We start from the raw sequence: 288358 nt of genomic DNA, 5'->3' as shown, positions 1-288358 counted from the left end.
CAGTCGCTCACCACTGGAGAACCCAAAAGGAAAAAGGCTGCAGAGTCTCTCTGCTCCCTGAAGCCAATAACAGGGCAGGAAAGGCAGTCATTAAGCAACCAACTGCAGACTAATTATTTAATTACCATTTTGACGAATGCTGTTGATGGAGAAAACACAGGAGGTTGAGATCATGGTGCAAGGTGAGAGATGAGAAATCGAAAAAGGCTTCCCCAAGGAAGTGACATTTAAACTGAGTGGAGTTTGGCCCGGAGAAAAGGTCTTTGTACTGTGTGTACCAAGACCCTGGGACTGAGTGAAACATGGAAGGACTAAAAGAAAGTTGGGTGCAGGGACTTCGGAAATAAAGAAGAGAGCAGACCATGAAGAACTGGAGGCAGGGGCTGAAGGACCCATCAGACCTTTTACACTGATGAGACTTAAGCAAATGATATTGATCAAAAGCCAGAAGATGCCACTATAAGCAACTGGGAAGAGACAGTCATGAACAGAGGGGAAGTGAGTTACTTCCAGAATCCTCAGAGAAAGGGGCACTCTTGACAGGAACTGAAGCTCTGATGTGGCTTGTGTTTAACTTACTCTTTCACCCAGTATCACACATGAGCACCATAAAGCCACAGATCTCATTGAATGACAGAAACTTCACTTTCCATTTTCCCTAGAACTGATGTGGCTCATATGCAGGCTGGAAGTTTTCAGAGACCTGGGGCCCGGGCCTCCCCCTTGCTCTGGCCTTTTACTCGCCTCCTTCCAACCTCCAGAGCGTGCCTTGCAAGCAGAAGCCCAGTCAGCTCCTCCAGCCTGGGCTGTGCAGAGGGTTAATTCGCCTGTTAATTTTCCACATGAGGTAATATGCACAATGAAGCACAAATAAGAAGCAGGACATCGACACTGTCTCCAGCTGAGAAATCAATTCATACTTTAAATTACTCTGGGTGACCCGAGTCACCACTGGGTCCCAACTGACATCTATCCTGATTTGTAGCAAGTTGTCCTCCTGGAGCATGCAGCCCTCAGGAATGCCCCGGGAGGTTTTGCTGCTGCACCTCAGTGACGAGGAGCCCTAGGATTGGAGGCAGCACGTCCCTAGGGCAGGCAGGCAGCAGGCTCTGCACAGCACGGGTGATGACGCTGGTCAGCCGTGTTCCTGCACAGGGTGAGCAACAGTGACAGCCAGCCTGCATCTGTAGGCCCATGTCTGGGACTCAGAGGCCACTCTCTCCTCCCCCCACCACTTGGTAGCTCAGTTGATTAATTATCTGGCTCATTCATCCATTTCCACATACACAGAAGTCTCAAATACTCTGCTTGGTTCAGAGGAAAGAAGTTGAAAAAGAACCTCTGTATCTTAACCCTGGAGTTTTAAAAGAATATGAAGCACTCTAGGCTTAGATCCCAGTTCTTCCCTTTGATTGATAGATGAACTTAGTCCAGCTATATAACCTTTTTGTGCACTTGGTTCCTCGCCTGAGAAATGGCTATAACTTCTATTTCCCAAAATGGTCAAAAGGGTTACATGCAGATAAATATAATTAGGTTTCCATGTGCTGATTTGTAAGTGCATCACACAAAACAGAGTGAATTGTCACCAGACATAAAAATTATAACTGGGATGGTTTCACATAAAATATAAGCCATGTATGATTCTGTATATGTGAAATATCCAGAATAGAAAAATCCTTAGAGACTTAAGTTGTTCTAGGGGCTGGGAGCAGGGGAAAATCGGAAGTGACAGGGTTTCTTTTGGTGGTGGTGAAAATGTTTTAGAATTAGTGTTGATGGTTACACAACTTTCCAAATGTTGTAAAGGCCACTGGAAATTGTACTTTTTATTGATTTATTTATTTGTTTGTTTATTTTTGTTACCAGAGATTGAACCAAGGGACCCTTAGAGCCACATCCCCAGACCTTTTAATAATTTTTAAAAATTTTGACACAGGCTCTCACTACAGGTCTTGCTAAGTTGCTTAGGGCCTCACTAAGTTGCTGAGGCTATCCTCAAACTTGTGATCCTCCTGCCTCAGCCTCCCCAAGTCTCTAGGATTGCAGGCATTTGCCTGTACAATCTGACTAGATTGTACACTTTAAAGGTATGAAGTTTATGATATGTGAATTGTATCTCAGTAGAGCTATTGTTTTACTTGTATTATATAGATACACAGATGACATGGCCTATATAAGATTCACTTTGGACGTCTTGGGAGGACAGACATGCAACATGAATCAAGGTGAGGGAAATGGGGAAAACCAACAGGGAATGCTAACATGAGCTGAGAGCAAGAGTTTCAAGAATAAGGAGGCTTGCAGGTGTTAATATGCAATCATGAAGCTGTCACATAGTGTTCGTAGCTCCATGTGGCTATGTGCTGGGAGCCATTAGCCAAGTAAGTATGACAATTTCCTTGCCAGCGTACCCCATGTTGCAGTGACATTGAATGTACTTAACCTTGCTCAAGGACCAAGGCAGATTAGGGTGTTCCCGGTTTTAAGATAATCTTGTTTAGGGCGTTCCCAGTTTAGGTTCCAGGTTTAAGGTTTAAGATTATTCCTGCTGGGAATAGGGCGTATCCTGCTGCCTGAGTTCCCCTTGAGTTCTCACGGGATTCAGACAGTATATTTTGGAGATAGAAGCCCAGTGGAGGTGGATTTGGGCAGAGAAGGTGGATTTGGGCAGAGAAGGTGGATTTGGGCAGAGAACGTGGATTTCCCCAGAATGTGATTGTAGACGGCTGGTGTTGAGTTCGGGAATAAAGAGTTGCTGTTTGAATCTACAAGCTGTGTGGTGGCTCGTGATTGTGTGCCCAGCCAGACTGCGGCATTTGTGCCCAGCCAGACTGTGGCATTTGGTGGCCCGTACGGGGAACTTCTGAATCTTAGAGGTAAGTGAAATTTCTCACCCTTGAGGAAGAGAGAAAGAATGGGTGAACATTTCAAAAAACAACGTGTTATTGTTTTGATTTATTTTGTTTTTATTTCGAGCTGCCTATCCCTAGAACTTTCTCAGGCAAACCGGGGAAAATGGTTGACTCAAGGTTTGAAGTTGTTCGCCTCCGAGCAAGATAAATTGTTAGAGGAAGAAGGCACCCCAGTAAGACCAAGAACAATTAGGGCATATGTTGATACAATACAAAAATGTAGCCCATGGCTTTTTAAAGACAAGTTATTAAGTATATCAATGGGACCATCATGGTATCCTGTAGAAGGATTTTTCTTCAACAAGAAAGAGATGGCTAGTTCTGTTTACTACACTTGTCTAAGATCTTGGTTTTTACAGACATCTGATTAATTTACAAAGCTAAAGTGTTAAAATATCAGCCACTAAATATGAAATCAAGTACTCTTTACTTATTAAGTTCCATAAGGTAATATATTTAAACATTATGTGTGTTTTCATAAATTGGTGAATGGAAAAAGTTTAATATTGCTTTGTGTCTGTGTCTTTGCTAAAACAAGGTTACTAAGTGTTAAGATTCTATCATGTGTAATTTATATACAAAGAGTAGAAAAAATTTCAGTTGGGTTTCAATTATAGTATTATAGTATCATAAAAAACATGAAAGTCTTTCATCTTATTAAAGTGGAGTAATTTGTCTAAATCAGAAATTTTATAAGGGTTGTTTCAAAATGTGAATTTATAAAAAGGGTTAATGGCTAAAAAAGAGATAGAAAAAAAAATCAAGATGTGGAAATATATTTTAATATAAAAGGTTAAAGGAAAAAGAAATGTTTCTAGATGAGATAATCTGTGTGTGGTAAAGTAAAAAGGTGTAAAATGCCATTTAAAAAAGATTTTGAGGAAACTAGACTTACTTTAAAAGCTTGAGAAAGGAAGAAAGAAGAAAAAGGTATTTGTACATGGCAGATTGAGACAAAGCTTCTCAATGGAGTTTAAAAAAAAAAAAAGAAGCCTTTGGTTGAAGGGCAGCCATGTAAACTAACATTGAAGCGATTTAAACAAAATCTAAGCCTCGTTTAAAAGAGTGAAGTTGTAGGTGGTGAAAAAGTACATTTAAAAGTACAGTATAGATGATAATTAAAAGGCTTTAAAAGGTTAAATTGAAGGTGGTTAAAATGCCTTCATGATGGAGGAAAGAAGCTTAATCTTAAAGGCATTACTTTAAAAAAATGGGAAGATAATAGGATAAAAGATATTTAGATAAAGAAGATTAAAAATTTAAAGTGAAAAACTTTAAAGACAGAAGTATAGAAAGTTAAAAAGAAAAAAGATAAAGAAGATGTAGAAAGATAAAAAAAATGTAGGAAGACAAGAATTTTAAACCCACAAAATAGGAAAAAAAAAACTAGGAGGAAAATAAGCAACTAAGGGTAAAAATACAAACCTTAGGAAAAAAAACTAGAAGATAGAAACAAGATAGAAAATGGTTGAAAATGTCAAGTAAGGTATTACACAGATAGAAAATGCAAAAAGCTAAGACAACTATTAGATACAGACATATACTTATTAAAGCAAAAAGAGGGAATTGGAAGGGGGTATACTTAACTTAAAATAACACTTTTTACTCTAAACTTTTTAAATTTGGATTCATCAGGACTTAGTGCTGCAGAAAGACACATGTATCCAAAAAATGTACATAAGCCTAAGGTACTTTGGAAAGATATTCTAACAGGACAATGGAAAGGTCCTGACCCAGTGATTGTCTGGAGTCGGGGGTCTGTTTGTGTTTTTCCACAGGGAGAACAGCAGCCCATTTGGATTCCAGAGAGATTAACTAAAACAGTTTCTACAGATCGAAAAGAAGATGATTTGACTCAAATCCATAACAGCTGATATCCAGAGCTCCAGCTTGGCCATTCTTACATCTGCGACAGTGATTAACCAGGATGCTTTTTTCAATAGCTATTTTATTATTGCATTTTTCCACATCATAAGGTTCTATTTTTATTTTTTGAGCTCATACAAACCTAGGTTAATGTTTTTCTGATCAGTTTTATTTTTTGACTGTGGAGTTTTTAAACATTGCAATGGAGATTTCACCCAGGTAAAGCTACAAGGCCTTTACTATTTTCTTATGTGTTGTACGTTTGTGTACACTCTTGTGTTTTGTGTTGTATGTCTGTATGTGCGTATGTCCATATTTCTTGTATGAGGAGCGCTCATGAAAAAATGGATCCGAATTATTATTATTTTTTTTATTCACGTGATTTAAATGGTTTAATTTAAATTATGTAAACAGCTGTTAAGGATTGTTTTTAAAGGTGGTTAACAGATCTGTTTGTTTACTAGTTTAAATTAGGTAAAAGGCTGTTAAGGATTGTTTTTAAAGTAGGTTAACAGATCTGTTTGTTTACTTTCACCTTTCCTTTTCATTATATTTAATAATTATTTTCAGGATAATGTCTCTTTAGCATCATTGCCAGAATTCCTATCTCCATCCCAGTGCCGGTGAAGAACTCAACAAGTAATGCTCAATCAAAGAGTCAACTTACTTTGGGGAGGAAACGGATTTTGGGAGGAAATGGACATATTGATAGATTCCTCTGCTTTGAACTGCTTGCAGAACTTGCCTGGACTATGTAACTATCGTTTGGTGCAGCGAATTGTGGTAATGCTAGCATATCTTTGCTGATGGTGTCACCAGTGATGCAATTTTTCCCAAGGAGCCGTCAATTGGCTTGGTGTCGTGGCATTTCTGTATCCTCCTCCCTTCTGCTAGTGATGGTCTAAAATTTGGGGGCCAATGGCTTATGCTGGACCGGTAGTCAGTGACGGGTATGATCCAATTGCAGTGGTATCAACCTAAGACAGGAGGCTGACGCCTAAAGGTCAGTTTTCCGATGACGGGTAAGAACCATATGTTGAATTGGACAACCTACCAGGCACGGTCCATAAGCCACATTAACCTCACTCCCCCACTGGCACCAAGGCCAAATTTGGGGGCCAACAGAGGTGAGGCAAAGAACCTCACCCCCCCCACTGGTGCATAGACCTATCCACAAGTATGGCTGTATGCTGGACCGGTAGTCAGTGACGGGTATGATTCAATTGCAGTGGTATCAACCTAAGACAGGAGGCTGACGCCTAAAGGTCAGTTTTTCCCATGACGGGTAAGAACCATATGTTGAATTGGACAACCTACCAGGCACGGTCCTTAAGCCACATTGCTTGTTGTTTAATTAATCAGAAGGGGGGAGATGCTGGGAGCCATTAGCCAAGTAAGTATGACAATTTCCTTGCCAGCGTACCCCATGTTGCAGTGACATTGAATGTACTTAACCTTGCTCAAGGACCAAGGCAGATTAGGGTGTTCCCGGTTTTAAGATAATCTTGTTTAGGGCGTTCCCAGTTTAGGTTCCAGGTTTAAGGTTTAAGATTATTCCTGCTGGGAATAGGGCGTATCCTGCTGCCTGAGTTCCCCTTGAGTTCTCACGGGATTCAGACAGTATATTTTGGAGATAGAAGCCCAGTGGAGGTGGATTTGGGCAGAGAAGGTGGATTTGGGCAGAGAAGGTGGATTTGGGCAGAGAACGTGGATTTCCCCAGAATGTGATTGTAGACGGCTGGTGTTGAGTTCGGGAATAAAGAGTTGCTGTTTGAATCTACAAGCTGTGTGGTGGCTCGTGATTGTGTGCCCAGCCAGACTGCGGCATTTGTGCCCAGCCAGACTGTGGCAGCTATGGGCTCTCTGATTGGACAGTTCTAGAAGGAAGACTGAAAGAAGAAGGAAGCAAGGAAGGAAAGATGCACCCACTAACCACAACCTCCTGTAGCTGGCCACTCTCCTGTCACAACACACGACTAAACCAGTCAGGGTCACTCCAAGTGAATTTGGGGACTAAATAAAGACACAGACACAGAAAGTACAAAGCTCCCACAAGAGGGCAAGGCAAGAAAGAAAAAGAGCAAGGAGCACATGCTGAACTCTTTTACTGGGGAGAAGCCATTCAAATGAGGCAAGGGGTCAGGCTTCAGGGGGTTGAGTCTAGCTTTGTGATGTCTTGCTGTCAGCAAGTTGACTGACATCTGGGAAGGCCACGCCCATCTCACATGACGTGTGGGAATCATAGGCAGAGCAAGCCAAAAGCCCCTTTCATCCGTCACCCGCCCAAACAGAGGGGCAACGTGTGTTCAGTCCACCCTGTGTGCTCAATGCTCATAGTTTACACACACACAGCTGGCTTGCCACGTCTCCACACTCTTGTGGCTCAAAGTTAAGGGACACTCGGTTCCCATGTGACAGCTCCGGACACTCTCCTGCAAGACCAATCCCACCTCATTAACACTCAGCGAGGATGATGAACACCTTCTCTAAAGCGTTGCTCATAAGTTGAAAGGAAGATGCCTGATGGGTGAATGGCCCAGAGAGCACACAGAGAAGGGCATAAACAAGGGTAAAATCATCCCACAGGGTAAAAGATGCATTTTGACACGTCACACCATGAGGCCGGGGGTTCACCTTGCAGAGCACTCCTGTGCTAGAACCATAAGAGTGTGTACATTCCATTGCACAGCTGGGTCAACTTGAATGTGGGCATCAAGAGAAATGGGCCTCCATTCAGGAGAAGCTGAGATCCCAGCAAGAGGTTTGTGACTGTGACAGAGCAGCCTGTTCATTTGCTCCACCCCTCCCAGGCTGCCTCCACCCCTCCAAGGCTGCCTCCACCCCTCCCAGGACGCCTCCACCCCTCCCAGGCTGCCTCCGCCCCCAGACCTACCCAAGGTCCCATCTACACCCCAGAACCACATAGCCCTGGCCTCTTTCTCTTCCCCTGTCTCCTCTTCCATTTTTTTTTTCTCTTTCCTTTTCTTTGCATCACCAGGTTCCTTTTCTCTACAGGTCTTTATTCGGAAGCTTCTTTCCTCTCTATCTTCATAAATAATCCAGAAAACTCGCTTTCAGTGGCTCCTCTTTCCTGAGAATGATTAAAATGGGTCTCTCTAAGCTAGTCTCCTCCCTAAATCATTCATCAGATAAGAAACAGAGGAGGGACACCTCCTTCCTCCTGTGGCATTCTTCCTTTAGCCAGAGCAAGCTGGTATGTCTGGTGGATTGACAGCACTTCACTGGAGCACAACTGATGCTCTGTCCCAGTGACCCACTCAGCCGGGCTCCCTTCAACTTCTTAAGAAGTGGGTGACAACCTGAGGAATCATAAAGACAGAATACAGCCAAATGCTAAGTAAGTTTGCAGGGCACAATCCACACCAACCAGAGTGAGCTTGGCAGCTGCATACAGTGAAGACCCTGGACTTTCAGGTATTCTTTACACTGGATATCTGCCTTTGCAACTCTTTACTGTGTGGCTTGGGCAAATTACTTAACAACCTCTTCTTCCCATCTTCACAAAGCCTGTTGCCTTGTGTGTATAGTTAAATTTTTTTCTAAAGAATGGAGATAAGGTTTTCAAGATGGTGGAACAGAGGAGGTCACTTCCCTGGTTGCTCTGCAGCATGAAACCAAGAAAGCAGACAGGAAGCTTCTCTGCAAAAAGGTGGGTAAACAAAAAAAGGGGAAGGGGTACTTTACTGGAATTTAAAACTGGACATTCAAATGAGATTAGGGACTCAGGAGATTGTATATAATAAAATAAGGAAGAAATCCTCAGTGGCACAGCTGCTGCTGCTGCGGCCGGGCCAAAAACATAAGCCAGAGTGGTACCTCTGTATGCAAAGTGCAGAGATAAGGGGATTAAAATAAACCACATTTGGGGGAGCCCCAAGGCATGTCTGGGTATGGAGCATTTAGAGATCAAGGACATTGCCCAACAAACCTGAAAGGTGTACTGCACAATATCCTGATGTGGGAAAGAAGCTGCCCTCCCTCAGGCAATGTGTGGAGGACAAAGGAAGGAACCATTTTGCAGCCACAGCACAGAGGGCTGATTCCTAGCAAACCCAAGGTTGGCCCTAATTATAGGCCCAGTAAATGCACGCTACATGACACAGAATGTGCTTAAGTGACCAGAAGAAAATCAAACATGAAGAGAGGTTTACAAGGGACTACTGGTGTTGGAAACCCTCCTAGCTCTATCCCTCCCACTTCAATCCAGCTGCTTGCAGGAATGGCTCAGATAGATAAGTCTGACAGGGAACACAGAAGGGCAGGGGTGGGAGAGATGGTTTTCAGGCTGAACCCAATACCAGGAAATGTAGGGTTGCAGGTGATGTAAGGGACTAAGAATTGGCTCCCCCACCACACAAAATAGAACCCAGGAGAGATCCATGGGATACAGTCTTACAGTGTGGACCAGCAATTACTGGGCCCTGGGGGTGCACTGATATAAAATCTCCAGACCAATTAGCATTCATACAAGAGCCTGGAGCCCACCTAAGCCTAAACACTGCCTCCAGGAACTCTGTCTATGTATGGCCTTACCACTCTCACTCCAGCAATTCAGAGCATGGAGCATAATGCTCCAGACGACCCTGACTAAAACTACTGAGAAGAGAAGATGAGAATATTTTCAACTCCAACAGAAAAAAAATTTTAACTTTTCATTCAAGATTTTTTTCTTCTTTTCTTTTTTTTAATTTATTCCTTTCTTTGTTTAATTGTGATCTCAATGATATGTGGACATTTAATACATATTCATATTTGAGTTTTTTCTCATTTATAGCATTTTTGAAGCCAGTTATTTTTCATGGATCAGTTTTTTTTAGGACTAGGATGTTTAATTAGTATATTTTAGTTTTATGTGGTTTGATTTTTAGTTTTAGTTTTTTAAATTTTCACTTTATATGTATTTTTTCTCTTACCAGTTTCCCTTGAATCTCTTTTCTTTCACTAACAGCCAATCTCAATTTTTCTTTCACTCTTCCTTTAATGTTTTATTTCTAACATCTCTCCTCCTCTATCATAATCATTACATCCTATATCACTTCTCTTATCTCCTTGTCCACCATTTGAAATTGTAAACCCTTTTGCAAACTTGCTGTTTTTATTGTAGGCAATAATTGATCATATCATTTCTGTTTATTGTGATAATTAATTTTATAGATGTCATAGTAGGAACTATTTGGTTTAATATTGTTTGCATTGGTTGTGGCTATTACTTGTCTCCCCCTAAACAGTGAGGAACTGGAAACTATCAGTGACACTATAAGTTCACAACATAGAAACTCTACTGCCTCAGATCCATACTTTTAGATGGGTAGACACACAAACAACATGAAAAATCAAGGGAACAAATCATCTCAAACAAACTAAGATATTCCAATAACAGAACCCATCAGCACCACAGTGGAAGAAATGTCAGAGAAGGAGTTAAAATGTATATAGTAAAACTAATATTAAAGGTAAAGGACAGTATAAGGAGTGAAATCAGAGAGAAAATACAAAAAGTGAAAGATCACTTCAATAAAGAGACAAAGATTCTGGGGAAAAAACATGCAGAAATTCTCAAAATGAATGAATCAATAAATCAAATTAAAAATTCAATTGAAGGCATCACCAACAGACTAGATCACTTGGAAGACAGAGTTTTAGGCAAAGAAGACAAAATATATAGTCTTGAAAACAAAGTTGACCATGAAGAAAAGATATTAAGAGACCATGAACAGAACATGCAAGAAATATGGTATAACCTGAAAAGACCAAATTTAAGATTTTTTGGGGATAGGCGAAGGCTTGAAGAGACAAACAAAAGAATGCATAATCTTTTCAATGAAACAATATCAGAAAATTTCCCAAACCTAAAGATTGAAATGGAAAGTCAAATACAGGAGGCTTACAAGATCCCAAATATACAAAATTACAACAGACCCACACCAAGACACATTATTATGAAAAATGCCTAACATTCAGAATAAGGATAGAATCTTAAAGGCTGCCAAAGAAAAATGACAGGTAACATTCAGAGGGAAACCAATCCAGATCACAGCTGATCTCTCAGTCCAAACACTCAAAGCTAGGAGGTCTTGGAATATTGTATTACAAGCTCTGAATGAAAATGGATGCCAGCCTAGAATACTATGCCCAGCAAAATTAAGCTTTAGAATTGATGATGAAATAAAAATCTTCCATGGTAAACAAAAGTTAAAAGAATTCACAACTAGAAAGCCTGCACTACAAAACATGCTCAATAAGATATTTAATGAAGAAGAAATGAAAAATAAAAGTGAAAACCAGTAAAAGGAGGAATGACACTAAGATAATAGTGAATTAATGGAGAGATTAATTCAACTTAAAAACCATAAGTAGAGCTGGAGTTGTGGCTCAGTGGTAGCGCGCTCGCCTAGCAAGCACAAGGCCCTGGGTTCAATCCTCAGCACCATATAAAAACAAACAAATAAAGGTATGTGTCCAACTACAACTAAAAAAATTAATATTTTTTAAAAACCATAAATAAATCAGAATGACAGGGAATAAAGATCATATCTCAATAATGGCATTGAATGTAAATGACCTAAAATCATTAATCAAAATACATAGATTGACAGATTGGATTTAAAAACAAGGCCCAACAATATGCTGTCTCCAAGAGACTCACCTCATAGGCAAAGACATCCACAGACTGAAGGTGAAAGGATGGGGAAAAAAAAACACATATCATTCACATAGATCTCAAAAACAAGCAGAGGCTTCTATCCTCATATCAGAAAAAGTGGACTTCAAGCCAAAGATAATCAGAAGGGACAAAGAAGGACTTTTTATACTGATTAAGGGAATTATACATTGACAAGACATAACAAATATAAATATTTATGCCCCAAACAATGGAACATCTATGTACATCAAAAAAAATCCCTTCTCCCACAGCTGCCACAGTAGCCACCGCTATTGCTAACATGACCCACTGCCTACTGCCAACAAACACCACCTCTACTGCTGCTACCATAGCTTAGAGGACTGCTTTGGGGGAGACACCAGGTTTGGTTGCATATGGCTGCACCCATTTTAAGACAGCAACCAGGGCCTGCGGCCCAGGTGCCAGCAGGTTTACCACCACAAAAGCCTCTATCTAGGGACTCCATCGGGACTTGCAGGTCCAGTGTGGGAGTGCCTGTGGGTTTGGAGGAGCCTAGGGTCTTCCTGCTGACAGTGATGGTGGCCCTTGTCTTGCTGCTGCATCTCGGGGTTGCCCCTTTGCATGAGTGAATACCTGGTGGTCTCTCTGCAACCAGAAGCAGCATTGAGATCTTGGGACTGCAGTGTGTCCAAACCTGAGGTATCTGAAACCCAGATCTGTGGGATAGAGACTGGGTTTGCAAGAGACAGGGCTGAGAATCCGTTGAATAATGACAGAGACAGTTCGACTTTCCAGCAAGATTTATTTTATTTTATTTTTTGATTCACTAATCTCTCTACCATATTTGTAACAGGATGTTTTTATACACCAGTATGTGGAGTGATGTTTTCAATGCATCATTCAATGATATATGAACAGTGTTTTGCATTTTTGTTGTATTCTTTTGTCTTTAATTTTTTTCTCTTTGTTTGTATTCTTCCTTGCTCTTGTCTATTTTCTTGGATTTTCTTTACATCTTTTCTCCAACCAACAGCCAATCTCCTCTTCCACTATTGTTGGGTCCTTTTTCCACTATTCCTCTGAATTTTTACTTCTCTTTCTCCCTAGCAAATATTGCATACTACACTATCTCTGTTCTCTCATCCAGCATTTGAAATTGTAAATAATTTTTACAAATATTCTGTTTGTACTATAGATAATTATTGAATTCATCATTTTTGGTTTAATGCAAGAAATTAGTAGATGCCTTAGTGGGAGTTATTAGGTTTAAGGCTATATATTCCGTACACTGGGTGCTATTGATATTAGTCTCACCAGTAAAGGCAAAGCTCTAGAAACCTTCAGGGACACTATAGATCTACAGGGTAGAATTTATCCTACCTTAGATCCATACTTTTAGATGGGAAAACACACTAACAACATGAAAAAATGAAGGAATGAAGCACCCCAAACAAACCAAGATGCCTCAACAACAGAAGCCACTAATAATTCAGTAGAAGAAATGTTCAAGAAGGAATTAAGATTGTATATAGCTAAGTTGATATGTGAAGTAAAAAACAGTATAAGGAGTGAAATCAAAGAAAAAATACAGGAAGCGAAAGACTACTTCAATAAAGAGTTAGAGATTGTGGGGGGAAAAACAAGCAGAAATCCCTGAAATGAAGGAATCAGTAACCAAATTATAAAATCAATAGAAAGCATCACCAACAGACTAGACCACTTGAAAGATAGAACCTCAGACAATGAAGACAAAATATCTTGAAAGTAGAGCTGAACATGTGGAGAAAATGGTAAGAAACCATGAACAGAACATTCAAGAATTATGGGATAACATGAAAAGACCAAATTTAAGAGTTATCAGAAGATGAAGGAGCAGAGATACAAACCAAAGGAATGCACAATCTTTTCAGTGATATAATAGCAGAAAATTTCCCAAACCTAAAGAATGGAATAGAAAATCAAATACAAGAGGCTTACAGGACCCCAAATGTACAAAATTATAGCAGAACCACACCAAGACACATTATAATGAGAATGACTAACACGGAATAAAGATAAAATCTTAAAGACTGTGAGAGGAAAAAAATCAAATTACATCTAGGGGGAAAGCAATTTGGATCTCAACTGATTTCTCAACCCAGATCCTCAAAGCTAGGAGGTCCTGGAATAATATATTTCAAGCTCTGAAAGAAAACAGATGCCAACCAAGAATTTTATACCCAGCAAAAATCAAGTTTCAGATTTGAAGATGAAATTAAAACATTCCATGATAAACAAAAATTAAAAGAATTCACAACTAGAAATCCTACACTACAGAACATTCTCAAAAAAATATTCCATGAGGATGAAGTGGGGGAAAAAAGTGAAAACCAGCAAAGGGAGGCTATACACTAAAGGAATATTCAACAAAATGAGAAACTAAGACAAATCAAAAACAAGAAATAAATCAGAATGATAGGGAATACAAATCATATCTCAATAATAACCTTGAATGTTAACAGCCTAAACTCATCAGTCAAAACACATAGACTGGCAGATTGGATTAAAAAGCAAGACCCCACATAAAATTAGCCATCACAGAGGGATCCAAGATGGCAGAATAGAGGAGGTACTGTTTCTGGCTGTTCTGTGGCATGAAACCAAGAAAGCAGTCAGGCGGCTTCTCCACAAGGTCTCATCTAGAAGGAATACAACATCTCAGAGTGCGTGAGAGGACCCCTGTACAGTGAATTTTTGCAGAAACCCAAAGCACTGTGACCACCTGCACAGATATGCCTCTGCATTCCAGTAAGACTCTGGACTCTAGGCCCAAAGCCCGTAGTTCTAGCGCACACACGGCTCTCAAGCCACGTAGCAGAATCACCTAATCAGCACCTCTGCAGAACTCCAGACTGCACTCTGCTCCCACAGAGGTCACTCGGATGCTATCTAGCCACAGCCCAAGGCCATCCCAGCTCCCTCCAACTCACCAGACACACCTGTACTGGAAGCAAATGGACTCCATTTTGGAAAACCTTTCTCGCCATTTTTTGGTGCACGTGGCTATCAGCACTGATCTCCATCTGAACAGGTACCTGGTTTCCAACTCCCCTCTATCCCCCAGCTGTGATAATGCTGTACAGTGACTACCCAGCACAAAAAACGCTCTCAGTTGAACAGGAGCGCAGTGCGACCAGGGCACAGCCCACCTAGTGCAAGCCTGAGGGCGAGAGGTCCCACAGTTGGGACCTGATAACCAAGAGGGGGGAGGGGTATAAAGCCTGGAGCAAAACAGAGACCAGGACTGGGGAACCTCCAAGCAGGAAAGGGAGATGATACCGGGGGACTCAAGTCTTCTCACCCTGGTTACCTACACCACCCTGAGGACAGAGACTCCAGCTTAAAATAGACAACTTCACCTATGAGAAGAGAAGAGAAGCAGGAAAGAAACAGAATTCTAAGAGTATTTTTTTCTTCTTCTTCTTCTCCTTCTTTCTCCTCTACCTTCTATCCTCTGGCCTTCACAACCCCAACGTATGTGAAACCATGAACTTTGCATGAAATAGAACTTTGAGAACTAAGTCACCTGAATAATATAATATAGAGGAATTGCATAGCCCCCATTTTCTTCTTTTTCTTCTCTATTTTTTCTCTTTCTTTATTTATTTTCCTTTTTTCTTCTTCTCTTTCTTCTTCTTTCACCCTCCAAATTTTACTATTTTTACATTCTATAATTTTCTAAATACATATGTATTTGTTTTTATGTACTCTACAGTCCTCCCATGTACTTGTCTACCCTAAATTACCTCCTGTCTTTTCCCCTGCTACTAACCCTCTTCATTAGAGTTCTCCTTCAAATTTCCAAAGTTATATTAATCCCATACCCTCACATCTTTCCCCCTTAGCATGTCGTCCTAAGGCTGACCCCCAGTTCACTGACTGCTGCCAGAAACTATAAACCTTTTATGAAACTACTGATTATATTTTAAATATAATTGAATCCAACATTTCTGGACATTGAGACTAAACTATAAATGTCTTAATAACAAAAATTTGTTCATAGGTGATGTACTGTTGATATTGGGAATATGTTAAAATTGTCCTTCCCCACAAAGGAGGGATCTTGGAACCATACAAGAGTACTACAAATCTATAGGGTAAAAACAATAACAAACCAGTCCCACAGAGATGGAAAGAAAGAAACACGTGCAACATGAAAAGACAAGGGAAGAAAGTACCACAAACAAATCAAGACAACACATCATTAGAAAAAGTGACAGCTACAGAAGAAAAAAGACAGAGAAAGATTTCAGGATATACATGGTTAAAATGTTCTATGATCTCAAAGAAGACATAAGAGAACAAACACATGCAGTGAAAGATCACTTCGACAATGAGCTACATAAACAAATCCAAGAAGCAAAAGATCACCTCAACAGGGAGATAGAGGTTCTAAAAAAAAAAAACCCAAATAGAAATCCTTGAAATGAAAGAAATAATAACCCAAATTAAAAACTCAAATCAGAACATCACCAACAGAGTAGACCACTTAGAAGATAGGACATCAGACAATAAATATAAAATATATCATCCTGAAAAGAACATAGACAACACAGCAAAAATGATAAGAAACCATAAGCAGAACATTCAAAAAATATGGGATAGCATAAAAAGACCAAATTTAAGAGTTACTGGGATAGAGGAAGGCATAGAGGTCCAAACCAAAGGAATGAGCAATCTATTCAATGAAATAATATCAGAAAACTTTCCAGACATGAAGAATGAAATGGAAATCCAAATCCAAGAAGCCTACAGGATGCTGAATGTGCAAAATCACAATAGGTCCACACCAAGACACACTATAATGAAAATGCCTAACATTCAGAATAAGGAGAGAATTTTAAAAGCCACAAGAGAAAGAAATCAGATTACATATAGGGGAAAGCCAACTAAGTTAATGGCAGATTTTTCAACACAGACCCTGAAAGCTAGAAGATCCTGGAACAATATATATCAAGCTCTGAAAGATAATTGGTTCCAACCAAGAATCTTTTATCCAGCAAAATTAAGCTTCAGATTTGAAGATGAAATAAAAACCTTCCACGATAAACAAAAGTTAAAAGAATTTATAGCTAGAAAACTGGCACTAAACATCCTTGGAAAAATATTTCATGAAGAGGAAAGGAAAAACAACAATGAAAATCAGCAGAGGGAGGTACTACACTAAAGGAAAAAAATAATCAAAGAGGAAAACCAAACCAAGTTAAATAACAAAAATGTACAAATATGGCTGGAAATACAAACCATGTCTCAATAGTAACCCTAAATATTAATGGCTTAAACTCACCAATCAAAAGACATAGGCTAGCAGATTGGATTAAAAAAAAAAAAGATCCAACAATATGCTACCTACAGGAGACTCATCTGGTAGGAAAAGACATACACAGACTGAAGGTTGGGATAAATCATACCACTCACATGGACTGCGGAAGCAAGCAGGGGTTTCCATATTCATATAAAATAAAGTAGACTTCAAGCCCAAGTTAATCAAAAGGAATAAATATGGACATTACATACTACTCAAGGGAACCATATACCAACAAGAAAACAATTATAAATATATATGCCCCAAACAATGGTGCAGATATGTTCATCAAACAAATTCTCCTCAAGTTCAAGAGTCAAACTGACCACAACATAATAATATGGGTGACTTTAACACACCTCTCTTACCACTGGATAGACCTTCCAAACAAAAGTTGAATAAAGAAACTATAGAGATCAATAACACAATTAATAACTTAGACTTAACTGACATGTATAGACTATTTCAACCTGCATCAAGCAGATACACTATCTTCTCAGCAGCACATGGATCCTTCTCTAAAATATACCATATACTATACCACAAAGCAACTCTTAACAAATACAAAAAACTAGAGATACTACCATGCATTTTATCAGATCATAATGGAAGGAAATTGGAAATCAATGACAAAATAAAAAATAAAAATTTCTGCATCGCATGGAGACTGAACAATATGCTACTGAATGAACAGTAAATTACAGAAGACATCAAGGAAGAGGTTAAAAAATTCTTGGAGGTAAATGAGAATACAGACACAACATATTGAAATCTCTGGGACATATGAAAGCAGTACAAAAAGGAAAATTCATTGCATAGAATTCATTTCTTAAAAGAAGAAAACGTCAACAAATAAATGAACTCACTACATCTCAAAGCCCTAGAAAAAGAAGAACAAACCAGCAGCAAAAGCAACAGAAGGAAAGAAATAATTAAAATTAGAGCTGAAATCAATGAAATCAAAACAAAAGAAACAACTGAAAAAATTGACAAAACTAAAAGTTGGTTCTCTGAAAAAATAAATAAAATTGACTGACCCTTAGCCACACTAATGAAGAGAAGGAGAGAGAGAACTCAAATTACCAGCATACGTGATGAAAAAGGCAATATTACAACAGACACTACAGAAATACAGAGGATAATTAGAAATTATTTTGAAACCTTACTCCAATAAAATAGAAGACATTAAAGGCATTAACAAATTTCTTAAGTCATATGATCTGCCCAGATTGAGTTAGGAAGACATACACAACTTAAACAGACCAATATCAAGTGTGGAAATGGAAGAAGCCATCAAAAGACTACCAACCAAGAAAAGCCTAGTACTGGATGGATACACAGCTGAGTTCTACAAGACCTTTAAAGAAAAACTAATACCAATACTCTTCAATTTGTTTCAGGAAATAGAAAAAGAGGGAGAACTTCCAAACTCATTCATTCTATGAGCCCAATATCATCCTGATTCCAAAACCAGACAAAGACACATCAAAGAAGGAAAACTTCAGACCAATATCTCTAATGAACATAGATGCAAAAATTCTCAATAAAATTCTGGCAAATCAAATACAAAAGCATATCAAAAAGATTGTGCACCATGATCAAGTGGGATTCATCCCAGGGATGCAAGGTTGATTCAACATAGGGAAATCAATAAATGTAATTCATCACATCAAAAGACTTAAAGATAAGAATCATATGATCATCTCAATAGATGCAGAAAAAGCATCTGACATAGCACCCCTTCATATTCAAAACAATAGAAAAACTAGGGATAACAGGAACATATCTCAATATCATAAAGGTTTAGCCTCAGGCCAACATTATTCTAAACAGAGAAAATTTGAAAGCATTCCCTCTAAAAACTGGAACAAGTCAGGGGTGCCCTCTTTCACTACTTCTATTAAACATAGTTCTTGAAACTCTGGACAGAGCAATTAGACAGACGAAAGAATTAAAGGGATGTGTATAGGAAAAGAAGAACTTAAATGAGCTCTATTTGCTGATGATTATATACCTAGAAGATCCAAAAAGTTCCACTAGAAAACTACTAGAACAAGTAAATGAATTCAGCAAAGTAGCAGGATAGAAAAATCAACCCCCACAAATCAAAGTAGCAGGATAGAAAAATCAACCCCCACAAAATCACTGTATATCAGTGAAAAATCCTCAGGGAAATGAGGAAAACTACCCCATTCACAATATCCTCAAAAAAAAAAAAAAAGATACTTGGGAATCAACTTAACAAAAGAGGTAAAAGATCTATGCTATGAAAACTACAGAGCCCTAAAGAGAGAATTCAAAGAAGACCTTAGAAGATGGATGGATCTATCTTGCTCTTGGATAGGCAGAATTAATATTATCAAAATGACCATACTACCAAAAGCACTATACAGATTTAATGCAATTCTGATCAAAATCCCAATGACATTCCTCATAGAAATAGAAAAAGCAATCATGAAATTCATCTGGAAAAATAAGAGACCCAGAATAGCTAAAGCAATCCTTAGCAGGAAGAGTGAAGCAGGTGGCATCACAACACCAGACATTAAACTATATTACAGAACAATAGTAACAAAAACATCATGGTACTGGCACCAAAACAGACTGGTAGACCAATAGTACACAATGGAGGACACAGAGACTAACCCCCAAAACTACAGTTATCTTATATTAGACAAAGGTGCCAAAAACATGCACTAGAGGAAAGATAGCATCTTCAACAAATGTTGAGGGGAAAACTGGAAATCCATATGCAAAAAAATGAAATTAAACCCCTATCTCTCACCATGCACAAAAACTTAACTCAAAATGGATCAAGGACCTAGGAATTAAACCAGAGACTCTATGTCTAATAGAAGAAAAAGTAGGCCCTAATCTTCATCATGCAGGATTAGGCCCCAACTACCTTAATAAGACTCCTATAGCACAAGAATTAAAACCAAGAATAAATGGGATGGAATCAAACTAAAAAGTTTCTTCTCAGCAAAAGAAACAATCTGTGAGGTGAACAGAGAGCCTACATCCTGGGAGCAAATTTTTACCTCTCACTTGCCAGAGAGAGCACTAATCTCTAGGGTATATAAAGAACTCAAAAAGCTAAACACCAAAAAAGCAACCCAATCAACAAATGGACCAAGGACCTGAACAGACACTTCTCAGAAGAGGATATACAATCAATCAACAAATATATGAAAAAATGCTCATCATCTCTAGAAATCAGAGAAATGCATATCAAAACTACTCTAAGATATCATCGCACTCCAGTCAGACTGGCAGCTATTATGAAGACAAATAACAATAAGTGTTGGCAAGGATGTGGGAAAAAAGGTACACTCATACATTGCTAGTGGGACTGCAAACTGATGCAGCCAAAACAGAAAGTAGTGTGGAGATTCCTTGGAAATCTGGGAATGGAACCACCATTTGACCCAGATATTCCTCTCCTCAGATTATACCCAAAAGACTTAAAAACAGCATACAACAGGGACACAGCCACATCAATGTTTATAGCCAACCTAGATTTCCTTCAATGGATGAATGGATAAAAAAATGTGGCATATATACACAGTGGGATTTTACTCAGCATTAAAAAATAACAAAATCATGGCATTCACAGGCAAATGGATGGCATTGAAAAAGATAATGTTAAGTGAAGTAAGCCAATCCCAAAAAACAAATGCCAAATGTTTTCTCTGATATAAGGAGGCTGACTCATAGTGGGCTAGGGAGGGAGAGCATGGGAGGATTAGGTGAATTCTAGATAGGGAAGAGAGATGGGAGGGAAAAGGAGGGGGCAGGGGATTAGCAAGGATGGTGGAATGTGATGAACATCATTATACAAAGTACATGTATGAAGACTTGAATTGGGTGTCAACTTCCTTTTTTACAAACAGAGATATGAAAAATTGTGGTATATATGTGTATTAAGAATTGTAATGCAAAAAAAACAAAGTACATGAATTGGCATGAACATACTTTATATACAGAGATATGAAAAATTGTGCTCTATATGTGTAATAAGAATTGTAATGCATTTCACTGCTGTTGTGTACTTAAAAAAATAAAATCAATAAAAGATTAAAAAAAAAAAAAAAAGCAAGACCCAACAATATGCTGTCTTCAAGAGACTTGCCTCATGGGCAAAGACATCCACAGTCTGAAGGTGAAAGGATGGGGAAAAAACATCACTCATGTGGATTGTTAAATGAGCAGGGGTTTCCATTCTCATCTCAGATAAAGTAGACTTAAAACCAAAGTTAACAGAAGAGACAAAGAAGAACATCTCATACTTATTAAGGGAAGTATATATAAGCAGGACATAACAATTATAAATATTTATGCCCCAAACAAGGAGCATTTATTTTAAAAAAAGTAATCAAACAAATCCTTCTCAATTTCAAGAGTCACATAGACCACAATACAATAATACTGGGTGACTTTAACATACCTCTCTCACTCATGGACAGATCTTCCAAACAAAAACTGAATAAGGAAACTATAGAACTAAATAATGCAACCAATAATTTAGACTTAACAGATATATATGGAATATTTCATCCATCAATGAGCAAATATATTTTCCTCTCAGCAGCATATGGCTCCTTCTCTAAAATAGATCATATCTCATGCCACAGAGAAACTCTTAGTAAATCCAAAAAAAAAAAAAAAAAACAGAGATAATACTCTGCATTCTTTCAGACCACAATGGAATAATCAATGATAAAATAAAAATAGAAGCTATGCTAACAAGTGGAGACTAAATAATACACAATTGAATGATGAATAAATAGTAGAAGAAATCAAGGATGAAATAAAAAAATTCTTACAGGTAAATGAGAACACTGATACAACATATCAAAATCTCTGGGACACTATGGAGGCAGTACCAAGAGTAAAGTTTATTGCATTGAGTGCATTTATTTAAAAAAATTAAAAATCAACAAATAAATGACCTAACACTACATCTCAAAGTCCTAGAAAAAGAAGAACAAATCAACACCAAAAGCAGTAGAAGACATGAAATAATTAAAATCAGACCTGAAATCAATGAAATTGAAACAAAAGAAACAATTTAAAAAATTGACAAAACAAAAAGTTGATTCTTTGAAAAAATAAATAAAATAGATAAACCCCTGGCCATGATAACAAAGAGAAAAAGAGAGAAAACTCAAATTACTAAAATACACAATGAAGAAGGAAATATCACAATGGACAAGTCTGAAATACAGAAGATAATTAGAAACTATTTTGAAAATGTATACTCTAATAAAATAGAAAATATCGAAGACATTGACAAATTTCTAGAGACATATGAACTACCCAAACTAAACGAGGAGGTCATACATGATTTAAACAGATCAATTTCAAGAAATGAAATAGAAAATGTCATCAAATGTGGATGTGTAACCGATGTGATTCTGCAATCTGTATTTGGGATGAAAATGGGAGTTCATAACCCACTTGAATCTAATGTATGAAACATGATATGTCAAGAGCTTTGTAATGTTTTGAACAACCAATAAAAAAAATGTCATCAAAAGCCTACCAACCAAGAAAAGCCCAGGACCAGATAAATTCTCAGCCGAGTTTTACAAGACTTTCAGAGAAGAATTAACACCATATAATTTAATTTATAAATTATAATTTATAAATTATTCCATGAAATAGAAAAGGAGGGAGCCCTTCCAAACTCATTCTATGAGGCTAATATCACCCTGATACCAAAACCAGACAAAGACAGATGAAGGAAAAAAACTTCATACCAATATACCTGATGGACATAGATGTAAAAATTCTCTATAAAATTCTGGTAAATCACATATAAAACCATATTAAAAAGATAGTGCACCATGATCAAGTGGGATTCATCCCAAGGATGCAGGGTTGGTTCAACATATGGAAATCAATAAATGTATTAATAGACTTTAAAACAAGAATCATAAGATCATCTCAATAGATGAAGAAAAAGCATTTGACAAAATACAGCACCCATTCATGTTCAAAACTCTAGAAAAACTAGGGATAGTAGGAACATACCTTAACATTGTAAAAGCTATCTATGCTAAGCCCCAGGTCAACATCATTCTAAATGGAGAAAAATTGAAAGCATTCCCACTAGAAACTGTAACAAGACAAGAATGTCCTCTTTTACCACTTTGACTCAACGTCATCCCTGAAACTCTATCCAGAGAAATTAGACAAAAGAAAGAAATTAAAAGGGATACAATAGGTAAAGAAGAACTCAAACTATCACTATTTGTTGATGATTCTATATCTAGAAGATCCAAAAAATTCCACCAGAAAACTCCTAGAACTAATAAACGAATTCAGCAAAGTAGCAGAATATAAAATCAATACCTAAAATCAAATGCATTCCTATACATCAGTGATGAATCCACTAAAAGAGAAATTAGGAAAACTACTCCATTTACAATATCCTCAAAAAAATAATAAAATAAAACACCTGGGAATCAATATAACAAAAGAGGTGAAAGACCTCTACAATGAAAATTACAGAACACTAAACAAAGAAATTGAAGAAAACCTCAGAAGATGAAAAGATCTCCCATGTTCCTGGAAAGGCAGAATTAATATTGTCAAATGGTCATACTACCAAAAGCATTATACAGGTTTAATGCAATTCCTATTAAAATCTCAATGACATTCTTCATAGAAATAGAAAAAAGCAGTCATGAAGTTTATTTGGAAAAATAAGAGACCCAGAATAGTTAAAGCAATCCTTAGCAAGAAAAGTAAAGCAGGAAACATCACAATACTGGACCTTAAACTATACTACAGAGATATAGTAACAAAAATGGCATGGTATCAGAATCAAAAAAGACTTGTAGACCCAATGGTATAGAATAGAGGACACAGAAACGAACCCACATAAATATGGTTATCTCACAGTAGACAAAGTTGCCAAAAACATACATTGGAGAAAGACAGCCTCTTCAACAAATAGTGCTGGCAAAACTGGAAATCCATATGTAGCAAAATGAAATTAAACCTCTATCTCTCACCCTGCACAAATCAACTCAAAGTGGATCAAGGACGTAGGAATTAAACCAGAGACCCTGTGCCTAATAGAAGAAAAAGTAGGCCCAAATCTTCATCATGTTGGCTTAGGACCTGACTTCCTTAATAAGATTCCTAAAGTGCAAGAAAAGTAAAACCAAGGATCAATAAATGGGATGGATTCAAAATGAAACTTCTCAGCAAAGGAAACAATAATGTAAAGAGAGAAACTACAGAATGGGAAAAAGTCTTTACCACACACACCTCAGAGAGAGCACTAATCTCCAAGATATATAGAGAACTCAAAAAACTTAACACCAAAAAAGCAAATAACCCAATCAATAAATGGGCTAAAGAATTTAACAGACACTTCACAGAAGAAGAAATACAACTGATAAACAAATATATGAAAAAGTGTTCAACATCTCTAGCGATTAGAGAAATGTGAATCAAAACTACTCTAAGATTTCATCTCACTCCTGTCAGAATGGCAATCATCAAGAATACAGGCAACAATAAATGTTGGTGAGGATGTGGGGGGAAAGGCACACTCATACATTGCTGGTAGGACTGCAAGTTGGTGCAACCACTATGGAAAGCAGTATGGAGATTCCTCAGAAAACTGGGAATGGAACCACCATTTGACCCAGCTATCCCACTCCTTAGTCTATACCCAAAGGACTTAAAATTCCACATACTACTGTGATGCAGCCATATCAATGTTTATAGCAGTTCAATTCACAATAGCTAGATTATGGAACCAACCTAGGTGTCACTCAATAAGTGAATAGATAAAGAAAATGTAGTAGAATGAAATTTTGGCATTTGCCAGTAAATGGTTGGAGTTGGAGAATATCATGCTAAGTGAAATAAGCCAATCCCACAGAACCAAAGGTTGAATGTTTCCTCTAATACATGGATGCTAATTCACAACAAGGTTGGGGCACTAGGGAAAAATAGCATTACCTTAGATTAGGTGGAGGGAAGTGATGGAAGGGAAAGGGAGGGGATGTGGGGATAGGAAAGATAGTAGAATGAAATAGACATTATTACTTTATGTATATATGTGACTACATGACCAATATGATTCTACAACATGTACACTCAGAAGAGTGAGAAATTATATCCTATATATATGATATATCAAAGTGCATAAATACATTCTACTGTCATGTATAACTAATTAAAACAAATAAATTTTTTTTAAAAAAAAACTCTTCTCAATTACAAGAATCAAAAAGACCACAACACAATAAAACTGTATGACTTAAACATTCTCTCACCACTGGATAGATCCTTCAAACAAAAACTAAACAAAGAAGCTATAGAACTAAAAACTGTAATTAATAATTTAGACTTAACAAACATATATAGACTATTTCATACATCAAGGACTGAATACACTTTCTTCTCAGCAGCACATGGATCCTTCTCTAAAATAGACTATATCTTAGGCCACAAAGGAACTCTTAGCAAATACCAAAAAAGCAGAAATAATACCTTGCATTCTATCAGAGCATAATTGAATGAAATTAGAAATCAATGATAAAATTAAAAAATGGAAGCTACACTAACACCTAGAGGCTAAATAATATACTGTTGAATCATGAATGGATAGCAGAAGACATTGGGGATGAAATTAAAAAAATACTTAGAGGTAAATGTGAATAGTGATACAACATAACAAAATGTCTGGGACACTTTGAAGGCATTGATAAGAGAAAAGTTCATTGCATTGAGCCCATTTATTAAAAGAATAGAAAGTCACCACATAAACAACCTAACATTACATCTCAAAGACCTAGGAAAAGAAGAATAAGTCAACACCAAAAACAGTAGGAGACAGGAATTAATTAAAATCAGAGATGAAATCCATGAAATTGAAACAAAAGAAACAATCTAAAAATCTACAAAAGAAAAAGTTGGTTCTTTGAAAAAAAAAATCGATAAAATTGATATGCCCTTAGCCAACCTAACAAAGAGAGAGAGAAAACTCAAATTCCTAAAATTCACAATGAAAAAGGAAGTATCAAAACAGACACTAAAGAAATACAATAATCAGAACCTATTCTGAAAATTTATACTCTAATAAAATATAAAATCCTGAACACATCAACAAATTTCCAGAGACATCTGACTTGCCCAAACTGAATCAGGAGGACCTAGAAATTTTAAACAGATTAATTTCAAGCAACAAAATTGAAGAGGCCATCAAAAGCCTACCAAGAAAGAAAAGCCCAGAACTGGACAGAGTCTCAGCTGAGTTCTACCAGTCCTTCAAAGAATAACTAACACCAATCCTCCTCAAATTATTCCATGAAATAGAAAAGGAGGGAACCCTTCCAAACTCATTCTATGAAATTAGTATCACCCTGATACCAAAACCAGACAAAGATGTATCATGGAAAAAAAAACTTCAGACCAATTTCCCTCATGAAAATAGATGCAAAATTTTTTAAATAAAATACTGGCAAATCACATACAAAAACATATTAAGAAGATAGTTTACCATGGTCAAGTAGAGTTCATCCCAGGGATTAGTTCAACATAAAGAAATCAATAAATGTAATTCCTCATATCAATAGACTTAGAGACAAGAATCACATGATTATCTCAATAGATGCAGAAAAGCATTTGACAAAATACAGCACCCCTTCATGTTTAAAACACTAGGAAAACTAGGGATAGTAGGAAAATACCTCAACATTGTAAAAGCTATCTATGCTAAACTCAAGGCCAACATCATTCTAGATGGAGAAAAATTGAAAGCATTCCTGCTAAAAACTGGGATGCCCTCTTTCACCACTTCTTTTCAACATAGTTCTGGAAACTCTAGCCAGAGCAATTAGACAGAAGAAAGAAATTTTAAGGATACAGATTAGAAAAGAAGAACTCAAACTATCCTTATTTGCTGATGACATGGTTCTATATTTAGAAGGCCCAAAAACTCTACCAGAAAACTTCTTGAACTCATAAATGAACTCAGCAAAGTAGCAAAATATAAAATTAATACCCACAAATCATGATGAATTGACTAAAAAAGAAATTAGGAAAACTATCCCATTCACAATAACCTCAAAGAAAATAAAATATTTGCAAATCAATCTAACAAAAGAGGTGAAAGTCCTCCACAATGAAAACTACAGAACACTAAAGAAAGAAATTGAAGAAGACCTTAGAAAATGGAAAGATCCCTTATGTTCTTGGATAGGCAGAATTAATATTGTCAAAATGGCCATACTACCAAAAACACTATATAGATTCAATGCAATTCCTATTAGAGTTCTGATAATGTTCTTCATAGAAATAGAAAAAGCAGTTATGAAATTCATTTGGAAAAATAAGAGGCCCAGAGTAGACAAAGCAACCCTCAGCAAGAAAAGTGAAGCAAGAGGTGTCACAATACCAGACCTTAAATTATACTACAGAGCTATAGTATCAAAAATGACATGGTACTGACACCAAAACAGACATAAAGATCAATGGTACAGAATAAAAGATACAGAGACAAACCCACATAAATTCAGTCATCTCATGCTAGACAAAGGTGCCATAAACATACATGGAGTGAAAGTAGCCTCTTTAACAAACAGTGCTGGGAAAACTGGAAATCCATATGTAATAAAATGAAATTATACCCCTACCTCTTACCCTGCACAAAACTCAACTCAAAGTGAATCAGAGACCTAGGCATTAAATCAAGAGATTCTTCACCTACTAGAAGAAAAAGTAGGCCCAAATCTTCATCATATTGGCTGAGGAATCAAATTCCTCAACAAGCTCCCTAAAGTGCAAGAAGTAAAATTAATAATCAGTAAGTTGGATGGTATTAAACCAAAAAGTTTCTTCACAGCAAAAGAAACAATCAAGAATGTGAAAAGATAGCTTACAGAGTGGATAAAATCTTTGCCCCCATACCTCAGAGAGAGCATTAATCTCCAGGTTATACAAAGAACTCAAAAAATACAAAAAACAAACAAACAATCCAGTCAATAAATGGTCAAAGAACTGAACAGATGCTTCACAAAAGAAGAAATACAGGGGGGAGGGAAGATGGCGGCAAGGGGAGTGCATTGCCCCCATATGCCGCGTCACTGTGTGGGAGAATGACGAGTCAGGACGGCTAAAGGCTATCTTGTTAGGAATTTCCAGCAATAGTGGGGTGCTCCGGAACCTGGAGGAAGGATTTCCATGGCACGAGGATCGGCTACGGGAGCTCAAACTCGAGAGATTTGTCGCACGGAGGGTCACACTGCTTATTCAGCAAATCGCCCCACGGCTAGAGTCTGCGGCGCGCGCTGGGAAACGAGGAGATAGCGATGCAGGGATACAGCGCTGCAGTTTCTGCCAGCCATGCAAGCTGGGCCTGATCCGCTGGTCTGTCGCAGGTCTGCCTACCTTGCAGGCACGGGCGGCTCTGCCCTGCCCCTCCTACCATGCCCGCGGACCGCTGGGCCTGATCTGCAGGTCGGTCGCAGGTCTGCCCACCCTGCGGGCGGGGGTGGCAGCTCCGCTCCGCCCCCTCTCCAATTGGGGTCATGCGACCACCACGCCGGCAAGCCGCTGGGCCTGCTCCGGGCGGGGGCGGTGGCCTGGCTCCTCAATGGGTTATAGAAGACATCAAGGAGGAAATTAAAAAATTCTTAGAAATTAATGAAAACACAGACACAACATATCGGAATCTATGGGACACATTGAAAGCAGTTCTAAGAGGAAAATTCATTGCTTGGAGTTCATTCCTTAAAAAAAGAAAAAACCAACAAATAAATGATCTCATACTTCATCTCAAAATCCTTGAAAAAGAAGAGCAAAACAACAGCAAAAGAAGTAGAAGGCAAGAAATAATTAAAATCAGAGCTGAAATTAATGAAATCGAAACAAAAGAAACAATTGAAAAAATTGACAAAACTAAAAGTTGGTTCTTTGAAAAAATAAACAAAATCGACAGACCCTTAGCTATGCTAGGGAAGAGAAGAAGAGAGAGAACTCAAATTACTAGCATATGGGATGAAAAAGGCAATATCACAACAGACACTTCAGAAATACAGAAGATAATCAAAAATTATTTTGAATCCTTATACTCCAATAAATTAGAAGATAGTGAAGGCATAGATAAATTTCTTAAATCATATGATCTGCCCAGATTGAGTCAAGAGGATATAGACAACCTAAACAGACCAATATCAATTGAGGAAATAGAAGAAACCATCAAAAGACTACCAACTAAGAAAAGCCCAGGACCGGATGGGTATACAGCGGAGTTTTACAAAACCTTTAAAGAGGAACTAATACCAATACTTTTCAAGCTACTTCAGGAAATAGAAAAAGAGGGAGAACTTCCAAATTCATTCTACGAGGCCAACATCACCCTGATACCAAAACCAGACAAAGACACTTCAAAGAAAGAAAACTACAGACCAATATCTCTAATGAACCTAGATGCAAAAATCCTCAATAAAATTCTGGCCACTCGGATACAAAAACTTATCAAAAAAATTGTGCACCATGATCAAGTAGGATTCATCCCTGGGATGCAAGGATGGTTCAATATACGGAAATCAATAAATGTTATTCAACACATCAATAGACTTAAAAATAAGAACCATATGATCATCTCGATAGATGCGGAAAAAGCATTCGACAAAGTACAGCATCCCTTTATGTTCAAAACTCTAAAAAAACTAGGGATAACAGGAACATACCTCAATATTGTAAAAGCAATCTATGCTAAGCCTCAGGCTAGCATCATTCTGAATGGAGAAAAATTGAAGGCATTCCCTCTAAAATCTGGAACAAGACAGGGATGCCCTCTCTCACCACTTCTGTTCAACATAGTTCTCGAAACACTGGCCAGAGCAATTAGACAGACAAAAGAAATTAAAGGCATAAAAATAGGAAAAGAAGAACTGAAATTATCACTATGGCCATTTATAAACAATGGAGTATTACTCTGCATTAAAAAATGACAAAATCATAGAATTTGAAGGGAAATGGATGGCATTAGAGCAGATTATGCTAAGTGAAGCTAGCCAATCCCTAAAAAACAAATGCCAAATGTCTTCTTTGATATAAGGAGAGTAACTAAGAACAGAGTATGGACGAAGAGCATGAGAAGAAGATTAACATTAAACAGGGATGAGAGGTGGGAGGGAAAGGGAGAGAGAAGGGAAATTGCATGGAAATGGAAGGAGACCCTCAGGGTTATACAAAAGTACATACAAGAGGAAGTGAGGGGAAAGGGAAAAATAATACAAGGGGGACAAATGAATGACAGTAGAGGGGGTAGAGAGAGAAGAGGGGAGGGGAGGGGAGGGGGGATAGTAGAGGATAGGAAAGGCAGCAGAACACAACAGACACTAGTATGGCAATATGTAAATCAATGGATGTGTAACTGATGTGATTCTGCAATCTGTATATGGGGTAAAAATGGGAGTTCATAACCCACTTGAATCAAAGTGTGAAATATGATATATCAAGAACTATGTAATGTTTTGAACAACCAACAATAAAAAATTAAAAAAGAAGAAGAAGAAGAAATACAAATGGTCCAGAAATATATGAAAAAAAGTTCAATATCACTAGCAATTAGGGAAATGCAAATTAATACTGAGATTTCATCTCCCTCCAGTCAGAATACAGTTATCAAGAATACAAGTAACAATAAAGGTTGGCAAGGGTGTCCAGGGAAAGGGACATTCATACATTGCTGGTAGGAGTACAAATTTGTGTAACCACTCTGGAAAGCAGTATGTAGATTCCTTAGAAAACTAGGAATGGAACCACCATTTGATCCAGTTATACCACTCCTTGGCCTATACCCAAAGGACTTAAAATCAGCATATGAGATGGCCACATCAATATTCATAGCAGCTCAATTCACAATAACTAAGCTATGGAACCAACCTAAGCGGCCTTCAACAAATGAATGGATAAAGAAAAATTGGTACATATACACAATGGAATGCTACTGAGACATAAGGAAGAATGAAATTATGATATTTGCCAGTGAATGGATGGAACTAGAGAGTATCATTTTAAGTGAAATTGGCCCAGGGGGAAGGGAAGAATGGAGGTTTACCAGATTAGGACAGGGGGAATGGGGGGAAAAGAAGGGGGATGAGAATGGGAAAGACAGGAGAATGAATCAGACATAATTTTCCCATGCTTACATACAAATACATGACCATTGTAACTCCATGACATGTACAACCACAAAATGGGAAATTACACTCTATTTATGTATGATACGTCAAAAAAACATTCTACTGTAATGTATAACTAAAAAGAACAAATAAAAAAAAGAATGAGAGATAAGAAACTGCCTCAACCAATTGCTCTAAGGATTAAAAGACATGGGCACTTAAAAGGACCAGTGCTTCAGTTTCTCATGGCCATTCTCTTTACCTCCATTTTTTTCTTTGATTATGAAGTAGTAGGCTAACTCTGCTGTCTCTGGTTATATATTGTAGGACAGGTGTCTTGTGCACCAACCCATATGTGCCCTGTAGGTCAAAGAATCCCTATTTGTTCAGGATAATGATTGAGCTGAGCCAAAATAATGCAATCCTTTCTCTGAGCTTGCATCATCTGTCTTCAAGGTCAAAAGAAGGACAGAGAGCTCAACCCCAATCTTGAGTGTGAGACAAGGTGACTGACCTCTGTAATTCCTCTTTCTGTTAATGAAGGTTTGGTTTGTTTTGAAGTAATTAATTAATGTGCAGTCACACATAAGAATCCTTCTTGGGGGCAGCTGTCAGGAAGGGGACAGGAAGGAGAAAGTTGTGGACATATCAATTGTGTGGTTCAGCCTATGCAGTCACTCGGTTCTCTCTGTGCTCAGAACATAAAACAGCAGCCAGAACGTAGCCGACTCTTAAAATTTTTTTGAATAAGTAAATTATTGCCATTGCAAGTAAATGAAATGCAATAGAGATGAGAAGATGTGAAAGAATATAGAATTACCAGGAAACTGCACTCAATTTAGTTACAGAAATGTAAAGTGTAAGAGAGATAGTGGTGAAAGAAGGGATGAGCATGTGGGTCCTCTTTATGAAAGGCCTAGAACACCCTGAAGACTTTAAACTTTCTACTGTAGGCAATAAGGAGGGTGTATGCTGATTTTTGAAGAGGGTAAGAAAGTGGTCTGATTAACAATCTAGAAATAACACTCAGGGAAAAAATATGAGTCTAATATATAAAATGATCGGAGATTGACTTTAATCAGAGGTAATGACAACAGGAATGGAAAGAAAAATATAAAGACAAGAGAAACATGGCAGGCTGAGCCAGTTGATTGTATACGTAGCATGAGAGAGACGCCTCCTCATGAAGTTATCTCAGGATAACTTTCAAGCCAATGGTGGTGGAAACCAAGCACACAGTACTGGCAGGTTTTAGAAGAAATATGTTTGGGCCCTGGGAAAAGGTAAGACTGTCAATGCCCCCACAAGGAGAACTGGGCTCACAGCCCCCACATCTGCCTTATCGAACAGCAAGGGGCATGTGATAGGCCATCAGGTATCTTAATTGTCATATGGTCTCCAAGTAATTACTCATCGCTCTGATTCATTTTACTAAGCACCAAAATGAATGCAAAAAATTAGGTTTTATAGAAAAATGATTAGAACAGGTGCTCACAAAATAAGGCACATAAATGGATAAGCACATTAAAGCACATTCAACATCATTCATCATCAGGGAAACAAATATTAAAACTATAATGGCATATACTTTATGTATATAAAATGGGATAGATACAGCTTAAAAATAGACAATAAGGTAGAGGATATGGAAAAATTGGAATCCTCAAACACCAATGATGAGAATGCAATGACTAATTAAAACAAATATGTGTTAGAATAATTATAATTTAAAAGATTAACAAAGTCCTCCCAAAATAAAACCATGTGTTGACAAGGGTGTGGACCTATTGGAACTCACACATGTGCTAGTGGCAATGCAAAAGAGAACAACCACTTGGAACACAGTTTGATGATTTCTTATAAAGTGAAGCATAGGAGGCAACAACCCATTCCTATGTATTTACACAAAAGAAATGAAAATATGTGCCATTGCAAGATTTGTGGCTTATTCATCCCATAGGTACATCAGTTATTTACTCAAAAATTAGAGAGAATAAGCAACTGATGTACACAAAAAAAAACCACAAATAACTCTCAAAAACCTCAATATATTATGCTGGGCAATGGTAGCTAGAGAATAATGAAATAATTCCTCAAAGTGTTGAAATAAAATAACTACCAGCCTCAATTCTATAAACAGCAAAATTATCTTCAAAAACTATAAGCAAAATTAAAACATATTTAAGCCAACAAAATCTGATGGATTAGTCAGAAATCATGATGAAAAGTTTGAAAACTTTAAACTAAATGCCAATGAATCTGACATTTAAAAAAGTACACAGAGTTTGGGAAGAAAGAAAGAAAAGTGTTCCTGTTTTCAAAGGACATGATGGTTTGCATAGAAAAATCTCAAGAACCCTGCAGAGAAAATACTAGAATGAATGAGCTCGGCAAAGTTACAGAATACAAGATCAACATATAAAAGTCAATTATATTTCTATACATTAGCAATAAAAATGTGGACAATAGAATTGAAAACAAAATGTCATTTGTAATCACTAAGAGTTAAATAAAATAATTAGGCACAAAAATGTACAGGACTTGTGTACTAAAAACTGGAAAAGGTCTAAAAAGACCTTTACAAAGCAGAAAAACATACTGCACCCATGGGTTAGTATAGATACCAATTCTCCCCAAAATGAACCATAGGATAAATGCAGGATAAAAATCCTACCAAGATTTTTAAAGTATGTAAACAACATCATTCTAAAATTTATATGGAAAGGCAAAGGATATAGCTAAAAGTATTTGGAAAAAGACAAAGGGAAAACAATCACTCTGCCCAGTTTTAGTATTTATTATACAGCAATTGTAATCAGGACTGTGGTTACTAACAAAGGACCAAGACACATAAATCAAAGGAACAGAACATAAAATCCAGAAATAGACTCACAGAAATATATCCAATTGATTTTGACAAAGGTACAACAGCAACTCGATGGAAGAAGGACAATGTGTTAGTCAGCTTTCCACCATGATAATGAAAATAGCTGAAATAATCAACTGATAAAAGAGAAAAGGGATATTCTGATTGGAAGTTTTGGGAACTTCCAGTCCATATTCATTCAGATGGCCCTATCTATCACTTTGGGCCTGTGGCAAGGCAGCACAGCATGGCAGGAATACAAGGCAGAGCAAAATCATTCACCCTGTGGCCAGAAAGCAAAACAGAGAGAAAGGAAGAGCACTGGGTCCCACACTCCCCTTTGAGGGTATGCCCCCCATGACATAAAGACCTCCCACTAGACCCAACCTCTTAACGTTTCCACCACCTCCCAAGGGTACAAAGCTGAGGACCAAGTCTTTACCATGGGACCTTTGGTGCACACTCCAGATCCAAACCATAACAGACGGTATTTTCAACAAATCATGCTGGGGTAACTGGATCTCTATAGACAGAAAAGGAGAACCTCCACCTAAGTCTCACACCTTTTATAAAAATTAACTTAAAATAGATCTTTAAACATAAAACTGCAAAACGTTTAGGGAAGAAAACAACTACAGGAGAAAAATCTTTAGGACATTATGTTTTTACCAAGAGATTTAGAGTTTAGGCACTTGATTGAATAACTAGGAAATGTAATTGGAAGAATTCTCCAAAAGGGTCATCACCTCCCTTTTATGCTCCAGTTTTCATAAGAGACTGTCCTTTGTGGTCATTGCAACTAGAGGTACACCAGAAAGGAAATTTTGAATTACTACAGTTAGCCTAGGCACACCAACACATCCAAAACCATCACAGACAAATATGTGGAAAAATTTATGTTGACCACTACCCCGCACCACACACCCCCAAAAATCAGCTCTGATTGTATAATTAAATTAAAGGGTTAAGTAATAAATCTTCTAGGAAAAAATCACAAAGAAATATTCTCAAGACCTTGAAGTTGCCAAAGATTTCTTAAATAGGACATGAAACTTACTTCTCACAAAGAAAAAGACTGATAAATTAGACTACATTAAAATTAAGAAATTCTATTTATGAAAAGCAAAACACAGAGGTGTGAAAGCAAGCCTTAAGCCAGGGAAATATTATTGCAATATGTATATATAACCCACCAAGAACTATGTCAAGCAGATATACAGAATGTCTTTTTTAAAGTAAGAAAAAAGGCAGATAGTCCAATAGAAAAGGATTTCCAAATCACTAATAAACACATGAAATATGTTCTTCAAGGAAATGTCAATTAAAACTGCAATAAATACAAAAACCCACCCTAAAGAATGAATAAAAAGGAAAAGATAAAACAATATCAAATGTTGGCAAGGAGATAGAAAAACAGGAACTTTCAGATCCTGCTGCAAGGAGTGTATATTTGTACAACCACTGTAGAAAACTGTTTGACAGTACTGCTAAAGTTAAGCAAGCACTTGACTTTAGCAGTACTGTCAAACAGTTTTCTACAGTGGTTTTCTACCCATGTCTTAGCAACTTCATCAAAAGACAGAAATTGTATAAATGCCCATTATATAAATGCCCATCAGTATTAGAATGGAAAATAAATCATAGTATATTATATAAAAGAATATAGCAACAAAATGAACTATTGCCATATGAAGCATCATGCTTGAGTCTCACAACACAAATGAAAAAAAGCACAGAAAAACTCAGGTCATTCTATTTATAACTTACAGCATCTAAAAAATGTCGTTTAAAAATCTAAGATGTGAGGCTTGTGCGCAGCAGGCACAGGGGCAGGACGTGCTGCTCGCAGGCCTCCAGGTTTTTGCAGCTGAACTTGAAGGAGCCATTGGCGCCTGTGCCCTTGACCTGCAGCAGAGTGTAGTTCTGCACCAGCGCAGGCACCCAGTACTTGAGAAACTCCATTTATAAATAAAGAACCAGCTCAAGAACACACACAGAGCCCGGATCGGCTGAATTCAAGCTCCCATTCGCCTGCTTCTCGCAGACAAACTGCTGTGACTCAGCACTAAACGATCCCACTGAAACAACTGGTCGGCCCTTCTGAACCTGCGGAGGTTAATGCCAACCGAGCCTTCATAGGCAGTGGCCGCAGGATTGAGACGGGGCTTGGGAGAGGCAGTCAGGACCCACCCGTTGCATTGGTCACCCGGCAAAGGGAACGAACTGTCGCCATTTGCCTGGGATACCACCATGGCAGAGAACTGACGTCACCAGAATGCGGTGGAGGAGATAACTTCATTGAAACCAGCGGCAACAGGTGTGTAACCCCCTAGCCTTCCCTCTCCACACAGCGGGGAAACCTCAAGGGCCCCTCCCAGCTCTCCCGTAAGGGCCCCTCCCAGCTCTCCCGTGAGCATGATAGCCAGACCGAGGGAATCAGGAGTGGCGCAGGACCCGCGGAGCGGGACCCGCAACAGGGAACTCCCAGCTACCGCTCCCACCTGTGCTCACAACTGATGACAACTGAGGTCTCTTGCACCAGCTACCGGGGGCGTAGCTACCAGAGGGCAAGCAAAATTCGCTTAGGGTTCTCAGCCCCAAGCTCCACAAACTTAGGGTCTGAGGGAATGGCAAATGGGGAGAGTGTGCCCAGTCGTTCATGAAAATAGGGCTCCCGAGAGCAGCAGACCTGGTATGTAGCCAGTATTGTGGTGAGCGGCACTGGTGAGCGGGGCCTGGCTTGAGGAAAAGTGGGGAAGTGACTAGACACAAGAGAAGGCCCTAGGCACTCAGGATTGGAGACCCGCCCAGTCTGGGAGGAGGAGCTGCTGCACAGTGATTGGTTCCCGCGTATTGAGAGGAGAAGCTTGGCCCAGTGGGCACAGCTCCACCTACTGGAAGAGATGTTAATCAAACTCTAAGACTGCACTTATTATTATTATTATTTTATTATTATTATTATTATTATTATTTGGATTTTTTATTTTCATTTTTTGTTTTTTAATTTTTATTATTTTTTAATTTTAATTTTAATTTTTTTATTATTTTTTTAATTTTTTTTCTTTTTTTATTTTCTATTTTTTTTCTTTTGTCTTTTCATTTCTTTTCAATTTCCTTATTCCCCCTTCCTGGAATTCTACCTGCTTACTCTCATTCTCTTTAGTGACTTCTTCCCTTCCCTTCTAATACCTTACCTCCCAAGCATCAAATAAATTTATAGGAGTAAACAGTAACTCAGCAGTCAAACAGAACAAGAAGTAACATGAGCAGCATGAAAAAGCAAGGAAGAAAAGGAGTACAAACAATGCAGGACAGCCTAAATATTCAGGAGGACCTAGAGGCATCAGAAAAATGGTCAAATAAAGAACTCAAGGATTACCTTAGACAGATGGAATGGAACCTTAAAGAGGATATGAGACAGCAAATTCAAACAGTGAAAGAACACATTGAAAATGAATTACATAAACAGATAAAAGAAGAAATTAAGCATCTTTATCAAGAGATAAAGATTATTAAAAAAAATCAAACAATAATTCTAGAAATGAAGGAAACTATAAACCAAATTAAAAACTCAAATGAGAGTATCACTAACAGAGTGGAGCAAGTAGAAGCCAGAACGTCAGATAATGAAGATAAAATATATCATCTTGAAAAGAGTCTAGTGAACTCAGAAAGGTTGGTAAAAAATCATGAGAAAAACATCCAAGAGATATGGGATAACATAAAAAAAACAAACTTAAGAGTCATTGGGATAGAGGAAGGTATAGAGGTTCAAACCAAGGGAATGAGCAAACTGCTGAATGAAATAATTATAGAAAACTTTCCAGAAATAAAAAAGGAAAAGGATATACAAATTGTAGATGCATGCAGGACACCGAGCATACAAAATCACAGTAGACCAACGCCAAGACACATTGTTATGAAGATATCCAATATACAGAACAAAGAGAAAATATTAAAAGCTACAAGAGAAAGGAGGCAGATTACATTCAGGGGTAAACCAATAAGGTTAACAACGGATTTTTCATCACAGACGCTGAAAGCGAGAAGATCCTGGAACAACGTATTTCAAACACTGAAAGACAATGGATGCCAACCAAGAATTTTGTATCCAGCAAAATTAAGCTTCAGGTATGACAACGAAATAAAAATCTTTCATGATAAACAAAAGTTAAAAGAATTTGCAGCCAGAAAACCAGCATTGCAAAGCATCTTGAGCAAAACACTACACAAGAAAGAAATGAAAAACAATAACCAAAACCAACAGTGGGAAGTGCCTCAGTAAAGACGGAGGGCAGGGGGAAAGCTAATCATGGAGAAACAAACTAAATTAAAAAAAAAAAAGAAGATAAATAATCAAACATGGCTGGATGTACAAACCATATATCAATAGTAACTCTAAACGTTAATGGCTTAAACTCTGCAATAAAGCGACATAGGCTGGTAACATGGATTAAAAAAATAAATCCAACAATATGCTGCCTCCAGGAGACACATCTGATTGGAAAAGACATACACAGGCTGAAGGTGAAAGGTTGGGAAAAAATATACCACGCACATGGTCCTCGTAAGCAAGCAGGGGTGGCCATCCTCATATCAAATAAAATCGACTTCAAGACTAAGTTAATCAAAAGGGATAAGGAAGGACATTATATACTGTTAAAAGGAACCATTCACCAATAAGGCATAACAATTATCAATATTTATGCACCAAATAATGGTGCTGCGACGTTCATAAAACAAACTCTCCTCAAATTCAAGAATCAAATAGACCACAACACAATAATTATGGGTGACTTCAACACACCTCTCTCACCATTGGACAGATCCTCCAAACAAAAGTTGAATAAAGAAACTATAGAACTCAATATCACAATCAATAACCCAGACTTAACTGACATATATAGAATATATCAACCATCATCAAGTGGATATACTTTTTTCTCAGCATCACATGGATCCTTCTCAAAAATAGACCATATATTATGCCATAGGGCAAACTTCAGTAAATATAAAGGGGTGGAGATAATACCATGCATTTTATCTGATCATAATGGAATGAAACTGGAAATCAATGATAAAAGAAGGAAGGAAAAATCCTACATCACATGGAAAATGAACAATATGTTACTGAATGATCAATGGGTTACAGAAGACATAAAGGAGGAAATCAAAAAATTCTTAGAGATAAATGAAAATACAGACACAAGATATCAGAATCTATGGGACACAATGAAAGCAGTTTTAAGAGGGAAATTCATTGCCTGGAGGTCATTCCTCAAAAAAAGAAAAAACCAACAAATAAATGAGTTCACACTTCATCTCAAAGCCCTAGAAAAGGAAGAGCAAAACAACAGCAAATGTAGCAGAAGGCAAGAAATAATTAAAATCAGAGTGGAAATCAACGAAATGGAAACAAAAGAAACTATTGAAAAAATTGACAAAACTAAAAGTTGGTTCTTCAAAAAAATAAATAAGATCGACAGACCCTTAGCCATGCTAATGAAGAGAAGAAGAGAGAGAACTCAAATTACTAACATACGGGATGAAAAAGGCAACATCACAACAGATACTACAGAAATACAGAAGATAATTAGGAATTATTTTGAAAACCTATATTCCAATAAAATAGAAGATAGTGAAGACATCGATAAATTTCTTAAGTCATATGATTTGCCCAGACTGAGTCAGGAGGATACACACAATTTGAACAGACCAATATCAATGGATGAAATAGAAGAAACAATCAAAAGACTACCAACCAAGAAAAGCCCAGGACCAGATGGGTATACAGCGGAGTTTTACAAAACCTTTAAAGAAGAATTAATACCAATACTTTTCAAGTTATTTCAGGAAATAGAAAAAGAGGGAGCTCTTCCAAATTCATTTTATGAGGCCAACATCACCCTGATTCCGAAACCAGACAAAGACACTTCAAAGAAAGAAAACTACAGACCAATATCTCTAATGAACCTAGATGCAAAAATCCTCAATAAAATTCTGGCAAATCAGATACAAAAACACATCAAAAAAATTGTGCACCATGATCAAGTAGGATTCATCCCTGGGATGCAAGGATGGTTCAATATACGGAAATCAATAAATGTTATTCAACACATCAATAGACTTAAAGATAAGAACCATATGATCATCTCGATAGACGCAGAAAAAGCATTCGACAAAGTACAGCATCCCTTTATGTTCAAAACATAAGAAAAACTAGGGATAACAGGAACTTACCTCAACATTGTAAAAGCTATCTATGCTAAGCCTCAGGCTAGCATCATTCTGAATGGAGAAAAATTGAAAGCATTCCCTCTAAAATCTGGAACAAGACAGGGATGCCCTCTATCACCACTTCTATTCAATATAGTTCTCGAAACACTGGCCAGAGCAATTAGACAGACGAAAGAAATTAAAGGCATAAAAATAGGAAAAGAAGAACTTAAATTATCATTATTTGCGGATGATATGATAATATATCTAACAGACCCAAAAGGGTCTACAAAGAAACTGCTAGAGTTAATAAATGAATTCAGCAAAGTGGCAGGATATAAAATCAACAGGCATAAATCAAAGGCATTTCTGTATATCAGCGACAAATCCTCTGAAATGGAAATGAGGACAACCATTCCATTCACAATATCTTCAAAAAAAATAAAATACTTGGGAATCAACCTAACAAAAGAGGTGAAAGACTTATACAATGAAAACTACAGAACCCTAAAGAGAGAAATAGAAGAAGATCTTAGAAGATGGAAAAATATACCCTGTTCATGGATAGGCAGAACTAACATCATCAAAATGGCAATATTACCAAAAGTTTTCTATAGGTTTAATACAATGCCAATCAAAATCCCAACGGCATTTCGCGTAGAAATAGATAAAGCAATCATGAAATTCATATGGAAAAATAAAAGACCCAGAATAGCAAAAGCAACTCTAAGCAGGAAGTGTGAATCAGGCGGTATAGTGATACCAGATTTCAAACTATACTACAGAGCAATAGTAACAAAAACAGCATAGTACTGGTACCAAAACAGGCGGGTGGACCAATGGTACAGAATAGAGGACACAGAGATTAATCCACAAAGTTACAACTATCTTATATTTGATAAAGGGGCTAAAAACATGCAGTGGAGGAAGGATAGCATCTTCAACAAATGGTGCTGGGAAAACTGGAAATCCATATGCAACAAAATGAAACTGAATCCCTTTCTCTCACCATGCACGAAAGTTAACTCAAAATGGGTCAAGGAGCTTGATATCAAATCAGAGACTCTGCGTCTGATAGAAGAAAAAGTTGGCTCCGATCTACATATTGTGGGGTCGGGCTCCAAATTCCTTAATAGGACACCCATAGCACAAGAGTTAACAACAAGAATCTACAAATGGGACTTACTTAAACTAAAAAGTTTTTTCTCAGCAAGAGAAACAATAAGAGAGGTAAATAGGGAGCCTACATCATGGGAACAAATTTTTACTCCTCACACTTCAGATAGAGCCCTAATATCCAGAGTATACAAAGAACTCAAAAAATTAAAAAATAAGATAACAAATAACCCAGTCAACAAATGGGCCAAGGACCTGAGCAGACACTTCTCAGAGGAGGACATACAATCAATCAACAAGTACATGAAAAAATGCTCACCATCTCTAGCAGTCAGAGAAATGCAAATCAAAACCACCCTAAGATACCATCTCACTCCAGTTAGATTGGCAGCCATTATGAAGTCAAACAACAACAAGTGCTGGCGAGGATGTGAGGAAAAGGGTACACTTGTACATTGCTGGTGGGACTGCAAATTGGTGAGGCCAATTTGGAAAGCAGTATGGAGATTCCTGGGAAAGCTGGAAATGGAACCACCATTTGACCCAGCTATTGCCCTTCTCAGACTATTCCCTGAAGATCTTAAAAGAGCGTACTACAGGGATACTGCCACATCAATGTTCATAGCAGCACAATTCACAATAGCTAGACTGTGGAACCAACCCAGATGCCCTTCAATAGATGAATGGATTTAAAAAATGTGGCATTTATACACAATGGAGTATTATGCAGCACTAAAAAATGACAAAATCATGGAATTTGCAGGGAAATGGATGGCATTAGAGCAGATTATGCTTAGTGAAGCTAGCCAATCCCTAGAAAACAAATGCCAAATGTCTTCTTTGATATAATGAGAGCAACTAAGAACAAAGCAGGGAGGAAGAGAAGGAGGAAAAGATTAACATTAAACAGAGTCATGAGGTGGGAGGGAAAGGGAGAGAAAAGGGAAATTGCATGGAAATGGAAGGAGACCCTCATTGTTATACAAAATTACATATAAGAGGTTGTGAGGGGAATGGGAAAAAAAACAAGGAGAGAAATGAATTACAGTAGATGGGGTAGAGAGAGAAGATGGGAGGGGAGGGGAGGGGGGATAGTAGAGGATAGGAAAGGTAGCAGAATACAACAGTTACTAATATGGCATTATGTAAAAATGTGGATGTGTAACCGATGTGATTCTGCAACCTGTATTTGGGATAAAAATGGGAGTTCATAACCCACTTGAATCTAATGTATGAAATATGATATGTCAAGAGCTTTGTAATGTTTTGAACAACCAATAAAAAAAATAAAAAATAAAAAAATAAAATAAAAATCTAAGATGTTAAATTCAAGATTATATTGACCCTTGAGAAGGAGTGTGAGGATAAGGACTGAGAGGAGGCATTGGGGTCTTCAGGAGTGTTGCTGATGTTCTTTCCTGAGCCGGTGAAAATACACAGAGGATTTATGAGGTTTTTTGGGGTTTTTTTCATGTGGATATTCCCTTTTGACGAAAATCTATGAAAAGCTGCACTTGAAATGGTGATGTTCACCAAATACTATACACAAAAGGGGCTTAAACTTACAGGTACAGATTTCCTTAGAAAAAATACCAAGTACCACCCACCCACCGGGCCAGATGTCTGTAACTGAGGAACTTATCAGGAGTGAGTGCCAGCAACCAAGAGCAGGTGGAGCCAGGAAAGAAAGCCAAGACACAGATCAGGAAGAGATGAAGCCAGAATATGCCTGAAATATGAGATCTGATGTGGAAATGAATTTTAAAATAAAGGAGGTGGTACCCAGGTTCTTAAGAATAGGGGTGTCCATGGCAGGCATAGCAGCAATGAGCTGATCTAAAATCACAGCTTCCTTTAACCATTCATCCCAGTCATTCTTTAGCCCTGCTCTGCAGTACTTCTTGGTTCTCAATGCACATGGGTTACCTTGCAACCTTAGACTACAGAACTTGAACATCTACCTAGTATTTCCCAAAGGATTTCAGTAGCAGAAGGAGGTAGAAAGGAGTTATCGCTATGATATATACTAAGTATTCAAAACCACCCTTTCTCACTCTCTCTCCTAGGTCTTGGAAAAACCAAGAATGTTTATAATACAATAATGAAATAAAAATAAAGTCATTCATCAAGAACCCTGTATTTATTTTCTTTATGTCTGAAGGTTGTTAAATCCTAATTATCCTGAACTATTTTCATACTGCTGAGCAGCCTCCACTTATGAAGTCAGTAATTAATATTCAATTTGCCTAGAGCTTTCAGATTTGCATGTTAATTATTGATTTCTTAATCACCAGGATGGGTATTTGAGAGCTTTAGAGAACACTGACATTTCGGTAAATGTTACAGAGTGATCATCTCTGAAGATTGGGGTTTTCAAGAAAATATTTTGCAATCTTTTATTTTCAGGTTTCCTCTCCACCTGCTGTTGATTCTTTTCCTGAGGCTTTGCACTGCTGTTATTGATTAAATTGTGAGTTCAGATCTGGAAAGAGGCAATGTCATCCCTTCTGATCTCATTCTGGACATCTTTCTTCCAGGGTCATTCCTCCAGCTGGAGAAGAGAAATAGAGTAAGGAAATTGGCCGTACGAGCAGAGTAGAGGCAGAGAAAGCTGGGATCAGAGTATCACTCAGCCATAAAGAAGAATGAAATTCCTGTAAATGGATGGAATTGGAGACTAGCATGCTAAGTGAAATAAGCCAGTTCCAAAAATCCAAAGGCTGCATGTTCTGTCTGCCATGTGGACATAGGGTACAGGTGATTCCACAATGAGGGGTGGGAGGGTGAGGGAAGAATAGAAGTTCATTGGATTAGCCAAAGGGGAATGAAGGGAAGGGAGGAAGATGGGTTTGGGAAAGATAGTAAAATAAATCGGACATTGCTGAGGGCCATTGCTAAGTAAGAATGACGCATGGCATGACCCAGGTCATTTGCAGTGACATTGCATGTAAGGTGACCTTGCTCAAGGACCAGGGCGGATCCGGGTTTAGGGCGGATCGGGGTTTAGGGCGTTCCCGGTTTAGGATCCTGCTACCTCAGGTGCGCCTGCTCCTTGAGTTCCCGTTGAGTTCTCGCAGGATTGAGAGAGTATTTGGGATTTTGCCCAGAACGTGGATTTCCCCCAGAACGTGTGTAGAGTGCCTGTGTGAGTTCAGGAATAAAGAATTGCTGTTTGAATCTACAAGGCTGTGAGTGGCTCGTGATTTTGTGCCCAGCCAGACTGCAGCAGGACGTATCTTTCCTATGTTCATGTGTGAGTACATGACCAGTGTAACTCCATATCATGTACAATCACAAGAATGTGATACTAATTAGAATAAGTTATATTCTAGTTATGTATAATATGTCAAAATACATTCTACTGTCATGTATATCTTTTTAAAAAGCCAAAAATGTAAAAAAAATGTAAAAAAAAAGCCAAAAATATACAAATCCTTGAATTAAAAAAAATTTTAAAAAAAGAAAGAAAGAAACCTGTGATTAGTTTGGCTGCCATCAGGGAAGTGACCTGGCTGTAAGGGGTTGGTCCGGTTGAGAGATCTGGATCATCCAAAGCACAGAAATCAAAGGGCCTCTATTTAGAGAATTGAGAAAATTGATGGGATAAAGCTCAGATAGCTGGTAACACTTGAAGCCCAACTAGGCAACAGCATCGAAATTGTAGTCAATCAAATCTTTCACAAGGCTCCCACCAATCATAGGAAGACACAAGGGTGGGATCTATCCATTCCCCAGGAGAAATGAACCGACAAGCACTGAGCATGGGACTGTAAATTTGGCTGTCTGGGATGCTCAGATCACAGCCTGATTGTGTTTGGAAGACCGAGAGTCTTCTGCTCATGGTCCTTTCCGAGCTAAAGTCAGAGAAGAGATGCACAAAAATATGCAGCCCCTTGCCCCACTCACACACACCTCACCAAGGACACTTCCTCATGGGGCAAATCACACAGTATCTCATCAATGTGGGTTCTGAAAAAAATGCCAAGATGACAAGTCCACTCAAGCCATGCTTACATCAATCAGGAGGACACCATGTGAGAACCAAGAGCCCTCATGGTCAGAGGCTGGGAGAAGGGGAGGGTGAGGAAAAGACACTGCCCTGATATGAGAGTTGGAGAACAGGTAAAGGTACAGGAAGTCTGGATATGGAGTCGGGCAGCCTAAGAATCAGTTATGAAGATGCGACTGCTAAGTCCTTTGACTTGCATTTGACACAATGCTGCCCAGATTACGAACAAGGTCTCAAAATGAAAGGCTCCCCCTAGACAAGAGAGTTGGGGTAGGAAATCTATGGCTTAGGTGCTCTCCAGACACTTGTCACCCTCAAATAGAAGTTCTACAACAACATTTTACTAATGAACTCCATCCACAGTGGAACCTATCCAACCAGGTACTTCCTGCTATCAGGACTAGCTAAGAAATGGAGAGGTCTGAGCTCACACAGGGTAATAGCTGGAAGGAGTTGGAAGCGACAGAGTGAAAGGAAGGAGACTTGACAGAAGACTATGAAATCTCATGCTCTTGATTTATGTGGACCACTACATTTATTCCACTTAGTGAATTGATCCACAGAGGATACTTCCCAGCAAGATATGGAACCGATAGAATAGTCTCTAAATATCAATGGCCTATATATCTCTAAGTACCCAAAAGTACCTTAATGAGGCTTTCAGTATATTGGTTAACCATTCTTCTGAAGGTAAATTAGTTTGGGAAGCTGAATTACAGCTCATGTCTTTTAAATCACCCAGGTGGTAAGCACGAACCCATTATTTAAGCAACTTTATACAACATGTTCAGACCAGAGTCATCACACCTGCATTTATTCAAGGTATTTAAAAATTCAAGAGTAAGCTATATATTTGGCTATCTCCTTTAAATTCTGTCCAAATCTATTCCTAAAACATTCCTGCTCTGTACTAAGCTCTAAACCTGGTATCCAAGTTAGCTGACATAATACGAATGTGGTTTACTCAATACCTGATCCTGACCCTCTTCTCATTTGCCTGCTGTGGCTGATGGTATTAATAGCTCCAGTTCTCCACCCTCCTTGGATCCATTCCCTCTCATTGTGACTTTGCTGTTCTTTCTATAAAAACACCACCAAAAAAAATACACCTATGCCAAATCCCACTTTGCCCTAACAGGTTCAGTCATGTGACTTACTTGGCAAGGTAAATGTGAGTGGGAAGGTGGGATCAAAGTTTTGAAAATTGACTTTTCTGATCTTGGCTAAGGGGCATCTTCTGGATCTCTGACACTCTCAGCTAACTCCCACCTCCATCCCAGGAGCATAAGAAAATTCAAGTGCTCTCCCATGCTGCTGAGAGCAGTGAGAACTCAGTAGGTCTGTCTGAGGTCATCTACCTTACCCTAATACCCACCTATACAGCAATTTTATTTTCCTGCCCCTACACCATTACAGCATGGAATTGCCAGCAAAGCTGCCACCACCCAGGAGTCCTTGACGCACAGATCCTCAATACTTTCTAGAGATACAGCCCCTACATCACCAAATTGGAGCTAACACTAGGGACCCCTTTCTCAATGACCCTCACCTGCTTGTACTGTCTTCCTTTACTCCCAACTCTTTTGTCTCTTTAAATACAAAGATTTTTCTTTTTCTTTTTCCTCTATTAGTATTAGTAGAAGTAAAAGGAACTGGTTAGCCAAGTATTCTTGCAAACCAATTTCTTAGGTCAAGATAATTCCGTTCATTTTTATTCCCATTTCTACTATGGCTTCCATTCCCTGGGGTCCAAGGTCTAGTCTGATGGTGGGAAAGGCAATACAACGGAGAAGGGAATGGAGGCAGCAACAACAATGACATAGATATCAAATGCATAAGGCCAAATCACAGACGGGTACGGGGAATAGACAAGTCACCTGAACTATCAAGGCAAAAACAGGTAGAAAGATGCATACCATGGTAGAAGTGCAGGACCCAGGGTGAGACAATTCAGGACTGAGCTTCACTGTGCATGTTCCAGAGCATGACCATGGTGCTGTCTCAGCTGTGCCAAGTTTATACCTTAACTGTGACCACACAGCCTCTGTCTCCAAGCAGCCATGTCCATGAGCCACCGCCTGGCAATCCTGAGGAGTCTGGAGAGCACCCCCTCTTCTCTTCTAATTGGAGTATGAATCAGTGCTTAGTTTGGGGGAGCTTTTGACACATTTAGGGATGCTTTGGTCATAAAATTATAGGAACAAACATTGCTATCCCATCACCCTCACCTGTTACCTCTTTCAGTGATTTACCCTCTAACACAGCCAGCCTGGTCTTTTGATGGTTCAAATGATTACCACCAAGCACTTCAGAAGATTATGTACTTATGGGTCCTTTGCTAACATGATAAATGATGGAAGCAGAGTCACATCCAATTTCACAAGGTCTAACATGTTAAAGAATAAAATATGATTCTCTTCTAAATCTCTCTCCTATAAGTTGTTGAGGTTCTTTCTTCTTTTTCTCCACTGCATAAATTTGTCTCTGTGTCCTTGTTCACTATTCCTAGCTTAGTCCTAATGACTCACCATCCCCACTCCTAGGCTGAATCTGATGGTCCTTCTTGTGCCACGTGATGCATCATGGATTGTTCTGTCGCTGCCCTTCCCATTGTTTTAAAACTCCTTGTTTAGAAGCCTCACTAAACTAGAAAGTGCTATAAGGAGGGTCTAAGTCCTGTTTCATTTTATCTGTACCTCTAGCACAGGGCCTGGCATAGATTATACTTCAGTAAATACAGACTGACAGCCAAAGCACACTCTTGAAAACAATTGAAATGTCTCTGATCCTATTCCAAACATCTAGACCATGACTTTGGGGCACCTCCCTAGCACAGGTGTTAGAATCCTAGTGTTCTCACTATTGGCCTTTACCTCTTGAACAAAAATTCCCATATGCCTGGGTGGGTTTGTCTCTGTTCAGCGTGAAGTCTCAGAATCCTAAAAGAACTCTCTGGAGAAGAGGAACAGGGAAGTATTGGGTAAATGCAGCCTGAATGCCAATCAGAGATGGGCTTTGGAAGAATAAACATCCTCCATCTAAAACAAACCATTTGCAAGCACTCTGAGCCACCCCAGCTGTGCTGCAGGTGCAAGGTGCTGTCTGGGTCCAGGATGATCATTACTTCTGCTGTCTGGACCGCTCGAGACAGAATCCATGACCCCAGTGCCTCTTTTCCATCTTTGACATCTATTATTCTATGAATTTTTGATGTTTCAATCTGTATACTTTCAGGGCAATGGTGGGATTACAAAAGAGTACTTTCCATTCTCTCCCGGGCACGTGATAAATGGCTGGTTTCTGAGCCTGTCTGCAGTGGGGAGAAGCAGAGGAGGCATTATGCTAGTTGTGAGCAATTCTTACACACACTACTTTTGAAAGGCAGGCTAAATCCTTTCAAGACAGAAAGCAGTGGGTTTGCCTCTTTCCCATTTTGGCAATTATCCTTAGGCTGCTCTGTTTCATACAGTTATGGAGTGGTTATTTGGGATTAAAGGAGCAATTGAATCTGTATCAAAAATAAGTTTGAGATTCCTCGCCTCCCTGACAAACGTGTTATTAGTGCCTGCGCAAAGGGGCATTTACCTGTCTGTCAGAAATATACTGTTTTCGTTTTGCATGGAATCGTCTTTTACTTCTGAAGACGCATCTGTGGAATAGAATGAACGCTTCTGACAGACATCTCCCGAGGGGAGGCGCCAGCCTTCGCCCTGCCAGTGGCAGAGCCTGGCCTTCCATCAGCGCCATTTTGTTGATGAAATGCAGTCATGGGCCTGTGTGCTTTAAGAATAGAACCCCCTGGACTCCCTTCATTACCAAGGTTTCTGCTGCTGCCCTTGTTCGCATGTTATTTAAGAGATTCCAATTCTCCTGAATATTCTCCATAGTTTTTTCCAGAAAAAAAAGAAAAGAAAAAGGATTTTGCATTTAAAGGGGAGAGTACTTTGGATCTGTGACTGTCCCTGCCCAATTAAGTACCCAGGACTTGGGCTCCCTCCAGTTACTTAAATGAATGTGCTCTGAGCCAGCAGTCCATCATCCTCCAAGGTGAGCTGTCCCGTTTTCAGGCTATAATTTCTTACACTTCGTGGAAACCTTGAAAGCAGTGTTGCAAAGAGGTATCTCTGCATGAGTGACCAGAGCTGGCCAGATGAGCAGGACATTTACACATTCACTACTTTTTAACAGCCTTAGGAGGTAAGTGTTTCCCCCTCTTGACAGATGAGAAAATGAAGGCTTAGTGAGGGTTAGGGTCTTGCCAAAGTCAAAGAGCTTTATGGATGACCTCACCCTGCTCTTCTGAGTAGCCATGCCTGTTGAGTATGTGGGAGACTCCCTGCTAAAGTTAAGTGTCCGCCTCGGGGAGCATCAGGGAATCCCTTACCCCTCCCCCTCCTCTCTGAAGGGCGCCAAGCTGAAGAGCGCCAAATTCAAAGGTCTTCTCAACCAATTCCCGACGGACACCATGTCCTCTCCTGTTCCTGAGTCACCCTGCCAATCAACACCTGCCACGTCGCCTATGCAACCCTTATTAAGCCAAAGCTTGCAAGCTCACACTCTCTGCCCTCTCCCTCTCTTCCTCTCTGCCCTCTTCCTCTTCTTTCTCTCCCCCTCTCTCTCTTCCTCTCTGCCCTCCTCCCCTCCTCTCTCTGCTCTCTGCCTCTCCTTTCCTTCCCCTTCAGGAAGCCCCCTAATAAAATCTCTTGGTTGAATCTCCGTCTCGGGTGAGTCACTCGCCTTTCATTGGTGCTGTGACTTGGATGGGACTCGGCTGCTGTTAAGCAGGACCCACATCCCACTGGAGATCACCACCTGAGTGGAGACCAACCTGCACCCACCTTCTGGATCACCTCCTTTGCATCCACCATCAGTCTATGAATTGGTGAGTCCCCCTCTCTGGACTCCTAAACCCGCAGAGGCACAGTAACAGGGAACTGACCGTTGATCATCCGGCAGCCCCTGTGGTGTCTCGTGGGGAGGAATACAAACCTTCATGGTCGCAGTGGTCCTCTTGGAGTCTTCCATTCCAACAGGCCTCGGCTTGAGGACTGGCAAATCCCCTCACCTCCTCCAGCCTGGGTCTCCTCCTCCCCCCTCTTGGTCCGAAACCCTGGTGCCAGGTGACCCATAGCCCCCAGGGCCCTCCAGGAGGGCACCTCACCAGAGGATTTCGGTGATGACCGTATCCTCGGCCTGAGGTCTCAGTCTGATATTTGGCTCGAGTGGGATGCCTCTCCAGTCAACATATCATACCCTTCTTCATAGCCCCAAGAGGGGTACCTCTCCCTGCCAGCTGACTCCCCTCTCAAATGCCTCCTTGACAATTTGGACACCCTCAGCCTAACCCCAGAGATCAAACCCAAGAAACTGATAAAATTCTCTACTCAGAATTGGCCCAGTTATCCCTTAGATAACCAAACCATTGGCCCCCTTATAGGTCCTTAGACCCCGCCATTTTGCGGGATCTCTATAACTATTGTGAGAGATCAAAAAAATGGGCAGAGATTTTATATATTCAGGCTTTCTTCCTCCTTCACTTGAATCCATCTCTCTGTACCTCTTGCAACCCAAAGCATATCCTCTTGGCTTATAAACCCTCCTCTCTTTCTGCTTCCTCATCCACGGATTTCAATACAGCCAACTGGCCACCACTATATTGTCACCCAAACCCCTCCCCCCACTCTCCTCTTCCTGGTCTGCACCAGTCCCCGCCCCTCCGGCTCTTCCTTCTTCAGGTCCTGCCCCCACTTCATTCTTCAGTCCTCCTGTCACCTGTTTCAGCGCACAGTCTGGCCACACCCTACTTCAATCATGGCTCCTTTGCTGGGGCAGAAGGGATCCTTAGGGTCCACGTGCCCTTCTCCATAGTGGACCTTTCACAGATTTAAAAACCCTTGGGTTCCTACACCACCAACTCTGCCTCACACATAAAGGAGTTTCAGTACTTACTCCAAGCCTATAGTCTCACTTTTCATGACATTTACATGATCCTGGCCAATAACCTTCTCCCAAAGGAACGCAGGCAGGTCTGGGAACAAGCCCATAATTATGCTGATGAGGTTCATCAAACCACCCCGGCCCACCCTCTAGGTGCCCAGGCAGTTCCTGATCAGGACCCTAATTGGGACTACAATACCACCACAGGATTAGCCCTGAGGGACCAAATTTCCACCTGCCTAGTTGCCGGACTCAGACGGGTCACTCAGAAGGCGGTAAACTTTGAAAACCTCCAAGAAATCATTCAGGACAAAAACAAGAATCCTCCCACCTTCCTAGATAGACTGACTAAGGCTCTCCAGCAATACACTAATTTAGTCCCTGAGACCTCCGATGGGAGGTAGCTCCTAATGACCTACTTCTTCTCCTAGAGCTACCCTGACATTTGGGTGAAATTTAAAAACCTGTAATGGGGACCCTTGACCCCTCAGACTCAAGTCCTGGCCACAGCCTTTAAGGTGTACCACAACCGGGATGAGAAGGCCAGAAAGCAAAAGACCCAGATTCTGGAACAAGCTCTATGGGGACCTACCCCCACAGGCCCCTTCGTTTTCAGCCAAACGCCCATCACCCAAGATGGCCCCTGGGCCCTGTTTTAAGTGTAGGACAGAGGGACGCTGGGCATGAGAGTGCCCGAATCCCAGGCCACCTACACATCCATGCCCTAAATGCCAGTTAAGGGGTCACTGAGCCTTGGACTGCCTTGGCCCCCAAAGGGGAGCCGGATCCACCCCAAGCCCAGACCTAGATGTTTTGAGGCTGGCAACGGATGACTGAAAGGGGCCTTGGGACTCCCTCCCCGATGACCACCATCACCTTTCAGGAGCCCAGGGTCACTATTATGGTGGATGGACATCTGATTAACTTCCTTTTAGACACAGGGGCCACTTATTCAGTCTTGAGGGAGTTTGGGGGACTTACCATTCCACCCTGTTCCCCCATTGTCGGGGTAGGGGGACAAAACAATCCTTCCCCTTAAAACCCCTACGCTCTCTTGTAGGTTTTACCACCATCCTTTCTCCCACCAGTTTTGGTATTGCCCCAGAGCCCCATTCCCCTATTGGGAAGGGACATCTTAGCCAAATTCCATGCCTCCATCACATTTCATCCCAGATTTTCATTTATCCTTGCCCTTGCAGAAGCAACCCACACATCCATGGGTTCCCCTCCTTCTCTCCCTCCAGAGGTAAACCGTCGGAGTTTGGGACACTTCCACCCCCTCTCTGGCTCACTGTGTTCCTGTCAGAATTCATCTTAAGGACCCTCAGCATTTCCCTTGTCAACCTCAATATCCTCTTCCCACTAGCAGTCTTCAGGGCCTACAGCCCATTATTAAGGACCTATGGTGCAAGGGCTTAAAATAAGACCTACCCACTCCCCTTACAACACTCGAATTTTGGCTGTAAAGAACATTACCAAATACCCCTCTCAAGCCAGGCTCCTTTCCTGCCCACCAGGCTCAAGGACAATTCCCAGGAGCCGATTTCATACACATGCCCAGGGTCAAGAGGTATCTCTATCTCCTCATCCTTGTAGCTACTTTCTCAGGACGGGTGGAAGCTTTTCTAACTACCAACAAAAGGGCATCCATGGTCGCCTCTGTTTTGCTCTCAGATATCATCCCAAGATTCGTGTGGTGAGCCATTCTAATTAGACCGTGGCCGCCATTAGAAGATGGCGTCGGCTTCCACTGTGGCCTGTGATAAACAACTCCTTTTATGGAGAATTGGCACGCAATCCCTTCCCACCCTATGAGAGACATCCACGTGGCAGCTTGGGATTGGTATGCGGGAGGTTTTATTAGGCTGTGCTTGGGCGCTCGGCGGGGGGTCACTAGAAGATGATACTTGAATCAAGGCCTGAATAAACTGCTGAAAGAAGAATCCTGTGTCGTGTTTTCCCTTGCCGGTGAGGGGTCGCGACAGATTCGGGGTCCCTACCTCCTTGCAATCATATAATGGTCCCAAGTTTACCTCTCAAATCACACATCGCATTGCTGAGGCTCTCCACATTCCCTGGAACCTATACATCCCCTATCATCCCACCTCTTCAGGCAAGGCAGAACACGTTAACTGCACCCTAAAGGAGAGCCTCACCAAGCTCTCCCTCGAACTACATCTCGACTGGGAGAAACTTCTCCCAGTCACCCTGCTTCACTTTTGGGCACTCCCCAAAAGGCCAACTCGAGCATCCCCTTTTGAGGTGATGTATGGACACCCATCCTTACCACTGAAGGTAACTCCTTCACCCTGCATCCTTCCAGAACATCTCAGTCATCCCCTTCTTAGTTTCATCCGAACACATATTTGGAAACACCAGGAAACTCTATTACCTGATCCCTCCAGGTCACACGTCTCTTTCCCCTTAACCCCAGGCAACTGGGCATATTTCTCTCCTCCTTCTGGTGACATGCCTACCCTGACACCTAAATGGAAGGGCCCCTTAAAGGTTATCGTGTGCACTCCCACCGCTGCCCACCTACAGGAGTCCCCAGGCAAACTGACTTTATGGATTCACATTTCCAGGCTGAAACCAGCCCTGCCTCCAATCGAGGGAGCCCGGACCGACCATCCACCATCCTCCTCCCCCAAATATGTCTGCTCCACCACTCCTGAGAATCCTTTAAAGCTCCACATCTCACGCCTGCGGGTTCCTTCCCCCGAGGGAGGACCTTCCTCAACCCAAGAAGCCCTCACAACAACATGCCTCACTGTAGTTCCACCCTTCTCTTGGCCACCCTGCTGGCATCCACTTCCCTCACACCTACTTCGTCTGCTTCGTCAGACATCCCAGATTGTCCCAATAATTGGGATTTTCTTGTTTTGTGCCTTTTTACCATGTATCATAAATTCCTGCAGAATCAAATAGGCAAAATATCTAATCAGACCTTTAACCAGCTTCTTCTCAGGGATTTCCAGCTACTTGCTACCTCAAAGGACACCTGTCCCTTACGTGAAGGCCTCACCAACAGCTGATGGAACTTCGCCATCATGGATATGGAGCTACAAAACAGAAACACAACTGGGAAACTTTGCTGGCCTGTCACCCAGGGTTTCTAGGCCCATTTGCTTCCGTGTGCCTCCTCCTGACTGCTGGTCTTTTCTCAGCCAGTCCCTCTCACTGGACCTCCGGCCAGAAGCTAATGTGGTGTCTCCTCTTTCCTCTTCTTCTCCTTGCCTTTGGGTATTTTTGGTGTTTTTAGGCTCATCATGTGGCACACCTGGATCGTGGAGTTCGTGGAGGCCCTCCGGCAGGACAGCTGGCTGATTCCCCGCATTTGCAGGGACAAGGATTGGATCAAGACTATCCATGACCTATGGCTTCGAGGAACTCTCATCGATTTCAGCCCCCAAGAAATTCACATCTTCAGCGCCCTGGCCTTTACAGCTATGGCTCTCCTGTCCCCGCGCCCTGACCATCCCTCTCCAGCAGGAAGTAGCCAGACGATCTCATCGCCCTACTTCCAACACAAAAACAAAAAAGGAGGAATGTTGGGTGTGTTGGAGACTCCCCGCTGAAGTTAAGTTTCCCTCTCACGAGAACATCATGGAATCCCTTACCCCTGCCCCTCCTCTCCAAAGGGCGCCAAGCCGAAGAGCACCAAATTCAAAGGTCTTCTCACCCAATCCCCACTGGACATCGTGTCCACTCACTGTTCCTGAGTCACCCTGCCAATCAGCACCTGCCACATCGCCTACGCAACCCTTCTTAAGCCAAAGCTTGCAAGCTCACACTCTCTGCCCTCTTCCCCTCTTCCTCTCTTCCTCTCTGCCCCTCTTCTCTCTACCTCTCTGCTCTCTGCCCTCTCCCTCTTCTTTCTCTTTCTTTCTGCATTCCTCCTCTTCTCTTTCTGCTCTCTGCCTCTCCTTTCCTTCCCCTTCGGGCAGCCCCCCAATAAAATCTCTTAGTTGAATCCATTTCGGGTGAGTCACTCGCCTTTCAATGTCCAGATTCTTTCACTACCATATTAAAAAAAAAATTACCAGTTAAACCAACAGCTCTAGAGCTGGGGCCTTGGCCTGAGTGTGTGCTGGGCCTGCCCACAGTTTCCTAGTGGACTCCAGCACACAGGCATGATGGGGAGCAGCTGCTCTCCCCCATGCAGCCACCCTCCAGGTTCCAGTCCTACACTCAAGGACAGAAATAGAAGTAAGGACTCTGCATGTAAGAAGAGCCTGGGGCCGTGTGTGTATGCATGTGAGGAGGAGGTATGGAGCCTTATGTGCATGTGTGGGAGGAGGACTGGTCTAATCTGCAGATGGAACTCTGAGAAGTAGAGCTAGTTGGGGTTCCTTTTCCTCAAGTATCTTAGGCTCACTAGGAGAAAGGGCAAAGGAATTTTGGAGAAAGTTGGTCAGGCCATAGTCATTAAAAATATGTTTGCATGTTATACAATTACTTTATTTCAGGGCTTCTCAACCTCTATGCCATTGACATTTGGGGCCAGATAATTCTCTATTATGGAGGCTGTGTGACCGTAGGGTATTTAGCAGCATCCCCAGCATCCCAGCCTCAATCCACTAAATGCCAGTAGCAACCCAAACACATACCCTCAGCGTGACAGCCAAAAATATCTCCAGACATTCTTAAATGTTTCCAAGGGGCAAAATAATCCATCTCCAATTGAAAATCCCTGATTTATTTCATTGCATTTGATGTACATTTATCCTTCCCCCTTAACTGTGAGCTTCTCAAAAACAGGCCCCGAATACTCACCTGTGTAATCCCCACACTTGGCAACACACCACAGAGACCTTTCAATTCACAATGGCCACTTAAAATGACCTGGCAATCCAGCAGCAGTCCTCTGAGGATTTGCATTCACAGTCCTGGTCCCTTGGCCATAGTTTATTGGACAAGAGTTGGATACGAAATTCAAATCCAATCAATCCGCTTCCCCTGTTGGAATAAGGACTACTAGATTCTGCAGCATCAAGGGCTGCTCTTTTCAATGAATGAGCTGGGAGCTGAGAGCAGCCTCTTGCACATAACACATGAACTGAAAGCAGAGAAAGCCAACTTTCCAAGAAATGAGAATGGAACAGATGTTCCAGCAGAGACTAGGGATCCAATGAGCTATCTCCGGGTTCATGACAATTTTTCAGACACTGCCTAGTGATCTTCCCCTGCTTGAGGCTGGCTACATTCCTGTACTATGACACACCTTTACATCTTTATGGCAAACTCCCTTCTTATATGTAAAAATAGATTGAACTGGATTTTTATTTTGTAATCAAAGGAAGTTTACCAATGCATTGGACCTGGCACAAGGGAGATATTCAATATTGCTTAATTAATTGATTGACACTGGAAGCCAAAATCAAGGGGCTATGAAAGCAGTAGAACTCAGCAAAAGCAGCAGCAGCAGCAGCAGCACTGGCCAGGAAGGGTCTACTTGGATGGCAGAACAGCTTCTCCCTCTAGACAATGCCTCTATAGGCAGAGGTAGAGCCAGGCACTGGTAAAGAGGAATGAGTGGCAGAACAGGAGGTGCAGTAATAAAACCCTGGGCGTGTTCACAAGAGTCCACTCCTCAGGGGTTCTCATTTAAATCCCTGAGTCTTTCCAGCCTGGGTGTAGCCTGGGGTACAGACTCCAAATGGCTTGCAGACAATCTGATTAGTCACTCAGTCACAGCTGCTACTCCAAAACATCTCCAGGAAACTCCCAATTTGCAGTCATCTACAGCACAATGCAATTTTTCAGTAAGTGGGGGGCTGAGAGAGAAATGCCAGAGTTATGGCACTGCAGATGAAGCCAGGTGGGAACTGGCAGGGACAAGTGCATCCACTTCCTGGCAACACTATCCCACTTCCCCAAGAGCCGCCCAGGGTATGCTGGGATGCCTGCAAGATGTGGGTCTGCAAAAGACAGGTTCCAGGAAAGCTCTCTGAACACACTAGGATGGCAATGAGTTCTAAAATGCAAAGAGCACATAATGAGGGGACCAGGCTGAGGTCCCTGTGTGGGGCCATACTGAACAAGCACCACTGCATGTCATCCAGCAGGAGGGCAGAGAAGGTCTTCAGAAAGAGGAGCAGGGGAGTCTAGGTGAGCCCACTGATTTCAGTTGTAACCAGGAAAGCTCTATATTGTTCAGCAACAGTGGCTGCTGATATGGCACCAAATAAGTGAAGTCAAAACTACAATGGCCAAAAGTGGCATCAACATGTCAAATTCAGAGAAAATGCTCACAGAGCCAATGATCTTATGTGAATGGCTCACAGCATCGGGTAAACAACCTGAGTTCAGAGCTTCAGGCAGGGGACTCCTCTTCCTGGGGAGTTTCAAGACATTTGCATAGCATATTTTTGTGCCTAACTATTGCTAATCTCTTGTACCACTGGGGGGCTGTCTGGGGAAAATTAGATGCAAACATGAATCCAAAGAGAACATGAAATCCTCTCTGCCAGCCTGGTGGGTGTGGGCTGGTTCTGACACCAGGGGGTTGTCAGGGTCGGGTCACAGAGCAGAAAACAGGTAGATGAGAGCTTTGACAATTAGTACTGGAGACCACTTAAACACATGTATTGAGGCAGATTCTGCCATGGCCATATATTGAGGAGATGAATTTTGATTGTAAAAGCAACCTTTGGTGGCTTGAAAGAGTAATCCCTATGGAAGTGTTAGGTAAGGGACAAAATGCTTCCTTGGTAATGCCTTTCATCCAGACCCATGACAGTGGGCAGCCATAAGAGTAAATCATCACCCTCAGCTTCACTGAGCTCTAAGCAAGGGGATTCCTGGCAAGTCAGTTAATTCCTTTTCTGCTCAGTCTTTCTAGAACACTACCACTAGAGTGCCCCCTCCTTCCCAGGGACCCCAGTTCTTCTAAATGCTCTCCTAGTTTCATTGCATTGACTTGCTTCTCAGATAATCCTCCCAGAGGGCAGGGACAATGGGCACAAGCTCCATACAGGTTTTCTTCAAGAATGAACCAGTGAGGGATTCAGATCCTGACAACAAGGGACATGTGTTGGGGGTTTCTTTTCCCTGCCTCAGCTACCAGGAAAGGGAACAATCTACCTGACCCCAGAGGAAGCCCAAAGACCTAGGGTGCAACTTTGAAATAAGGCTTTGTAGGGTAGCAACCGACCTATGGAATGTGATATCTCTAGTTCCAACATTGAAACATGGGGAGCCAACTATTAAGCCAAGCATAACAGAGAAAGTCCCCAACTTTCAAAAGAATGATGTCCCCAAAGCTTCTTTCTTGATTCAATAATAAATTCTACAGTATTAATTAAGTTTCTGGCAGACATTATGTAAGATGCTAGAAAACCAAGGTAGGAAAATATAGAAAGTCCTTGATGTCATGAAACTTTCATTCTAAAGGAGGACCTTCATGCTTGGGTACTTCAGATTATATTTCCTCACTGGAATGTGACTGAAAGTGGCACACAGATGCCCAAACATCACAATTGCCTCCATGCCTTTGACTAATAAAACTGAGCTCTGTACTCTTCTGTAAAGAGGGCCATAGCACACCCATGATCTAAGCATCAAGAATCCTCGGTAGTGAAGCCGAGAGCATTGGCACATGCCTGTAATCCCAACAGCTCCGGAGGCTGAGGCAGGAGGATCCCGAGTTCAAAGCCAGCCTCAGCAAAAGTGAGGTGCTAAGCAACTCAGCACGACCCTATCTCTAAATAAAATACAAAATAGGGCTGGGGATGTGGCTCAGTGTTCGAGTGCTCCTGAGTTCAATCCCTGGTACTCCCCAAAAAAATTTCTTTTTGGCTGGGAATATATCTCAGTTGGTAGAGTGCTTGCCTCACATGCGCAAGTCCCTGGGTTCAATCCCCAATACCAAAAAAAAAAAAAAAGTTCTTGGTAGTGAAGACAAAAGATCCTCCACACCCTACCCAGGATCTGATTTCTCTATACCCCAGAACCCCTCACTAGGGAGAATAGTTGAGTATCACCCTGGTCCACAACGAAGCTGCTCCTTCCATAAGACCAATCACAGTAAAGTCATATGTCACAATGGCTCACAGCAATGGCTTTCGTAGTCAGACACTAAGTTTATTCTACCACTTACTAACTGTGTGAACTTAACTCTCCTTGTGACTCAGCTTCTCCTTATATAAAGTGAGGGTAATAATCCCAGCCTCCCTGAGTTCCCAAGTGCGTTTAAAGAAGTCTTATATTTAAAGCATTTGCATCAAGCCTGGCCTATGAAACCTGCAGCAAATTTTGGTTCTTGCCCTCCCACTCTGGTCCTTGCCTTGACTCTCTTCTCCCTGCTACTGACCCAATTGCCATATGTTCCACTAGAGTACCCCAAAACTGACTCCCTCCACCTGCCAGTGTAGAGCTTATCTTGTCCGAACTCCCATTTCCCCAGTTTCTGTCCTCAAATAACAATAAGGACCTGAAGTTATCCTTTTACTCACAGGCCTGAGACCCAGCTGTTTACCTATAAGCCCCACATACAAGGAGAAATCATCTGGGGAAGGATTCATGTGGTGTGGAACTGTGAGAAGGGAATATGTGAGATAAGGAGAAATTTAAGAGCTCCCTAAACCCCTCCTACTCACCCCCCAGAGTCCCCTATCCTGCAAACAACAGGCCAGCCCTTTATCAAAGAAGCAACAACTCAAAATTCTTCCACTCACAGGACAAAGTCATAAATTTTCCCTGAATTTCTCCTCTCCCATCCTCCTCCTAAGACAGCACTAGAGGGTGGATGAGTTGCCTGTTTGTGTAGTAGTGCCTCCCAGTTTTATTGCAAATTAAACATGCATACATTATAAACAAACAATTGATGTCTCTGGAGCAAATATACAGCTTTCAGGCCCCTCGTAAATTCTTCAAGAGGAGCTCTTTGCAGTTTATAGCCTCAATACAATTTTGAGTGAGTTACAGCCCTGGGTGGGGAGTCAGGGAGCGGGGAGGTTCACTCTTGGGCTTCATAGCAAGACTCTCCACTCTCTCATTCTGCTGCAAACTCATTCAGCATTGGATTTTGGTGAGGTTCTGGTCTCACCCTGGCTCACTCTCTCCTTCCCTCAACTCTCTGATTTCTTATAATATTCTCTATTTCTAACCAGCTCAGAGCTCACCCCTGCTCAAATCACAGAATTCTGGGCCAAGGAAGATTGTACCCATCCTTTCTTTCCTTGGTTGAAGTTTTCTGTGGAGAGAGACCTAGGCCCAGAGACGTTGAGTGTAAGCACAGGAAACCCAAAGTGTTTTTCCTACTCTCACACATTCCACACGGCACAGGAAACTTCTGTGACCAGATGGATGGATTTCCTCCCCCCACCACCCCCCCACACACAAACATATCCTCCTGAAGGCACTGGGTTCCTCTAATCCAATTTACTTCTAACGCCTCTACCTGGAGATGGTGTCAGATTTCACAGTCCCACAGAACGTCCATATTTCAGATGCCAATTGCCACTCTCAAGTCTTGACTTGCACTTCTGACCAGTTGGTTATAAATCAGGAGTTCTTACAGCCTTCTCCACCAATTCCATTAATTTGCTAAGACAGCCCACAGAACTCAAGAAAACATATTTATTGGTTTGCTGTGTAAAAAAGGATAGGGAAACAGAAAACAACCAAGTGAACATCCAAATGGGGGGATGCACCTGGTAAGGTATGGGATGTGGGAAGGAGCTTGGAGGTTCCAGGCCCTCTGTGGGCATGCTGTCTTCCAGGAACATCCACATTAGCAATCTGAAATCTCTCCAAACCACCATAAGACCCTCCAAGTCCAGAGGGTCTTATGGTGGTTTCATCGTGTAGGCATGGTTGATTATTAACTCAGTCTCCAGCCCCTCTCTCCACAATTCCCTGAGGATGGGATATGGGAAACTGAGAGTTCCAAGCTTCTAACTATGGCATGGTCTTTCTGGTGACCATCAACCACCCAGGATCCCATCAAGACTTATTAAAATAAAGGACACTCCTATCACCCAAGAAATTCCCACAGAATCAGGAGCTCTGCATCAGAAACTAAAGTTAAAGACCAAATATTAGACAAAAGATGTACTTACTGTCCCTGTCACTCGGGAAATTTCAAGGGTTTTAGGAGCTCCAGGCCAGGAACCAGAAACAGAGACCAAAATATATTTATTATGTATTTATTATATCACACGAGAAACTTACCAGTATGTGGCAGAGCCAAAACGAGAAGCCAGATCTGACTCCCAGCTCAGGGCTCTTCCTTGCATGCTGTAGGCCCCAGGAACCTGACTTAAAAGGTTTTTAAGTGTTTGAAATACTTAAAACTATGGATGATGGTGTGCAGTGAAGGGTAGGAAATCAGAGAACAAAGCTAAAGTGGGATTATAGGAGATGAAGGCAAAATTCATCAAAAGCCCTAATGGCAAAATGGGAATAGGACCTGTGTGTAACCAGACTGTCACTCCTGAGGGAGGACAGAGACGCAGGCATGTCCTCCTCCCAGGATGGGGTAATAAGCAGGGAGATGGACTAGAAGCCCGGGGATTTCCAGGACACAGGATCTGGGAACAAGTTTTCATGGGGTAGGTTAATTGCCTCTTCAAAAGATGGATCTCACACTGACTTCTTTGTTCTGCAAGTCAACAGGGTCACACTTCAAGGCCGCCTAGGCTCCACTGGGTGATTTCCATCCCATAAAACACTAGGAGAATGTTCCATCCCACATAGCAAATGTCATCTCAGGGTCTCCTTGCAGACTCCATGTGGTCCTGGCATGGGCATTCTCCAGTAGAGACAGGAGCTTGATCTTTCCCTGCCACGTTGAGATGTGGAAACTGAAGCTCACAGAGGTCAGCTGACCAAAATTGGCCCAGATTAGTGTTTCAGTCAGTTTTGGTTGTTTTTTGTTTTTTGTTTTTTGTTTTTGTTTTTGTTTTTGTGTTTCATTCCTGGGACCAAAAGACCTGACAAGAAAAGTTAGAGGAGGAAAAGTTTATTTTGGTTCATGGTTTCTGAGTTTTGGTCCAAGGTTGGCCGACTCCATAGCTCTGGGCCAGAGATGAGGCAGAACATTATGGCAGAAGGGCCAAGTGGAGGCAAGCAGCTCAGGATATGAGAACAGGAAGCAGAGAGAGAGCTCTGCTCGCCAGGGACAAAATATAAACCCCAAAGGCACATGCTGTGACCTATTTCCTGCAGCCACACTCTAACTGCCTACTGTAATCACCCAGTTAATCCTTATCAGTGGATTAACCCACTGATAAGGTGACAACTCTCATAACCTAATCACTTCACCTCTGAACATCCCTGCATTGTCTCCCACATGAACTTTGGGGGACACTTCATATCTAAACCATAATAGCTAGTAACCAGGAGAACTTCCCATTACGGTGCTGTTGCCACCCCACCAGACTTTTTTCTAAACTACTTCTGCAGCACCCCTGCCTTCCTAAACTACAATGCTTAGATGATGGTGCTTCTTTAATTAATTAAACTTTATGTTTTGAGACTGATGTCTGTGTCATGAGACTCTTTGAGACCGTTGTCCAAACTCAAAGAGCGTAAACCTAGGGTTTATAATCAGGTGAGACTTGACTAAATCCTTTTCAGAAAAAAAATAATAATAAAAGACAATAGAAAAATTCTTTCTGCTAGATATGCACATGAAGAAGAAAGAAGCTAGAACCCTAGCTCTCACTAGTTAAAAAATCAACTCAAAATGGATTAAAGACTTAAATGTGAGACTCCAAACTATGAAACTACTTGAAGAAAAAAAAGTGAAACACTTCACGACATTGACCTTGGCAAGGATATTTTGGCTAAGATCTCAAAAGCACAGGCAATAAAAGCAAAAACAGGCAAATGGAATTGCATCAAACTAAAAAGCTTCTGCACAGCAAAGGAAGCAATCAACAACATGAACAGACGGCCTGCAGAATGGGAAAAAATATTAGAACTCTGTGCTTGTCAAAGGGTTAATATCTAGAACATATAAGAAACTCAACAGCAAAAAAAAAAAAAAAACTGATGAAAAAGTAGAAAAAAAGACCTAATTAAGCATTTACCCAAAGAAAAGCATACAAAAGGCCAAAAGGTGTTTGAAAAGGAGCTCAACATCACTAATCAACAGAGAAATGCAAATTAGTACCACAGTGACATATCTTGCTGGTAAGAACAGCTTTTTATTAAAAAAAAAAAAACAAGTGTTGGCAAGAATGTAGAAAAAGGGAGCCCTTGTACATTGAGAATGAAAATTAATACAACTATTATGGAAAACCACATGGTGAATGCTCTTCAAAAAAACTAAAAATAGAACTAGCCTATCTACCTACCCCTGGGGAGATATATATATATTTCCCCAAAGGAAACATAAAAGAGGTATCAGACTCCCATGTTCTTTGCTACATTGTTCACAATATCCAAGATACAGAATCAACCTATAAGTTCAGCCACAGATGAATGGATAAAGAAATATATGGTATATGTACCCAATGACACACTATTCAACCTTTGAAAAAGAAGGAAGTTCTATCACTGGCAGCAACATGGATGAACTTGAAAGACACAATGCTATGTGAGATAAAGCCAGGCAGAGAAAGAAATACTGCATGATCTCACTTACATGTGGAATCTAAAAATGTTGAACTTATAGAAGCAGAAAGTAGAATGGTGGTTACCAGGTTGGGAAACTGGGAAGATGTTGGTCAGAGGGTACAAGCTTCAGTTAGACAGGAAGAATAAATTCTGGAGATCTATTATACAATATAGTGACCATAGTTAATAATAATATGTTGTTTACCTGAAAATTGCCAATAGATTATAAATGTCCTCATCACAAAAACATGGTAAGGATGTGAAGTGCTGGATATGTTAATTAGCTTGTTTTAGCCATTGCATTTTTTATATATATATATATATATATATATATATATATATATATATATATATAAAACAATGTACAGCATAAATATATACAATTATTCATTTGTCAATTTAAAAAATTTTAACTTTGTGCCAGGCACAGTGGTTCATGCCTGTAATCTCAGTGGCTCAGGAGCTGAGGCAGGAGGATAACAAGTTCAAAGCCAGCCTCAGCAACTTAGCAAGGCACTAAGCAACTCAGCAAGAACCTGTCACTAAATAAAATATATATTTTTTAAAAAAATGGGCTGGAGATTAGCTAAAGAGATGGTTACATGTCCCTGGGTTCAATTCCCAGTACAAATATATATATATAAACTTGGTGTAGATGGAATCATACAGTTAAAAAAGAAAATGCATATAGGATCAAGAATAGCCTTGGTTCTCCCTCCAGATGAACTGGACCCCAAGTCCTGTACTAAATGAAGAAGACAGTGCTAGAAGAAGCTATGAGCTTTTTAGTTCCTAAAGAACTACTGACTGTCTACACTGAAGAAAAGTTCTGTACAAAAGATATTGGCCAGTTAGCCAAGACACCATTCTGTTTCATTGTGAGATTTTCTGACTGTAAACCTTACTGAGATAGATCTGGACTTTTGGGGAGGGTGGGTTGGGGGAGACTCACTGTGTGTAAATTTTCATGAGAAGAAAGACTTCCAAGCTGTTTTCTAGACTCATGCACATTCTTTTGATAGGAACCTAAATTCTTACATTATAAGAAATGTTCTTACTGCCAAAAGCATTCATTAATAAATGATGAGAGATTGGACACAGTAACAATAGAATTCCAAATAGCAATTGAGTTTCTCTGAAAAACATGACTGTTTTATGTCTAAGAAGTTCTGTTAGTTCCTTAACATTAAGGATATGTGATTTGGGAAATATCAGTAATTTTTACAATGTGACAGATTTCCTTAAACTAAATGAATGGATTCCCTTTATCCAGGTCCTTAATATCCAATCCAAGCTGATGCCAACTCTTAACATCTCTAGCCTAGAATTGTATTGTTCATCTACAGACAGTCTTGAATTATCAGGTCCATAGAAGGTACTCCATGGGGAAGCCCTTCCTTGCAGTTTACAGACCTCAAGTGTGAAACTGATGTGCACAATAAAGAAGAAATCACAGGATTTCTACTGATCTGGCACCTTAGCAATGCGTATGGAGAATCTATGGGACTGAAAGTTATAGGTTGCAAGATATGTTGATGACATATGTTGGCTTAACTTATCTATGAGTCCACCAAGCCCAGTTTTTTCTGCCGTTTCTTTTTAAGCTTATTGGTGAGAGGATCAGTACAAATCGGCATGCCTTCCTTCAGAAGGAAGGGAGAACCCAAACACTTTGTGTGCATGTCCATCAGTGGCATCTCCAACCTACTGTGTTAGTCAGTTTTTTGTCCCTGTGGCCAAAATACCTGACGAGAACAACTTAGAAGAGGAAAGGTTTATTTGGGCTCCCATTTCCAGAGGTTTAATCCATGGTCAGCTGAGTCCATTGCTCTGGGCCCACGGTAAGAAAGAACATCATGGTGGAAGACCAGCATGGTGGAGAAGTGCTGCTTCATTTGTGGCAGCCAGAAATCAGAGAATGGGGAAGGGTCTACAGAAAAATGCACCCTCTCTAGGGCATGTTCCCAGTGACCCCTCCTCTAGCCCCACCCCACCTGCCTATACTTACCACCCAGAGCCCACTCAAACTGGGAGGAATGAGTAGATTACAGCTTTGACAACCCAATAACCTCACCTCTGATTATTCCTGCATTAACACAGGAGATTCAGAGGGACAACTCATATTCAAACCATGATGCTTATCATGAGGCTGATGAGTCCCTCTTGGGAAACTGAGGGAGCTCCGTACCAGAGAACAAGGTCTGGACATAACTGCTCCCTGTTTTATTTCCACAGAGTAGCCTCTCCTGAATCATACCCCACTATACACACACACATACACACACACATACACACACAGAGACACACACACTTTCATCCATTTCCAATGTTGGTGAAATACATGTTTACAAAGAGTGGAATCCGTTTTATGGAGTGCAAATTCTAATAAATACAGGGATATATTTACCCCCAATTTATCCTCTGCCTTTTGGCAATAAAATTTGACTGCATCTGAAGAAGGGATTCATGGGTCTATAAAGAAACGCAGCTTATAGTAGGAAAAGCTTATAGCTTTTCAGAATAGAAAAAATTTTAAGCCGGAGGTGGTTAAAAAAAAAAAAAAAAGTCTTTCTTATATACCTTACAAGAAACAAACTATTGTATCCATGCCTACAGTCTTTGAGATTTGTAGCAGGAAATCCTCCTAGTATTTGATGATTCCATTTCCACCAGGACTGGCACATTTCAGAAGCACAACAAATGCATTTTTTCAGATTTCTTTCTAGCATTATCATTATTATTGCCATTATTGTCAAGTTAGGTACTGATTTTGCCTAAAGCAACAAACCATGCAAAACTCACAGTCTTCCAGGTTCTTCCTGAGTTATCAGCTCATCTAGAATGTATTGAACATTAGCATTATTGCATTTTTTACTTCTGTCAGACTATGATTCTCCCAGGATCTAAAGTATTCCTTCCATCTTTGTGAATATAAAAGTGTTCCAAGGCTCCATAGATTCTTCCCAGACAAACAGAAATATTATTACCTGGAGAATTGCAACCCCAGTGCTGCTTTCGCATGAACTAACAAGAAGATTTCTTCCTATATTGCCTTCAGTATCCCCTCCGCCATGAGCAATTCTGTCATGTTGATGGGGGCTCAGATGTGATGAGGGGTGGGCTCCCAGTGATATGAGCCACCCAATGGAGTGAGAAACATTGTTGTGACCATGCAGTGGGCTTCTAAAGGTAGGAACTGAGGTTTGCTTGACTTTCTATTCCCCAGCGCATAACAGAGGCTCCTTGAATGCTTGCTGAATTGCATCTAGCCTAACTGAAGAGGCAGGTTCCAGCAAAGGCCACTAGGTGGCCCCAAGACTCTGGTCTGGCAGGTATTTGTTCTGTGCTCTTTGGTCCCATATGGTGGGTGGGGAGAGAAGGCAGAGGTGCAGAGTACTAAAAGCAGAAAAATAGGGATGTTGAGAGAGATGAACAGAATCAGGTGACAGCATTTATGGTGCCCATCCATTCCCAGCAGAACTCCAGCCAGTAACTTGGGATAATGGAGTTAGGGAAGAGATGTGGACACTTCACCACCTTCTCCAAAAGAGAAGGAAGAAACTGAAATGCGTCAAGTCCCAACCACAGAGACAAAGTCAGGACCCAATCATGGAGAGGAATTTTAATACAAGGTATGATGACCAGGCAACTACAGATGAGAATGAGGCAAATACCCAGTCTAGCAAATCCAATAAAGAGACCGGAAGTACCAGGACTGGAGGGACACTCAAATATGCAGAGCTCATATGTTCCATTCTGAACATCAAGTCTGGGGGTGACTTAATTCTGCTCAACTCCCCCAGGTGATGGGCGTCACACTGTTGTTAAGAACTGCATCCTAGCTGGAAAGAGCTGAGATCCCAGATCTGTAGGCAAAAGGCTCTGAGCGAGCCTGAGCCAGGCGGGGAAGGGCCTCCAGAACTTACCTAACCCTACAGGGGTTCCTACAGAGGGTTCTGAAATATGGTCATTCAGGCACCAATTGAACCAAAGCAGTACAATCAGACAGAATAATGATTAAAAGATTATCTTCGCCTTGATTTATTTTGTTATTACTTGAAGGAAAAAAGTAGGTGGTAAGTCTTTTTTCTAGATGGCAAATCCAAGTTCCCCTTGTGTCTGGCACAAGGTCTGAGAGGGACGGTGAATGACTAGATGTGCCTCACTTTGGAAAAGCTTGCTGGGATCGCCTAGGCCCCCTTGATGTAACCAGGCAACCAGACGATTATATCAAGACTGCAAACACAGGAGAGCTGCCCACTGTGTAAACTGGTGATCTGGGGAAAGGTGTGTTTTGGAAGCTGGTGCGGGGAGAAAAAAAAGGAAAAAGTGACCATGGCATAGAGTATAAGAGAAAGAAATGGCAGAAGCCATCACAGGAAGGGAAAAAGAGGTTTCCTCAAGAAGTGTGGTGTCCTGAGATTAATAAAGTATGTTCCTCTTCGAGGCAACTGAAGCCTAAAAAAAGGACACAAAGGAACCTCTACCTTTCCCTCCAGTCACCATTGCCTAAGCTGGGATCTCAGCTCTTTTTTATTTGTTTGATTTGCTGTTTGTTTGTGGAACTGGGGATCAAACACCAGACTTGTACATACAAGGCAAGCTCCCTACCACTGAGCTACATCCCCAGGCCCAACTCTTGAGTTTTTAAAAAGTTGTAGTCTGTACCCATTGTGTCAGAGTGCAATCAGAAAAGGAGATCCCACCACGTTTCCCAAAAGGAGATGTTTTCAAGTAGGGCATCAGCCACTTGCACAACTGCTGGAAAGACTTGAGAAGCAAAGATCAGGATAACAGCTTTTCTTCTGGAGATTGAGAAGCAACTAGAGCGCGAAAGCAGCTGACAGCAATCTCTGCTGCCCACAGCTCAAAACAAGGGATGCCCAGGAGACTTCCCAAGGTGCTGGAAACCTCAGAAGTTCCAGGAAAATTATAAGTTCAGCTCCCTGCAACATCAGAGCAGGTGGTTCACAGGAACTCACCTGAAACTCTTCAAACCTCACCTAGCCCTGGCTTCCCAAGTGTCCACAACTGCTGTCAAAGAGTAAGGACTTCTGCCCTGCCACTCTTCAGCTTTCACAGCAGTCTATAAAATCTAAACTGAAGCCATCCTGGAAAGAAATTCTGGTGAAAGTACTTGCAGACCTGTAGTGATGATGGAATGATGTGGAAGGAGGTGGAGAAGATGCTGAGTCAACTGCCAGCAATCTGACACGCCCCTTGAGAATGAAGGTTTTGTGAGTTTTTGTTTTGTTTTGTTTTGTTTGTGTGTGTGTGTGTGTGTCCTTGGTGTGTGCTTTGCAGATTTGAAGTGTGTTGTTAATTGTGCATTGAGTATGTCTCTTTTCATAGGCTAACACTGGGTGCGTACACAATGGTAAGAGATTGCTAGTTCATCTGTTCACTTTCTCTGAATATTTGCTGAGCTCTTCTGTGCACCAGGTGCTGTTCCAGTGCTTGGGGATATACTTGTGAACAAGACAGAGAAGTTTCCAGCCCTGGAAGTCTTATCCTCTAAACAAAGAAGAGCATAAGGCAACAATATAGTGATCAAAGTGAACAGAGAGGTTACTTTTCTAATAGCTTTATTGAAACATTTTACATATCATAAAATGAAAGTATACAATTCAATGACTTTTAGTTAATTTACTGGTCGATGATACCATCAGCATAAATCAGTTTTAGAATATTTTCATTCTCCCAATGATATTCTGCCTGCCCATTTGGAGTTAATCCCAGTTCCCACCCCTATCCCAAGCCACCACTTAGTCTTTCTGTCTCTGTAAATTTACCTTTTCTGGACATCTCATAGAAATGTAGTCATTCCAGAGATTTCAGCTGGAAATAAACATTATGAGTTAAATGAACTAGAAAGATATGACAGTTAATAAGGCAGAAGAACTCACTCACCTTTCTCAGAATCAGGAGAGAAAACTTCCTGAGAAAGCCTGGCATTTCAGCTGAGATACACCTCTTTGGATAGATGCATGTGTTGGCAAGAGCACAAGGTAGAGACCGTGTTGCTCCCTCTAAAATACATTAAAATGCACCAATACACTGAAATTGGGGCTTGGACATGATGTGAAAGTCACTTCCTTCTTACCAATAACCCTGTATGGCAACAGTCACACCCAAGGAGGTCACTCTCTGGAGACCTGGGGGCTTTGGGAAGACATAGTCTTGTGGAAAGTATGAAGAAAGAGGCCAAGAGAGTCAAAAGAAAGGGTTGAAGAATCCTTTTGCTCTCTAAATAATACAGTATAGGGATTCTGATGGTGGAAATGTACAGGGAAGCAAGCGTTCCCCTGGTGAACAAACTCCCAGGGGGTAACAGGCACCCTCTTTCCCACCCTTAGAATGCCTGCAATTTCTTCTTAGGATCTAGTAATATAGCTATATATGTACAATGTCTATCTGGTATGTAAATTCCCTGAGAAGCCTCTGTGTTAGAGCCTCATCAAGGCTTGACCTTGATTGCAAGCACATAGTTCCTGGTAATAAAAGAACTTGTTTGCTAGATAACTACAATGTTTCATCAAGCTCCCGTGCTCCTGGATCTGCTGCTTAACAGTAACTTCAAACAATGGATTTTCTTGAGAACTGCACAAAGCTCCTAACATTACACATTGTAACTGTAGAATTTAACTGCAGAATAAGCAACCTTATTGATACTCTAAACAATAATGTAGTTATGGTACTAATGACCTAATGTAACTACTGGTGTAAATAAATGTGGCCACTTGGACAATGAGCACTCTACCACCTTCCCTGCCTCTGCACCTTGTCTCTGTGTCTCCCATTATTATTATTCCTTACAATATATTTTGCAGACTCCACCAACAAACAAAATCCAGTATTCTGGCACAATGCTCAGACACAGGAATAAATGGAGCCATATGAGAATATCTGTTTCAATCCATTCCCTACCCCAAGAGCACAGGGCACAACTTGCAGTCCTCAGAGCAGTGTTGGGAATGCAAAGCTTAAGACTTTGAGATCAGTTTTTCAGATCCCAGTCCTTGGGCTGGGGTTGTATCTCAGTGGTAGAGTGCTTGCCTAGCAGCTACGCAGTCCTAGGTTCAAGCCCCAGTACCAGAAAAAGAAGAAAAAAAATCCCAGTCCTTCACCTCTTTGCTCTGTGATCTGAATTGCTGTTTCCTCGTCTGCAAAATGTGAATAAAAAATCTTATCTGCTAGAACTGTTTCAAGGATCAACTGTGACAACACAGAAGCAATCATCCAATGCTAACACATTATAAGCCCCCAATAAATGATACAATTTGCTTCTTTGAAGGAAGGAGCTATAGGCTCAGGAGCCAGAGAGGTGAAAGGGAACTCAAAGTTATACACTACTTAGAAGATCACTTTAGGCTGATCTGACTCTTCCAACTGCCACATTTGTATTAAAAGGAGAATATTAGTGCTGCTACTTGGCAGAATTAAGCAAAATGACTTGCGACTCAGAAGCAGCGGGACAGGTAAAAATGAACCAATTATGCAAATTCAGGATCTTAGAGTGCAAGGTGACCATGAGATGAGAGACCCCACTACATCCAGGAAATGCACTAAAGACTGAGGAAATATATGGATATCTACTGAGATAGGATGGAGACTGAACCCATCTTAAGAGCTAAGAAACCCAACAGACATCAGGGTGAAGGCAGCTATTATTGTTATCCTCCCCTCATCCTAATTTGGCAGATGAAAAAAACTAACATTAAGAGCTACACAGACAGGACCTTAGAAAGCTGAAACCATGGGAAATGGGAAGGAACAAAAACTGGGTGGTCCCTTGTCCTGCAGACTCAAGGGCATATTCACCACTATCTCCACAAATGCCTTCTTGGACTTCTAAAAACACAGAAATAAAAACCCTGAAGGATTATTGGTAGCTAGTAAAACCCATTAACTAGATGAAGATGACACCAGCCAGGTCTGCTCTTATGTGCACAGAATCTCATCTCAGAATTCTCAGATATAAACTAGTCTATAAAAGTTTCAAAGGAAATATCCCCCAACCCCTGGGGATTCCAAAAGGTGATAATAATTGGTACTGACTAGAGAAAACCAGTAATTGGCTATCGTTCTCCGGCATCTTCCAAAGGCAGCATTAGGCGTGATGTTTTCATGTCTTCAAAATCTGGAGCCAGCCCAGTGGCCCACGCCTGTAATTCCAGCAGCTCAGGAGGCTAAGGCAGGAGGATTGCAAGTTCAAAGCCAGCCTCAGCAAGAAGTGGGTGCTAAGAAATTCAGTGAGACCCTGTCTCCAAATAAAATAGAAAATAGGGCTGGAGATGTGGCTCAGTGTCTCCGTGGTCAAGTGCTCCTGAGTTCAATTCCTGGTACTCCCTCCCCCCACCCCAAAAAAAAACGTGGAGCACAGTCATCTGAACAAGACTGAAAGGCAAAATGGCAAAATTATTCAGCTGAGCAAGTCCTAAAGGAAGACAGCCTGGCCCACTCTGGGAAGGGAGGCCATTGGATGACAAAGAAGAGCATGTTATCAACTTTTGAGAGCGAAGCTACTGGCACCAGGTTTAAATCCTGGTTCTGCCACTTAAGCAAATGACTTCAATCTTTTTTTACAGAGCAGTTTGCTTATAAGAATTGTTATAAGAATTAAGAGAAATAATTCACACAAAGCATTTTGTTGAGTACCTGTCACATTATAAGTGCAATAATTAATGATTGGTTATTCTTATTAGTGTTCATATTTTTAAACGTAATAATTTGCCATGCACTGTGAGAAAGCATACCTGGGATGCAAGCATATCTGGGGTGATAGGAGAATGAAGAACTGAGTTTTAAGTCTGTCTCTGCCCTTCATTAGTGGTTCAAAGTTAGTGAAGTTCCCTAACCTCCTTGAGATTCAGTTTCCTTACAGAAAATGTTTGTTAGTAACAGTATGTATCCTGAGTACTGGTATGAGGAACAGATACAATCATAGTTTTGGAAAAGTACTTTGAAAATATAAAAGCAATAAGAGCAGGGTTTGGAGAAGCAATTCAGGAAAAGGTGATAAAAATGGGAAGTGATGCCGAGGGTAAAGAGGCAGAAAACACAGGGTGATGTTGCTGAGTTGCAATGCCAGTTCTTTGCCCTAGCTTTTATCTTCCTCTGTGGGTTTGGGTTTGGGTTTGGGCAAGGGAAGAGAGGGAGCATCTAGAAAGGCTCTAAAGTGTGTGACTTGGAGGACAGAGTGGGTGGTGGCCCCATGGGCTGAGATGGAGTTCTGGCAGGAAGAACAGATGGGGCATGTGCTTTCAGCTCTGTCTGGCATATCTGAATTTAACAGGCATATGGACATGCCTTCCAGGCTTTGCAAGTTCTCAGACAAAGCCATGTTCCAGCTCTGTTAGAGCCCTAGAACTGTGCTGGCTGGTGTGTACATTCTTTATCTCAGTAAGTGCCCACTTAGCTGGTTAGATATGCAGAAGCATCCAGACTGGATGTAAGTTTACAGCAGCCATGTTCACCAGTGTCGTTGCTGAAGTCATGGAGTAGAAAAGGCACTTCCTGAGCCAGGTATGGTGGTGCACACCTGTAACCCCATCTACTCTGGAGGCTAAGGCAAGAAGATTCTGAGCTCAAGGCCAACCTGGAGAAATTAGCTAGACCCTGTAGAAAGAAAGAAGGAAGGAAAGAAAGAGAAGGGCGAGGGAGAAAGAGAGAGAGAAAGAAAGGAGGAGGGGAGAGGAGGGGTGGAAGGCACTTCTTTGTACCCCATTACTCCAGAAGGGGGAGGAGTTTGTGGTAAGAGCTTGATGAATGACAGCTCCTGGGTTGACTCTTTCAGCACTGCTCTCTTCTCTGCCTACTTCATCTTTTCTGTAGAGTTATGGTTTTCTTCCTTTCATCTCCCCGTGCTTCTCCTCTGCAGCTCCTGGTGAATGCTTGATGACTACTAGCTTAGTGATAGGCTAAGCCCTCCTCTTAGAAAGCAAGCTCTAGCTTTTATCTTCCTCTGTGGGTTTGGGTTTGCTAGAATCAAAGTAACATTAGCACGATTTGTTTGGATTAGCATGAAGACTTCTAATCCGCTCCTTTGCAATATTCCATATTTTAATAACTTTAATAATTACTGCTTCCTTTTTCTAATTAAGAGCTTAGAGACGGAGACCTTGGAGAGGGACCAAAACAGTGGCTTTTTGGTATTGTGGTGAATGGGAAGATATGTTTGCATAGCAGAATGGATATTTTCAAAGCAGCCTACAAAGCACTTGGATTTCGATTCTATGAGCATTTATTGTGCCTGTGCTGTGAACAAGGTGAGATTACAGATGCAGCAGGAGAGTCCTCCACCCTATTTGAGGTCCAAAAGGTTGCAATCTGATGGTAGCAAAAATTCTACAATAGTATCCTCTGGGGTTGTGGTTAGCAATCTTTAGAATTTAGGGCAAAGTTCAGACTTCAGGGAGAGGTACTAGGGGCTGGGCAGAAGTTCCCATTGGGGAGTTGCCCTCAAACCCCAAAAGCTGGGTCAAGTCCTTGACCCCAGAAGCAGTATACCTTATTAAGGTGTGTCCTCACCACTGGAAGCATAACCTGAAGGGCCCAGCCAAACCCCAGACCTCAGTGTACCCTTTCTCCACTAACACTACACAGGTGAGGGCCACAAGGAAGGTAAGGGCTACCCTCTGGGCATGAAGTGGGCCTGGGACCTCCCAAGGGCTGATGTACTGTCCAGGCTGGCAAAGCTCCCAGGCTGGAACTGGGATTCAAAGGTAGATCTTTGGAAGCTGCTTCAGCCCAGCCCAAGTGGAGCCCTTACAGAATAGTCAGCCCTCCACATCCAGGCATTTCACATACACCCATCCAGCCAAACAGAGATCAAAAATATTTGGGAAAAAAAAAGTACATCTGTATAGCCTTTTTCTTGCTGTTATTTCCTAAATAATATAGTGTAACAACTATTTACATAACATTTACAATATGTTAGGTATTATAAGTAACCCAGAGATCATTTAAAATACAGAGAGGGTGTGATGGATATGCAAATACTTCACCACTTTATAGAAAGGGACTTGGGCATAGGGAAATGTCCTGCAATCAGTTCATCACAGATGCCAATGGGTGACTGTGTGCCTTCCTGTTTGAAACTCAGTTCAGGAATGAACTGGTCTGGGATCAGTTCTGAGCTCCTTCATCCCCAGGACCTAGAATTCTCATCCTTTCCCCCTGGGGTCTGCTTTCATGAGTTTGAGAAGATTTTATTTTGAATTCTCACACAAAGGACTATGTTATCCCCTCCTCCTCAATCATGCTACATGTATTCTTTTTAACAAAATCTATCTTTAGCAACATCAGGAGGCTTAGCCTCTCTAAGGGAGACCGCCATGTCAACCCTTCTAAGGTATGCCAGCCTCAGGAAGTCAGAGATGGCTTTCTACATCTTCCCATTGAAAAAGAGAGAAAAACTCAGAAATTCAACCTCAAGTGGGCCACCCTTCCAGAAGGGACTCCAGATTCCAGTGATAAACTTGATGTCCCCTCTGCCTCTGAGGAATCAGACGTGGCCAATAACGGTCTCACAAGGCAGGGTCAGCTAAGTGCTAAACACAGGCTCAGAAGAGCCCTCATTGCCTCTGTTGTGGTGAGTTGGGGAGCATTTCACAGTAGAGGTGTTCAATATGGGACTTGGAAGATAAGAAGTGATTTTATAGATGGATATGAGGGTAAATGGCATTCCCAGAGAGAAGCAGAACAAGCCAGCCAGGCTTGAAAATGCAAGCTCTATTTAGGGAATAAAGAGGGATCTTGTATTGATAAAGAGCACCATTCCTACAGGGATGAAGAGGAAGTGAGACTGAAATGCACAATGACCCCCAACCACCAGGCCTTCAGCACTGTGGTAAGGAGCTGGGTCTTTATTCCGCAGGAGGGGGGTTGGCAGGGGAGGATACCACTGCTGCAGCTCTGAAGAGAGGAGTGGTCCAGTCCTTCCTCGGGTGCTTTAGGCTTCAGGAGGATGGCTGTTCATCCATGTGAAGGGTGGAGAAGCTAACAACAGATCACCAGCTCGAAGCCCTTGTTACCAGCCAGGAAATGAGCAAAAAAGCCAGAGAAAGGGCAGTGGGAAGCAAAGGGAGAGATAGCACAGAGATCAGTAGGTGTCTGTAATTGACTAGCTGAGGTCATTGCTGGGTCTCTGTTTGATGCCTCTCACCAGCCAGCATATAAGTCCCTTGAAAGCAGGAACCATGTTGCATTCATCTTTGTGCCTTTGGTACTTTATGGAAAGTACAAAATTGGCTTTTGTTGGAGTAGAAATCTTAACATGATAACCTTGGGTGGGCTTCAAGGGGGTCTGCAAGTGCCCCCAAAATTATACACAGAGCTGTGTGTGTGTGTGTGTGTGAGAGAGAGAGAGAGAGAGAGAGAGAGAGCACATATGTGTGTGTGCATAGTGTGTACCTTTCTAGCAGAGGAGATCTTTAGGTTTTAACAGGTCATCAAATGCTCTGTGAACCCCCACACAAAAAAATAGTTAAGAACAACTGTTCTAGAAATTTGTTGTCTTCATAAATGTTTCCGACTCTTGGTTTTAGTTTTTATTCCTTCTGTAAGCACCAACTTCCTATTAAAAATAAAAAGGCAGGGTCAACAACATTAAAGGTACACTTTGAACGTTATTGCATTTTATCTGTAGTAAAAACTCAACATATAAATTCAGCTATGATATTAAATTATGCTGAAATACTGGAAGACATTTTCTCTGCCCATCCCTGACCTCATTCTCCAGTAGCACATCCCATTTCAGAACCTACTCGCTAATAGCCAATGCCTTCAAGAGACTGTGAATCAATTTTAATTTGGACTTTAGCTTCTGCAGCAAGTGCCTTTAAAGAAGCACCTTCCTGAGAATGCCAACTTGCACCTTTCAATTACAGCCAGATAATTAGGATGGAGGCTTGCCTGCCGCCCATTCCATTTCCATGAGGATGTGGGGGGGAGGATAGATCTGGCATGCCTAAGCAACTGACACTGTCACCAAACATTGAAAGGGTCATGTTTTCCAAAGCCAAACTGAAGAGGGAGGTCATACCCTTCTGTGGGCCAGAATCATCTGGGAGATGTAGCTTGAATGCCATATTACTAGATTTTCTACAATGCTCCAATGACTTAGAGTCTTTAAAAAGTGGGACTGTCCTGGAAAATCTGGAACATATGTTCTTTGGGGGAAAAAAAATAGCATCTGACCTCAGAAAAATGTGCAGTCTCACTGGGGAAATAAGGTACGCAGGTGGGGGAAAGTACCTACTTGGCAAAGAAACAAGGCAATGTGTACTCAGTGCAAGAGAAATTATTTGGAGAAAGGGAGGGCAGCAGAGGTATTCAGAGGAAAGAGCTGCCGCTGTGCAGTAAAGTGCTCACAGAAGCAGATGCACGAATGGGTGCAAGGTAAGGAGTTCATAGGCTACACACCTTACGCTTTCACATTTAACACACATCCTTCCAATTCTCACATCGAGGGAGTACCAACTATGTGCAAAACATAAGACCAGGTGATTTTGCATCTGCTATCTATTAATCCTTACAACTATATATATGAGGTACAGATTATTATTATTATTCTCGTTTCAGGAATGAGGACTATAGTTCAGAAAAGAGTAAATAATTTTCCCAGGACACACAGCTAGTAAGTAACTGAGCCAGAACTCAAACCCAGATCTGTCTGACTTCAAAGACTACCTTCTCTCCACAATGCATAGTGTCCCTGAAAAGGACAAAATGAATCTTGAAAACTTTAGGTTAAGTGAAAGAAGCAAGGCACAAAAGATTGCATATTGTGATTCCATTTCTATGAAACATCCAAAATAGGTAAATCCATGAGACAGAAAGCAAATTAGTGGCTTCCAGGGGCTGGGGGAGAAGCCATGGGGAGGATCGTTGAATGAATTTCCACTGAGAGTGATGAAAATGTTTTGGACCTAGATAGAGATGATGATTTAACAATTAGTGAAGGTACTAAGTGTCATGAATTGTATACTTTAAATGGTGAATTGTTAACTTCATGTTATATGGATTTTTACCTCAATTTTCTTTTCTTTTTTTTATCAGAAACTTAACCACTTAGCCACATCCTCAACCATTTTTATTTTTTATTTTGAAACAAGGTCTCGCTAAGTTCTTAGGGCTGTTGTCAGGGGTTCAGAAGGTCTCTGATTGCATCATGGTGTTGAGGGGTAAGCACCACCCTTACTGTGGGTCCCCTAAATTCAGAAGACACTATATGCCTCTTGAGCTTTCTCAAGTGACACCACAGGGCCCTGAAATGTGGTCATTTCATGATTGCTCACAGGCAGTTGCAAATCTCTGTGAATGTTAACTGGCAAGGACACCCAGCTCAGCCTCCCTTTTCAACTGAGCTTTGTTTTTGGCTGTAAGGGAGCAGCAAATCTCATGAAGGGTCTCAAGGGTCACTGGAGATATTTGGTTTGGCTTTACTGCTTCTTATGTTGGGTAAGATAGACACTAAGGCAAACCATGAAAATGGAGACTTCCCAAGGCCAGGGCACACTCCCAGGCAGAACTGAGCCTGACCACAAACCCATCTCAGAGCCTCACTCTCCTTCTAAGATCTTTGGACAATGTTTGCCTTCCCTTCAGGCTATTCTCAGACGGATGTGCATTGTTGACAGTGGCTTCTGTTTGTTTAGAATTTCAGATAACAGATCATTTCAAGGAGGGGGCACATCTCAGGGGCTGTGCTGTCCCTTTCCTTTCCACAGCCTCTGGGACATGGCTGTGTGATGGGCTTAGAGCTGTTTCTTCTGTAACATGGGTTCTTTCCTGGAAGGAGTCCATTTAATACATCTGAGATGCAAGAACCTAATTCTTTAGCTTCCCACTCATGCCCATTACCGGGGTCATGGCAGTGCCCAGAAAGTGTGCCCAGTTCAGATTCTTGCATGGCATCAACTATGGTGCTAAGCATCACATTCTGTATAGGGCCAAATAAGAGTTCTATGGGGTTTCCAGTGCATGGTACCCATGAAATTTCACCCAGTGACTAGTGCACTACCCAGCCAAGTGCTCTGCACAGTGGCTGTCCTGAGCCCACTGAGTTATAACATGCAGAGGCCAATGAGATATCAACCATTTCAAAAGCAACACCCAATTGAGAGTTCTCTGCCACACAGCATAATGCCTCCCCATAAATTGCTGGAAATGGCACACCCAGGAAGAGGTACTACTCAGTGCTAATCACAATGCCTAGTACCCAACAAGTGCCCATTTGATGACCTTTATCACCCTAAAGAGGAACACCACCATAGGAGTTTCTTTCCTGCCCACACCCCACTTGGAAAACTAAGACAACCCCCCATCCCTGATGAAACCCAACCCCACTGCCAGCCTCCCCACAGGCTCCAAGATTCCTAAAGCAACACAATACCATTTTATCAAAGCAAGCAACTTGCTCCAAACCTGAAGACAGCCAAGAAAACATAAAACCCAAGCACCAAGGTAATAAAGTTTTGTGTTGAGATTCTTTACATTTTTTTTTCAAAAAGGGTATAATGAATGCTCATTGTAAAACAAAACAATACAAGAGAATAGAACAGAATTCTATTAAGTCTAAAGTGAAATTTCCTATTCCCTTTCCTTTTCCTCTCACATCCTAGCAGTCTCTCTTTCTGGAATTAGCTACTGTTTATTTGGTTTATGTCCTGTTCAGGTATGTTCCAAGCATTACACAAACATTAATATAATGTTAATGCACACAATTCTTCTTTTTCACCTACAAGATAGGACTAATACATTCTTTTGAAACATGATTCGTTTTCATTTAGTATGATGTGGTTACCTTTCCATGTTCATATGTATGTTTTTGCTTCAATTGTCATTGATTAATTTATGTTATTCCATAATACAGAGATATTATTACTCTTTTAACTAAGCCTCTGTTGATGGCATTTAGCTCATTTCCATTTTTTTCACTGCCACAAACAACATTGCAATTAACATCCTTCACATTTTTATAATATTGCAAAATTACTCTCCTAAACAGATTGTAACAATTTACACTTCTTCATGACAAACAGTAGAAATCTTTCCATCGCTTCTGGAAAGCCATCAATCCACTTCACTTAAAGAGATCCAGAAGGCAGAAGGTTGCCAAGGCAAGGCGCATGTCATCTGTCTGTTCAGAATGGGACTCTTCTCGATGGCTTGGCTATGGTTCTCACATCTTGCAACATGTGAGCTGCCGTCCAGTCCTTGGCATCCTCTCAACCCAGGAGCCCCAACCGTGTGAAATCGCCCTCAGTGCTCAGGAGAAAGGCTTCACTCACATGCGATCAGGCAAGTGTCACTTGGAGACCAGGGTCTGCAGTGCTTCCATTCCCGTTGCCTCCATCCTGCCTTTAGAGATCCCATAAGTGGGAAGCTCCCTAAGTGAACACGGAGCCATCGGCCATCCCTAGTTCCCATAACACAGACTTTCTCTGTCTGACAGGCTTCTGTCTTGGCCCCTGATTTCCCCTTTGGTTCCCCATTTGGACTAGAGCCCAACTGGCCAGGCTCCTTGCTCACTCCAGCCCTTCCTCCCACCCTACTTCCCCTAGCCCAGCACCAGGCCTACCACTGATGGCAATGGCTGGATCCTTGAGATTGCCACTGCTCTCTCATTTCTTTCTCTACCTTCTGTGTTGGACTGTCTTGGGAATCACGTCATTCTCTGTGACTGGAATTTGGACAATTGACTACTCCTTGTTTTATCACGGTTGCCTCGGCGCCCCTTTGCCAGACTATGCTCCCTTCCTCCTGCAGTGGTACGAGTCAGGATGCTTCAGAGCCAAACTCCCCTCACATTTCGTTCATTCATTCATTTAGCAAATTTTTATTATATGCTATGATAGGCCGTGCACCGTTCCTACCAAACTGCCATCTTCCTAAGATAAGTTACATACACATGAAACTTTATATTTCTATTGTCATATGGGTGGCAAGTTATTGAAATTCTGTGAATTTATTGTTATAGACTGAATGTAGTTTAGTTCTTTTTCTGAACTGAAAAATAAGTGCAGAGATTCATTCATTCATTTAGCAAATTTTTATTATATGCTATGATAGGCCGTGCACCGTTCCTACCAAACTGCCATCTTCCTAAGATAAGTTACATACACATGAAACTTTATATTTCTATTGTCATATGGGTGGCAAGTTATTGAAATTCTGTGAATTTATTGTTATAGACTGAATGTAGTTTAGTTCTTTTTCTGAACTGAAAAATAAGTGCAGATGCACTGCTGGGCAGTTGCCATGATAGTACTCTATTCCATCCCACTGACATTTCATAACAACAGCCAGTGATTACTAAGTACTCCCCAAGTTTGGTCTTGGAAGCATAAAAGCGTTAATAATCCCTGTCACAACAACCCTGAGAGATAAGGACCATTGTTATCCTCATTTTATAGGTGAGGAGTGGAGGTTAGGTGAGTCATCTGTGTTCAACTAGACTGTAATGAACAGAGACAAGATCCAAACCCAAGCACCTGACACTCATGCCTGCAACTTTTACCACATTCTGCCACACCATAGCACCTTTTTACCTCGGTTCCTTGCACAGAAGCCCCCCAAAATCTAATTGTTAGCAACTTGAAAGATGAAATCCAGAACCTGAAATGGGAGCATCAGCTCTAGGCTCTGGCCAGTGGGAAGCTCGGTAGCTCAGTGATCTAAAGGCTGTGGGTACCATTATGTCCAATGTGTTGTAGAGATGCTCCAAGGCCAGTGCTGAGAACATGGGGCCCTTAGTACCATCCTGATTCCAAGAGGACTATGGATGAGAAGTGCCCATTCAAACTTACCCTTTATTTAACCCCAGTTCTCTTAAAGCATCTCTGCTTTAATAAAAGTGTTTGCAATTTGGCTCCTTCTAAAGGCTATGAGGGAAGGATCTGTTCCAGGCCTCTCTTGCTGGTAAAGATAGATGGACATGTTCTCCCTGTGTCTTCACATTCTTCTGTGTCCAGATTTCCCCTTTTCGATAAGGACACTAGTCATTGGATGAATGCCCACCCTCATCACTTCATTTAGTTTAATGACCTCTATAAAGACTCCATGTCCAAATAAGGTCATATTCTGTTGTATGGGTTGGGCTTTCAACATAGAAATTCTCAAATGACACAATTCAGCCCACAACAATGAGTAATGAACAGAGTTGCTATTTATTAGGCAACTACCATGTGCCAAATGCATTGTAAATTCTGGTACTTTTAACATACGCAGCAGGTATCTGGAGAAAAAAAAAATGGAGAGGCAGAGAATTTAAGAAACTTCCCAAGGTTATTAGATAGCTAGTAACTGGCAGAGCCAGGATTTGGATCAGGGCTGTCTGACTCTATTCTTTGAATGTTATTTGCCAGCATCCTTTTAGTTAATTCCAACTAGCCAGTGACTGAGGAGCTGCCCTGCTTGAGGGGAGGCTTTGTTCTGTCCACATGCCATCCACGGGGCATCCAGAAAGTCACAGCCTGTCAGAGCAGGAAGGGACCTCTATCACCATCCTGTCCACCCCTACTTTACAGCAAAGGAAATAAGAGGCCATACAGCACTGGCTTACTTACATGGGGTGGGGAGTAGCTCTGAATGTTCTCTCACCCTACACTGCTTGGAAGAAATTCTGAACTTTGTTGATTGAGCTAAAATTTTTTGGTAAATTCTTTTTTCCCCACATGTTTATTGGTGCATTATAGTTGTACATAATGATGGGATTTGTTGTTGCATATTCATACAGGCACATGATGTGACAATATAATTTGGCCAATACCCTCCCCTCTTCCCTCTCCAGTACTTCTCCTCCCTCTCCCTTCTTCCCTCTCCTCTCCTGATCCCTTTCCTCTACTGACCTCCCTTTGATTTTCATGAGATGACTACACACCTTTCTTTTCCTTTTTCCTCTCTAGTTTCCACATATGAGAGAAAACATATGACGCTTGACCTTCTGAGTTTGACTTATTTTGCTTATTTTGTTCTCTAGTTCTACCCATTTTCCTGCAAATGACATAATTTCATTTTTCTTTATGGCTGAATAAAACTCCATCGTGTATATATACCACATGCTCTTTATCCATTCCTCCTATTGGGTAAATTCTTTAAAAGACTTAAGCTACCTATATGAAATCATGAGGTTAATCCTTTTTAATCTAACATCACCTGACAGCATGACACTCGGCACAGCTGGTACACAGGTTTCCTGCAGCCTTAGTTACTGGATGGCTGGAATAGGAGTCAGCCTCTCATGTTTATCACAAGGAGCACTGAATTTCTTTTTTTTTTAATTTTTATTGTTGGTTGTTCAAAACATTACATAGTTCTTGACATATCATATTTCAAACTTTGATTCAAGTGGGTTATGAACTCCCATTTTTACCCCGTATACAGATTGCAGAATCACATTGGTTACACATCCACTAATTTACATATTGCCATACTAGTGTCTGTTGTATTCTGCTGCCTTTCCTATCCTCTACTATCCCCCCTCCCCTCCCCTCCCCTCCCCTCTTCTCTCTCTACCCCCTCTACTGTAATTCATTTCTCCCCCTTGTATTTTTTTCCCTTTCCCCTCACTTCCTCTTGTATGTAATTTTGTATAACCCTGAGGGTCTCCTTCCATTTCCATGCAATTTCCCTTCTCTCTCCCTTTCCCTCCCACCTCTCATCCCTGTTTAATGTTAATCTTCTCATGCTCTTCCTCCCTACTCTGTTCTTAGTTACTCTCCTTATATCAAAGAAGACATTTGGCATTTGTTTTTTAGGGATTGGCTAGCTTCACTTAGCATAATCTGCTCTAATGCCATCCATTTCCCTGCAAATTCCATGATTTTGTCATTTTTTAATGCAGAGTAATACTCCATTGTGTATAAATGCCACATTTTTTTATACATTCGTCTATTGAAGGGCAACTGAATTTCCTAGATAACTAATATTCTTTGCTAACATTTTGAACAGTACAAACTAAGGGAAAAGAAATCTGTTCTTGTCTCAGGAATTGTTCTATTAAAAAGGAGAAACACATTTCCATATTCACTCTCCAGGTAGCAAACATAGTGTTCCTCCATAATAGCATCCATCTTCTCCAAATCACCAGCTCTGGGGCACAGTCACCTTGTAAGCATTTGGGGCATGTCCCCTATCATGCTGCTTTCTCTGTCCCAGAATACAGACCAGGTTTCTCAAGAACGTTATGAGGTAAAATGTTATCAGAATTGTGGTCACCTGACCACAAGACTTGGAGTCACAACTGTGATTCCACGAAAGGACCCAATAACCTAGTTCCAGTTTCGGCCATGCCTCTTAGAAGCTGTACAACCTCAGATACATCCCTTTAGCCAGCTGAAACCCAATTTCCTCATCTTTAAAATGGGGCAAATGTAAGGCTGTGTTTGTGGCTCAGTGGTAGAGCACTTGCCTAGAATGTGTGACACACTGGATTCGATTCTCAGCACCACCTATAAGTAAATAAATGAAATAAAAGGCCTATCAGCAACTAAAAAAGTATTTTTAAAAAAATGGGGGAAATGTTGCCCGTATGCCAGGGATAAGAATTAAACAAGATGACATTTGAGAAAGTTCACAGCACAATGGCTGCCATATAGTAGGGTTAATGTTTATTTTTTTTATTGGTTGTTCAAAACATTACAAAGCTCTTGACATATCATATTTCATACATTTGATTCAGGTGGGTTTTGAACTCCCAATTTTATCCCAAATACAGATTGCAGAATCACGTCGGTTACACATCTACATTTTTACATAATGCCCTATTAGTAACTGTTGTATTTAATGTTTATTTTTAATTAAAAATGTATGCCAAATAATCTTCTTCCCCCTAAAACTGATATGTATCAATCTGTTCTTTTCCTTATTTGTAGGAAAATAAGGAAAGAAGTTGTGAATAGTGAGTTCTCACATGGCCAATCTCTGTTCTCATGCTGCCACCTGCTGGACAGCCAACATCCCACACTGATTTCAAGGGGACACACGGAAACATAAGGGAAACTATCGGGGTACATCTAGGCAAATCCCTCCCTAGCGCACTCTCTTCTGTGTCCACTTTTCAGATTTGGACGAAAGGCACCCCTGACTTATTTGGTCCTGGGTTGACCCCAGAAGCCCCTACAGTCTAACTTCCTTGGCAGGAGGAATTTCAGATAGAGGATGACATTTCCCGAATAGGTCACATTTTCTACCTTTAAGAACATGAGGACAGCCATGGGCTGAGCTGCACCAGAAGTTAAAAACTAGTATGTGGCCTGCAGACCTGTTTTGTTGAAAACTACATAATGTTGGCCCACACCATGTTTAGTAACATTCAAATCCCCTACCAATGCTTACATATCAGATTTCACCATAAAAATGTAGGGTTTTGACATGTTGGAAAATCTGAAGATCTGGCAACACAGGACCTGCATTCCTCTATGGCAGCAACTAGCTGAGGAGCGAATGTCTCCTTTAGCCTGAGTATGCTGTCCCCAGTTTGACACACTCCTACCATTCCCTTTTGGATCCTTCAATTCGGTTTACTCTGCCCTGATCCCAGATCTACAAAAAATTTTCTCTCCCTGTTTCTAGTCACAAAGTCTTTCATAGAGTAGGATGGCCAAACAGAGTGGGGTGTGTGAATTAAAGAATTTCTTATACCTTCAAGTAATAATAATATTAGTAGCAATTCCCAAGCACTTGGATTATACCAAGGACAAAGAAAAGCATTTTGACCCTAACTTTTTTACCTCAAACATGTTTTCATTCCCTTGTGCATTCAGATCTTACATTTTTGTTCCATTCATTTGACTTCTTCTCTGAGCCACAAAAGATAAAATGACTAACGCATCTAATTTGTGATATGCATTACCTGCTGAAATAGTCTATACAAAGTAAAATGAGTGGGGAAAAATCTTTAATGTAATTTGTTATTTACCCCTCCCAAAATGACCTCCCCCCAAAATCACCTTTTAGGCAATATTGAAATATTTATATATTATGCCTTATTTTTATTGAGATTTGCCTTTTTCTTGCATTATAAGAGTGCTTAGCATATCTTCATTATAAATCTTGTATCTGTCACTTGCATTACAATTTTTTTCTAAATCATTGGTCCATCTATTGACTTTGTTTATCTCTTTGCTATGCTAAAGTTTGACTTTTTGTAGTTAGATGTAATTAACTTCTGATTAAAAGGATCTTCTCTCGTCATCAGACATTTTTAGAATATATAGGAATATAGCATCCCAAATTATCTGGCAAGACATTATTAATTTTTGTATTCAGTTTTTTTTGTTTAGTTTTGTTTTCTTGGTACCAGGGATTGAACCCAGAGGTGCTTAACAATGAGCCACATCCCCAGCCCATTTTAAAAAAATATTTTATTACTTTTTTTTTTTTTAGTTGTAGATAGACACAATATCTTTATTTTATTTTTATGTGGTGCTGAGGATCAAACCCAGGGACTTGCACATGCTAAGAGAGCACTCTACCACTGAGCCACAACCCCAGCCCCCCATTTTTTTTAATATTTATTTTTTAGTTGTAGATGGACACAACACAATGCCTTTATTTTTATGTGGTGCTGAGGATGGAACCTGGGTCCCGCCCGTGCTAGGCAAGGGCTCTACCACTGAGCCACAATTCCAATCCCCCCAACCCATTTTTTAAAATATTTTATTTAGAGACAGGGTCTCACTGAGCTGAGTTGCTTAGGGCCTTGCTGAGTTGCTGAGGCTGGCATCGTGATCCTCCTGCCTCCACCTCCCAATCTACTGGGATTATAAGCATGCGCCACCGCATCCAGATGTATTCAGTGTTTACATCTCTATTTAATTTATTTGGAATATACATCCCATCGGTGTCTAAGTTTTTCTTCCAAATGGATAGTTAGCTTGCCATGACCATTTATTATAGAATGCATTCTTTTGCCAAACAATTAAGCTACCAACTTCCTAGTACATAAGATATTTATCTATTACAGGATCTGTTTTGAGCCTTTATTTACCTAGTTACCTATTCTTATGCCAAAATAATATTTAATTCATATGTGCTCAGATATCTTGTAAACTCTCGTTATTATTTTTATCATAATCTTCTAGACCATCTTTGGGCATTTATTCCTCTATACAAACTTTAAGGTCATTTTATCAAACCATCCTACCCCAAAAGCCATTTCCTAATTAGAATTGTATTGAAGCTATATATTAATTCTGGAATAATTGACAATTTTTTAATATTGTCCTCCCACCTGAAAATATTTCTGTTTGTTTACATCTTGTTTTATATCCTTCTATAAGACATACAACTTCTAGTGTATTATTTGCTTCACATAAGTTCTATGCCTTTCTTGTTCATTTCCTTTTTATTCTATCTTTGTTGTTATTAATTGAATAGTTGCTAATATTTCCACTGGTAGAAATTTATTTTATAATTGATTTTTAAATTACTAATTTTTATATATTAGTCCTGCATCTAGATACCTGGCCAAATTTTCTTATTTACTCTTGGAGGTTTTTGCTATAGCTTTCTGGATTTTCTATATGCATGACAATATGGTTAGAAGAGATTGTTTTCTTCTCTCTTCCAACATTTTTATTAGTTAATAATTTATTTACAAGATCCTTCAAGACTATTTTAAGCAATAATGTTAAGAGTAGACATTCTTGTCTAGTTTGGGTTTAAATTAAAATGATTTTAGTATTTGACCCTTTAGGATAATATTTGCTGTTTGGTTTTGTTAAATAATTCTTATTTTAGTGAAACCCGATTAGGAATAGTTCCTAAACTTAAACAAATCTTTTCAACTGATATGTTGGTTTGTTTTTCTAATTTATTTTGTTGATTAATTTCTCCTTTATTTAATGATTATGTTGATAGACTTCCTAATAGCAAACAATTTTTGCCTTCTTGGAATAAACTATACTTGCTTTACTACTCATATTTTGCTAGAATCTATTTACTAGTTATGTTATTGTGAAATCTTGCATCTGTATTCACATATTATCTTTTCTATGACCTCAATAAACTAGTTTGTTAAACACACACAATAAGTGTTGGTGAGGATGTGGGGGAAAAAGGTACACTTATACATTGCTGGTGGGACTGCAAATTGGTGCCGTCAATTTGGAAAGCAGTATGGAAATTCCTTGGAAAACTGGGAATGGAACCACCATTTGACCCAGCTACTCCTCTCCTCAGACTATACCCAAAGGCCTTAAAAACAGCATACCACAGGGACACAGTCACAACAATGTTTATAGCAGCACAATTCACAATAGCTATGAATTAAATAGCTGTGGAGCCAACCTAGATGTTCTTCAGTGGATACGTGGATAAAAAAATGTGGCATATATGCACAATGGAATTTTACCCAACAATAAAAAAGAACAAATTCATGGCAGTTGCAGGTAAATGGATGGCGTTGGAGAAGATAATGCTAAGTGAAGTCAGCCAATCCCCCCCCCCAAAAAAAATGCCGAATGTTTTCTCTGATATAAGGAGGTTGACTCATAGTGGGGTAGAGAAGGAGAGCATGGGAAGAATAGATGAATTCTATGTAAGGAAGAGGGGTGGGAGGGAAAGGGAGGCGGTAGGGGATTAGCAAGGATGGTGGAATGTGATGAACATAATTACACAAAGATACATGTTGGAAGACTTGAATTGGGTGTCAAGATACTTTGTATACAAACGGAGATACAAAAATTGTGGTATATATGTGTATTAAGAATTGTAATGCAAATAATAAAAAAGTACATGTATAAAAAATAAATTGGTGTGAACATACTTTATATAAAGAGATATGAAAAATTGTGCCCTATATGTGTAATAAGAATTGTAATGCTTTCTACTCCTGTCGTGTAGTTAAAAATTTTTTTTTAAAATAATAATTATAAATAAATAAAAAATAAAAGTGAGCTAAAACTCAATTGTGAATCTGACTGGTCCTCTCAGCCACAGCCCTGGAATCACCTTTTTAATATCCTGATAGTAGTTGAAATGCGCACATTTTTCACTTCAGCTTATTACATTTGGGGATTTATATTTTGCTAGGAGATCAACTATTCTATCTGAGTTCAGAAGTTTTGCACAGAGATGCACAGAGCAATCCTTATGATTAGTTTCATCCTATCATTTCTAATTTTACATACAGAGTTTGTACTCCTTCTTTCTTTAACCACAGAACCAAAGTATGAACTTTAGTCTTTCTTCCTTCAGCTTTAGTCCTCATGCCACTTCCATTCCATACCCCTAAAGGATAATTAAAACTAAATCTATAAGTGCACATTATTTGAGCCTTCTTTATTGAAAAGATTAGTCAACTGAGAAAAGTAGATTTTTACAAAATTATAATTATTCTAATTTTTTAATTAAAATTAACTATCTTGGCATGAGTAGAATCAGCAATCACATATTCACACTGAGCAAGATCTTGGGGGATTTGTATTGTTTTCATTTAACAAACAGATTCAGTGTTTCCTTCATCCTGAAACTGGTGTTTGACCAGCACCAATAATTTAGAAGGAAGGCAAAAATTGTCTTTGAGACTCTGAACGTTATTTAATTCTTGGAAATGGTTTTCAAACTAACATGAGATTTCATTCGGCTTAATAAAATACTACCTAATTAGGAAGAAGCTTTACTACTATCTCTAGAGATATATTAATATCATTAAAAAGAACATATGCTTGAAAGTTGTATGTACATTTATAATTTTGCTCCCTTCTGAATGTGAAAGACTATTTAATTAAGATTATTACTATCTTTAAAGCCTTTTCTCAAAGGAGATGTTCTTCATTTTAAGCTACATATTTTATTTGGGAAAAAAAAGTGTTTTAAAAGAAATCTTGAAATTCTATAAGTGCATGGGCTCTGGTTGTTTCCTAAGGAGGACTCCCTTCTTCCCTCCCTCCCTCATTACTCTTCCGCGGTATAATATAAACCAGGGTGCATCATATGATGGCTTTATTTCTCTCTGGGACAATTCTTTAACAATATTTTTTAATGAGCAAACTGGAGAGAAAAAACCAATTCCCCATATAGTTCAGATGAAAAAAAAAAATACCAAGAAAGAAAGAAAGAAGGAAGTACCGTGGAGCTTGATAGGAGGTCAGAACAATCCACCTGCTGTGTACAATCCCTAGGGACACAGATTAGCCCTCATTGTTCATTCTGCTTCATCCTCGGTTATGGGCATCTTCTCTGCCCTCGTGGTCAGCATACTTCCATTTGTGCCACACTCTTCTGTTTCCCTTTCATTTCAGAGTTCCAATTTCTCACTTCCCTGCCCTGTGTATCATCTGGCCTTTGCTGAAATTCTTCTCCCAGAGACCATCTTCCCCTTTATTATGGGCTAAATTATGCCCCCACAAAATTCATATCTTGAAGTCCTAATCCCCATTGCCCAGGAATGTGACCCCATTTAGACACAGAGCAGTTTCGGATATAATTAGTTAAGATGAGGTCATACTAGAGTCAGGTGGGCCCTAATCCAATGCAATTGCTATCCTTATTTTTAAAAAGCGGGGGGGGGAGGGGTGATTTGAGCACTGTCAGCACACTAGGAAAAATGCCTACTGAACATGAAGTCAGAGATGGAGATGATGCAGCTACAAGTCATGGGGTGCCAGGGACGAACAGCAAATTCCATAAGATAGAAGAAAGGCGTGGAGCAGATCTCTCCCTCAGAATCTTCAGAAGGAGCCAACCTTGAGGACAACTTGATCTTGGACTTTTAGCCTCAAGACCTGTGAGACAATAATTTTTTGTCATTTAAACCAACGCATTCGTGATGCTTTTTTATGGAAGCCCTGACAAACTAACATATTCTCCTTCTAAATTTAATGGTATTTCCTCTATACTCAACTACATTAGCTTCTCACCTCAATTGATTAGCTAACAGTAGCTACCAAGTCCTGGAATCTCTTCCCTAATACAGCAACACCAGAACCCAAAAGTCCTCTCCTATTGTTTCCTTCTATCTTCTCTGTCTTCTCTTCCTCCACTCCCTAAAAATGCCAGAGCCCCCAAGTTTATGTCTACAATTATTTCCTTCTTTAGTGGTAATGTTTTTTAAACAAAATTCATGTGAAGAATTTTTATGCCAGGCTTCCTTCAAAATATTTTTCATCTATTATCTGATTTAATACTCACCATGAACTCTGAACAAAATGAAGAAACTAAGGTTTGGAGATTAAGTAACTTGCCTACAGTCATATAGGGTATGTGGCAGAACTGGATTTAAATACAGGTCTATCTAACCCCAAGCCCAGGGTGACTTTCACACTACCTCTCACTCCCCAGGGAAGAGGCTTCCCTTCCTTCCTTTCCTGTTCTAAAATTTCACCACTTCACTTTCTTCCTGGTGCAGATGATCCTGTAGTCTAAACCTCAGAACCATTCTTCTTCCATACTGCAAGTCTGGATTTCTACCCAAACATCCCATATATACCTCAAACTCCTTTTGTCTAAAATGGAACTCCAAATATATTTTGCCTCTATACCACCAACTAATTCCACAATCCTCCCAGACATCCATGCTTGAAAACTCAGAACATTTTTTATTCATCTCTGTCCCCTGCCCATTTTTAGAATCAGTTGCCGAGTTGTGTTGATTCTACCATGAAACATCTATTTAGGTTACCCTCTCCTCTCTATTCCACCTGCCTAAACTATCCTAATGGTCACCTAATGTCTCTCCACATTCCATTTTTTCCCTTTTGCCATTCATTCTGCAGCTTATCACCAGCCTAAACATTCCTTGGGCTGAATTCTTTTCATTAGGTTTTGTTCTCCACCTATGGGATAAGGTCCAAGTTCCTTACACAGGCAATGGGACTTGTTGGGATCTCACCCCAGTCCATCTTTCCAATCTTCATGCCTCAGACACAACTTCCAGCAGTTTTACACAGAACCTAGCTTTCCTGACATGGTCCCACCTGGCACACCCTCTGCACCTCTAATCCCTTAAAGTTCAGTTCCAATGCTTCTTTCTCTAAAGATTTACTCCAGATTTTTGACTAGCTATTGGATAGCTCCCCTCTCTGAATGTACTTTATATAAAATTTATTTTCACTTGTCTTGAGTTATTATGATTTTCCACTCTCTATTTCAGTTATTTGTCCATGTGTTGTAAAATCCCAACCAGATCATGAATCATGGAAGGTGGGAGCCATAATTCATCTTAGAATTTACTAGAGTACTTTACACAGTATCTAGCAAATTATAGATATTTATTGGCTTGGTTTTTAAAGTCACTAAGTAAATTAATTTATTAGCCAAATTTTCAAACTACTTGAAATTCACAGAGCTCAGAGCTGCTGAGCCTTTAAAGTAGATTCAAATCACCCAAATCACTAGATGACCTGGCCCCCAGGACCCATTGCGGTCTGGTCAAAGTTTGTCATTATGAACAGCAACCCTGCTTTTTCTTCTGAGGAGCACTCTAAAGCTAATCCATTCAACTGGCTCCAAAGCCCTTTTCTCATCTTTCCCACCACACCCTGGATGGTAAGAACATGTCATTATCCTTCTTCATAGTTTAGTCTACCAGATGCTAAGTGGATGCCTAAATCCCTTTGCAGCGATAACAAGATAACCAGTGCCAGAGTACTTTGAACTTGTCAGGTTCTATTCACCCTGTGCCCACAGGCCACAACCAGAAGGCTCCAGCCTGTCCCTGAAGACCAGCAGTTCAGCAGGTCCATGGAAAATATTGAGGGGGGAAACACAAAGTCTTGGTTTTCAATACTAACTCATGGGAATGCTGGGCAACCCCAAGAGATCCTCTACCCAGAGCATAGCCAGAGAGGGTCCGGTATGATTTGGATATGAGTTGTCCACCAAAAGCTCATTTGTGAGACACTACAAGAATATTCAGGGGTGAAATAATTAGACTATGAGAGTTGTGATCTAAACCATGCATTAATCCACTGATATAGATTAACTGGGTGGTCCCTGTAAGCAGGTAGGGGTGTGGCGGGAGGAAGGAGGTCAGTGGGGTCTATCTTTTGTCTCTGGTGAGCAGGGTACTTTCTCTGTCTCTCTGCCAGTTGTCATGTTCTGAGCTGCTTTCCTCTGCCACTCTCTTCCACCATGATGTTCTGCTTCACTTTGGGGCCAAAGCAATGGGATTGGCCAACCATGGTCTGAACCTCTGAAACCATGAACCAAAATAAACTTTTCCTCCTCTATGTTGTTTTTGTCAGGTCTCTTGGTACAACAACATAAAAGCTGACTGATACAATCTGAAAGCCCAATGAAGACAAATTCTTATTATCTAGTTCTTTCATATTTGAGAATACTTGGGTGGGAATGATAAGTCTTGAATTTTCTAGGCAAGAAAAGGAAGAAACTAAATCAGAGGATCATCATTATTAGAAGCTGATCGTTTGAATTTTTAACCAGATCTATTTATTTCTCCATAAGGCAAACAAGTCATGAAACTACTAGGAACCCTATACTAGTTCCAAGATATTATTATTTAGCAATATTGTTGAGGATATTAACATTACTGATAAAAATAAGTACAACTTGTGGAGCACATACCATACACCAGGCATTGGACTTTACTTTCTGCATATGATACCATTTGACTCTCATGCTAACCCCATGAAGAATTATGATTATTAGGAAACAAAGATTCAGAAGAAAAAGTAAGGTCAACATCACCGGCTTCTAAATGCCAGGCATTCCAAGGCAATGTGGAAAACAAGACAAGAGTCTAAGAGATGAGGGAAAACAAGGTATTCAACAGCAAGATGGTATTCAACAGCAAGTGGTCAGGGAAACTTCTTTGAGGAGATGGCACTTAGACTTGCAAAGACCACATAAAAAAAAGTAGAGAAAGAAGTGGCTTCTTTGGTTGGAAGAATCCAAAGCCGTCCAGTGAAACAGGACTAGATCCAACAGCAACTGGATTTTCCAGAAGATGAAAGAAAAAAGAGCTTGGAGAAAAAGGGTGCCCTTGTATGCCATGGTAGGCAATGGACTTTATCTTGTAAAGACTGGGAGCCTTTGAAATATTTTAAGCAGGAGATGACACACCAAAATTGTGTTTTAGAAATTGTGGTGGAGAATGGATTGGAGGGAACATGATCAATGATAGACCAGTTGGGAAACTGCAGAGGTTATAATGGGAAGAGATGACGACAGCTGTGTGCTTTCTCTGTCTCTTTGATGATAGGGGGAAATGTTGGAATAGATAAATACTATGCAGATGAAATCAACAGTTCTTGGTGAAACATTGCATAAGGTGTCAGATGACCCCATCTCCAATCAATTCCACTATGTCTCAGACTCACATATACAGTTGTCTTTGGTTGGTCCATGGATATTACATCAAATTGTGCACCAAATACAGGAATGAACAAAGAAAAGTTTCTGAAGACCTAGTTGGGACAGAAAACACCAAAAAAGAAAAGTATCCAATACAGTAAAAAAAAAGTGTTATACAGAAAATTAAAGTGATGCTATAGTTTAGGCTCCGTTAGAACCAAGTGGTCAGGGAAACTTCTTTGAGGAGATGGCACTTAGACTTGCAAAGACCACATAAAAAATTAGAGAAAGAAGTGGCTTCTTTGGTTGGAAGAATCCAAAGCTGTCCCATGAAACTGGAGTAGAATGAGAGAGAGAGCAAAGCAAAATCAGGGAGATAGGTTGGGGCTAGAAGACACAGGACTTTGTAAGTAAGATTAACAAATCTAGATTTCATTTGAGGTATCATGGTAAGTAAGCTGCTGGAAGGCTTTAATCAAAGGAGTGACCTGTCTAGTTTAAGTTGCTAAGTGATCACTCTGACTTCTCCGTGGAAAATATAGGCAGGACAAGTGTGAAAGCAGGGAGACTTTTGTAATTGCTCCATCAAGGAATGATATTGACTTGGAGAAAGTCAATAGATTGAGGATCTGTTTTGGTAGATTAAATGTGGAGAGTAAGAAAGAAAAGAATCAAGGGTAACTATTTTGACTTGTGCAACAAGAACAGGGAAGAAAACAAGGGGCAATTTGGCAGGGAGAAATCAGGAGTTTCATTATGAACTTATTGAGTTTAAGGTGCCTGTCAGAGATCCGAGGGAACATGCCAAGTAGGCAACTGGAAAAACAAGTCTGGAATTCAGGAGAGATGTTGAGGATAGAAATGTACATTTCAGAATGATCAGATTATAGATGAGATTTAAAGCCATAAGACCAAATGAGATTTCTCAATAAATAAGAAAGAGCATAAAAAAGGCTACACATTTAAAATTTGGGAAAAAGAGAATGAGGTATGGAAAGAAATTGAGGTGGAGCAGCCAGTAGGTGGGAAGCCAAAGATGGTGTAGTGTCCCCATATCCAAGTAAAGAGAATGGTCAAGATAGGGTAAGGAAGCAGGCCAGTGGCCCATACTTATAATCTCAGTGACCTGGGAAGCTGAGGCAGAGGAATCACAAGTCAGCTGGGGTAACTTAATGAGACTCTGTCTCAAAATTTAAAAAAAAAAAAATTAAAGTTCTGGGAATGGAGCTCAGTGATAGAGAACCCTTGGGTTCCATCTCTAGTACCAAAGAAGATGAAGAAAGAGGAGGAGGACGAGGAGGAGGAGGAGGAGGAGGAGGAGGGGGAGGAGGAGTGGGAGGAGGGGGAAGAGGAGGGGGAAGAAAGAAAGAAAGAAAGAAAGAAAGAAAGAAAGAAAGAAAGAAAGGAAGAATTTTAAAGAAAGGACAAGAAACCAATTGTGTTATATACTACTGACAGTTCAAATGATCAGAAGACTGAGAGGTTGGGGTTTTGTGTTTCATAGCATAGGTGGCTATTGATGCATTTGATCTCAGGGTAATGGTGGGGACACAGCTCAGACAGTTAGTTAAATGCAAAGTCAAGTAAGGAAATGGGCTGTACTGGTCAGCTTTCTGTAACTGCAACAAAATACCTAAGAAATCAAAAGGATTTATTTTGGTTCATGATTTCAGAGGTTTCGGTTTATGATCAATTGGCCTTGTTAGTTTGGGGCCTTTGGTGAGACAGAACATCATGGTGGAAGTGCATGAAAGTTGATCACTTCATGACAGCCGGAAAAGCAGAAAGAGGGCGAGGAAGGCCTGGGGTCCCAAATATCCTTCAAAAGCACAACCTCAATGACCCAACTTCCCTCCACTAGGCCCTACTCCCCTAATATTTCTACCACTTTCCCATATGCTGGTAACCAACCTTTTAACACATGAGACTTGGGAATACACTCCAGATCCAAATTATAACATGGCCTCAATGCCCTTAGCAAGAAAAATTATACCAAAGATGAGCCATGGGGGGATGGCACAGGCTGAGGAGAGCAGTGAAATTAGACTACAAAAGAACCCGTGAAAGAGAAGCTAAGCGCGTGTGCGCGCGCGCACACACACACACACACATCCAGCTAAGTGAGACTGGAGACTAGAAGTGAGTGGCATAATCCATGTAATTTTATGGTTTTTTTGTTTTGTTTTGTTTTCCAATAGCATTGGCAACCCTGAAGCAGGAGCTGAGAAGACAGAGGTCTCATCATTAGTTTTACAGTTAGTATTTTTGAGGACAGTTCCAGAAAGGTAAAGTAATCCAGAGTTCTGACAAGGCATTGGCTCAGAGGATCGGCCATGAGGATGCACACGGAAAAGTGTCCAGGCAGGACTTGTGAGCAAGGGCAAAAAGAAGAACTATGTGGAGGAAGAATGGCCGGAGAGGAATGAGGTCACAGGAGAGCTGGTAAGAAGGTGGTCAGAAGGTGGGTGGAAGGTGCTACAGGAAAAAGGCCCTTAACTAACAGGAAACTCAGTCCTCAAACCACATTGGCAATGGCTCCATCTTTGTCAAGGATATGTTGGTGCCAAGACTCGTCCCCAGGGTGGTCCTCTTCTTGCCACTGCCCTTACAGACACTGACACAGCAGGAGAGCTGAGTAAACTGTGCTGTTTCAGGCAGCTTCTTCAGTGCTGTGACCAAAAGACCTGAAAGAACACTTTTAGAAGAGAAAAAGGTTATTTGGGGGCTCACGGTTTCAGAAGTCTCAGTCCAAAGACAGCCAGCTCTATTCCTTGGGGTTCCAAGTGAGGCAGAACATCATGGTGGAGGAGTGTGGTGGAGGAAAGCAGCTCATGACCTGAGTAGGAAGTAGAGGGTTCATTCTATGCTCCAGGAACAAAATATAAACTCCAAGACACACCCCCAGGGACACCTACCCCAGCCACACCCTACCAGTCTGCAGTTACAATCCAGTTAATCCCTATCAGGGGATTAATGCACTGATGAGCTTGGGGGTCTCATAAACCAATCCTTTCATCTTCTTGCATTGTCTCACACATGTGTTTTTGGGTGACACCTCATATCTAAGTTATAACATGTGCCTTGCATACAATGAGTCCTGGGCTGTTTTTTAATAGTATGTGTGTTTGTTACAGAAAAGATCTGCCTACTAAGATACAGGGGATCTTTTCTTGGCCTTTGGAAAAGCATTTTGTGAAATTCTTCCAAAGCAACACACCACCCTGTGTTTTCATTGTTCTAAGAGACAAGCTCGGGTCCAAGAATAATACCCCTGCAAAAAAAAAAAAAGTGGGCTCAGAATTGCTCCTTCCTTCCCACAGGTGGGGTCTTTTTGACCAAAATCCTCTTTTTTGGGAGGAACATCTTTCCTAACCTCAGTACAAATCAACAAACTCCATATAAGCCCACATCTCTTTATGTGCCAGACATAATTGGTCCCCAAATGGAAAACATCTTCATCTCAAGGTCCGTCTCTGCTACAATGATATTTTTTCACTGTCCTGTAAAATTTGTCAGGAGGATGGAGATAAGAAAATACACTATTTCCTTGAATAGGAAGTATTTGGTTTGGATGAGTGGCCCCCAAGGGCTCATGTGTTAAAGGCTTATTCCCTATGGAGGTGGAATCTTTAAGAGGTGAAGCACTTCCCCACCCCAGACACAATGCTGGAGATCTAACCAAGGGCCTTCCTTGCATGTGCTAGGAGAGTGCTCCACCACTGAGCCACATCCCTAACCCCTGGCAGTATGCCTTTGAAAGGGCTTGGGACCCTGACCTTCCTCTCTTTGGCTTACTTGCCATGAGGTGATTGGTTTTGCTACATGCTTCACCACTATGTACTGCCTCACCACAGAAGCTATGGGGCCAACTGACTATGAACTGAAACCTCCCAAATTGTGAGCCAAAAAAAACCCTTTCCTCTTTTTAAATTGATTATCTCAGGTATTTTATGACAATAACAGAAATCTGACTGACATAATAAGTACTCAGTAATTATTTTGCATTGAAATGAATGAAGGAATGAACGTACTGAAAGAAACAGAAAAGAGAAGGGAGAAGAGCAAGACATCGAAACTCCTGGAAAAAAATTAAAACATGGTCATTTCTACATTTGCCAAAGTTTTCTTCATGATCCATAAGGTGCACGTTTTTTGTTTATTTGTTTGTTTGTCTTATTATTTATTTAACTATTTTAGAAATAGATGTGAAACTGAAGATTATTAAAAAAGAACTTTTTTCTGGAATGATGGGCAACTATCATTTCTATTTTCTACTCTTATTGAAAACTGAGGTCAGCTGACACTGCCTTATCTATATTTGCTGATAACTCAATGCTAACATCCCAAGAAACTGCTGTTCCACATTATTCACAACAGCTAACATATAAAAATCTAAATATACATCAATGGATGAATGGATAAATAAAACATGGTGTATCCATACAATGGAAAACTAACTAGTTAGCCTTAAAAAAGTAACAAAATCCTGCTGTTTGCAACATCATAAATGGACCTAAAGGACTATGCTAAGTATTCTTAAGAATAAATACTGTATGATTCCACTTACACTTAGAATCTAAAATAGTCAAACTTGAGCTGGGTGCAGTGGCACACACCTATTGTCCCAGCTATTCAGGAGGCTGAGGTAGACGGTCCCCTGAGCCCAGGAATTTGAGGCAGCCTGAGCAACATAGCAAGAATATGTGTCAGAAAACATATAATTAATTAAAATAAAATAGTCAAACTTATAGAAGCAGAGAGTAAAATGGTGATAGCCAAGAACAGGAGAAAGGGGAAATTGTAGAAGTAATGACAAAAGGGACAGAGTCTCAACTATGGAAGATAATAAGTTCCGAAGATCTACTGTATGATGCAGTGCCTGTTGCTAACAACACTTTAGTGTACTCTTAAAATTTTCTAAGAGAGTAGCTCTTACGTTAAGTATTCTTACCACAATAAGCAAAATACAATATACTAATAATAAAGGAGTGCAAGAAGACTTTGGGAGGTGAGAGACATGTCTATGGCCTTGATGGTGGTGACAGCTTCACGGGTGTATCCTTATTCCCAAATTCATAAACTATACACATTAAATATGTACAGCTTTCTAAAAGTCAATTGTATCTTAACAAAGTACTTCTTTAAAAAAAAAGAAATTGATGTTGCCCCATTTCCCCACCCCCTTTTCTCCAGTTTCTACCAAAATACATGGTAAAATTCAAAATGATGCATGGGTGTATATGGACTTCATGCTGATGTTTTTATTTTCTAACACAAAATAGCACTTCAGCATAAAAACTGAAAAACTCCATTCCAGAATTTGGATTCACTCACACGCCTGTGTCGAAACACTTCCTCTTGTCACAGTTTTTACTTTCACTAATGGCTCTTTAGGAATATTGGTGCTGTGTCTGCTTCTAAGGGAAAGAATGAGATCTTTTTTGTCTGAATATATTTTTTTCATCTGTGTTTTGCAACTTGACACAGGCATATTTTCCTTTAGTTAGCGTCACTAAGGATGGTAGAAATTATACCCACAGCTTTTTTATCCTCTTCTGTGAGGTTCACAGTCTCAAAAACATTCCTAGGAGTCACATGAACTTCATCACCAGCATTCGGCATGTTACAAAACACACTCTCAGCCATGACCTACTTTTTTCCGGCAAACTCAACCCCAGAGGCTGTTCATCTAAATCTACTTTCCTTCTCTCTCTGAAGAGCAAAGCTCTGGCTGAAGAATGAGAGAAATCTTCCATCCGGCTGGCCTCTTGGGTGCCCCCTAGCTCCTGACTCTGTTGGAGGATCTTGGGTTGCTCCAAGGGAGACGGCTATGCTCTTGAACTATTTCTGCCCTTGTAGATCTCTTCCCAACTTCTGCAGGATTACTGAAATAATGACTTACTTTACTTCCAACCCTGACATGTTTGGAAAAGGCTAAAGACAAATAACAACAGTGACTACTGGGGACAAGGCCTGCTTCTTTTTTTTTTTTTCTTTTTTTTTTTCTTTAGGTTTTAGTTAGGAAAACATCTCCAGACTGTAATCAAAACTGCTGCCGCCCATTTTTTCAGAACATAATGTGCCTGTTTGAGAAGCACTCTTATCTTTCAGGCTCTAGACCCAAAATTCATCTTCTGAGTTACATGTTTTCAATTCAAGCACAGATGGACCCGGTGACAAAGGAGGCTCTATGCTAGAAGGACAGCTGTTTATTTCAGGGATGGCAACTCCTAATACAAGGCCAACAATGACTTCCTTGTGTGCCCTTTCCTGCCTTTGGAACCTGCTAGTATCCCATCATCAAAACAGTATGAAGCAGTTTTAAGATCTTCATTGCAATTATCTCTGGAGATACTGACTACCTGGTGTTCTCTGTCCTCATGGAGACAGACAAGCATCTATAAATACAAGGCCCTTTTGGCCTTGTCTTGGTTTTACTTTTCTCGAAAGAAATGGGATTCCTGCCAAGTCTTTTAGAAGTTAGGTCTAACAAAGGGTCTTGAGGAATACTTTTTCAATGTGCTTTTTCTCATATTTCTCCTTTCTTGTTGATAATGAACAAGCATAAAGTGAAAAGAGAAAAAAACTTGATCCAAATAAGTGTTATCTTTGGTGGCTTTGATTTTGTCTAGATCTTTTTTGCAGTGTTTAGAATTTTTGTTCTTTTTTTTTAAGACTCCTTACATTCTTTACATTCATATAGTTTCTCACCAGTGTAAATTCTTTTTTATTATTTTTTATTTTTAGTTGTAGATGGATATGATAATTTTACTTTATTTATTTATTTATTTATTTATTTTTATGTTGTGCTGAGGCTTGAACCCAGTGCCTCACATGTACTGGGCAAGTGCTCTACCAGTAAGCCACAGACCAGCCCCATATGAGTTTTATTCTTGTTATAAGACAAGGGCAGGAGGAACATTTAAGATACTTTTTTTTTAAATTCAGGTTTTCTGAATATAGTATTATGACTTTATTTTTTCTGTACAGCTGAGGCATATTTTGATAACCCTCGTGATGATGACTTGCTCTTAATTTTCCCTAGCATCGTTAGAGTTTTCAAACTGGTGCTCAGCTGGTTACGACTCACAACAGTTAAGGCAGAGAAAAGTTGTATTGATTCCTCCATGTAGTAAAGATACAAATAACAGGTCACTGCAGGTACACAGCCCTCCACTAGAAGTGATCTATGATCATATCTTGAGAGATTTAGCTGAGGAAGGGGAGACACAGATCCTTGAAAAGAAAAGAAAAATTCAACTAGTATATGAGCAAGGTGTGATCAACAATGACAGTTATGTCTAAAAGTAGATCTGTAATATTCTTTTAATAATAAGATTACACACAGTACAATGATTTGATTGTAATACAAGTACTGGATATTTCTAGCAACCCTACATGTCCCATGATTCGGCTGTAAGCAGCAGGGACTTGATGTACTTTAGTTAGAAATGGTTACTTTCACCACAGCTCAAATCAGTGGTGCTCGCCTACAATCCCAGCTACTTGGGAGGCTAAAGCAGGAGGCTGTAAATTCAAGGTCAGCCTGGGAAACTTAGTGAGATCCTGTTTCAAAAGAAAATATAAAAATAAAATAAGGGGTTGGGTCACTCAATGGTAGAGCACTTGCCTAGAATGTGCAAGGTCCTGGGTTGGATCCCATCCCCAGCACTGGGAAAAAAAAAAGAAGAAGAAGAAAGAAATGGTTACTTTCTTTAGCATGTGTTCCCCATACAAAGTGCAGACTGAGATTTGATTTTTTTAAACAGAAAAAAAGAAATGTTTCTGTTGCCAACTTAGAGACATTGAAAGAGACTATTCCTGTTTGGTGAAGTTTATTAAGGCAGTCTGAGATGTTTTGAGTAGGAAAGTAGAGGATCAGTGATAGAACTTCATCTGGGATCATAAGCCTAAGGAGAAAGTCACTTTAAAATTACAGACATGGGCTGGGGATGTGGCTCAAGCGGTAGCGCGCTTGCCTGGCATGCGTGCGGCCCGGGTTCGATCCTCAGCACCACATACAGACAAAGATGTTGTGTCTGCCGATAAGTAAAAAATAAATATTAAAAAAATTCTCTCTCTATCTCTATCTCTCTCCCTCTCTCACTCTCTCTTTAAAAAAAAAAAAAAAAAAAAAAAAAAAAAAAAAAAAAAAAAAAAAATTACAGACATGGGCTGGGGTTGTGGCTCAGTGGTAGAGTACTAGCCTAGCATGTGTGAGGCCCTGGGTTCGATCCTCAGCACCACATATAAATAAATAAAGATATTGTGTCCAACGAAAAAATAAACATTTAAACATTAAAAAAAAAATTACAGACATATGCCAGGCATGGTGGTTGGTGCAAGCTTATAATCCCAGCAGCTTGGGAGGCTAGGCAAGAGGATCGAAAAGCCAGCCTCAACAACTTGGCAAGGCTCTAAGCAACTCAGTGAGACCTTGTCTCTAAATAAAATACAAAAAAGGGCCAAGGATGTGGCTCAGTGATTAAGTGCCCCTGGATTCCATCCCAAGTAACAACAACAACAACAACAAAAAAAAACTACAGACATGTCAGGTCACCAAAAACTGAAGGTGCCAATTTTCAATAGCAGCTGTATCCATCCAATAATGCATCACAAAACCATGCTCTGCTGGAAAGTTATGAGCAAAATCCACATAAACTTCACTCTAAGAAGTGTGTATTATCCTTAATAACAATTTACATTAGTCCAGTTTGCTTCTACTTTCAAATCTCATACCAGTAAATGACAAGGGATATTCTACAGTGTACCAGATGCAGTTATCATGCAAATTGAGGGTGGGGGGAGCATCTGGACCTTTAGGCTGTGGCTGCAGTCAGAATAGCTCTGTCTTCCACACGCTGAATTATGTGACGATAATCCCCACACCGTGAAGCAGGCCTCCAATCAAAACTAAATCCAATAAGGCCGACAATACCAATGAAAAGACCAGGCAGCAGAAGCACATCAGGTATTCAAATCCGGCTTCCAATCACTGCCCCCCCCCCAAGCCCAGGAAAGGAGTAAACATGTTACACAAGCCTGAATTCCACTGGCTCATTTAAACTGTGTGTCGCTTCATCTCTACGTCTGACCCGCCAAAGCTTCAGAGTTGGCACCAGAAACATAGAGCAAGATTTTTCAGAAAGGACCCAGAAAAAAGGAAAGAGAGAGAAAAGCCATGCGCCAACATACTGAGCCTCGTGGAACCTCTCCACACAAAGGTAAACAGAACAGATCCCAGAAAAAGACCAAAAGAGCAAATCAACAAACAGAACAAACCTATGAAAGCAAAGCGATGAAGACAGTCTTCCTTCTGGAGTCCCTCCTTTCCTGGGCTTTTTCTCATTTAATACTACCTTTCTATTTTCTCTAGGCCTCCTCATGGAAGCTTCAACACTCCCCAGAGCCCCACCCCTGGGCCATAAAAGTAAGATAAGACCTTTAGTATGAATCTCTGAGATCGGATATTCTTAATCAGAATGTAAGTCTGGAAGTGACTTTAGAAGGCTTTTACCCCTAGGTTTCCACCCTCTGCATCAATTCTCCTGTAATAGTCCCACATGGGGGGTAGACTCTGAATAAACACAGCTCCTGATTGTAAATCAAGGCCTCCTGGGGCAGCCCCTTCCATTTCTGGATTGTTCTAATCATTAAGAAGTTCTCAGTCCTGCTAGCCAAAATTAACCCCCTACAGGTTCCCCTCACTGAGATATATCAAACAAGCCCTTCTCCCTTCTGGCAGCCTTTTATTTTGTTTGAAGCCAGCTGTCACCTCCCCAGGGAGTACTATGTCCCTGCTCTTTAAATATGCCCAACTGCTCTTCATATGACGTGATTTATAAGCTCCTAACTACCTTGGTCAACTTCTCTTGAATACGTTGCTGTTCAACAAAGTCCTTCTTCTAAAATGTTGTCCAGAATGAACACAATATTGCAAGAGTGGCCTAAATATGGAATGAAAACCTTTATCTACTGTTAAAAGAACCAAAGCACCAAGGATCACATGAACAGGAAAGAGCAGGGTTTTTGTTGGTTGTTATCAGAGTGGATTTTTGGTTTGGTTTTGGTTTTTGGTTTCTCCTCCACAGGAGGAGAAGAGGGCTTCAACATGCTTTTCATTCTGAGATTCTGGAATTAAAATTTTAAAATGCACAAGTAAAAATTGGTTATATGCAAGGCTCTCTGCTGAGGATGGTTAGAGAAGTTAATAAATAAGAAAGTCTCAACCCTGAAAGAGTTCTCGCACCACTGCCTACCCCTTATCCTGTCCCTCCCCATGTGACTTGCAAATCACAGTGATTCAAAATAAGGGAGGCTGATTGACATCTGTCATCCATTGTTGAGTGCCTGGTTGGGCATCAATGTCAAAGGGAGATGAGCTTGACCTGGTCCCAGAATGGTTGATAAAGTCTATTCCCTGGAGCCATGGAAGTACTTCATAGTCTGACACTGCTGGCGCTTCTGACTCCCACCAACCAGTCAGTCTGGTTCTTATACGCTCTGCCCCATCTTCCCAGCCTGGGAGTTCTCCCTGCTTTGCAAAACCTTTGGCCAGACACCCAGATACTGCATACCTAGTATCCCTGCTTTCTAGGCCTGAGGACTCTGAAAGAAACAGACTAGGAGCTCTGGGGCATGGGGTTGTTTCATCAACCAGAGAATCTCCAGCACCTAGCACTTGTTTGCTTTGCCTAAATAATGATTTGTTGGTGAAGTGTGAGGAGGTTGACAGCCACCATCCTATGATCAAAGATACAAAACCCAGGTTATTCAGCCTTTTATAGAATTGTACAACTGAAGTCTTGGAGATCGTTCCTTGTACAGGTGACACAATGAGAGAATCCAAGGATGATAACTTACTTTGAGGTAAGGAAGGAACTGCTGAGGTAAAAGATGGACTCCTGGATTCCTGGCTCAGCATCCTTTAGAAATGTAAATACTTTGGGGTATAGTTGTCCCTCGTATCTCTAGGGGATTGGTTCCAGGACCCCCAAGAATACTAAAGTCCTTGAATTCTCAAAATGACTTTTGCACATCCTCCTACATGCTTTAAGTCACCTCTAGATGACTTATAGTACCTAAGATAATGTCAATGTCATCTTATCCAGACAAAGTTAGAGGAGCATGGGCACTAACAAATAACCTGCCCTAGAGTTCATTTAATCCTAGTAGTTGGCAACAGGACAACCCAGAACAAAAATGAAATATTAGATTCATTTGTGATTTTTCTGTTTACAAAATCCACCATGGTTTTTGAGTCATTTTAAAAAGTTCATTAAGGGCTGGGGCTTGGGCTCAGTGGTAGAGAGCTTGTCTGGCATGTGTGAGGCACTGAGTTTGATTCTCAACACCACATATAAATGAATAGGTTAAAAAAGGTCTGTTGACAACTAAAAAAAATAAATAAATAAGTTCATTAGTAGGTTTTATTTATTTTAAAACATTTTTTATACTGCTTGACCAATGTCCTGAAAAAGGGAATTAATGATGACCTGACCCATATTCTGACCTTTAAAATTATAGGCTCCAGGCCTTAGAAGAGGGACAGTCATAAAAGACATGCTGTCTGCTGTGTGGCATTTCTGACCTGGATCAACACTGTTGTGATTAACAGTGTGCTGTGGTTTTTGGAGAAGCTGGCCTGCAGTGTAGACATTCCAGATCTAGTGCTCTGGCCTGAAGGACCTGAATCATGATGACTGATGGAAGAGGGTGCTGCCCATAAGTTCGTCGCCGGTGGGCTCAGGAAGGGTCTCAGCACGAAGCATTGGGTCTCTAACCCAGACAGATCACCCGCTCCCAGAAAGTGTCCAGCCTTTGGAGGTCATGGTTATCATTACAAACCAATAAACACATGAATAACATAAAGCAGAGCAAATGGCCTTTTTATGTGCTGAGAATATTTAAAAACTAAGCTGCCTTATTTCCATGAGTACAGATTCTGCTTCTAGCATAAATCTCTCCTTAGCTTTCACAAGGCAAGCGCAGAGACTGTTAGCCGAACCATAATTCACCATCAATGTTGCATTAAATTTTAACTACTGCAGTCATGTTTAGGAAGATATTTTCATTATAATCCAGGATTCTCAGAACCTCACAACTCCACTTTGTTTAACACCCTCTTTAGGCAAATTATTTTCACATTGCTCTTATTCAAGGAATATTGACAAAAACCAGTCTTGAAGATTATTTAAATGTTAGAAAAGACCAGACCCCCACACACAGAGTAATATATGTTACATAAGGAAAATACTCAACCCCCGTGGGGAGACAACATTGTTTAATCACCATTTCTTGGTTATTAAGTAACAGCATGTTCCAGTGAAAGTTTCCACTAGAAACTTATAATATATGTGAAACAAAACCAAAAGCTGGGGCCTATTGGAATCATTGTTTCATTTCGACTTCACCTATTCTTCAGAGAGGAGAAAAGGGAGGTTGGAAGAGGGAAAGGAGAGAGAGATGAGGTGGCTTCCAAAAGGAGATGAACACAATAACAGGAGACGTGACTGAGGAGGAAAAAAGCACATTGCAGTTATTCCTATCACAAGGACCATGGTAGTTAGTGGGATGGGACGAGAGATCTGATCTCCTGAGGGACACTTCACAAGATGCCATAACAGGCATCCAGAAGGGGAAAACGTGTGTGGTCCTCCCGGGAAATGAATAGTTGTACTCTAGAAACCCATTAAAGTTTGATCATTTCTTGTTGTTTTTGGCCAGTAGACTGTGGCATCTTAGTGACACCTTGTTGTGGATTTAGTTGTGCTCCACCAAAATTCTTATGTTAAAGCCCTAGCCCTCAGTGTGACCATCTGGGGACAGGGCCTTAGCAGGGAAATGAAGTTAAATGAGGTTGGAAGGATGGGGGTTTTAATCAGATAAAACTGTGGCCTTATAAGAAGAGGAAGGTATCTCTGTCTTACCCCCACACCCCTCTCCTGTGTGAACACACAACCAGAAAGCAGCCATCCACAAGCCAGGAGGAAAACCCTTACCACCTCACTAGAACCCAGCCATGCTAGGACCCTGGTCTTGGACTTCCAATATTCAGAACTGTGAGAAAATTCTTCCTTTTGTTTAAGCCACTCAGTCTGCACTATTTTGGATGGCAGCCATAAAAATCAGTGCACACTTGGACATAACCCACCTGTCACCCTTAAATCCTGAGAACACACTGTACCATCAGGTGTCAGGAAAACTGGATCTGTTCCTGGCTCTGTATTTCCTTCTACAACTGTCGTGGAAGGCAGCAGGATCTCATTGAGTATTTTTACCTCTCCTATAAACTGTAAAACAACAACAACAATAATAATATTTTTTCAATATCATGCAGGAAAGTTATAAATTTTCTTAACAAACTATATGGTGAGTCTATTTCAATCTTTTTTTCCTAATACCTTTATTTTTTATTTATTTATTTTTATGTGGTGCCGGGGATTGAACCCAGTGCCTCACACATGCTAGGCAAGTGCTCTACCACTGAGCCACAACTCCAGCCCTTCAATCTGTTTGTTTGTTTGTTTATTTATTTATTTATTAGTTGTAGTTAGACTAAATACCTTTATTTTACTTATTTATTTTTATGTAGTGCTGAGGATCGAACCCAGGATCCCACACGTGCCAGGCGAGTGCTCTACCGCTGAGCCACAACCCCAACCCCTTCAATCTGTTTTTAACAAGTAAAAAAAAAAAAAAAAAAAGGTAGAGCATCTACACAAATGTGCAAGAACAAGAAACGAGTAAGCATGGTACTTTGACTACCTAACTTGGGAAAGTTTTTAAAAAATATATGTGATAAAATATTACATAACAAATTAGATGGCATAAAAATTACAAGGATAATGTAAAAATGAAAATAATTGTAGTAGATGATTGAAATGTGAATCACTTTTCGCCTACACTTTTATGTTTTGAATGTTGGCAAGAAGTTCTTTTTTGTCATTTTCAACTTTTTAAATAAATACAAAAGAACCTATGTGGAGAACCATCTTTTACAATACAATTGACTGTATCTTTTATTAGTTATTGAGAATTCCAATTGTGATTAAAGTTTCATGTGATTGATAGTGCTGTCATTTTAAGTACACGGAGTCAAAAATGACTAAATCAAACCAAATGTTTCAATTTTAATGAGGTTTGAAAGCTCTCATTTAGCCAAATACCTTCTAAAGACTGTTGTTCAAGATGACTATTGTGGGTAATTAGATCTATTCATCTTACTATAAATAGCAAGATTGTGAAGTGCTTCAAGGGAAAAACAGGATAAAGGAAAGCATGCACCCCTCACCAGAGCTGGAGCCGGGTTGCTAAGCCTTAGTAGATAACAAAGGCTTTTGCCATTTATTCATTCACTTAGTCAATCCACATTTGTTAATCACCTACAGGATCATGATTTAAGACACAGGCTTGAGAGCCAGATTACCCAGGTCTAAATCTCTACCCCTTCTCTTCTTAGTGCTCTGACCCTGTGTTAGTCAATATGAGTAAGATTTGCTATGGTAACATTAAAACATCCAGATTTATTTCTTACTCCTGCTACATTTCCATCATGAGGGAGAGGAAGCTGTGCTTCACATAATCACTCAGGGACCCAGTGTGATGGAGACTCTGGCTTCTGCTAGCTCTAGGTGCACTTTCACTCTTTTGAACTAGACAATCTCCTACCAGCAATTAAATGCCTCAGCGGAGAAGTGACCCATAGCACAGAAGTGACACAGACCAATTCTACTCAACTCATTGACCACTATTAGTTGCAAGGCCATCTAAGTGCAAGAGAATAGAAAAGTCCTCCTCCGTGGAAAGTGCCTGAAAAGAGAGGAGACCCAGGGAAGGATTACCTCTGGGACATCTTAAGGCTAATTACTTCATGTCTTAGTATTGCCATTTCTCTGTTTGTAGAGTAAAAACAATAACAGTGTCTGTCTTATAAAGTTACTGTGAGGAACTTTTTGTCTGTTCTTTTTAGTTATACATGAAAGTAGAGTGTATTTTGACATATTATACATACATGAAGTATAACTTCCCATTTTTGTGGTGGTACATGATGTGGAGTTACACTGCTTATGAATTTGTATATGAACATAGGAAAATTATGTCCAGAGGAAGATCTTTAAGGTACTTTTAGTTTGCACACAATGAGTTCTCAGGCCTTTCTCATCACACTCCTGTGAATACCTATCTTTTGTTGAGTATTTTGCTGTCATTCACCTCTATTTTGTGTGGTTGGGCAGATGGTAGCACAATCAGTGTGAGTATTCACTTTCCACCAAAAGTTGATGTCCAAGTCTACGGACTAGATGACCCACTTCTATTACAGGTTTGAAAGAAATAACTTTAAGTACTGCAAAATGAGAGGCAATATTTTCCTTTAAAATTAATTTCTAATAAATAATTATCTGTATGCTCATGCATTTTATAATCCCTAATATCCTCCAGGCAGTCAGTAAATATGTAGCAGTATCTTACAACATAGCACTAAATTAACAGAAGTTAGCCTTATTGAAATATTCCAACAGAAGCAGAATTAGCTTCTCAGGCACCAGCCTGGGTGTGACACCATAAACACCAGGAAGCCAAGAGCATAAGAGGATCTTAGGCCCAAAACTCCCTCTCCCATCCATTCAGCTCCCTGGTAAACTACTGGAAGGTCAGGGAGGTTGCTCATACTCTCCTATTGCTCTATTCTTGGGCACTGACAACCATCAGACACCTCACGTGTTGCGTTGGCCTGAAGCCCACTGGCATCTCTGTGACAGAGTGGTTGCTCCTAGGGAGGGTTCAGGCCTTTGGTTGAGGCTCAGCTGCAACCATGTCCCTAGCCTAGGGCTTTCTACCCAGACCTGCCCCCAGAAACCAGCAAGATGTGTCTGCCTCTCCGCCACTCCTGCCTCACTCCATTCTACAGTCTCTTTCTTCCTCCTTCCCTGGTAGGTGGTAAGGAGGAGTCCCCAAAGAGGTGAACCCCAGTGTACCTGCCCAGGGTGAGGCCACGCCTTCCTCAGTTGTAATGAGGTCCTTCAACTACCTCAGTCACCTAACCTAAGGGGTTCTCTGCTTCCTTTCTCAGTGTGTCTCTCTCACTGGACTTGCACACTTTTTCTCCTCTCTCTCTCTCTGAGAAGTACAGAGTGTGTGTGTGTGTGTGTGTGTGTGTGTGTGTTTGAGATCCTGTTTCTCAATATCTATGTCATGTTTATCTATTTGCTCAATTATTTGCTTTCATAACTTGAGTTTTCCCTTTCATCACATACAACCTTCAATTTTAAATATTATCAAACTCTTATTTCATTACTCATTCAAACAGATATTTGTTCCTGCTAATGCTGTGACAGTGATAAATAAGGTATTTCTAATAGAACTTACATTGTGTTGGGGTAGACAACACATTGAACAACTAATAATAGCAGTGTTTGAATACAGGACTGCAGTTGTGGCTCAGTGGTAGAGTGCTTGCCTAGCACATGTGAGGCACTGAATTCAATCCTCAGCACCACACAAAAATAAATAAATAAAATAGAGGAATGTCCATCTACAACTAAATTAAAAAAAAAAAGAAGTATTTGACTACAATTGTGTTAGGAGCTCAGCAGGAGGAAAACGGGTTGATAAGAGAGGATATGACAAAGCACCTGACTTGATCCAAAGTGGGAGAAAGCCTCCCTTGAGAACATGACAATCGAGAACCGCACTGGGGCTAAGTAGAAAATAACTGGGCAAAGGAGGTATGTGCAGTGGAGTGAGGTACCTTGGAAGAAGGCATTCTGGGAAGCTGAAACAACATGAGCAGAGGCCCTGGGGAAAGGCAAACTGGCTCCTCTCAGGAACTGAAAGAATGTAGTTGAATTGAAATTATCAAGGAGGAAATTACCCAGGAGGAAACTGGTAAGCAAAGGGGGACAGACCATGAAGAGACTTGTTAGCCATGCTAACAGACTTCAATCTTCACGAGGTATACAAAATATTGAAAGATTTTAAGCAAATGAGTTATTGATTTTTTTTTTTTTCAGTACTGGGGATTGAACCTAAGGCAAGTGTGCTACCACTGAGTTACACTCCCGGTCTCCATATGACTCATTTAAAAAAAAAAAAATGAATGGGAAAGGTATTGGAAGGAGGGAATAGGAGTAAGAAGCTATCTCATTAGTCCTGATGAGAATGATGGTGGGTTGGTGTTACAGGTTGGATATGGGGTGTCCCCCTAAGCTCCTGTTAAACGCAGGAATATTCAGAGGTAAATGAGTAGATTATGGGAGCTGTAACCTAATCACTGACTCGGGTCACATTCCTGTTGAATGTTGGGCCACACAATTTGGGCCTCTTAGTCTGGTTGGTTTGCTTGGGAAGAAAAGAAGTAGTTAGAGAATATGTTTGCATTTCATGACTTGAATTGTTCCTCCAAATATAATGCCACTCTGTTTTTCTTCATTCCTGAGAGAAGAGGACTCACGGCACTCACGGCAACCACTGGTTGCAAATGAAGCCAAACACAGAACACAGCAGTTGGACAGAAAAATCTCTAGCTGTCTTCGTTTCCTTCAGCCTTCTGGAGTCAGATTCGTTTCTGGCTCTTGAGAAGGTCTGAATAGGGAAAGATGAACGGTGGCCATCTGGTACTTCTGGGAAGGTGCCATTGGATCATGAAGACAGCACTGGGCTTGCAGTTAGGAAACACGAGTTCCAACTGCAGTTTTAGCCCTGGCTTCCTGGATTGCCCTGAGCTAATTACTTTGCCTCTCTGGGCTTTGGTTTTTCAGCTGTGGAATTCGGAGTAGATTAAATCTGAGGTTGCCATAACACTCATTCTATGATTCAAAGGAAAAATATGAAGTCTCCCACCTAACATTTCACATACATAGTTTCTTTAATTACTCATTAGTTATTTTTAACAAACAAGAATCCATTAAGTGCCATTATTTAAGGAATCAGGTACACGAAGTGAACAAAATCAGCAAATATCCTCATGGAATTTATATTCTACTGTCTACTGCAGTTTTATACCAATGCTGGGTCATTAATAGCAACATCTTTAATAAACAGTTAAAAGAAAAGGTTTTGTTTGCTTGCATTAAACATTCAGTAAAGAAAATGATTTTTCTTTAAAAATACTTCTCCAAGACACCACCTCTGAAAAACCCTTTCTCTGAAAACTGCTATATGTTAGAGCAGTTCAGGCAATACTATTTAAACAAATAGTTCCCACTGAAGTCCTATGCTGATGTTATTTATCTCTATCAGTCTGTAAACCCCTTGAACAAGTAACCACGCAGCTTCAGCACCCTTTGCACTGTGCTGAGCCACAGCAGTGCTCAGTAAATCCATAACTTGCCAGATAGAGTCACACTATTGGATCACGTTGTATTTGAAACCCAAGGCCTCACTGGCTTACATAGGAAGACACTTTGAAGCAGGATTATGCTATGCCTGCAGCTATCTGACTCTTGAACTTTGGCCAATTTTCCTTGGCTCTACCTGCCCTTTCTTGCTACTACATTTTTCTCCCACTCAAGGTTCTGCCTTGCTCGGGTCCTCCTTCCACAGCCATCAGCCTGCCGTGGCAGGCTGCAGATCCCTTCTTAGCAGTGAATCTCCCAGCACAGGCGCTGCCAAAGTGGGTTAAACACAACACAGTGTATACCCTAGAAAATCCACTGAGGTATGAGAAGAAAATAATAGGAGATATATGTGTGTGTGTGTGTGTGTGTATACACACACACACACACATACATATACATATTCTAACACATATATATGTATACATGCATGTGGGAGGCCATCCTCACACGTGATTTGAGTTACCTCCCTGGCTGGGCGAGAGGCGCTTAGACATATCCTTGTGTCCAGAGCTTTCCCCACCCTTCTCAGGTCCGAGGGCTTGTCCGTGTGGAGGTGTGTCTGGCCACTACCCTGAAGCCCCAATCATCGCACCTGACCTTGGGACACTGCCCCCCTCAATCTTCATTGGATGGGATTTTCTCCAGAATTTTTTGTTCCCCAATAAAAGTCCACTCCCTGGTATGTTCTCTCTCTCTTCCTAGCCTCTTCAGTAAACCTCACTACCATAATAGGTAGCTGGAGGCTGGAGCTAGGAGAAGCCGTCCTGGAGCTGGTTTAAAGGTAATTAGAGCCTGTCTCTTTAATTCAAACTCCCTGAGGATTTCTCATGAACTGAACCTTCATTTATGAAGCTGTGCTGGCTGCGGGCTAAACATGCATACATATATACACTTATCTTCACATACACATACATACACATATATGCATATGCATAAATATATATGTACACAGTATACATACATATATGCATAAATATATATACACAGTACACACATATATGTATGCATGTGCATATGTATATATGTATATATAAATACATACACAGATGCACATGCATATACATATATACACATGCATACATATGTGCTTATATACACAAACACATACATTCACATGCACAGATATACACATATGTATGCACATGTGTGTATGCATCTTTACTTTTATGGAAAAAAGAAAAAAATTATAATTACTAAAATTTTCTATATGGACTGAAATTGGCACCCCCCACCCCTCCCAGGCACCCATGTCTCATGGTGGCCTGGCATACTATACCAGGTCACTTGAAGAGAAGGGGCAAGGGAACTTCCACCCAGGAAGAGAAGAGTCACCGCAGGTTCAGTGAGGTAGATTTATCTGGTTTGAATTATCTTACTCTCACAAATAGGAAAGTGACTTTAAAAGATTCCTACCCCACGCAAAAAAAAAAAAAAAAAAAAAGAGTTGGAATATTATGCCAACAAAATCAAATTGTTGATATCAGTGGCTTTTGTCACAGGCCAGGACTAACCTAAAGCTACTCACTCAACTAACCCTCCCAAACACCCTGTTTTTATTCCTATCCTAAACCTGAGAAAACTGGGGAATAGAGTTTGAGCTGCTAGTCCTTCAAGTCAGACCCTTAACCACAACTCACCGCTGCCTCTAAACAGAAGGAAACAAGAAAACGGCAGAGCAAGTTTTTCTCTTCCTCTTGTTCCAATATCTCAGTCAGACATCTCAGGAAGCTAAAAGCCACAGCAATGTCCTCGAGTCTGAGATGGGCAACAGTCAAGCCAGTTGTGAAGAAGCAATCAAGAAGAAAATGAAATATGAATTTGCATTTCCTATCTTTAATGATGAACTTTGTCCTAAGTTGTTTAGTAAGTCTTAGAATGTTAGCCAATAATATTAGGACATGCTTCATAAGTAACCTAACCAACTTATATTAGTACTTTGCTAAATAAGCCAAGAAAAAAAAAAAAAAAAAACTTGCAGACCATTGCCTGAGAAATGAATGGGTAGCTCCAAGTTGTAACACAGGCTCAGAGGTTTACACTCCAAAACGTTTATAGTAGTTACTTTATGGAAAATAGGATTGTGTGTGGAAAATAGTTTTAAGATAGAATAGTCACTTATTACTCATAGACTTAAATAATGTTGGAATTTCCTGATCTGCTATGAAATATTTTATTTAAAAAATGTAAAGAATCTAATTGATTTCTATGTCTCTTTATAAGTAACCCCCCAAAAAGTGCCTCTTTTTTTAGTGTGGCAGTTAAGATCTTACATGACATTCATGATCCTCTTCTCCAGCTCTCCCAAATGACTTTTGCTTCCAGGAATATCTTCTGACTGTGTCTCTCCTGGGGGTCTGGGCCCTCAATTTAATCTTGGCCAATGTATTAGGTACCTGGCTCAGACTGGGCCAGTCATAGGTACAGGGGCCCCTTTTCTCATTATAAACATTCTAATCATCATCAGAGACTCAACTGCCATGTCCAGACAGAACCTGTTTCTCTATACTCAGGATTAGATGTACACGTCTACAATTATACATTCCCAGCAGGCTTGTTTGTTCTAGTCGTGGCAAGGGCTGCCATGTGTGAACACACAAGTTGTACAATTCAACACAGATGCCCATCTATGGGTGAGTGGAGGCTCCCGCTAACCCAGGGTCTGCCCACCAGGCCACGAGCCCTGGACAGCCTTTCCTGCATGACACACTGGCCAGTGCTGGTCTCACTAGATTGTGAGTTCCCTGAGAGTAGAGAATAGTCTTAGTCATCTATCTGAGTCAGTCCCTGGCAACAAGCCTTGTCAGAAGACTCTCAATATCAGTTGAATTGGATTTCAAAGTCATTTCTAGACTAAAGATTCTGACATACTCCATCATTTTTAATCTTCTTTATTCAATTGTGTGGGAAATCAATCAGTACTCTTAACTCTCTGAAGCAGCTATCGCAATGTCAAACACCTTAGGGATATTTAGTGGACATTAATTTATTATGATAAAGGACTCTTGTTCCCTTTCTTTTCATCACATTTTCTGACCTATTTCTATGTTCTACCTCCTAAGTTTTATTTATTACATTTTATCTTCCAAAGAGCCTGTGTGACTGTGGTGCTCACACGCATAATAAATTTTAAAGTTTTTGTAGTTAAATCAAATGAGACATTGTGAAATTTATGATTCCTCATAAACAACAGTGCCATATAAACAGCTAGAATCCAATAAATGTTGATTATTAACACAAATAGTGATGCTGATTAAGGTGAAAAGCCTCTATTCTGCCTACAGATTAGAAAATGAGATAATAAAATTTCTGAATCGGTTTAATTATCTGTGCACGTAGAAAATTTATAAACTAACATTTAAATATTGATTCTAAGGGTTTTTTTCTACCAGAAGACTCATATAAACCGATAAGAAGATATTCCTTTACTCACTTGTAATGACCTGTGAAATATCTTGATGGACAAATTTAGAGGATATTATGCAAAAAACTACTTGCTCACTGGGGACAGGGGGGCTCGGTTGTAATCCCAGCTACTGAGGAGGTTGAGGCAGGAGGATAGTAAATTCAAGGTTAGCATTAGCAACTTAGCGAGGCCCTGTCTCAAAATAAAAAGGACTAAGGGTGTAGCTCAGTGGCAGAGTGCTTGCTTAGTCTGTGTGAAGCCCTGGGTTTGACTGCTAGTAACACACACACACACACACACACACACACACACACCACTATACAACAGCCGACTACATGAAATATAAAATGAAGAGAGAGGAATATAAGGAAAAGGATAGCAAGTCTTAATTACCTTTTTAATTTTCAGTTTTCCAGGGTTGGGCAGGGTGTTGTATGTGGGATTTTCATCTTCAAGAAAAGACCAACCACAAGGATTAAATAACTAAATACTCAAAGAACAGATATTTTATTCCTTGTGGGGTCATTTAGTCTAGTGGAAACCTCCAAATAATTCAAAGGCCAGTTTGAATATTTAAAATGTGAAGAATCAAGCAGCAAAGTTTTTTTAGCAGAAATTTTAAAAGGAAAGTTCCAGACACTTTTGACTAGCCAACTTGTTAAAGAGTAAAAGTGATAAGGAGTTGGAGATATAGTTCAGTGGTGGAGTGCTTGCCTACCCTGTGCAAGTCCCTGGATTGGATCCTCAGCACCGCAAAAAAAAAAAAAAAAAAAAGGTAAAAATTATTAGTCCTTATCATAGAACCATGCAGAAAGTTAAAAATAATAATAATAATAGCTATAGAAGTAACCTAGGCTTTACTTCTGATAAAAGATGTTGGAGTTGGAATGTTTGGATTCCAATACTGGGTCCACCATTTATTCATCTTATGGCCTTAGCAAGTTATTTCTCCCTTCCTGTTAAAACACAGGAGTTTTAATGTGAAAGTGAAAAAGAAAAGATCCTAGCTAACCCCTATTCCCATTGACATTAAAGCCTCTATTCCACTCCTATAACTATTTCTGGTGAGAGAAAAGGAGAGGACAGCCTATTCTGTTGGAGATTTCTTGGCCTATACTGGTGTACATAAATAACACCACCCCACCTTCTAGTTCACAAATGCTACAATATTATCCTGTAATTTTCTTCTTTTCAATTACTATATTTTGATTTTCTTTCTATATATTTTCTTTCCATACTTTTGGCATAATTTTGGATTTACAGAAAAGTTACATATGAACATCTTATATAATCAAGATAAGATTATAAAGAAATTAGAAATTAACATTGGTACATTAATATTAATTAAACTCTTTGCTTTATTGGGGTTTCACTAATTTTTCCACTAAAGTCCTTTATTTGTTCCAGGATCCAATCTATATTGCATTTAATCTATATTAGTTTTTGTTTTTCTACTTCATTCTATTTTAATAACTGCTTAGTACTATATAGGCATTAAATAAATTATAGATTTATAATTTACATGATCCTGTGGACAATTTTCATATTGTTCCTAGTTTTATTGTAAGCAATGCTATGTTGAGCATCAATACATATGTGCCTTTGTAGGCTTACACTATAGGATAATCTTAAAAATAGAACTGCTGGATCAAAAGATGTGTTTTTGGAATTTCAATGTGTTTTGTCTTTAGGATATTTGCTCTGATTCATATTCCACCAAATTCAAACGAAAGTTCTTATTTCTCTAGAAGTCTTATTAACCTGAGAATAAAAATGGCATTTTGTTGTTTTCATTTGCAGTTGTTTAATTATGAGTAAAGTTGAGCATATGTTCAGAGTTTACTGGCAATTTGTATTTCCTTTTATGTAAAGTGTCAGTTTATCTTCTTCAGCTATTCTTTTATTGAGTTTTTCTCCTTTTCCTTTTTGATTTATGAGAGCTCTTTTTACTGTGGAAATTAGCCATTTGTCATATTGTTGCAAATATTTTTTGCTGAGATTTTCTTTTGACTTTATTTATATTAATATTTTTTGCTACACAAGTTAAAAATTTTTAATTGGCATCATTTCTTTTACACTTCTGGGTTTTATTTTTGTTCCAGAGCAATATTATTATGAAATATTCACCTTTAATGACATTATTTCTAATCCTCACAATGCTATAAAGTAATGATTATAACTCATCCTTGACATTCTCAAGGAATATTGAGCCCTCTTCAAATGCTAAATCTGAAAACATTACTGTATCACAAAGATCTTATGAAATTATTTCAGAAAGTTAATGCCCTACCTTCAATTTTCTTTTATTAGATTTCTCCTTATTCTTTTTTTTTTTTTTTTTTTTTTGGTGCTAGGAATTGAACTCAGGAATATTCAACCACTGAGCCACATCCCCAGCCCTATTTTGTATTTTATTTAGAGACAGGATCTCACTGAGTTGCTTAGTGCCTCACAGTTGCCAAGGCTGGCTTTGAACTCAAGATTTTCCTGTCTTAGCTTCCCAGCCGCTGGGATTACACTCATGCTTCACTGTGCCCGGCTCTCTCCTTATTCTTAACCTTGAAATCTGAGTGTTTGCAAAACCCTACAGAAAGCTAGCATGGATCTTGGTCCATTTGTCTTTGGTTGCCTTAAGTTCTGTTTTTAGTGTCTCCTCCTTGGATATGTTTGCCAATCATTTGTTGATGTGAGCGTCTTTTTAAACCTGTTGAATGCACTGACCTATAAACGTTTCCTTTATGAACCTCTTCAGCTTAGAAAAAAAGGTGAGCTCTTCTGTGGCAACGACACTTATCTTTATTTTATGTCAGTAGATAAAAGCTATTTAAGGTTCTTGAACTAATCTTTTTCTTTGACGTCAAAGTGGGTTCAGAGCCCCACTAATTTCCTCAATGTATCACTTCTTAAGAAAATTTATACATGTTCCCAGGTTTCTCCTGGATTACATTTTATTGATCATCATGATTTGTATTTTTTATCTTCACACCAAAAGTTAATCATCTTTTCAATGTTCACTTAGTTATGGATTCAATTGAGTCATGCCCATCATAAATACAAGCCATTGGTTAATTTTGCATCTCACTGTTTAATTTAGCCAGAGCCTATTTTTTAAAACTAAGATCCATCACTTTATTAATTTCTTTAGTCTTGTTACTAATAACTGAATTTCTTTTCAGAGCCATTTTTTTCTTACAGAAAATGTTAATCATTTTCAGGAAAGTACTATATAAATGGAGAAGCATAGTCAACAATAAAACAATAAAAGTTTAGCTGCTAGATGATTAGTAAGATTTATCCCTTAACTAAGTTTGTTTATTCATTTATACAAGGAACATTTAAAAGCACCTATTATATGCCAGGAACTGTTGGGACTGTGTATTCCCTGTGTATTCTGCTGAAATAATTACACCTAGCATGTATTGATTGTTTAGTTTATGCAAGCAGCATGCTGATTGCTTTAAACAGTTTATATCAATTTTCTCACTTGTCAGATGGGGATAATAGTAGTACATATGCATAAAATTGTCAAAAGAATTGAATAAAAATCATATACATAAAGCACCTAGAACAATCTTAACTTTGTAGTTTTGTGAATATTATTTTCTTTACTTAACACAAAAGAATTGAAAAATGGAGAAGCTCTTATCCCCATTTTACAGATAAAATGGAAGCTTAGTGGATTTAAGAGGTTTATTCAAGGAAAGTCATACAGTTAATAGAGGTAGAGTTCAAAGTCAGGTAATATATTTTCAGAGTATTCCTTAAACTATTTAGCTAGAGGATCTATACTTTGGTTAATGTAAAAAGTTCAAATTTCTTTTCTAGCAATTATGGAATACTACATACCAATGACTTTTCTGGTCAAAACAACAAATGCTAATTGGCAATTGCCAAAGACTCATTTTATTACTCCCTCATTCTAGTTAAGAGAATGGAGATTCAAAGAGGTCTTACATGGAAGAAGTGGCAGAGCTTGGATCTCAAAAAGGCCAGCATGGCTCCAAAGCCACATCACAGATTTTCTTTATAACTTGTTCAACTAGATGTCCACAGGGGAAAAATAATCTAGATACAGACATTAAAACTTATACAAAAATGAACTCAAAATGGATCATAGACCTAAATTTAAAATTAAAAACTATAAAATTCCTAGAATTTTTTTTGAGAAAGGGAGAGAGAGACAGAGAGAGAGAGAATTTTTTAATATTTATTTATTTATTTTAGTTTTCAGAGGACACAACATCTTTGTTTGTATGTGGTGCTGAGGATCGAACCTGGGCTGCACTCATGCCAGGCGAGCACACTACCGCTTGAGCCACATCCCCAGCCCCAAACTCCTAGAATTTAACATAAAAGAAAATCTTGATGACTTTGGGCATGTTGCTAATTTTTTTAGATACAACACCAAGGGCATGATAAATTAAAAAAAAATAATTGATAAGCTGGACTTAATTAAAATTAAAAACTTTTGATCTGTGAAAGGTAATATCAAGGAGATAAAAAAGATAAGCACAGACTAGGGAAAAATGCAAAAGACACATTCGGTAAAGAACTCTTATCCAGCCGGGCACCATGGTACACACCTGTAATCCCAGCAGCTCAGGAGGCAGCTTGGGAGGCTGAGGCAGGAGGATAGTGAATTCAAAGCCAGCCTCAGCAACTTGGCAAGGCTCCAAACAACTCAGTGAGACGCTGCCTGTAAATGAAATACAAAATATAGCTGGGGATGTGACTCAGTAATTGTGTGCCCCTGAGTTCAATCCCTGGTCAACACCCTCCCCACCACCAAAAACAAAACAAAACAAAACAAAACAAAAAAACCAAAACTGTTATCCAAAGCATAAAAAAAAAATTCTTGAAACTTGATATAAGAAAATGAACAATATGATTCAAAAATGTGTAAAAGATATGAACAGGTACCTCATCAAAGATGATAAAGAAACGACAAGTAAGCATATGAAAATGTATTTAGCATCACATGTCAAAATTAAAACCACAGTGTAGTATTACTACATACCTATTAGAGTGGCCAAAATACAAGACACTGACAACAGCAAATGCTGATAAGAATGTGGAGAAACAGGAACTCTCCTTCACCGTAGGTGCAAAGAAAAATTGTATAGTCACTTTAGAAAACATTTTGACAGATTCTTACAAAATGAATTATACCCTTACCATACAATCCAACAATTGTGCTCCTTGGCATTTACTCAAATTAATTTCAAATGTTTACTGATACAAAATCATGCACATAGATGATTAGAGCCGCTTTATATATAATTTCTCAGTTGTATGTAACCCAGATGTCTTTAAGTAGATGAGAGGATAAATGAAATTGTGGTGTATCCAGATGTTGGGATATTTCAGTGCTAACAAGAAATGAGTTATCAAGCCATGAAAAAACATGGAAGAAACTTACACACATATTACTAAATGAAAGAAATCAATCTGAAAAGGATAAATACTGATCATTCCAACAGTGACATCTGCCAAAGACAAAACTTGGGAGACGGTAAAAAGACTCATGCTTACCAGGAATTGGGGGAAGAAAGGGATGGATAGGCAGACACACAAGATTTTTAAGGCTACTACTTTGCCTAATAGTACAACAATGTACATGTGCTATTAGACACTCATCAAAATCCATAGAACTTACAACACCATGCAAAAACCCTATTTTAAATTAAAGATTTGGGGTATAAGGATGTGTCAGTGTAGGTTCATCAATTGTAACAAATGTACCACTAAGGCAGCAGTTGTCAATAGTAGGCAGGCTGTGTGTGGACAGTGTAGGTACCAGAACACTAACTTTCTGCTTACTTTTACTGTGGACCTGAAACTGCTTTTAAAATCAGGTGAAGGGGCTGGGGATGTGGCTCAAGCGGTAGCACTCTCACCTGGCATGAGAGCGGCCCGGGTTCGATCCTCAGCACCACATACAAACAAAGATGTTGTGTCCGTCGAAAACTAAAAAAAAAATAAATATTAAAAAATTCTCTCTCTCTCTCTCTCTCTTAAAAAAAAAGAAGTACATAATACTAAAAAATATGAGGTGAATATATTAGGTTTAAAAAATTAAAAATGAGGAAATTGATTTTGTCACATAAATATTAACCAAATATAGATTTTACTATTTTTTTTTTTTAATTAGTGCCCCTTCCTGCTGCAGGATCCAATCCAGAGTAGCACAATGCATTTTGTTGTCTTAAGTCCCCAGTCTCCTCTAGGACGTGATGCTTTCTCAGTGTTTTGTTATTTTTTTGTGACCATATGATTCTTGAGGAATACTGATTAGGTATCTTGGAAATGTCTCCCAATCTGGGTTTATGTAATTCCCTCCCTCCCCCCATGTTTTGATTAGATTTGTCCTATGAACACTTTAAAGTGAAGAGAGAAAGGAAAATATTCCCAAAGACATTAGAAGGACAGAGGATTGGCCTCTGAGTCTCGCCAGACTGATATGTGGCTGGGTGGATGGGTGTAAAAGGAAGAGTGGTAGAGAAGTAAAGTAAGGTGATGGGCTAGATTGGGTTTTATAGGCCTTGGCAAAGAATGTAGATTTTATTCTGAGTGTTAAAAGTAGAAGCTAGGGCTGGGGTTGTGGCCCAGCGGTAGAGCACTTGCCTAGCACATGCGAGGCCCTGGGTTTGATCCTCAGCACCACATATAAATAAAAACAATAAAGGTATTATGTTCAACTACAGCTAAAAAATAAATATTAAAAAAAGTAGAAGCTAGTCTTCACAGCATTAATCTCCAGGATATATATAGAACTCAAAAAAATACCACCCCCCACAAATAACCCAATCAATAAATGGGCAAAGGAACCGAACAGGCACTTCACAGAAGAAGAAATACAGTGAGAAACTAATGTGACTCCATTTTTGAGAAACCAGCCTCTACCTCAGAGCAAAGCCTGTCCAAGGAATGGGGCATGACCCTTGTCCTTGGAAAAACCCTAAGCACATACCCACCCTGCTGAGTTGTTTGTCTGTAAATAACAGGAGGGGTCTGTGGCGCCAGGTGTCCCTGACTCAGTTAGGCTAGGTGAGGACCCATAGCAACCCCCCTAGCAACCTCCACTCAGCTTGGGGGGGGGAATACCTGGAATGCCAGATGACCCCCAAGTAGTTTATGGTGGTTGATAACATGTTGGGAAACCATGTAGTTTAGCACATACACCCCTCGTGGCCTAAACCAATCAGTTCAAATGAATCCCCCAATTGTACTAACCAATCACCCCTACCCAACTTGTTCCCGCCATTGAATGTGCTAATCAATGTTAAGAGTTGTTGTTTGATTTTCCCTCGGTATGGAATGATTTTTAGGACCAGTACTCACTCCCTGGGACCGCTGCATCGGGAATGATTGTGAGTCCAGGCTCAAGCTTGCAATAAAGACACTTGTGTGATTGCATCGGATTCAGCTCCTGGAGGTCTATTGGGGTCCGACGAATCTGGCATAACAACAGAATGGTCAACAAATGTATGAAAAAATGTTCAACATCTCTAGCAATTAGAGAAATGTAAATTAAAACTACACTAAGATTCCATCTCCTTTCAGTCATAATGGCAACTATCAAAAATACAAGTGACAAGAAATGTTGGCGAGGATGTGGGGAAAAGATAAATTCACACATTGCTGATGGGACTGCAAATTGGTGCAACGACTCTGGAACAGTATGGAGATTCCTTAGAAAACTAGGAACAGAACCACCATTTGACCCAGTTATACCACTCCTTGGCATATACCCAAAGGACTTAAAATCAGTATATAATGACATGGCCACATCAGTGTTCATAGCAACTCAGTTCCCAATAGTTAAGCTATGGAACCAAACTATGTGCCCTTCAATAGATGAATGGATAAAGAAAATGTGGTATATATACACAAAGGAATATTACTCAGCCACAAAGAAGAATGAAATTAGGGCATTTGCTGGTAAATGGATGGAACTGGAGGCTATCATGGTAAATGAAATAGGCCAATCCCCAAAAACCAAAGGCCAAATATTCTCTTTGATATGTGGATGCTGACTCACAAAAGGTGGCAAGTCTACAATCAGTGTAACTCCATCATGTACAACCACAAGAGTGGGAAGTTATACTCCGTGTATGTATGATATGTCAAAATGCATTCTACTGTCATGTATAACTAAAAAGAACAAATAAAAAATAAAATAAAATGCTACATGGAAAAAAAAAAAGTTGAAGCTGAGAAAACAGTGAGGAGGCAACTGCAATAATCCAAGAAAGAGGATGGAGTGACTTGGAATGGAATGGGATATACGAGAAGTGACTGGACTTGGAATATACTTCAGAGGTGGAAGCAGTAACAAATTCTCATGGATTGATATAACATGAAGAGTCTCAGGTTTTGGGCTTGATAGACTGAATTGATGATGGTGTAACTTATCGAGATAGAGGAGAAGTGATGGGAGAGACTTGGAAACTAAATATTCTGTGTAGGTTAAATTTAAATTTGGGATGTTTTAAAACTTTGTTTTGTTTATATAAATCCAGAAAAAAAATTAAGCCTTACCAATATGTAGTTATATAGATAAACACTGGTATCTCATTATTTTGTAGTGAAAAGTGTGAGTTCTACAACATCAGAATAATTCACGGATTCTTTCATTTTATTTCTTTTCAGTGTATTGGGATTTGTTCAGGTTAATGTGAGCTGAGTTAAGTAGATTTAACAATTACACTATTATTTCATTAAATCCACTCTTACTAAAATGAGGGTGTCTAAAAAAGATTTCTGGAAAGGAATTGAAGCCAGAATTAGACAGGCAGTCAGTATAGATAGGTAAATCGAATCAGGTCAGATCAAGGAGGCTAATTTTGAGTAAGTCTGGGAAGTTAGAGACTGTCCCCTAAGGGCTGAAATGTTAATTCCTTCAGCGCCTTTCCTCCACCCTTACCAAAAACCTCCCAGTGCTCCAACCTGTTGCTAAGATAACCTGTCCCAGGAATTGCCCCTCCCTATAGGGAGCCATAAGGTTGTTAATTAATGTGTTCTTTGCTGCTCCCTTCCCCCTCCAGCTCACCAGTTCCCCACCTTTTGGCCATCCCACCAAGCATTTCTTAGGTCTATTCTGTTTGCAGGAAGGAAAAAGATGGGGGAAGAGGGCAGGAGAACAAAGGAAGCCTAGGACATATAAAAAAGGGCGAACACTTGGCTTCTGGGGATACCAGGATACCAGCTACAGCCCCCTCTCCCTCCCAGGAGAAGTCTATGTTACTCCTTTTTAAATAAACCCTGTTTTATATGCTTGCCTCTGCCTGCTTCTCTAATGTTTAAACTGCAACATGAGAGGAAGCAGTATCAGAATCATGAGTTGGATAGAAAGGTGCAAGTCTAACCAAAAAGATAATGATAGAGATGACACTTCTACTTCTAGCATGAGTTCTGCAAAGCCACTTCACAAGTAATGGGGATGATATTTTGAAAAAAGAGATTTGGAAATACTGCTATTATGTGATCTGGTATAAAAAAATGCTGCATCTGTGTTGCTAAAGGCCGGGGCCAGGTTAAGGCAAGTGAGTCCTTTACCTCTGACACAAAATTTAAGGCAGCATCAAAATTTCAGTAGTCAAGATACACAATCTTAGTGCAATATTTTAAAAAGTTAATTTTAGAGATCCATGATGATCAAGATTTAAAATAAAGATAAGATCACTACTCCCTTCAAACTCATACATGTATACTTGAAGACAGAATTTTTCAATCCCTTAAGAAATCTTCTGAGCAATGTATTCAAAGAGTTTTGAGCCTGTTTATTAAAAATATAAAAATGCAACATGTTCTGGTTGAAATTAGGAAAGAAGGAAAATTACTAGTTGAATTTCAACAAAAATCTTTGCATGTGAGTTGATGGAACTGATAAAAATGAATACCTGTATTTGTAAGAGCAGTAACCCTGGGGCTACATTTTTATGAGTTACCTGTTTCAGCTTATAACAGCCATTATTACCAAGTACAGAAATAGCCTGGATGTTCAATAAGACATTTTAGTAGTTGTTTCACAAAGTATTAAAGATTTTTTTTAAACTTAGTCAATCATAGTTCACTAATTATTTTAAGTTTGAGGGGTAATAGATTTTTTATACCATTAATATTTTTAAAACTAAGTTATTATAAGTGTTTATTTGACCTTCATCGTATTATTTTTTTACATTTCACAAATGTTTAAAAACATCATACACAGCAGGACACGCATATAACTTACATAAATATGTGGCTATCATACAATCAAAAAATTTTTGGAGAACACAGAACACAGGTACGGGTAGTTGATGCTGTGGGTGTTAGGAACAGGGCAGGATTATATTATCTCATCCTGTAAGATCACTGTACTCATAGAAGTCTTCATGAAGGATGCCTTGCTGAGTCTTCATAATTCAAGAAATAGGAATTAGGAAAAATAACTGTTCCACATTTGTTTAGTTTAACACATAGCACAATGCTTACTGCCAGAAAAGATTAAAGTTCTCCAAAATCATTTTTAAAGATTATAGGTTGCAGCATCCTGCAGCCCTACTCTCAGAAGGGCTCTCAGTACCAGACTTGGCCCTGTTGGAGGAGGCAGCGCTCAGGCAGGGGCAGGGGAGCACCTCTCCAATGTAGTGAGGGAGGGGGCAGTGATAACTGTGCTTTATGGGCCTGGGCCTGGGGTGTTATCTCCTCTAGGGGAGTAAGAAGGGCAAATAAAACGCAGTCCTTTCTGACTCAAAGGCTAGAGTCAGGAAGGACTGGTGAGAGGCCAGAAGGTAGCTCCTGGTGTTCTCTTCGCCAGGAAGAGGCCAGGGGTGTTTGGAGAGGGGCTGATGTTGAGGCGCTGTGCAATCAAGGAGCGAGGAGAGTAGCAGTGATAAGGTCAGAGAGGGGCTTTGGGGTTGAGTTATTCCTGATAAGCATGAAGTCCAACAGTCCTAGAAGGCACGGAGGACTCCGGGGCCTATCCTTTCCCTGCCGGCAGAGGGAGTCCCGGTATGCAAGGCCCAGCTTTCGTTTAAGGAAAAGCGTTTACGTAGCCCCACAACCGGTTTCGTATGCCCAGGGGCCGAGTAAGAGCCGAGGCGATTAAAAGCGAGCGACAACTGCCTGGGAACTTTGTGCAGCAGGCGCCGGGCCGGGCGCCCGACTCGACGAATTCTCGCGAGAGCAGCCGCCGCCATTTTTCCATTGATTGCAGCGGGCTGGGGGAGGGGCCGGCGACGAAGGCGGCGGCAGCGGCTGAGCCTGGGGTCGGTGTCTGCGCGCTGGTGTCTAAGGCCCAAGCTGAGGCCTCCACGGTTGCCGGAACGCGGGCGGCGGAGAGGATGACTGCCGCCGCTTTTCTCTCCTGAGATAGAGAGCCGCCGCCACCCTCCCCCTCCCCCGGCAGGGTGGAGAGGAGCGGCCAGAGTCTGAGCGATGGTGCCTGGCGAGGAGAACCAACTGGTCCCGAAAGAGGTGAGGGGCCATCGGCGGAGGCTAGGCCCGAGGCCTGCGGCCGCTCGAGGCTACGCAGGCCCGGGCGAGCGGCTGGCCGCCGGTCCGGCCGGAGTGCGCGCTGGGCGGTGGGCGACTCAGGAGGTGTGCGGCGGGTGTAGACGGGCGCGGCGAGCAGTTGGGGGACGGCTGGATGTCCGCGGTCGGGAACCGTGACCGCTCTCGGGGTAGCGGGGTGGACAAATAAAGGAGCGGACGCTAGGAGCTAGGTCCTGCGCTGCGGGGTAAGGTGGCCTTTGAAGTCCACATTGTACAAGTAGAGCCAAGAGAGATCATTTCAAAGAAAACATTCTGGAACACTTGCCGATGGGCACGACAGGGTGACGGTGCTTCTTCGGGTTTTGACAGTGGCAGTGTATAGCTTACGGGGCTTCTGAAATCTACACATAAGTTGAGATCTGTGGGAGGGCAGAGTTTACTGTTAGGACTTTTTTCAACTTCTGGTGCTTCGTAGTACTATTGGCCTGCCTAAACGGGGCCTACCAGAGATCCTTAAATTAATAAATGGAACTTGCCTGTAAAGGTAGGAGATAGCTGAGCATTACCATATGGAGAGCTGAACTACTTTTGGACCCTTGGGTTGTGTATGTCCACTTGGGTGACTTCTTAAATTCTAAAAGCAAGTGATAGGAGAAACCTTGACTCTTTGGCTTCCCTTGAATAGTAGTAGAAGATTAAGGGTAGAATCCTGCACTGGCCAGTGAATTTCAATATATTAATAGAATCTCTGTTGGGCTTTATAAATATCTCCAGCGCATTCAAACATGTATTTTTAACTGGTGATCATCAGGCTAATGCTTTGGATTTTTATTTCTCATATATCTTAAGTAGAGGCGAGTGTTGAGTTGAAATTAACTATGTTTATGAGTGATCATACATTCCTCAACTTTTCGGCCTTTTTTAGTTGCTTTGTGGCAATTTCTTTGCTATATAAGCAAGCTCAAACACAATGCAAAAGTAATACTATTGAAGTTATGTACCTTTATGATACAAATATTTTCCCAGCTTTATCAGATGGATAGTGATAGTTGTTTTGCAGGGATTTTTTTTTTTTTTTTTTTTTTTGAAGCAGAGTTTTGTGTCAGTATTTATTCACCAAGCATTATAACTCTGCAAAGCAGATAAACAGATGAATTAATCAGAAATCTTGCCTCGGTAGCTTTTTAAGCTACTTAGAAAGGGAAAACCAGTGCTCCTATCAGGGGTTAGGTACTTTATATTGCGTAAGTAACTCTTATGCAAGGAAGGAAGTGATAGGTGCTAAGAGAAAGGTGTAAACATGCATTTCCTTTTAGATATGCATATTGCTGGTTTTCATTCTTATGAAAAGTAGAGTTAATCCTTTCTTAATTTTTTGATTATTAGAAAATATAACACAGGTGGAACTTTGCTTTAAGAAACCCACCATTAGATTTATTTCCCTAACTGATTTATAGAAATCTTGATACAGTTATACAGCTTCATAGGAACTTATTTGTGTGTGTAAAAATTGAGATCCCAATGCTACTGCTTTCACCTGATGGAAATGTAAAGATTAATTCCCTTATCTGAGACTTCAAACTCATCATAACGTTTTCTTTCTACTTTTTCTGGATCATATGCCTTTATTTTCTATTCCTTATTCTCATCTGAGGTTGTCTTTTCCTTTCATGATTTCTGGAAGCATACACAGTACTCTCAAATCTGAAGACTGTCACTTGAGGTCCATGCCTTTTTTAGCTAGCCAACTAGTTTTTTTTCTTTGGCCATACTCTTCTCTTCCTTGGATTTTCTGTAGCATTCTTTTTTTAAAATCGATTCTTGATTTTAGTAATCTGCACATTCTCTCTGCCCACTCACTTAGTCAAGGCCTTTCTATTCTTTTTTGTATTCTTAATTTTCACTTTTGTTTGATTTTTGTCATCCCCTGACTGGATCTTCTCCGTAGTAATAGAATCATTAATGTTAAAGCTAAGAGAGCATAGTGAACATCTAGTAAGTTAAACCCCTTCACTTTTCAGATGAGAGAATTGGGGCTAGAGGATTGAAAGTGACTAGTTGTGGTCACATAATGAGTAGATGGCCAAGCAAATACTAGAATTAGGTCCCTTGCTACCATTTTTTAAAATTATATTCTATAGATCCCTTCATATAACTTTGAGCCTTATATGAATAGTTCATTATTACTCTAAGTACCTATACCATGTGAAAATAACTACCAAACTTAAAATTTCAAAATTTCCTGCATCTAGTGTAGTGGTTATTATTAACAATCTAGGAAGGTTTTGTTGCTGTTGTTGTTGTTGTTTTGTTGCTTGTTTCTGTTTTTCAATTTGTGATGTTGGGGATGGAACCCAGAGCTTTGGTGCATGGTAGGCAAGCATTGTACTTCTGAGCTACATCCCCAGCCTGGGATCTAGATCTTGATTAGGTGTGTGCTTGCCTGTGTACGTGTATGTAGTTGTTGATGAATAATATATTATTCTGGTCCCTGAAACTTGAGGACAGTTGTACTTAGAGCACTGCTGAAGGAAGGCAGCTTGGTGTATAGGGATTGGCACACTGTGGCCCACTGCCAAATCCAGTTCACAGCCTGTTTTTCTATGGCCTTTAAGTGAAGAGTGATTTTTACATTTTCAAATTATTGAAGGAAAAAGAAAATTAAAGGACTAACAATAATCAGTAACACATGGAAATATATGAGATTGAAATTTCAGTTTGGAACACAGTCATACCAATCATTTACTATCTTCTATGACTTCAACAGCAGAGTTGAACAGTTGCTACAGAGACTGTAAGCAGGATAAATTTGAAACTACGTAGCCTGGTATTCAAAGCTCAGTACAGTTGGTTCTGGCCATAACCTGCCCTTCCCCAGCTTATCTCTTTTCCCATGAAACAAGTTTTTAATGTAGCCAAACAGGTTTCTCTCTAACTTGATTTTCATTTCTATTTGTACTGTTCTCCCCATTCCTACTTCTCTCCTCCTGTTCAAAATCTTCATACACATTTTTCCATAAGAACCTTAATATATCATTTATTTTAAAAAGGCTTTTCTGATCATTTTAAGCTTAAGGATCTTCCCCTCATAAAGACCTTTATATATGAATAGAATTCATTTGGCATTTAATAAATAGTGCTTTGAATGGAATTTATTTGGCAGTAAATTTTAAGATACCTGTTGTGGTCTGAAATTGTAATACACATTTAGTATACTATTTGTTGTGAGTTCATTGATAGCAGAGCTCATTGTATGTTTCTCCCTCTTTACTTTTTGATTTTGTATATGTTATAAATCTAGGACAATAGACCTATGGATATGCTTTCTGGAGCATAGATTCAGTAAATATTTATTGATTTAGTTATGGGGTTATAAGGAAACTTAGAATTCAACCAATTATCCTTGGCTTGGAGGTTTTCCATAGCACAGTTGGCAAGCTGTTTTCCAACTTCATGACTAATCTCTGATAACATCTTTTTCTTAGAAGAGATCTGTTATTTTAAGTTTTTGTATTGAAAGAAGTTGAGATATTTATACTGGCATCTTTTGATAGTTGTCTCTGGATAGCACAGAAATCTTAAAGCATTTTCCATAGGGATAGCTTTTCTTATTATTGAAAATGGAAGAAGACAGCAGAAGAGCTCACCCTCTCTATTTTTGAGTCAGAGTGTCTTCAGTTAGTTCTTTCTCAGTTGCTTTCTTTTGGATACGATCCAGCATTTTTAGTATTCCTCTTAAATTGTTGTACCCAGAAAAAAAAGCAAAGAGTGTGTGGTCTGTTCATTGAGGAGAACAACAAAGCTTTTTTCTGCCTCTCTATTTCACTCTGTTCTATGTCTGAGTTGTGGTATATTGATATTGGCTTTAAGATCGCTTGCTTTTAGTATCCCAGTTTTGATTATAGCTTCGTTGTTGTTTTATTATTCTCTGTCCTAATAAGGACCTGTGACATTAACATTTGAGTACCCACGGTGTATATTACTATTCTCTGCCATATAGGGAAAAGTTAGAATAGATGACATTCATTCTTATTCATTCTGTCAAGTGTCTTATAGTATAATTAAGGATAAAGTATATATTTACTGATGCCTCTAAAATGATACTTTAACTGCATTGAGCATATACATATAGAGAAGATAGAAAAAAAATGGAAGAAACCAATAGAAATATAAATTTTATATTTCAGTGTCCCCCCCCACCCCCCGCTTTTTTCCATGCAGTGAATACTACTTCCTTGTAGAACTAGTTTTTGTCATGATATGACAGTAATAACCAATATTTATTGACATTATTTACATGTCAATACAAATAAATTGGCATAAGTTATGTGTACTTTGTGTATGGTAACTCAGTTGAGCTTCACTACAAGTTCACAATTATATAAGGGAAACTGAAAGAACCTCAAATAATAACTAACTTATTTTTCATCTCTGTTGTCTGATTTTCTTATAAAATCCATTTATCAATAGCTATCATGAAACACATCAAATGAATATTCTTTTAATTTTATTTCTCCTATGTAAATTACAGTGGTCATTCTTTTATTTGTTGATCCTTATAAAATGATCCTTTTTCTAAATTTGAGATATTCTTTCTTTATTAGTAAGAAGCATATCAAGTTATACCCATCAGTGTCTAACATAAATAGGAATGTTTAATAAAATTCAGTATTTCAGATATTATTAGAAATATTCATTTAGTAAAGTTAAAAAGCTGAATGCAGAGTTGTATATGATTCCAATTTTGTCAGAAAAAAAATTATGAAAATTTAGAGCTAAATGCATTGAAAGATTTGAAAGAATACAGAAAATATTAACAGTTGATATTTCTTGATGTCTGGATTATCTTGATTATAGTTTTGTAGCTTTATGGGTTTTTTTGGTAGTTATTTGCATGGTGTTATTGTCTTTTTTTTTTTCCAGTAATGGGACTTGAACCCCGGGGTCACTCTATCATTGAACTTCATCCTTTGTCCTTTTTATGTCTTAAAAAATTTTGAGACAGGATCTTGCCAAGTTGCCCATGCTGGTTTTGAACTCTGATCCTTCTGCCTCAGCTTCCCAGTTAGCTGGTATTACAGGCATGTGCCACGATGCCCAACATATATTGTCATTTTTTTGGTCAACCCTTCCCCACCACCCTTATTATTCTGTTTCAGTTAGGGTCATCACCATCTGCTTATTTGGTTAAGCTGGAACATTGTTTTGATTCCTCTTTTTTTCTTTTTCTCACATAGTTCATCCCTTAGAATGAGTAACTTTATCATTGTGTGGCTCTGCCTCTGTCTAATTGTTTTCTCACTTAAATGTAGCCCTTCTAAATGGTCACTGTGCTTCCAGGTTCTTTTCTTTCCTATCATCCTCCCTACAACTTCAGGTTTACTTTGTAAAATAGATGAGATTGTGACTTACCTGCTTCAAAGTTTCTAATTATTACCCTATGATTACAAATTGAGTAACAGGTATTATTTATAAACCCTATGTGTCAGACACTATGCTAAACAGTTTACATAAATTATTTAATCCCTATGACAGCCCTTTAAGGCAGCTGTTAATCTTCATTATCCATTTTACAAATGAAGAGACTAAGGCTTAAAGAGGTTAAGTAACTTGCTCAGTTATATAGCTATTTGATTCTAAATCAAGGTGGCCTTAACCAGTCCCAGAGTCTGTCATAATCTGGCCTCGATTTATTTAAAAACAAAATTTTAAATTAAAGTTATGCATGCACATATTTATAAAAGCTAAATAACTATTCAGAACTATTTAGAAAAACAGAGTCCCCAGCAAATTTGTCCTCCCCTTCATTTTGGGCTTCGCAAAGGCAACCACTTTCAGCTTAATTCTTTTGATATTTAGCTCCATATTTTAAACTAACATTTTGATAGTGCTCCTTGATTTTTCAGTTTAAGATATTATCTAATGGCAGATGACCCCAACACATACTTAACAGTCCTCCCAATATTGCCATATTGTAAATTGTTTGGGTACATTTTTATATCATACAACTGTAAACTATTCACAATTGACCCATTTGGTTTACTGTTAATCTTTTTTTTTGCTGTATAACATTTTGTTTTCTCTGAGTTAATAATGTTTTTACAATTTGCTTCACTTAGTTTTCTGTATACTTATTTAGCTAAGTGGTTCTCAACTGGGTGCCCAACTCCCATCATTTGGCAGTGTTGGGGGAGGGGGAAGGGAGTGTGCTACTGACATCTAGTGGGTAGAAGCCGGGTATGCTGCCAGATATCCCCCACTGCCCCATAGCCTTCCATATGCCAACAGTGCCGCTGTTGAGAAGCCCTGATGTAGCATAAAGTCTCTCCCAAGTGTATACATATCTTCTTATATCCAAATCTTACAATTTTGACATTGTAAGAAACTTTCCCGGCATCTTTTTACCTGATCCACCTAAACTTGTTGGATCTACATCTTCTGTGCAGCTGTTGTTTGTCTTGGATTTGGTTTACTATCCTCTGGGGGCTTGGTGCTTCCCTTTAGTTCTGTCTCATATTAGTGCCTTTTTTGTTTGCTTTCTCATTTGGAAGACCACTTATAGTAGCTTTCTAATGGGGTTGTAATTTTTTCAAGACCTTGCATATCTGAAAATATTTTTTCCCTTGTTTTAGATATAGTTTAGTTTAGCAAAGAGAATTCTCAGTCATAATTTTTTCTCAGAATTTTAAAGGATTTTTTCTGCTGTCTACTGTGTTGCTGTTGAGACATCAGAATTCTGTTTCACTATTTTGAAACTTTGTTTTGTTCTCTTTAGAAGCGTGGAGAATCTTTGTTTAAAGAGTTCTGCCCTTCTCTATTATATAGTTTGGTATAGGTCTGTTTTTATCCATTCACCTAGTTTTAGGGTTGTTCCATTCAATCTGGAACTTATTTTAAAAAATTTTAAAATGATTTCTTTGATTTTTCTTACCTTCATTTTCTTTTTTTCTCTCTTCTTATTGTTTAGGTTTTAGGCCTAATGACTAGTTTTTTTTAATTTTATTGTCTGTTTTCATGTATTTTGCATTTCCTTTTTTCTCCTCTTTTTTCTGTTAGATCTTTTGCAACTTGAACTTCTGATTCTTCTATTGAGGTTTTATTTCTGCTATAATATGTATAATTTCTAAGTACTCTTTTTCTCTGAAAAAAAAAAAAGGAAAACATACTCTGTATATGTTTTATGTATGCAATGCTTTCTCAGAAAAGATTGGCAGTTGTAGTCCTTTATTTACTCCAAATTTCCTTTTATTCTGTTTGCTTTGGGTTTTGTCTGCCATCTTAGACCCTTTTCTTAGATATTTGATGATCCTTGAACATCTGTTTATTTAAGAGAGGGGCCTTAAAAACTTGAAAGTGCCAGTGGGTATTTATAATTTGACCTGTAGAGTGATATAGCTGGATAATTTCTATGCAGACTCCCAGTGTCTTAGTCTGTTTGGGCTGATATTTAAAATATACTAGGTGACTTATAAACAAAAGAAGTTTGCTTCTCACAGTTCTGGAGACTGGAACGTCCAAGATCAAGGTGCTGACAGTTTTGGTGTCTAGTGGTGACTGCTCCACGTTCAAAAAGCAGCGCTTCTTGCTGTATCCTTATATGGTGGAAGAGAAGAAGGCAGCCCTCTAATGCCTCTTTTATAAGGGCACTAATCTCATTTATGAGGGCTCTGCCCTCATAATTAATTATCTCCCAAAAGCCCCACCTCTAAATATCATTGGTAATTAGAGTTTAGTATGTACATTTGGGGAGAGTGGACATAACCATTTAGACCATAGCTTCCAGTGACATATCTTTCTTTTTCTTTTGTGCTGGATGGATTTCTCAGAAAAATTTGCTGATCTTTTGTCAGTAGGGAACAAGCTTGGGAGTTAAGTAGTAAAGGGGGGAACGGATCTTATCATTGAATATGCAGATAAACTTCCCTCTCATTTCCTAGTTTGAGTACACATTTTCAAATTCAGCGGAGCCTGATGTCCTCTAGTTTAGGTATATCCTGTTTTATGCTTTCCAGAAATTATTTAGTCTTTTGTCAGGAAGGACTGAAGAGTAGAAAGAATCTAGGGGTTCTAACTGCTTCTTAGAGTTCAGTTGTTTTCCTTGTTTGGACTCCAGCCTCACTCCTGGGGTATCTAAAATTGCCAGTTTCTGAGGCTCTTCCTGAGTTTTAAAAAACTTTTTAATAGAAGAGTTGCAGAAAGAATAGAATTCCTGTATACCCTTTACCCAGCTTCTCCTTTCTTATTCATCTTATATGATTGTAGAATATTCTCAAACGCAAGAATTAGCCTTAGTTCAATACTATTAACTCCACTACACAATTTATTCAGGTTTTGTCAGTATTTCCACTAATGTCTAAGAATCAAATTCAGAATCCCTCATTGCATTTAGTTGTGTGTTCCTTAGTCTTCTTTTACCTGTGATAGCTTTTCAGTCTTTCCTTTTCTTTCATGACTTTGGTACTTTTGAAGATTACTAGTCAGTTGTTTTGTGAAAAGGCTTTCAATTTGGGTTTATCTGATGCTTTCTTATGACTCTGAATCAAAGAGAAGGATATCACAGACATGGTGAGTACTTCTCAGTGCATGATATGAGGGGAAAAAGGACATGATGTTGTTATATCCTGTTTATCAACCTTGACCACTTGGTTAAGGTGATGTCTGCTAGGTTCTACCATTGTGGTTAATATTTTTCCCTTTAATAATTACTAAATACTTTGAGACCACACAGATAATTGTTTATTCTTAACTTCTACCCTTTAATTTTAGCATTCATCTGTGGATATTTTCTACAGTAATTATTAGTTGCATTATTGATTTTATATTTTCCTCACTAGTTTTACATTTGTTATTGGAGTTCTTCTGTGAGAAGGAATTGTTCGCTCTCCCCCTCTTATTAATAGTTTATATTAATACAGAATTAACATATTTATTTTATTCTTTGGATTGAAATCCAATACTGTTTTTTATTTTGTTATTTAAACTTCCCAGGTTTGGCCAGGGGAGCTCTTTCTGGTTGTCTCGTGTCCTCAGCCTTGCTTTTTGAGTACTTCTTTGCTTTCTGGTACCACATAATGCTTCACTTCGACTGGCCTAACTCTGGAATTAACTACTTATCTAGGGAGTTCATTGGTCTTTTGGTTTAAATTATATAAATCAGGTGTCTGATTTTTCCTTCAGGATATGTGGGATTGGACTTTCTCAGCTGCAATAAGACGTTAACTCTTGTTCTCCTTTCCAGCTTCTAAAGTTGTGTTTCTGTTTCTTATGGGCTTATGCTCTTTAAAAAATTTCTTTACTCTTATTTTAGAAATATTTTGGAAAGCATCAGAGATGAATGCTTGTATTTAACCTGTTGTCTTTAACCAGAAATTCCTAACTTAATGTTTTTGTCTTCTGCCTAAGTCAGTTTTGGTTGAACCACATTCCACTGCATTAGTTGCTGTTCCCCAGATGTGTTATTTGCATTCATGTGTTATTTCTTTGCCCTTGTCCTGAGTGAATATTATGAAATATTTCTTATTATTCTACAGATTTTAAGGAGCTTTAAATGTGTGAAATTTGGTTTTTGTATGAAAGATATGCTTTAAGTTCTTTCTTAGGATTCCTATCTCTTTTTACCTCCACTTTTGGATTAGTCACAACATGTTTGTATGTCTTGTGCCTAGATACTCCATTTTTTGCCAAACTGGAGGAGAGAAGTTCAAGCATTTCCAGAATAGTAGAAGCCCAAGAACCCCGTGATAGCCCAAGCTGGAAAGAAAAAATTGTATCAGAAATAGGGGGTTGCAAAAAACAGAGCATTAAATATATTTTAAAGTATTTATTATCAATTAAAAGTTTCAAAAGACATCTAGTAAAACAAATTCATTTCTATTAAGTACTTTCTTCATTTCAGGTAACATATGTAGGTGTCATGATTTGTAGAGGTATATTCTTTTATGAGATTTATTACCTAGATCTTGAAGTGTTTTCCATGTATGCCTGGTTGAAATCTAATGTACGGACATTCTAAAAAGTTTTTCCTCAAAATGTAGGATTGGTAGTGATGGCAAATGATTGACAAAAATAGTGTGATCATCTTTCACATTAAGATTCTGAGTGCATTTTTTCTTTGTTTTTCCTGAGCCTTGTGTAGTATAACAAGGGATGGATATAGGTGTAGCATACGTAAACAGATAACTACTCTCTGTCCTACTGTATACTTCTATTTACTATGTAGATGGGGAAAAAATAATAATTACCCTGTCCTTCCACTTAATGAAACTAAAACTGAACCATGCATACATAAAATAGCTATGGATATAGCCATAGATATAAATGTTTTCTTCTTTGCAGAACTGTTGCTGACATAATCCACCATTGAGAGATTTACTGTTTATTATATGAAAATTACTGATATATTTGTCTCAAATTTTGATGTTCTTTAAAACATGCTTTGAAATCCTATCCAAGGGGCTAGGGTTGTGGCTCATTGTTAGCACTCTTGCCTAGCATGTGTGAGGTACTGGGTTTGATTCTCAGCACCACATACAGATAAATAAAATAAAAGTCCATCAACAACTAAAAGTATTAAAAAAAAAAAAAAAGAAAAAAAAAAAAAAGAAATCCTGTCCAAGCTGGGCTCAGTGACACACGCCTGTAATCCCAGTGGCTCAGGAGACTGAGGCAGGAGCATCACGACTTCAAAGCCAGCCTCAGCGAAAGGGAGCTGCTAAGCAACTCAGTGAGATCCTGTCTCTAAATAAAATACAAAATGGGGCTGGGGTTGTGGCTTAGTAGTTGAATGCCCTTGGGTTCAATCCCCAGTGCACCCCCCCACTGTAAAAAAAAAAAAAATCCTATCCAAGTAATAAAATGTAGCCTCTTTAACTTCCTATATTATTAAGTCTTTCCTGATTCTTCTCTCTTGACTGATTGTATTTTCCTGACTTGGAAATCCCATAACACTATATTTTTTGGCATTTAAAAAATTTTGTACCTTTATTATAAAAGTTATTTGTAATAATGCATTTAGGAGATTATAAGCTCTTCAAAGTAAGGATATCATAGCCAGAACTCCTACATTCAAATACCAGCTATGTGACCCCAGGCAAGTTATTTAACTTCCTAGTATCTTGGTTAAACAAAGATAATAGAAATTGTCTCCTAGAATTGTTTGGAGGATTAAATTAGTTAATACGTATACATTGTCTTGCTTGTAAGTATTCAGTAAATGTTAGCAATTACTACCTTCTGTTATTTCACTGCTCTTCCTACCTGCATCCTTATATCTTACCCTAGGGCCAGCACAGTGTGATGTGCATTGTACAACAAATATTTAATTAAATGAAAATGAAATTATATTTTAGTTGTTTTAGCCATTTGAAATTATAGTTCTGATTATAACCTGTCAACTAAATATCTTAATGTTTATAATACTAATCCTTAATGATTTGATAGGTTCTCTTGTATGATCAAGTAAGACCTATTCTTATTGCTTTGAGGACTGCAACATAAAACAAAGTGCAAACATTAAAAGAGATGTTTAGGCTAATGAGGTCCTGAGAAAAATAAACATATCTAATTTGTTTAAATTATTGTCAAAATAAGGTACTGGATTAATGAATTACTTGTTTGTAAAGATCTACTATGAAATATTATTTTATTTATTTATTTTTTTTAAAGAGAGAGAGAATTTTAATATTTATTTTTTAGTGATCGGCGGACACAGCATCATTGTTTGTATGTGGTGGTGAGGATTGAACCCGGGCCGCACGCATGCCAGGCGAGCGCGCTACCGCTTGAGCCACATCCCCAGCCCGTGAAATGTTATTTTAAAGCAGGATCATTGTTAAGAATGTTCCAGTTTTTGTTGTTGTGGGGAGGTCCTGTTTTCTTCTTAGAATTGCAGAACCATTAAAGGAGATTGAGCTCTGATTGAGCAGGGAGGGAGGCTTTGATATTTGGCCAAGAATGGGAGAAGTAGGAGACAGACTAGCAGATCAAATAAACTTCTCAACCCATGTTGTTGGGGGAAGTCATAAAAGAAGGGAGGGTTAGGCTAATATAGTGGAGGAATATTCATGTCTTTTTCTGGGAATGAGCAGAAATTTTCCAGGAATGCAGGCATGACCTCCTTTTATGGTTCTTTCTGGTAGTTATGGTAGTTTTCAACTGTCCTGGCACTGGGTGGGTAGTAGTGGTCATTTAGCATGCAGATGGTATTATAATGATGTTAAAGGTTGTCTGGCAGTTTTCTTAGATCTGACTGGTTTTGTCTAATCCACCTGAAGAGGGACTTCTGGACTCGAGGCATCCTGTCCACAAATGTAAGCAAGATTAGGGACTCGTTGAAATTCAGCTAAGTCACTTAGACAATACACTGGATAACAAGAATAGCTTGTTTTTGAGAGAACTTCATGTACTTCATAATTCTGATTTTTCTATAACTACAACAGAATTGTTGACAGGGATAGAGACATTGTTCTTGTCATTTGTATTTATTGATTGTGCTTTAGATTTGATGCTGTCTGCTATAGACTTACAGCCTTTAAGAAATATTAGGGTGCTGTGCTTATATGAAATAAATACAGCAAATTTATAGCAGAGAAAAATTAAATAAGGACTATTAAGTTATATAACTAAACAAAGATTTGAAATTTAAATATTTCTAATACAGTGAGTTCAATACACTTGGTAAGTTGATAGGTTTACCTTTGGGAAAACCATGACCTTCATTTATGAGATCAGTGAAATTTTTTAGTGTAACCAAAGCTTTATATATTGACTATGAATACCTTTCTTTTTCAAATGATACCTATTTTTGTTGAATCCTAAGTATACATTAATTTTTCTTAGTACAGATTTCCATGGTTCCTGATTATGTGGAATTTATTCAGTGAAAACATTGACCTTGTGGCTGCCAAACACCAGTTGAAGATGAGTAAGAAATGAGTCTAGTTCTAGAGTCTAGTTTAGCCTAATGGAAGGTTCAGACATGTGATGAGAAAAATGTATGTTAGGGAAATAAAGTGGGACCGTAGAGGAGGGAGCAGCAGGCTTTATCTAGGGAATTCTGTGAGAATATGATGATATTGGAACTAAAGCACAGAGAATGACATGACTTATGTAGAGAAAGAGGTTAGGAGCTTTTTATTAGAAGTAATACATTTAAAATACAAAGTCTAATGCATTTTAGGAAGTGGCAAAAAAAATAATACTGTAAATACTTGGGGATGGAAAAAGCCTTTAGTGTAGGTGCATTGTTTTGGCAGGTTGTATCTAAAAATTCCAAAGGCTTTGTATGTCTTCAAAGAGTTGAGATTTTTATTGTATACAGTAAAGGGCAAAATTGTTTCAGTTTTCTTCTACAGAAAAAGTTAACAGATTTGCCTATAATTTTTATAAAGTTTAATTGCTGAAACTTGTTCACGGAATCATTTTTTACTTACCTAAAGTAAGTCTCTTGTGTTAATATAAAAAATTTACAAATAACTGAAAATGAGAGAAATTTTGCTCTAATACCTTATTCTCTTAACTATTCCGCCGCCCCCCCCCCATCATATATACCTTTTTTTCCCCTTAAAAATGAAATGTTTCTTTTCATGCTTAGTATTTTTGTTTGATTTTTTTGGCACTAGGGATTGCACTCAGGGGCACTCAACCACTGACTGAGTCACACCCCCAAGCCCTATTTTGTATTTATTTAGAGACAGGATCTCACTGAGTTGCTTAGCACCTCCTTTTTGCTGAGGCCAGCTTTGAACTCAGGATCCTCCTCCCTCAGCCTCCAGAGAGCTGCTGGGATTACAGACATGTGACACCACGCCTGGTTTAATATGAGTCTTTTTGGCAGCATATCCTTTGGCATAATCTTCACACAGGCTAACTAGATAGGCCACTCTTGCTTCTAGAAAAGTTAGAGTAGCTATACTCTGGGGTTGTAAACTGTTTTGAAGTCCATAGCAGTTTCTCTCACCTGCTTCTGGAAGGGAAGTTTGAAATAAGAAGTTCAGTCTACTAAGGATAACCTCTGATTTTCACAGAGAGCTGTAGCGCAAGGCTTATATGATGTGGTTTCTTAACCTTTCTGGTATAGGGCACATTCTTGTTAGTGGTTTCTGTAGCTGTTGCTTCCTGAGTGTTTTTTTACCACTGGTCTATTTGTCTTGGTAGGAGCCACAGTATAGAGAACTCCCTGTTTACCCTCCTTCTTCGTGGGCTAAAGAGTGATGATTCTGATGTAGTAGTAGCGGAGCAGTAACTGAGAACATAACAAGGAATGTTTTAAACTGAGGAATTAATAAAATCTTCCTAAGTATATCCCCAATGCCCCAGGTAAAATTAAGACTTTAATATTAAGAGGAACCTTGATTAAATCCCAGTTTCAGTTGCATTAAAAGTAGAATTGTTTTATAGCTCATTTCTTAAAAGATATAATATAGTACTTTAGTAAATTATAAATATGTTGTCTATGAACATATATATTTCCTCCATTTTATAAATATAAAATGTCTACTCTTATGTGTTTGGTATTTTAATTTTATTGCCTTTTTATTTTAAGTGTGCACTGGGTTGTCTTATGATTTTATGAGTATCAAGATAGTCAGAAAATCAAAATACCATATTTATAGTACTTTGTGATAGTGAATGAAAATTGGTAAAAAATTAAATATCTAACAACCAAACTTCTTATTAAAAGACATCTTAGAATATTATTGCTTCTATTTTGACATTTTATATTCATGTCTCTTGAAATATTTACCATTATTAGCCATTAACATAATGCAAATATGATTTAAGAGTTCTAAAGAAAATAGACATGACATGAAAAGTGTTTCTACAGTGGAGTGATATGCTTTAACACTGGAAGGGAGTTAGAGCTGGATGTTAATAACCCTTTCATTTTCTAAATAAAAATACTATATGAAGTACATAAAAGCTTATAAGGTTTGGTTATCAGGTAGTAGAAAAATAGCTTGAATGCAGCCTTTGTTTAAAAGTCAGGTTTACTGAGATGTAATTTACATACAGTAAAATTTACGCTTTTAAGGTGCACAGTTCTGTAGAGTTTATAACCATCACCATAATCAAATACAGAATATTTCCAATGCCTCAAAAAAAGTTCTTTCCTAGTTATTTTCCTTTCCCTACTGCCAAGTTGTGGCGACCATTGACCTGCATTGAGCCTAATCTAACATACCTTGTGAGCAAGTGTTACATGTTTAAGGTTTTGCTAGGTACTGACAGGAGAGAGTAGAATGAAAAGAGTATTCTCAAGAATTTTGTGATTTACACAGGAAGGTTATACTAAATGGTACTATCTATAATTTGGTAGGGTTGTCTTAATATCTGGTCAGATTAAAAAAAAATCTGTGGTTTGACTTTGCCTTAGTTGTTTTATCTTTCTGGGCTTTTTCTTTTTTTTCCCTTATCTGTCAAATGAGGGAGTATGACCACATTAAATTTTTGTCTCAAATTATATATCTACATAAGCTTTTTTTTTTCTGTCAGTTTTTAAACTTTGTAAGAGGCATGCATTCAGAATTCAAAAGATCTTTGCAGATTTTCCTCATCAGATAAAAATTCCTTTTATCCTCCTTTTACTTAGACTGTCTCAAAGATAGTCTCTTAAAATTTTAAATTTTATTATAAGAGTTTTTATTTCTTAAATCTGTTTTAAGTATAGTAATTGTTATGATAATACCTTACTTTCGTATTACATTATTATAACAACTTACAGAACATTTTCAAGAAGTTCTCTTGATACTCAGAAAAACTCTGTGGAGGATATATTCCCTGTGAGGACACTAAAAGGCAGAGGCTGACTTTGTGATTGACAAGTGATTTGTATAGGATTATATAGCTAAAAGAAGAGTAGCTACTTTGACCCAAGGATTCCAGCCTAGATTTTTCAAATCTTCAGTACAGTCCTCTTGCACCATAACATAATATTCCATATGAAATAAACCATCTTTAAGTAGTTTTAAATAATGTAACAATTTTGAAGTGGTATGGTTTCATGTTTATGAAATATTATAAGGTTGTAATACTCCTTTTTAAAAATATTTAGCTTTTAGTTTTAGGTGGACACAATATCTTTACACATATGTGGTGCTGAGGATCAAATCCAGTGCCTCGTGCATGCTAGGCAAGCACTCTACCACTGAGCCACAACCCTAGCCCCTAAGGATGTAATATTCTTACTTTAAAATTATTATCCATGCTTTCAAATAAAAAAACATGGTAACATAAACAAGTTTTGATTTTAGTAAGAATGAAGTAGAACATTTAAAACCTATGAACAGGTCAGTTGTATCACAAGCTTAGTCACTGTTGTCAACAACAGCCTACTCACAGAAGAAATCTTAGCTGTAATTAAAAATAAAGATAACTGGAAGAGTAAACGATTTATTATTTTGCCTCCTGAAAATAGTTGTAGTTTCTAAGTTTGGATACCTACAGTATATTTTTAGTGAGTTACACATGACTTATACTAGAACAGCTATTAAAAGGAGTAAGGCAGAAGTGGGAAGAGTATTACATAGAAGTGACAGGAAAAATAATACTGTTATTATTTTAATGCCAAAACATGTCAACATTATAAAGTAATATTTAGGAGATCTGTGTTTAAATGTGACCTTGGGCGAGGCAATTCAGTTTTCTGCATTCTTCACTTATAAAATTATAAGGACCCTGGCCTAATGTCAAAGGGTCATCTAGCTTTAAATATAATTTTATGTCATGTATAACAAGCCATCTGGTTGATTGGTTTTTAGCTGTCAACTAAAATATGTTCATCATAATTAAATAGATCATAAACTGTTCTTTTAAAGTTCTGAAACTTTACATTCTAGTTTTCTTCTAATGGAAAGAGTGCTAGATCTAATTTGTTGCAACAATTAAAATAAATTACATAGAAAAAGAATTTTATAATTATAATAGTACTATGGGGTTCTGGAAGCCCATTTCACAAATAGTATAGAAGAAAATGGAATGCAGTACTTGAGGAACACCCTAATACTAGAGCACCAAAGACAGGTATGTATATATGTATGTTTAAAAAGTTTTAAAATGTACTTTATTCAAGTCAACCTATTAAATTTTAATTACTTGAATTTTTTTATGTTATATTGTTTTGGAAATATGCCATATATTAACATGTAATTTATATTATAATGTGTTGTTCATTAGTTCAAATTCAGAAAATCCATACCATGATACCTTGAACAACATCTATTATGATAAATGAGTTACCCAGAATTTTTATTAGCTGAAATAGTAAAATAGAATCTATGTATAATTTCTTTACAATTTGAACTGATTGGTAGAATACGTACAAAGTCTTCTTTTGAAAAACTCCGTTATGAAGATTTGAATTTATGAAGGAAATTAAAGCAGGGAATGATTATTGTTAACTTTCACTTTAAATAGTAAAATCCTTCTTATTATACGAAAAAATTTCAAAATTTAAAATCTGCTTAAAAAATTGGCAGTTTCAAAATCAGTTTCTAGAAATTTACTTAAAAGAGTTTTAAGAGTACACTTTATTTTACAAAAGCATCTATAACACATTATGAAATTATTTTTCCTGAATGAATATATTTTGTTTAGAGAATTATGAAAAGGATTTAGATTTTCCACTTAATCATTATTTTTAATAGTAAAGATTGTAAAATAATAATTTGCATTTCTTAGCAGTATCATGCATATAAAAAGCTGCTTATAATTTTTACTCTATACATTTTGTTCATGTTAATATCTTTTATGATTTTCTAAAATATTTATGTATTCCTGACCAGTCTTGTTACGTCCTTTGATATGTTTGTTTTGAGTGTATAAATAAGAGGAACTAAATTACATTTAAAAAACAAAAACTTCTATAAAATCTAGATATGTAAATAAATTTTATTTGAAAAATTTGAGCCTAAAACTAAGTATTCTGAGTATAATTTGACACTGGTAAAGAAGCTAGAGTCAAGAACTGAGCCATATAGGGGAAATTGTAGAGGGACCTAGTAGGGATGGAGTTGAATTTTTATGTTAGTTAATTATAGTTTGCATTATTTTCTAATTATATTGAATCCTTGAGCTGTTTTATTAAAAAGGCTTGGCCGTTTACAAATGCTGTAATTTGAATTTTAAATTGGCTGACTCATGGGAAACATGATATATTTCAATGAAGTATTCTAATGTCAGTTTTCATTAAATGGAAATATTCAAAACACGAAATCACAAAAATAGAAACACCACCAGTTTAATTCTCTAAAGTTTAAAAATTGAAAAAAAAGTAAAAATTTAAATGATTTGGATCAAATTTGATTTATGTATCTTTGTTATGTTTTATTTATAGATTTGTTTCTAAATTTATGTTACACATCTACTTGAATAAATTGTTTACAAGTCTGACTTTTTAAAAAAAATTATCAAACATATTTGATATAAGAACTTAGTTTCCTGCCAGCTAACATTTATAGCTATATTTTAGATTTTAAGCAGACAAAATCAGTTTTAAATACTGAAAATAAATTTTTCCATGTGGTCCTTAGGAAATATTAGGCCATTTATAGCCATTCTATAATCTTTATTGCCCACAGGAATCTTTTAATATTATTCAAGAAACAGGACATATTTAAATTTTCAAAATATCTACAGAAATATACTTAGCCATTTGATTATTTCCCACTGTGTATAGCAGTCTTAGTAGTCTTTTTTAATGTCAGGTTTTAAATTGAATAAATAATTTAAACTTTGATGTTTAAATTATTCCAGATTTGGCCAATGAGAGCCCTTTCAACTGATTTCTTATGTCGTCTTGACACATGCATGTCCACCATTCTTTGAGCTTATTTTTTGGCTGTATAAGATATTACAAGCTTTTCTTATACTTTCTCAGCTATTTCTACAAAGACCTCTGTATCTTTTTTTGTGTGTGTGGAAATTGTACCTAGAAGTCAAGACATGGACACTAGATGTGTTCATTATTACAAGGATGTCATTGCTTCTAGTCCTTCTCAGTGGTGGGAGCTAGAAAATATATGAATGAACATTTGTAAACGTGAAATCTGTATTTATTTTTATGTCCCTTTTTTGCTATATGTATTTATGTATATATACATTCAAATCATGAAAATCTACAATATAACTGTGAATAGTATGTGTTTGTCATGTAAAACCGTTAGAAACCCAGTTTGCATAGTTATGTTACTTCCACAAATTTACAGTGATAAGCTACTTAATTTTTTTTTTATTTTTAAAATTGTGGTAAGATACACAGAACATGAAATTTACCATGTTCACTTTTTTTTTTTGGTAGTGCTGGGAATCAAACCCAAGGCTCAGACATATTGTTAGGCAAGTGTTCCACCACATCCCCAACCCTAATCTTAACCATTTAAGTGTACGGTTTAGTGGTAGTAGCTTTATTTTTGTGTTATCACCATCAAACAACTTCTCATCCTGGAAAACCTAGACATTATACCCATTAAACAGCCCTCCATTCCTCCCTGTCCTTAGCCATCATTATACTTTTAATGAAACTTGACTTATAGGTACCTCATGTAGGTGGAATCATATAGTATTCGTTCATGTTTTGACTGGTTTTATTTCACTTATTATAATGTTCTTAGAGTACATCTATGTTGAGGTATGTGCCAATATCTCATTGCTTTTTTTTTTTTTTCCTGGTACCCGCGATTGAACTCAGGGGCTCATTCCTTTTTAACACTGAATAGTATTCTGTTGTGCATGTGTGGAAATATTTATTCATTCATTTGTTTACTTATTCTTTGGTTGATGGACACTTAAGGTGCATCTACCTTACCTTTGACTATTATGAGTAATGCTGCTATGACCATGGGTGTACAAATAATCTGAGTCACTGCTTTCCATTCTTGTGGTTTCATTTGGAAGTGGAATTGACAGATCTATAGTCATTTTAAACACTCATAGCTAGTTACTGCTTTGGAACACTTACTATAACCTGAAATGATTTAAGTTGAATGTGACTTTCCAGCATTAATAGTTGTCTAAAAGAAGCCCATTGACCTGAATGACAGTTCATGATTTGTCTAGCTTTTTGTGAAAATAGCTCAAACGTAACATTGAGTCAACTTTGAATTATAGTACAAGGTTTTGCACAGTATTAATCAGGGTAGTAGTCTAATCACTCCTGTACAATAGTATTCATAATAATTAAAAATAATTATCATAAATTTTTCATTTTTAATTCAAAGTTGTTTCTTTTTAGAGTATTCCTTTTTTAATATTTATTTTTTAGTTGTAGGTGGACACAATATCTTTATGTTATTTTTATGTGGTTCCTAGGATTGAACCCAGTTCCTCACGCATGCTAGGCAAGCACTCTACCTCTGAGTCGGAAACCCAGCCCCTAGAGATTTTCTTTTAGTTAATCTTTCAGATTAGGTCTGCTGCCAACAAATTTCTTAGTTTTTCTTCATCTGAGAATTCCTTGATTTCTCCATCATTCCTGAAGGGTGTTTTCATTGGACACATAATTCTGAGTTGATAGTTTTGCCTTTGTAGGAAAGATTTTTTTTCTCCCACTACTTTTGGAACTCTTTGTTTTTAGTTTTGAGGCATTTGATGATGGTATATTTTGACCTGGGTTTCTTTAACCTATTTGGGAGGTTTGCTCAGCTTCTTGAATATTTATTTTTTTGTCTTTTGCCAAACTGGGGGAGTTTTCAGCATTATTTCTTTGAGTACTTTTTCAAGCCTGCTCTCTCATTTCCTTCCAGGACTTGAATGACCTGAATGTTTGATCCTTTGTTATAGTTCTCCAGGTGTTTACCATATATCTATTTTTCCTTTGTTGTTCAGATTGGGTGATTTGTATTTTCATCTGCAGGGTCACTGATTATTTCTTCTGCCATCTTCTTTCTGTTTTTGAATCCTCACAAGTTTTAATTTTATTTATTTTATCTGTTATTTCTTTGCTGAGACTTAATTTTTTTGTTTCATATGTGTTAATAATTGTGTAAACAATGATTGCTTTAAAATCCTTATCACAAAATTCCATCATTTGTGTTATCTTGGTGTTGACATCTGCTGATTATTCTCATTTAAATTGAGGTTTTCTTGGATCTTGGTATGACGAGTGTTTTGTTTTTACTGTCCTGAACATTTTAGGTATTATGAGACTGGATAATATTTTAATTTTCTATTTTGGAATACCTCCCTGACACCATATCAACAGGGAAAAAGAGGACATTCCCTTGTTGCTGCAAAGTAGGGGTAGAGGTTCAGGTTCCTCATCTGCAGAAGAGGGATGCCTTCTTACTGGTGGTCAGGCTCTTGGTCTTAAGGGTCAGGCTCTCCTTAAGCTTCTGGTGATACCTGCTAGCTTGAGAAAGCTATATTTCATGTTTTATAGCTAGCATCATTTCTTAGCTATGCATATTGAACATTTTTTTTCTAGCCAGTGTGTGTCTTAATATATTGTTTGGGGTTTTTTGGTATTAGAGATTGAACACAGTGGCACCTTACCACTGAGCTACATCCCCAGCCCCTTTTAGTTTTTATTTTCATACAAGATCTCACTGAGTGGCTTTGTGCCCCACCTTTGCTGAGGCTGGCTTTGAACTTGAGATCCTCTTGCCTTAGCCCTTCCAGTCACTGGGATTATACGCCTGTGTTACCATGACCAGTTAATGGCATTATTTTAGTCGACTGCATGGTATTCAAATACTTTTGCATAGATTTTTAACTTCTCATAAATTATCCTACTTTTTGGCTTCTGTTGTATCCTTATTACTTACAATATTTTCCTGATTATCCTTTCATATGCATATTTGCACACTATATAGACTTGTCTCCTTGCATAATAGTTTGAAGATAGAATTGGTAGATTATCATGTGTATCAACTTCACTTTTTTGAACAAAAATAGCAGACTTTTTGCCTATTATTTTTAATCTTGTTTGACCCTGCCTTTTAAGGTAGCTTTGAAATTCATATTGTTAATGTTAACAGTTCCTTAGATTTTTCTCTAAAATTGATAATTCTTTTGCATGGTTTCATCTAAATAATTGCTTAAAATATTGAATAAAATAAGGCCAAGGATAGATAAATCTTTTGGATAGTTTTTTAGGTATGATTTCTACAAAGAGATAATTCTTTAGCCACATTTTGTCATTTTATGCTTAACAATGTTGTGAGTGATTTTTGTCAGATGTGCTTTTCTAACATCAAGATATTTTATGTCTTTCATATTTTTTATATATCTATGTATTGATATATCAATTTGTATATAAAAAGAAATAAGATTCTAAGAAATTAATAAGATGCACATTTCTTAGTGGATTCATGTTGACTCTTAATTATCTGTGTTTGTTTCTATTTTGATTTAATTTTGTTGTGAAGATGAGACATGTATAAAAGAGTGAATGAATAAATTAAGTACAGCTTAAAGAATAATAAATACTGGGCTGGGGTTATAGCTCAATGGTAGAGCGCTTGCCTCACACGCTTGAATTACTGGGTTTGATCCTCAGCACCACATAAAAATAAACCAATAAAATAAAGATTTTTTTTTTTAAAAAAAGAACAATAAATACTATAATACTTGTGCATCTTGACCAGGATATAAGACATTAGTAGTACAGAATTTCTCTATGAATCCCTTCTCAGTTGTATCCTCACTTCTACTATTCTAAGTTTTTATTAATATTACCTTTATTTTTACTACTTGCTGTGTCAATTATATAATGGTCATTTAAAAATTATTTTTGGGCTTTGTAAAAACAATCATTTTGTGAATATTTGTGATATATACAGTATTTTGCTATGATTTGGTCCTTTCATTTATTTTTATAGTTTTGAGATAATCTCTATATTTATGTATATTATAGTAGTTTGTTTATGTTTTAGGATTATGTAGTTTTCCATTGTATGAATATTTATCCATCAAAGCACATTTGAGATGCTTACAATTTTGTGCTCTTGGGTAATGGAAGTTATCATTACTTCTGTACATATCTCCTGTTACTTGGGGCAAGAGTTTGTCTAGAAAAAGACAATAGATGGATGGATAGATAGATCTGCAGCCATAGAGGAGACGGAGGAGTAGAATTTTTAGTGGTGAGAATGGTGGATTATAGGATAAACATATTTTCTGTTTTATAGGTAATGTCAAACTGTTTTCCTGGAGGGCTCTATCAATTTACATTCACACTAACAGTGAGTGAAAATTATTGGTTTGAAGTGTGTTTTTTAAAATGTCTCTTTTGCTTTTTAATAGTTTTGTGCATTTGAAATTTCCTTTGTGAGCTATTCATTCTTTTCTGGGAAGTTCATGTCTTTTTGGCCATTTTTCTTTTGGGTTGCCTTTTCTTTATTGATTTATTTTATTATTATTCTAGATAACAATAGTATTTTGTTATCCTTTGCCAGTTTATTACTTATCTTTTCAGTTTTTTTAAAATCCAGAACTCTTCAGTTTTAATTGATATTAATACATTTGTACTTTCAACATACTTAAAATTTTTCTTTCCTAGCCCAACATTTTAAAGATGTTATTTTATATTATCTTTTAAAGGTTTTATAATTTTAACTTTAATATTTAGGTCTTTAATTTACCAGAAACTGATTTTTTAAAAAATGTACAGCATAAGATATGCCTCAAGGCGTTGTCATTCATTCCTCCTGGCCTGCGTGCCCGCCGCCCCCCCATATACCTTATTCTGGGACACTTGCTGAAGAGCTTGTCCTTTTCTCTAATCAAATTTCTATAAATGTCTAGTTCTGGTATGGAGATACTTGCTTCACCAATAAAACACTTCTAATTTCTATAGCTTCTTATTAATTATTTGTAACATGTAAGACAAGTTCTCAACCTTATTTTATTATTTTTGATATTTTTTTTTAGTTGTAGTTGGATACAATACCTTTGTTTTGTTTATTTATTTTTTATGTGGTGCTAAGGATCGAATCCAGTGCCTTGCGCATGCTAGGTGAGTGTTCTACCGCTGAGCCTCAAACCCAGCCCCTCAACCTTATTTTTCAAGGAATTGCATGACTATCTTGTAGCTTTATGCATTCATATAGATTTTAGAATCAGCCTGTTTTAGTCCCCAAAATACACAAATTCTTTTGGAACTTTGATTGGAATTGCATTGAATATATAGATTGATTTGGGCAGAGTTGACTTCTTTATAGTATCAAGCCTCTGATTATGAGTATGAAAAAGTTTTTATTATCTTACCATTTAGCAAGGTCTTGGTTAATTTCTTAGAGATTTTATAATTTTTTTCATAAAAAATTTTATAGAGTTTTGATTAGCTCTATTTCTAAGTACTTTATATTTTCTAGTGCTATTGTAAATAGCCTTTTTATTGTTATTATTATATTTTTAATACACAGGAACCTTGACAGTTATTAATAGTAAAATATATATTTATGTATTCTATATATTAATCTTAAAAGTTATATGATTTACAAATATTTTCCCCTATTCCATTGGTTTCCTTTTCATTCTGATAATGCACTTTGATATGTAAAATTTTTATGAAGTCTTAATTTATCTGTTTTTTTTTTTAAACTTTTCTTTTGGGTGTTGGTGTTATACCCAAGAAATATCTCCAAATTCAATGTCATGAAGTGTTTCTCCTGTGTTTTCTTATAAGGGTTTTTATAGTTTAGCTCTTGCTTTAATGTCTTTGATCTATTTTGAGTTAATTTTCATATCTCTTTTTTTAAAGAGACAAAATCTTTTTCTAACACATTAAACTGAGTAGTAGAATAGACATTTTTTAAATCAAATTTTTTTGAGTTGATTGTAGATACCTCTGTAAGTTATGAGAAATGAAACATATGTCTCCTGCACTCTTTACCATTTTTCCTCTAATGGTAACATCTTGTAGAATTATAACACAGTATCACAGAGTGATATAGTCAGGATAAAGAAATTTTTTTTTTCACCAAAAGAATCCCTAATATTGCCCTTTTATAACCACACTCATTTCCCTTAAGTTCTCTATCTTCTCTTTAATCCCTGCTCATCACTAAAACTGTTCTCCATTTCCATACTGGAACATTTCAAGAATATAATGAAATTATGCATCTTTTTGTGTTCATTTCTTTAAACTTAGCATAATTCTCTGGGGATTCATCATGTTGTTGCATATATCAATAATTGGTTCCTATCTATTGCTTACTAGTTTTCCATGGCATGGGTGTGCCACAATTTGTTTAACCATTCAGCTGATCCACATTTAGTTAATTTTTGTATTAGGTGAAGGGATTAGTTTAAGGATTATTTATTTTTGCTTCTTGCTGTCTATTCTTAGCAACATTTGTTTGGGGACTATCTTTTTTCTCCATTTAGTTGCTTTTGTACCTAGTCAAAAGTCAGTTGGGTGTATTTGTTTGAGCCTTTATTGTGACATTGATCTATGAGTCTTTTTTTCTACCAGTACTACACAGTCTTGATTACTATAGCTATATAATGCATCATGAACTTGGGTAGACTTTTGAGTTTTCCCGCTTTATTGTTTTTTAAGATCCCTTTTGCTTTCCATATTAATTTTTTAATTACTTTTTTCTTCATACCGGGATTTGAACCTGTGCCCTCCCACAAATGCCCTACCCACTGAGTTATATCCCTAGCCCTTAATATTTTTTTATTTTATTTTATAATTTTGATCCAAGGTCTCCCTAAGTTCTTTATCCTTGCCTCATACTTGGCAATGCTTCTGCCTCAGGTTTCCATGTAGCTGGGATTGCCGGTATATACCACCATACCTGGTCTCCATGTGAATTATAGAATAATCTTCTCGGTATCTTCAGATTTTTTCTGGGATTTTGATAGGGAATGTTTGTACTCTCTAAAACTTACGTTGAAATTTAGTTCCCATTGTAACAATATCGAGAGAGGTCTGCCTTCATGAATGGACTAATGCCATTACTGCAGGAATGGATTCATTATCATGGAAGTGAGTTCACCCTCCTTTCTCTTTTTATCCTTTCACACTGTGATGCTTTCTGCCATGTTACTGTGCAGCAAGAAGACCCTTGCAAAATGTTGACATCTTGATATTCAGTCTCTATAACCATAAGCTCCCCAATTTTTATTCATTATATATGACTGAGTCTCATGTATTCTATTATAGCAGCATAAAACAGACTAAGATAAACCTATTCAGCTATTTGGAAAGAACTAACATCTTTGTTGAGCCTTCCAGTGTAATAACATATTATATCTCTCCATTTATTTAGGTATTTTTTTTTATTATTTTCAGGGACTACATTTTATATAATTTTGATTCTTTTAGGTTTGGTGAAACTTATTTTATTGTCTAGAATGTTGTCTTATCTTTATGTTCCATGAACATTTGAAAAAGAATACATATTTTGTGCTTGTTTGTTGGTATGTTTTATAAATGTTTGATTAGATCCTGTTTGATGATATTGTTGGGATTTTCTGTGTCGTTGGTGATTTTCTATCTGGGTGTTCTACCAGTGTTTGATAGAGCAGGTGTTGACGTCTCCCAACTGTAATCATGGCTATGTCTAATTCTTCTTTCAGTTTTATCAGTTTTGGCATACATTTTTGCAGCTCTGTTTTTTTAGTTCATACACATTTAAGATTGCTGTGTCTTCTTGGTGGGCAGCCCCCTTTATCTCTGATTCCAATAATTTTCTTGTTCCTAAGTCATCTACTTTATCTGATATTAACTTTTTATATTAATTCCTGCTTGTTATTTTTTTATTTTTTAGAACTGGGGATTGAACCCAGGGGCACTCAGCCACTGAGCCTCATCCCCAGGACTATTTTGCATTGTATTAGGACCTCGCTGAGTTGCTGAGGCTGGCTTTGAACTCGCCATCCTCCTGCCTTAGTGTGCACCACTGTACCTGGCTCTTGCTTTATTTTGATTAATTATTGTACGGTATATTTTTCTGTCCCTTTACTTTCATAGAAAATATTTTTTACATGAACCGTGCACTGTATGTAAATTCATATGCTTGTATTTGATACATATACGTTTGATATAGTAATGTATTTTACATATGTCTGCATCTGTGTATAAATATAAATATATATTGATTTTCTTGAATACAGCATATCTTATTTTTTTAACATACTCTGCTAGTCTCTTTCTTTAAGTTGGTATATTTAGACCATTTACATTTAATGTCATGATTAACATATTAGAACTTAAGTATGCCATTTTCCTTGTTTTTATTCTTGGTTTCTTTTACCTACTTCCTGTGGATTTGATATTTTTTAAAGCTGCATTTTTATTAACTTGTGGTATTTGTTATTGTATCTCCTTGGTAACTTTTTAGTGATTTCTCTAGGTATTACATTATATATACCTATTTATCAGTCTATTGGTGTTATTTTATTAGTTCAAATGAAATGTAGAAACTTTATTTTCCTTTACCCTTCCCTGTATTTAATATAATTGCATTAAACAGACATCAGTCAGTGCTTTAATTTTACTTCAACAAACACTTAATAAAAATTCAAGAGAAGGAAAGTATTATAATTAGTAATGTTTTTGCTTACAATACCTTTATTCTTATGTTCTTTGATCTTTTGATCATTTCTCTTTTGTTTACAGAACTTTCTTTCACTTTACATTTAGGGTAGCTCCATGGAAGTTTTCCTTTATTTGAGGATGTCTTGAATTCTGCTTGATTACTAAAGCAATTCCTGGTTTATTCCCGAAGGACATTTTTGCTGGAATTCTGGGTTGAACAATTATTTTCTGTAAACATCTGAAAAATATTTGCCACTTCCTACTGGCCTCCATGGTTCTGGTATAAAGTTATCTCTCTCTTTTGTTCATGTTTTTTAATCCTTTTTCTTTATCTCACCTTTTTACTTTTTAAGTTTCTAGTGCTGTTTCTTCAAGTTCATTAATCTTTTCTTCAGTATTGCCTAATCTGTTCATCCCATCAATTGTATACTCATCTCAGATATGGTACTTTACATTTCTAGAAACCCGATTTAGGCTTTTTGTTTTTTTAATCTTTCATGATTTCCCTTAACATTCTGTCTTCTGTTCCTGAAATATGAAATATAAACTTTATAATGTGCTTTTCTATGAATTCTATCATCTGTACCATTTCTGTATTAGTTTTCATCAGTAGGTTTTCCCCCTTACTCTAGATCATTTTTCCACTTTGCTATGTTTATTTTCAGTTGGATACTAGACTTTGTGAATTTTACCTTGATAGATGCTAGTTTTTTTTTTTTTAATTCCATAAATATTCTCAAGCTCTGTTATAAGATGCAGTTCTTTTAAACTTGGGGAGGCTAGATAGAAATAGCCTTTTAGATTTAGCCTCATTTGATCTCATTACTGAGTGCTTTTATTTGATGGCTTGTGTATTAGGAGGTTTTGTTTAACTCTGGCTGGAGGGAACCTACCTTATCTCTAAGACTCCTTTACTTGCCTCAGGTAGCTTCTTCATACACATATGATGTGGAGTACTCAGCTGAATACTTAAGGAGCATCACTCTGCAGATCTCTATGCTTTCTTCTCTCTTGTTGACTGCCCTGTGAATTGTAGCTAAACTGCATCCCCACACCACACCAAACCCCCGCTTCCATCTTTTTGGCTCAAGAAGATTGTTGCATTCTGTCTGGGTTCTTCCCTCTATTGCAGCTTGAAAGGTGGTGTACCTTGTTGTTGCTTTCACAGGATTCATTGTCCTGAGTTGCCTGTTCTACATTTCCAAACATTTTATTTTTTTTAATCTAGTTTTTTAACTTGTTTAATGGGGGAGGATAAGTACAGTCTGCTATTTCGTATTTTCTCAGAATACGTTTTTTGAAGGTCAGACAATAAACAAGTAAAATATTAGTAGATATAACAAGTGACTGTAAGAACTATGGAAAAATCTGAGTGAGGAAGGGAGATTAAGAGTACCTAGAGGATTGTGTTTAAATAAGATGGTGAGAGAGGGACCTGAGAAATGGGCTCTTATGTTTATCTGTAGTTGTATAGCAATTTGTCCCCAAATCCAGTGACTTTTGATAAAAACAATATGCACTTTGGTCAAGACTGGGCTCTGACAGCTTGTTTATGCTGTGCTGGCTGATAGCTGGAGGCAGCTGAGAGGCGGGGGAGGGGAAGATGATCTGAAGCCTTCCTTAGCTGTATGCTAGTTGATGGTGGTTCTCAACTGGGATCTCGTTTGGGCTGAGCTGGCACATCTATACATGGCCTTTTCATATGGCTGCTTGGCTTCCTCATAGCGTAGTATCTGGTCTCTAAGGTCAAGCATCTGAGGAATAGCCAAGAATTGTTACTACTTTTTCTAACCCAGTCTTGAAAGTTATGTTATATAGCGTAGGGAGTCACTAAGGTTGACCCATATTGAAAGGCACTATAACTTAGACTCCTGATTTTTTTTCTGGGAGTCATGTATAAGAATTTATGGGCATATTTTAAAGCTACCACAATATTTGTGAGGCTACCAAGGGAAAAGTAATCTAGGTACACTGCACAGAAATACAAAGAGCAGGAGGATGGTGGATGTTTCATAGACTAGATTTGTTTGTGGTTTAGTTCCCACTGTCCTCTTGTCATCTTTTTGAGGATAAGGGCTTTGTAACTATATATATTCTAAACACTGTTTTGACGGTTGATTGTACTTCATTTCGGGTCTGTGGAAGAAAGGTATCAAAAGTCCTAAACATGAGTATATAGCCTTGTAGACAAGCAGTGCTTGGAGTGAAAATTTGAAGGTGCATAGATGTCTGTTAGTAGCAGATTAGTTAAATTAGTTTGTCTATAATGAAAGGCTGCACTGTTTTTGTTGTTCTTAACCCCTAAGCCAATCCCTAGTCCTTTTTTAAAAAAAAACAAAAAACAAAAACAAAAATTTGAAACAAGGTGCTAAGTTGCTTAGAGCCTTGGTAAATTGCTGAGGCTGGCTTTGGACTTGGAACACTGTGAATTTTAAACTAAATGTTTTGGCACAGGAAGGTTAGTATTGAGGGGCAAGAAATAATTTAAATAAGGGTGTATAAAATGATCCTACTTGGTTATAAATTAAAATTTATCTGCTAAATATATGTATAGAATGGAGAAGATTCTGGTAGAATGTATATCAGATACTTAATAATTACTGTAGAGGTTATTTTAGATTTGTTTTTTTAAAAAAACTTATTGCTGTTAGAATTATATTTCTATTGTAAAACCAAAATCGCCCTTTAAATCACTATGTTGTTTTCTTTTTATTAACCAAAGAAGGAGGAGGGAGATAAGTATGTACAGAAAAAGCATAAAATGTTGTAATACCAGGATCTTTCAGATTATTTCTTGATTATGGGTTACTTGGATTTTCTTTTAAATGTTTACTTTCTTATTGATAAAAAGCTTGTCTTACGGTAAGAAAGAGGCTTATATTAAAGGGAAATAGTTGTATGGGATGATGTTAAGTAGCCTTATTTTATGAGTAGCTATTATGAAAAATCCAAATTTATAAACTAGTAAAATCAGGCATCTCTTGATTTAGAAGTAACTGCTAAATACTTTTAGTGGATTGAAAATATTTTTGGCTTAGCACATTTGATTTACAAGGAATTCTTAAGCTACCTCTCTTCTGCATTAATCTTATTCTTTATCATTATACTATAGGTTTTTAGTAATCATACAAGACTGAAGCTAGCATAAAAATTACTTTAATAGGTATTGTATTACATTAATGTCTGTTATTGCTTTCATGTCCCTGTCTTACTCCTTTATCTTACAGAAAATTGATAATTAATTTTGTTCTTATATACCATAGGATGTATTTTGGAGATGCAGACAAAATATCTTTGATGAAATGAAGAAGAAATTTTTACAGGTAGTCTGCTGATGTAATTGCTTTAGTGTGATAATCAGCAGAGCAAGTAACAGCATGTTAGTATTTTTGTTTAATAACAAGGCATGTTTTACATCTTATATAAAAATAGCTTATTTGGCTATTTTATTTCTGTCTAGTTTTAATAATTGAAAGTAATTTTCCATGAATTTGTCTCATAGTCCCTTGCTTTTAGTCAATGACTGATATAAAAGCCATGGAACCCTTTGTTTTGACTTTGGGTATGGTATTCCTTTGTTTTTTACATTTATATTTATTTTCAAAACCTTTTTTTTTTTTTTTTTAATACCAGGGATTGAACCAAGGGGCTCACTGAGCCACATCTCCAGCCCTTCCTTTTCTTAATATTTGATTTTTAGAAACAGGGTCTCACTGAGTTTCTAAGGGTTTTGCTAAGTTGCTAACATTGGTTTTGAAAAATCCTCTTGCCTCAGCCTCCTGAGCTGCTGGGATTACCACCATACCCAGCTATTTTCTGAATTATTAGTAGTGCTAGAACTTAAATGATCTAATAATTTACAAAGTTACAACCCAGAAATCTTATATGAAGCATAAATAAAATTATCACCTTCTTGGTAGACTTGTGTGCATTATAAACCTAGACTTTACTATGATGTAGTATTCTATTTTAACCCTTACATAATATTTAATTATCCTTGGGTCCCTTTAGCTCTAAGTTATTTCTCCAAGACTCCTCGATTAATCTCTTTTGTGTTCCCCAAGTGTGGTAAGAGACCACTTAGATAAAGACCACATAAATAGTATCTTTGGGATAGGGTGATGAGAGGATCTTAAAAATCTTTTACTTTCAAGTAAATTAGGGCTACTTCATGAGTAGCCCAGTGATTATCAATTAAAAATAACATGGTCTGAATGAGGCTGATACATTTTATAATTTTCAGTGAGCAAAAATATTCATACTAGCATTCTCTTTTTAATCTATGACAATATATTAATCATGAACTATGGCTCTAAGCTTTAATTTCTTAGCTCATGCAGCTTCTGTACCATGAACTAAAGAAAATGGACTTTTGAGTGTGTGTATGTTTATTTACAACCATGATATTCTTTCTAATATCCTTGAAAGGAAGGCAATCTGGAGAGAAAATGGGTTGGCTATTGAATGTTGAGGTAGAGGTTACTTCATAATATTTTCATTATTTATCTTAGGCTTTTATTTTCTCAGAAAAATTTTAAATGTTGTTTAATATTAACTTATTTTCTGCATGCTGATGACAAGTTGAACATACACCATCAGTTGTGTACTTTGTGTTTTTTAATAAGAAACACCTAGGAATTATTAGTTGTGTACTTTGTGTTTTTTAATAAGAAACACCTAGGAATTATTTTATTAAAAAATTATGCTGTTAACATCTAAAAACTCAGATTTGAATTTAGAGCCATGAGAAATGACAAGAAAAGGAAACAAGATGATTTAAGAGGCAAATGTGCTTTCATCAGGCTCTAGAGTTTCTTGGAAGAATGATCTATGTCAACCATGTCTGGGTGTTCCTAGCAGCAGTTCTGTCTTTGGAAGAAAATTATGCTTTCCATATTTTTATCACAATCTGTTTTAGCTTTCGTAAACACGATTATGGCTTTCTTCAGATTCTGCCAGTAAATCTAGCTTAGTTTCTTTGATGAGCTTGGGCATAACACTCGGCATGTATGGTGTTAAATATGATGACTTTGTCCTTATTCTCACAAGTATAATAGTACTCTGAGTTGTCTATAAAATGCTAGACAACTTTGTGCCCTTTTAATAGCTCAACTAATATGTAGTAAATGTTTTTCTAAAAGAAACATGCTTTAGGCTTTTCTGATTCCTTGAATTCATAGAACTCTTTTGACCAAAAAAATTTTCTCCCTTTCCAAGATTATGATACATCCTCAGAGGTCTTTTCTTATATATTGTGTATAACACTAAAATGGGCTCCTTCACCCCCAACACCACTATTACCACATCTTTCTCAACTAGTATCTGCATGTGCTTAATTGTTTTTTGCTGTGTTTTTGTTATCTATTGCTTTGTAACATACTACCCTGAAATTTAATGTCATAGAAGAACAATTAGTTTATTTACTCACAATTCTTTGAGATGGGATTTGGGCTATTCAGTTCTTCTGCATGTGACATCATTACTTGGTTCCATTCACCTGTTGCTGGCTTTGGATGGAATGTAAAAGAAGGCTTTTCTCATACATCAGACGAGTGCTTCCACTAAGTGGCCAGTTTCTCTGTGGATTGTATGTTGATCCCAGAGCAATTGGATTTTTTAAGTGCTGACTGGTTTATAAGAGGGAAGATTTCAAGAAGTACAAAAGCAAAGTTACTGGTTTCTCTGAAGGCCCTGCCTCAAGTTACACAGTATCATTTTTTGTCACATTCTAAGGGTCCTAGATGTTCACCCTGCCAGTCCAGATTCATGAGAAGAGGGAAGAGAATAGCAAAAAATTTTTCACCATCTGTAATCACCCTGAAGAGAAAGGGGGAAAAAAAAAAAAAAAAATATATATATATATATATATATATATATATATGTATGTATGTTGTTGCCCTATTTTCCCAATTCTAAGAAATACCTTTTCCATTTAAATGTTTTAGAAAGTTATATTGTAGAGGGTGTGTTTTTTTTTTTTTTTTTCCCTTTATCAGTTCCCAAATTGGAGTTGGGGAAGGAGGAAATTTTTTTTAATATTCATTTTTTAGTTGTAGATGGACACAATATCTATTTATTTATCTATTTTTATGTGGTGCTGAGGTTTAAACCTAGGGTCTCACACATGAGAGGCAAGCACTCTACCGCTGAGCCATAACCCCAGCCCCGAAGGAGGAAATTTCACCTCAGTGTGATTAGTGTAGGCAAAAGTGATTCTGGAAGTTAGATGAAATCTATGAATGGTAGCCACATATTAGATTTAATTATAGGTGAAATAAAGAATGGACCAGAAGGTTGAGTATAAAGTTATTGTTAAAAGTGGCTAGACTAGAACTTTAAGGAAGTGCCTTTTGTTTATTTGTTTAAATTATATTAGAATTGAATTCAAGAATAAATGTGATTGGTCCAGAAATTTTACATATGGAAACAGAAACTATGCAAAGTTTTATGTAGGCATTCATCATAGAATTATTTTTTAGGAGTATATAAAAAAAGTCTAACCTAAGACCCATGGAAATAAAATTAAGTAAATTATTATTGATTCATGTATTAAAAAAATACTATTAAAATACTATTCAGCTATTAAAAGGATGAGTTAGACCTGACAAGACTGGAAGTTGGAAAACAACATGAAGATTCTAATTCATTGTTTATGTTTAAGAAGCCTGCATGTATGTGTGTGTGTGTATGTGTTGAGTTATGGAATTACTGGGGATTTCCATATTTTCCTGTGTAGTCTTTTTTTTTTTTTAATTTTTTTAGTTGTAATTGGACACAATACCTTTATTTTTTTTAATGTGGTGCTGAGGATCGAACCCAGTACCTTGCACATGCTGGACTAGCGTTCCACCACTGAACTACAACCCAGCCCCCCTGTATAAAGTCTTATTAGTTTTTTAAAAAACTGAGCATAAATATATGTATAGAAAAGAAAGCTATAGTCATTTTTTTTTAAAGAATAAAGGACACATAATATTAAATTTTGTGTTTACTTACAGCATGTTTAGTCTTCAGGTGGGATTCTATTGGGGGTTTAGCTCCTTACGTGTTTAGATATAAGAAAAGAAGTTTGGAGTGCTTTGCACTTACATATTTAGAGAAAGAACCAGGAACTGGCAATATCTGGCCACATGATGTTGCCACATGACTGTTGTTATGTCTATTACTATACAGCACTTTTAATTTCTGAATTTTTAAGTAAAGTCATCTTCTTTGGACAATTAACTCAAGCCCATCTGAAGCTTTAAAATCTAGCTATTGCAGTATTTTATACCAAAAATCACTTAAATCATTCAAACCTAACTTACCTCTGAAGTTTACTATTGGAACTATAAAAATGGATCTTTGGTAGTTGAAATAATTGAGTTTTCCATTCCTTTAGTGTAGACCAGAGATTATTTTTAAAAGCTCCATTTATGTTCTTAATTTTCAGAAATGTGTTTCTCTTTTTCATTTTTAAAAGAGTTATTATTGGTAATTAAATATTTTGATTTGTCTGAAATGTAGTGCTAGCCAATCTGTTTCAAATATTATCCTTTTATAGCAACTAATTTCTATTTTAAATTAATTGGATTAACCTTAATTTACATATCCTTTGCAAACCCCAAATTATTTTGCAGAAACAAATTATGGTTGTTTTATTTCACTGAGCAAACTAAACACCTTGTGACTAACCTGTTTTTAGTACTAGTCAATAGTAATAATTATTTTTATTTTAAAATGGATAATATAGAAGCAACAGGAGGTTGGAGTTGATTTTGTTGTTAAAAAAAAGGAAGTCTTAATACATCTAGATCATATTTCTGAATGGCCTATGATGGTATTTGTCAGTTTAATGCCTCTAGTTAAACGATTGCTGCTCCTGACTTTCAGGAAAAGTAAGAGATCTACTTCACCAGATTTGTATATTAGAATACTCTTTAGGATTGAAGAAATATTAGATTGGAAGAAATTAAACTTCTCAGAAACCCATTGTCATAATTTAGGTGTAAGATATTCTGATTGGCAGGAATAAAGAGCAGGAGAAGTTCAAGGGATATCTAGAAGGTAGAATTGATAGGATTTGATGGTAGTGTCAGGTGAAAAAGAGGAGTGAGACTGATGCTCAGCCCAGCTTTCTGTTTCAAACAGCTAGGTGTTAGAAAGAAATTCCTTTACTCAAGTATTTGATGTAATCACTACCCCTGTGGAAAGTAGAAAGAAGACTGTTTTGCAAGTTCTTAAGGATGGGCATAATTTCTTTGGGAAACTCCTTTTATTAAATAACTTTGTCTTAATAATTACTGAATACACTAGATGAAATACTAGATGAATACACTAGATGAAAAAGGAGAAAGGAAAACTTGTGACCCTAATTCATTTCCAGATTGGCAATTGAAAAGATTTTTTTTCCTTGTTTTTCCCTCCTGTTACTTCTTGCTGATTTGTTTCAATAAGTTTAGCTCCTAACACATTGATATGTGGGGCTTTTTGGACACGTGGAATATGATATAGCAGCCTAAAAGGTTAGAGGATTTTGTAATATTTAGACAACGGACACTTTCCTTTTCTTCAGGAGACCCAGAAATGCTGGGTTTGACTGTTGGCCTGGTAATGACACATTTTTAAGGATCAGATTTTATAATTTGTAACTTAAGATAGTCACAGCTTGTTGACCATCACTTTACAAACTTGAAAGGTAAAAGCAGATGTACAGAAGAATGACTTTCGATTCTGAAATATGCCTTAGGTTTTCCAAAATTAACATCTGTGGTGCTTATATGTTTGACATATCAATTGGAAGATGTTTCAGGCCTAATTTTAAAAAAGTAATAATACTAGTACAGAGAAAATAATTCCTATTTTGTGGGTTCTTTGACATTTACTCATGAAAGATTTTTTTGATATTATGGTTATATTTCTTTAAAGATAAATGGTATTTAAATTTTTTTTTTTTAATTTCAGATAGAAAATGCTGCTGAAGAACCTAGAGTCTTATGTATAATACAAGATACTACTAATTCAAAGACAGTGAATGAACGGATCACTTTAAATTTACCAGCGTCTACTCCAGTCAGAAAGCTCTTTGAAGATGTGGCCAACAAAGTAGGCTACATAAATGGAACCTTTGATTTGGTGTGGGGAAATGGAATCAATACTGCTGATATGGTAAAACCCCAGACTTAAAGCATCTACTCTTAAGCTGCTGATAATGTCATTATAGCCATTATTATTGTTGTCACTAATGATTTCATAAGTCCTGGATATTAATGGTATCTTTAATATCATAAGCACAAGTATAACAGCTGCAGTTAAAAGTGTGTGCAAGTCAATAACTGGATCGCTCTTCTTCCCTTTGCCTCCATTCTGGATTCAACATTTGTTGTCCTAAAGTTTGCATAATGTCATGTCATCAGTTTTTTCACTCATGAAAGGTGACTATCATAATATTGTGTCAACTAAAGAAAAATTTACTAAATGGAATGATGTTCATTTTATATTTTTAAATAAAATATGTATTTTGTGATCGTATGTTTTAAATAAAAGGAAAAATGTACATAGAAAAAGAAAGAAGTGTAAGGATATATATAACCCATTGTTAAGAAAGGTTATTTCTAGGTGATTTTTATTTTTTTATTTATGTATCTATGTATATTTCTGGGTAACTTTAAAATGTTTATTTTTCTGTATGAATATGTGTAGCTTTTGATTTTAACTTTCAAGCTCAAAATCATTTCTTTATTGGCTGCTGTACACTCAGGTATCTTTCACGGTATGTTTCCTTATTTCAATCTTCTACTTGTTCTGTTAACTATTTCCTTAATTATTTATCTTTATTTATTGTACTTAATTTATTTCTTTCATAATGTAGCATTTCCTCTGATGTTTAGTGGTTCTTGTTTTCTACTCATCTTTATATTTGAGAGTCTTTGTTAACTTCTGTATGGATGCTGTTTAATAATGTACTATGTTCAGTTTCTGGGTTTTGTGAGGAAGGGGTGGGACATGCTGCAGGCTATGGTGTGTTTATAATTTGTCCTGGAATCAACTTGTTCTGACTGTGGTTTTGAGAGGTGATCAGTACCTAGCTGGATAGCACTGCTCTGTCCTACTGGCAAAAGGCCCATGCTTGACTCTGACAGATAAAGGGAAAAGGTACTGTCTGTCCCTTAGCCAAAGGAGGTAAAGAAGAGAGGCTAAGCTGATCAGAAAGCCTTTTCCCAATTGCTCACTCTGATGCTTCTTTGGCTTGTACATTTTCACCTTAGTCTACAGTTCTCTACCACCTTTATCTCCACGGTAGTTTTCTATAGGCATTTTGGGCCACGGTTTCCTTTAGTGTTGTTTTTCCATAGATCCCATCTTCTTTCTGTTTTTTAATGTCTCAGAACTTCTGGTTTGCTAATGACACTTTTTATTTTCCTGCTCTGCTGGTAGATTTTTCTTTAAAAAACTACTTTTTGATATTGCATGGAGTTTAGAGGAGGAATATTTCTAGACACACATGTAGGTCACCATTTGATTCGATCCTATATTCATTTTTACTATGAAAATAAATAATTGTAACTACTAAAAAAGAAGAAAAAATCCTAGAACTCTTGATAGACATCTTTCCTTGGGCCATTTTGATAAGGGAACTAATCCCATTCATGAGGGCTTCACCTTCAAGACCTAAAGGCCCCAACTCTTAATATATTTAGAAATTAAGTTTCTACAAATGAGCTTTGGAGAGATAAGCATTCATATCATAGCAAAGACTGATCAGTTTTGCATGGGAGAGTTGTGAAAGAGACTTTTGAATTGGATCTCATTTGCATTATAGAATTGTATTCTAAATAGTCTTTTTGGTTCCTGTCTCTCAGTTTGATTTTACCCTGCATATTAGAGGGTAAGACCTGCAGTTATCTTAAATCATAACACTAATGTTAACTTTTTAGTTCAAAAGCCTTCAACCATTGCTCACTGCCTATTGTTTAAAAATCAGATTCCTTGAGTTTAAGACAAGCTGTGATTGATCCTTAAATCTTTGGTAACTCCCAGATATTAAACTAACTTTTTAACACAAATTTCCATATATTTTCATTCTCATTTTTGCTTATATTACCCTTTCATATCCTGTGTCATTGTTGTTCTGTTTTCTGGGAAACTGCCTCTTAATAGCAAATGAAATTGTGTATATATGCATATCCCCATGGTATTTGGAGGGCATAATTTTAATTGGTTCCTCAGAAGAGTCAAAACTGTTTGATGTTTCTGATTCATCTTTTCTTTTTTCTTTTTCTTTTTCTGCAATACTGGGGATTGAACCTAGGGTCTTGCACATGCTAGGCAAGTTCTTTACCACTGAGCTATATCTCTAGCCCCACACCCCCACCCCTGTTTTCTTTCCCATTTTATTTTGAGACCAGGTCTTGCTAACTCACTCAGGCTGGCCTTGAACTTGGAATCTTCCTGTCTTAAGGGCTCTTTCTGAAGATTATATTGCATTGGTTACTTTTTAATTATTTTGATTGGGTTTTTAAGTGTGTAGCTTATCTGGGAATTCTCACTACTTTTACATCAAAACATTTATAGTTACATAAAATTATCTTAATTTTCATCAAAATGATATAGCATACATTTTAAAGAACATGGAAATAGAATGTTTGTAGATTTTTTTTTTTTTTTTTTGTGTGTGTGTGTGTGTGTGGTACTTAGCATTTTTTCTTACTTTACCTTTTCTATCTTCAGTTTTTTAGATGTTGGGGAATGTGAGCCTTTGGGATAACTGCCAGTGTATGCACTGTCACTGGGCTTAGCCATCCCAGTTTATGAGTGGATGAGTTAATTCCAAGACTACATGAACAGAAATTTGACAGAATCATTACTGAAAAAATACTGTTTAAATGTATATATGTATGCATTTATATATTTTTCTTATTGTTATAAGTAATGTTTCTCATAATCTTAGATACTGTGTTTTATGCCTGTAGGCTCCACTGGATCATGCCAGTGACAAGTCTCTTCTTGATGCTAATTTTGAGCCAGGAAAGAAGAACTTTCTGCATTTGACAGATAAAGATGGTGAACAACCTCAAATACTGCTGGTGAGCTACTTATAAAACCCATATTCATAGTTTTTTTTTTGTCACTGTCACCTACTATTTTGGAATGCAATTTTCCAAAGGAAGGAGGAAAGATGTTTTATAATTTGTATTAAAAATTATTATTTTATGTTGGTTTGCTGTAGGCTCTGAATATCCATGGCACCATTGTTTGTATAAACAGTCTGTTGCCATATTCAGGTAAACATGGGTTGCTGTCTTCAACACCACTGTCACATCAGAGATGGGAGTAGGTCTAGAATAAGTTAAAACGAATGCTACAAAGATTTCCTGCATTTCAATGGCCTTTCCTTTGGTTAAGCATTCACTTGGTTCTTATAAATCATTGTCAGTGTTTGTCATTTGTGTGTGTGTGTGTGTGTGTGTGAGGCTGATTCTATTTCCACTTCCCCATGCCTCGCAATCCCATTGCCTTCTTTGTAATATATAAGTTTGATGCTTTGTTTCTATATATTCATTTAGTGTTTACCCCAATTTACATTTATTTTAATAAGCTTTCCTGCCTCATCCTGTAGTGTTTATTCTAATAACTCCCACTTTGAGATGTATTTTCTCAGAGTTCTGATATTTAAAGGCATTGGGGGAAACTAAAAACTATGGAAAGTAAATCTTATTGGATAGTTACATGTATGTGGGGTAAGAATATGTTGTAGAGGATGTGAGTTTAAAAACAATTAAGAAAGTCTCGTCTGATTTAACTTACTCTTTCACATACCAGGAAAGCAAGGCTCAGAATTTATGGATTAAGAGCTTTTTTTTTTTTTTTTTTTTTCAGTACAGCTTTGCTCAGGAAAAATTGTTCTATTGGACGCTTTTCATTTAGAATCCTCTTTGGAATAAAAACTTATTTTTGGATGATAGATAGTAATTAAACAGAGTACATCCATACTGAAAGCTGTTCCTTAATCTCCATTTATTTTCTTGGCATCATGAAATTTTGATTAGTATGAGTGATACCGAAGTCTAAATTAGCTATTAATTTAGAGATTTCTAGATTCACAATTTGAGGATTCATGTTTTAATATGTAGAATTATTCTTCAATTCTGTCTTAATTTCTTTGCTGTTTTTATTCATTAATCCTTTTCAACATCTTCCACGTTAATAGAAAGTTTGTTGTTAGAAGACGTGGGGTTACTCCATCTCATCCAACAATTACTAAGCATCCCCTGCCTGTGAGGCCTAAGTGGTAACGATGTAAAAATGAATGGTAGACTCTGTCATCAAGGAGTTCACAGTGGTACTTTTGTTCTATTAGCACCCAAAATTTATTTTCTTGTGTAAACAGAACATTTGAACAAGAACTTTAAAAAATTTAGAAAGTAAGCACTATTTGGAAAGGAACATGAACACCTTTCCAAAGAGTTTTATTTCAAACATCTTCTAAACATTATTGGAAATGAGTGTGTACACTTCTTTGAATGTCTTGATTGGAACAGTAATAGTAATGTTGCATCTTTTTTTTTTTTTAATTGCCTCAGCAATTAGTATGTCTTTTTTTTAATGTTTCAGTACATTTATTATTCACTAAATATTGCTTATGCTGCCTTTTAGGAGGATTCCAATAACATGGATGACAGCGTTCATGACAGGTTTATAGGTCCACTTCCAAGAGAAGGTTCTGTTGGTTCCACCAGTGATTATGTCAGTCAAAGCTACTCCTATTCATCTATTTTGAATAAATCAGAAACTGGTAAGATTTATTATTGTTGTTGTAGTTTCATAAAATCCTTGGACATTAGACTTTGAGTAGTCTTTGTAATTTCAAGCCTAATCTTCTCATTTTATGGGCAAGCAAAGTTTGAACAAGAATATGGTTTTCTTTTCCCTCAACTCAGTAATGTGGACAACATGTTTTTACTATATTGTTACACCTCTATTTAGTAATAACCTAAAAGATATTTGATTTTGTATTTTGAAATTCTTTTTATAATTTTCTGTTTTGTCTCTAATCTTTAAAGTTTTTAAAGTTGACTTTATCTGGAATTGGAAGTCTTTATTATCTTATTTTAGATTAGAATAGACTCAGGAGTATACTTTCATTTTGAAGCAGATGGGCCATGTTTATTTTACTGGGTCTGTTGTATCTTGTAGTTAAATCATGTTTGAAATGATTCACATCATTTAAAACTTTCTGTTAGCTTTGTTTCTAAACATGTTTTAACCAAATTTCTGAATTTTTTCAAATTACAGAGCTAGTGAAATTGCTTTATTTATATAAAAGTTTTATTCATTTTTTATATTTGAGGTTGGTTAATTGCATAGTGAATGTAATCTAGATACTTTAACATATTTCATCTTTCAATGAACATTTTTAGTAGATAGTATTTTCATATTGAAAAAAACAGAAGTTGGGGTTCAGAGAAGCCTTTGCGTAGCTAGTTAATGGCATTTCATTCTAGATATGGCTTCAGAATCTTTACTAGTAAAGAACTCCAAAATTGATGGTTTCAAATACTGTATTAGTAAATACTTACTATGAAAAATACTATAGAATTACTTTGCAGTTTTTGTTTTAAGGTGATCTATAAACTTTCATTTACTGTATTGTATAATTAACATAATTTCTTCATAACTCAACATTTTGTAGGCTTAATAGCTTGCTTTTCCTGGAAGTATAATAAAAGCCTTTGATGTTTGGTATTTGGGGTAATTTGTATCAGTTGAATGTTTCATCATATACCACCAAGAATAAGGGAATACAAAATTATCTTCCATTTCAGATAATAAGAGATAATAAAATTGTTTTCCATTATGCTATCTACATTCTCAGATTTTTATTTCTTCAAAAATCATTTTACGGGATACTTGTTAGAAATGTAGGTTTCAAGATATTACTTCCCAAAATTCTGATGTGACAGCTCAGAAATAGGAAGAAATTTCATTTTGTTTTAAATAAGTACCCTAGATTATTCTGAGATAGTAGGAATGCTTTGATAAAGTTGCAGGTTTAACAAATCAGTATTTTGAAATATTTGTTGTGTATTTTGACAACTGATTGTGTCCTTTTATGAGAAGTATTTATAGAACACTGTTGTACCAGGTTTAACTTCCTGTGGCTCTCTTGTGGCCTGTAAATTCCTTTAAGATTAAGGTGTATTTTTAAAAAGTGTTCTTTGTACAAATGTAATGCATGCTATTGTCATGCTGTAAAATGAAAAGAGTAAAAATCACTGACAGCACCACTAGCAGCAACCACTTTTAGTGATCTTGCTTATTTTTACATAGCCTTCATATGTATACTTTTTAAGAAAATGGGAGTCATGTTGAGCAGATTTTTAATGTAAATTTTTTCACTTTTCAAATAGCATTTTTCAGTGCTATTAAATATTATTTTAATATAGTGTTTAATAAGCTAAAAGTAGTATTTATTTGATCTATTGCTTATGGAATAAGAATTCTTATATTTAAGCTTTAATTTTCATCTCTGATTATTTCCATAGAAAATATTATTAAGCAATTGAATTAAGTTGAAATTTATTAAAATTTTTAATAAACTTTTGATATAAATTGCCATGTAATATCCGACTATCTTCATCCTCACATACCTTTACTTTTCCTCACATACCTCTATTTCATTCCCTTTCCCTACTTGTACATTTCCTCTGGGTGCTGCCTTTCTGAATTAAAATAGTCTATAAGTATCCAAAGGGGTTGTTGTTCAAAAGTTATTTTGTTAGTCACTATTGAATTTGGATTTCCCTGAAGAAATTATTATAAATCTTGGCACCATTTATGAAATGTTTACATCATGATTTCAGCTCAGGGCTCTAGGAACACATTTCTCAAAGTTGCAAGGGAGTTGAGAACTTAATGTATACGTCCCTGTCCTCTTTGCTTGCCACCTCCTTCTGGTAGCCAACCACTGTTGATAGGAGACTATGAGAATGTAAATTTGGGGGCTAAGTTTGGTGTGGATTCACAAGTGATTAGAAACTTTAAGTCTGAGTGTTTTTGGTCAGTTTCTTAGATAAGTCTCTAATTCACACATGATTAGAATCTTTAAGTTCATGATATATGTCTTAACAGTTCTCTTTTTCCTACTCTAGAAGCTAGCCTTGTTTGCTTTCTCCTTCCTTAGTTGGTTCTGTATAGGATTCCCCTTTGTCTTTCTACAGGATGGCATATGTTCTCACATTCTTCCTTCTTACTAGCTTATAGTAAAAATATTGATTTACGGTTATTTCAGCTATAGAAACCACTTAATGATAGTGGTCACTTTAAGTTTGATTTAGACAATACATAATGACAAGATTCATATAAAATTCTTTGGTATTTTTATTAGTCTCACTAGAATTTCAAACTTTGAGGAAATAGTACAATTATGAGACATACTTTTCCTTTTGTTTAAATGTGGTGCTAAGACAAGTACAAAGGACCTTTCTATGTGGTTTTTATTGCTCATGGCAAAATTTAATTGATGGTACTACCTTCTGTCAGTCTCCCCTCCTCCCTTTACCATGTTGTTTTAAGCACATGAAAGGGAAACCAGGTCACAAATTAGTGGTGCATGTTTGGTCTTTAGGTACACAAGGGATTGTATTATTCATTTACCTTTTAAGGCTCCCAGTAATTTGGCCATCCCTGAATGTTGAGGAACTGGAAGGAGATAGAGAAGGGAAATCCCAGGCAGGCTCAGCTGAGAAGGAGGAGCAACCCAGTTTCCAGGCCAGATCACTGTTTATGGAGAAGAGTCTGTTTATATGAACTAAGAATGAAATAATGCTTTTCATTATTAACAAATAAGCCAAATATCATACATATTTATGTTACTTGTAAGTCATGCTGCTCCCTCATGTGCATCTGCTGCTGTGTTTATTAGTAGTAAAGAAAGAAAAAAATCAGATTTGACCCCTGCTCTTGTAGTCTGATGGGGGAAGACATAAAAAAAAATTACAGAACAGTACAATAAAGATTCTAATATGGAATAAAGACAGACAGTTCTATGAGAACAACTTGGTTGGGGTGGTCTGGAATTGAAGCAGTTTATAATTATGTAATAGCATAGGGCAAAATACATGAACTCTTGTACTCAGTTCTTAAAGATGAAAGGCATAAGAAATCAAAGCTTGAACCTTAGCAAAAGGTAGATAGCTTCTTGTTATCATAGAGTTCTACAAATGCATCTGGTAAGGATCTGAATCACTGCATAGGATAGCATGCTTACTGACTGATACAATTTCATACTTGATGAGCTTGTTAAAATAGAGAAAGTCACTCTGCATTAAGAGTCTCAGCTTTTGTGGGTTAGCATGTAATGAATGTATGTGGTCTGTTGTTAATTCGTTGTAGAAATTGGTTTATAGGGCTGATAACAAGAATAATTGAATCAGTACAGTCTTCCTATGTTGGGAGTGTATATTTAAAGTGAATGTGTTTATACTTTTCCATTTTAATCTACAGTTTTTAGGTTTGGGGAATATTATTTCTATGCTAATAAATCATGCTATGTTAAAATTTTATTGAATACCATGTAATATTCATCTATCTATCTACCTACCTATCTCGCTCTCTCTCTCTTTGAACATATCTATAAAAAGAGTGCCTGACTTCTAAGAAACAAGATTTACATAGCTCACATATTAGAAAAGGGATCTTTATTAGGTGCTACTGGAAAAAAATGGAGATAATTTCCAATTGAGTAACCCTAAACTCTGAATTTTTATTATGTTGTAAATTCATATTGTTTTCTCTTGTTATTTTTAGTCTAAATGCTAATTTTTATATATATATATATATATATGTTTGTGTTTTCTTTTCAAAGGATATGTGGGATTAGTAAACCAGGCAATGACATGCTATTTGAATAGCCTTTTGCAAACACTTTTTATGACTCCTGAATTTAGGAATGCATTATATAAGTGAGTATTTAAAACTATTTTGTAAGTAAACTTGATATAAGAAGGAATACATGGTTTTTAACTAATTTTAATTTAACTTCTTGTATTTATTTGTAAAGTTTGGAGCACTTCTCCCTTTTTAAAATAATTTTTTGTTCTTTTTAGTTATACATGACAGTAGAATGTATTTTGACCTGTTATACATACATGGAGTATAACTTCCCATTCTTGTGATTGTAGATGATGTACAGTTATACTGGTCATGTATTCATATATGAACATAGGAAAGTTATAGCTGAATCATTCTACTATCTTTCCCATTCCCATCCCTCCTCCCTTCTCTTCATTCCCCTTTGTCTAATCCAGTGAACTTCTATTCTTCCCTCCCTATCCTCTTGTTGTATGTTAGTACCCAAATATCAGAGAGAACATTTGGCTTTTCGTTTTTTGGGGATTGGCTTATTTTAGTTAGCATGAGTGGAGCATTTCTTACTTTTTAAGTTGCAACTTCTTGAATATTATAAAGGGAAAAGGATCTTGTGAAAGACTGGCTTGTGAAATGTTTGGGGAGAAAGAATCAGAAATGTACAGGCAACAAAAGGATAAAATTTAGGGTAGTAGGATATTTAGGTAAAATTTAGGCATCTTGCTGGTAGCTGTAACATTTTTATGAAGAAGTAAATAGGTTAATCGGCTTTTGAAAGAATTTGAATATATAATGCATACACTTATTATTTTTTTACCTTTCAATTTAAGAATTCAAGGATTAGTTTTAATTTGTAGGCTTTGTTTCTAATTAAAATAAAACACGGCATTCTTTTCATGTGTGCCTCAGCACTGCAGTTGAATCTAGCACCCATTGCATGCTAGGCCAGCGCTCTACCACTGAGCTACATCCCTCATTTTTTCCCAACTCTTTTCTTTTTTTTTTTTTTAAAAGAACTCATTTATTCTGGAGAACGTTTCTTTCTTTTTAAAAAATATCTTTATTTTGTTTATTTATTTTCATGTGGTTCTGAGGATCTAACATGTGCGAGGCAAGTGCTCTGCCACTGAGCCACAACCCCACCCCTGTTTTTTAAATCTTATTGTAAATAAGGGTCTCTCTGTGTTTCTAAAAGATTACATCAGATTAAATAATATCCTACTGTAATACATTTAATATACCTTTGCTTTGTATATTTTCTTCAAGATATATATAACTAATTTTTTAAAGTATGAATAAATGAACTTTTCCTTTTTGTATTACTTTTGAGAAACATCTTTGAAATTATGGCAATTTGTAGTTGAATTACTTTTAAAACTTTTATTACTATTGGCTGTATTGCTTAAACGTTATATTACCAGTAATCTTGTCACTTTAATTTACTTGTAAAATTTTGACATGTACTTATTGCCCAGTAATATTTATTCGTGGGGCACTTGGCAGAGAAGGGAGTTCAAAATAAATCTTTATTTTTGAGTAATTTACAGATCTTTCCACAATAGCAATATTTGTATTTGTGAAACAGTTTAAATAACATTTAAGGACAGCTAAAGGCCATGAGAATTTAGAGGGAAGAGAGATTAATGAAACTTGATGTAGCTTAATGTAGAGCTTGAGGTAGATCATGAAACTAGCTATGGTTTGGCCGGATTGAGAAGAAAGAGGACATTGCAGACAGGAAGATTTTCAAAAGTGAGTAATAAGTTAATAATAAATATTATATCAGGACTATTCTGAGTACTTTATTATATTATTTACAGACTTAGTTCTCATAATTAACTATGAATTATGTGCTGTTTTTACCCCCATTTTACAAAGAAAGTAACTGAAGGCACTGAAGGGTTAAGTACTTTGCCCTAGGGAATCCCAGAAGCTTGTTTAATTATGAGTTCTAATACCCTTAAAATGGTCTGTGAAATTATAGCACTGTGGAGAAAAATAGGAGCACAGCCAGGGCTGTTTATTCAGCAAACATAGTTATGTGCAAAGCATTCTATTAGGCACAGAGATGACAGTGTTGAATAAGACAAAGTCCCTCCTTTGGAGCTGTTTGGTAAATCTATGTAAATAATAAATAGCTCATTTTACACTGTCTTGTATGCCATGAAGATATATAAAGCAAGAGTAATTTGGAGAGAATAACTGTCAGGAGGTCACAGGGGTTGGAGTTGGGTCACAACTTTGAGTAGGAAGTTAAGAAGGGAAATACCATGTAACTAGCCTTCACAGGAGATGGCCCTGTAAAGATCCTGGGCCTTGTAGGAACCAAAATAATCTATTATGAATGGAGCCTAATAGTGGGTGTGGGGGGTGTTGGAACATGAGCATAAAGTCAAAGAGAAAGGCTACATGCCTTGGAGGTAGAATAGAGTGAAGTATAGCAAGTGGCAAAACTATTCCTTAGAGCAATGATGTTGTTTTGTAATGTAGAACTGAGGATCTTGCTGAATTACACAGAGTAGGGCTAGTATGAAGGGATAGTTTTGTTTGTTTTCTCTTGTTCTGTATTGGCCAACAGAGACCCTTCAGTTTTGATTTAGAGGCTTGTGATGTGTTAGATACATCATTATAGGAAAATTTACATGGTGCATTGTGAAAGATTGATTTGAAAGAGAGCTCTGGAGAGATCTGCCATTTAACCAGGCATAGATGCATCAGAGTCAGAATGATGATGGTCTCAGTGGTTACATTATGATTAGTGAAAACAGATATGACTTAGTAATAAACTTTAATTAGTAGTAAAGGAAAGGGAAGAATCAAATGTGGCACCAAATTTTCTAACTTTAGATAACCAGAAGTAATAGCAAGTAATGGCAAGATTTAAAACTTTTTAAGGTATTTGTACAGAAATAAAAGAACAGATAAGAATTCAGTTTTATATTACAGTAATTCCTCTTCTCTAGTGAATTTTCCTTACAAGAAATTTAACCATTCTCTGTAATTTCAGTGATCCCTTAGAGCTGGTGAGAGAATTTTAGATTCCACAGTGTCAATTCTAAATACTTTCCATTGAGGATAACCAGAAGGAAAGGGAGGTGGGGATTAAATATAGAAGCGGGGGAGAGGGTTAAAGCAGATGTGATTTGGGGTAGAGGTGTTTGCAGGAAGCCTTGAGAAGAAAAAGTGAAACACACTTCACTGTTTTCTGTGACACAATGGGCAAGATCACAGCTAATTTTTTAACTCCTAAAGTAAGAAAAATGTTGAACACTTTTATTAGAGGACTGTGTTTTTTCAAAATTGAAAAAGTTTGTAAACTGTAACCAAGAAAAATTAATGCTCAAGCACTCTTTTGAAACTAAAAAGTAAGAGAGTGGAAAGTACAAAAATAATTTATTGCTAATTTAAGATCTACAATATCATTAATATTGTTCTTAATACTTTGCTTTCATTGTCTTATTGAATATAGAATCATCTTGAGAACTTTCGTGAGTACAGTAACCAACTTTAGTCCCCCAATCTTATTTCTATCATGAGATCTTAAGTTCTTTGGTTCAGTTCACTTGCTATTGAGACAGTCCCTGTCCAGGAATGAATGACCATTTATAAATTTGTGAGCTTAAAAATCTTACCTGAGGGCTGGGGTTGTGGCTCAGCGGTAGAGAGCTCGCTTAGCATGTGCAAGGCCCCGAGTTCAGTCCTCAGCACCACATAAAAATAAATAAATAAAATAAAGGTGTTGTGTCCAACTACAACTGGAAAATAGATTTAAATTTTTTAAAAAAATCTTATCTGGATTATTTTATTTATTTATACAGTATTCCCTTTTTAAAAAATTTAATTTGGAAATTATCAAACATTCAAAAATAGGGAAATAGTATAGTGAATCTCTATGCCCATTACCCAGCTTTGAGTATTATCAATTTGTAATTTTTTTATTTATAACCTCCTACAATGATTATTTGGAAGGCCCATTCCTATTGTATCTTCTGCAAATTATATCACAGTTCAGTGAACATTTCCCTGATTGCCTCCATTTTTTTTAACAACTTGTTAAAATCTGGATCCAAACAAGATTCGTACATTGCAATTGATTGATTAGATTCCTAATTTGTTTAATCTTTTAAAAACCCCCTTCCATCTTCCAAATTTATGTATTGAAAACTGATGTTTTTTGACCTATAATTTTTCCACAGTTTGGGCTTTGATGATTGTATACTTTCAAGTCATTTAATATCATTCTGCATTTTTTGTAAATTAATAACTAGGACAAGAGTTTAAATCAGTTCAAGTTTGACAGTTAACTTTTATGTGAGTTTTGCCTCTCATTCTTAAGCTGTTGCCAACTCATGATTTTTCTTGTTAATGTCTAAAGTTCTGAATTTATAAATTAGAGAAAGACTAATGTTTCATTAGATATTATTAGTTTCAGATTATATTCAAACTGTATTATCTTCTAGAATTAAGATCTTATATAACTGTGATTTTGATATTATGCTTTTAAAAAAACAAAATTATTTTATAAATAATTTTCAAATATTTTATTTTAATAGATGGGAATTTGAAGAATCTGAAGAAGATCCAGTGACAAGTATCCCATACCAACTTCAAAGGCTTTTTGTTTTGTTACAAACAAGCAAAAAAAGAGCAATTGAAACCACAGACGTTACAAGGAGCTTTGGATGGGATAGTAGTGAGGGTACTTATTCTCTTGTAATATAATGAGTATTTCTAATATTCAGAGGAATTCTGGAGGACAAAAATATTACACATATATATAATAACAACTTGATTTTCTTTACTCTAAGCCTTCTCATTTTTGCTGGGATTTTAAAGCAACTTGTTTTTAAATGGTTAAGCTCTGAGGGGTAAATTTTTGGTCAATCAAATTCTCTTATAAAATAAGTTTACACCCCATTTTTGTCAACTTAAACTAGAAATTTTGAAGATTTTTGCTGTAGAGTTTTTTCTAATACATTTCTTAGCTCTGCAATAAAAAATAACAAATATTATAGCACCAGAAAGTTTATACTATTTATGATATACTGAGATCTCTTGATTCTTTTCTTTATGATTGTCTTCTCGTGACTATAATGTGTATTTTTGTGTTATAAAATTTAACATTTTTTAAAGTAGACATTTCTATATTTCAGCCTATTGGTTTTTTTGTTTTTTTAAAAAATATTTTTTAATTTGTCGATGGACCTTTATTTTATTTATTTGTATGTGGTGCTGAGAATCGAACCCAGCACCTCGCACAAGCTAGGCAAGCACTCTGTCACTGAGCCACAACCCCAGCCCCGGCCTATTTGTTTTTAAAGAATAAATTAATTGTTCATTATACTGTTTATTGCTATTTTTAATTAATTTTTTTTCCTTAAATAGCTTGGCAGCAGCATGACGTACAAGAACTATGCCGAGTCATGTTTGATGCTTTGGAACAGAAATGGAAGCAAACAGAACAGGTAATTCCTCTCTCTGAAATTAAGAGACCTTTTTCTAATCAATCATTTTTTAGTTTAAAGTAATTTTTATTCCATTGGAATGTTTTAAAACTTGGGCAGTTAGTTCAGTGGTTGAGCACTGAATGTGGAATTGAAATTACTAGTTTCTCTTTTGGCTATCAACTGAGTTATAAACATCTTCAATAAACCACCCTAGACCTCACTGTCTTCATTTTAAAATAAGAAAATTGGGCTGTATGATCAAGAAGGTCTCCTTTAACTCTAAATCATATAATTTTTATATATATATTCACACACACACACACACACACACATATACTTTACATATGTACACATGTACATTTTGGAAGAGTGATTTTGAACCCTATTTCCAGATATTTACTAAGTAAATTATGTTTTATAATCTCTAACATTCTAAAATATATTCATTCAGCATTACCTTCATTTTAACCAATGAAGTGTAGACATACACTTTGTTAATATTTATTTTTTAATTGTAGTTGGACACAATACGTTTATTTATTTATTTTTATGTGTTGCTGAGGATCGAACCCATGGCCTTGCAGTTGCTAGGCGAACCCTCTACTGCTGAGCCACAATCCCAGCCTTAGACATGCTTTTGACATTTAGGATCCTCATTGATCTGTCCCTAATCTTATCCAGGGGAAAGAGAAGTGGGTTAGGAGTGGGAAGAACATATGAGACATGTCATTGGAATGAGGACTGAGTCTGAGTTAAACGGGAGTCAGTATCTGGAAGTATTTTATTATCATAAAAAAGTATTACAGGGATAAAAGAGAGTGTATAAGGTAGCTTGGAGAGTCTGATTTCTGATTAGAAGTCTTTCAAACACTAGATTATGATCCATTCATGTGTTATGAAGTCAGTTTAGGGAATCTCTTCCAGGACTTTCAAAAATGGAACAGAATAGGAAAGTATAAGAGAGCATCACATAAGTAAATAAGGGTAAGTATTGTTTTATAAAACTTTGTTACAGTTCTGTGTGCAAGGTTGAGATATAAGCAGTTTCCTTATATAGTGATTTGGTATCCGGTGTGCGAAAAACACTGGCTTGAACCTCTTTAAAATACCCTCCTAAGTGCAAAATGCATAATCACATGACTAAGACAAGTTAATGAAGAAAGCTTCATTAAGTAAATAGTATTATGATAGACAGCAGTGGTGGATCCATTTTGTTGTTTTTGTTTGTTCTTTTTGGATATACATGACAGTAGAGTGTATTTTGACATATTATACTTATATGGAGTATAACTTAATTAAAAATAGCAATAAACAGTATAATGAACAATTAATTTATTCTAATTAGGATCCCATTCTAACAATGTGGAGTTTCACTGGTGGTGTATTTATAAATGAACATAGGAAAATTATGTTCGATTCATTCTACTGTCTTTCCTATTCCTGTCCCTCATCCTTTCCCTTCATTACCCTTTGTCTAATCCACTACTCTTGTAGTCCCCCAATTGTGTATTAGCATCCATATATCAGAGAGAATATTTTGACCTTTGGTTTTTTGGAATTGACTTATTTCACTTAGGATGATAGTCTCCAGATTCATCCATTTACTAGCAAAAGTCAAAGTCATTTTTTTTTTAAGTTGTAGATGGACACAATACCTTTATTTATTTATTTTTTGAGTGGTGCTGAGGATAAAACCCAGTGCCTCACACACGCCCAGCAAGCGCCCTACCACTGAGCCACACAACTCCAGCCCCAAGTCATTCTCTTTTATGGCTGAGCAATAGTCTGTTGTGTATATATACATCACATTTTCTTTAGAATGTATTTGTTTTGAAGGCTTATAGACATTTTAAGAAATGTAAATTTATGAAAAAAATATATCATACTTTCTTTGATCTGTTCTTGCTTGAGATAATAAAAAGTATTTTAAGTTCATTTAGTAATTTAGTTTCTCTATATAGTCCTATGGGACTTTTTTAGTAACTTTATGTAAATGGTATTAGGGACTCTTTCTTCTTCATAGGTCTGAAGTTATCCTTCCTCCTTGTTACATCCCTCTCTGTGGGTCACCACTTCGATTAAGATCAACCGGGCATTCCTCCTGAGTTCCCAGGTTTTGGTAAAAAAATATCTAGAGGAAGACATTCATATGGAGGGTGCTTACTCAGGGAGTTACCTGCCTATTTTAAGCCAGAAGAGCCCCAGTGGCTATGTTTGGGGACTAGATGAGAGATTCATTCTTTTAGGTGAGGATAGTGAGGGAGATAAATTTTAAATTTTTTAAAAAATTTCTAGACATTTATATCATTAATGTATAATATTTCTCCTTTAAATTATTTTATGTTATTGAAAATTAAGAAGTTTTATTTGTATCAGAAACTAGGAAATATGAGTTTATAAATCAGAAGGTAATTATTGTGAGATTATTAATATGAATATGTGAAGCTATAAAACACTACTAGTGAATTTATCTACAATATTATTATTATGCCTAAAGTGGTAGTTTAGGATGTATTCTCATCCTAATGAAAAGAGAATATGATAATGCATTGGTAACTGATTTCATCAAAACCTAATTTAATAGTTGGTTGTTTTAGTGCTATGAGTATTGAAATAGTTAATTTTTGCAGTTGACTTTTAAATTAGTATTGATCTAATTTTATTGATTTTTAGGTGATTTTTGTCAAGCCTTGAATTTTCTCTATTAGATATTGAATAAATCTTACATTAGAGCTTTTTTAAGACTTTACTATTAAAAATCAGTATCCTTTTGTAACTCATGCTAAAAGGCATGAATTGTTGTGTATTCATGTATCCTAAAAATTACTTTTAAAGAATAGTTTTAAAACTGTAAATGTTCTTATTTTTAGGCTGACCTTATAAATGAACTATATCAAGGCAAGCTGAAGGACTACGTGAGATGTCTGGAATGTGGTTATGAGGGCTGGAGAATCGACACATATCTTGATATTCCATTGGTCATCCGACCTTACGGGTCCAGCCAAGCATTTGCTAGTGTGGTGTGTACCTTTCAGCTGACTGCTTGTGTATCCTTACACAGAATACATAATAGCACAGTGGTATAATCTCTTATATGGTAAGTATCATCCTAGATACACCTTCTTGGGTTGTTAGTCATTCCTGCATTTAACATAGCAAGATCTAAAAGATATTTGATCCTTCAGTGAGTCCTAATAGTGCATGTATTAAGAGGGAAAGTGAATGCCCATGTACTGCCTCAGGGCTCAGTGTTTTATTCTTTCTGATAGGTAATTAGATGATTTACCTTTATCCTTTTTTAACCACTCAACAATTTATAAATGTTATTTTTGTAGCCCTTTTTTACATTGGAAAGTACTTTTTGGTGGGGGACTTGTTTTTTTTTTTTTTAATATTTATTTTTTAGATGTAGTTGGACACAATATCTTTATTTTATTTACTTATTTTTATGTGGTGCTGAGGATTGAACCCAGGGCCTCCCATGTGCTAGGCACGAGCTCTACTGCTGAGCCACAACCCCAGCCCCAAGGGGGACTTGTTTTGATCTGTATATTTTAAATATTGGAAAAAATAACACCTTGTGTTTTTATGACAAATAACAAATTTTTTAAGAAACATCCACATTCTAAATATTTATTTTAAAAATATATGTATAAGCCCAGATATTTGAAGAATCAGAACTATCTATACTCATCTAAATTATTATTGATTTTTAAATTTATTAGTATTTTATTATGATTATTATGATTATTGATTTATTATGATATTGATTCCTTCTCTCTCTCTTTTTTTTAATAGTACCGGGGATTGAACCCTGGAGTGCTTAACCACTGAGCCACAACCCCAGCCTTTTTAAAATATTTTTTATTTACAGACAGGGTCTCACTAAGTTATTTAGGGCCTCACTAAGTTGCTGAAGCTGGCTTTGACTTTCAGGTTTTCTTGTCTGAGACTCCCAAGTCACTGGGGTTACAGGAGTGTGCCACCAGACCAGGCCTGCTTTTTTTTTCCCCCCCTCCTTTTATAATAGCTATTGGGAAATAATAAGAATTTTTAGAATCAGTCAATGGGAATTCAAAATCAGTATCTAAGTAAAAGATCTTTTCTTGATAGTGTGAGATAAGTCTCCTTATTGCCAAAACTTCTCACAGTCTGCTTCCTGAATACTTAAAACAAAAATTTTTGTTAAATGTTTAGTAGTACCCTTTGTAAATTGCCATTCTAGTTTATTAAATTGACCTTGATTTGGATAGCTAGTTTTGTTTTCCATTTTCATTTTGTCTTATTTATTATTTTTTTTGAACTATATTTTGGCAGTTTGAAGTAGAAAGGTACTAAAAAAAACCACCAAAAAAATTATTAATGTTTGTCTTTTAATTACTGATTTTTTAACTAATTTTTAAGTATTGGCATTTCTCTGACAAAATATACTAGGGAAGTATTTGGTAGTCAGTCCCCAGTGATGGCAACTATTTTTTTCTACCTTCTCTATTAAGGTATTTTTTTATGAAAGATTTTTTTCAGTTTAATTTTTTATACATTAATTGAATGTTGAGAAAGATAGGTTTTTTGGTGCTATTATGTTGGGATTTTATATTTGAGCATTCAGCAAATATAATTACTTAACTTAGTCATTATTTACCTGCTGATTTGCCTCCACTGTGTTGAGTGTATTATAGACACAGCAATGAAGTAATTTGGAGGATACTTTAGGAGAAGTGAACAGTATCAGAATTCTAAATGAAATTTGCCAAGGCAGTATCCTTCACCAGTGTTATGGGTGGTGGTGGTGGTGGTGGTGGTTCAGTGGGAATTGAAAGTTACAGCTATGAAGCAGTATGTGAACAGGTTTATAACAAATATGCACTAATAGGACTTGCAGAAGGGAACTTAATACTTCTTAGACTTTGCTGCAATCTCTTGAGGGAAATTACAGCAGGTGAAACTACCCAAGATAGGGGTTCTAAGGAGGATACTACCTTCAGAGAAATTTAGTTAGAGGTAAGTGATTTCTCATTACTTCTGGATTTAAAACCTATAAGCTATACTTCTCCAATCACAAATATCATACAACATCTAAATTAATTTTATATCACTGTTTGCCATTGTGTATTTTGTAAATTCTGTGTTTTAAAAAGAATTTGATTTATAGATTGAAAAAAACCTACTTCAAAGAACCATTATAAAATTGCTAATTCAGGCTCCTAAATTTGGCCTAAATTTTAGTTGAATTCTTAAAACTTATTTTTCTACCTTTATTAGTGAATTCTAATATTTCTATCTTACCGGATATATACACACATTCACTAGTATATACATGCACATACAGTGTTGGTGATTATGATGCTCAGTTTATTTTATGTTCTGTTCAGTGAGCCAAAATATTTTGGCTATGTGTGTAAAGTCTAATTAACCTGGTATTTAATTTCAGACAATTAAATAGCTTACATTAAAAATTAAAGTGTTTATTTTTAACTGCAATCTGAAATATCTAATATCTGTAGTTATATATCTTCATGCTCAGTGAATTAACTTGGATAATATTTAAGATTAAAATACAAATGAAATTAGCACTCAGCCAATTTATCATTTTACATCTATAATCATTGTTTTAAATTTTCAGCATGAGATGATTTTATAATGAATGCTAGGAGTCTCTTACAATTTAAAAAAAGGTCATATTATTTTTTATTCAGTTGTTTTTTTTTAATTATTGAAACTGATATTTATTAAATTTCTGATCTTCATTTTATGTAGCCAAGTAGGGAATACATATTTAAGGGCTTTTCTACCATTCTGTGTTTTTTCGATTGAGCTCTCTTAAGCACTAATTTCTAACAAGACTTAATAGATCTTCCTGGAAAGACTACTTTGATAAAATAAATTTGTAACACTGTAACTATAATCCTCTTTTGGAAGATCACACTCACATGTTATTTTAAATGCCCCAATGATCCCTGTAATAGAGAAATTTGTTCTTATATGTTTAACATAGCATTTTCTTTCTCTGAGGGACATCTGTCTCAGGGCACATTATGATTCTGAGTAACACTTCATAGAAGCTTTGCATTAAGTGATTTAAGAAATATCTCTTCTTTGTTAACATTTATGTCCTTGGGATATTGGTGGGGGGAGCAAGAGTTCTAAAATATGTGTATAAAAATATAACTATATATATGTATATAAAATATATATATGTGTATAAAATATAACTATAGTTGTAGTCTCCTATTTTACATATCTTATTAATCCTAAAAAATTAGTAACAGCTAAAGAATTATTTGCATTAGTGCTTTAAGAAAATTATATTCTTAATGTGTTTTTAGGTAATTGGAACCTTTTGTGTAATCAAAGTAACTTTGAATCTGCTTATTGCCAAGAATATTTGAGAATGTATTATAAGAATATAATTCTAAATACATTCTAGTGACACATAGAAATTAGAAATGGAATTTTTGTTGGTTAATTAAAGAAGCGTATTTTATAAATGATATAACCTCATATATTTGACATTATCCCAGGAAGTTCTTCTCCCTTTAACTGTAAAATTTTGGACACTGTCTTTTATATGGTTATATTTTGTCATGTCCATATTTATTTAGTGTCTACTCTTAGCAGAACCTATTTTAGGCATTTTTTTAAATGATGATATGTGTTCAAAAGTCTGAAACTGAGTTAAGCTTCATGTATTTCTATATAGTGTCCTTGGAGAGATCAGATAATATAAAAAGATTTTTATTTCTTAAGCAAACATTGCTTAAGGTTTGATTTTGTTATAGTTTGAATGGAAAATTGTTAAATTAGTATTTATGAAATCCAAAGCATTTTAAGTATTTAGTTTATAGAAGTTTATGTCACAAGTCCTGCCCTGATTTAACAGATGATTTGAACTGGATACAACTCATTTGGATGAAGGAGTGGTCCAAATTTTCCAGATATGTAAATATCACATAAAGAAAAATCTCTTCCACAGATTCTACCCTCATTTTTCCAGGAATTTGTGTGGTTGGATATAGTGGGAACCAGTTTTCAAAGTGGGGATTTCTGCTTTCAGATGGAGTAGATATATACATTGCTCTATTCCTCCCACTAAAACAACTGAAAACCTTGAACATTATATATAACATAAATAGAAGAAGACTCTGAAAGGTGGAGAGAAGGCATACAGACTAGGGACCTCAGCACCCAACGAATAATATGGTGGTGAGTTCCCTGGGTTTTCTTTTTGCCTAATGTATCCCTGACTTGGAGCTGAAGAAGTTTGCAACCTGGAAACAGCAATGGGCGCAGACTAAAATATTCTGCACTCTCTGGCCAAAGGACCAGGAAAAATTGCAGCTGGCAAGTCAGAAAACTTTTAGATGTTAATCACTGTCCTTTAGCCACACACCAAAGAAAAACTGTGATCTCACTTCAACTAATACCCCTTAAATGGAGATCCTAGACTTTATAATTAACCTTAGAACATTATAAGAAGTCTCCTTGACCACCCTCATCCACCACTCCGCCCAACCCCGGCCCCACTTTGGAGGTGTCAAGAGAATGCTGACTAGGAAATCAGGATTTTTATCTCATATAAGAATAGTATTAGACCTCCTTGGCCTCCTATCCGTACTTGAGTATTGAAGAGTTGCTCTTTCCCTTCCCCAGGAGAATGCTGCAAGAGAAGGCCGAATGGAGAATTAGGATTTTCACTCCCTTCTAGGATAATGTTGTAAGCCTCCTCCAACTTTGTAGAGCCAGTGGAGACAATAAGGGAAGCATTAATAAGACACTCCTGCCCAGCAGTAATGAGGAGCCCCTGCTGAGTAGAAAACCAAGATTTCTAATCCCATTTAGGAATAATGAGGTAGGGGCCTTTTTGACACAGCTGAAGCAGTGTCAAAGGCAAACAGCTAAACCAAAAGATTTAATATGGTCCAAAATCTCATACTGAATACCAAAACATCCATATTTTAGTTTTTGAAAATTGTATAGTAAGAAATCTTAGTTCAAATTAAAAGCAAAAATCACGTCTCTGAAATGACAGTGATATTAGAAGTGTCCGAGAAACATTTTTAAGCAATCACCATAGAAATATTTCAGTGAACAATTTCAACCCCGCTTGAAACAAATGAGAAAATAGGAATTCTCAGGGAAAAAATAACAGATACCAAGAAATGGAATTTAGAACTAAAAAACTCAATGGATAGCTTCAACAGCTAGGAGACAGTAAAAGAAAATCAGTGAACTTGAAGGTAGAACAATTGCTATTAGCCAGTCTAAACAGCAGAAAGATAGAATAGAATAATCTGGAAAGTTTTCGGGGACCTTTGGGACTATAACAAAAAGTTAAACTTGTGGCATTGGAGTACTGGGAGGAGAGGAAAAAAGTACTCAAAGAAATAGTGGCCAAAAACTTCCTGAATTTGGCAAATGGCACAGACCTTTAGATCCAAGGAGCTAATGAACCCCAAACAGTATAAACCAAAAGAACTCTACATTAAGTTCAGCTGTTGCAGTCTTCTGGAAACTTAAAGAAAATGTCTGAAAACTAGCAAGAGAGAAAACATGCCTTTCTTATAGATGAAAAGCTCTCTGATTTCTCATAAGCACATTTTCATCAAAAACTATGGAGGCCAGAAGGAAGGGGCACATTTTTTCAAGTGTCAGAAGAAAAGAACTGTCAGCCGAAGTATTATACCCAGTGAAAATATTCTTAAAGAATAAAGACATTCCCAGATGAGGGGAACTGGGAGAGTTTGTTAGCAGCAGACATGTTCTTAAAAAAGAAAAATGGCTTAGACAGGTCTCTAAATAGAAAGGAAATTATAAGAGGAAGACGTCTTGGAACATCGGGAAGGAAGAATGAACAAGGTATGCAAAAATGTGAATAAATATTGGAGGTTTCTTCCCTTACTGAGTTTTCCAAATTAGGTTTGATTAGTCCAAAATTCCGATACTATAGGTTTGATTAGTCCAGAATTCCGATACTATCTGATATGATTCTCAATGTGTGTAGTGAAATGTTTAAGACAAGTTTATTGTAAATTAGGTAGGGTCTAAAGACATAAAGGGAGGTAACATTTCTACACTTAAACTGAAAAAAGAATGGCACCAACTGACTAGTCAGATTTTTCTTAAATACACACAAAATATTAATAATTAGAGCAATCACTGAAAAAGAGGTCTGCTCAAAACCACTGTAAATTTTCTGTATAAATAAATCAAAGCATAATTTTAAAAAATGTTCAGGTAGCCCTTGGGATGACAGAAGAAAGTATATAATAATAACCATGAAACAAAAACCAAAATGGCACACATAGATGGTGTAAATATACCAACTGAAAGGCAGAGATGAGCAACATACATTAAAAAAGTGACACAGTAATAGGCTATGTACAAGAAATGCCTTTTAAATATATTTGGTAAAGGCAGAAAGTAAAAGGATGAAAAGTGATACAACATGCAAATATTAATCAGAAGAAATCAGGAATAGCTATACTGGTATCAGATAAAGTAGATTTTAAAGAAAAGAGAATTACTATAGTTGGGGGCTTTGTATCTTGTTTTAAAAAGTCAGTCTACCCGGCTCCGGTTATGGCTTAGCGGTAGAGCACTTGCCTAGCACGTGCGAGGCCCTGGGTTCGATTCTCAGCACCACATTAAAAACAGACAAATAAAATAAAGGTTTGTGTCCAACTACAACTAAAAATAAATATTTTTTAAAAAGCCCATCAAGACAACAATTCTAAGTTTGTATAAACCAGGTGACAGAGCTACAAAGTATGTGAGGCAAAAACCGCCAGAACTGAAAAGAGAAATAGATAAACCTACAATTACAGTTGCAGACTTTACTACCCACTCTTACCAGTTGATTGATAGGATGACTAAACAGAAATAGCAGTTACTGAAGAACTCAATACCACCATTATCCAACAGGATCTAGTTGACATTTTAAAAATGCTCTATCCAGTGAGAAGAGTATACATTCAAGTGCCTTGAAAGAGAGATCTACTCTGGGCCATAAAACAAACCTCAACAAATTTAAAAGAAAATCATAGTGTACATGATTTCCAACCACAATGGTATCAGAATAGACATCACTAACAGAAAACACAGACATCACCAAAATGTGAAGGCTAATCAACATACTTCTAAATAATCCGTGGGTCGAAGAGCCTAAAGGAAAATATAAAAAAAAATACTTTGAACTAAATGAATATGAAAAGATACCAAATTTCAGGCAGCTAAATCAGTGTTGGAAAATTTATAGTATTGAAAGTTTAATTTTAAAAGTGGAAAAGTTTGAAGTCAGTAATCTTAAGAGTTCACCTAACTCAGGAAAAGAAGAGCCAAAAAAATCTCAAAACACTAGAGGGAATGACAAAAAAAGAAAGTAGTTGAAATCAGTGACATTTAAAATGGGAAATAGTGTAGAAAATTAATAAGAACTGATTCTTTGAAAAATTCAGTAAGTTTTAAAACCTGTAGCAGAGAAATGAAATTTCCAGTTTGGGAAATGAAAAGGATATATCACTGCAGATCTTGTAGATACCAAAGTGATATAAAAAGGGAGTAGTATAATGAACAACTCTGCACACAGAAATTTGACAGCCTACTTTATTAGCTAAAATGAACTAATACCTTCAGAAGCACAAGCTGTAACTTAACCAATATGAATTAGATCATTTGAATACCCCCATAAATATTAAGCAAATTAAATTCATAATTAGAAATCGCTTGAAAAGGAAGTCTACAAATCTGGATTATTTCACTGGATATTTGTACCACACATTTTAAGAACACTGAATACCAGTTTTACCAATCTCTTTCAAAAATAGAAAGGTCAGAATCCTTCTCAATTTGTTTTATGAAGCTGCTGTTATCCGGATACTAAGCCAAAGACTCTGTGTGTGAGTGTGTGTGTGTGAGAGAGAGAGAATTTTTCATGCATATAAGAAAATTCTTACCAAAACATTAGCAACTGGAACTAAGCAACATAGAAAAAAGTATTACACCTAGGCACAATGAAGCACACCTGTAATCCCAGCAACTAGAGAGGCTGAGGCAGAAGGATTATACCTGCGAGGCCCTGGCTTCGATTCTCAGCACCACATTAAAAACAGACAAATAAAATAAAGACTTGTGTCCAGCTACACAGCCTTAGCAATTTAGTGAGATCCCGTCTTAAAAAGGACTGGTGAAGTAGTTCAGTGGAGCCCCTGGGTTCAATTCTCGGTACCTACACACTCACCAAAAAACAAAACAAAAAACCTAACTTCAGGAAAATAACATAGAATTAGAATGCTGTAACTCAATACTCTGAGTATTCTGTCTCAGTACATTTTGTGTTGCTAATAACAGCTCCACAGACAGGGTAAGTTACCAAGACTAGAGGTTTATTTTGGCTCACTTCTGGTTCAGGGTGAGGGGTTGCATCAAGTGATGGCCTTCTTGCTGGCACAGTTCCCAGGCAGTATGGGGCATTACATGGTGCACAACAAGAAGCACTGCTGGTCTTTCTTTTAAGAAGCCTCAGTATTCAGTCATGGAGCTCCACCCTGATGACCCTACCTAAACCTGATCACCTTCCAAAATCCCCACCTTATAACACCATAGGTAATTGAGCTTCCTTCTTCATACCTCAAAATGGAGATTAAATGTCAGCATGAGTCTTAGAGGGAACAAACCATATTCAAACCATAGCTCTTCACAAACTAGCAAACCAAAACTTGGTATTCAAGGGAAGAAATGAGTGAAAAAAAGGAAGAAATGCAGCAAAAGTATATCAAACTCAGGAAAGAAATTGAAGAAAAGAAAACTGTCTTAAAAGGAGGAATAAATTACAAAATAATCAAGAGTGAAAATCTGAAGGACATCCAATGAAAATGAGATGAAGAAGCAAAAAAAGATCTCAGGAAAAAGTAAACGAGAAGATCAGCAAAGGAGCTCCAGTTAATGGAATTGTGTGAAAAAGAAAAATCTTGCAACAGAAGTAATGGTTAAATTATGATTCAAAAAAACTTTCTGGGAATGAGGAATATATTAACTACAACTTTAAAAGGACCCACCGTGTACCTGGAAAAATTGACCTAGAACAATTAAATCTGAGACGAAGTAACTTTTTAATTGATAATTTGGGTTATCATTATACTTCTGAAGGTAAATCATAGCAATAGAGTAGCAATATCAAGAAACTCAAAGTATAAGCCAAGGATTTGATATCAAGCTGAGTTTTTCTTCAGTCATGATGGTAAGAAAAAAGTGAATTTGAACATTCTAGAACTGATTGAATATTGTATTCATGAGCCATTGTGTTTATTAGCAGATGAGCCTAATCCAGCCAAAAGATCAGTGGGAAAACTTCAGCAAAAGAACTGTTAGTACTCAATACACTGAATTGTAAAATTAAGACTAAATAAAACAAGGGTGGGGACATAGATAGAAGAGAAATATGGAATGTCATATATAGTTGAACAAACTATAAAGAATATCACATTTAGAAAGGGGAGAAAGTAAAACTAGAATAAGTTCACACATTTATGTGGATAAAGACAAAGGATACTTAAAACTGGCAGACCAGGAAAAAAGTTTAAGATTAAGACTAATAGAGGAACAAAAGGAATTAAGAGCATTAACAAAAGTATAAAGGCAAAAGTAACTACTAGAGCAAAATCCCTAACCTTGCTAAATTCCAAAGAAAATGTTAAAAAAAAAAAAAAGTAAAGAAAGGAACATAGGAAATATACATGTAATAATTATATAATAATGACTGAGATAAAACCAGACATAGTCGAATCAATATGAATGGGCTTAAATTGGTTATTAAAATTTTCAAGCAGACATCATTAAAATTTGGTTTAGGCAAAAAGTCTTCTGAATGCTTAAAATAAAAGGTGCAAAGTTTAACCCTTGTAGTAGTAATCTGGCAAGGCATGTATAAAATTAATCTGAAGTGAATAACATCAGGCAAACCCAAACTGTAGAATGTTTTGTAAAATAACTGGTCTCTGTTCTTCAAAAAATATCAGTGTCATGAAAAAAAGTAGGTTTTGGAACTGTTTCATATTAAATCTGAAGAGACAGGTAGTCTGTGACCCTGGATGAGATTCTGTACTAAATGGGGAGAAGGGCATTGGTAGGGTGATTGGTAGAATTGGAAAATAGACTGACAAAAGTACATTGTCATTATTAAATTTCCTTAAGTTTGATAACTACTATTTATGTAAAAAAAAATCACTGAAGTATCGAGGTAAAATTCTGAAATGGTTCAGAAAAAAATACATAATAATGCTGGGTTGGAAGGGGAATGAGGCAAAGGCAACAAAATTTTTAAAAAGTTGATGAGTTTGAGTAGAATATTTGAGTGTTCTCTAGTATCTCCCTATCTATGAACCATAAACCAGGGACCAGTACACACATTAGTTTAGAAAAGTAGAATTTAAGTAACATAACTTTCTCAAATTCCCCCCCTCCCCGCCCCTTTTTTTTTAGACATGTTTTACCAGTTCAAATTACTTGTGTTTAAAAAGCCTGGCTAATTTGGCATCAGTCCATTTTAACCTTAAGTGTGATGTCTTTGAAAGCTATTTTTTCCTCTGTTAGGTATTTGTAGCATTTACCTATCTGCATTCTTAAAATATGCTTTAGAGACAGTGAAAAAAATTGTTTTCTAAGTGTATCCCTTCATATGACTTCTGGTAAAATGCTTGGACATGTGGAAAAACCCTACTATTTGTTTTTTTCTCCCTTCTTAATGCTTCCTTCTGGTATGAGAATAATATAAAAGATGGGATGAATTTAAAAGCCTTTGGATATTTTTTCATATTTTTATCTTGTTCCAAAGTGAGGTAGGTCAAATAATATGTGGATAGTAATTTGATAAGTCTTGCTGGCTATTTTGCAACTAAATCTGTGTTACTAGATTAAGCTCCTTTATTTATTTTTGAGGAACAACTTGTTCTGTGTTAACAGAAAGAAGTTTTAAAGATACTTTGTCATAATGATTCTTTTTTTTTCTTCATACGTAATAAATATAGGTGAAGGAAAGAGAACATCAAATGAAATTTGAGATTATGTACCCAATCTTCATATGCTATATTGACTAAGTTTTTAATCATGAAAAGCCAGTGATTAAAAAATGATTTTATGTCTCTTGATTATTCAGTAGTATTTATAGTGAGTTTCTTGCTTCTGTTTGTTACAGAGAAGAAAAAAAATCACATGGTTCTACTGGGTGAAAAATTCGGGAACTTTTATACCTTTTCCAATACAGTATCTCACATGCAGTGAGACTTCACCATGGTTTTCAATCTTTATACCTAGTGCAATAGGAAATTAATTTTTGATCCTGACTCTCTTGTTTACAGATAATATATGATTTTTAAGCATTTGGATGGTGTGAATTTTTCAGAGGACAATGTTATTTACTGTACAATTTTAAAAAGTTCTATTATAAGATTACATTTCTAAGAAGTATAGAATTACTTTTTAATGTAAAGATCAAGATTTTGTTTTAGGTTATTTAGCCAAATACCACAATGTACAGTCACTAAAAAATAGGTAGAAATGACTGATATGCAGTACGAAGAAAAATAAGTTTTGTGCAAAAAGAAATACTATTTTTAAATTTAAGTTTTATAGTGATACATTATTTTTCTATTGAAAACTTTTTTCCCTTGATATAATTTGTAGTCCTAATTTTCCAGTCATTCTACTTATCAACTATTTTGATAATTCCAGAGTTTTTATATTTAGGAATTTTTGTTTACATTATAAGTAATTATAAAATAATTATATTTTTTTCTAACCAGGAAGAAGCATTGCATGCATTTATTCAGCCAGAGATCCTGGATGGCCCAAATCAGTATTTTTGTGAACGTTGTAAGAAGAAGTGTGATGCTCGAAAGGTAAATGCCACATAGAGATTAGTTCTTAATTACTTGAGATAATATTCAATATCCAATAGAGTCCCTCCTTTTTGTTTCTTTTTAGGGCCTTCGGTTTTTGCATTTCCCTTATCTTCTGACCTTACAGTTGAAAAGATTTGATTTTGATTATACAACCATGCATAGGATTAAATTAAATGATCGGATGACATTTCCTGAGGAGTTAGATATGAGTACATTTATTGATGTTGAAGATGAGGTAAATATTTATTATATTTCCTTTTTTTAAAATATTTCTCATAAATCCACTTTAGTTACACATGCTTTTGAAAGAACTGTTTGAAGTAAATTAAGAGTAGATGCCATTTAGATGGTCACCTTGATAAAAGCTTTTCTTATTTTCTAATGTAAACTTCTATAAAAAAAACAGTTTACTTTTGTATAAACTTTTCCTGACCACCAAAAACTACGTATCAGATATTCTTGTTTGTCAAAGTAATTTATGATAACTCTTTGAAAAGGCAATAAGAATTTCACCTCTGGAATTTTTTCTTGATTGTAAGTAATCATTTCATAATTTCTTAGTTATTGAAACAAATCTGCCAGTGGGCTTTTTGTTTCTGATATATACTAAACATGGAACAAATATATATGAATGAATGAATAAAGAAACTTAAGTGGCATGAATTTAATTTCTTGTATTAAAAGGAGTATCTGAGTTATTTTCACTTAAGGTTTTCTAGCTCTTAAGTTAATTAGGTTAAAAAGAATATGAAATGCAAAGTGTTCTATTTTTTTTTTAAGAGAGAGAGAGAATTTTTTAATATTTATTTTTTAGTTTTCGGTGGACAAAACATCTTTGTTTGTATGTGGTGCTGAGGATCGAACCCGGGCCGCACGCATGCCAGACGAGCGCGCTACCGCTTGAGCCACATCCCCAGCCCCTATTTTTCTTTTTTAAAAAAAACTTTACTTAAATAGGTTGATCATGGGACTTTATCATACACATGAAATGATCATCAGTTTCTTTCTACTCATTGACCTCCCAGAATTCTCTAGCGTTATTTAGTAAAAGATATATAATATCCCACTCTATTCTTTTCAAAACTCTTCTGATTGTATTTTGTGAAATATGTATGATCATTTAGCATAGTGGTTATAGTGATAAATCTTTTTTCTGTTTTCAAAACTACCATGAAACATTTTTTTCTGATTTAAATTGATTGCAATATTTATAAAAATGCCTTTTCCTAGGAGCTCAAAAATAATTTTAAACATTTATCAAGTTTTATTTAGTACTCTTAAGCACCAGGAGGCAGTATTGTATAGAAGAGCACATGTTTCGGGGTTTAACTGGATGTCAGTTCAAAGCGTGTAATCCTAGCTACTTAGGAGGAGACTGAGGCAGGAGAATTTTAAGCTTGGACAACTTACTGAGACACTGTCTCAAAATAAAACTTAAAAAGGGCTGAAGATGTAGATCAGTGTAGAGTGCTTGCCTATCATGTGCAAGGCCCTGGGTTCAATCCCCAATACCACCAAAAAAACCAGAGTAGATGTCAGTTCAAATCCTTTGTCTTGCTTCTTGCCAGCTTCTTGACCTTGGATAATTGACATAACTTTTCCTAATCTGAAGGATAATAATTTTTTTTTTATAGCTATTGTGTGATGATGCCTTAGATGAAGTAGGTGTTTACTAAATGGCAATTGGCCAGATAACTTTTTAAAGGCTTAATTTAAAATAGTGTCTCCAACACTTTTTAATTAGAATAGCTACAAGAAATATGCTAATTTTTCAAAGGAGATATAATCTTTGTAGAATTTTTACTTAAATATAGATGTGTATTAGATCCATGTTTTAACTGTACTTAATGTATTTCTTTTAACCTAGATATAAAGTTTGGTAGGTTCTTACAAGGAAGTTCTAGGTGTAGAGTTCTCGAGAGAAGAGATATTTTGGCTTAATTGGGGTAGTTTCAGAAATGATCTCTTTTGACTTAAAGTTCTGAAATTGGTTTTCACTACCATTTTTCTTTTAACCAGACTTTCATGAGGGAAACAGACTGCATACTAGATGCAGTTCCTACAACATTCATGGGGGAAAAGTTTGTTACTTATTGCTTAGTTGATTCTAGAACTTCTGTGCAATGCCTTATACATACCAAGAGTCTGTATCTTAGAGAATTCTCAAACTATTGAAATAAAAACATTTGGTATGTCCATAAAATATTAAAGAAAAGGGTTGTTTGGGAATTTCTAAGAATTATTCAGTTGAATTTGTGTGAATGTGATTTTTTTTTTAAAACATAAAACATGAAATAGTTATTTCTGCCTGTTGTTCATCAGAATATAAAATTCTGAGGATAGATATGATGTCTTATTTTTCTAATTATCTATAATACCTAACAGTGATAAACTGAATTGGACTTTTTGTTCAAAAAAAGAGAAGATAGTCTCCTGGGATTTGAAAACAGAAGGAACTCAGTTTGGAGCTTAGTTTCTCTGCTTTTATGAATTGTGCTGAAAGAATTGATAATTTTATACTATGCAATGATAAACATAAATGGGGTTTAATAGAATTCTGAATCACTAATTTGTCATTCAAATTTTAAGATAGAAATGCTATTAAAGTACCCTTTTTACTTGTTTAATTTTACTTAAGAGAAATTTACTTACATACTTTTATTATTAAGAATATGTTAAATTATGTGAAAACGTTAGAATGTAGGTAAAAAGTTTTGATGAATATATTTTCCTTTATTTGGCTTATAATTTTAAGATAATTTTGTTTTATTAAGAAATCTCCTCAGACTGAAAGTTGCACTGATAGTGGAGCAGAAAATGAAGGTAGTTGTCATAGTGATCAGATGAGCAATGATTTCTCCAATGATGATGGTGTTGATGAAGGAATCTGCCTTGAGAGCAATAGTGGAACTGAAAAGATTTCAAAACCTGGACTTGAAAAGGTACCTTTCATAGTTTGTGGGTTTTGCTTTTGGTTCTGGGGATTGAACCAGGGCTTTATGCCTGCTGGTCAGGTGCTCTAATATGGAGCTACACTTCAGCCCCTTGTTTTTTATTTAAAAGAGAAGATAATCTCTGAGTTTCTTTATAATTGTGTAGCTGTTTTGAATCACACTCTTTGAAAGTTTCATTTTTAAAAATTAAGACTTATTAAAGTTGTTAGTTTTCTGTGTATATGTGCATGTGTATAAAATCATAATTAAACTTAGAAAAAAACCTACTTATTGGGGGGAACATTAATTTTTGGGAGACTGGTCTATAAACTATTTTCCTCACCCCTCCACCCTCCACTCTTCCCCCCAAAAGAAAGGATGCTTAGCAACCAAGAAACCAAGATCCTAGTACCGGCTCTGCCAAGTACTGCAAGTCAGCAAACCTTATATATCATCTGAGTTTTCTCATATGGCAAAATGAAAGTGTTGGACTTAATCTGTTGATTTGAAAAATCTTAGCCATAGGAATACTTCTGAAAAAGTTAATAACAGAATTGATCTTTTAAAGGTAGCAGAAATTCAAGGCTCTCAATCTTTTTTACTCTCCCATAACAGTCCTTAGACACTTTTGGAAAATGATATAGTTCCATGGATTATAATTTGAAAACCACAGATCTGGATAATCTCTGGGATAGGATTTTCTTTGTTCTATGTGAATGATTTTAAGGTTTTATCAAACCATTTCTTTCACATTCATGTATTCTGCTTTATTGAGGGAAGGATTACAGGTAGAAATGTCCTGTTCATGGTGTGAATAATAAATCACTTGAAGTCTCAAATCTTAGAGTCATATTAAATATAGAGATTTGGGGTCAGTATTTAAGAATGGGGTTTTACTAGAATAAATCTGTTACTAGATCAAGGCCATCATTCTCATCACTGTCACCAATACTCTTTGCCTTTTTTGTTTTGTTTCAGTTTTTATTTACTTATTTTTAAATTTTTTCCAGTAATGGAGATGGAACCCAGGTCCTTACACATGCTAGGCTAGCACTTTACCACTGAGCTACATCCTTAGCCCATTTTATGTATTTGTTTTGAGACAGAATCTTGTCAAATTGCCCAGATTGGCCTTGAACTTGAGATCCTCCTCCCTCAGCCTCCCAAGTAGCTGAGATTGCAGGCATGCTGCATTGTGCCTGGCTTAGTATTTTTTATTTATTTATTTTTCTAAATTTATATGTAACAGTATATATAACAGCAGAATGCATTACAATTCTTATTACATATATAGAACTCAGTTTTTTGTATCTCTGGTTGTATACATAGTATACTCACACCAATTCGTGTCTTCGTACATGTACTTTGGATAAGTAGGCCCTAATCTCCATCATGTGGGATTAGGTCCCAACTTCCTTAATAAGACTCTTGTGGCACAAAAATTAAAATCAAGAATCAATAAATGGGATGGACTCAAACTGAAAAACTTCTTCTCAGCAAAAGAAACAATCTGTGAGGTGAATAGAGAACGTACATCTTGGGAGCAAATCTTTACCCCTCACACATCAGATAGATCACAAATCACTAGGGTATATAAAGAACTCAAAAAGCTAGATACCAAAAAAACAAATAATGCAATCAATAAATGGGCCAAGGACCTGAAGAGAGACTTCTCAGAAGTTGATGTACAATCAATCAACAAACACATGAAAAAATGTTCATCATCATTAGCAATTAGAGAAATGCACTCCAGTCAGAATGTATTATGCATACAGACAACAATAAGTATTGGTGAGGTGTGGGGAAAAAGGTACACTCATATACTGCTGGTGGGACTGCAAATTTGTGCAGCCAATATGGAAAGCAGTATGGAGATTTCTTGGAAAATTGGGAATGGAACCATCATTTGACCCAGCTGTCCCTCTCCTCAGTCTATACCCAAAGGACTTAAAAACAGCATACTACAGGGATACAGCCACATCAATGTTTATAGCAGCACAATTCACAATAGCTAAATGTGGAACCAACCTAGATGCCCTTCAATAGATGGATTAAAAAAAAAATGTGGCATATGTACAATGGAATATTACTCAACAATAAAAGAGACTAAAACCAATGCTGAATGTTTTCTTTGATTTAAGGAGGCTGATTCATGGTGGGATAGGGAGAGGGAGCATGGGAGGAATAGGTGAACTCTAGATAGGGCAGAGAGGTGGGAGGGGAAGGGAGAGGGCATGGGGTAATTAATGATGGTTGAATGTGATGATCATTATTATCTTTGCCTTTTTAAATTACCTCATTCACCACAGATAGATGAATAGGAATTGTTGTATAATGGATAAGTGGATACATGACATAATGAACCTTGCATTGTTGTAAGAGTTGGTAAACTATGATTTAAGAGCCCAATCTAGCCATCGGCCTGTTTTTCTGGATACTCATATCATCTGCAACTTAAGGCAGTTTAATATCTTTCTTTCCAATACGTATGCCTTTTTCTTGTCTTATTGTACTCAGTAAGCCTTCTAATATAGCATTAACTAGGGGTGTTGAGAGACCCCATCCCCCATCCTTGCCTTCTCCATACTTTAGGGAGAAAGCTTTCTGTCTCATACCATTAAGTATGATATTGGCTCTACATTTTTTTGTGGGTGTTCATTGTCATATTAAGGAGGTTTGCCATTTATTCCTAGTTTGTTTAGTGGTTTTTTAGTTTGTTTTGTCATGAATGGGGATTAGATATGTTGATCTTGAATTCCATTGGTTAATTTTCTAATATTGAATTAGTTTTATTTAACTGGAACAAATCCTATTTTGTTGTGATATGTAATTCTTTTTAGACATTGTTGAATTTAATTTGCTAGTATGTTATAGATTTTGTATCTGTGTTCATGAGAGGCATAGGTATGTAGCTTTCCAGTCTTGTAAAATGTTTATCTTGTTTAAGTAATGTTGGGCTCATAGAAAGAATTATGAAGTGTTCCCTCATTTTGGAAGTGATTTTAGAGAATTGGTATATTTCTTCTTCAGATGTTTGGTAGACTTACCAAACATTACCAGTGAAGTAATCTAATCTCCTTACTAGTTACACATCCATATGTTTTGATATATTTTGGTTTTATTTTCATTTTTATTGAGATATTTTCTCATGTGACTCTTTGATTCTTTGTTTTTAAATGTCCTCATGTTTGTGAGATTTTTTTACTTTTCCTTTTAAACTGATTTCTATCCAGTTTCCTTCACTTTTGAAGAATTATTTCTCTGAATATATTATTCTAGGCTGCTGGTAATTTTTTTCTTCAACACTTGAAATATTTCACTATCCTCTTCTTGCTTGCATGCTTTATAATGAAAAGTATGCTGTAATTCTTATCTTGGTTCTTCTTGAGGTAAGGTGCTACTTCCCTTTTGGCTCCCTTGAAGACTTTTTTCCCTTTGTTTTTGGTTTTATGCAGTTTGAATATGATAAGCCTAAATGTGAAAAATCTTTTGTGGGTTTATTTATTTGTTTGTTTGTTTGTTTTGTGAGGATCGGTAGTGATTTATCCTGCTTGGTGTTTTCTGAACTTTCATTTCTGTCACTTGGTGCTCCCTGTTTTTTGTGAGTATAGTTTTATAGGAACAAGCCATTTCCATTGTTTACATATTGTCTATGTCTTGTAGAGTGCCCTAACAAAAACTGAATAGTTGTGGCAAACATTGTATGACCCTCAAAGCTTAAAATGTTCACTATTGGACCTCAACATGAGAAGTTCACATAATCCCAGGCTTTAATTCTGACATTGACAGTAACAAGCTGTATCACTTCGGGCAAATCATTTAGTCTCTGTGCCTCTCTGTTGTTCTACCCAAATCTAGAAATTTGTAAATTTGTTTGCCAGTACTGTGTTTGAAGTTTTATACCCTTTTTATTTTATTTAAGAGAATCTATCATTTTGTTAATAACATTAAAATAGAATAATAGATATGTTTTTAAGTAATTTTATTTACAAATTATCATTCTACATTTTGGTTGTAGATGGACACATAGTATCTCATTTATTTTTATTTGTCTCTGAGGATCAAAACCAGTGCCTCACACATTCGAGGGAAGTACTTTTCCACTGATCTACAGCCCCAACCCCCCTTTCTACCTCTTAGCAATCAAGTTTGACTTGGAACTAAAAGTGCTGCTTTTGAGAACCCTTACTCTTTCATATAGACCATATTATCTTTTGTTTATGTTTGTATATTTATATTTGGTTTATGATAAATATCTTTTATTTATATATGTATGTTTATGTAATTCTGATTTGGAAGGCGATTCAGTGTACCTTTGTTATCTAGAATTTTCTACCTTCAGAATTTTCCAAGGAAATAATTATATTTTGACTTTGCTAATTATAATGAAATTTTTAAAATGTATAGATGCAGGTTTTAAAGGTGTCTACATATAATAAAATATTATTCATATCATTCAATCGCATCCAGTATTTGTCTCATCTCACGTTCTTTTAAGGGAATTTTAATCTGTTTATTCACACTTTCTAAAGGTAATTTTTAAAAGATCTGATGCATGAAAAACCTATGATGATAAATTATGTATAGTTTTGCATTTCATAAGTTGTTTAGTGCTTTAAAAACAAATTCTGGATTGCAAGTAAATTCTGAAGCCTCTGTCACTATGGTAAATCTTAGTTTTAGAAATAAAATTTAACTACACAAGGAAGTTTTCAGGCATAATTAAAATTTGTTCTAGAAACTTCAGTATTAATTACAGTCAGTTTAAAGTTATTTAAGATAAACTGAGTGTTATGAGACTTCTCAGAGGAAAAAAATGCCTTTTCTTAAAGAATTAGGGCTGGGGCTTTAATAGCTTAGTGGTAGAGCGCCTGCCTCACATGTGAGGACCTGGGTTCAATCCCCAATACTGCAAAAAAGAAAAAAGAAGGGGCTGGGGTTGTGGCTCAGCAGTAGAGCGCTTGCCTAGCACATGTGAGGCCCTGGGTTCTATCCTCAGCACCACATAAAAATAAGTAAATAAAACAAATGTAATGTGTCCAACTACAACTAAAAAAATAAATATAAAAAAAAGAAAAAAGAAGAAGAGGGGAGGTGGATAAGAGAAGCTCTAGTTCTTGTAGAAAAGTTAATAACCCACAATGAGGGAGAGGTGGAGAATAGAAGTTGAATGAAGGGAAGGGACTATGGGAATGGGGAAGATAGTAAAACCAGACATAACTTTCCTATGTTCATATATGAATGCACAACCAGTAAAACTCCATATCATGTACAACCAACCACAAGAATGGGATCCTTATTAGAATAAGTTGGAGTCCATGTATGTAGAATGTCAAAATACACTCTTATCATGTATATCTAAAAAGAACTTTTAAAAAAATTCGCTTGGTAGCAGCTGGGGAATCTTCTCATATCAAATTGCCTTTTTAACCTTTTTACCTTTCTTTTATTTCCATCTTCCTCCCTGTCCCTTTTGTAAAAGAATTACTGGTCTGCAAGATCTTTAGTATCTCCAAGTATCTTTGGACCTGTGAAGTGTCTGAGCTGCTGAAAGAAATGATAGCCATAAATATAAGGCAATTCGTTTGTAAATCATCTCTTTTTAAAATAAATCCCTTTATTTCTATTTTCTTTCAAAAATAACTTCAACATTGCTTTAATAGTGTCCTTCTGTGAAGAATTGTTAACTGAAGAGGACATTATTAAGAAATAATTTTATTATAGATAAGATAGAATTCAGAATTCATTCTTAATATAAGGGAGAGATATCAGATTAACAGATCATTCTATCACAGATACTACATAAGCACATTAGAAAATGTTCCAAATTATTATAGCTCTTAGCTCTTTTGTAAAGGAAATAGAATCTTATTTGAATAAAAAAACAGTATTTCATATGAGATTTCTTGATGTTCACTGTGCATGTTAAAAATTGTACTTAGCTGGTGCTTCTAATTTCAGAATGTTCTTTAATTTTTTACCTAAGTTCTTATTTATAGATAAATATAGTTCCAAAGGTTATCGTAAAATTAAAATGTGAAGGAATACACCGAGTAAAATTTGTGAGATATAAAATTTTTTTGGTGACTTGTCATTTTAATTTTATCTTAGGGAAGAGTTAACCTATGATAGGTAAGACAATATCAATATCTCTATATGTTAGTAGAGATAAGGAAATAGTCAAATAAGAGTTTTGTGATTTTCCTCTCTGAATTACTTTTGGTTTTTTTCCTCCCTCAGAATTCCTTGATCTATGAGCTTTTCTCTGTTATGGTTCATTCGGGGAGTGCTGCTGGTGGTCATTATTATGCTTGTATAAAGTCATTCAGTGATGAGCAGTGGTACAGCTTCAATGATCAACATGTTAGCCGGGTAAGGCGTCCTTTCAGATTAGTGCTCTGAAAGGCAGGAGTAGGGGTATTTCTAACCAACAATAGGGTTTATTTAAAATGGAAATATCTGTATAATAATGTTATCTCAAGACCCACTTCAAATAAGTTTTTCATTTTCAGTAAATTTCTTGCTTTTGCTTATTGTAGTTCTTTGTTTTGTTTGAGCTTGTGAATGTTTCCCAAGATAGACTACTAATTTTTCTTTTGCCCTGAGCCCTCTCATGTGTTCCTTGTGCTTCATATGTCTTTAGGAACACTAGAACTGACTGGCTGGTAAGCAGCCACTAATTATCATTAAGTTTTTTAATTGATATCTAGTTCCTTTTTAGTTGATATCTAGTTCCTCTTGAGGATCTGTGTAGCATCTGAATCTCTAATTAATAGATTGGATTATATATTGGCCTTAATTTAATGGTGCCATAGATCTTACAAAACAAAATAATATAACAACTTTTTAGATAACACAAGAAGACATTAAGAAAACACATGGTGGATCTTCAGGAAGCAGAGGATATTATTCCAGTGCTTTTGCAAGGTAATTTTTAGTGTTCATAAGTTTAAATTAATTCTAACTTCTCCCAAGTATTTATTCTCAAATATTAACCCCTGGGTTGTAAACCACAGCCCATGGGCCAAATTCAGCCCTTCTCCAGATTTTAGAAATAAAGTTTTATTGGAATACTGACATAGTCTTTTGTTTATATAGGTTGTGTTGTTGCTTTCACACTACAAGAACATATTTCGAGTAGTTGTAACACAGACCATCTGGCCTACAAAGCCTAAGGATTTTTCTTTCTGGTTCCTTCCAGAAAAAAATTTTGCTGACTGACAGTTCTCATTTCAGTACATGGCTTTGTTGAACACTTTACTATGTTACCAAGAAGAGATAAAGAATTTTTTCATAAATATGTCATTAAAAAAATGTAGACTTTCCTCTTTCTGGAATACTTTAAATTGTAATGTATCTGAATAGTGGTATGGCTTTGTGATTGTTTGAAATTTAAAAACACACAATTTTAAATGAATATTTGTTACTTTTTGTCCCTATTAATCTTTTTTATGTTTCTACTAGCTCCACAAATGCATATATGCTGATATATAGACTGAAGGATCCAACAAGAAATGCAAGTATGTTAACCTACAGTTATTTGACTTGATTTTAATTATAGTATAAACTCATTTCTTTTACAAGTTTTGTAAACCCACATAACCATTTTTAAATGATAGAAAAATAGGTTTTTAAATACTTGAAAGAATTATAAAGACTTTTTTAAAGTAAGTGGTAAAAACACTTGGAAAAAAATTTAAATTTTTTAAGTATATTAAGAACAAGGTAACACTTATTTTTCCTTAAATAAATTGGATATTTATTTTTGCAGTAAGTTTTGAATTATGTGCACTTTGGTACAGTGATAATAATTCCAGTCCTGTGTAGGTCCTCATAACTCAACCAGCTGCATGTCCTAGAGCAAGTTATTTAACCATTCTAAAATCTTTCTTTACACATCTGTCAAATGCATTAATAAAAGCATTTTGTGTGGTTGTTATAAAAATGAAATAACATTTTAAGAATTTAGCTTCATATCTTACATGTGATAAAAACTCAAATTTAGCCATTATTTTCTTCAATTTCAAGCTTTTGGGGTTTGTTAGTATCTAAAAAATGGAATCCCTAGATGACCTGAAACACTCTATAGACATTTTTAGGAACTAGAGTGAAGTATCTCTGCTTATTTTATTAAAAAGCAAGTAAGTTTGTATGACTCTAATATGCATCCTTTATTACATTAATTTTATTAGTTACTCATGACAATACAATGATCTTGACATATCATACATTTGAATCAAATGGGGTATAATTTCTCATTTAATACATTTTAATGTTAGTAAGAATCCCAGAAATAATTCTAAATGTAAAGTATATTTTTGTTTGTTTGTTTTTTGTTTTTTTACTTATTGGTAATAATTGCTTTTAAAATTACAGTTCTTGTTTTTTCTTGCTAATTTTGACTGATTCATGCAGTATTGTTAACAGGGTTGTGTATGAATATGTAGATACATACAGAGATGAAGTTTTTGCCCATATTCATTTTATAATTAAAAACAATCACTGCCTTTGATTTCAACATACTTTTTTAGAAACTGTCATACTATTAGTGAATCTTTAGCATTACAGTGTTTTTGTTCACATTTTTTGTGAGCCCTCATCAAATTGTGGAGTCAGCTGATAGAAGGCTTAGAACTTAATAATCTTTCTACCAAAAGTATATCTAGGATCTGTCATACAGTAACTATTAAACAATTTAATGTAGACTTTACTATTTAGTGAGTTTTAAGAACACAAGTAATCATTCTTATTATATCATAAAGAAACTGTACATCAAAGACTAACTTGTTCCAGTTAGTCTGGAGGCTGACCCAGTTTTGTAATTTATGTATAGATCTAGCCTTTACTCCCTAAGCTCTAGTTTTGTTATAAAGCACCAGAGGGCGCTATATGATATATAGTGAATAATTTTAAATTTATAACTCATTTCTAAAACCATTGCATTTTTACCTTTTATGGAGACATGAACCTTTGGTATCAACTGTTCTCCTTATTTAATGATACTTGTATTATTACTTTGAGTTACATGTGAAGTTAAAATTATTATAAAAGCTTCCTTAAAAAATAATTTGTATGTAGGTCTTTGTAATAATTTTTGTGTATTCTGTTTTCTTTTAACTGGTTATTTTTCAAATGACAGTATGCAGAGAGAAATGTAATAGATAAAGTTATCAGTTTTGTCACTCAGCCTTATTTGGTTAGAAAGCAACTAAAAGATTACTTCAAGGACAAAGGAAAGATAATACTGGTTAGAAAGCAACTAAAAGATTACTTCAAGGACAAAGGAAAGATAATCCTAGTGCAGAATAATAACAAATAGGTAGTTTTTGTAGTAGTAGCAACTACAATAGCAGTGGCATTTATCAAATTTTATTTTCTCCCAGACAATAATTGTGTGGCGTAGATGCTATTCAGGTATAAAGAAACCTGAGTCTGGAGACATAAACTTGCCCAAGGTTACACAATTCAATGGTGATGGCACAATTTGAAATTAGAAATGGTTTTGTTTTTGAATTTTAGAGGGGTCTTTTCACTCTAAAATCTTAGTTTACATGCTCAAGGTCTCCTGGAGTCAGAAGCCAATTTCGATGAATATGTGGCTTTTTAAAATATGAGCCTGACTAGCAATACCTCTTCATCTTTGCCTAGAATAAGCTTGTGTTCCAAGTTGAGGAAAGAATGTAACTGAAATACATTTCCATGAGTACAGAGTAATAGGATATGACAGGGAGCATAGTAGAAAAGCATGAACAAAAGAATCCCAATTTCATTGACACTGTCTTATTCTGTTTTTATTATGGATAGAATTTCTAGAAGTGGATGAATACCCAGAACACATTAAAAACTTGGTGCAGAGAGAGAGAGAATTGGAAGAGCAAGAAAAGAGACAACGGGAAATTGAGCGTAATACATGCAAGGTTAGATTCCATCAATTTTACTTTTAATTGAAAAGTGTTATTTAAATTTGCTTAACAGTTCTCATAACTTACTCATTTGGTTGAATCTACAGACACATACAATCTTGATCATTAAATAGTATACCAACTCTACTATAAAACTAAAATTGATTTGATTTGATATATAAAAACTCAGTTACGTAATGACAGTGCTTGGTGCTGGTGAAGCTGCAGTGAGGTGGGCATTCTCATATGCTGCTAAAAAATTGTTAAAATTTTTATGAATAGTATTTATCAAGAACCTTAAGCAAATTCATATTCTTTTATATAATTTTTCTTATAGAAATGTTACCTAATAAAATGATGATACTTCATGACTAGAAGCATATTCATCTCAGTATTTTCCAAAATTGGAAACGACCCATACATTTATCATAGAGGATATTTTATCACTGAAAACAACCTGAATATTTATCATTAGAGGAATGATTATTACTTAGAATTGGAATGATTATGATACATACTTACAAAGAAGTATACAATATTTAATATTAACATTTTTAATTATTTTAAGATATAGTCTCAGCCGAGCACAGTTCTCACATCTGTAATCCCAGGGACTTGGGAGGCTGAGGCAGGAGGATCACAAGTTCAAGGCCAGCCTCAGCAATTTAGCAAGGCTCTAAGGAACATAGCAAGACCCTGTCTCAAATAAAAAATAAAAAAGGCTGGGGATGTGGCTCCATGGTTAAGCACCCCCTCGGTTGAATCCCCAGTACCAAAAAAAGAAAGGGAGAGAGTTACTGTCAATTAGTGAGAAGTATGGATATAAAGAGAATGAGCCAGATTAGATTTTTTTTTTTTAATGACAGTATTTTGACATTAGGAAAAATGCTATCTATAAAACAATTAAGCTTTGACTCTTGATCCTAAGTTAATGATATTTTACATTTTCTAGATAAAATTATTCTGTTCACATCCTATAAAACAAGTAATGATGGAAAATAAATTGGAGGTTCATAAGGATAAGACATTAAAGGAAGCAGTAGAAATGGCTTATAAGGTATGTTTAGTTGCATTTATTTATCTTTGTATTTTTCACTTTAAATAATTGTTATTTACTATTCATCGCATTTAATTATTGATAAACTTATATAACATTATTATAATTTCCTAAATTTTTATTATAGTTAATAGTAATGTAAGCTCTTGCAATAAATTTATAGCCCATTAATTCAGTTCTCTTTTATTCTTCTTTGGAAAATATACTCAGTTGATTTTGAGAACTTCCTTATTCTGAAAGCCAGTTAATTATAATTAAAAACAAAATATTTATTTGTTCTTTCCAGTCATTTAGCAGCTATTTATTAAGTAGCTACTATATGAAGCATTAGAGATATCAGAAAAAGATGGTTACTACCCACATAGGGTTTATAACACATTAGAAAAAAATAGTATTTAAACATCCCAATTTGCGTTGATTCTTTATAAGCTAACTCAATAATATTTTGAAATAACTTATTCTGAGATCTTAACCAGAATAGAGATATTTGGGGAACATTATTCTAAGTGGAGAAGGCAGCATGCATAAAGCTCTGAGGTAAAGGAAGTGCTTGGCATGTTCAAGAAACAAAAAGAAGGAGTACTGTGTTTACGTTATCTTGAATTAGAGCACAGAATAACAAAATAAATTATGATACCTTATAGGAATGATATTACATTTTGTTCTAAGAATTATGAAAAGTTACTTGTGGGGTTGGAAAGGTAAATAGAGAAGCACTCTTACCGGATTATTCAAAATATCATTTGTGGTTCTTGACAAATGAAAAATTTCCCTTTTCCATAAAAAACCTAATAGAAACTTAACTAAAGTTAGGCATTCATTACCTAGAGAAAAATTCTATACTTTATCATTTTGTATATTTTATATGTATGATTAATTAGACAACTAAAAACAGCTCACAAGATAGCTGATACTTTTCTCAAAGTGTGAGCCAGTGCATAACCTGTATCAGAATCACAATAAAAATAATGTTCTTATTTAAAAATGCTAATTTTTACAAATGAATCAGAATTTCTGTGTTCAACTTGGGAATAATGCATTTTAGACAGGATCCCAGGGGATTCTTGGGTATATAAAATTTGAGAACTGTTTGTATTATATACCTGCTCTTATAAAGCATTTACCAATGTCGAAATTTTTACATTTTGTTGTGTGGCTGTTTTAATTAATATCACTGTTCTTCTCTAGTCTGTAAGCACATGAAAAGCAGATATTATTCTGGTTTTGCTCATTATTTCATTTCTAATACTTTCCTGGTATATATTAGAGTCCAAATTGGGTGGGTATGTAAATGAGTAAGTGAAGGAACAAACAGTAAGATGGATGGATGGCTCTGGATTTACCTCATTGTAGCAAAATCCTTTAAACCTAGTGTTGGACTTAAGCATCATCTCTGTAAAACAGGGGTAAAACCAAATTAGACTAAAGTGGAGAAAATAACTTAACAAAATACAATTTTACACAGTAAGTTCAATTAGTGTTATAGCAGTAAGGATAGTTGATAGTTCATCCATTTTTTAATATAGGAGGAAAAAAATATTTATCTCGAAAGTAGGAAGTAAAAGTTCACAAAGAGTCAAACAGAAAAGAGAGATCAATCTTATATACCCAAAATAGAGCTGCTTCTCTGGGGGTGGGAGGTAGTGAAATAGAGATCAAGAGGTACACACTAAGGCCTTTAGATCTTCCTTTACAGTCGTAAACACAACCCCTTCATGGACATTGAATACTTCCTAGCAGTCCTACTATGTTTCTCCAGGAGGCTCGTTTCCCATTCATGAGATGTTGCCTCCAGGGTACATTATCTACTAGTGACATGAGCTAGAGGAACATCCAGAAATGAATTTCTCAAACTATGCTTTGTAGGTATTCTGGAGACTGATAGTAAAGGTTATGTCCACAGAGGAATGGATAACACTTAGAAGAAATAGAAACCATAATCTTTATGATGGCTATAAGAGCTATGGCATTCTCCTGTCTAGTAGGATATTACTAGATAGTCAAGTTATCAATTCTGTTATATATTGGATCAAAAAACCAAAGATGCGTGTTCTACTTGGTTGTTGTTCTCCCATGTGTTTCTAGCTTAGTAATTACAGTAGATTGTAATATATTGATTTTGAGTCCATCTAAAGTTTAGAATGTTAATTTTTTCATATAAAAAAGTCTTTATTGTGGACATGTAGAATGTAGCATTTGAATCATCTTTTTAAAAACCCTCTATTCAGGGGTTGGGGATTATTTAGCTCAGTGGCAGAGTGCTTGCCTAGCTGGCTCAAGGCAGAGTTTGGTCCTTGACTGTTGGGGGGGGAAGATATAACCCTCTCCTGATGGGGAGAATCACAGACTCTGGGACAGGAGTCCTCCATGTTTCTTATTTGCTAGCGAAGCAATAAAACTTCTTTTTCCTTTTTCTTAAAATAAATAAGTAAAAGTCTTTAAAATATATTAGTGCATAGTATATGATTTGAAACATGGTCATTTAAAAATCACATTTAAGTTGTCTCCATAGCTTTGATGTCTTTGATTCAAATCATAACTACATAGATTTTGTTAAGACTATTGACTAATTAATAGGATTATCACACACAGGACTAAACACTATTATTTTTTTTTTCTCTTGCTTGGGTTGTTTTCTTCTAGATGATGGATTTAGAAGAGGTAATACCCTTGGATTGCTGTCGCCTTGTTAAATATGATGAGTTTCATGATTATCTAGAACGATCATATGAAGGAGAAGAAGATACACCAATGGGACTTCTTCTAGGTGGAGTCAAGTCAACGTATATGTTTGACCTACTTCTGGAGACAAGAAAGCCTGATCAAGTTTTCCAGTCTTATAAACCTGGAGGTAAGCAATTTTATGCTATTTTTAGTTGTACTGGATTTAAAATTTTCACAAGAAAATGTTCTGTTTATAGAAATAGATATAATTTAAACCTTTAAATATATTCTTAACATTTAGAATAATTGAAGTAGTTAGCAATAAGCTTGGAAATGAATAACATCAGCAAGAAGTCTGCAATGGGATTTTTCTTCTTTACTTTGTAGTACTGAATCATTTGGTACTGAATAATCCTATATGCCATAAATCCCTGAAATTAGCAGCTAATCTCTTAGGAGGATCTCACTCTTCCTCTTACCTCAGTCTCTTTTCCTTGCTTCAAAAAAACTTATTGCCAGAACGTCTCTGTTTTTAGTGTTTTTTGGAAGAGGTGGATTCCTAACCCTATCACTGACCACATTTCCAATCTCTTTCTACAGACCCCAGGGGGCTTTTTGCTCTTTTCATGAATTCTGTCATATTTCCTTAGCACATTTGCCCTTTTCTTTGAGAATGACTTGGAAAGCAAAGTATAATGCCCCTACTCTCTCCAGAGTAGTCCCTAAAGAGTTACATGGTCTTCTTCATTTCCAGAGTTTTCTTACTAGAAAACTGTATGTAAAGCATAATAAATAGGAGGAAAAATCCAAGCATAATTTTACAAAATTCTTACTGTTGTATCTTGACTCTAACTCCTGTCCATTAGTGGGAAGTCAAAATTCAGATTTGTGTTCTCTAATTTTTATCCCTGAAAGTTGAACTTAGAAATCTTATTGTGCCCTTTCATATTCTGTTCCTCTGTGGATCCCGCAGGCCTTCCTATTTTATGAAGGCTCTTCTTTCCAAAGTACATTAAAATGTAATATTCTTCCATGGAACCCATATTTCTCTCATGGGGGGAAATTTTATTTTTGAAAACTTGGTGCCTTTTGCAGTTGAACTCTGCTCTTTCTGTAGCATTCCCCTGAAGAACTTTCTTAACTAGATAGAAAAAAGGATACAATTAAAGGATACCATGAGTCAGCAATAAAATCAAAAAAGAACTGAGAATGTAACTACGAATTATAAATGGATAAAGTAATTTCTACTATTCACTAATTATCATGAAGTCTATTTTATCATTTAGATTTAGCAACATGGGGGGAAAATCTGAGCAATGACATGAGGTTAAAACAAAGTGACTATTAAATATAGTACTTGAAAATCATTTGTTTTCCAATGAAGTAAAAGTTTGGTTATAAACATGATCTCCTAAAAACATAAGAGAAAGCATGATTAAAGTGTAATGTGAAGGATTTAAGTAAAACAAAACAGATAAATCAGACTAGTTTTTTTTTTGTGCAGAATTTTCCATGTGTTAGAGGAAAAGTGAGGAGAGGAAAGGAGAACTTAGATTATGAGCAAAGTCATAAATGGTTTAATGAAAGCTGTTTAAAAGCCACTGAGATTCTATATATATATCCCCTATAGTATTTGTTTTGCAGTCTCTAGATATTTATATTCATATTTATTTATATATATTATATTTATATATTTACATATATAATATATTTATATTTATTTAGTGCTATGGTTTTTGTTCTATTTGGAGCTTTAGAAGTTGATTTCAATTAATAATCCTCACTTTTCCCTCCCATTCTCTCCCCTTCCCATTTTTAAAAATTTATTCTAATTAGTTATACATGACAGTAGAATGCATTTTGATACATTGTACATAAATGGAGCACAATTTCTCCTTCTCTGGCTGTACATGGTACAGTCACACCTGGAGTATAATTATACATGTGTATAGGGAATAACGTCCATCTCTTTCCACCATCCTTCCCATCACCACACCTCCTACCCTTCCCTTACTCCCCTCTGTATAATCCAGAGTTCCTTCATTCTTCTGTCTGCCCCCCACGCCCCATTATGGATCAGTGTCCGCTTATAAGAGAAAACATTTGGCCTTTGGGTTTTGGAGTTTGGCTTATTTCTCTTAGCATGATAAATATTCTCTTAGTATAATATTCTCCAGCTCCATCCATTTATCTGTAAATGCCATAATTTCATTCTTATGTAAGGCTGAATAATATTCCATTGTGTATATGCACCACATTTTCTTTATCCATTCATCTGCTGAAGGGCATCTAGTTTGGTTTCATAGTTTAGCTATTGTAAATTGAGCTGCTATAAACATTGATGTGGCTGTGTCATTGTAGGATGCTAATTTTAAGTCTTTTGGGTGTAAACCGAGGAGTGGGGATAGCTGAGTCAAATGGTGGTTCATTCCAAGTTTTCTGAGGAATCTCCATACTGCTTTCCATATTGGTTGCACCAATTTGCATTCCCATCCACGGTGATTTTTAATAATGTGCTTAATAAATTTGTCAGTAGTTACGTTTTAGAAGGAAATAAAGCCATACATTTTTAAAAATCACATTTTACTTTTGTAGGTAATGTATAGTGCAGAGGGCAAAACTAATACTTCGTAGTGAAGACTGCTATTTTTAAAGAAATCTAAGAGAACTTTTTAACTAGCCTCATTTCCTTGTGTCTCTTTGCTTGTATTGTGATAAATTGTGAAGAAGTTTTAAACATGTGTTATGTGTATAAAGTACATTTATATATTGGTAATTAGAAAATACTCTCTTATTAGAAACACTGTTTTAACACTGTTAGCAGCACTCATCTATTAGAAACACATTAAGAATGCAGTGCTCATATGAAATAGATTTAAAAAATAACCTCCAATTATGTTTTTGTGTTTTCAAATGTAACAGAAGTGATGGTGAAAGTTCATGTTGTTGATCTAAAGGCAGAAACTGTAGCTGCTCCCATAACTGTTCGAGCTTACTTAAATCAGACGGTTACAGAGTTCAAACAACTGATTTCAAAGGTAAGTTTTAAAATTGGTCAGTGAATATCTTTGAGGGCCTGCTAGAGGCACTGTGTGATAGTTATAAGTAAAATGTAGGCTCTACCTTAAGAGGCAGTTTTTATAGTTAGGGCACAACTCTAGTAGGAAAGGACATTTCAGATAGAAGGAACAGATTGAACGAAGTATGGAGGCAAGAAATCATGAAGCAAATACACATAACCATGACTTGTGAGCCTTGGGTGGGTCATTGTGAAGCGGGCCTGGAGATGTAAATTTAGTTATTTAATGGGAGGCTTTAAACAGGAATAGTGAAAATTTGGGCTCTCTTTTGGTGCAGGCAATAGAGAGTAGATTTTTAAATTTGTTTTCTTTTTTAAGTACAGCAGTAGTATGAACAGATCTGTGCTATAGATTGAAAAGTCTACTGACAGTAGACTGGTGATTCAGATGGATTGAAGGAAAGTCAGAAATGGGGATGAGGAAGCTGTTGAAATAATTCAGTTGAAGGCATATGGCTGGAAATTAGAGAAAGTAGAGCTTATGATAGATTGTGAGAGTGATTATATAAATAGACTCTGTAGGACTTTTAATTGGTGAAAGTTGGTATAAAATAGGAGTACAGAGACCCTGAAAAGCTTCAAATTTGGGTGACGGAAAGGTGATATATTAATAGCAATAGAGGAGTGAGGTGAGGAAGCAGACTCGACAGGGAAGGGGATGACTTAAATATTGGTCCCATTATGCAAGTTGGTGATAGAGAAAATAGTCTTGTTCCAGATTTTTGAACTGGAAAAATATGATGATGAAAACATTTAAATTTCTTTGGGGAATGGGCTAGTCTACTTCAGACAAATGGTTACTGTCTTTTCAGGCGTTGTGTACACTATAGAACCTTGAACACATGAGCAGGCAAAATTTTACAGGGTTCTCCAACTCGTGTACTGAAAATTGTTCAGTAATTGAAAATTAGGAAATTGAGTCTGGGTTTTAGCCATTTTATCTTTTATCTCATTATCTGGGGGTTTAATACCAGTATAGCAGGGTTGCCATAAACATTAAAAAATAAGTGCTTTGTATGAAAAAAATTGTAACTATTATTAGAATTGGTGGCAATTATTATGTTAAACACAAAACAATGACTTCTAACACTTTTGCCAAAGTAATAATATTCAGGAGACAAACAATGTTGCAAAATTATATTTTTTATGATTAAATTGCTAATAAATTCATACTGTGTTAATATAATTACTCTTCATTTAAACAATACAAATGCTAGATGTAAAGAATTTCAGTTTAGTCTGGAATATAAGCATTCACATAGGATACAGACACACACACACATAATGTACTGATTCCTTCCCTGATGAAGCTAATAATCTTGTTAAGGAAAAATATGTTTAAGAAATAAATGTAACACTGTGTGGTCACGCAGCCTGTGATCCTAGCAGCTCCGGAGGCTGAGGCAGGAAGATCGCAAGTTCGAAGTCAGCCTCAGCAATTTAGTAAAGTAACTCAGTGAGACCCTGTCTCTAAATAAAATACAAAAAAGGGCTGGAGATGTGGTCAGTGGTTAAGTGCCCCCGGATTCAATCCCCAGTGCCAACAAAAAAAAGAAAAAAGAAGAAGAAGAAGAGGAGGAGGAAAAAAAATGTAGTCATAGGACATTGTGCTAGCAAATATCGTTTGTTTTTGTTTTTGTTTTCTAATAGTGAGGATTGTATACAGGGGTGTATTACCACTGAGCAACACCCCCAATCCTTTTTAATTTTTACTTTGAGACAGGGACTCACTAAATTGCTGAGACTGGTCTATAACTTGTGATCTTTCTACCTCACCTGCTGGAATTACAGGTGTATGCCACTGTACCCCACATAAATATACTGTTTCAAAGTATAGTGAAGCTGCCTGAGAATTTGATGTTCATAGCTGACACCATTAGTTGTATTGAAAACAAATTGTTTTTAAATAAATTATTTTATTTGCTCATTTTATCTGAAATTGTTAAAATTACTGCAAAAATTAAGGATGTGGAATTTCAGAATAACTTGGTATTAATCCCATTTTCAACAGATTAAAACTGATTTAGTAAAAGCATCAACAATTTATTTACAATATATAGCAGGGTCTATCAAAAAACTAAGATGTTTTAACTGTTGGTTTGACATCAATTCTCAAAGTCAATTACTCACTGCCTTTAGAATCATATCACCTCCTCTACATGCTGTGTGAGAGCATGTAGAGGAGGTGATATGATTTCAGTACTTTTCTTTAGCAAAAAAATCCTACCTTTAAAATAGTTTCAGAGCATACATTTACAAGAGATACTTTGTTTTTCTAATTCATATCTTAATTAATGGATATAACTAGTAATTTTTTCCTTAGATTCTCCAAAAATTTTAAAACCTCTGCCAAAATTATTTTTCTCTTTATTTTCTCTCTGATATTTTTAAGAACTTTCTACATCAAGCAGAAGTACTTTTGAAAGAGTACTTTTTTATGAAATTACTTTCATTGTAGGCCATCCATTTACCTGCTGAGACCATGAGAATAGTACTGGAACGCTGCTATAATGATTTGCGTCTTCTCAGTGTACCCAGTAAAACCCTGAAAGCTGAAGGTTTTTTTAGAAGTAACAAGGTATGTCCTTTTTTATCTTTATTACTGTTTTCTTTGCTGATAATAAGTGAAATGAAGTTCAATGTTATACACTTGGCCTCCCGAGCTGTCCACCATGTGTCTGGACCTGACCTTTATAATTTGCACTTCCTCCCAATAATTACCTTCCTTAGTAGTCAGGTTCAATCAGGCTTCTTTCTCTCCTTTGAATCGATTCTTTCTGTGTGTGTCTCCTGTTTGTGTGCACCACCACCTGGAGTGTTATTTCTTCTCTCTCTACATTTGTTTTTCAAGCCTCAGATTAGTCCTGCCTCTTTGGTGAAGGCTTAATGAATGAATCTACTTATAATGATTATGTCTTCTCAATTTTGTTCATCCTTGGCTTCTCCCCAAAAGATAGTTCTTTATACTGAAAGCCAAAGGGAAGCCTACTATACAGAATATTATCATTTTGGATTTATCACATTTTCCAGTCTCATTCATCTTAGTGCATCTTAAGTCTTATATCTCATTTAATCATTTTCAGTATTTTTAAAATGTTATTTTCATTCACCTATATCCTAATACTTTTCTGTGTGTCGTTTTTTAAAAATACATTATCTAATAGTTCTGATTTGTATCATTTATTAGTTAATAATAGTGTTATTTTATGCAAAAATAATGCTGTTAATAGTGCCAATTTTGTGTATGTGCATTTCCTTTCTTTAAACTTTTTGTTATGGTAAATTTCAAACATACACAGAAGCAGAGAGACTATAGAGTAATGCCCTTCCATGTCCCCATCACCCACCTTCTACAGTTATCAACTCTTGTTTCATATGTATTTAACTACTCACTTCCTCCAAATTATTTGAAAAATATCCTCTGCATCATCTCGTTTCATCTATTAATAATGTGAACATGTATCTCTCTGGGGTGAGCTCTCTTTTTAAAAAGTAGCTGTTATTTTAAAAAATAAGTATAATTATATACCTAAAAAAAATCTAAATGTTTTGAACAATATCTAGACCATATTCCAATTTCTGTGACTATCTTAAAAAACTTTTTTTCAAATAAACGGAAGTATGGGGAAGCAAAGTTCATAATATATTTCTTAAGACATAATGTATTTCTTAAGCTATAGAATTTCTTGTGTTGTTTATGTTTGTTTGCTTCCTTGCGCTTTATTTGTTGTAAAACCAGATCATTTACTTATTAATGTCTTTAAAATTTGGATTTATTTATATTCCTTTATTCATGCTCAACTTTAGCTTCCTAAAAGGCAGCATGTATAATATAAAACGTTTTTATAAATGAGCAGCCCAGTAAAGAAAGTGTATGTGTTTGTGTCTGTCCATATCTGCCCATCTTGGCATAGTTTTATGGCTAATTGCAAAGACTGATGAGCTTAATATTTCTTTTATTTTAGTCTCCAAAACAATGCAGTATACTTTGGAAACACTATCATCACAATTTTATGATTTATTATGCACAGCCTTATATTGATGTTATTCTAATGATGAATAAAAATATCACCAACAAACTACATTGTAACTTTTTAACTTACTATTTAGGTGTTTGTTGAAAGTTCCGAGACTTTGGATTACCAGATGGCCTTTACAGACTCTCATTTATGGAAACTCCTGGATCGACATGCAAATACAATTCGGTTATTTGTTTTGCTACCTGAACAATCCCCAGGATCTTATTCCAAAAGGACAGCATACCAGAAAGCTGGAGGTGATTCTGGTAATGTGGATGAAGATTGTGAAAGAGTCACAGGACCTGTAGGGAGCCTAAAGTCTGTGGAAGCTATTCTGGAAGAAAGCACTGAAAAACTCAAAAGCTTATCGCTGCAACAACAGCAGGATGGAGATAATGGGGACAGCAGCAAAAGTACTGAAACAAGTGACTTTGAAAACATTGAATCACCTCTAAATGAGAGGGACTCTTCAGCATCAGTGGATAATAGAGAACTTGAACAGCACATTCAGACTTCTGACCCAGAAAATTTTCAGTCTGAAGAACGATCAGACTCGGATGTGAATAATGACAGGAGTACGAGTTCAGTGGACAGTGATATTCTTAGCTCCAGTCATAGCAGTGATACTTTGTGCAATGCAGATAATGCTCAGATCCCTTTGGCCAATGGACTTGACTCTCACAGTATCACAAGTAGCAGAAGAACTAAAGCAAATGAAGGGAAAAAAGAGACATGGGATACAGCAGAAGAAGACTCTGGAACTGATAGTGAATATGATGAGAGTGGCAAGAGTAGGGGAGAAATGCAGTACATGTATTTCAAAGCAGACCCCTATGCTGCAGATGAAGGCTCTGGGGAAGGACATAAATGTATGTACTTCAAAAGGAAATGGTTCTTTGAAACAGCATCAACTTTTTCCTCATTACAATTTTTAGTTGAGAACTGGTGACCAGCTGGTTAATCAATACATTAGTCAATAGTTATGTCAAATTTTGTGAAATTGTTTTTTTAAAAAAAGATAATTCAATATTAGGAAAGAATAATGATAAAAATACCAAGTTTAAAAAAAAATGAGGAATAGTTAAAAAAATAAATGACCCTCCCCCTCAATAAAAAAAGCCCAGATAACTTTAGAAAATTTGATATTCAATGCCCAGAATTTTTTATTTATTTATTTATTTAGGTACTGGGGATTTAACCCAGGGGCACTTAACCACTAAATCACATCCCAGCTCTTTTTATTGTTTATTTTGAGACAGGGCCTCATTAAGTTGCTTTTGTTGAGGCTAGCTCTGAATTCAAGATCCTCCTGCCTTAGCCTCCCAAGCTACTGGGGTTTCAGGTGAGCACCACTGCACCTGGCCCCAAGAAAACTTTTTATTTGTGCATTCTCTCTGTTCCCATTGCAATCAAGGACAACTTTTCCTCACCCCTAAAAATCCATAATTAACAGGAAAGTCAGACTTCAGGCAGGGTACAAACTAGAAGCTCTAAATTGTATAAATCTCAAAAAGATGAAAGAGATCTGCCAGTGTGGGGGTGTGAGACAAGCAGTAACAACACAAACATACAAATATGTAACATTCTGTGAGTTTTTTTAAAAAAAAGAACATTTGAAAAGAACTTTAATGAAACCTCATACTAAAACTAGCCAAAGAATTAGCAACACAATGAAGTTCAAAATATAATTTTTTTCAAATGTAAAAGAGAAATATTTGAAAAACCAAATTAATGAAACAAATATGACCCCTTATATTTTGAGCTTTGAGAATGCTTATTTTCCCTTAAAGCTTCTCTGAAATTAATAAGACTTTGATATCTTTTTTTGACAAATAAGAAAACTGAAGCTCTCAGAGGATGGATAATTTGCTTAAAAGTACATATAGTTAGTGAATAGTGGTACTATTATTAGAATATAAGGCTTCTAATTGAATGCACATGCTTTTACCTTTGGCAGAAAACCCTGCTTTTATATCTATCCATTCTCCCACCCCATTAGTTATTTCCTGAATCCTTTCTAGATACCTGCATAGCTATTGGAAGTAAAGACAATTAAGATGTAGCTTTATGCTGCATCTACCAGGGAAGAGGAGATGTACAACCAAAAAAAAAAAGTTAGTGCTATGATTATTGAAGTCTCAGAATTCTGTCTTTTAGAAGAAAGTTGTAGAAATTATGAAATCAGTACTAAACGTATATAAATTCGTGCTTTTGGCTATGTATTTCCAAGTAATAATCGTAAGACTTCCATACATATATCTTACAGAGAGTCAGGTGTGGGAATGTGGATTAGTCACCCAAAATGGAGATAAAAATCATATTATATAATGCTTTAAGCTTCTATGGAGCTTTTACCTAGGCTGCTCAGCATTATTTCATTTTAGTTCTCTTAACATAAAATTATTATCATTAGTTAGTTTTCACTGGTGAAGTAACTGGCTCAAACAAGTTAAAATATTTTGCTTGAGTCACACCATAACTGCTGTCACTGTTATTTTTCTTACATCATAGTAATGAAAAAATAGCTACTCTGCTTCCTTAGCATAGTGAATCCATCAAAGATCTGGGAAAATTAAAAGTAGCTCCTCTTTAGGAAAAGATTGTTCTTTTAAGTGGTCTGTTTTAGAATGATGTGCAGAAAATTTGGATGATTGTCTTAACCTTAGGAAGAATTCAGTTGGAAATACTTATTGTGTGAAAAATCTCATTTCTATCATAGGATAGTAAATAAACCTTTTTTTTTTTCTTATACTAGGGATTGAACCCAGAGGCACCTTACCACTGAGCTATATCCTCAGTGATTTTTATCTTTTATTTTGAAGCAGAGTCTTGCTAAATTGCCAAGGCTGGCCTCAAACTTGCAATCCTCCTGCCTCAGTCTCCCATAGTTGCTAGGATTGGTGTGTGCTGTTGTGTCCAGTTGATAAACTCTTTTAAAAGGAACATTGCTGGCTATTTTAACCTTTTTGGAAATTCGTACTAGGCTAATTTACTGGTATTCACTGAAATAATAAATATAATGAAGAGAAACCATCTGCTACAGTTTACATAGGCTTTCAGAAACCATACACAAGGTTTTTTTAGATCTACTCAGAGTACAGCAAAGTTAGCTAGTCAAAGTCAAGTCTAATATATAAAGAGGACCCAGGAAATCAATCAGGAATATGCCTTTTTGTGTTTAGAAACTCGTTCAGAGAAAGGGGAAGAGAGATAATAAACAGGAGCCAGGTTTTTCAGGAGTAGGTACTAAGAACAGTTCATCACAGTTCCTCAGTGATCTCAAAGTAGGTACCTAGGAAAACAAGTGAGCAGCGAGTAAGTGACAAAATGGCCAAGTATAACAGGTAAACAAAGAACCTGATACCTGAAGAGTGACATGTTGTATGCAATATAGGCATTTCACTTAGGAAATAATTGAACTGGTCATTGTCAGTTATGACCCAGGAATTGTTTAGGGAGATTCTATAGATGATTCTGTGGAAATACTTTACTCATGGGATCTAGTTATAGTTTCTAGGACCCTATATATAAACAGGAGGGCCAAGGTAATAAATTGTAGTGCATTTGTACTGAAATATTTATGTACGGTTTTTCCTCATACAAGAAATACATATTTTTTAAAAAAGAAAAACCCTGAAGATATTTTGAGGTTGTGTTATAAAGAGACTGAATTCTCCACAGTCTTTTTTAGAGATAGACAGAAAGTGGTATCATGGTCATCTCTAAAACTGAAATAATTAAGCCAATAAATTAACAATTCTTTGCCAGGACTGTGCTAAGCAATTTATCTGTATTGACCCACCTGAGATATATAAATACTATAATGTCCATAATAGAGTAGATCTACTCAGAGTATAGGAAAGTTAGCTAGTCAAAATCAGACTTATATATAAAGAGGACCCAGGAAATCATTCAGGCCAGGACTTTTAATCTTTTGTTCCTACTCACCATTTTGAATGATTTTCAGTAAAAAAAAAAAAAATTCTATCTTCCTATATATACAATATTACTAGATGTTAAAAGGGAAACCAAAATGGCAGTGTTATTTTGTATTTGAATAATGCTGTACTTGTCATAACAATAATATGTGAAACTGGTGTTATGATTCTGTGGGAAAACTGAGATTCTGAGAGATTAGATACCCTACCTACAGCCATGTATAGGACTAAAGTGACAAAACAGATCTAGCCGTAGATTTGGCACTGGGAATTGAACTGAGGGGTGCTTAATCACGGAGCCACAACCCCAGCCCTTTCTTTTTTTTTTTTTTATTTTGAGACAGGTTCTCACTAAATTCCTTAAGCCCTCACCAAGTTGCTGAGGCTGGCCTTGAACCTGTGATCTTCCTGTTTCAGCCTCCCAAGTCCCTGGGATTATAGGTATGTGCCACCACGCCTGGCTAGCCATAGACTTTTGATTTCTCATCAAGTAATTTTTCTGTTATCATCTACCCTCAAACTGGCTATCAGAAACTTGCTGGCCAAAAGCTAGATTATTAATGTTTATGGGCACTCCCTAAAGTTTAGAAGTTGACATTTTAAACAACCTAAAAGAAATGGCTGCCTCATAAGATACATGATAGCTGGGCATGGTGGTGCACATCTGTAATCCCAATTTACTCGAGAGGCTGAGGATCACAGGTTTGAGCCCAGCCTGATCACCTTAGTGAGACTTTGCTCAATGGTAGAATGCCCCTAGATTCAATCCCTACTACAGAAAAAAGGGATATAGTAAACAAAGTTCATCACATTTATATTTTCTTCAGATTTGTAGTCATTACATTGTCTATAATGTAACTATATCTTAAAACCAAGAAAAGAGTTAGTGAAAAATTTGAAAAATCCATTAAAAAAAAAATTCATATATCTGGGTTGGGATGACCTGAGAATGTAAACCTGGAGTGTTCTTAGATTCTCATCCTTTACCCTTATCCTAGATTTTGTAGAAAAACATGACCTACAATCAGGGGAGTCTCAGGGATGTAGAAGGACCATGGACCTGAGGCAGCATGGCAGTTCCTGTACTTAGCACTGAAAATGAGACAGCTAAGTTTTTGTTAGAATATGAGGACCAGGATAAATAGAACATTCTAGAAATAGCCTCATGAGTAGCTTATAAAATAAGGTACAAAAGATTGAAATGAATCAAAGATTAACGTATTATAATGCCAAAGAGCTTGAGTTTAAGCCCAGGGGAAGTGGGAGTTTCTGGTCCACTTAAATTCAGTTCTCTTGCAGTCCAAATACATGGTTAATACGCTAGTCTTGAATTTTTTTTTCTGGTAGAAATGCCAGAACTAGATAATATTTTAACAGTTTTGTAGGTATTTGCTGTATTCCTGGCACTCTGCTAAAAGCATGATAAATGAACAGTATCAAAATCACAGTACACCATGAGGCAGATACTAATATTATCTCCTTTTTTTTCCCACAAAGAAACAAAGGTACAAATGCCCATGACCTGCTCCATGTCCTATAGCTAGTAAGCAGAGGAATCAGGTGGAACCCAGTCAGAGTCTACATTATTACTGTGTAGAGCTTGAAATGTGTGTATTTTAAAAGAATCCCTGTAGTTTGGTTTTGAAATTCAGCAATACAAATAAGTAAATAAGCACTTAAATTATCTCAGAACAGTTAAAGCTGCCATATATTATCATATATTCAGTGTCCTTGTTTGTCTTCATCCAATACAGTATATTATCTAAAAGTCTAAGAAATACTTTTTTCTGCTTACTATATAAAAAGAAATTTATGATCTGTTTCATATACTCAAAGAGGTTTATTTTACATTTTTGTTCCTTTTTTGTTTTGTTTTTTTTGTGCTTAGGGTTGATGGTACATGTTGATAAAAGAATTACTCTGGCAGCTTTCAAACAACATTTAGAGCCCTTTGTTGGAGTTTTGTCATCTCACTTCAAGGTCTTTCGAGTGTATGCCAGCAATCAAGAATTTGAGAGCGTCCGACTGAATGAAACACTTTCATCATTTTCAGATGACAATAAGGTTGATTAATCATTGAATAATTAGATCTGTTTTAAATGATAGATTTGAGAACACCTTGCACTACTTCCTAGTAAGGTGGAGTAGATACCTTAAAAGAATGGTTTTTCTTTGATGTTTATTTGGGGTGTTTTGATTATTGATATTCTTTATTCATCCATCAAATAGTTGTTAAATGTTAACTTTGCATCAGTTAGTGTTCCAGGTCCTGGGCATTCAGAGGTAAAAGATATACCTTTTCTCAAAGAGCCCATAGCTTAGGGACTTTTGGAAAACAGAACTTGAACAATGAAGTGAGAATGGGTTATCTTTCTGCTGAGACAGTGTATGTTAAAAAAAAAAAAAAAATTGTTTTTTTTTTTTAATTTATAGATTACAATTAGACTGGGGAGAGCACTTAAAAAAGGAGAATACAGAGTTAAAGTGTACCAGCTTTTAGTCAATGAACAAGAGGTGAGTGATGCATCAAAGAATGGTTATTTTTTATAGTTACTGAAAATATAATAATGATCAGTCATTTCTTTTTAAGATTTTAGTTTTGCAGATCATATTGTCTCTGTTGCATCTACTGAAGTCTGCCATTGTAGCACAAAAGTAGTCAGAGATGATAATATGTAAACTAATACAAAAGACTAATTGTAATAAAATTCCATTTATAAAAACAGTGGTGAATTTGACTCTCAGGTCATTATCATCACCTTGCTCTAAAATGTCACTATAGTGCAGGAGTGAGGCAAAAATTTTCCTGTCTTTAAAAATAAGTTTGTTTATGCTTGCTTTCTTGGAATGATCATAAAATGTACAGATGAATAGCAGCTCACATGTAAAATCTATAGAGACTTTTTATGTCCAGAGTCATTTTAATATGTAACAAGTATTTATGTAGTATTTACTATTTGTTCTCCAAGTGCTTCTAAAAGCTAACTCATTTAATCCTTATAAGTTAACTCCATGATATAAGTGCTATTTATTATTTCCATTTTATAGGCAAAGAAACTGTGTCACAGAGAACTTAAGGATCTTATTAATGGTCACACAATTTGTAAATGGTGGTATTAAGATTCTAAGCAAGCTGGTTTTTAGGGAGTAATCAATAAAATATTTAGTTCCTGTGATGTAAAAGACTTGTGGCTAATACCCAAAAGAATAAGACAAAGATCCTATTTTCAGGATGTTTATAACGTCTTATTGAGAATGTAGACAAACTGTAAATTTTTCATAAAATGCCTTTGTTCATTCGGCAAATACTTCGTCAAACACGTTTCATATTTCTTATTTGTGACCCATTATGGTCATTTTGACTTACATTTCTTATGAATTTGGGGTTTGTGGATCTATGTTTCTTTTCAGACAATTAATTAATGTGCTCATAGATTTAGTATGCATTTCCCTCATTTTAGTCCATTAAAGTGTTTCCTTTTATCATCAAAATCTCAATCATTTGAGCTAGGGATGTTGCTCAGTGGTAGAGTGCTTGCTTAGATTAGCATGCCTAAGGCCCCAAGTTCAATCCCTATGGCTGCAAAAAAGAAAAAGAAAATTGTGATCATTTTATTACAAGAAGGAAAATGTGAGTGCATTATTCTAGTTAATCTTCACAGTGACTCAGTGAGAAAGATACATTCCCAACTTAAATGAGAAAACTGAGGTACAGAGTACAGAGACAAGAAAGCTGAGCTGGTAAGTCTGGAGCTAAGATTTGAAACTAGGAAAATAAGACTCTTAAACTCAGGCCCTTCACATATCATTAAAAAATACAAATAAAATGTCACCATAATCCTTATCTTAATGTATAATTCAAGCTGTAAATATTTATGTTTATATTCCCAGCCATGCAAGTTTCTGCTAGATGCTGTGTTTGCTAAAGGAATGACTGTGCGGCAATCAAAAGAGGAATTAATTCCTCAACTCAGGGAGCAGTGTGGTTTAGAACTCAGTATTGACAGGTAAAGCAAAATTACAGTGTTATCAGCAGTTTGAAGAAAGGTGGTTGTATGGTCAGTTGATATAGACTGGTTTGATTTTCTAAATTTGGAAGAATTAAAAATTCTTGTACTCTTCAGAATTTTAATAGTATTAAATAGCAGATTAGTAGTATTAAGCAAGAATATTAGAATTCTGTTTGAATTTCTTGTGAAGGATATTAAATTTGAAGTACTGGGAGCATTTCTTTACATTTTTCCCAGATTTAATGAATAGCCATTTTACTTTATTTGAACATAGTTTTCTTTTGTGTCAGATTAACATTGTTTTTTTAAGCTAACAATTTAAAATTATACTAGTTTTAAATATGTTATGTTTGTAGGTTTCGTCTAAGGAAGAAAACATGGAAGAATCCTGGCACTGTCTTTTTGGATTATCATATTTATGAAGAAGATATTAATATTTCCAGCAACTGGGAAGTTTTCCTTGAAGTTCTTGATGGTATTAGCAATATTTTTGTGGGGAAAAGTATTAGAAATACCCTAAAACTAATAGAAGCCTACACTTTTTAATCAAATAATGAGTTATCAGGGATCTAATATGCCATATTACAGATTGATGCAATGCCTGCTTCTGTCCCATTACTGAGAGTTTTATTTACTGTCCCTGAGTTCTAGTATAATTGCTTCAGTTAATTTTAGAGAACATGTCTTTTACCTTTCTTCTTTCTCTTCTTTCTCCTGATACCATTTTCCTTTTAAATATTTCTTCTTTTTTCTACTTTGAGATCACTAATTCTCTCTTTTTGAAAGTACATTGTGTAGCAAATTCTGCTAATATTTTCTTAGCCTTGTTTATTATTTTGTTTCTTTTTTCATTATGGCTTATTTTGTATTGAGGATATGGTACTGATAATATAGCAAAGATTTTGAGGTTAAGGACTTAAATTAGTTACCTAGGCGGCCATTACAAAATACCACAAACTGAGTGGCTTAAACAATAGCAATTTATTATTTCACAGTTCTAGAGGCTTGAAGTCAGAGGTCTAGATGTTGGCAGATCAGTTCCTTAAAGTCTTGTAAGGGAGAACCTATTCTATTCCCTCCTCTAGCTTCTGGAGGTTTGTTGGCATTTCTTAGCTTATAGTTGTAGTACCTCAGGTGTCTGCCCTCATCTAAACATGGTGCTCTTCCTGTAGGCGTGTCTGTACCTAAGTTTCCCCTTAAAACCGTTAGTCCTACCCTAATGACCTCATTTTAACTTGATTTCCACTCTAAAGACCCTATTTCCAAATAAAGTTGCATTCTGAATTACTTGGGATTTGTACTTCATATCTTTTGAGGATGAAACAACCCATAACAGTAACCTCTTGATTTACTGTCAGCATTATGACATTTAAAATATTGTTTTTGGAAGAAATAGTGGAAGGAAAGATGGCTTTGGGGAGTTCTACTAGTTCTATAATCTTTTTTTTTTTTAACTGTTGTTGCTTAGAAGGATTTTGATTTAATTTTTTTCCTATAGAAATTAAAATATTAATTCTGGATATTTTATGTAAGATTATAATAGTCTTATAGAGAGTTCAATAGTACAAACATCTCCCCTCTTTAGAGGCTGTTTCAATTCTAATTTGGTTTAAATATAAATAGTTGAAATTCTGATTAGTTGAAAAGTTAACTGGAGAGGGAAAGAACTTCTGGGCATCATTTTGTGTGGGCAAGTGTTCCAGATTGCAGATTCCTTCTCTGAGTATTGGGGCCTTAGAGAATAACCACTGTGACTGGGCAGGGACCATGAAGAAAATAAAAATCACACTTGGAAGGAAAGATTAAGTATAATGTATTGGCAAAGATGGTTAGATATCTCTAGTACTGGATTGTGGGTGCCAGCATCAATATCACTTAAGTATATATTTATCATTAAAATAGTTGAAAAAAAATAAGTCATGTAATTAAATCCAAGAAACATTTACTCAACTGTATCCACCAGATTCTGCTAATTCCTGGTGCTACAAAAATGAGTAAGAGTCAGAGATTGCCTATTACCTGCAATGTGATCCATGGGAGAATTAAGAACTACAGACCAGTCATTCTAAAATAATAGGTACTAAGGGTCGAAATCAATGGGATTTGCTTTTGTATATACCAGAGAAGCAAGTGACATTGACTTGGACTTTAAAGAATCGAAAAATTTGGGAGTTCATGAAAAGAGAAGAAATAACTGACATGAAAAAAAAAGGAAGGATAAAGTAAACATGACTTGATTATGATTTCAGGTTGGGGTAATAGCCATTAGAGAAGCAAACACTGAAGATCCAGAGGAGAGAGTAATTGGTAAAGCAGCATCCAACAGGAGTCAGGAGAGAGTACTGGCTGAAGGATGGCTTATAAAAGAAAGCAGTCGTCTTTGAAGAATGGAAAGAAGAGAATAAACATTTCATTCTTAACTCCTTGGGATAATTGGTCTTTTCATGTCTACTTTAAAGAATAGCACTTGAAGTAAATCTTTTTGTTTAATCAGGAACTATAGGGAAAGTCAAAATATGAACCTTTAGGGAAAATAGAATGATGGGCACGATCTTGCATGTTCTTAGGGTTAGAGAAGATGAAGTCCATGTCGCAGCTTGCTGTTCTGTCACGACGGTGGAGGCCTTCGGAGATGAAATTGGATCCCTTCCAGGAGGTTGTGTTGGAGAGCAATAGTGTTGATGAGTTGCGAGAGAAGGTAAGTTCATTTTAAACAAAATGAACTAATATCCATTTCTCTTCCACTGCTAACAAGACAGGCCGGTAGGCTAGAAAGTGAATACCAAACATTATTGGCACAGCCTTCACTGGTCTCTGTTACTTCTGGTTGTTCCTTAGAGCTCCTGAGGTTTTCAAAATTGCTTTGGCTCTTATTCATCTAGAAGTGGACCTTCACTTTCTGTTACTTGAAGCAGTTTTCTTAAGTAATTAGAATTAGTTACAAGTTAGTAGATTGCTGTAAGTCTAAAAGGAAAAAAAATAGAATTGAAAAATGAATTCAAATGAAGGTCTATTTTGCACTTTAAGATGAGAACTGTAAGAATTTAAGGGGAAAGGGAAAATTACTCTATCAGTAGTACCAGTACAAAGCTTTTTTTTTCTTTTTTCTTTTTTTTTTTTTTCCCTCTTTGTTCTCTTTTTTTCTTTTGGATGCTGGGGATTGAGCCCAGAGCCTCACACATGCTAGTCAGGCACTCTACCACTGAGCCACATCCCCTAGTCTTACAAAGGCATTTGGATAAATATTTATTTTCATACTTCATACCAGACACAAGAATAAATTCTAAATGCATTAAATGTATATAAGAAAGTAAAATGATAAAGGTACTGGATCACAATATTAAAAATATGTATATAATCCTGAAAAAAGATGTTTGTAAGCATAATGCCAAAAGCCAAAGAAAGAAAGGAAATACTACATACAAGCTTAAATTATCTGTAGAGCCAAAACCGGGTATTTAAAAAACTATATATAAACAAAGATAAAAGAGAAGAAAATTATTTAAACCTATATGTAACAAGTTGTCCATAATAAAGATGGACAGCCTAATTTTAAAAATAGGCTAAGAACATGAATAGATGAACAGGCAATTCATAGAAGAAATACAAATTAAAATAATACCATTATGTTTCATCTCTTAATGCGAAGATTTAGAAAATTAAAAAATACCTGGAGTTGTCAAGGTTTCGGGGGAAATGGGCAATATCAAATGCCTCTGATAAATATTCAAATTCAGAGTCTTTTTAGGGTCAAATTCCACATCTTAGGAATTAGATCTGTGAAGTTATATAAAATTATACTTATGTAAAATTGTACTTATAGAAATATTTATGAATATAATTTTATGCATTGTAGAAATGTGTGAGTAGATTTATGTATGTGTGGAAGACCTGGAAGGAATGTATTAACTTGATGTTTGTTGGGCTTAGCATTTGCATGGTGGCCGGAGGAGAGAATTGCACTTTCTGCTTTTTCTTCTAATTTATTACATCAGCATATTATTATTATTTTTTTTTTTTTGGTGGGAGGGGAGGATCAAGCAATTTGTGGGATAAAAGGAAAATAATTTCGAAGTTTATTTTTTAAAATTAACTTATATAAGACCTTTTCTTTTACAGCTAAGTGAAATCAGTGGGATTCCTTTGGAAGATATTGAATTTGCCAAGGTAAAGGCCTGAGAGTGTTAAATCTGTGTATTAATGCACAACAAACATGGCTATAGGCATGATCTATGCATTCATTTTTTTTCTCCTTAGGGCAGAGGAACTTTTCCCTGTGATATTTCTGTCCTTGATATTCATCAGGATTTGGACTGGAACCCTAAAGTTTCTACCCTGAATGTCTGGCCTCTTTATATCTGTGATGATGGTGCCGTCATATTTTATAGGTAATATTCCAGTATTTTTGTTGCTTGTTCTTGTAATGATAAACTGTTTTTAGCATGCATGAATATCTTGTTTACCATAAATTTACTGTTATTTTGATAGAGAATAGTACTAACCAGTAGAAATGCAGTGAATGTCACACATTATAATTTGAAGTTTTCTAGTAGACACATTAAAAATAGTAAAAAGAAATAGGCAAAATTAATCTAATACTTATAATCCAATTTATCCAAAACTATTATCATTACATCATGCCACCAGTACAAAAAATGATTTATGGGATAGTTTATATTCTTGTACCAAGTCTTAGTAATGTTGTGTATTCTACTTTCAGTACATCTCATTGTGGATCAGTCACATTTTAAGTGCTTGTTAGTCATATGTGGCTAGTGATCACCTAATGGGATAACACAGATATAGAGAAATAATGATAATTTTTGAAGCCAAGGAGGTGTGGGTTCAAATTTAGCCTTTTATTTACCTAGCTCCTCATCTGTAAAATGATTCTATATCATTTTGAGAAGTGAGCTGAGTGCTTAATATGATAAACAGATTAGAATTCTGTAAGATTCCCTAGTATGTGAGATTATATTCAACCTCACCAGTGACAGTCTGACTGTCTAGCTAAGGAGCATCATAGCATTCAAGCATAAATTAATAGAGGCAGTTGGATAACTAGTCTCATATGTAATTCATATTTTAAATAAAGGGATAAAACAGAAGAAGTAATGGAGTTGACAGATGAGCAAAGAAATGAACTGATGAAAAAAGAAAGCAGTCGACTCCAGAAGACTGGACATCGTGTAACATACTCGCCTCGTAAAGAAAAAGCACTAAAAATATATCTGGATGGAGCGCCAAATAAAGATCTGACTCAAGACTGACTCTGCTAGTGTAGCATTTTCCCTGAGGGATTTTTTTGATTTTAACTAGATGGTTCACTACTACTGTGTAGTGCCATTATGGCCGGACATGGTTGGGGTAACCCAGTGACACCAGCACTGATTGGACTGCCCTTCACCAATCAGAAGCTCAGTGCCCAATGGGCCACTGTTTTGACTTGGAATCATGTTGTGCACTATAGTCAAATGTACTGTAAAGTGAAAAAGGGATGTGCAAAAACAATTAAAAAAAAAAAAAAAAGCAAAACCTGCTACTAGAAAAGGGGGAAGGGGAATGAGTAAAATTCTTTTATTGCGGACAAATGTGCACATAGCCGCTAGTAAAACTAGCCTCAAACAGGATGCTCATAGCTTAATAATAAAAGCTGTGCAAAGGCCATGAATGAATGAATTTTCTGTTTATTTCACTGATACACACATTACCTCATTGACAATTCAGAAGTAAATGCAGCGTGTGTTGTCTCTTGGAAAACAGCAAAAATAGGAGCTGAAGAAAGAAATTCTTAGAACGAGTTGTAACCCAGAAAAGAATTGTGAAGTTGTGTTTTTGTTTTATTTTTTGCGAAGTATTAAGGACATTTTGGAACATCAAAACATTTCCCTTAGACCTATCCCAGCAGGTGGCAGCTCAAATTACTGCAGTTTTGTAATTATAATTGATTGTACTTAAGTTATGGATGTAGAGAATATGTTCCACTCGTTCATTCAGCATGTAAATAAAATTATCCTGTTGAGTTATCATAGTTGTAGTTCAGCTATATCCCATGGTTATTCTTTTCACACATCATTCATTATGTACATTTGTGTACATTGAGAAGTTAGCAGTCTGTGTAAATGTAATCCTCAGTGAGGTTCCTCAGTGCTGGGTCCCATAGGATTGTATTTTCCCTTGTTAATGAGGTTTTTCTGTTAAGCGGCTTCTTTTTTTTTATTTGTACATTTATTTTTAAAGATTTACCTCCAGTTTGAATCTTCTAGGATGCTTGTAAGTCCCATTTTAATTTTAGAGTCAGTTTGTAGATCCATGTAGTTTAACTTTGAGGAAACGTCTTAACATACTGAGTAAATTTGCTAGTAAGGTCATCTTCGTATAGACTGATGCAGTCAACAGGGTTTCATTGAAAAGTCTATTAGAATGAGCAAGTTTTTGCTTTGCTAAATAAAACTATACAGTGACCACAATTCTACATAAATTTTGAAATATCATCTAATTTATAAAAATAAAAAGGTTTTGGTAAAACTTTTTCATGCCAGATGCTGTTTACAACAATGAACATGCCAATAAAACATTTGTTCATTCTGTTGTGTTATTTTAGTCATTACACTTTTGTGGATAATGAATCTGAGTTAAGAATAGGTTGGTTATCTTTAGATATAATACTTCAAAACATGAATATCTCATGATAAAGGTATATTTACAGTGAAGTTCTCATTAAGAGAGATGAAAAGATGCTAATATCTAACTTTTTGGGATCCTGCCAATATTTCAAAATCACATTTCTACCCGTTTTCCTTCTAAGAAAGATATAATTAGAAAATAGTATTGGCAAATGTAGGCTTCACAGTTTGAATATTATCACTGAGAATTCTATAATGTCTTATTAAGTCTCTTAGAATCCACAAGGGAAAAAAATTTTTTTTCCTAAGGTAGTTTTCTGGCTAATTTTTATTCCATGTAAACTGTATCATTCAGCTTACATTTGGAGTAATTTTCTGTATTTTCATTAGTCTTTCAGGTTGCTTGGATTTTCTTATGTAAGGGGGGCAAATTCGTACTGAGCCAGACCTGTTTACTTGGGACATGGGCTTTAATAAATGGGGTTTCTGCTTTCAAAAGACTGACTTCCTGGTGAGCAAGGGAGGCAACCTTGGAAGCAAATTGGGCTTAGGAATTGGGTTTGGCTTTGTTTGGCCTCGTGTTCATCAAAGAGTCAGTGGTGAAATTCTCATTCTTCTGCTCCTCCGTCTGTGCCTTCTGCTCTGGTTTTGTTGTCTGTTTTGTGTTTAACTGCTGCTTCTAATTGCAGGTATATTACAAATACCAAGAGTAGAGAAAATGTATTTCATTATAGGGAAAAATAAAAAAGCTTGCTTTTCAGTGCCTGATAGGGTAAGTGAAAACACAGTGTTGCACTTTAATAATTTCAGTAAAGAAGGTAGTGAAATTTTCAAAGTGAATCTGTGGAGGTAGGATGAGTATTTTACCCAAGGGATGTCACTGTGCATCAGTCTCCCTGGGCTTCAGAGAATCGGGTGAGCATCTGCAACCCTAGAAACGGCACTGATGGTATAAATTGAGTACCAGAGCCCTGGGATAGGGACAGTCTGATGATGCCTGTCTCCCGAGGCTGAGGCAGGCAGCTTGTGAGAAATTGTGATCCTGCTGCCCACAGGTCATGCAGATGTTTTGAAGAGCTTTTACATGATGGGTGTGGTCTCCCCTGCACCTACATGCACACCCTCTGAGAACCAAGTGTCTGCATTTTCTGAGGCAGGTGCTTAGGTTGGGGGTACATTCTGGCCAGAGAAACCAAAGCTGTGGTTTCAGGACCATTCCACATTTAACTGGTCTGTACAAAAATTTGCTAGGCCCACTTTGCAAACTAAGGAAGTGTACACAGGGATAGTAATCATGATAGATAAAAGTTGTGTGTGAGGGAGCTCTTCCTTAGAGTGTTTGTTGATCAAGTCTGGGAGAACCTGTGCCCCAGCCAGAAAATAAACTATGTAGCCATTGGCTGCCAGCCCACTGTTAGGAGGCCGAGGAGCTGCAATTACCCGCTGGTCCAAGCCAAATGAGTGTACGGCACCTCAGCATTGCAGTGTTATTACTGGATCTGGAAGTGACCTATGAATGTATGGAATACAATAAAATCTTTTGTTCTGGTTCATTTGCTATATTTCCTTTTCAGTTGGATGTCATAGCTCTTCCTCTGGATTTGATCCCTTTGTTCAACATCAAGGCCCCAACCAATTCTTCATACTTGTGACTTGCAAATTGTAGTCTAGAGTACAGAATGTGGAATAGGAGATACCAAGAATTAGCAGTTTTTTTGCTGGCTAAATAAAACTATTCCATCCAAACAATTCTGTGTAATTTTTGAAAAACAAATCACTATTTGGGTCACAAATTATAAGAAAGCCATAAATTCTAAAGTCAGATGCAAAATTATGTATGTGGTATTCTAGGAGGTTAGCAGATGGTTTTTATCAGATATTCAAAGGAGTTCATGGCCAGAGGAAGCTCCTCTCCACTTAGGTCTAGAATGAAAGCCAGAATATGCTCCCCAGTGCAGTTCACATGGGGAAGAGGAGGGCTGTCACCATTTGGTTAGACCCACCCTGTATTAATTTTCATAACTTGGCTTTCAGAAACAACACCAGACAAACAAGAAAGCATTAGGGCACGCATCACCATTTAGAAACATGCAGATTCCAGTAGGGGCCAATCTAGGAAGGCAAAAACCCTTGGAGTATGCTGCCCTTCCCCAGGACAGCATGGTCTCCTTCCACCCTCAGCTGCCAGTCCCTATAAGGAAAGTGAATCTTGACTGGTTGTAACTTGAGAATTCACCAGGCCCAGATTGGTAGACCCTATGACCCAGCCTTCAAATGAGGGGCCACATTCCACCTTCTGCTTTCTGTGCTCTGGACATCCCCTCCCCCACACAAGGGCCTCTATTTAACAATTCAGTAGCCTGCCCAGAGCATCAGCTTACGGAGGTATGAATAAGCAGAGTTGTTTTCCTGACAACTGTACCAACTTCTGTGAAATGCAGTTTCCCACGGAGAGATGGGCTTACATTAAAGTCTCAGTGCAATCCAGTAACATGGGTCACTGCATTAAGACAATCTGATTGGAAAAGTGTCAGTCGTTTGATTCAAGGCTCCCCACACCCCCACAAGGTGCCCACTAGCTGTGTGGCTTCCTGCTGGGAGCAGGGAGGGGGGTTTGTGTGGTCAGCCTCTCCTTTCCCCTTGATCTTCCTGCACCGAAGAGGTAGGAAGAGGGGAAGAGACATCTGCTTTCTTAAACAGTCTTCTGTCCTGTTGGTGAGGTTGTTTGTCCCCTTTTGACTGGCCACTTAACCCTTGTAGACTGGAAGATAGATGTCCCATGGGTCCTGTCAGCAAAGAACTTGACTCTAAGCGACATTTGGTCCCTTATCAAACGACTGTTTGCCAACCTTTGGGCAGTAGACCTTCCCTGTAATGGGCGTGTACCATTAACCCATGCTGCATGGGCCCTGCCAGGTCTTCCACCCCAAATGTCATCCATCATTCTGACCACATTTCCCCTGTCTTTGAAATTGTGCTGTCAGGATTCACTGGAGGGTCCAATGGTGGTCCTTCCCTGCTACCAGGATGCTATTCTGATTCCTGCTCCTTGCCTCCTGTGCGAGACGGGTGCCAGTCCCCAAGTCCTGCACAGCTTCCCATCTTTGAACTGTCAGTAGCTCCATACAAGTTTTGAGAGTATGCCCTAAATTTGCCCTCAGGTTTCAGCCAAGGGAACAGGTCTAGTTTCTCCTCCCCCAGGGGAAGTCAGGGAGGGGAATCATCTGTTTGCCACACTGCATCTCCCAAAAGCATACTTCACACCTGCTCTAGACTGCTTCACACAGGACCACCACAGTACTGCTGCCACTATGGTGGCAGTTCTCAGCAAGCCCCAAGTGAAGGTGCCTCCCTCCCCAGCTGTTGACATAGAAATCCCACCTGGGTATCAAAAACTGATCTTGAGGGTACAATGGCACACACCTGTAATCCCAGCACCTCAGGGGGCTGAGGCAGGAGGATCACAAGTTCAAGTCTGGCCTCAACAATTCAGCAAGAGCCTGTCTCAAAAAATAAAAAAAAAAGTTTTTGAAGTAATAAATAAGTCACATTTCTTGGCAATCTGGAGAGGCTGTACAGAAATCCTTGCCCCTTTCTCATCCGCCCTCTCCCCTCACAGATAACAGGCCCTTCACTTCTTTCTCTCTTCAATCCCATCCTCTTGCCCTAAAACCCATTCTCAATTATGTGGGAATCCCCACAAACCCAGCTACTGGGGCTTTGTCCTGTCCTTGGGTGTCATGCATCATGCAAACAGCTCCTATATCAGGAATGCTCTGGCCTTCAACAGTCTAACAGCAGGTTTATCTGTAATAATAGAGATAAGGTTGAGACCAGAATTGGTTTGTTTCTCAACATCAAGGACCCAGACTCTCCACCTCTGTACTAGGCAGACCCAGATGCCTATGGCTTGATCTTTGGATCCTCTGAATACTTGCATTCCAAGAGAGACTGCAGAGGTGATTAAGGTTAAGGGCCTTGCCATGGGAAGATTATTCTGCATTATCCAGGTAAATCTTAAAAGTGAGAACCTTTCACTGCAACCAGAGTGACAGCACTCAAGATAGAGGGCCCTGATAGTGCTGGCTCTGAAGGACCATGAGCCAAGGAAGGTGAGCCACTGGTAAAGACTAACAGAAGCAAGGAAATGAATGGTCCCCAAAGGCCTTCAGGGAGGAATGCAGCCCACCGGATCACAGATCCCCAGAGAGCTGCGGCAGAGCCAAATGCCACATCCTGAGCACCTGTCCTGGAAAGCAGGGAACAAGGGTAGAGCTGGAAAGGAGGGCTGCTTCTTATTTGTCATTCTCCTTTAGTCTGAGGGAAAAATTTTTCCTAGAATTTCTTTGACAGCTTTGCCTTTCAATTGCCTCACCCAGAATTGAGTCCTGAGACCATCCCTAGCTGGGACTAGCTGTCGAGTAGCCAAATGGCCAGTGACTACCATGGCTTCCTTGGCAGCAACTGGATACAGAAGAACAGGCAGTGAGATTCGAGAGCCACACTCCACTCCACACATGGCATTTAGAGCTGTGAGTAGACACCACATCTACACCCGATGATGCAAAGTCTCTCCTGTTCTATTTCAGTGGCTATGATAACCAAGTGGAGCAGGATTAAAACAACCTAAGAGTGCCAGGAGAAAAGGACCTAGTTTTATCTCATTTACAGCTGCCTCTTTGGCACCTAATATAGCGCCCGACATGTGGTAGGTGCTCAACACATTATTGTTAGAAATCATTTTCAGCCTCTTCTGAAGCACGACAAGCCCACCTCACCCTCCAGCCACTGCAAATGACATTCAGTTTCCCCTCCCTGAGACCACCCCTTCTTGCCTCCTTCCTTCTGCCTGTGCCTGGAATGCCTTTCCTGTCCCCTCTAGCATCCTGATACACCCTGACCATCTTTGGGAGCCAGTTCCCTTGCCAACTCTCTAGGCCAAGTGCTCCACTAGGGCTCCTGCACACTCCAGTATCGGGTTGGCCCTTTTTTGTCTGGCTGCTTAGTTTGGCTGTGTCTCTCATCCTTAGACTGTGAGACGTTGAGAGTGGGGGCTGTCTGCGTCAACCTGGCACACAGCACATCATGGCGGCTATCTCTGGGTGGGCGTAGCACAGACCTGCTGATCAGTATGCAACATGGAGAGTGATCCCATTGATTTTTGACACTGAATAGGGAATAGCTCTGTGTTTGAATAATCAGTGTATTGTGGACATACTACATTAGATGCTGTTTTTATCAGACTTTTGAATCTTTGGGTAACTCCATTTTTTCATCCATCAAATAAAGAAATTACATGTGGGATTCATTGAAAAGGAAAAGAGTTGATACAGGTGGAGTGCCTAATCTGGCGCCCGTCACCCTGGTGACCTAACCGTACTACAGTGGCTTCATTACAGTCCTTGAAGATCTAATTGCTGCAGTCTGCTATGGAGGGGTGTCCTTCAAAGGTCCATATGCTAAAAAGGCTTGGTCCCAGCATTGTACTGTTGGGAGGAAGTGGCACCTTTCATCTTTGGGGGGGGGGGCGCTAGGGGGGGTTATGCTTTTAAAGGGGATTATGGGACTCCAGTCTCTTCCTCTCTCCAGCCATGAGATGAGCAGTTTGGCTTCACCACATGCTCCTACCATGAGGTGCTTTCTCTCTACAGATCCAAAGTCAAAGGATCAGGGAGGGACTGGAACTTTCAAATCTGGTGAGTCAAAATAAAGTTCATTATCTCAGGCATTTTGTTACAGTGACAAAAACCTCATTAATCTGCATTTGATTACAGGAAGCTTCTAAGACATCACCAGGCTCAGAGGCATATGCTTCTAATCCCAGTGACTTGGGAGACGGAGGCAGGAGGAGAATCTCAAGTTTGAGGCCAGCCTCAGTAATTTAGTGAGACGCTGTCTCAATTTTTTTTTTTTTTTTGTAAAAGGTCTGGGGCTGTAGCTTAGTGGTAAAGTACCCCTGGGTTCAATCTCCAGGACCCCCCCCCCCACACACACACACACACTCTCTTATTCCATTTGTTCTTTCAGGAGACAGTGAAGCAGTTACACTTTTAATCCTAATTCTGATCCAGAAATGGTTAAGATTTCTAAAATATCTGGATCCTAAAGGAGGTATGCTTCAGATGTCTGGAAAATTTGCTTCTATGGAAGAAATCTGTTTTGTACAGGTCATTTCTATTTTATTGTTTATGGCTGAAATGGTTTTATATTTATTCAAAATCAGAAGAAAAAAATGAAGTCCAAGAACCACAGAAGTGTAGTCGAAGTGATTTATACTGGATTTCTAAATGCAACGTGTTTATACATAATTTAAAACTCAAAGAAAGCATGCTTATACAATCATGTGCAACTTTAAAATTTAATAACTCTGAACAAATACATGATGGAAACAATTCCTGGCACCTGAAAATATCATTTGTGGAATGACATCCAGCTCAGTGTTCTCAGTTTGAATATTACAACCATATTTCATAGAACCTGGCTTTGTTTTATTTGCTCCATGTGGTCAATAATGACCTTCAGCTGCTGCTAAGTGATTTTTCAAATTTCATTAATCATCTCTGCCCTACCATTATCTCAGTGTTTTCTGCAAGTTAACTTAAATACTATACCTTCAAAATGACTAATGCAAATGGCCACAGGGGGAATGTCCACGCCACTGGTCTCCACCAGTATGATGGCTACCCCACATTGCTATTTCTAACAGAATTTCAATCTTAAAGAGCTATCAGATGTGCCTCAAAAGAAAAAGATCTCATTCTCCTTCCTTTTAGAAGTACTGTTGGTGGCACTGAGTTTGGTGGGGCGTAGGGTAACTGGAAAAACACTGGGCTTGGAGTCATCCCTGGGTGAAACCCCACTCTGGTCTTCACTAGCTGTGTGACTTGGGCAAGTAACTTGTGGTCTCTGAGTCTCCAAGATCCTTAAGAGATGAGAACAATGCTCCTCCTCCACAGGCTGTGATGAGAGGGAGTCAGTCGCGGGAATGAGAATGCCGTCCTGACGCCCAGGTAGGAGCCGAGGGAAGCAGCCGAGTGGATGAGCATGTGAAGCTGGACAAGCTGAGCATCCCGGCAACAGCTGCCTCTGCCCGTGGAAAGATCTCCTCGCGGACGGCCGTTGTTGCGTTTTTGCCACGTGGATGTTTGCAAAAGCAGGGCACCCTTCTCCACGCCTCCCCAAAACCCATCAAGGGCAGGCTCTACCTCATTTTGCACCTTTTCCCTTCCAACAGTTCTCAAATAATGCCTGCCCACCCGTAGGGGCCCAGGGGCTGGGTTCTGCCCTCACCCTGCCAGGCCCGGTCTTTCTCAAGCACCAGAATGGTGACGCGTGGAGGGCAGCCGCGGGCAGCTGGACGAACGCACAGCACCTCATTCTGTTAAGCCAGAGGGAAAGTTTACTGGGGAGAAGACACGGGGGAAAGCCTGGCCAGCCCACACCTAGGGGACACACCTGGGGAAATAAATTAGCTATTTCTATTGCACGTCTACCCGCGACACGGGTTTGCATCTAAATCTCCTCTCCCCCCAGCAGCTCAGCAGCAGCAGGCTCCCCGAGCACCATCTCCTGGGTCAGGCTCCTCTCCAGGTCCTCCAGTTCCTGGCGTACCTCCTCCATGAAGCCACCATCTTCATACTCATCAGGAGCCTCCCTGGGCAGCAGGCTGTCCCCGTCTTGGCTGTGGCTACCAACGAAGGCTGGCTTACACACATACACCAGGCTGTGGCTGGGGAAAGATGGGGCTGGGACTTAGCCAAGATTCTCCCCACGCGGGCAAAGCTGGGCTCTAAGCATGGGGGTGCCTAGAGGGGAGGCCCTAGGCCGCCATTTCTATGGACCTTCCAGCCTCACCCGCACACCACCTCTTCTTCAACAGCTTCCTCTTCATACCAACATCTTACTTGAAACAAGATGGCTGAAGGAAGGTCAACTGGGAGGCTGTCCTAAGGGGCAGCAACCCCACTCCAGCTGTAGGCTTGTTTTCCTGTGGCTGACTCTTGGGTTCAGCAGCCCAGGGACAGGCCCCAAGGATGACAGGGTTTGGGAGTTCCCAGCCACACAAGACCTCTCAGTCCCCTGCCCACCTGGGCCTCCAGGCAGGAGGCAGCCTGAGTGCAGCATGGTCTGACTCCATGTCTGATACCCCTGGGTTGTCTGCCCTGCCACCCTGGATTCTGTGGAAGAGGGGGTTGAGTTGAGGCTGCTCAGAGGACAAGAAGGCATGCAGAGATGCCATGTCTGAGCCCTGGTGCATCAGTCTCTCTGCAGCCTGACACTGCTGGTGCCCTCCACCTGAGCGCCCACTCCTCATTTCCTTCCTGCCCCTCTACCAGCACTCTCTCTTCCTGTCCATTGCCCGGGGAAATAAATTAGCTATTTCTATTGCACGTCCACCCGCAACTCGGGTTTACATCTAAATCTCCGGGGCTCCCTCCTCAGCCCTCAACTTTTCTCCTCCATGCCCTCTTGTGGGTCATCTGCCTGTGAAGCTTCAGTCCTTGAGATGAGCCCCAAATCTGTGACCCAAGGACACCTCCAATTAAACCTGCCCTGCTGAGTCCACATCTCCCCAGGCAAAACCTCCTGCCCTTGAGTCCCCACTTCACCTATCTCAGTCCCTAAAGGAGGGACTCACCTGTGGGGCTGGCAGAGGAGGCCACTGGCACATGGACATCGGTCCAAAGCTCCATCAGGCTCCAGCTCCCAGGTGATGAGGTCCAGGAGCCGGCTGGCCGGATCATGGCAGAGCTCACCCTCCACGGGCAGGGGTGTGCACACAGGGAACAGCAGGCCTGGAACCAGCCAAGAGTAACCACAGGGAGGGACAGAGAGATGGACCCAACCCCCCGAAGTGAACTCGGGATTGAAGAAGTGGAATGAGAGGGAACAAGATGGCGATATGGGCGCAGGAGGAGTGACAGGGAAGGACACAGGGGCACTGGCGGGGCGGGGGGGGGGGGGTCTGCCTGGAATAAGTGAGCTGGGTTTTAGGGAACAAAATCTGGAGAAATTAAGTCTGGGTAGAGCACCTACAAAGACCTGGGGTCAGGTCAAAGGGAAGGGGTGGTAGAGGAGGGGTGGGGGAGAAGTGGAGGGGACCATGAGGCCTTGTGAGTCTATCTGTTACGGAAGGTGACAGAGCTACTGTGGATCCCAGGGAGTAACCCTGTAAGGCAGTTCTTCCAGAAAACCACCGAAGCAGCAGGTCCTTGGAGGCCCTGTGGGGCTGGGGGAGGCAGAGCTGGGGAGGTGGCTCAGGAGAGCTCTCGGCCACACTAGTGAGAGCAGAGGGAGCCTGAGCAGGCCTCACCTGGAAGAGACACTGTGGATGGAAGCTGGGAGAGGGACAGGGCCAGTGTTCCCTCTAGGGCCTGGAGAGGGAGTGGGACGGGGAGGGGCTGCTGGAGTCCAGCCTATGTGGGGACACCCTCCTGCCCTGGGCTCATGCACCATGAAAGAATTTAATTTTCTAGACATTAGCAGGGTGGAAAAAAGGGTCTTCCCACTCAGGCTCAGATTGTGGGTCCCGCTCAGGAGACGGGACCCTGAGAAGGTGTAAGGGACATGGCTATGGCTCCAGCAGGCCCTGGACAGGCAGAACTTGGGACAAGCTTCCTCTGCACTCAGAGGGGAGCCCACCCACCTCTTTGGAAGGCGCAGCACAGCCCAGGCTGGCAGTCCCTCTGGTTGTCACAGATGGTTCCATTGCCACCTCTGGTGGCCTTTTTGTTGCAGTGACCCCAGACGCAAAGCTGGTCTCCACAGCACTCACTGTCCCGGGTGCAGAGCTGCAGAGAGGTGAGGAAAAAAGAAGTGTGACAGCTCAGAGACCTTAGGAGCCTGGCCCAGCCCGGCCCAAAGATGCCACAGATACTCTCGCTAAAGGAGGAAGAGACAGAGTGCGGTCCTAGGTGGGTGGGCTTTAGTGTAAGTCAAGGAGGCCGGGGTGGGAGCCTGGCTGTCAAGACACGAGGGGCCAAAACGTTGGAAAAACAGCACCTAACGAGTCATGTGTGAGTCCTTCACAGCCTGAGAGTCTGCAAGGGACAGTTGAGTATCTTTGAGCCCCACCCAAGACTTGGGCCTTCCACTTTTCAATTAGGACCCTAGGTCAGGAAGGACGTGGCTCCAGGCCTCCAGATGCAGGCAGCTGTAAGATTCCAATAAGCTGACCAAGCGTGAGGCCCAAGCCCGTAAGCCCAGATGGGGATGGCCCAGGGGTGCCAGGGGCTTGGAGCCACACAGAGAATGGCAGCTGGGAGCAGTGTGGGGTCGGTGTGGTGTGCCTAGTGATGTGGGGTGGGCTGGGAGGTATCACAGCAGCTGCTTCACCACGGAAGGGCTGAGCAGGGTAATGAGAAAGGCTTTATTTTCCAAATCATCATGTTGTGTATTGGACAAGTGACAAGGGAGTCTGAGCCACAGCTTTGTCCAAAACGTCTGTGGGGTGGAGGGGAGAGTGTCCTTTGCCCACCTAGCGTTTCTCGGTGGAACCTCCATTAGGGGAGAGCTTTGGCCTCCTGGCTCCTCCTCTGCCCTCTTCTGATCTGGGGGTGGGCTGCAAACCCAGAGGACAGAGAGCGGCTGCCTTTCCTCTGCCTGAGGGTGTTGCTTGTGTCTACTAGAGTGAGTCATCCCAGGAGAAGGGGTAGAGCCTCCTCCCTCCCCTTCTCTGCCATTCATGGGACATTGTGACCAGAGATCCTGGGTGGGCCAGGGGTGGCAGCAGGTCTGCAGATGGCTTCCTGCAATCCCAGACTGGTCACGTCCTGGTCATTCCAGAGTCAGCTCCTTTGGGATCCCTCTCCACCATCGAGGGAGCCTTTTGATGATGGAGAGGGATCCCAAAGGAGCCCATCTGAGAGTCCCTGGGACCCCTGGCCGTCTCCCCCAGCTTCCCTGACCTTGTGCTGCAGCCCAGGAGACCTGGGCATCCTTACCATCTGCTGCTCCCGGCATGGCTGGCAGGTGTACTGGAAGCTAGCGAACTGGCAGTACCTGGAGGGCCCGCAGTCCTCGTCAATGATGCACTCCTGGGGAGGGCAGAGGGGGCCTCATCAGTGAGATGCAGGGCTGCGACCCACAGAGCCCAGGAAGGCTGGGATGAAACACAGGCCTGGATGCTCAGGAAAGACACCCCTGAGCCTGCTGGCTGCTCTTCCCCATCTCCCCTGGAACCAAGGATGCCACACCCGATTCACACGCTGCCTGTGTGCAGTCTCCGCCCACACGCCCCGGGCAGAGCTGAGACAGACTGGCCTTCCACGGGCAGCAGATGGGTCTAATAAAAAGTGCTAATGAGTTCCAGGCCCAGGGGGCTGCACAGGAAGGGCTGGAGGCCAGGCCCAGCAGGCCCTATGCCTGTGAAGTGGAGCAGAGGCTGGGCCTCTGGCCTCCTGCCCTGAAGGCTGCAGCCCTGCCTGGGGAGCACTTGTGGTGCCCTGGGCCCAGTGTCCTGGCAAGAGGCAGAGGCAGCTGCCAGCTTGGACATGAGAGGAGGGGGGCTGGGGTCCCACCTCCCAGGGCAGGAGCTTTCTCCTCATGACTGGCGACTCCTCTAGGTGGAGAGATGAAGGGGAGGAGGAGGAAGGACGCCTGTCCGACCCTGAGTCAGACTCTGGTCTCAACTTCAAAGCATGGAAAGGAGGGCAGGAAACAGGAGGAATGTGATGACAAGAACAACCATCAACCCCCAGTGCAGGCTGGGCTCCACTGGGGGACTGTCCCAGCAGGTGGCAGATAGGCATTGCCTCCCTATGTTGCCAACTAGGAAATGGAGGCTCAGAGAGGCCAAGGGTTTCCCCCAGAGCACCCAGCTAGTGCAGGGTACAAGGACACTGCCCACCAGCAGCTCTTGAGCAGAGGGGCTCAGGGCTCCAGATACAGCATCCAGAGGGCAGTGAGGTTCCCTGAGGCCTAGAGTTCTGGGGCCCCATCATACCATCTGGAAAGGCCTTGGCAGAGAGGAGGACCTGCCTCCCCTCTGTTTCGGTGTATCCTCCACCTGTAAGCAGGTAGGGAGTGCATCCTGGAGAAGCCTAGATGGGCAGACCTGGATCTAAATTGGTCCCCGCCTCTGCACTGCGAGCCCATGGGTATGGGCAGGCTCTCTAGGTACTAGGGACCTAAGTATACATGTAGACTGGGAATCAACAGAGAGGCTGTGGCCAAGTGGCCAAAGAAATGAAGCCCTATCATTGGGAAGGAGCTGTTGTCCTTGGTCCAGGCCTGGGCATCCCCTGGCCAAAACTGCAGAGACTAAAAAGATAGAGACTAAAATGATTGGGTGTTAGGAGTTTTAACCCCAACAGTGATTTAATTCCCCAGTAGAGATTAACTGAGTGGTAACTCAGAAGCAGGGTGTGGGTGGAGGAGGTGGGCATTGGGGTGTGGCTTTGGGTATATATTTGTATCTAGAAAGTGAGGTCTCTCTCTCTCTGCCTCCTGGTCACCATGAGGTGAGCTGCACTCCTCGGCCACCCTCTCCTGCCATGATGTTCAGCCTCACCTGGAGCCCTGAGGATGGAGCCGGCCTTCTACGGATGGACTAAGACCTCGGAAATCGTGAGCCCTCAAATAATCTGTTCCTCCTCTACAGTTGTTCTGGTCAGATCCTTTAGGCGCAGCAGCAAAATAGCTGACTAGAACAGCCTCCCTGGACACAGCGCCTCTGGAGGACAGCAGGCAGCCAGAGCAAAGGCAGGTCCAAGTCACCACCTCACCAGGAGCTTCAGACTGACCCCCATATTGACTAACAAGCAATTCTTTACTGTGATTTTGAAAAAAGTCAAAAGAGAATACACTGCCTAATAGTCTAAAAATGACCTAAAATTACTCTTCTGCACATCTCCCTCAGGTCCCACTTATCTCAGCCCAGTAGCTGCCACCAGTCCCTTTCCTGCCACTCTGGGACCGCTGATCAATGTTGCAAGGTGCTGGCAGCTCAGCAACCAGGACTCTCCCCCCTAAATGGAGCAGGTGAGGCTCTGTTCCTGCCACTCTCTCAGCAAGCCTCAAATGTCAGGAATGACGCCATCGCTGTTTTTATTGCTGAGCAGGCTTTGACGGGGGTGGCCCAAGTTAAGCGGCTGAGCTAGGTAGGAGCTGGCTGGACCCAGGACCCCGTGGTGGCAAGAGAAGTCCATGTGGCTGTAAATACAATTATCAGTTTCAGAACACAGGTACCAAAATCCACAGATGCGCAAGTCCTTTATATAAAACAGCATAGAATTTGCATATAACCTACACATGTCCCCCTGAGCACTTTCAATCATCTCTAGATTACTTACAGCACCTCATACAATGTGAATGCTCTGTAAATAAGTGGTTTACTGTCTTGTTCAAGGAATCACACATGTCAGGAAAAAAGTCTGTACATGTTCAGTGCAAACACAATTTTTGAAAATGTTTTCCATCTGAGGTTGGTTGAATCTGCGATGTGGAACCCAGGGATCCAGAGGGCTGAGTGTAGATCACAAGACATTCGTTGTCTCAGCCCACCACACCCTCCTTTACAGACCCAATGTAGGCAGCTCAGCAGGAAGCTTCCTGACATTTTTCTCCAAGGCAGAACAGCAAGAGAATGGAGTAGGAAGGATGACATTTGGGAGGAAGGAAGGACCAACAGGCTTTGAAACCTTTTTATGAATCTGGCTACATTTTGAGGCTCTGGAGACACAAACGGGAAAATGAGAAAATCCTTGCTCTTAAAGAATTCATAATTCGGGGCTGGGGCTGGGGCTCAGTGGTAGAACGCTTGCCTGGCATGTGCAAGGTACTGGGTTCAATCCTCAGCACCACATAAAAATAAATAAAAGAAAGGTATTGTGCTCAACGAATTCATAATTCATCTGGCAAGGGGGCGGGAGAAGGCAACACGGTAGAAAAGAAGACAAAGGGTACAAATGGAAAATTTATAGCAACAGAAATTTGTGGATTGGAATTTTTTTTCTTTTCTTTTTGAAACCCAAGGGCACTTAATCTCTGAGCCACGTCTCCAGCCCCCTTTTTATATTTCATTTAGAGACAGGGTCTCACTGAGTTATTTAGGAACCTTGCTAAATTGCTGAGGCAGGGTTTGAACTCTTTGTCTCATCCTCCTGAGCCACAGGGATTATGGAATCTGTGGATGTTCTGGGGAAAGATGGAATTGAGGTTGCTAAATCTGAATTACAATCTGAACACAGGGACTGTATCCTAGGTTGTGCCTGATATTATAAAGGGCTTTAGACATGGGAAAGGGGAGAGAAGAAGGATCAGTCAGTGTCAGACTGATGTCATGTGAGATGTCACAGATGCTCCACTGGTCACTGCTGGGTTTCCAGACAGAAAGGGTCATGGTCCAGAACAGACTCTCCTCTACAGCTCCCCAAAAGAAATGCAGCTCTGCCCATCCTATGGGCTTATCCCAGTGAGACCAGGTTGGACTGCTGAACTACAGAAATGTAACATCATAAGTCTGTATTGTTTTAGACCATCAAGGTTGTGGTAGTTTGTTACAGCATCAACAGGAACTAATATAATATCTAGGGTTGGTAGGAGTTTCAGGAAATGGGCATTTCCAGGTGCTTTGGAGGTAATTAATATTGAGCTAGATTTTTTTTAAAAAATCTTGCAGGCAATTCATCAGCATCTATCAAAAATCTAATGCACACATCAAGGTGATTTTCCTTCCAGGTATCCATTCTAAGAAACACTTGTCCTCAATGCAAATATCTGAAAACAAAGATGTTTGAGGCCACACTGTTGTATTATTCATAATCCAGAACTAACAGAAATGACCAATGAAAGGGAACTGATTATTCCAGAGTCATTTGTATGGAGAAGTGTCTCCAGGTTGACCTTAAAATGAATGGAGTGGCCCTCTTTGCATAGTGATTTCTACAATATGTCAGAAAGTATAGCATGCCCGTATTAGAATTACACAATCCCACTTTCTAAAAGCAAAATGGAATACCACATGTGTGTCTGTGTCCTGCACATCATCTGGCACAAAATGGGCACACAGTGGGTAAGTGCTGAATGGATGAAGCCACTTGCTGCCACTGTGGCAAACAGGGTGCAAACGCTCATCCCTAGCAATGATTTGGAAATCAAAGCAAAGAACATAGGCATTCCATTAAATTGGCTTCCTCTTCCCCCAAAATTCTTTGTGGATTTGGAACTCTCACTACAAACTATATGCTTCCTTTTCCAGGTCTTTAATTGAAAACTATGAGCTAGGATCCTTCCTGTACCAATCCCCTGAGAACCTGCTGTTACAGTTACCCACATAGGACATGTCCATGGCCATCCCAGGAATAGCTTCCTTTCCCCAGTGGGCCTCTGTGTGTGGCAAGGCATCCCCTGCAAAGCCACAGTGAAGCGATTCATTGTTTTCAAACAATGGAAAAATTGGGGGGCATGGAAGCTTGCCAGAGACCTCTGAAAAAATCCAAACACATTAAAGCAACTGGTTTCCTTAGCTGATATGTGTGTGAGACATCCAGGAACGGTTATTGTCTCATCTCGCAGATGTAAAAACTGAAAGAGAGACCTGCTTTCCCTCTAGAAAACCCCGTGTTTTGTTTCGAGCTAGCCCACCAGCCTGCCTGGGTGGATGCACAATGGTCCTTCCCATTAGAACCTGGCAACGCTTGGGAAGAATCCTGATCACATTAGAAATCCCAGGTGCACAAACTTTGAATCCTGGTTTTGCCCTTAAGAGCGGTATGACCCTGGGCTGCTGATTCTACCTCTAATACAAAAACAACAAGGCCGATAGCAGAGGCTATTTCCAGAGCTGTTGTGTTGAATTAGTGCTCTGTGAATGGTGGCCATGGCAACAGACGGCTGCACCCTCCCTCACCCCTCCGATGTCTGATTCCCTGGCACAGCCCCGCAGGGGCCCAGCTTGTCAGCAGAAAGGCAGGTCTAAAATGGCAGGGGCCTGATGCCTCCTCAACAGCTCTACAACTCTGTCCCTGTCAACCCTGGGGACTGAACAACTAGTCCTGACTTTTTCCCAGAGGGTGTCAAACAGGTCAGCAGCAGCCTGTGTGTACTCTCACAGGAGGAAAGTCTAGGGGCAGAGTGGCCTCTCACTATAGAAGGACTGGCTTTTCCTCCTGTAAGGTTGTTCCTACAGGTCTCTCCTGAGGCCCCCTTAGCAGGAGGGGTAGGTCCCACCTTCCTAGGTATCTCCAATCCAAGGAAGATTGCAGGTCCTCAGACCTTAGCAGAACTGAGCAGGTGGGAGGGGAGGACATGTGATGGGCATAGTCAGGCCCCAAGCTTAGTAATCCAGGTTTTATTCAAAAGTTCCACTTCTTTTACCTGTGCTCAGGAGTGTGTCCACCTTTGAGCCAAGATACTAAATGGACCAGCACCCAGCGGGGCCCAGGCTGGCTGCAGAGCCCAGGTGAGAGGCCAGGGAAGCTCAGCTGCTTCCTCAGTAAATGCCAGGGTGGGGTCGGGGGCGAGGGGGCAGAGCTCTGCATTCAGTGTCTCAGGTTATATACAGTGAAGACTCCACAGGACCACCCACCTCTCAGGCCCCAGGATAGGAGGAGGGGCTCCTTTCCACAGGGAGCCTGAACGGAAGGCCCACGCCAAGGGCAGAACGTGGGGCTTCCCAGGAGCTGACTGCAGGGTGGGGAAGGCAGCACACTGAGCAGAGGCTACATACAACAGCCATCCATCACAGCAGGGCTATGGGTTCCCACCAAGTGGTACAGATTCCCTCTGATCAAATCAACATGGTTATTGTCTCATCTCGCAGATGTAAAAACTGAGACTTTAGGTGAAGGATCTGCCCAGTCACCTGGCTTATCAGAGATGGCCCTGGAAGTCCCTAAAGACAGGCCCTTCCCATCTCTTCAGAGGAGATCTTCACTTTGCTCTCCCTCCGCTGTGAACCAATGTCTTGCTCAGTCCCAGTTTAACAGAGCCTGCCTGGCCGGGCCCTGGGCTCCCCATATCCCCAGAGATAGAGGGCCAAGGCCATAGCCTCTGGGCGTTTGGGCCTACATGTCTTTAAGGCTGGATGACAAAAACCAGCGGCTTGGGTTTCAGGGCTGCTCTAAGTCCCAGCCACTAGGTCTTCCCCGACTCCTCCCTCCCTGACAGACGGCCCAGAAGCTGGTTATGGGGACTGCAGCCATTCCAAGGATGGTTTCTTTGTTGTCCCAGGGAAGGAGCTATATTTAGAAAGTTCAGAAGCCAGCGGGGAAGCGGGACTGGGAAGGCAGTGTGCATTTGGCAGGGACACTGGGCCTGGACACTGTACCAGTGCTTTAGCGCCATCATGAAATAGTGGAAAATGGCAAAGGAGCCGTTCTGCGCTTTTGATTTTCCAGCTCTGGGTTTATCAGAAGAGGGAGGCTTCCAGGAAGCAGAAACAAATTTGGGGGAGAGGGAGGGACCACAAACAAATCCCTCCAGGTTTTCCAAGGCGTCTGTGTGAGGCCACCGGCTCAGGGCTTCTATGGGTCAATCTTGACTTTGCAGATGAGGAAACTGAGCCTCAGAGCTCAAGATCATTGGGGGAAGAAAAGCCAGGATTCAACACCAGTCCATCAGATGCCCATGCACTCACTCTTTCCACTGCCCCTAAGGCCTTCAAATGCCCTGATACGGATTCTTGTCTCCCAAAATTCCTATTTTGAAATCCTACCCCTGATACTTCAGAATGTGACCTTATTTGGAGACACATTGCAGGTACAATCAGTTACAATGAGGTCCAATAGGACTGTTGTCCTTGTAAAAAAAAGAAAATTTGGAAAAAGATGCACAGACCGAAGACAAGGTAAAAGACCCAGAGAAAAGAAGGCATCTATAAGCCAAGGGGAGAGGCCTGGAAGACATCCTGCCCTCACAAGGAAACAACCTGCTAAAAACTTGATTTGGGGCTTCTGGCCTCTAGAACTGTGAGAGGATAAATTTCTGCTAAGAGACCAGTGTGTGGTGCTTTGTTACAGCAGCGCTAGCACACTAATTCACACTCATACATGCCCCCTTCCTTCCAAACAAGCCCATCACCCACATTTTCACACACATCCAGCTCTACTCCTGAGCATCCACCATCTTCTTGCTGGGACAAGAACAGGCTAGTGGGGAACCACAGGCATATTCAAGATGCTGAGCCTTATGGGCAGAACAGTGTTCCCTGGTTGAGACCTCAGTCAATCAGGGAGCCCTATGCTTCAGCAGTGACTCAAGGTTTGGGTGGAGCTTGTTGTCTGTAGCTGGCCATTTCCTGGGGTGGGGGAGGTAGTTCTAGGCCACAAGTGCTTCCAGGATGAGCTGAAGGGATACAGGGGTGGACTGAATGAAGTCCAGGTTCTCCCAGGACTGCGGGAAGGCTGGGGTTGGGGGACTGTCAGTGCCAACATCACAAGAGGTCAAGGAATGCACCTTTCCCCACTGGGACCCCACACTTCTCCAGAAGCGCTGCACTTGCCACACTGCTGCATGACACGAGTGTCCCTGGGGCCACATGGGAGTGACACACAGGCTCCAGAGCCCAGGCCTGGATTCAAATCTAGCTTCCCTGACAAGCCAGGGGATCCTGGGAAAACCCCGAGCATCTCTGCCTCGGTTCTGTTATCTGTAGAATGGGGACTGTCAGGAAGTTGTTGGGTATATTAAAAGAGTAATGTTCATGGTGCCTCCAGCCTCTGGGCTCCTAGAGTGCATCTCCACCTGCAGGGCTTAACTCGGCATAAGCCCAGGGCGGTCTCAGGAGGCTGCAACAACGGCGAGCCCCAGGTGGGCTGACGGGCCTCACTCTGTGGAATGAGCACTTGTTTTCACTGAAAGGCAGGGACACGGAGCTTGAGTCGGGCTCTGTCCCTCATCACCACACAAACTCCTGCTTTGGTCCTAGAGCCCTCTGTTGTGGGGTGGAGACAAAATGGAGGGGGACAGTGGCACCTCACTGCAGGAGGGCCCAGACTGGCCAGCAAAACAAGGAGGACAAAGGGTAAGAAAATGTGACACGATTCAATCCACGCTGGAGGCTAGGCCCGTCCAGAAATCCCCATCTCATCCTCGCACCATCTTATCTTCTAAAGCGAGTAAAAGAAGCCCCACTTTTGTGCCCTCATCCATTGCTGGTGGGACTGCAAATTGGTGCGTCCACTCTGGAAATCAGTATGGAGGTTCCTCAGAACACTTGGTATGACCCAGTTATCCCACTCCTCAGCATATACCCCAAGGAATTAAAATGAGCATATTACAGCGATGCAACCCCATCAATGCTTATAGCAGCTCGGTTCACAATAGCTAAGCTATGGAACCAACCTAGGTGCCCTTTAACAGATGAATGTATAAAGAAAATGTGGTAGATAAACACAATAGTACATTACTCAGCCATAAAGAAGAATGAAATTATGACATATGCAAGTAAATGGATGGAACTGGAGACAATCATGCTAAGTGAAATGAGCCAATCCCCAACCCCTCCCCCCCCAAAAAAAAACACAAAAAGGCTGATGTTCTCTCTGATATATGGATGCTAACTTACAATGGGGGCAGGAGAGATCACCAGATCTGACAAGGAGAAGTGGGGGAAAGGGAGGGAGGATGGGAATGGGAAAGACATTAGAAGGAATCCGACATTACTTTCCCATGCTCACATATGAACACACAACCAGTGTAAATCCACATCATGTACAACCACAAGAATGGGAAGTTACACTCCATGAATGTATGATATGTCAAAATGCATTCTACTGTCATGCATAACTAAAAAGAACAAATAAAAAAATATAAAAAAAGAAGCCTCACTTTCAGATAAGGAAGAAGGCAGAGAGGCGAAGTTGCTTGCCAAGGTCGTGGGTAAGGGCAGAGCTCCACTTGACCCTAACCCAAGGCTCTCTGGAGATGAGGCCAGACTCTGGGGGATGGGTGGGCTGGGCTGAGGGCTCAGGCAGGGGACAGGAGGTGGTACGTGGGGCAGGAAGAAGCTCTGGAGCTCTCAGGGATGGGGCTGCCAACCCAGCCCACTGTGGGAAGGCAGGTCCCTGAGGCTGACCTGGAACAAGGTGCCTGGAGGGCTAGAAAGGGTGCCCAGGAGGTGGTGGGCGGCCTCCCTTTATTCTAGGAATTTCTAAGTCAATTTCCTCCATTCTTGGGAGGCTTTTTTTCTGGACCTTCAGACAAAGCCAGCTCTGGGAGCCTGTTAACTGTACGCCTGTCTGGGACACGGCCGGGCCCGCAGTCTTTCCTGGATGCCGCACTGGAAACAGCCAGCGCAGGGTGGCAGGCGCCCTCCCGAGGCTCCGGCCCACCCTGCGTGCAGAGGCCGCCCTGTGGAAACTCCAGGTGGGCGCTGGGAACTGAAGCTGTCATTGTCCTGAAGTGCCAGCCTCCACAGTAGCCTGGGCTGCTCCTACCGATTCCTTGTTCCCCACGTCACACAAGCCAGGGAAGAGAATGTGCCCCCAGCTGGACTTAGGCATGGAGTATGTCCCCTTCCCAGCCCTTGAGTGCCTGGTCACTTGGGAAATGCCTTTGAAGTCCTCTCCCTCCTCCTCCCCCTCTCCTCTCGCCCCACAATACAGCACAATTCCCCGTTGGCCTCCTCAACGGCCTCCTCTCTCCATCGCTCAGGAAGCCCCCTTCAGGCCCAGGAGTCTGCAGGCTGGGGAGCAACTGTTCCACAGAGAAGCTGCCCCCCACGCCAGGACCCTGTCCTGCTGCCAGGCCACAGAGGGCCGCCCCAGGCTCCCGGGGCTTCCCAGCACATTCTTGGAGTGCTCAGTGCTCCCTCTGGGGAACTGAGCTCATTCCAAAGGAAACGTCTTCCTGTGGCTGAGTCTAATCAGCTGTGTGCCTGTCGCCCTGCCTGAGCGGGAATGGTGCCTAGAGGCCACCCTGCCGGCTCCCCTGACACCTGTCCAGGGTCCCAGCCTCAGGGTCAAAGCTGCACAGCCTCAGCCCTTACTCCAGAGGCACACGGTGGGGGAGCGGAGGACTGCTGTGCCCTGTGTGGGTCCGTCCTGCCCAGCACACCTAGCACAGGTCACACTCTGCACACGGAAGAGCAGGCTGGGGACAGAACTTCAGGTCCAAACGTGTGGGCCCTGCCCTGTGGCACCGCCACCACCCACCGGACTTGGTGTAAGGAAGGACCCAGTCCTGCCCACCCCTGGCCCGACATCTTGTTTTGTCCTACGTCGATTGCCCCTTAGGTTAGGGGACTCAAATCAGGATTGCCAGATTTCTCAAATAAAAATATCAGACACCCAGTGAAATTTGCATTTCAGGTAAGAAAAATAAAAATAATACTTCAGTACACTACTCCCTATTTTTTACATGGGACAGACTTATATTAGAAATTATTTTAGTATCACACAGAATTTTACCTGCCGACCCAGGTAAATGGGAAGGTTCTGCAGGGATGTTTCTTAGAAGCCTTAGGCAGGAGGATGAGAAGGAGCCAGTGGCCACAGGAAGAAGGGTGGCCTCGAAAACAGCCATGAAACTGGTCAACAAGGACATCCAGGAGCCCCCTCCTGACCTTGGACCTTTGGCTAAGCAAAGACCACCCAGCAATCCAAGGGAGGAGGCCCAGAAGGGTTGTCCCACCCCTCTGCCACCCCAGGCTCTGTCCTATACCTCAGGGGGGGTTGTTGCAGGTACAGCTTCTGTATTTGGAGAAAAGTTCTCGGATTCCATATGATGGCAGTGACTGTCATAAAGCAATCACAGTCACAGCAGCTAATATTTATACCATGCTTACTGAATGCCAGAGTGTAAACTTTAAAACAATCCATGGATACAATTCACTATTACTATTATTATTCCTTTTTGTTTTACAGATGAGAAAACTAGCCTCAGAAAGGCTAAGTAACTTGCCCAAAGTCACACAGCTAGTGAGAGGTAGAGCTGAGAGGTGAACCCAGACTGGCTGACTCTTAACACTAGATCAGATAGCACAGAGGACGACCAGGGGCCAGAGACAGGCACAGGCTGGGTGTCCCTAATGGCTTAGCCCTTCCCCATCAGATCCTCTGTCCATGAGCTTTTCAATGTGGGGTAAAAAGAGCAGCCTCACAATTATCAAGAATATAGGCAACAGTAAATATTGGTGAGGATGTTGGGAATAGGCACACTCATACATTGCTGGTGGGACTGCAAACTGGTGCAACCACTCTGGAAAGCAGTATGGAGATTTCTTAGAAAACTTGGAATGGAACCACCATTTGAACCAGTTATCCCACTCCTCGATTTATACCCAAAGGACTTAAAATCAGCTTACTACAGTGACACAGCCACATCATGTTTATAGCAGCTCAATTCACAATAGCTAAAGTGTGGAACCAACCTAGATGCCCTTCAACCAGTGAATGGATAAAAAAAATGTGGTATATTATGGTACAAAAAAATGTGGTACACAATGGAATATTACTCAGCTTTTTTTTTTAAAGAGAGTGAGAGACAGAGAGAGAGAATTTTTTAACATTTATTTTTTAGTTTTTTGGCGGGCACAACATCTTTGTTTGTATGTGGTGCTGAGGATCGAACCCGGGTCGCATGCATGCCAGGCGAACGCGCTACCGCTTGAGCCACATCCCCAGCACCAATTACTCGGCTTTAAAGAAGAATGAAATCATGGCATTTGCTGATAAATGGATGGAACTGGAGAGTATCATGCTAAGTGAAATGAGCCAATCCCCCCAAAAAACAAAGGTCAAATGATCTCTCTGATAAGCAGATGCTAAGTCACCATAAGGGGGCCGGAGTAGGAAAGAATAGAAGTTCAACAGAAGTTCACTGGATTAGACAAAGGGGAAAGGGAAGGGAGCAGGGATGGGGACAGGAAAGACAGTAGAATGAACTGGACGTAACTGCACAACCAGTGTAACTCCACAGCATGTACAACCACAGAACTGGGTTATACTCCATGGATATACGGTATGTCCAAATGCACCCTACCGTCATGTATAACTAAAATGAACAAATAAAAATAATAAAAAGAGCAGTCTCAGAAGTGAGGAGGAGAACTCCCCATATGGGGCGCTCACAGTTTGGTTCTGGAATTTCCCCCAAGGCCCATATGCTAAAGGCTTGGTCAGCAGCCTGTGGCCCTTTGGGAGGCGGGGCCTGGTGGAGAATGATAGGTCATTCCGTGTGGGCCCCCAGGGGACTATTGGAACCTGGACCCTATCCTGCCTCTTTTTGCTTCCCAGCTGACACGAGGCGAGTGGCCTTGTTCCACCGAAGTCCCCATCATATGCTCTGCCTCACCACTGGCCCAAAGATAACAGAGCCAAGCAAAGTCACGATCAAAATAAACCTTCCTGCTTGTAAGTTGCTCTTCGCAGCAACAGAAGGCTCACTACCACACAGGGGAAGGCACAGACTGTCCCCAGCAGCTCCAGTCTTCTCCCAGCTATCAGGGAGCACCCGACCCCACCAGTGCCCCCCCAGCCACACCAGCAGAGCAGGAGTGATGTCCCAGGCGCAGCCCCTCAGCCACTGGGGCTCTCTTCAAGTTGGGTGCTGCAAGCCCGCAGGCCTCCAGCACAGCACAGAAGGCCACGCCCAGGGTGACCAAAGTTCCACAGGTGACTCCAGGAGAAAAGCTTCCGTAGCAGCAGCGAGAGCCAAGTTCTTGCCAGGTTTCCAGGAGCAGAATCTGGACCTGGGTCCCTGGAGAAGGTGCTGAGTGCCAGAGACAGCTGGCCTTGCTCCTTTTCTCCTCCACCCTCCTAGGGAGTGTCCCTGTCCCCACTGAGGCCAGCTCCTGCTAAGGGTGGAGCGTGGGAAGGAGTCTGGTGATGTGAGGATCTGCCTTAGGCTCAGAAATAAGAGTGAGGTTTCCTTGCAGGTAGCAGAGAGCTTTGTGCCTCGCAAACACCCCCTAATCCCCAGGTCACACCCTCCCCCTCTCTCTCCACCAGGCTCCTTACCGCAGCCCCAATTATCATCCAAAACGCAAACCTGATTATACACCTCCCTGATCATAATTGCTCTGAAAGCCGGGCCAGCTGAGGGGCCCTGGAGAAGGCTGAGGTTGGACTAATTCAATCAACACATAATTGGAGGAGGCAGGCCGCCTTCCAGGCCCTGGGAACAGTCAGTCGGCATCTGTGATAGGGACATAATAAAATAATGTGACAGGAAGGAGCAAGTTAAAAACAGGCCTGTCCCCCAGTGACCAGGGAGGGGGGCCTGGAGTTCTGTCACTAGGGAACTCTCTTGCCCTGACTGCACCAAGCAGAGCCCGGAACCCATGAAGTGTCCTACAACAAGTTCATCCTCCCCTGGCCATGATTTTCACCTACCCAGAAACCTTCAGACCAGCCTTGCTTCTCAAGGATCCTGACACCACATAGAGTGTATCCCAGATGGAGTCTCAACATTCCTCCCTGGAAAAAGATGCTCCTCACCCCTGCAAACTGCAGGGCTCAAGGGTCCTGGACTCTAGCAAATTCACCAATGCTCTGAGTCCCAATAAGACCTTCATTCTGAGGATGTCCTACTACCTACTCTACCAACCAGAATCTGGAGTTCAAACTCTGCATGGCCTACAAAGATTTCTAGGGTCAGTTCCCAACCTGCTGTCCCTACAAGTCTAGGTTTGAGCCCATGCCTCTAGAATCCCTCACCTGCCTCATCTGGTGATTCATCTCCAAGGAGCAGCTCCGGTGTCTCCTCCAATCTGAAAACTTCCCTGGCTCTCCCCAATGGGCAGCTGCACCTTTCTCCTTGGTGCTGCCCTGGCCTGCTGTATCCACCCGGGGGAAAGTTGGGGAAGAGAACAGTAAGTCAAAGGCCTCCAGGAATTTATAAGACTGGCCACAACTCACACTGGGGAAGCCGACATCCAGGTTGGGAAGACTAGGAGTGACTATGCAATCTGAGGAGTGACCCTGTCCAGCAGCAGGGTCCTGACCTGTGGATGGTTGGTCCATGGCCTCTCTAGGCAACCCAAGGCAAGATGTGCTCCATCCCCAAAGCCCCCAGACCTTCCCTTGAACCACTGGCCCCTTCTCGTACCACAGCACTTATAGCCTCTTTGGACGAAGTGAATTTCTCCAGAATAGGAGGCAGGAGGAAACTGGAAGGACAGCAGACCACCCCCAGCCGTCCTGTCCCCACCCCAGGAGGCACTCGGGCTCTCATGACCCACTCCTAACACACTACACGTGGAGCAGAAGATGCGGTTGGACTTTCAAGGCCAGGTTGGACTTTCAAGGCCAGGTCATGAGGCAGCTCAGCTTGTCTGCTTCTCCTTCCTCAGACGCCTGCCCTCTGAACAAAGTCACCACACTGTGAGCGAGTCCAGGCCACATGGAGAGGCCAGCGGCCCCGGATAGACCCTGGGCAGTGGCCAGCATCTGACACGACAGGAGCCTCTAGGTGATTCCGGCCTTGGTCATGAGGCTCCCCTGGCTTCGGGTCTGAGGTTTCAGAGACAGACCAACCCAGGGTACCTTGTCCAGATTCCTGACTTACAAAACCCAGGAGCACAATGAATGGGTGAGGTTTTGGGGTAACAGACAACCAGAACACAGTGCACCCCAGCTTGCCCTTTGCTCGCCATCTTCCTTCAGGGGACTGTGATCTGGTGATCTCAGGGTTCCACAGGACTGTGGGTGCCTATGAGCAGGGACCGCTTCCCTGCAGGAGGCTGAGGAGAAGGCACCGGAACACAACATGGCAAGTTACGTTTCCACAGCAATCTCAGGCACTCATTCAGAGAGAGGAATCTGGTCCCAGACCTCTCTGCTTGGTCACTTCATAGCATGGTGGCTGACTTCACCTAATCTTAACCTCCACTTTGGCCCTCCTTGACCTTCTTGGCTTCTCCGGAGACCACACTAGTGAGATGTCATTTTTCCTGACTAGTCACCTCCCCTCGCTGTTCAGGTTCAGGTGGAGCTAGGTGCCTATGAACCCCAGTGAGCCTCAGAGGGGCCATTCCCTGATGATGGCCATGTGACTGGGTCAGGGACTGGAGGTGGCTCCCGGGGTCATGGCTATTCTCTCAGGCACAGACATCCCCACCCCCAGGCTGCAAGCCCACAGTGAGGGTCTTCATGCTTCTCTCTTAATTAATAAAAAATTCTGGGCAATGGACAATGGCCCTCAGAAGCCACATCCAGGGAGTGACGTGGGCTCTCTGGGGTCATCACATATCTGAGGAGTCATGAGGGGTTTCTGACTTCAGTATCTTGGGGATGTGGTGACAATTCTCCTGGAAGGAGACCAGGAGGAGTCCCATCCAGGGAATGGTGACAAGCTTTTGGAGTGTCATGGCAGAGCTCCAAGGAGTCATCTCTGGAAGTCACAGCAGGAGTGTCTCCCATGAGCTTCCGTGTGACTCTAGTCTGAGGGCTGCCCCTGATCTACCCCCCTCCACACTCTCACCCCCACACAGGGCCACCTTGGGCTGTTTTCCATCACCCTCCCTGTCCTCCTGTTCTGGTTCGGGGTGAAAAAAGCAGTATGGCTCAGGTCTTCAGGTCTTCATCCGGGTCCTGCAGCCCCTCGCCCCAGTCCTGGAGGACTTGGCCGCTCTGTACAGCACTGACACCCAGAACAGGAGGTACACCCACTGTTGGCATCCACCCCAGACAACAATGCTCAGCCTCAGAGAGCAGCGGAGCCACCATCCTGGCAGTGTGTCCCTGGCCTTCACATTCTCATGGTCTCCTGACCTCTGGGCATGGGCCAGGATGATGCCCTGATATGACAGGTCTGGCGTTCAGGGCCTTCTGGGTAGCCACAGTGTTGTGTCTCCTCCCTCAGAAAACCCCATAAGCCCTAATGAAATCACCTTTCTTTCAAACCCAGCACTTCCTAGGGCGAGGCTTAGTCACATTCCCACTGTTGACCTGAACCCAGCTAAGCCCGGGTTGCTCATGTGACGGGTTGTGCAATCCCTTCATCCTTCATTCAAGGAAAGAACAAAGGGGGGCTGAAGGTTCAGGGACAGGGTGAAAGCCCTGCGTGTCCTGTTCAGTAATGACAAGAGGCAGCCAGGCCCTCAGAGGGCTCTGTGGTCAGTCACATGGTGGGCTAAGGACACTCCCTCCATCACAGGGTTGCACACAATTTCTCCATGTTCCCTCGGCTGGTTTCTTGTTTATTGTTTTGATGAGTCAGGGAGCTGAAGTGGCCTAACCCAAACCCTCGAATCTATTTTTCCTTGCCTCGGGAAGAAAGTAATGAATGTGTCATGCCCATACATGCTTAGGACTTGGAGACAGTGTCCACATAATATTAGAGTGTATACAGCTAGACTCATTCACTAGAGAACCAAGGGGGAATGAAGACCAGCTCATCTTTCTCATCTTCATCCATCCCAAAGGCTTGGGGCTGGGGCCTTTGGTGGGGCAGGTGAATCTTCTCTAAGGAAGAACAAGACTCCGGTAAGGGTGCCTATGGTCCCCCAACACATCAGTAACCTCCTCTGCATGTCACATCTGCATCCTTGAGCTGGACTATAAGGGAGTGGGAGGCAGGAGATGGTTTGAGAGGCAGGTGCTACAGCCGGAGGCCCGGGCCTTTAAGAGATAGGTTAGTCTTCAATGAGGTCCTGAGCAGCAGGTCTGTATGGCTCACCAACTGGGCTACGTGGGTCTTGAAGATTCCTACGTCTGAAATGGATCCCAATCCCAGCCTTCTCAAGGCCCCCTATAAGGTCAGTGGTCAGGAATTTTTTTCCAAAATTCAGCTTCCTGCAAATTGTCCTTCCCAGGCCTTAGGAGCCAAACCACCCGAGTGGAGAAGCTGACTTTACTCAGAGAAACAGGGGTTAATTCCTGTCTCCAGGAGCAACAGTGATAGAACCAGATGGACCCCTTCAACAACCTCCCCACTGTCCATAAGGCCATGTCTGAGTCACCCAGAGGCCCTCGAAGGCTCCCTTGGCAGCTAGATAAAGCCGGAGGGCCCCTTCACAGAATAAAGCATTTGGATGGAGAAAGGAAAGCACCCAAAATTACAAAGGAAGAGAACTGCACCACTGACAAGCATCAAAATATTTGGAGCTATCATATTTTACAGGCTTCTTTATTTATACACAGGAGACTAAGAGCTAATGGCAGGTCTGACAACTCTCTTAATTTCTAAGTAGTGATGCGCATACACACTATTTCAAGAACGCAACAACATAAAGAGAATGCAAAAATATTTGTGATTGGTATTGGCTTACAGGTACAGCTAAAATACTATGATTGATAGCCTCTATGTAAATGTAACATATAATTTAAAAGTTTGGGGCTGGGGTTGTGGCTCAGTGGTAGCACACTCGCCTAGCATGTGTGAGGCCCTGGGTTTGATCCTCAGCACCATATAAAAAGTAAACAAGTAAAGAAAAGGTATTGTATCCATTTATAACCAAAAAAAAAAGTTAGTGAAAATAAAAATGCATCTCTCTTCCTATCAAATTCTGAGTAGACAAGGAAAGCCATTCTGATGTACATCCAGGAATAAGAACCATGGTTCTAGTGCTGCCAATTTAGTATCCTCTTTTAAAAATACATTCCAAAGAGAGTTGGGGATGTAGCTCAAGGGTAGAGCTCTTGTCTAGCATGCTCAAACCTCTGAATTTGTTTACCAGCACACCCACACACAAATACAAAGATTAATTAAAAATATGCATTCCAAAGAATTCCCTCAATTTCCTTAAAAAAAAACCACTCCACCAAAAGACTATTAGAGCTAATAAACAAATCTGACAAAGTAGCAGGTTACAAAATCAACGTACAAAAGTCAATAGCTTTCCTATAGACTAACGATGAACCTTTTGAGAAAGAAATCAGAAAAACAATTCCATTCACAATAGCTTCAAAAAAATAATAACATACATATGAATAAATCTAACCAAGGAGGTGAGAGGCCTCTACAATGAAAACTATAGCACATGGAAGAAAGAAGTTGAAGAAGACCTCAGAAGATGGAAAGACCTCCCATGTTCATGGATAAGCAGAATTAATATTGTTAAAATGGCCCTATCACCAAAAGCAATAAACAGGTTCAATGCAATCCGCATCAAAATACCAATGACATTCTTCACAGAACTAGAAAAATAAGTCCTAAAATTCGTATGGAATAATAAAAGGCCCAAAATAGTGAAAGCAATTTCAAGCCAAAATAGCAATGTTGGAGGCATCATAATACCTGACTTCAAATTATACTACAGAGCTACAGTGACAAAAACTGCATGGTACTGACATTAAAACAGACACATAGACCAATGGTACAGAGTAGAAGATACTGAGACAAACCCACACAAATAATACAGTCATCTGATCTTGACAAGGTGCCAAAAATGCATATTGGAGAAAAGACATTCTTTTAAAACAAATGGTGCTGGGCAACTGGTTATTCATATGTAGAAGAATGAAACTAGACCCTTATCTCTCACCCTGCACAAAAATCAATTTAAAATGGATCAAAGACTTCGGAATTAGACCAGGAAAGAATGCAACTTCAACACTCTAGCTTTTAGATACAAGCAACAACTTTCTCAACAGAACTCCTAAAGCTCAGGGAATAATGCCAAGAGTTAATAAATGGGACAGCATCAAATTAAAAAGCTCTGTGCAGCATAGGAAACAATTAAGAATATGAAGACAGAATCCACAGAATGGGAGAAAATCTTTGCTAGCTACTGTTCTGACAGAGAATCAATACATAGAATATATAAAACGCTCAAAAAAACTTTACACCAAAAAAAAAAAGCAAATAACCCAGTTAATAAACAGGTAAATAAACTAAACAGACACTCCTCAAAAGAAGAAATACAAAGGGCCAACAAATACATGAAAATGTATTCAACATCATTAGCAATTAGGGAAATGCAATACACTGAGATTTCATCTCACACCAGTCAGAATGGCAATTGCCAAGAATACAAATATTATAATAATAAGTGCTGGAGAGGATGTGGAGAAAAAGGAACACTTTTACACTCTTGGTGGGACTGTAAATTAGTGTAACCACTATAGAAAACATTATGGAGGTTCCTAAAAGACCAGGCATAGAACCACTCTATGACCCAGCTATACCACTTCTCCGTATTCGTACAGAAGAATTAAAGCCACCTGACTACAGTGAAACTTGCCTGCCCATGTTTACAGCAGTGCAATCACACGGCCAAACTATGGTACCCAGCCTGGGTGCCCATCAGCGGATGAGGGGATAAAGAAAATGTGTTATATATACACAACAGAAATTTGTTCATCCATAAAGAAAATGAAATTAATGGCATTTGTAGGAAGACGGATTAAATTAACCATCATATTAAGCAAAATATGTCAAACTCAGAAGGTTAAGGGTCCTATTTTTTTTCTCTCCTATGTGGAAGTTAGAGAGGAAAAAGAGAAAACAAAGGTGGGGCTGGATCCCCCCCAAATCAAAGGGAGATCAGTAGAGGAAAGGGACCAAGGGGTGGGAAGTAGGGAGGGAGATGGGAGCGTGGGGACTGATATGGCCAAATGACATGGTTATACTGTGTGCCTGTACAAATAGGTGACAACAAACCCCGACAATATGCACAACTATGAAGCACCAATAAAAAATGTGGGGGAAAAAAAGATCACCTGAGTGTACCTCAAGGCACCCCTCAGGTCTCACAGTAGTGGACGTCTTCTCAAGTTTTTACCTGTTAATCATGCCCTGCTTCAGGATTCAGGAAGCGTCTCTTAAGATCCCCAGACTTCTCTCTCTTCTGTGTTTATTCCCATCTCTAATTTCTACTCCTTGTTTTCTTTCCTCGGTCTCCTCTCTCTTTCCATATTTTCACATTGAGATCCTTCAGTGTTTGTATTTCTTATTCCCACTTCAAGTCAACCAGAATAGCCACTAAGCTCACACCTCTGTATCATTTGACTTTGAACATGTCTGACTTATCTGCTCCACCCGCCCGCCCCATAGCTGACTTCACAAAAACAGAACAACATCTACTTCATCTCCGGAGAACCAGTGTCTTCTGAACACAGAGCCTACATATCACAGGTGCTTATTTTGTGCTCACTTATACACTAAGTTCTAAATAAAACTGTACAGTGTTAAAAAAAATAGTTAAAAATGAAAAAAATTTAAATCAACAGAAGACAAAACCAAAGTTGTTTCCCTCTATATAGAAGAAAAGTCAATGCCCCAGCCCGCTGGCAGGGCCACAGGGAGGGGAGCAGCCTGGCATAGGCCCTGGGCCTCTCATGAGCTTCCAAACCCCTCAGGCTTCTTTCCTGCTTTTAGCCATTATTCTTCCTTTTCCCTAAATCTACCCATAAAGTTCTTCCATGGTTTGGATAAAAAAAAGGAGACTTTTTAGACTTTTTAAGTTGAGCCATTTATGTTAATGGGCCTGGAAAAAGCCTTGATGTATTTCATTGGTGGATAAATATGTGCTTTGGCCTCATTTGCGCCTAAGTGGCTACTTTATACTTTGCTTCAGCTTCATGGGCTGGCAGAGAACATGGGGAGCTTTGGCTGCAAGAGGAAGGCCGCAGGCAGATGGTCTAAGCCACACAGGGTTCCTGCCCAAGATGCTGGAGCCACTCTCCTTCATAGAGGTCCCAGAGCTGCCCACTGGGGCTCGTGGATTGCAGCCAGGACCAAGGAATCCAGCCATACCATCCTAGCTGTCCCCACTCTCCAAGGGTCTAGGGCTTCTCCCCTTCCAGTGAGCTTCCAAGATCAGCTTCCTCCCTGGGTTCTCCCTGGAGGCAACCACAGACCCCATTAGGCCACAGTTTCCTCATTGTAAAATGGGAGTGATAAACCCTAAGCAGTCCTGTTGCTAGAAAGATGAAGGCTGATAGTCTGCCTATATAGGGCAGGTGCCAGGCATCCAACAGTTGTCCTGCCCGACCCATCTGGCCCTTTTGGAAGGCACTATTGTGCACTAGGAGGAGTCCAGGCCTTGGGGTAAGACAGGCTTACTTTCAAATCCCACTCTGTCACTTCCTAACTGTGGGACCTTCCAAGTCACTGTGCTCCTATTCTTTACAGCAGGGTTGTCTTAACCCATCCTTGGTGGCTTAGAAGGAAAACAGCATATATGACACGGTCACACAGTGCCTGGCACACAGCAGGGGCAGTGGGTATCAGCTCTCAAAGCTGGGGCAGGAGGAACTCTGCCCAGGGCAGACTGAGCCTGAACTCTTGCCTTCGATTTGGCCTTTCTGCTACAGGATGCGTAGGTGTGTTTGCCCTGGGGAAGGAGGTCCCCAGAGACATACTTGGGACTGACTGGACCAAAAGCAGTGGAGAAGGCACAGACTGACAGTCTGGGACAAGTGCACACAGGGCTGACCCTAAGTCCTACTGCTTCACAAGCTTGGGAAGGATGGCATCTGCTGGCCTCTGCACACCTTAACCTCCAGGACCCCTGGCCTGGGTGCAGGCCCTCACCCATCTTTGATCCTGGATGTTCTTCCATCCTAATAGCTACCCTCCCCGCCTCTTGGATTAGCTTTCTCTTCTGAGAGGCCCAGAACTATGAGACGATGGAAAATCCCTGTGGTTCTCTCTTTGGCTATATTTTCCACATCACATCATCAAAATGTCAGTGGCCAATGCCTCAGACGCAGGCACATGCCACCCACTCATAGCGCCCCTTGGCCATGGTTGAGAATGTTCCTCCATAGCAGCAGCAAGTCTGATGCCCTGTCATGGCAAGAATGACAGAGAAGGGGTGAGAGATTCCACAGTCTCCTAACCACTCTCCTCTGATGCTCCCTCCCAGGATCCCAAGGGGCTGTACCATCCCTTGGGGGAAGACCCTGTGTGCACAGCCACAAGTTGTCCTTTTGTGACTCTGGTTTCCCGTTTTAGGAATGGGGTATGAGTATTGTTCAACGGCACTTGGTATAAATGCCACAAACCATCAACAGGTAGTAGAAGACTAGTGAAAACTCTTCAGAACCACCAAAATTATGATGGCAAACTCCCATGACTTTTTCCATCAGAAATATATTCTTTTATTGAAATAATCAAATTTTATATCCAGGTTCATTCTCTAGTGCTACCACTTAACCATGACTTTTGTTATTTTTAACTTCTCCAAACTCCATTGTATTCACCAATAAAAATAATTCCAACTTTGGAGTGTTATAAGAATTAGAGAATAAAACACAAAAAAATACCTAGTACATGGCCCAACACATGGTGGGTGATCAGGAATGTAGATGCAGGCAAGAGAAACTTTCATTCGGGAGAGGACAATCTTTCTTTCAAACAAATAAAACTCATTTATGTATTTGCAGCTCAAGAATTTTTACTTCTGTTTATATTTTCCAACTCACCCCTGGGTCACACAGCTTTCTACTTTTAAATGTATTTATTCAGCTACTGGGCACCTGTCCCATGCCGAACAGAGATACAGAGGTCACACTGGATGGATGAAGTCCCTGCCTTTCTAGAGCTCCCAATCTTCTAGAAAATTATCTTGTCACCTCGTTAGGAACTTATGATGCCCCTCAGCCCCCAGGCTTGACAAGACCTTTCCCCATCACTCTTCGCTATCTTCTTCATACTAAGCAGCCCACCTTCCTGCTGCTGATCCTCAGAGCTATGACAAAACAGAGGCACCTGAACCCTGCTTCCTCCAGCAGGAGACTCCAGGTCCATGAGTATTGAAACCTAAGGCTCTAGCTCTGATTGCTGCATGATTTGGAGATACCTCCCACTCATCTCTGTTTTCTCATCTGTAAACACAGGGTGGGAAATGTTCAAGTACAGCCTTTTTCCAGTTGATTGTCAGTGGCTTGTAGCATTGCGTTGCCTCAAGTGCTGAGGCTCTGCCTGGGCTCATAAAGAAAGAACTCTGCAGTTGATTAGTAATGTCTACCACAGGTGTGGAGATGGGGGGATGGTGGTATGTACGCCTCTCGGTTCCATTCCTGGTCTAGGGAAGCTCAATAGAACCTTGAATTCTGCCATTTATAACTGCCTGACCCAGTAAATACTAATTTATCTTTAGCATAGGCCTGTCTTCACATACAAGAGCTTCTTCATCTGTTTGGGTCACCCTGACAACTGTGTCACCTTTCAGAAACTTTCTCAGTTACTGTGGTCGAAGCAACAAAACCTTGGCAAGAAAATAAACATTTTTAATAATTTATTGCACTCAGATTAGTAAACTACTACTTCTTACCCCAGGGGGTACAGGAAATAAAGTCAGTAAGGAGAACTTACACTTAATTTAGCATTCTTAACTGCCAGATACTTTGGAGACATTGCCTCCTTCTATCATACCCTTCTTGGCCTGGGGCGTAGCTTAGGAGTAGCATGCAGGAGGCCCTGGGTTCCATCCCCAGTGCTGTAATAAGTACAAATAAAACACAGCATGGTTCTCCTCCTCTCACAGTAGAATCCAGTGCTCAGGGAGGTGAGGGAAGCGTCCACGGAAGATTGTAACCTGTGGCAGTTTGAATCTCAAATCCCACTGAGCTGTGCTCCTCTGAAACATACCCAGATGTCTCATTCATTCTCTCTCCTCCAGGAGGTGGAGGTGAAAAATGGGACAGTAGGTCTAGACAGAGCAACGAGATCTGGACAAACATTTAAATGACTCAGTCTCCATCCATCATTGTCCCTTTAGTCTGTTGGGAATGTGACTGGGATAGACATTTTCTGCCTGATCTGGGAGAACAGCTCAGCTTGTCAGATTTGGGGCATGACTGAATTCCCTGAGAGCATTCAGTCTGTCCTCGGCATCCCCGACCCCCATCCTGACCCAGTTCCCTTCCACTGCCCTGGTGTCTTGCCCTAGAGAACAAGGCATGACCCAGGCCTCTGCTGGCACTGTCTCCAGTCCACCTCCCAGGAATCCCTCCCTCCTGCTGGTGAATCCAAACACCATCAGGACCACAAGACCTCTCAGTGGGGGCCTGAGGCCCCAGCTGAGCGCCACCACCCCCCAGCGTCAAATCCCTGGAAGGAAAGCAGGAAGCCCTGAAGCCTTGGGAATTCTTGTAGGAGGCCATGGGTGTGGTGAAGCAGTCTCATAGTGGAGGGTGTGAAGGCGGCTCCAATTCCTAAATGGCCTGAAGAGCAGGTCTTTGGATACCAGAGGGATTCCCTGAGTTGCAGCCTGATCCTGCAAAAGCCCAGGCCTGAATTTTACCACACTGACAAGAGGCCTGGAGCGTGGGCCAGAGAACCTCAGGTCTGAGGTCTCAGCCAGGCCTTAAGGACACCCCTGAGACAGGCTGCTATGCTGCTGGTGACCACTGGACTAGGGGAGGCATTGCTTTATCCAAGGGCAGCAGAGACCAGGAAGTTTTAGACAACCCTTCCGCTCACATTAGGCCTTGTGCCCCCTTGAGCCATGAAAACTGAGAGGTCCACATTGTACAGGAGTCTAAGATAACACAGCCAAAGTGGGAAACGGTATGGTGGTTTCTCAACCAAATCAAAGTAGGCTGCCACGTGATCCCGAAATGCCACTTCTGGGAGGCACCCCAAAGAACTGGAAGCAGCGTTGGGAAGAGGTGTTTGTACTCCCATGGCAGCACTGTTCGCAGTGGCCTCGGTGATGGGACAGCCCAAGTGAATACTAACTGATAAACAGACAAAGCATGGTGTATATATAAAATGTAGTATTGTTATTCAGCCTTAAAAAGGAACAAGACTTTGACCTACTACTACACCGTGGATGAACCTGGATGACACCCTGTTAAGTGAAATGCGCCAGTCACAAAAAGGTGTGACTCCACCAGTAGGAGGCTCCTGGAGGAACCTGCGTCACAGAGACAGAAGATAGAATATAGCTGTTGTTTAATAAGTACAGAGTTAGCACAGAGGCAGGGGCCCCAGGAAGAGCAGCTTTTACTTTAACTATTATCTATTACTATGGTAATAGTCTTTATGGTCATTAATCATTATTGAGGACTTGATCACATCACAGAACTAGGAGCTGGTGTAAACTGTTATCAGGATTTACCCTGGAAACGAGCAACGGGTGATTTTGGAGAGCGACTGGTTCATCTGGTCAGATTCTGAATCATGGTGACTAAACAATGGAATACTGGGGGGAATGTTGCAACCCTGGTTGTTACTTTAAACTAAACAAAATGAATTCACGAGGTTTTCAGAATGAGGCCAAGGGGAAGGAAGGACAGGGATTCACCTGTTTGACAGCTAAGATGTAAAGGACCCTTAATGAGTGCTGTCCAGACTGGTCTGCAAAAATTCTCAGGTCCTGATAGTGGACACCCTCATGCCTGCTCAGAGGAGCTGCCATGCTCAGACTAGTCACCGGCAACAGAAATCTGCTGGCTCTGCAGCTGCCACCATCATCCTAATGAGATTTCAGGTCCAATCACTGTCACTTATGTGGCCTGTCCATTGGCAACAAACAAAAGCAAAGTGCCCCATTTCAAAGTAAAGGTTTCCAGATTTCCAGTCCTGAAGCCAGGCTTTTGGAGGGCACAGGCTTTGCAGCCCAAAGAAGACGAAGGCCTCAAGCTTCAGCAGGATTAAGCAAAACCCCATCCCCAGCAACATCTCCTTCATCCAAACCACATCTTCCTGGCTCTTTCCTCTGGGGCTTGCATGGTGTCTCATGACACTGTGCAGTCAAGCACTGCAGATGCAGGACAGATTCCTAACTCAGCAGGTACTCCTTACACCTTGGTTTGGCTCTCAAAGCCCTTGGAGATCCAATTCCTAACCCCTCCACAGCTTCAGCTATTGCTCTCCAGGCATATCTCCAGCTCTGGCTCAAACAGCATTCTGATTTCTGCATGCCTCCTTGATTTAAGTGAAGAATGTTTCTGCAGGGAATGCCCTTCCTCCCACAACTGCTGAGAATTCCTAGACACATTCAAAAGACAGCTCAACTGCCGCCTCTTCCAGAAAGCCTGTCGAGAGTGCAAAGGATCTGAGATTCCATTAATTTGCAAGGTGACAAGTGAATCTGCAGAAGACATGAGCCTCCTGGGTCAGAGACAAAGGACTTTATTGAAGCAGCATGCACTTCACATCTGTGTCAGTTCCCCTAGCTCCCCAAGACCCACACATGCACACAGAAGCCCAAATAGATGTTGCAAAAGTAGCAGGTTTGCATCACACCTTCTTAGGTGTGAAGCTTAGCCAACCCTAACTTTTTATAATGGACTGCAAGCACACTTTGAAGAAAGAGTATGAAATGAAAGGGCAGTTAGCACCTCTGCTTACAGAATGGGCAGAAACATGAGCAACCCATGAAGAATGGCCTCCCATCAACATATTCCCTGAATTCCTGGCCTGGCTCTAGTGCCATGTTCCCACCAGGCCCTATACAACCTCTGCCTTAGAAATTACACATCCATATTGTAATGATCTGTTTGTGGTTTTGTTGGCCCACCACTAGCCATGTACCTTTTGATGTTAGAGACTATCTTTTATACTTACCTCCCAGAAACAGAATAGTACTCAAAAGAACATGCAAACATGTGAGTTAATGCTGGGAATTTTGATAGGCATGGACTGGGGGTAATCAAACAATATGATTACAAACAGCTCACATTTTGCATTCCAGGCACTGTATAGTGGTATGAATCTGGATTATTTTATTTTATCCTCATAATAATACCATATGAAAGGAACTTGTGTTAACTCCATTTGACATGCAGGGAATCTAAAGCATAGAGCGTTAAAGAGCTTAGCCAAAACCATACAAACTGATAAGCAACAAGGGTGCCCTTTGAATCGGATCTGCCTATGCCTGGTCCTTAAGTACATCACTGAAGGGCTGCTCCTGCCAGAGGTATCTAAATATCTATTTGGGGGAGTCTGTGGAGATAGGGGAAGGTGGAAGGAGGAAGCGCCTGCCTTATTTGTATTTACAGGGATGGAGGCAGTCGCCAGGCAAGTCACTGTCACTTACTCCCCTGTGTGACTCAGCTCCCAAAGACCCTGGGCACTTGGCTACTTCTTGCTGGGATCTCCCACATCCCTGATCTGCCCCATATTGGGGTAGGTGGTATTTGGTCTTGGGAACAGTCTGGAGTGCAGAACTGACTTTTCTCCCTGCTCTATGCCTTATAGCATGTCAAGTGGGGTTAACACAAGTTCCTTTTGTATAGTATTGTCATGAGGATAAAGAAAATAAGGTCAGCTTGAAGAGACCTCTGTATTGGCTACAATATGCAACTTCCAAACAGCCAGCCCCCTGGACCGACTCACAGTAAAAAAACATGAGCCCAAAGAGGTTCTCCTTTGCTCCTGGACTCACAGGTGATCACCATTAAGTTCCACTGCTGGTGAGGCTGGGGAAATAAGCCTCCAAAATTGTTGCACTGAGTAAAAACCTAGAGCAAGAGATCTTCTGCTGGAAAATTTGGGATAGTCTCTCAAAATCTGAGATAGGCTCACCCTTTGACATGCAGCAATACAATCCCTAGAATTTACACAATGAAAATACTTGCCAAATCGGTAATGTGTGTGTGTGTGTGTATGTGTGTGTGTTTAGACCAAACTTGAAAATAATTTATAAGATCTTTAAAAAATATATTTAAATTACAGAAATCCATAAAGGAAAAGTCTCTGCAAATGTAAGTTCCTCCAGAAATTCCTACTAGTCATGATTTAGTATATATTTTAGCAAGCTTTTTTATGCATACTTTCTTCTTTTAAAATGATATATTTTTAAACCTCATGTGTATATTTTGTTACCTGTATACTGTTCTTTTTTACTTAACATTTTGTTAAAGATGTCCTTTTATACCAATTTATTTTTTTACTCTATAGTGTTTAGATTTTGGATGTAGAATCATTTATATTTAATGAATTTCTTTCTGAAGGTTATTTAAATTGAGGAGTATACAACTTAATATCCCAGATTATAACTCAAAAAAGATACCCTACCCCACAAAAATAGCTTGCTTACATTAACTTTAACTGAATATTATTGATCCATTTCTCAGAATGATACCTCATCCTTCAATTTTTCCCCCCAATTTTTTTTCTTTTTGATTAGGGCACAAGGGCCTTTTGGCTAGAAATCACAAAGACAACTCAAAATATGAATCTAGAACCCTAAGTGTACCTGTTAGGTTATAGTTAGTAATGAGCAATGGAATGCTAATCAATAATAAAGCAGGGTCACAGGATTTCTTCGAACTGCCTCTAATGAACCATCAAGTTACTTGTAGAGCAACAGGTATACTAACCCTGAGAATAAACATGTGGAAAAAAAGGGAAATGGTTAAAAAATAGGTCAGGAAATAAAGATCGAAGGGGCTAACTCCTGACAGGATCTATTGGGGTCATGGTAAAATTAAGATTTATGGCTATAGGTTTCTTAATGTGTTTTAGGAGGGAAATATCATTAATAACATAGGTGCACTAAGATGAAGTCCGCCCAGTAATTGACCCCGGCACCCACATTAACACATGATTGACTTGAAGATGAAGCCCCCCGGAATAGCATGCATGGCTACCATGACAGTTCTGGAGAGGACCACCTCTCCAGAAAGTCAACTCAAAATTCCCCCACCCGATGTGAGTTAAACATCTTATTGGTGAAGACTACAAAAGGGGGACTCCAGTTCTCCTGGCAAACATCAAACAGTAATAAATTTGGAAGTAACATTACGTTTCCTTTGTCATTCTCTGCTCAGAGATGACCCACTCTCTCTTAAGAGGGTTCTTTACTCGAGCCTTACTTTCACTTATAATAAAATTCTCTTGTTTGGTTTTACATGTCAGCCTTTATATTTTTCCTTCATCAGGATACAAAAACCAAAGGTTGGAGCTTCAGTTCCTCACTCACCTGGGACCTATCCACATTCTTTGTGTGATTCTAGGACATGGAAACTGGACATTCACATGAGACTCACCACCACCCTTAGAACGACGGGTATACTAACCTTGACAATAAACACGTGGAAACAAAGGGAAATGATTAAGAAATAGGTCAAGAAAGAAAGATTGATATAGGGGAAAATTGAAGGTCTGTTTTCTCCTACAGAAACTGGCACGTACCCTGCCAAGCCAGGACCTCAACCTAGAACCTATCAGCTCAGCACCAACAGAACCTCTTCTTGTCCTTCACACGGGGCTTCCTTCCTTCCATCCGGATCCCTCCCAGCCGCTCCCTGTGAACATCTTGGGCACAGAGGAACAGTGGAAGGATGTGTCAACCCTGTGGCCAGGAGCATGTAGCTCCTGCAAAGCACCTACTCAGAGGGTGAGGCTGGGTGCTGCAGAATGAAATGAGCCCAAGGCTAATGCAGCAGAGGAAAGAGGTAAATGGAAGCTCACACACGGCCTCAACGTCCAGCCTAATTCCATTCTTTAGCAGGAGGTTGGTGGGAACTAGGGAAGAAGCCAATTAGAGCCCAGTTTTAATTACTTTTTGATAATAACGAGGCTCACACAAAGAGCTTTTGTATATCTTGTCACACACATTTGGATCCACGCTGGGTCTTATGAAAGGGAGCTGATGAGTCCATTTGACTGATGAATAAATGGAGGTGCTGAGGGCACAGCTCACAGGGCCAAGGCGGGTCTGCTCACTCCTTCTTCAGACTTCTCCATCCCGCCTCAAGACTGACAGGAAGAGAAGAGCTGCATGTCCTGGGACTCTATCCAGCTCTCCTGGGTCCAGCAGGACTCCCCAGGAAGCAGCCTCTCTGGGAACTAACTCAGTCTCCCTAGAGGGTCTGCACCCACCCCTGGTGCAATTCTGTTAACATGACCTCCGGTGACTGGACACCATAGTCCCCCTGACATTCATTAACTTGATAGACTGCAAGGTCAGAAATGGGGCATAGGGAAGAAAGAAAGCCAGCACCTGCCTGCCTTCCCTCTGTGACGAATGAACAAGTTGGGGTGAGGGAAGAACCTAGGGACTGAGGGGGAAAGAGGTTCTTGGTTGGGACTTGGTCTCTCTGTGTCCCCAGGGGCCGGGATGCTTACTGCCCCACGGGAAGCAAACAGACACAAAACCTTCCAAAAGTTCTCCCAATTTCACATCCCACTTCCCCCAGGTGCCAACAGAAATAGCAAGCCAAGGATTCTCCTAACAGGGAAGGTACTGGCTTCACACTTGCAGAGAATTCCAAGGCACTGTTCACAGTCCGTCTCCAGTCAAAAGGCAGCATCAGTGCTGGTCACTCTCTGGAACAGGGAAGTTGCTGGGTCATTCAAACTTATACAGCTTAGATGTTTTTGGTAATGAAATCTGTCCCCCTCTGTGTGCCTCAGAGGCAATGACCAGTATCTTGGAGTTGGTTGTACCTGAGCAAACCAGGATGGAGCTTCAAACTAGGGATGTTCGAGTGGAAGAATAACCCAGTCTGTTACAGCACCTTAGAAGGAGAACCCAGAAGGGCAACAAATGCAAAATGTCACTGTGAACTGCATTTTAATTAGAGGGCGCATCCTTTCTAAATGATTTCTTGGCTTAATTGGGCTGGGCTCCTTTGTAAATAAAAGCTTCCTATTCATGCATAAAGGCTTGTCCACACTCTAGCTTCTAACACTCCACTTTCCTCCTAATCCCCTGAACAACAGTAGCACAACACTGGTCAGCCTCTCCAATGGCCCGTGAATGGGACCCAGCTGAAAGCTCAGCACAAAAGCCCCCCCAAAAGGATGTCAGACCACATCACCATTGCAGATGCACCCAGGTGAAATAACAAGCTTCGGTGGCCTTTCCCCCTCCCATTTGAATGTAAAAACAGACCAGCACCTTGCCCAGACCGTGTGAAATTTCTAGACAGGCATATAGTGTTACTGTCTGTAACTTTCCATGAGCCTTCTCGGGTTACTATACATATTAATACACATACCGGCATTTAAAGTGAGGAAAATATGGGGTGCTAGGTGGTTATTTTTAATCAAATTCATCTGGGAATTTTAAATCCTAAAAACTGAGCCCCCATTTATAGGATTTTAAGGTTTGAACTGCATTTGATTTTTGTGCTTTGGAATGGCAAACTTCGCTTTCCCCTTTAAGAGACACTTTCTGCAGTGTGAAGGGTAATTCGGCACCAACTGTAAAAATCATTAACCTGCAAATATGAGGAATAGGACAGCAGTGACAGTGCATGACCCTCTGCAATTCTTTGAAGGCAGCCTGGTCTTCACAGCTTCCTGCTCAGTAAAAGAAGCTCCACATCTCCATAAAGACAGCACTCGAGTCTCAGCTCAATTGTGTTAGGATAGCAGTGACCCCAGAAATGGAAAGGTGGGTGAATGGGAGCATGCCCCGGACACTGGGAGCCGGACAGGCCTCTCTCACAATGAGCCAGGCTGTGCAGGAAGATTCCCACGCCATCTCTGTCACATGCTAACCCCTTCATGAATGGCTTGAAAAGTCTCCAGTCTGTTCTCTACAGCCCTGTGGGACTTGCCAAATGCGGGCTGGTGAAGCATCAGATTCTCAGGTCTCCCTCCTGCACCATCAAACTGGCATTTATTCTCATAGAGAAACTCCCTGAACTCACAGCCCCAGGGCTTGAGCAGAAATCAAGAAAAACTCAAGGAGTCTGTGCCTTCTGGGTTTCTTGAATTCATCATTCATCACCATCCAGCATTCCCAGGCTGTGGTACAGAGGGTTTCGGACTATGCACCACACAAGGGTGCCGTGTGTGGGTCCCCCATCACCAGATGAACATGGGACTGAGTGGGCAGGTGTGCAGATTCTGGCTCCCAGCTGAAGCCCAAACAGGGCCTCACATGAACACACCAGGTCACATGCATCTGGGAAACTCACACAGAGTCATGGTTCACAGAACAATAGTGGAGACAGTTGTCCCTTGTCCCAAGAATGCTCTTGACATCTTTGAGATCTTGTCTCTTACCAACCCACTACTACCAGAATCTCAATTTCCCCAAAACAGGGCTCAAAACCTGGTACTCGGGGGCTGGAGCGGGGGTATGGGATGTACCTATTGCATCCCCACAAACACCTGGGCCTCTGGCAGGTGCAGCTGGGCTCATGGGCAGGCTGCTGCCCAGGGCTCTAGGAAACTTCCTGGAGCAAAACTGAACCATCATGTAATATGTATGAACTTTTTAAAAACTTGAGAACCAAGGCTTTTTTTCTAACACACAGTCCTGTGAATTCGGTTTGCCCAGCCCTTTCCACTCCCCTGCGCAGGCTCTCTATCCCCTCGTCAAGCCCAGCCCCAGACTCAGATCAGGAGTACTCTACAGCTTCCCTTGCAGGAGCCCTGATCACAGCCGAAGGCCAGCTGCCTGGCTTTTCTTCTGCTTCCTTCTCTCTCTTCCCTTCTTCGAAAGCTGGCCTCTCTTCCTGCCAGCCTGGTTAAACCCATCTTTGTTTCATAGGCCTCTATGCTTTCAGGGCTAAGAGATGATGCAATTGTACCTCACTTGAAGGCGACGTCACTGAGGTGCCCCGGCTTGTACATGATAAATGCATGCTTCCAACCTCCATTGCCAGGTCACTGCATAGTTCCAGTCACTGCCCACCACACTGCCTTGAATGGCAGGTCACCACCCTCATACAGCTACCCAGACCCCCAGCCTACAGGTCAGCTCTGATATTTGAACACCATGCCCCAAACCAAACAAAAACAAAATTCCAACTACCAACCAAGACAACCCCACCTTCTGAACTATTACCAGTTCACTAGCTGTCTTTCAGCAATAAGGCCAAGAGAGGTGGGCAAAACCTTGGGGGCTGGAGTGGGAGTATGGGATGTACCTTTTGCATCCCCGTGCACACCTGGGCCTCTAGCAGGTGCCCTTAGAAAGCCAAGGGTGCATAGGGCATCTGGGCACAGAGCCCCATGGTCCTGGTAAGTCTCATATAGGAGGCACAATGTTGCTGTTGACCATGTCCAAATCACAGCCTGCTATTTCTGAGAAGACAAAGTACAGTTGAGTCTCCACTGGCCTGGAGGTTAAACCAGTGGCTCATCCCCTGACCTTGGCCCCGGTTTGTGAAAGCTTCCCCCTTTCAACTTTAGAACTATGAGTTTCTACAAAATCCATTCCACCTTTGGACTAAGTAAAGGCAACACACCCGGGGGTCAACATTTATCCCTGAAGGCCATTGGGTTTCACTTAATGCACTTTTGCTCCCAAACTGCCTGGCCAGGGCTGGGATTATACCAGGCCTGAGCCATCCCAAAGGCTCTGGGTGTTTTACTGTTAGATGCACCAGGTCTGTCACCAGGGTCCCCAATCAATATACCTGGTACCTGTTTGTTCCCCTTTCAACACTGAGATGCAAATGACCACTGGGTTTAGCTTCTCTGCTGTTTCTGACACCAACTGCATGGAGACTTAGCCTATTACCAGACTGCACGGTCTGACCAGGAAAGCAGGAATTGAGGAATCTGGGTAGAAATGAGGCAGGAGAGGTGCCCAGGAGTTGGCTCCCTTTGGGCAGGCTGACCACAGGCACATGTGCCCTGGGGTGAGGGGAAAGGATGACTTACGTGGCTCCTTTTGCCTTCTTCATCTCCCACAGATGTAATAACTGTCTCTGAAAAGACCGTCTGTCCGGTTTGGTTGTTGGTTATCTACAGTAGAAAGGGGGACAGTGAACGTGAAACTGAAGGAAGTCCAGGAGAATCCCTCCAGTCTGTTTATTTCATTTGCTGAAGCAGGAGCGACAGGGAAAGTGGCCAGGCTACCTACCCCCCTGCTTTCTGAGCTCCATCAGCAGCCTGCCCTTGGAGGCTGGTAGGAGATGCTCACAGCAGCCTGGGTCACCAGGAGGTAGGAAGGAGGTGATGCATGCCAGACCCTCAGCAGTGCCCCAAACAGCAGCATGTTCACCATTTTTGGCACTTATCACTTGAAATTCAGTGTCGGCTTTTTTTTTTTTTTTTTTTTTGACAAACTTCAAATCTGGGTGTCTACTCAAATATCTTTCGTGAGAAGCAAGCAAGTCTGGCAGTGCTCCTGATACTGAGAATCATATTCAGTTCATCAAGAAAATGTTTAAACCAAACGAGGACTTTCTCCTTATCCCCTGTCATCTGCCTCTGATTCTGTGCCCAAGTGCAGGCACCCCAAAGCCCAGCACCAAGTGGAACCCAGGCCCTTCCTGCCCCAACAAAGGCCCTAAGGACTGTGTTGGCCTAACAGCTGGCAGATCTGTTCTTTGCTGACAACCATCTAGTATGTGGCCTGGAACAAGTCATTTCTTTTCTCTGATTCACAGTTTTCTCATTTCCACATCATCTTTAATGTCCCTGCCAGCTCTAATATGACAGAAGTCTGCCACCAGGATAAAGCGGAAAACCTTGGCCTAATTTGCAGTGAGGGATCAAATTTCAGTTCTGAGGAGTTAAGGACCTTGTCTTTATTGCCACGCTTCAACATTTCTGCCTAAATAATTCTTGTCCACAGAAATGAGATGATGTCTTCTTTATCCATGCCGCTTTTTTTTGCAGGATTGATTAAATAATATCATATTTTTAAAAAATTCTAGTCCTTTATAAATGGGTTGTAGGACTTCTCAGAGCCTGATTATACCAACATGCATTTTTTTTTTCATTTGAGGGATATACAATGCTTTCCAAATATATGTCACCCTATTCAGCTCCTCTTTCATGAAGTACTGCACAGGACGGTGCTCCACAGACCCCAAAGGAGGACTACTACTACACTGTGCTGGTAACACAACTTCACTGTAGCATAACAACAATAATAAAAAGAACAACCTGCTTTTGCATGTCACTTTACAGTATAGTAAACTTTCATATACTTTAGATCATCTGACCCTCATAATACTATATACTGCAGTTGTTGATATCCTTGTTTTATAAATGCTGTGAGGTTTTTATAAAGTTAATTGATTTTTTAAAATCACTCTAGTTACTGGGAGGACTCAATGTGCAGGTATTTGGAGATCTACAAGAAACAATTTTAAGATACAGCTGAACCTGTTGGCTACTGTCAGAAGAATGACTTAATATTGGTTTTGACAAGAATGAAATAATCACTTTAATAAACGATACCCAGTCTTCCATGAGCAATACCTAGGGATTCTGTTCCAGTGGGGGGCTCGTTCATTTGCATGAGGATCATGCTCCACAAGTGATCTATCTAGCTGGGCCCATCTCTAGGCAGTGGGAGAAGAGCCCCACAAAAGCCATTTTATAGACAAGGCAATAACATTGACTCCATTATGTGAAATTACCTGGACACTTGAACAAATGCAAAACTCTTTGTGGGACCCATTATGACCTTAACTGTAGGAGTTGAGAAAAGATTAGAGGTCAGGCCCTTTGATATTCACTACAGAATGTCAACTCTACAGCCTCCAACAATGACCCTGAATATCTGCCCGGCAGCCTTTTCAGGAGAACATAGACATAGTTTTCTAAGTTCTGTCCATATCAACCTAGAGACCTCTGGCTCTGTGAGCAGGTGAATTCTACATTCCTCTAGATCTGCAAAGCTTTCTTCATCAGGTCAGATGGGAAATGAACTTGCTTGCTCCTCATGAAAGATATCAGAACAAGAGACTTAGGCAGGTGTTTAGTGGAAAAAAATCATCCCTGCAGAAGTCTGAATGGATAACCAGTAAATGAATGGATGTTTAAACTCATGGCAGCAGAGGGTTCCCCTTCTGAAGGTGGGATATCACATCTGAGCCCCTCCTAGGGAAACTGTGAGGATCTGTTCACCATAACAGGTCTCTATTTCTATGCCTCCTGAGACATACATAAAAACCTAAGAGATAAAAACCCTTCTTCTAAACTGGTAGGAAGCCTAGTGTGAAATCTATTGCTTAAATGCAAAAGTAATTTAGGTCCCTGATACCTATCTCTTTCTTTTAAATAGTACTCACACTCCCTCTGGTTTCTAATCTGCATTTTACTATTCCCATTTGCATCCTTGGCTGTGTCTCAAATATGTAAATAGGACTGTAGTTCTCCAACAGGACTGGGTGCCCACAGGAAGGAAGCAGTGCTGGCCACGCCCACCCTTACCTTGTGAATTTCTCGGTGCACATGGATGGTGTTGTTTCCCACCTTGGTGTCTGTGTTGGTCTCATTGTGATAGCTGGCAGGTAGGCTCGCTAGGTTCACTTCTGATGATGTCTTAGCAGCAGCCTCTTCTGCCTCCATCTATTGAACCAATTAATTCAGTGAGCACAACTGTTCTGTTCTCTCTAGTTACAAATGGGAGATCATTAGAAAAAAAGAACCACCTCTTTGCCTCTTCTGCGATCACAAGGGATGATGACAATGACAGGCCACTGAGTTACCCATTAGGATAAGACACTGCACCAAATGCCTTACATGTACTACAGCCCGCAAATCTCACTATTAGCCTAGGTGATGGGAGTTACTGTCCCATTTTACAAATGGAAAAACTGACGCCCGGGATGGTTAGGTAAATTCCCCAAACTCCCAGGGAAGGGTGGAGCTGGAACTTGAGCATGCTTTCATTAAGCAGTCTTGGCCCCTGTATCATACCGTTGGTGCCTTGCTCATATCCTGGTGGCCTAACCTGGAGTTGCCTGTGTTCAGTTCCTAGGCATGCTTACAGTCAACTCTCTCTCTCCCCGAGGGCATTCTTTGGTCACAGAAGTGTGTTCGGTTTGCACAGGCCCAAGTGCTATGGAATCAATACCCCGGCAATAGGGACAAGCTATGGGGTAAATACCCCAGCTTCTCCCTGTGCAAGACAATTCTAAGGTACATAGAATCAGGTTTCTCTCTGAGGTCACTCAGTGGGATTGAACCCTAAATGCCCATAGCAGTAATCTGCTAAGGGCATATCCTTTATTGCCATTCTCTTTTTCCAACTCACTTTCCCACTTCTTGCTAGTGGTTTTCTGGGATCACCCCCAAATAAGCTATTTGCTCCCAATCCTTGTTGAGTCTGCTAGTGCTGGTGGTGGTGGTAATGGTGGTGATGGAGACCCAAAATAAGATAGTACTGAAACTCCTGCAGGCAGGCCCACATCTCTTGAGTATCCACATAGGATACCTTGCAGGGGGAGAGCTGACTAATTCCCCAGGATCCACGACTCCCTCTGGCTCTTCTTGAACATTTAGTTGTCCTCTGGTATCACATTTCCAAGGTCATGTCATCAAATCCTCCAGTCTCCTGAGCCTCCATGACATCTCTATCAGGTATAGCAGTTAACACATGCCTGTACTCAACTTCCCCTTCCAGATTTATCACCCTGCCCCAGCCCTGACTGACAAGTGGTTAGTTGACAAGGTGACCCATTCACAGATGACTGGGCCCAAAGGCAGGCCACATCATGGACCAATCAGACACTCCCTCTAGGAATTTCAAATGACAGTCACAATGAGACTTTCTGGTGGACGGGGGCAACCTTCCAATACTGCTCTCCAAGAATCTGGGCTATTTTTATTCTTTAAAACTAATCCTCAAAAAATATTTTCCTATTAAAAAAATCTGTAGTCTTTTCCCTCACTTTTTCTACCCCTCTTTTTCTACCTCCCCTAACCAGATTTGCAAAGCTGGACTAGACACGCAAAGAGGTCTGCTGGGAACCAAAGTTCAACTAATCAGAGCAGAACCTGGGGTGCCTGCTATGTCGGAGATGATACACAGACGTCTGACACTCCAATTGCTGGCTTCATTATAACAATTGTCATAATAACCACCTCCACGTATGAGGTATTGGCCATGTCTGAGCCATGGCACCAGATACCCTGAACAGGTCAACATTCCCAGGGACCCTGTGAGGGTGGTGTTGTTTACCCCATGATGCAGGGAGAAAAAATGAGGTTCAGAGAGGTCATTCCATCCTTAGGAAGTGGCAAAGCTTAAATCAGAACTCAGGTCTGTTTGACTCCAGATTATGTGCCCTCCTGGAAGATAAGAGAGTCTCATCTGATGATGACTATAACCTTTCTTGTGTGGTTCTGCAAGCAAGTCAGGGGTCCAGAGGAAGGAGAAGCAAGGCTTCCAGGAGGAGTAGGCGTGATTGGACTGGTTTCAAAGAGTGAGTAGGATTTGGACAGGAGAGGTGTGAAAGTGCTGCAGACAGCACAGGCTAAGCTGTGGCAGCTGGACAGCACAGTGGGCACAGGAGAAAGTGGTGGCTGATGAAGTAAAGAGGGGTCCACAGGCAGATCCATGGAGCGGCATTAAGGCACAGGATGCTGGCCTGGCTCTAAACCAAATGGGTGCATTGGAGCCATTCCCCAAGCTTTTAAAAACAGGCATACCTGTACAACTATAATACACCAATTAAAAATGTGGAAAAGTTTAGATCAAAATACAAACAAGCAAACAAACATGCATAACTGGGTCCCTTCCCAGACCTGAAAAATTGTAATTTCTGGAGATGGGACCCCAGATATCAATGAGTTTCTAAGATGATTCGGAGGAATCCCTTCCTCTTCAGCTGCCCCCACCTAAAAACTTGTGCTTCAGGCAATGGGGAGCTACAGCAAGTTCCAGACTAGTTGGGAAAAAAATACAAAAACCAGGAAAGGAAGAAAGTAGAGTCAGGGCACTGGCTAGAATTGGATCTAGAAGAAGGGAGCTCTATCTGCAGAAGGGCTTGTAAAGAATCCAAATAAGTCTAGAAGGACCAAGCCACCGAGAGATGGCTGCAGGACTAAGCAAGTAGTTGTCTCCAGCATTGTCAGGCAGCAGTAATGTCAGAGATCTTGAACTGGACAAGGTGCATTCAAGTTCACCTCTTCTCCAAAGTAGCCATGTGACATTGGGCAAGACACCACATCTCTCCAAACCTCAGTTTCCATATCTGTAAAATGAGGATGATCCTATTCTGTTGAGTAGATGTAGTTAGGAAGGATCATGAAATCTAAGTACTGGTACAGTAGCTCTCATGTGGTAAATATGTAATATGTAGCTGCTTTTGTCACACTGGCCTGTGAGCAGCTTCAGAAGAAACTCCTCTGCCAGGAATGGGAGGAGCAGGCAGTAGATATGATATGTGTGAAGAGCTGCCCAAAAAAGTGCAGAAGAAATAGAAGAGAGATAGCTAGGGAGGGAGATAGGATGGGCAAGAAACAACTATTTTTTTCTCCCCTAAGCAAGAGACTCTGGCATATTTAGTGATGGAAAAGATATAGCTGAAAAGGGAAGGAGCCTTAAGATGCCAGAGAGGATATACCCAGAAGGAGAAAGGAATTTTTCAATGTTTTTTAGATTCCCACTGGAATCTGAATCATACAGCTTGGCTTGCAAATAATTGACAAGTTCCCAAATCTTGAGTTTGCTGTGGGCTGAGCTGACAGTCTTTTCATAAAACCTTCCCTCTCAGCTAGTGGCTGTTTCAACAGACTGAGCTAACAGTTATTTAATGGCACCATGAACGAAAAGTACAGTTTACAATGGAAATTTCAACCACAGCCATTACTGCCACTAGTAAGAGAAACCTAAGCCTGAAGCAATAGTTGTTTCATAGAGGAGGAATGTGCGTGTTGTTAAAAATGGCATTTACAGGGACTGGGGTTGTGGCTCAGTGGTAGAGCGCATGCCTTGCACATGTGAGGCACTGGGTTCGATCCTCAGCACCACATAAAAATAAATAAAGGTATTGTGTCCATCTGCAACTAAAATACTAGCATTTACAGTTGGTTGAATCTGCGTCAGATAAGTAGGCAAAACTGGACAAAAAAAAAACCCAGGCTTGGTATTGGGGCTCTCCCTTGGGCTGTGAAGCAATAAGAACACTTGAAAACATGCCAGTTACAGATGTGGCAATGCGGGCAGGAGACAGGGAGTGGTTTTATCCTTAAAATACATATATTAGTAATATATACAGTAAGACAGGAAAATAGGAACTTCCCAGATGGAAGCCATAAGAAGACTTGTTTCTCCAAATAATGATGCTACAAGGAGAACTACTTTGTGTTTTCCCTTAAGAATCATCAACAGCTAAAGGCAGCTGGACTATTTAAAAGGCCAGGAAGTTACTTGAAAGCAGACTCATGATGCAACTATGTAAACAATTAATGCATCCAATCCAGGTCCTTTCTGTTTCTTCCCTGGGAGAACAACTAAATAACAAATATCCTGTGTTCATGGGATTTAAGGAGCTTTCTGGTAGTTTCTTTAAAAAACAAAACCAAAAAACAACCCACAATCCACTTAAGATTTATTATTTTCTGAGCTAGGGATATAGTCGAATAGTAACAGGCTTGCCTAGCATGCATGAAGCTCTAGGTTTATTCCCTAGTATTGAAAAACAAAACAAAACAAAAGGTATTTGAGAATTATTCAATTTTATTTTTGAATATTTAAAAAATATTTTAAAGATATTAAGATATACATCCTTAAAATATTTTTTAATATTTTAGGATTGATTTTTAATACTTTATTTTTCTTTATTTTTTTTTAGTGCTAGGGGTAAAACCCAGGGCCTCGAGCATGCTAGGCAAGCACTCTACCACTGAGCTACAACTCCAATCCAAGACCTTTTAAAATATATTTCTAAGATAGGTTCTACTGAGAATCTATCAGACACTGATAGTATTTTGCTATTACTCATACTACTACTATTAAAACAACAATAATGATGCCCATTATTTGATGACAAATGACAATCTTTCATAATTCTTACAATAAGCCTCATGAGGAAGAGACTTGTTTTAGATCTATTTTATTTATCCTCATTTTAGATGATCAAATAACTTGTTTCACTTAAAATCTCTTTTAATTCTTCCTTTAGCCTAGGGTTGGGCATTTTCTCCATTTCAGACTCTGGATCCCACCACTAAGAAGCAGCAGAGCTGGGTCTGGATGCAGAGAGGTTGGTCCTTACTTTCATAATCCTGCCACCTCTCATCCTGTCCTCAGAGCCTGCAAAGACATTCTTCGGGAAATGACCACTGACTAGAGTAGATGTGACAGTCATGTCTCCTTTGGCGGAAAATTTTAGCCTGCCAATCTGTACAACTCAAGCAGAGCCATGTCTGGAGGAAGAAAGGATGGAGTCCTGGCAAAGCCCATGTGGTTGACTCCCATGGAGAAGACACAGCACTGAGGTCCCGCTGGACCCCCACACTGCTCTGGATCAATGAAGATATCAAAGAGGCAAATTGGCCTCATCAGGAGTTAATATTAGAGAACCATGCCGCAAACTTATTCAATGATTATGGGCATTTTTCCACTGAATAAAAACATGGAAATGACCTAGTCAGTATTACCAGAAATCTGTGTGCAGGAGGGATAGTCCTTAAAGCCTTGATAAGAAAAGCAGATGTCCCACCCTGAAACCAGACGGATCATGAGCTCAGTTTAATTTGGAGTTGTAGAATTATTAGTTATTTTGGCTTACCTGACTCCTCTCACCCTTTAATTGTTCCATGTCATAATTGTTTTATAATCTGAAGACACAGAAAACCCTGGGTCTTGGGATCTGGGTCTGTCCAGTACATGCTCAGGAGCCAGCATTTAAGACTGTGCCCAAGGGAGCTGGCACACTGGAGATAGCAGGGATGTGGGGAAGCCTGACCCACCAGCCTGAACATCTGGTCTCTCACTGACTCCTTCATTGGGATGGCTGGCTCCTCTCCAAAGATAGGTTATAGCCAGAACTGGGCCCATGTGACCATGCCTACCTTCCCAGGCACCAGGGACAGCTCCCCACACCTGGATCAAGAAGGAGGGTCCAGGCAGCCTTCTCCATGCTTGGGGCCCACCATAGAGGACAGAACAAGATTCCATTCACCTGTGTTTGTATATGGAAGGTTAGGAAAGGAAGAAGCCAAGAAGCAAAGTTCTGCTAGGGTGTTTAGTATGTGATAATGGCTATAGAGTACATATCTATTATTTGCCAACATGCCCACATTAACATCATGACATCTAACCCTCACAGAAAACTGAGGTTCAGTTGTTAAATGATCTGCCCAATGTCACCCTACTAGTGAATGGTAGAGGAGGACCTGAGCCCAGGACTGACTTCAAAGCCCTCTTTGGTGGAGATGAGGTTGCCATTCTTATCCATCACCTTCTGATAATTTTCAAAGCTGGGACTGGGAATTTCCACCTTTTCTTCCCCACAATACATTAAAGGAAGCAAGACAGGCCAGACAGACTGCCAGCAAAGCTCAGGGCCCTTTGTGTTTTTGTCCCCACACACCCATCCTACCTGTATCTTGGGAAGATGACACAAGCTCAAAGCCCAACAGACAAGCTAGAACTTGGAGCTGCCTGAAACTGCCTGAGCCTCGCTACAAAACCACAGCGCTGAAAAACACCAGGGGCCCTGCAAGCATCGCCTCCAAAAGGGGAAGGTGTACTGCATACTTTAAGACAACTGCGGCATGGTGGAGGCAGCCTGCACTCAGGTGGTGACCCCAGCTACTCCAGGTAGGGTCTAGCGGAGACTCCTTGGACAGGCTCAGATCCAGACGTTCTGGCAGGAAGGTAGAGCAAGAGAGCAGGGAGGAGGTAAGGATCGCGCTATGCAGCTCGGTGTCTGTTACAGGCCCTTTGGAGCCTCTTCGTCTATCGCCAGGTCCCTGATCAGCGCAGCGGCCCGCGTTTAGAGCCCTGCCTCCTCTAAGCCCACTCCCCGCAGCTTCAAGAGTCCTCAGTCCAGCGCCCTCAGGGAGCACCCACCTCTTCCACCGCGCTGCGCAGTTTGTGCTGCGTGTCCTCCATCAGTTCCTCAACCTCACGGAACATCTCGTTGAGGGTGGCCTCCTCCTGCGGGTAGCTGAGAGCTGGGCCCGGCTCAATTGGAGCCGAAGTCGCCGTCGGAGTGGGTGCGGGGGCCGTAGGGACCGCCACTGCAAGTAGCAGGCATAGCAGGGTGCCCCCGAGCCGCTGCATCTCTGCTCTGAGCCAGCCGCCGCCGCCTGTGTGTCGCGGAACGCGGTCAGAGGAGCACGCGGACCACCCCCTAGCCAGCCCCGCCCCGCGGCCGTGCCCGCCCTGGGAGCCCCTCTTCCCGCCCCCTCCCCCAGATAGGACGAAACCTAGCCCCCTTTCAGACGCAGCTCCTCCGGGACAGTGGCGCCCCCACCCACTCTCGCCCTGTGCTGTCGCCACCTCGCGCCCCGATCCCCACCGCACCCCAGGTTCTAGCACCTGGCGTAGAGCTCTGCTCGCCGCCCCGGTGCTAGCTCCCTCTTCCGAGAGAAAGAACCTGGGTCTCCTACGGTAATAGCCGCCCCCCGTCTCGGCTCACCCCAGCTCGGTCCCAATTTCGAGCCCTGGCCTCTCCTGGACTAGATCAGAGCGCAGTTCAAACGACGGGACCCCTACTCCCGCCCCAGTTCTCTCCCAGTCTCCCTCTGGGGTGGGCAGGGAGCACAGGTCAGCTTCCTCCCCTGGGGTCTAGACCAGTCGCACGCCCCGCCCCACACCCACCCGGGCGAGACCAAGCCTGGCCATCCCCACTCCCGCCGCCGCCCCTCACCCACCCCGACAGGACCAAGATGCGATGGAGGCTGGATCAGTTTGCGCGGGGCCGGGAGGCCGCCACTGAGCTGCGTGAGCCGGAGTGGTGCGGCTGCCAGGAGGTTGGTGCGGACACGCAGGGGGATGCGGCAGCAATGGTACTGGAGCGAGCTGGCGCCCCGCCTGCCCACCAGGCCCCCGCCCCGCGGGAGGAGCCGCCGCCCAGCGATTGGCCGGCCCGGGCGCCTGTGACCGCACGCCCCACGCCCGCCTCTTTGGCCTCGGAGACCCACTCTGCAGGAAGCCATCCCCTTTCCAGCAGACCCCTGCCCCCGCAGCATCCCAGGTTACTGTCATCTCTGGTCTCAGGTCTTGCAACAGCTTTTCTTAGTCTCATCTTGCTGTCTCCAGGACAACCTCTGCCCAGCGCACAATCCTGCAGAATGGAATTCCTGCCCCGCAGCTATCACAAGCTGACTTTTGTGTGTCTGCATTGGTCGACGCCATGCTCCAGCAAGGATAACTCACTTGTAGCTCCCGGAATCGGTCACCAGAATGTCCGCGCTTGCTGACATTTCTTCCAGGGGGAGACATGGCAATATTAGAACCAGATGCCTACAGCCATCTCTGAGCTGTGGAAAACCAGATTTGTCTGTGAACCTATTAGCCTAATGTAAAATATAGTAGTATGTGCACCCCCTAGATAACATACATGATGCACGTAGAGAAGTGTGGGGCACGCAGTAATGGGATATAAGCGTCAGCTCTCTTAATGCAGAACACTGTCTTATTCACAGGACTTCTCCCTGTCTCTCCAGATGCAGAGTCTCCCAAGCTTTCCTCATCTCTCCCCATCTCTCCTCTAGGTTGGCTAGCACCCTGGGTTTCCATTTCACAACCCTGACTTGCCATAGGCTGCCTATTTATTGTCCCCTTTATCCACAGGAACCAGGAGCTCCTTGTAGGTAAGGACTGACTCACCTTTGTGACACCACAAAGTCATACACACGTGGTCCCTAAGACATGAATGGGCTGATTATTATATCAACAGCTACTGATATGTCAATATTTCAATATTATTACTCATATTTCAATATTATTCAATATTTCAATATTATTACTCAGTACTAACAATGTGCCAGGAATGAACTCATTGAATTCTCAACAACTGACCAAGGTTGGTGCAGCTACTTTCACTCCTGGTTTACAAAAGAGGAAACTGCCCTAAGGGCCCACAGCTAGCCCATGGTTAAATGGGGATTTTAACATAGGAATCTGGCTCTGGAGACTCCACCTTTAAGCAACACCCTATTCTACACACTTGGCTCAGAGGTGTTTGAGGTGACTTGGGCATATCAGAAGAGCAATTTCTATAGGTGACTATATAGAAAATGTGTATGGGGACCAAATACCTGAGTCCACAGCAGTGTTAATGGAGGAGTGAGCTCATAAGGACCTTTTTGGCACCTAGTACTGGGCTCACCATAATTCTATGAGAGAGGTACCTTCACCCATCTCATAGGTAAGGGCTCAGACTCAGAAAAGTTAGGTGGTCAGTCTAAGAGCCAGTGAGCAGCAGGGTAGAGGTGGACCCCAAGCATAGCCCACTCCAAAACTAGTGTTCAGAGAATTTACTCCTTGAACCACCATGCTTTGCAGAACTTTTTGCCAAATAAGGATTTCTAGCCACTCTCTTCAACTGTTGAGCCTCACATCAGGCCCTCCTGAATCCAAGGAAAGTTCCTCAACCAACCACCAACTCCTACTGTGTTTCCTGGGTATTTGGCTACTCTGGCTTGACTCTTTGTTAGTTTTATGAGTGGCTGAGCCCATGAAAGGGACCTGGAGCTGAGTCTCCGGATGCACACCTTATCCCCTGGGCATAAGAAGTTAAAGCTGCTCTGGAGGGTGTGGCTGGGGACACACTCAGGGTCAAGCGAGGATTGGCAGCAGCACACATTTACAGAGTATAACGTGTGCTTCCAGTTCTCCATGTTGCTGGCTTAAAAGACAGGGAATTTCCCCTAAATAAGACTTCTATTTTCTACCTCAGATCTTTTGCCATAAGGTCCAGTCTGAACTTACACAGACATTGCTGAGCTGCCCAAAGTGCTGGCTGACCACCATACAAAATAGTCTAAATTTTGTATTTCTAAATGTAGGAATGTATCAGCAGTTTCATTATTAAATGAAACTATCCCAAGGAAGGAAGGAGGGAGGAAAGGAAGGAAGGAAAAAGCAAATCTGCAAGCTGGTTTCATGCTAGCAACAGCCCAAGATGCTCCCAAGCAGACAGGAAAGGCACTGGGCCAGCTGCAGAGATGGGCCCCAATCAGATCCAGACATGGTCTGGGCTCCAAAGAGCTTGGGTCAAGGGTGAGAGAAATCCAGTGGTATTGGGGATTGGTTGGAGAAAGAGATCCAGATTGGATGACTTTTGTGAAATGAGGGTCCCAAGGGCACAAAGATGAAAGGGGCCAGGTCAGTCATCTTTTGAGTAAAGAACATGCTAAAACTTGAGAATTTCATCATATCACCACTGGCTAAGCTTTGCATTTATGAAGGACTTTTTTTTTCTTTTAGGTATTAGAAGTATTTTCCAGAATTCTCATTTTAAAATTCTAAGTTCTTATATTTTCTTTATGAGGGACCCACCAAGTCATAAATGGGTCCCATCTCAAGGTTGAGCAAGTGCCAGCAGAGGAGTTGTCAATTGCCAGAAATTGCCTAGAAAGTTAGTGGCCACACAGGAATTTCATATCTAGCTGTCCAACCTCGAGAAACTCCTGAGGACATGCCTAAGATAACATGTATAAAGATGTTCATGAAGCAATAATTGCAATAGTAAAAATGTGAGAACTATGTAACAGTGTTTTTCAGCAGAAGAATGGATGAAACTGGATTCCTACAAACAACAAAATACTGCACAGCAGTAAAAATAATAAACAATATTTATAGACAACAACATTGCTAAATCTCAACAACATAATATGGAATGGAAAAGGCAATTTGCAAAATGCAATGTACAGAATACTATCTATATATATTTTAAAAACACAAGACAATAGCATATATTATTTTTTTATTTATTTT

The 288358-nt window shown here is 39.1% G+C and overlaps 2 protein-coding genes across 3 annotated transcripts; one reads left to right on the top strand and one right to left on the bottom strand.

Annotated features, from left to right (window-relative positions):
- The first annotated feature begins 126904 nt into the window (after nt 1–126904).
- Nucleotides 126905–232577, top strand: Usp47 (ubiquitin specific peptidase 47). Of its 2 annotated transcripts, XM_058576956.1 has the most exons (29): nt 126905–127106; nt 157872–157931; nt 163552–163755; nt 166560–166673; nt 168244–168382; nt 172454–172550; nt 177009–177154; nt 177841–177920; nt 180773–180922; nt 192698–192793; nt 192879–193031; nt 195571–195738; nt 201970–202101; nt 202580–202656; nt 203194–203249; nt 205534–205646; nt 206584–206688; nt 209332–209539; nt 212275–212390; nt 214890–215009; nt 216542–217319; nt 222277–222452; nt 222822–222902; nt 224280–224395; nt 224755–224873; nt 226966–227096; nt 228518–228565; nt 228656–228786; nt 229494–232577. In XM_058576956.1, exons 1-29 carry the CDS (start codon nt 127068–127070, stop codon nt 229666–229668), a joined length of 4128 nt encoding a protein of 1375 aa, XP_058432939.1. In that variant the 5' UTR covers nt 126905–127067; the 3' UTR covers nt 229669–232577. The 2 variants fall into 2 exon arrangements, with proteins under 2 accessions (XP_058432939.1, XP_046293929.1); XM_046437973.2 differs by lacking the exon at nt 157872–157931 and having other exon boundaries at nt 126907–127106.
- A 4702-nt stretch (nt 232578–237279) lies between these two features.
- Nucleotides 237280–285443, bottom strand: Dkk3 (dickkopf WNT signaling pathway inhibitor 3). The gene is made up of 8 exons (XM_046437972.2): nt 285289–285443; nt 284483–284721; nt 277888–278025; nt 275380–275463; nt 241968–242060; nt 240671–240815; nt 239663–239819; nt 237280–238753 (listed from the first exon to the last, which is right to left on the bottom strand). Exons 2-8 carry the CDS (start codon nt 284693–284695, stop codon nt 238537–238539), a joined length of 1047 nt encoding a protein of 348 aa, XP_046293928.1. The 5' UTR covers nt 284696–284721; nt 285289–285443; the 3' UTR covers nt 237280–238536.
- Nucleotides 285444–288358: the final 2915 nt, after the last annotated feature.

This window comes from Marmota monax, unplaced genomic scaffold, assembly GCF_021218885.2.
Source record: "Marmota monax isolate L192 unplaced genomic scaffold, Marmota_monax_Labrador192_F-V1.1 WCK01_AAM20220418_F8-fsc00061, whole genome shotgun sequence".
Taxonomy (NCBI): Eukaryota; Metazoa; Chordata; class Mammalia; order Rodentia; family Sciuridae; genus Marmota; species Marmota monax.
The sequence above is the reverse complement of the archived record's forward strand: the minus strand, read 5'-3'. Positions and strand labels throughout refer to the sequence as shown.

What these genes read in the sequence shown, in the direction of transcription:
- Dkk3 (XM_046437972.2), bottom strand. Translation starts at nt 284,695, where the DNA reads ATGCAGCGGCTCGGGGGCACCCTGCTATGCCTGCTACTTGCAGTGGCG. An exon ending in AAGAAGGCAAAAGGAGCCAC is followed by an intron (nt 242,061 to 275,379) that starts GTAAGTCATCCT and finishes TGCCCTCCCCAG; the next exon opens with GAGTGCATCATTGACGAGGA. An exon ending in CATGCCGGGAGCAGCAGATG is followed by an intron (nt 240,816 to 241,967) that starts GTAAGGATGCCC and finishes ACCTCTCTGCAG; the next exon opens with CTCTGCACCCGGGACAGTGA.
- Usp47 (XM_058576956.1), top strand. Translation starts at nt 127,068, where the DNA reads ATGGTGCCTGGCGAGGAGAACCAACTGGTCCCGAAAGAG. An exon ending in CAGTAGAAATGGCTTATAAG is followed by an intron (nt 206,689 to 209,331) that starts GTATGTTTAGTT and finishes GTTTTCTTCTAG; the next exon opens with ATGATGGATTTAGAAGAGGT. An exon ending in AAGATATTGAATTTGCCAAG is followed by an intron (nt 228,566 to 228,655) that starts GTAAAGGCCTGA and finishes TTTTCTCCTTAG; the next exon opens with GGCAGAGGAACTTTTCCCTG.